The 288,358-nt window shown below is 40.7% G+C and overlaps 4 protein-coding genes across 12 annotated transcripts in view; 1 reads left to right on the forward strand and 3 right to left on the reverse strand.

Annotated features, from left to right (window-relative positions):
• Positions 1-7,944: 7,944 nt before the first annotated feature.
• On the reverse strand, positions 7,945-176,254 carry shoc2 (SHOC2 leucine rich repeat scaffold protein). 2 transcript variants are annotated; one of them, XM_059946980.1, is made up of 10 exons: positions 176,124-176,254; positions 174,021-174,153; positions 71,571-72,508; positions 54,801-54,938; positions 33,348-33,478; positions 26,955-27,143; positions 25,659-25,781; positions 22,610-22,747; positions 14,852-14,969; positions 7,945-11,946 (listed from the first exon to the last, which is right to left on the reverse strand). In XM_059946980.1, exons 3-10 carry the CDS (start codon positions 72,268-72,270, stop codon positions 11,738-11,740), a joined length of 1,746 nt encoding a protein of 581 aa, XP_059802963.1. In that variant the 5' UTR covers positions 72,271-72,508; positions 174,021-174,153; positions 176,124-176,254; the 3' UTR covers positions 7,945-11,737. The 2 variants fall into 2 exon arrangements, with proteins under 2 accessions (XP_059802963.1, XP_059802962.1); XM_059946979.1 differs by lacking the exons at positions 174,021-174,153; positions 176,124-176,254 and adding exons at positions 125,402-125,606; positions 125,712-125,773.
• On the forward strand, positions 176,226-205,501 carry bbip1 (BBSome interacting protein 1). 6 transcript variants are annotated; one of them, XR_009507366.1, is made up of 6 exons: positions 176,226-176,339; positions 178,169-178,255; positions 179,399-179,549; positions 184,853-184,941; positions 204,435-204,654; positions 205,155-205,501. XR_009507366.1 is itself a non-coding variant. In XM_059946984.1 (6 exons), the coding sequence occupies exons 2-5, from the start codon at positions 178,210-178,212 to the stop codon at positions 204,527-204,529; spliced, it is 381 nt and encodes a 126-aa protein (XP_059802967.1). In that variant the 5' UTR covers positions 176,226-176,339; positions 178,169-178,209; the 3' UTR covers positions 204,530-204,560; positions 205,155-205,498. The 6 variants fall into 6 exon arrangements, 5 of the variants coding, with proteins under 5 accessions (XP_059802967.1, XP_059802969.1, XP_059802971.1 ...); XM_059946984.1 differs by having other exon boundaries at positions 204,435-204,560; positions 205,155-205,498; XM_059946985.1 differs by having other exon boundaries at positions 176,300-176,374; positions 204,435-204,560; positions 205,155-205,499.
• Positions 181,178-231,528, reverse strand: pdcd4b (programmed cell death 4b). 3 transcript variants are annotated; one of them, XM_059946982.1, is made up of 11 exons: positions 231,125-231,528; positions 223,793-224,101; positions 209,351-209,445; positions 207,135-207,248; positions 205,523-205,744; positions 201,796-201,893; positions 201,467-201,581; positions 186,247-186,354; positions 184,508-184,615; positions 182,794-182,933; positions 181,178-181,763 (listed from the first exon to the last, which is right to left on the reverse strand). In XM_059946982.1, the coding sequence occupies exons 1-11, from the start codon at positions 231,165-231,167 to the stop codon at positions 181,715-181,717; spliced, it is 1,401 nt and encodes a 466-aa protein (XP_059802965.1). In that variant the 5' UTR covers positions 231,168-231,528; the 3' UTR covers positions 181,178-181,714. The 3 variants fall into 3 exon arrangements, with proteins under 3 accessions (XP_059802965.1, XP_059802964.1, XP_059802966.1); XM_059946981.1 differs by having other exon boundaries at positions 223,793-224,107; XM_059946983.1 differs by having other exon boundaries at positions 223,793-224,089; positions 231,125-231,527.
• Positions 231,529-250,974: 19,446 nt separating this feature from the next.
• Positions 250,975-288,358, reverse strand: part of rbm20 (RNA binding motif protein 20) — a 256,536-nt gene continuing 219,152 nt past the window's right edge. Inside the window, exons 10-14 of the mRNA XM_059948087.1 lie at positions 281,099-281,197; positions 276,275-276,917; positions 271,907-272,026; positions 270,554-270,675; positions 250,975-251,418 (exon numbers count right to left, since the gene is read on the reverse strand). Of these exons, the coding sequence (XP_059804070.1) occupies positions 251,296-251,418; positions 270,554-270,675; positions 271,907-272,026; positions 276,275-276,917; positions 281,099-281,197 (1,107 nt within the window). The 3' untranslated portion in view covers positions 250,975-251,295. The remainder of the gene's footprint in view (positions 251,419-270,553; positions 270,676-271,906; positions 272,027-276,274; positions 276,918-281,098; positions 281,198-288,358) is intronic.

Consider the following 288,358-nt stretch of genomic DNA (forward strand, 5'->3'; position numbering starts at 1 on the left):
AGTAGCTGGGATGTGGACCACAGATTACAATGGGAAATAGAAAAGGCATGTTAAAAGGGTAACGTTATGATAGTCCTGGGAGATTTCAACACACAGGTCAGTTTGGAAAATCAGGTTGGTAATGGACCTGAAGAGAGTGAGTTTGTAGAATGCCTACAAGAGCAATTTGATGTTTAGCCTACTAGGGGATCAGCTATACTGAATTGGGTATTATGTAATGAACAGGAGGCGATTAGGGAGCTTAAGGTAAAAGAACCCTTAAAGACAATGATCACAATATGATTGAGTTCAACGTGAAATTTGATAGGGAGAATGTGGTCTGACATAGCAGTTTTTCAGTGAGATAAAGGCAATTACAGTGGTATGAGAGAGATATTAGCCAAAGTAAATTGGAAGGAGATGCTGCCAGGGATGACACCATAACAACAATAGTTTCTGGGAAAAATAAGGAAGGTGCAAGGTAGATGTATTCCAAAACAAATAAATGCTCAAATGGCAAAACAGTACAACCGTGGCTGATAAGGGAAGTCAAAACTAATGTAAAAGCAAAAGAGAGGGTATACAAAGCAAAAATTTAGCAGGAAAATAAGGAATTGGGAAGCTTTTAAAACCTTACAGAGAACAACTAAAAGAATCATTAGGAGGGAAAAGACAAACTATGAAAGCAAGCTAGCAAAGTGGGTAGTAAAAGCTTTTTCAAGTATGTAAAAAATAAATTAGAGTGGATATAGGACTGCTAGAAAATGAGATGAAAAAATAAAAACGAGATGACAGATGAACTAAATGAGTAAACTAAAATGTTTACTGTGGAAGACACTAGCAGTATTCCAGACTTTGAAGGGTGTGAGGGAAGAGAAGTGAATGCAGTTACTGTTACAAGGAAGAAGGTGCTCAAAAAGCTGAAAGACTCAAGGGTACACAAGTCACCTGGAACAGTTGAACTTCACCCTAGAGTTCAGAAAGATGTAACAGTAGAGATTGTGGAAGCATTAGTATATAATTCATTGGACTCTTTCATGATGTTAGAGAACTGGAAAATTGCAAATGTCACTCCACTCTTTAAGGAAGGAGGCAGCAGAAAGGAAATTATAGACCAGTTAGCCTAACATCAGTGGTTGGGAAGACGTTGGAGTCAATTGTTAAGGTTAAGGTTATGGAGTACTTGGTGACACAGGACAAGATAGGACAAAGTCAGCATGGTTTACTTAAGGAAAAATCTTGCCTGACAAACCTAATGGCATTCTTTAAAGGAAGTACAAATGGGATAGATAAAGGAGATGAAGTGGATGTTATATATTTGGACTTACAGAAGGTTTGTGACAAGGTACCACACGAGGCTGCTTACCAAGTTAAGAGCCCATAGTATTATAGGAAAGTTACTGGCATGGTTAGAACATTGTCTGATTTTGGAATTTAATACAGAAAACTGAGATTTTGCACTTTGGTAGGGTAGATCTTACACAGTGAACAACAAAGCACTGAAGAGTGTGGTAGAACAATGAGATCTGGAAATACAGGTACATAATTCATTGAAAGTGGTGTCATGGATAGATAGTCATAAAGAAAGCTTTTGAAACATTGGCCTTCATAAATCAACGTATTGAGTACAGAATAAAAACACAAAATGCTGGCAGAACTCAGCAGGCCAGACAGCATCTATGGGAGGAGGTAGTGACGACGTTTTGGGCTGAAACCCTTCATCAGAAGTGAAGTAACTTGGGATGGTCGAGGAGGAGGGATAGAGAGCTAGGAAGTGATAGTCTAGAGGGAAATGGGCTAGGGGAAGGTGGAGAATTATGGGAAATAAAAGAGAAAGAAAGGTAGGGCTGGGGGGAGATTATAGTGAGGGGGAAAAAGAGAGAGAGAGCCAGACTAAAATAATAGACAGGGATGGGAGTAAGGGGGGGGGGCAGGGGTATCAACGGAGGTCTGTGAATTGGATCTTCATGCCAGCAGGTAGGAGGCTACCTAGGCGGGAGATAAGGTATTGCCTTTTTTTTAACAAAAAGCAGGAAGGACCATAAGATAACAGGATATTGGAGCAGAATTAAGCCACTTAGCCCATGAAAACTGCTCTACCATTCCATCGTGGCTGATTTATTATGTCTTTAAACTATTCTCCTGCCTTCTCCCCATAACACCCTTACTAATCATGAACCTATCAAACTCCACTTTAAGTATACCCATAGTCTTGGCCTACATAGCTGTCCTTGACAATGAATTTCAAATTCACCACCCTCTGGCCAAATAAATCCCCCCTCATCTCTGATCTAAAGGGGCATCCTTGTATTCTGAGGCCATGTCCTTTGGTCCTGGACTTGGTTACTTTCAGAAACATCCTCTCCACATCCACTCTATCCAGGCCTTTCAATATTCCATAGGTTTCAATGATATCTTCATTCATTCTTCCCAACTCCAGTGAGTACACGCCCAGAGCTATCAAAAGCACTTTGTGCTCTATTCCCTTCATTCCTGTGAATTCTCCTCTGGACCCTCTCCAATACCAGCACCTCAATTCTCAGATAAGAGGCCACAATACTCTAAATATGGTCTGGCCAGTGCCTTATAAAGCCCCAGTATTACACCTTTGTTTTTATATTGTAGCCCTCAAATTAATATTAACATTGCATTTGCCTTTCTTACTACAGACTCAAGAGGGCGGAAGGATGGAAATACACCTCTACCAGAAGTGTAAGGTGCTCTTTCCTTCTACTAGCCTGCAGGTAAGTCACCCTTGGGCAAGATGTAGCATCTGGTCTTGGTTATGCTATCACTAATGCTGGACAATTCCTGAAGAATATATAGCTCAGGTTGTCAGTCTTGTAAAGACACAGCCCAGAAGGCGGAAATAGCAAACCACTTCTATAGAAAATTTGGCAAGAACACTCATGGTCATGGATAAGACCATGACAGACAGACACACTTTATTGATCCCAAGGGAAATTGGGTTTCGTTAAAGCCGCACCAACCAAGAATAGTGAAAAAATATGGCAATATAAACCATAAATAATGTTAATCATACCAAGTGGAAATAAGTCCAGACCAGCCTATTTGCACAGGGTGTCTGACACAGAGGGAGGAGTTGTAAAGTTTGATGGCCACAGGTAGGAATGACTTCCTATGACGCCCAGTATCACATCTCAGTGGAATGAGTCTCTCGCTGATAGTACTCTTGTGCCTAACCAGTACATTATGGAGTGGATGGGAGTCATTGTCCAAGATGGCATGCAACTTGGACAGCATCCTCTTTTCAGACACCACCGTCAGAGAATCCAGTTCCACCCCCACAACATCACTGGCCTTACAAATAAGTTTGTTGATTCTGTTGGTGTCTGCTACCCTCAGCCTGCTGCCCCAGCACACAACAGCAAACATGATAGCACTGGCCACCACAGCCTCGTAGAACATCCTCGGCATCGTCCAGAAGATGATAAAGGACCTCAGTCTCCTCAGGAAATAGAGACGGCTCTGACCCTTCTTGTAGACAGTGTTGTTTGACCAGTCCAGATTATTCCCTACATCATACCAAACAGCACTAACAAATGAATGGATTACTGACTCAACATGCAAGTTCATTTTTTAGGGAATCCTGTACGAGCACTCACAATCTCATTTACACCTCCAGTTTCTGACTTCTCTCCCCATTTGGAAAATAGTCCGTGCCTTAATTCTTCTACCAAACTGCATGACCATACATTCCCCTACACTGTTCCATCTGTCATTTCTTTACTCATTCTGATGATCTGTGCAAGTCCTTCCTCAACTGTTTCCTCAACACTACCTGCCCCACCACCTACTGTATCAGAATCAATCAAGTTTATTATCACCAGCATGTGACATGAAATTTGTTAACTTAGCAGTTCAATGCAATACATAATAGAGAAAAATATAAATAAACAAATCAATTACAGTACAGTATAGATTTTTTTAAAACATGTAAAAACAGAAATATTGTTTATTAAAAAAATTGAAGTAGTGTCCAAGGATTCAATGTCCATTTAGGAATCGAATGGTAGAGGGCAAGAAGCTGTTCCTGAATCGCTGAGTGTGTGCCTTCAGGCTTCTGTACCTCCTACCTGATGGTAACAGTGAGAAAAGGGCATGCCCTGGGTGCTGAAGGTGCTTAATAATGGACATTGTCTTTCTGAGACACCACTCGCTAAAGATGCCCTGGGTACTTTGCAGGCTAGTGCCCAAGGTGGAGTTGATTAGATCTGCAAACTTGGCCAGAAACCCATCAATTACATTATCCAAATCAATGACCCACTGTATAACGTGAAGATAAATAGTCCCAGAACTGCCTTAAAAGGCGAAAATTACTGTGACTTACAAATTTAAGGTATTTCTTAGAATACATGCTTGAAGACCAAAAAATTGATTAAAATTAACATTTTCTATAGGAGCACAGGAGTTGGAGTACGACCTTATAGAGGTATCTTACTCACGAGGGGCATCAACAGGGTGAATGCACAATGTATTTTACCCAAGGAAAGTGAATCAAATGCTAGATGGTGCAGGTGGAAGGTGAGAAGGGAAGTATTTAAATGCCAATTTCTTCAGAGGGTGGTGTGCTTAATGGAATGAGTTACCAGAGGAAGTGGCTGAGGTGGGTACAATAGCAACATCTTAAAGACATTTGCACAGGTACATGCGTACAAGAAATTGGAAGGGATATGGACCAATCATGGGCAAATGGGACTAGCTTAGATAGACATCTTGGCCAGCATGGACAAATTGTGCTGCAGGATCAGGTCCCATGCTGCATCACTCTGACTGAAGTTATAGCTACCAGAAGTGAAAATTCAAAACAGCCTTTTAATGTTTTATATCAGAATCAAATCCTCATTCAAATCACAAAATACATTGTGAATTTTTAACCACTTTTGCAGGATTCTTCTAATGCGCTCAAGGACTTCTGCATTCATTTCATAACATTATTACATAAAAATCACTTTAAATATTCACTTTCAGGATCTGGATGTTACCATCAAAATCATTTATTGCCCATCTCTTACTGCCTTCCAGGTAGTGGCAGTGGGTGACCTCCTTGAACCACTCTGCATGAAAGTACAGCCGCAGCGCTGTGAGCAGACGTTCTAGCAGTTAGATCCTGAAATGAAATCCCTGCCATAGACTTCCAACTCAGGATGTTCTGCAACTTGTAAGATGGTGAAGTTGCCACAAGCCTGCAAACTTTAATGGTAGAGGATGCAAATTTGCAATGTGTTTTGTAGGTTGAAGCCTTTATATACCACTGGTGAAAGGAATGACATCAGTAGCATTTAGCAGCCCTAATTCAATAAGCACAAGCATATTAGTTATGGAAATACCAATAACCCGAACAGAAAAGTCTACAAAAAAAAGTAGTGGATACAGCCCAGTTTTTCACGGTAAAGACCTCCCCCTACTGAGCAGATCTACATGGAGAACTGTTGCAGAAAAATAGCATCTATCATCAGGGACCCCTACCACCAGGTTCAGGAACTGGTATTACCCTCAACCATCAAGCTTTTTATCCAGATGCGATAACTTCACTTACCCCATCATTGAACTGTTCCCACAGCCTATGGACTCACTTTCAAGAACTCTTCATCTCAAGTTCAATATTTATTGCTTATTTATTATTATTTTTCTATTTTATATTTGCAGTTTGTTGCATTTTGCACCCTGGCTGGCTGCCCTGTTAGTGCAGCCTCTCATTGATTCTATCATGATTACTAGATTTACTGAGTATGTTTGGAAGAAAGTGAATCTCCAGATTCTATATAGTGACATATATCCACTTTGATTATAAATTTACTTTGAACTTAAAGTAGTACGAAAATGGCAAGTGAAATTAAAACAAAGTAGTTTCAATATTACATCATGCAACACACGAGAAAACTAACGTATGGAGAGTTGAGGTTCAGTGGTGAGATGCTTCAATGGCTTTGTTTAAAATTCAAAAAACTGAAAACCATACTGAAGAATATTAAAAACTTATTTTCATCCACTAAATGGTTTGATATTTAGCCATATCTAATTTTGTTATCATGCTCAACTCAGTTACGCTCAAATCCATCGCTTAGGATCGGCATTTTTAAAAAGTTTATTTGATAGCTTTATTCAAACACAAATATGCCACAAACCATGAATTGGGTCCTGTTCAAATAGGAAGAGACTAAACATAGCAAAGACCACACGATTAGTAGAGGGAGGAATGAAAAGAATGTAGAAAATTGGCGAGATCCACTATTTATAAGAGCAGCAAGCAAAGCACAGCGATTATTTTTTAAAATGGGGAAAATATCTAAATTATATTTATTCTGCATGTAGCTAAACAATTTAGGTTGCTTTCATGTGAAGGGATCAACAGAAGTAATCCTGTTACCAAATTCCAGTGATTTGCATGTTTGCTGTTACAAAACAATTCCCTTTTGCATTTGAGTCAGTTTGAGAAAGACAATCAACTTTCCTGCCACTTCCTTGCTGTTACTTGGGTCTAGTTACATTTTGCATATTGTGTCAATGTTAAAGTTACACTGCATAGTTGGAGTGAATACTGAAGAGCCCTAGATATTTTTATTTTGCTTCTCAGATTGTGAATACTGAGTTCATTTGTAGTTCATCCATGAATGACAGACACTTAAAAGAGCTCATCTTTAGCTAATGCTATGATGTCAGTTTTCCATTCTTAAACAGACACAGACGTTATTGATCCTGAGGGAAAAATGGGTTTCGTTACAGCTGCACCAACCAAGAATAGTGAAGAAATATAGCAATATAAAACCATAAATAAATAATAAGTTAATCATGCCAAGTGGAAATAAGTCCAGGACCACTCTATTGGCTCAGGGTGTTTGACACTCCGAGGGAGGAGTTGTAAAGTTTGATGGTCACAGGTAGGAATGACTCAGTGATGATGCTCAGTGTTACATCTCGGTGGAATGAGTCTCTGGCTGAATGTACTCCTGTGCCTAACCAGTACATTATAGAGTTGATGTAACGTTGATGAAAGGCAATTTTACAGTCTGATTTCTGATTGGACCCAAGGCAAATGGGTTGCACACCACAGTTAGGAGCTCTAAAGTATTTCACCCATTTTATTGGTAGCCAAGTGATGCCTAGCACAAATATATTTAATTAAAAACTACTGGGGGGGGGGGGTTTAAGTCATTCCTGTTTCCCATGGGGGGGGGTGGGTGGGTGTGTGTGTGTGTGTGTGTGTGTGTGTGTGTGTGTGTGACATCAGTTCTGTACATTCAAACAAATACAAAGGGATTTCTTCTGCCAGCTGTACCTTAAAGGAATTCAGGTAGGTCACAGGCCATAGACAGGGGAAAATCAATCGGAATTTTTAGGGTCCTGTTCAACCTTAATTAAATTCCTTTGCCAAGTACACAGAACACTGCAGCACAAGAACAATTTATTGGCTGATATCTTTAAGTAAAAATGCTCGCTTTCAGTATCTTGTAAAGAAGCTGGGGGAAATACTTTAACCTTTAGTTCCTGAGAAATTAGAAAATAATAATTAGAATTAGATTAAAGCAAGCAGCATTAAACTTAAGGTTACCATTTTTCAGAAGACTTAACACATTTTAGAATAACAAAAGTTTCAGTAAATAGTTTAATATTGTTTACACCAGAAATAATGGCAACACATTAAAATGTCATCGCTTGTGTGCAAAATGAAATAGCATATCAGATATACAATCACCTGTGATAACTTGTTTTAATATTCTTACCTGAACAGAAATATTAAAAGGTCTTACTTTAAACGTTACAATGGAAGTGAATGTTCCTTCCAAGACAGCAGCCAAAAGTAATCCCCCACCCCTTTGCCACACCCATGGATCAAAGTTAATTGTACACTTAAGCCTTTAAAGTCATGCAACAGTTGCGAACGACTCAACAACAGCTCATTTACAAATTTACTATTTATAATGAATGCACAGATACACTGAATGACTTTTATAAAAACAAAATAAAGAGGCATTTTAATATTTTAAATGACAACTGGTTTAAAAATACCTGTTTACTGGTTTGTACATTGTTTATTTTGGTGAGCAGTCTAATGGTCTGATTGCACCAGTAAACAAACATATTTTGTGCTATCTGGTAAAAGGCCTGCTGAAAGCAGCAGGCAAAAAATACGTAAACCATTCTTTGTAGACTTACTAGTTGTTAGCCAAATTAGTTTAAAATAATTTATCTGCTGCCATCAGGGATATGTATAAAATTCTTTATATAAATTGCACTTAAATTCAAAATGCATCTCTAATTGTCTGATTAACTGATCATCAACTTCTCAATAGTATACTTCCAAATGTTGTAGTCTAGAAAATATCATTGCAGCTTAACTAAGAGCACAAGTCGTAAAGCTGTAGAAGGTAGTGGCTACTTTAAAGGCAGCAAAATTCAATGTGATGTTGAGTTACAGAAAAATTGGGAAGATCTAACCTTTTCAGATTGCTCGATATGACTCACTAAATTTGACTGAATCAGCCTAACCCGAAATCTGGCAAAATGAATTTTGGAACTAATCCAACAAAGCAGCTGTGTGAATGCATGAATACATTTGCACCGTTAAAAAATTCTACAAAATTGCTCACTGGGTAATGGCATAAAACATGAAGAAAAGATCCACCATTTCAGTCAATACTTCAGGAAGAATACTGAGATTACTGATGCACAGCTTCTCAGTGCATTTCTCCACTGGAATTCCACAATTAGATTTTTATAAACTGAACTGTAGACAAATTGTTAATTAAAATGGGAATATTATCTATTTCTGCTATACAGTACCAGTGGATGCAACAATAAAGTGAATACTGCAATTTTAAAACTTCACTAAGGCCGAAAACCTTAAATGATTTTGTTATTTAAAGAAAACAGAAGGACAAAGTCTTCACTATGCACTTGAAAACTTAAGATTCAAAAGGCTTTCTTTTCATATCTGCTGATACGTAATAATACATTATGCTCTATAGCAAGGTGTTCCCAACTTTTTTTTATACCATGGACCCCTACCATAATCCAAGAGGTTCGTGGACCCCAGGTTGGGAATCCCTGCCTATAACAAGGCAAGGATTGGCCAAGCACAACTTGAGGAAAAAAAATGAAAACCATAGACATTACAAATAGACCTCACAGATTTTAGATAAAAACTGATATTTAGCATGTGATCTTTTAGTTTGTTGTCCCACAGAGCCATACAATTTGCACCTTACAGTTTATATACTGGAATAACCACATTCACAGGAAATATTAAAAGTTTCTGTCCAATTCAGTTAAAAGTATTTACTTTTGTTTGCTGACATATTTTAACTAGAAAACCTTATAATTTAAATGTTTCTTGAACACCAAGTTTTGACTTACAGTATACTTCAGATTAAAGGTAAAATTAGGTATCAAGAAGTAGCCTTGCTCACATTCCAAGTACAGATCAGTGACTGTAGAACAAAAAGTCTGCAATGCAAAACAATTGCACAAAGCAGCCTAATCAATACATGTTGGACAGTGACAGCTGACACTACATTAAGCAGTCAATAAAGGCTACACTGGTACCAAAATACCATCAGCTGAAGAATACTGCTTTAATATCACTTTTACAAGTTTTGAATTTCTTTGTTGTCTCTAATTTAGGATCTGTTGGTGGTTAAAAGATGATCACAGGAATGATCAGGCAGTAAATAACTGCTAAAGAATTATTTTGATGACAACTAAGCATACAGCTTACTCCACAGTTGCTGCAGTGTTGACTAAGTATTACACTTGGTTTACAGACTTCATTTTCTACCTTGCAAATTTTTTCAGGGAATAGAAATCTTCTGAAAGAGATAACAACATAAATTACATTGATGAGCAGAGTAAGTTCACAATAGTTTTTTTGCAAGGCTCGAAGCAAGAATTCTCCAGCAAACAGATCTGAACCATTCAAGACAACAGCAAAATGTAGACAAATGATAAGTTATTATTAATGAGCATCACAGTACAGCTCGAGGAGAAAGAAAAGTGGTTCTATTTCAGTGCAATTTGAGTTTTAACAACTTTCAAAAGAAAATTTTAAAAATCCACTATTTTTGATTGTATTAAAGTCTTAAAATGCAGTATCATTTGAGAAAGACATGCAAACATGATATAAAAGCCTTCCTGTAACCAAAAAGATGCTGACAACATGCAGTGATATGTACTACACCAGCAACTGGCAATAGCCTGTACAAACACTGAATCAACTATGTCCAACTGGGGAACTTCCCTCAAGTGAACACTGAACAGAATGAATGCTTTATATCAATACTATGTGCATTTCATTTATAGAATAGTTCCTAAAAACATTTTCCATGGATTCACTGTACATGTATTCACATTAACAAACAAAGTAAACTGCCAGGACTCAAATAACCCATACATACAATTTGGAAAAATACATGCAGCAGCAAAAAATGTGTTTGAGGAAAATTAGACCTCCACACAAAGCTTCATGTGCAGACACAACATGAAGGACAGAATATAAAAATACCAAATCTTGAATGGAGTAACAGATTTGAAACTGATCACTGTGCTTTAAAGCTGGAAAGGGTTGGGGAATATGATTTTGTTACAGAATTCCAGAAACAGAGAACATTATGTTAGGCATCTATGGTCCAAAAGGTTTCAGATTGTATGCAAGAGAAAATTTGTGTTATGCAAGTGTTTCCCATGGATCACTGAGGAAAAAGCTAGCTGGGTCTGGGTGTATCCCTTTGCTTTGCTCTTAAGCTCTTCTTTGCACTTGATGGGGGGGGGGGGGTGGAGAAAGAGAGAATTATTGAAATAGGGAACAAACTTTAATGGCCATATTCCTGTATATACTACATAGATTACAGTACAATCAAATTATGAAGCAATGCAGTGTATGACCAATGGATCTGTATTATACAAATATTGCCTGTCAGCATCACACAATTGCTTAAATCAAATGGCAAATCTTGGAGACTATGATGGAACTGATCAAGAATATACAGAAATTATTTATAAGGACAATACTTGACTCCCAGAAAATCATTTAAGTAGTCTTTTTCAAATATACAAAATATGAATGTGGGGAGAAGATTTTTTTTTAAAACTTTCTCTGCATTGCCTTAATTTGCATTTGTTGTCTCTCTCTTTGGTTTAATTGTTCTCCCCACCATTGGCTTTTGAACATACATGTTCTTGACCTACCTTGCATGTTTCTTCCCTTTTCTATTTTTTCAAAATCTTCCCTTCCACCCTAAAACTTCATGACTTAACTTTCATCAATCACAGAATTAGACTGGGATACAAAAGAAAATGGCAGGCCTGAAGTACTTATAGGCTTTTGCAATTCTGGCCATGACTTATTATCTAGTGGCAGAAATCAAAGATGCAAGATAAAACTAGAATGTAATTGGCACCTACATATTCAGAGAAATCCCCAGGTCCTAATGCCTGCCACTGAATATGTTAATAGTTAAGAAAATATTACATTGCATATTAAATACACAAAGTAATATGTTCAAATGTTAATACATAAAAATCATGCTGAAGATTTTGCAACATCCATTCCCAAACCTCACCCACAAAAAAATGAATGTTACTTCTCACATGAACCCTCAGTCCAGCACTAATTCTTTACAAGTTTTTAAAAAATTCTAAATGGCTACAATTCCTCTATTACCAGAAACATACTGCAGTCTTAGTAAAATTGCTTTATATATGACAATAATGCAATTTATATTTTGTACAGTGTATTCAGTCAAACCATGGCACGATAAGGCCCCTGCATCTTCAGAAACTGGATGATGAAAGATGGGCCACCAGCTACAATCTGCGCTGGAAGATGGCTGAGTGGGCAGTTCTCAATGCTCATGATGGACAACTTGCTGCAGAGTGCCAGCTCAAAAGGAAGGCTGTGCAGATTAGGATTATCATTTAAATACAATTCCTCCAAATTTTCCAGTGTACCTGTAAAATATCCAGGAGTTTAATTAATAGAAACCTTTGTGCTGGATGCACAACTTATTGCAAAGATTTAGAATCTACAGTTCTGCTGAGCATTGCGGACATGCTATGTTGGCATCAGAATGTATGACCACACTTACGGGCTGCCCTCCAGCTTATCCTTGCATTGTGTTGGCTGCTAATACAAACAATGTATTTCACTGTATGTTTCAATGTGCATGTGAATCTGACTCTGACACAAGTAGCACTAGTCCCACAACAGGAAGAAAAATAATCAGGCTTCATCTCTGTACCATTTATTAAAACCAGCAAATTAAAACGTTAAGCTATACTTTGACATGGCATAAACAATAAATGACAATAAATAAAGATTTATGTTAGAAAGGTAAAGGGATTACAATACCATAAACACAAACTTAATCAAAGCAGAAAAAAATGAAAGTACCTAAATGAAAAGAGTATTTTGTGTGTTGCTCTGGATTTCCAACATCTGCAGAATTACATTTGTTTAGATGTTACTTATGTTTTCCATTTTACTGATTTTGATAAAAGAGCATTGACAAATTTTAATGTAAAATAGTTCATCTATTAGAGGGCAGTAAGCCTTACATCAGTAGTAGGGAAATTACTGGTTTATTAGAGATAATATTTACTCACATTTGTAAAGCATGAACTTGTTACTGATAGTCATTATATCTTTGTGCAAAGGAGGCCCTGTCTCACAAGTTTGATTTACTCTTTTTGGATGTGAAAGATATGGTGAGGTCAAGACAGTGGATGCCGTCCACATGGACTTAAGTAAAGCATTTGACAAGGTTCCTCATGTTAGGCTGATTAAGTTCTCTAAGATCAATAGTGAGTTGGTAATTTGGATACAAATTGGCTTCATCACAGAAGAAAGAATTTTCTGAATGGAGTTTGTCCCACAGCTCAGTGCTGAGACTACAAAATTTAGCAGCAGACCATCGAGTCTGCTCCACCGTTTCATCATGGCTGTTCCAATTTTCCTTTCAGCCAATCTCCTGCCTTCTCCCTGTATCCCTTTATGCCATGACCTATCAAGAATATATCAATGTCTGTCTTTAATATCCATAAAGATTCTGCCTCCACAGCTGTCTGTGGCAAAGAAATCCATAGATTCAACACTCTCTGGCTAAAGAAATTCCTCATCTCTGTTCTAAAAGGATACCCCTCTATTTTGAGGCTGTGTCCTCTAGTCTTAGACCATCCCACCATAATAAACATTATCTCTATATCCTCTCTATCAAGGTCTTTCACCATTTGATATGTTTCAATGAGGTCATCCTTCATTCTTTTGAATTCTGGTGAATACAGGCCCAGAGTCATCAAGTGTTTTTCATATCAAAAAACCAATCAATCCTGCAACCTCTTGTTTATTATAGTAATGGTCTGATTAGTCAATTTGATGGGAAAACAAGGAAAGTTGACTAAGGATACAGCATGACAGATCTCAGTTGGAAATCTGGAAAGAGAAATGGCAAATGGAGTTCAACTTAAAAAGGATGATTTTGGGAGCTCAAATGCAAGAGGAGAAAGTATTAAGTCAATGGCAGGACACTTGGTAGCATTAATATGCTCCCTGAAAGTGACAACAGAAATGGATAAACAGTACAGAGGGCATACAGCATGCATACCTTTATCATTTGGGGCATTGTGTACAAAAGTTGGCAAGTTGCATTGCATCTGTGTGAAAGTTTAGTTAGGCCACATTTGGAACAATGTATGCAGTTCTGGTTGCCACACACTACAGGAAGAATATGAAGGTCATGGAGAAGATTTACATAAGAGGTTCACCAGGATGTTGTCCAAATTGAGCTGTATTAGCTAAAAGGACAGACTGGACAAACTTGGACTGTTTTCGCTAGTGAGTCAGAGCCTGAGGAGTGACCTATGTAAGCATATAAAATAATGAGAGGCATGGACGGGGTGAATAGTCAAGGTCATTTCCCAAAGCAGAAACATCAAATGGTCAAGGTTTAATGTGAAAGGGGGAATATTTAAAGGACATTTGCAAGGCAGGTTAATATATGGAAGGTACCTGAAATTAATTGACAGAGGGAATAGTAAAAACAGATTATCACAGCAAAGTTTATGGGGCATTCCAACATACAGATATAAACCTTGTATATGGAATTAGTTTAAATTGGCAACATCATTAGACAGATGTGCTAGACAAAAGGAGCTTCAATTGTGCTGTAGTGCCTGTGTTTGATTTTAAACATTCAGTTTACACAAACCCAGTGCTCAACACAAACTTGCTTAATAATCCTGGCATGTTTTAAAAGCATTCAAACACAAGACAAAGGTTAATGAAATCCAATCTTCCACTGACACAGTAAATTTTTAATGAAACAAGTATATGCTGATAATATCTATAGCCTGCAACTTGCAGACAGACAGACATGTGGCTGGATGAGTAGAATGCCTAATGTGATGAATTCTGACCTGCTTGTGAGAGTCCCCTGAGAGGGGCATAATTCCTGTAGCTTTGATTTGGTTTCCCAAAGTCTAAAGCACAACTAGGAAAATGCAGAGATGCTGCACCATACCCCTTCCACTAGGTTAGACAGTGAGCTGGATCTGAGACCTAAGCAGAAAGAAGATCAGAGGCAATGGAGTGAAGTGAGGTGAATTATAAAGAAAAAATTCAAAAGTTATCCTTAGGACTTGCTGCCATTACGTGTTTTATTTAGGGTAGAATTGAGCATAGATCATGTAATACAATACCCAGCACTGCTGGGCTCTGACTGAAATGCTTTGTAATGGAAATTCTGTTTACTGACAGTAAGATTTCTCACCTTAACAAGTCAACATTTAAAATATTATTATAATATTTCTACATGCCAACTCAAGGTTCAAGATCATGCACCATTGGTTGTCAACTTACCAATCTCTTCAGGTAAATGAGTGAGCAAGTTCTCTCCTAAGCCAAGGTGAGTCAGACTGGTTAAGTGACCAATTCCCCTAGGAAGCGTAGTCAGCTGATTGTTGGTTAAGACCAGTTTCTATTAGGAAATAAAAATCTAGTTTTAAGCATGCATAAAACAAAAATTGACTTGGGTCAAATACACGAAGAACAGCAAATACAGGAACTTCTCCATGAAAAAAAGATATTCTGTCTTTTGCCAATTCTGATTTCCATTTATAGATTATAACTAATCTCAATGCAAACACAGGTGGGAAAAGGTCAGTTACTTATGTTTGTACTAAAATTTTAAATAAATTGCAAACTTAAGTGACAATTTTTTTTTTACAAAAATGCTGTCATATGCAAGTTGAGAATAAAAGAAACCTGTAAAGCATCATGTAGTGTGCTGGGAGTTGAACTGCAGTACTACATGCACAATGAGGTTCTATTGGGGTCTAAGCATTAATTAACAGATACATCAACATCCTATTTCAAAATAAGATTAATGTCCAAATGAAACAATTTTTCAAAATTAATCAATTTAATCAGCACTAAACAATTTTCCAAATATTGATACATAAAATCTACTTGCTTCATGCCTTAACAATAGAATATTCAATTTCAGAACAGCCACACTTTTCCGTAAAATGGTATGGAATGTAGTTGAAGAGTCTAAACAGATAATCAATTGTCATGTCAGAAAAGGAGGATCACTAAAACATTTGCAACTTTTTTTTTAAGAGCTACACAAATTATGCTGCAGAACTGGAAGGTTGATATTTATTTTAAATGATAGATGGAGGCTGACATCTCTTCTAGCTGCCGTCTTCCATCTTCACACTCCCTTTCCAACATACTGTTTCCTGCACTTTTTAAAAACTTTTTAATTTTTCTTTGTCTGCCTCTATCTATCATTCACTTGCTACACACTTTTCAAATCCACCCTACTGCTCATTTCCCCTACCCATCATCTTACAGCTCCCCTCAATCCACCAATTGCCTCACAGCCCTTTCTTGGGTTCTATTCCGTGTTGGCCATTTGCCTCCCCACTCTCAGTCCTGATGCAGAGCTTTGGCCTGAAACATTGACATATTTCTTTCCTCCCACTGATACTGCTTGACCCTCTGGGTTCTCCCAGCAGATTGTTGTGTGGTCAAGATAACAATGATTATGACTGCACACAAGTTATTCTCCTTTCCTGGCATAAACACAGAATACAACAGTTGGAAGGTGAAGCAAAGACAGCAAAACATACCAGTGACATCACACCCATGACAATTCTGATCAGCACATTTCAGAAAAAAAGTGATAGCACTCCAAAAGAAGCAATTTACAAGGTTCAGAGTTTTAGCTGCTGGAACAATGGAGGCTGCTTATTTTAGAGCAGAAAAAAATTTCATCAAGGAGTCTAACTTTGAAAAGTCTGTTAGTAAGACTTAAGCGGAAGAGCCAATAAGTGACTCAAAGTCATTAAAAAGACAGTTATCCAATTAATTGGCAGAAAGACAAATTATTTCCAAAAAGACAAATTTTAATGCCTGAAAGAATGGTGAAAATGCTCATATTTAAAAGCTTCAACTAAATATTAGAAAATGGAATTTTCAAACTTGCTTCTATTGGACAGCCATAGGTTCAAAAGAAACTTTCTCCCCTGTAGATTACTGTGATTTTAAGAATACTTTCAAACATTAAATATTTGCTACCTTCTAAAATGAGATGCGCCAACTGGGTACATGCAACCATAACTGCTGTCTCTCTAAATGATTGTACATTTAACCACATTGCACTTTGACACAATTCTTCAGGGAAAAAAATGCAAACCCAAATGATGTGTCATAAGCTTTGAAAAAGCCTTGCAAAACTTGAGCAATTGTGCAGGATTTTGTTTGAGGTCAGAAATTAGAACATTGCAAGGACTACAGAAACTTTTGATTTTATGCAGAATTCTAGTGATAAGAGTGCTCACTGCATAGAAAAGTCATCACTGCAGCTCAGTTAACTTTCAGAGACATTTAACTGTGCTGCAAATGAAAAAATATTGTCACAACAAACTTTCCTAGCTTTGCTGATTGCCACAGAATGTCAGGAATTACAACATAAACAGACTACCAAAACCACTGTGTGAGTGAGTGTTGGTATTAACCAACAAAAGCAGTCTAATCCAATACATTATAGTCACACTTAACCATTTCTCTTCAGCTGTCTAACCTATATTAATATGTAGGCAATCCACTTGAGTAAATTCAAGACATGGCAACCTTGGACTAACAAGCTTTTTCTGCTTTTCATCTTAAATCTCTTCTTTATTTGACGCAGGACATTTATTATTTCCATCAAGATAGTGGGTTCAAAGCCAGTTTCACAGGCTTAAGTAAAAACACAAAACGCTGGCAGAACTCAGCAAGCCAGACAGCATCTATGGGAGGAGGTAGTGATGACGTTTCAGGCCGAAACCCTTTCAGTGTGATCTGGTACTTCAGCATAGTACTTAAGGTGCACTGCACAAAGACAGTACTTCGGTCATGTTAAAGTTTCTACACTTTGATGTTTTTGTAAACTATCCCATAGAACTTTTGGTAAGTATGAAATGAAGTTTTCTTGTGCCATGATTGTCTCAAACAAGACAACTAGGACAGAATACAACATAGAAAGAACACAGAAGAGTACAGCACGGAAACAGGCCATTCAGCCCACAATGTTGTGCCAAACCAGCTAAAAAGCAAATCAAAAATGCACAAACACTAATTCCAAATACCTACGCAAACACAAGGAAATCTGCAGATGCTGGAAATTCAAGCAACACATACAAAATGCTGGTGGAATGCAGCAGGCCAGGCAGCACCAGGAAGTACAGTCGACGTTTCGGAAGTCCTGTTGAAGGGTCTCGGCCCAAAACGTCAACCGATTTTCTTCCTATAGTTGCTGCCTGGCCTGCTGCGTTCCACCAGCATTTTGTGTGTGTTTCCCAAATACCTACACTGTTCATATCCCTCCATCTTCCTTACATCCTTCTGCCTATCCAAATGTCTCTTAAAATGCTCTAACGTATTTGCCTCTACCACCATACTGGGCATCCACCACTCTGAGTAAGAAATCTTACCCCTCATATCCCCCTTGAACCTATCCCCTCTCACCTTCAATGCACGCCCTCTAGTATTAGGCATTTCAACCCTGGGAAATAGATACTCTCTGGTATTCTATCGATGCCTCTCATAATCTTATAAAGCTCTATCAGGTCTTCCCTCAGCCTCTGATGCTCCAGAGAAAACAACCCAAGTTTATCCAGCCTCTCATGACAGCACATGCCCTCTAAACCAGGCAGTATCCTGGTAAACCTCTTCTGCACCCTCTCCAAAGCCTTAATATCCTTCCTATAGTGGGGCAACCAGAACTGTATGCAATACTCCAGATGTGGCCTTACCAGAGTTTTAAAAGTTTGCAACCTGACTTTTGAACTCTAGGCCTCGACTAATTCCATAAGCTTTCTTTGCCACTTTCAAGGAGCTATGAACTTGGATCTCTGCTCAGCAACACTTGCCCTTAAGTGTACTGTCTCGTTGCATTTGCCCTACCAAGGAGCAATGCCTCACATTTATCTGGTTTAAACTCCATCAGCCACTTCTCTGCCCATATCTTCAACTGATCTATACTGCACTGTATTCTTTGCCAGTCTTCTACACTATCCACAATTCCACCAACCTTGGTATCAACTGCAAACTTACAAACTTACCACCCATCTACATTTTCATCCAGGTCACATATACATTAAAAACAGCAGAGGTCCCAGCACAGATCCCTGCAGGAACACCACAAATTGAAGACCTCCAGCTTGAATAAGCCCCTTCAACCACTACCATGTCTTCTATGCACAAGCCAGTTCTGCATCCAAACAGCCAATTCACCACTGACCCCATGTATCTTAATCTTCTGGATTTGCCTCCCATGTGGAACTCTGTCAATGCCTTACAAAAATCCACGTAGACAACATCCACTGCCCTACCCTCATCAATCCCTCTCATCACCTTGCCAAAACCTCAATTAAGTTGGTAAGACACGCTATGCCTTGCACAAAGTCATGCTGACTCTCCCTAAGTAGGCCATGTATTTCCAAATGCTCACATATTCTATCCCTAAGAATTTCCTCCAGCAATTTCCCTACAACTAATGCAAGATTCACTGGTTTATAGTTCCCAGGATTTTCCCCTTAATCTCCTTTTAAATAGAGGTACACCATTAGCCATTCAAGTCTGCACCTCCAGATTCTTTTAGGTCCTCACCACATCCACACCCTTACCATCAATAGTAACGAGGAGCAGTGCAGGCTTGATCTTTCTAAAGTCTATCAACATCTCCTTTGTCTTACTGATGTTGAGCTGCAGCTTGCACCATTTGACAAAGTCCTCCACCAGGTCCCTGCATTCATCCTGTCATCCCTTTCTACACCTAACTGTTGCTGAATGCATTCATATACTCAGCACTGACCCCTTGGTTCTTCGTATCCATCTCCTTAATAAATACTGAAGCAAAGTACTCATTAAGTACATCACTCACATTCTCCACATCCAAGCAAATGTAATCCCCTTTATCCTTGAGTGGTCCCACCCTCTCCCTAGTTATCCTCTTGATGGATGTATACAATGCCTCAGGATTCACCTTAATCCTGCTCATTTTAATGCTCGGAGTATTTTGGGAAAGGGTGATGAAAATCAAACTATTGGGCCTGTCATACTTGTTATTTCAGTTTTGCCATCCAATACTTTCCCTGACATCTACCTTGCAGTCCAATCCTTCCCATACTGGCCTGGTGTTTCAACTCCCAGCACCCTACAAAATTATTTTAAACTCTCCTGAATAGCAAAACTACTGGCCACAATATTGGTTTATTTCCAGTTCAGGTGCAACCAACCTTTCTCCAGAAAAGTTTTCAATAATCCAAGAACTTGAAAATCCTGTCCTTTGCACCATCTCTGCATCCACTCATTCATCCGTGCTATCACCTCATTCCTACTTGCACTAACCCGTGACACTGGGAGTAATCGGGAGGTTACTACCTTGGAGGTCCTTCTCTTTAGCCTCTTTCCTCACTCTAGATACTCACCGTATAGGACCTCTTCCCCTTCTCTGCCCGTCATTTGTTCCAATATGCACCGTGACCTCTGGCTGCTCATCCTCCTCCCCCCCCCCCCCCAAGAATATCCTGCAACTTGCTCCGATACATCCTGGACCAGCACTGGGGAAGCAACACACCATCCTGGAGTCTCTCCACGGCCACAGAATCTTCTGTCTATCCCCCTAACTACAGCACTGTCCAACTTTACTCTTCCCTGTCCTGCCTCAGAGCTGGCTGCTGCTGCTGTGCCATGATAGGTTACCCCCACAGCAGTGTCCAAAGGCAATTGTTGTGATAGGTAATGGCCACAGGGGAATCCTACACTGACTTACTTATCTCCTTTCTCTCCTGGTGAGCACCCATCTACTGTACCGAAGCCTATACTCACACCTGTTCAAAAGTCTCTTCAGCCTCCCAAATGATTATGAGTACATCCAACTCCAGCTCCAACTACCTGACAGTCAGGCACTGAAGCTGGGTGCAATTCCCACAGATCAGGTATCCTGATTTCCCACATCTGACAGGAGTTCACCCTGACCACTGTGTATTTGTTTTTTTTGGCAGCACTGTACTAATATACATTTTAGCCATTACATATATAGTGGGTACTTTTTAAGCTGTACTGCATTTTTCAATGTCACATGATCATAAAAATGCACAAGCATTACATTTTTTAAAAATCTAGATACCCTCATTTGACACCTCAACCACTGAAGTTGTCTTTTTCAGTAAAAAAGGATCAGCACTTAATCTACTTTGCTCAAACAAAATTAGCATCAGTTTTTAAACACGTTTAAATTTCTTCATCTTATCAGGCAGTGCTCAAATGTTAAATGATTGCCTCATATCCTTCCTATAATGTGGAATCCAAAAGAATACTATTTAAAAAAAAATATATTGGTGAATTAACTCGGCCTTTTTTCCTTGGAGTGACGGGGGATGAGAGGTGACCTGACAGAGGTGTATAAGATGATGAGAGGCATTGATCGTGTGGATAGTCAGAGGCTTTTTCCCAGGGCTGAAATGGCTAGCACGAGGGGGAACAGTTTTAAGGTGCTTGGAAGTAGGTACAGAGGAGATGTAACTTATAACTCAGCAAGTCAAGCAGAATCTACGGCAAGGAATAAACAGTCAGTGTTTTGGGCTGACACCCTTCATCAGGACCTGACCTGCTGAGCTCCTCCAGCATTTTGAGTGTTCCTTCAGATGGCCTAATGCCTGCTACTTGACTATGAAGTGTTATGTCTTGTTTCAATGGCCATTCTAATTCTTGGGTTACCGAACTACATCTTGGGTGTCAAAGCAATTTATAAAATGGATCTCCTACACGTATTACAAACTTTCACCAGAATCCCCACAAGGATAAGAGAGATTTATTAATTTACTGTTTCAACATATTTGATCAAGAATTTCCTTACACCATTTGAAACATTTAAGTAAACAGAAATCATAAAAAGGACATTTCAGCATTAAGAGTATGTGGCCTTTTTTTTCTCCAATACACACTGCATAGCAACCACTGGCCTGAATTCTCTCAACATACTTCAAACGATTGTAACTTCAAACAGCTCCTGCTAGACTATAAACTCAGCTTTGAACTGACATTTTTTTTATTTACATTCTCATGAGTCTGTCTTATTGACACATGATAAAGTCCAACTATCACAGAAAACCCCAAGTAATATTCTTAATATTTTATAAAAGTCATTTTTATTAGGGACAGCAAGTTAACATTAAACGTTAATGAGAGTTTCCATTTCTACATTTTTAAACCTTAAGCCACTCAAATACATGAAACTTTTTGAATTATCAACAATATTAATAAATGTCGACTGTCTTAATATTTGCTATATTTAGAGTGGGAGACATGGTAGTATAGCAGTTAGCACAATTACTTTACAGCACCAGTGATCATTAGTTGGGGTTTGACTCCTGCCACGGTCCGCAAGGAGTTTGTATATTCTTCCAGTGACCAAGTGAATTTACTCTGACATTTCAAAGATGTATGGTTAGGGTTAGTAAGGTTACATTGGTGGCAGAAACATGGTGATACTTGTGGGCTGCCCCCAGCACAATCCTCAGAATGTGTTAAACAGTTCTTTTGTATTTCAATGTGTGTGATATATAAAGCTAATTTTTAATCTTCTATGTACAGTATATAGTTCATCTTGGAATACAAATATTAATTGGAAACAAAGTAAGAACACACCTAATTTTCTAAATTCACATCAAGTGTAGTTTAAAACTGGCAGATAGATCAAGGACCACAATACACTTATTTATAAATTTTCAGCAGGTTGGATATCTTCTTAGGGTATATGAAATTGACTTATTTTATACTGCATGTTAAGCCAAATAAATTATACCTTGCATATAGAGTAGAAATGTTATTACTTTCTCTGAATTGTCAAAAGGAGATACAGCAGAAATATCATTACCATGCACTCCAGATAGGACAGGGTAAAATAGGCATTTGACAGTGGGGGAGGTTTGTCAATGTTGTGGCGGGGGGGGGGGCACTGTAGCTAGAGCTACATTTTATTAAAACCTGAAAGTACAATATAACAAAATATTAAAAGACAATAGTCTAGATTTTTTTAGTTTGGATTACATATGAATCACTTACTTGCAAATCCTTAAGGTAAGCAATTTCATTTGGAAGAGATTCAAGTTTATTTTCTTCCAAGTCCAATTCTCGCAGTTTTCTTAAGTGTCCAATGCCATGAGGCAACTTTCGAAGAAGGTTATTTGATAAGATGAGAACCTAAATGTAAGCCAGTAGGTTAATAAATTCATTTAAACTTCTACCAATAAATAATCTCATGATTGATCTCTGTTTATTTAAACATACTGCCACTTGAGCAACATGTCAAAGGATAAATATAGCTCCGCAGGTTCAATTTAAATGCCTGGAAATTTTCCTGAACACATTTGAAAAACTTTACCCCATCTAGTCCTTTTACAGCATGGGATTCCCAATTATTATGTGCAAGGTTAAAATCACCTGCTAGGTCACCTGAAAGGTCATACCTTTCCTATTTCTCAGTTCCACCCATAACACCTCATTGGACGAGTTCTCCAGTCTGTTCTGACAGAGCACTGCCGTGTCATTTTCCCCGATTAGTAATGCCACCCTTTAATCGCACCCACTCATTTAAAGCATCAGAACCCTGGAATAATGAGTTGCCAGTCCTGCCCCTCCTGCAACCAAGTCTCACTGTTGGTTACTATATCATAATTCCAGGTGTTGATCCATGCCTTGAATATATGCAGCTCATGACACTAGTCACACCATGCTGAACCTTTTGATTCTTGAGGTCTGAGGTCTTACCAACATCGGCCTCCACAATCACTCCACTAACTGTTCTGGCACTCTGGTTCCTGCAAATCTGGTTTAAACCCCACCGTGTAGCACGATCAAACCTTCCCACTAGGATATTAGTCCCCTTCCAGTTCAGGTGCAAACCATCTCTTCTATACAGGTTCCATCTTTGAAAGAGAGCCCAATGATCCAATAATCTGACGCCATCCCTCCTACACCAACTCCTCAGCTACATGTTACTCTATAATCTTCTGGCCTCACTAGCACATGGCATGGGTTGATCACATCTCTGGAGGTCCTGCCTTTTAACTTGGAACCTAACTCCATGAATTCCCCTTGCAGAACCTTGTCACTCTTCCTACACAGATCATTGGTACCTACATGGACCACGACCTGTGCCTGTTCACTCTCCCAGTTAAGAATGCTCAGGACTCGATCCGAGATGTCTTGGATCCTGGCATTAAGGAGGCAGCATACCCTTTTCCCCTTCCTGACTGTCACCCAGTTTCCTGTGTTTTGCAGCTTGGGTGTAACTACCTCTCTATATGTCCAGTCTATCACCTCCTCAGCTTTCCAAATAATCCAGAGTTCATCCAGCTACAACTTTTTAATTTTGAGTGTTAGAAGCTACAGCTGGATGCACTTCTCACAGGTGTAGTCATCAGGGATATTTGAGGTCTCCCTGCCTTCCCACATACCACAAGAGGATCATTCCACTATCCTGCCTGGCATTCCTATTGTTCCAATTGAACAATTGTAAAGAAGGGGGAAAAAAAAATCAACCTATAGATTTTTTTGTATTCTTTGACTGAAACGGCTCTTCATGTCTGCACGCTTTTATGCATTGAGTTGCTGCCACAATTGGTTGATTAGATATCGCATTAACAAGCAAGCATAAAATAAAGTGGCTATTGAGTGTAGATGTAAAGCAACCAAATTTGCCTCATGTTCTAACTTTAAAAAAAATAATGAAATAGTGGCTCAATTTTTGCTATATTCTGTAAATGACTTGTTAAGGTGTACATTAGATTTCATTTCATAAACCCCTCCCCTTGAAAATATTAAAGTTCAAATATTTTGTTATACTTCTTAATGCCATGAACCATCTGAATTAAGGTCTAAAATCCGAATACAAAAAAAAATATTGATAAGCTGATGGAACTGGGTATGAGGAATTTTTAAAACCTTCCAGTGTATAAGCTGGTTTAAAAGTTTTAATTACCTCAAAATTCCTTTTTCTTATCATTAATAGTCATTTGGAGAGATTTTTATACTTGTAAGTAAACCATAACTTCCCTCTAGATGAATGTAGGAATCTGGTATTCAATCTTCAGTGCATTTCAGTTCCAAAACATTTTGTGATACAAAATCAATGCAAACATGACAGAGACCTTGAGTCTTCATGTTGAATGCTAGCTTTTAGAGACATTTATTATTGTGATACTTATTACTCTGTTAGTGTTAGGTAAATGTAAACCCAAAGTTAATTGTAGTGAATTTTGCAAATTTGGATTTGATGCTCACTCCAAGTTTTACGGCTAGCTTGAAGTTTAGTTTGCCCGACTTCCCCAGCACTCCCTGCAACTTGCTTGTCATTGGTGAATGGTAGGTGTATTGATCCCATGTTATTCTACAACTATTTTGACATTGCAGCTTCTATGAATAATTTAGCCCAAGTGGTCTCTCACACTTTGAAAATACTGCACATCGTACAAATGAGACAAAATTAACATGATTTAAGGAAATGAAACAAATGGAATGGAGCGATGGGTCAGACACAGAATGTAAAAATGACAGGATGATTATCTGTTACAAGATAAATAGCCCCATTTTATTACATGGCATTAAAACAGCCTTTGTGTAGTCAATTAACTAAGTATGCAGTCCTGAAGCAATAATCATATCACAAACAAGAGAAAATCTGCAGATAAAATGCTGGAGGAACTCAAGCAGGCCAAGCAGCATCTATGGAAAAAGAGTACAGCTGACGTTTCAGGCCGAGACCCTTTAGCAGGACTGGAGAAAAAAAGATGGGTAGAATTAAAAGGTAGGGGGAGGGGAGGAAGAGGGGTGAAGTAAAGAGCTGTGAAGTTGATAGGCTAGAGAAGGGGGAAATCGTGACAGTAGAGGAGGCCATATATATAGACATATCAAAATGGGAATGGGAAGTGGATTAAAATGGGTGGCCCCTGGAGATCACATGTTTTCTGACGGACCTATATCTATGGCTTTTTCTTAACTCATCACCAAGTTTCTACAGCTCCAATGGGTGTGCAAAATGAAGTAAATGAGTTAAGTTTTTGCATCTGAATCCTTAAGAACACTGACGAATTTACACCCTCAGCTTTCTTACCTCTAGAGATGCCAGTCCCGAAACATCTTCTGGAATCTTTGAGAGTTGGTTGGTGGCAAGGTTCAATTCTACCATGCTTGTCCATGTTCCAAAGTCCAATGGAAGTGAAGTTAGCTGATTGTCCTACAGTGATTAGAAAACAGGTTATACATTTGGAAAGAAACAAAAATGGATGACTTCTTAAATTAATAGCATAGTTGTTTTATATCTGAAATCTTTAAGCCCACTTATTCCTTTCTGAAATTAATGGTTAAAATTAAAGACTTTTTCCATAATTTGATTTTGTGCCATTTAAATATTAAGAAAAAAGAAAAACAATGAAACATTTAATAAATGCCCTAAGCATTGTCTGTACTGAAGGATTGAAACATAGTTTAGAAAGAAATAGATTTTGTGCAACATTGGTGTATTTTACTTCATGTGGTTTATATGGTTATATGTCTGGGATTGAAGTGAAATACAGCAATGTTGCACAAAATTTATTTCTTTCTAAACTATGTTTCAATCCTGCAGTACAGACAATGCTTGGGGCATTTATAGTACTGAACTGTAAAATGAACCAATGCAAAATGTACTAAGGGAACAACGAAGAGTGGGGAAAAATACTTGCTTTAGCATTTAAAGTATGATTTTCCATAATTACATTGAAAATTAACTCATCTGCTAGCAAAATTAAATGCAGCTTGAATATCAACTCTGAAGGCATCAATTATTTTAAGACATTTAAATGGTCAATTAATTACCTAAATTTATGGGACTAAGAAATACTATGACCCTGAAAGTAATATGCAAGATGTTCAATTAAAGTTGGAAAAAGAATGGAAACTGGGAAATTTACCTAGGGAAGATTTAAGAGTTAGAGCACAAAAACTCAAAACATTACAGTGAGAGTGCCATGATCTGAAACGATGCTGAACTATAAATGGTTGTCAAAGAATTAGCACCAGGCTGGGTGGCAGCCAATTTTCAACAAGCTTGCAATACATTCTATATTCCAGCTTATTTTTGAAATCTTGAAGTCAGTAAGCTTCAAAATTTTATTTTTAACATGAAAAATTACTTCATAATATTTTAGCTTGGATAAAAATGAACTGTCTCAAAAACAGCAACTCTGCGTAAGGGAACCCTCAGTAAAAACATAGGATTGCGACTGAAAGTTATTTGAATCAAAATACTGAATAACATTTCCCATACAGTTTAAACTGGATTATCAGCTTAAATTTTCTGAATTCTGTCAGAATGCAATGGTAGAAATTGTTTGAGCTTTGCCTTGTAATATTAAACTTTACCACCTACCTTCATATTCAGCTTACTCAACACTTTAGCTCTGGAGAAGATTCCAAAAGGTATTTTATTGATTCGGTTATGTTCCATGTTGAGAGAATAGATAGTAGAAAACTGTAGGGGTCCACCAACTGGATATGACTGGAAGCAATTCCTTGCTAACGTTAAACTGGTCAAGTTTGCAAGACTTGAAAGAAGACCCTGAAACAAGGAGGGAACACAGGGAACACTCCAAGTCATTTTAAGCATGACTATATCTATATGGATTGCTCAAAAATTCAGAGAATAATTAAGCACAATCCATATGAAAATAAAATTTAAATAAATTGCAAACAAGAGAAAATCTGCAGATGCTGGAAATCCAAGCAACATACATTGTGCTTGGATTGTGTACAGTTCTGGTCACCAAATTATAAGAAAGATGTAAACAAAATAGAGAGAATAGAGAGGAGATTTACTAGAATGTTACCTGGGTTTCAGCACCTAAGTTACAGAGAAAGGTTGAACAAGTTAGGCCTTTATTCTTTGGAGCATAGAAGGTTGAGGGGGATTTGATAGAGGTATTTAAAATTATGATGGGGATAGACAGAGTTGACTTAGATAGGCTTTTTCTATTGAGAGTAGGGGAGATTCAAACAAGAGGACATGAGTTGAGAGTTAAGGAGCAAAAGTTTAGGAGTAACATGAGGGGAATTTCTTTACTCAGAGAGTGGTAGCTGTGTGGAAGGAGCTTCCGGTAGAAGTGGTAGAGGCAGGTTCGATTTTGTCATTTAAAAAAAGAACTGGATAGGTACATGGACAGGAAAGGAATGGAGGGTTATGGGCTGAATGCAGGTAGGTGGGACTAGATGAGAGTAAGCATTTGGCACGGACTAGAAAGGCCGAGACGGCCTGTTTCCATGCTGTAATTGTTCTATGGTTCTATATTGAAAAAGCTGAGTTCCTTCAGCATTGTGTGTTGCTTACTTAAATAAATTGTCTGGAATTGCAAATATTTATGTCAATTTCATAGAATTTCAACTAAATAATCTATTAAGACAAGAGATCAGCTAATGGGAATTAATGTTACAAATATTTTCTATTATACCACAGAAGATTTGTATCAAGAGCACATCCATCTAGGTCAGGTACAAGTATTGCTAAGACTTCCTGCATTATGATGCTTGAAGTTTGCAAAAAATCAGCACTAAACAAAGTTATCTCATTTGATTTGCTGTAAAAGCATCACACAGAAGACCACAGTAACCATCTACAGAATCAACTTCCACTTAAATTATTTAAGATGTTGGGACTAAATTAAGTGCATAAATATTACTAGGTTTGCCAGTCAGATGCACTTAATTTTAGACAAAATACAGAGAAAAGCTTTTCAATGACAACTGGAGTGAAATCAAATGGTAGCAATAGACAGAGCATAGAAGAGCTTCACCTAGATTTTGCTGGAATGGAAAGGTGAAATAAGGAGAGATTGGATAGCCAGAATTTATTCCCACTGGAATGTAATAGGATGAGAATCTCTTTATAGGGATTTGGAAAATTATCAGCAGTATAAATTGAATAAAGAGTGCCTTTCTCGGGGCAGGGGAGTCTAAAACTAGTAGGTATGAGTTTAAGGAGAGGGGAGAAATTTAAAATGGAACTGAGGAACAAGATTTCCCACATAGATGAGGAGAGTTTCCTGGAATGAACAGACAGTAGAGGTAAATACAATACATTTAAAAGGTATTTGCCTAGAAAAGGACTATGTTCATACAGCATACACAGGGGATTAACAGACAGGACAGCAGTCAGCAAAGATGATCCCAACAGTTTATTTTACCTTTTCTTTTAGGTTTAGATTGAGAACTATGCATCTCAGATAAAGGCAGTATACTTTGAAAAACTAAAAATTAATGCAGATTCATATGGGAAGTATCATTGATATTATTGCTATATTAATCACATTTTTTTTAAAGAAATGCCATTTGGTAGTGATCAGTATAGAGAACCAATTGAGTTACAGAGCAAGACTCTGCATTCCATTCATAACTAAATTTGTAAATTATTTATATAATTTGTATATATCTATCTCACTAGTAAAAAGCCAACAGTAAAGATGAGATAAAGATAATGATTAGCTTCATTTGTCACATGTACATTGCATATGCACATATTTATTAAAATAAACAGTAAAACAAGTCACTTGCATCAACATTTGCAATGTGCTGGGTCATCCAAGTGCCACGTTTCTGACACCAATGCAGTTTGCCCACAACTGACCAACTCTAACCTATACATCTTTTTTGGAATGTGGGAGGAAACCAGAACACCCAGAGGAAACCCATGCAGTCACGGGGAGAACATACAAACTCCTTACAGACTGTGGTAAGGAATTAAATTGAAACCCGATTTTCTGACTGCTGGTACTGTAAAGCATTATGCCAACTGTGCCACCTGCCACACTGTCGTGCCAGCTACTTATTTCTTAAAAACTTAATTCCTCAGTTCAATTATAACTAGAAATACACCAGCAGTCAGGAAATACTTTTAAGTAGTGGATTTGATATGTGAATCTTTATCTAACTTAGAGAATTCAAGACCTACTAAGCTCCACATAAGGGCCTGAATTCTGCAGAATATTGATAGGATGATTTCTGAGCACTTGTAATGAAGAAACCCAGAGGAACCTGATGGGATGCAAACTGCACTCTGATGCGGACCAAGAATGGGGACGGGCAATTGACATGAAGGTAGCCCTCTACACCAGAGACAGAGTATCTTCATTGCTGCCCTACACACCAGCAGTGTAAAGGGCAGTAAGCAGGTTTTTCTCATGACTTTTGCTTGATTTTGTTTATTCAAAATCAAGGCATTATTGAATTGTCACAAGCCACATAAAGCTTGATTACTTTAACTGTTTTTTTATAAATTTAAATATGTAGTTGAAATTTTAAATATTTTATGTAGTTTTTCTTGAAGGAAAGCATCATTCTCAGCTTTTGTTTTTTTTTAAAAGAAAGATTAACATGATTTAACCAACTCTCAATACTTTGCAATAAAAATCATTTGTGGATTGGGCCTTTTAGCCATCCCATTTGATGATCCTTATGAAACTACATATGTTTTCTATCTTCAAGATGTCACTAGGAGTTCCCACATTTTATTTGAAGGCAATTATTTCTTCTTGCCCCTACTTTTTTCTTCAATTCTCTACCAACTTCGCTATAATATCCTTTGGTAACCAAGAAAGTTGCAGATTCAAGACATATCTTTAAAAGGACATGGCCAGTATTTCATATTACAACATGTTCTTCCCTAAATTAATGTACAATTTCAGCTTAGATATATCTCCAACCTTCAAACATTCACATCTGTCAGTAACTAAGCAGAGAGAACTAACAATCATTCATCAAGAATGATTCTATTCCAGCTCATTTCCAACAACTAGGGAGTCATAATGGAGGGTCAGACACTGAGTACAGTTGGGTGGAACCCAGGAATAGGAAGGGGGCAATTACACTGATGGGATACTACAGACCTCCCAGTCGGCACAGGGACATTGAGAAACAGATATGTAATCAGTTTAAGGAAATGTGTAAAAACAATAGGGTTGTTATCTTGGTGAAGATTAACGCACAAAATAAACAGGGACCAAATGTATACAGGAGGGTTTCTTAAACAAATATGTGGATGGTCCAACGAGAGGAGGGACTGTATGGGACCTGGTGTAGAGTAATGAGCCTGGCCAGTCACTGAGCTTTCAGTGGGTGAACAGTTAGGAGGCAGTAATCACAACTGCTTAACTTTCAGGGTAGCTATAGATAAGGACAGGTATGGGCCATTTGGGAGAGTTTTAAACTGGAGGAGGATAAATTACCAGGGCATTAGACAGGAACAAAAAAAAAAGTTATTGGGAACACCTTTTCTCTGGCAAATCCACATCAGACACGTGGAGGGTGTCTAAAGATCAATTGAACAGAGTACAGGAAATGAATGCTCTTGTTAGAAGAAAGGACAGGGATGGAAAGATAAGAGAACTGAGGATGTCGAGAGGTTATGAATTTAGTCAAGAAGAGAAAGCATATAAAGCTTCTGAAGTTATGATCAAACGAAGCATGAGGAGTATAAAGAAGCCAGAAAAGAACGAAAGGCAGGAATTAGAAAAGCCAGGAGTGGCATGCAAACCCCTTAGCAAGTAGGGTTAGGGTGAATCCCAAACCATAGAACATTACAGCACAGAAACAGGCCTTTTGGGCCTTCTTGGCTGTGCAGAACCATTTTTCTGCCTAGTCCCACTGACCTGCACCTGGGCCATATCCCTCCAAACCCCTCTCATCCACATACCTTTCCAAGTTTTTCTTAAATGTCAAAAGTGAGACCCCATTCACCACTTCATCTAGCAGCTCATTCCACACTCCCACCACTCTCTGCATGAAAAAGTCCCCCCCTAATGCTCCCTTTAAACTTTTCCCCCTTCACCCTTAATCCATGACCTCTGGTTTTTTTTCTCCCCTGGCCTCAGTGGAAGGGGAGAACTTTTCTTTCAAGTCTTTTTATTATTATTATTCAAAAATAACAGGTACATTGAAGTAACAACACTTACAATAACTCAAAAATAAAGAAAAGGGGAGAACTTTTATTTGGATGCAGAGAATGTCAGTGAATGTAATGAGTACTTTGCTTCAGTAGTTCCAAGGAAAAGGAAGTGGAAGACCAGGAGATCAGTGCTGAATGTATAAATATGTTAGGACATTTAGAGATCGAGAAGGAAGAGCTGGGTCTCCTAATGAGTATTAAAGAGGATAAGTCCCCAGGGACTGATGGGATTTACCCCAGGTTATTGAAGGAGGCAAGAGACAAGATTGCCATTGACCAGTATCCTTGTGTCCTCTCTAACCACAGTCAAGGTCCCAGAGGACTGGCAAGTGGCTAGTGTTGCACCTCTATTTAAGAAGGGAATAAAGGAGAATCCTAGGAACTATAGACAAGCAAGTTTCACATCAGTTGTAGAGAAATAGCTCGAGAAAATTCTTATGGATGGAATATATGAGCGTTGGAAAATCATGGCCTAATTAAGGAGAACCAGCATGAATTTGTGCGGGGCAAGTCGTGTCGTACCAACTCGATTGAGTTTCTTGTCAAGGTGACGAGAAAGATTGATGAGAGTAGGGCAGTGGATGTTGTCTACATGAGTTTTAGTAAGGCTTTTGACAAAGACCCTCATGGGAGGCTAATCAAGATTAAGATTCACGGGATCCACAGTGAATTGACTGTTTGATTTCAGATCTGTGCTGATCTGTGCTGGGATCTCTGCTGTTTGTAATGTATATAAATAACATGGATGAAAATTTTAGATGGGTGGGTTACTAAATTTGCACATAATCCCAAAATTGGTAGAGTTATAGATAGTGTAGCAGACTGGCAAAGAATATAGAGCAATATAGATCAGTTGCAGATATGGACAGACAAATGACAGATGGAAGTTAACCCAGATAAATGTGAGGTTGCACTTAGGTTGGGCCATTCAGGGAGACAGTACACTGTTAAAAGCAAGATCCTAACAGTGTTGCTGAGGAGAGATCTTGGGATCCAAGTTCATAGCTCCATGAAAGTGGCTACAAGTCAATAAGGTGATTAAAGTGGCTTATGAAATGCTTGCTTTCATTGTTTGAAGCATTGCATTTGAAAGTCAGGAAGTTATGTTGCAACTTTATAAAACTGGTTAGGCCACATCTGGAGTATTGCATACAGTTCTAGACGCCCCCCTATAGGAAGGATGTTGAGGTTTTGCAATGCGTGCAGAATATGTTTACAAGGCTGCCACCTGGTTTAGAGGGCACAAGAGGCTGTATAAACTTGGATTGTTTTGTTAGGAATGTTGGTTGCTGAGGGGAATTCTGATAGGTTTACAATATCATTAGAGACTCAGAGAGAGTGGACAGAGTATATCCATTTCTAGGCTTGAAATGTCTAATACCAGAGGGCATACATTGAAGGTGAGAGCAGGTAAGTTCAAAGGGGACATGAAGGTTTCAGTTTTCTCACTCAGTGGTTGATGCTCGAAATGCACTGCCTGGTATGGTTGTAAAGGTAAATACACTGGAGGCTTTTAAGAGACATTTGTACAGGCACATAGATCTAAGTAAGATGGAGGGATACGGACATGGTGTAGGTAGGAAGGATTAGTGTTTGAGTGTTTTTGATTTGCTTTTTAGAATAGTCTGTTCCTGTGCTATAATGTTCTGTGTTCTACATCACATCACCTTCCCCGGGTAAAGGGCTTCAAATCTTTCTCCAGTATACTTACAATTTTTTTTTTAAGAATAAGATAAAGAGGTATGCAGCATATTTTTCAATATTTGAAAAGATGCCAATGATTTTCAGAGAGTCACACATGCCTCTAAACAATTTCAATCAATCTCTTACCTCAGGTAATGTTGAGATATTATTGTTCTCTAGGTTAAGCTCATCCAATTCACTACACCTTGCCAATGATCTGGGTACAGCAGATAATCTGTTGTACCTCAGTCCCAAACGACTCAGACTGGATAGATTACCTGCAATCAGAAGGTTGAACATTGAAAATGCTATTAGTATCTGTGGGAAAAACATCATTTTAGCAGATTCTGTATCTTTGAAACATTTTAAAGTGTATGAAACAAATTCAAGCATCACCATCACAATACCAGCTTAAAATTCATTTCATAATTACGACAATTGGAAGTGTTCCACAGTAGTACTTGTAAGTTATTTCAAATATAAAAAACAGTAATATCCAGAATCTGGCAGAACGCTAATTTACTATAGAGCTTTTAACCTTGGGGTGTAAAGACTCATAGTTACAGTGGTATTAGAAAGTTTGTGAACCCTGTAGAATTTTCTCTATTTCCACATTTTCAGTGTTCAGTGTTTCCACGTTTAGTGTTTCTCTTATAGTGTACACATGAACAGAGACTTTAGGAAGCTCTAGAGAGTTCTGCAGATCTTTTGCTGTTACCCTCGGGTTCTTTTTCACCTCCTTCAGTACTGCACGTTGCACTCTTGGTGTGACCTTTGCAGGACGCCTGCTCCTAGGGAAAGTAACAACTAAGTTCCCTCCATTTGTAGACAATTCCTCTTACTGTAGACTGATGAACACTCAAGTCTTTCACAATGCTTTCGTACCTTTCTCCAGCTTCGTGCATCTCTACAATTCTTCTTCTGAGGTCCTCAAAAAGTTGTTTTGATTGAGGCATGGTGCACATAAACATATCTTTCTTGAGAAGTGCAGGCTCTGTCAGTAATCTGACATGTGTCTTTTTTTTAAAAATAGGGCAGGGTACAACCCACACCTCCAATCTCATCTCATTGATTGGAACACCTAACTCTAAATAGCTTCTGAAGAAGGCATTACCTCAGAGGTTCACATACTTTTTCCAACAAATACATTTAATATAGGTTAATTTTTCTCAATAAATAATAAGTATTATTTTATGTTATTTATTTAATTGGGTTCTCTTCATCCAGTTTTAGGATTTGTGTGAAGATCTCATCACATTTTAAGTCATATTTATGCAGAAATAGAGAAAATTCTACAGGGTTCACAAACTTTCCAGCACCACTACATGTACACTAAAAAGGCATTTATTCACTCTGCATGCAGGGTATCTGATACAATCCTATACCTTCCCTCATTGCTTCACACCACTGTACTAGGAGTGAGCCACTGCTCTCCCTTTTAATGTGGTTGGAAACTGGCATGAATCCCTACCCGGTGCTGCATCTTGAATGTGTATGAATCTCAATCCTCCTCTTTGCTGCACCCTGCTGTGTATCTGGATGGTCGGCAAATTACCGCATTGAATTTGCTGTTCTGGGGAGAGTTGCAGTACTTAAAGAATATGAGAAACAGCAGCTTTTGACCATTCTCACTGAGACAAGGGCAATTCATCACTGAGTTGGATGGACAAGTGTCTGCACCAGGGTTACAAAGTAGCTCGAGAGGACTGCGATTTATGTGGGTTATTAGTACAAAAGGAAGGCAGGGACCCTTACATGGCAGTGTTCAAAGTAAATCTATTATCAAAGTACATACAGTGGCATGCAAAAGTTTGGGCATCCCTGGTCAAAATTTCTGTTACTGTGAATAGCTAAGCAAGTAGAAGATGAACTGATCTCCAAAAGTCATAAAGTTAAAGATGAAACATTCTTTTCAACTTTTTAAGCAAGATTAGTGTATTATTTTTATTTTGTAGAATCTTAGAGTGAAAAGGAGCACCATGCAAAAGTTTGGGCACCCCAAGAGATTTGAGCTCTCAAATAACTTTTACCAAGGTCTCAGACCTTAATTAGCTTGTTAGGGCTATGGCTTGTTCACAATCATCGTTAGGAAAGGTCAGGCGATGCAAATTTCAAAGCTTTAGAAATACCCTGACTCCTCAAATCTTGTCCCAACAATCAGCAGCCATGGGCTCCTCTAGCACTCTGAAAATTAAAATAAATGATGCCCACAAAGCAGGAGAAGGCTATAAGAAGATAGCAAAACATTTTCAGGTAGCCGTTTCCTCAGTTTGTAATGTAATTATGAAATGGCAGTTAAGAGGAATGGTGGAGGTCAAGTTGAGGTCTGGAACACCAAGAAAACTTTCCAAGAGAACTGCTCGTAGGACTGCTAGAAAGGAAAATCAAAACCCCCATTTGACTGCAAAAGACCTTCAGGAAGATTTGGCAGACTCTGGAGTGGTGGTACACTATTCTACCATGCAACAACACCTGCACAAATACGACCTTCATGGAAGAGTCATCAGAAGAAAATCTTTCCTACGTCCTCACCACAAAATTCAGCGTCAGAAGTTTGCAAAGGAACATCTAAACAAGCCTAATGCATTTTGCCCTGTGGACTGAAGAAGTTAAAATAGAACTTCTTGGCTGCAATGAGCAAAGGTATGTTTGCAGAAAAGAGGGTGCAGAATTTCACGCAAAGAACACCTCTCCAACTGTTAAGCACGAGGGTGGATCGATCATGCTTTGGGCTTGTGTTGCAGCCAGTGGCACGGGGAACATTTCACTGGTAGAGGGAAGAATGAATTCAATTAAGTACCAGCAAATTCTGGAAGCAAACACCACACCGTCTATATAAAAAATAGCTGAAGGTGAAAAGAGGATGGTTTCTACAACAGGATAATGATCCTAAACACACCTCAAGATCCACAATGGACTACCTCAAGAAGCGAAAGCTGAAGGTTTTGCCATGGCTCTCACAGTCCCCCAACCTAAACATCATTGAAAATCTGTGGATAGACCTCAAAAGAGCAGTGCATGCAAGACGGCCCAAGAATCTCAAAGAACTAGAAGCCTTCTGCAAGGAAGAATGGGTGAAAATCCCCCAAACAAGAATTAAAAGACTCTCAGCTGGGTACAGAAAGCATTTCCAAACTGTGATACTTGCCAAAGGGGGTGTTACTAAGTACCGACCATGCAGGGTGCCCAAACTTTTGCTTCGGGCCCTTTTCCTTTTTTGTTATTTTGAAACTGTAAGGGATGGAAATAAAAAAAGTAATCTTTAACTTTATGCCTTTTGGAAATCAGGTAATCTTTTACTCGCTTAGCTATTCAAGGTAACAGAAATTTTAATCAGGGGTGCTCAAACTTTTGCATGCCACTGTATGTATATGTCACCATATAATAGCCCAAAATTCATTTTCTTGCAGGCATTCGCAGCAAGTACAAAGAAACAATAGAATCAATGAAAACACACAAATAGGACAAACAACCAATGCACAAAAGACAACAACCTGTGGAAATACAAAGAAGAGGAAAAAAACATAATACATAAATAAATAAGCAATAAATATTGAGAATGAGAGTTGTAGAGTCCTTAAAATTACATCTACAGGTTGTGGGCCAAGTGTATTCTAGTTCAAGAGCCTGATGGCTGAGGGATAATAATTGTTCCTGAACCTGGTGGTGTGTCACTTGAGGCTCCTGTATATCCTTCGTGTTGGCAGCAGTGAGAAGAGAGCAAGGCCTGGATGGTGGGTGTCCTTGATAACAGATGCTAACTTTGTTCAATGTCATGGACTGGGCTGCATCCAGTACTTTTTGTAGGCTTTTGCATTCAACAGATTAGTGTTCTCATACCAGGCCGCAATGCAAAAGTCAGTATACTCTCCAAAGTTCAAAATACATTTATGTCGCCATATAAAACCTTGAGATTCATTTTCCTATGGGCGTACTCAACAAATCAATAGAATAGTAACAAATCTATAACAGAATCAATGAAAGATCAACAAGATAATAAACTATGCAAAAGCAAATAGAAATAAATAGCAATAAATAATGAGAACATTAGATAATGAGATAAAGAGTCCTTAAAGTGAGATCATTGGTTGTAGGAGCATTTCAATTGATGGGGCAAGCAAGTATAGTTATCCACTTATATTCAACAGCCTGATGATTGAGAGGTAGTAACTGTTCTTGAACCTGGTGGTATGAGTCCTGAGGCTCTTATACTTTCTACTTGATGGCAGCAGTGAGAAGACAGCATGACCTGGATGGTGGAGATCTTTGATTATGGATGCTGCTCTCCTACAACAGCATTTCATGCAGATGCACTCAATGGTTTACAAGGCTTTACCTATGACCTACTGGGTCGAATCCACTATAGGATTTTCTTTTTAAAGGCATTGGTGTTTCCATTCCAGGGCGTGATGCAGCCAGTCAATATACTCTCCACTACACATCTATAGAAGTTTGTCAAAGTTATACTCTACATGCAGAATCTTCACAAACTTTTAAGCAGAGGCACTGCTGTGTTTTCTTTGTATTAGCATGTACATGCTAGACCCAGGACAGATTATCTAAAAAGATATCAGAGGAATTTAAAATTGTTGACCCTCTCCACCTCTGATCCCCTGATGGGGACTGGCTCGTGGACTTCTTTCCTCCTCCCGTAGTCAATCAGCTCTTTGGTTTTGCTGACATTGAGTGAGGTTGTGGCACCATTCCGCCAGATTCAATCTCCCTTCTTTCTGCTTATTTGTCACCACCTTTGATCTTTGATTCTGCATGGCAGTGGTGTCATCAGTAAACTTAAATATGTCGTTACAGTCGCATTTAAATTTGCAGTCACAATTATAAAGCAAGTACAGCAGGGGGTTAGCACGCAGCCTTGCTGCACCTGAGCTGATGGTGATTGGGAAGGAGATGTTGCCAATCCAAACTGATTGGGATCTACAAGTGAGGAAATAGAGGATCCAGTAGCACAAGGAGATATTGAGGCCTACATTTTGAAACCTATTGATTAATTTTGAGGGGATGATAGCATTGATATATTAAATACCAACATATCATTGCAGTTTTGCAGTGGTATTCAATTTTGCGTTCAAGATCATAAAACTTTAATACTGAACACATTTTGTTTCATATCAGATTTGCAACAATTTCTGTTTTCAAAATTTTCATTTAGTACTATGCTATACTAACGACAAATCTACAAACTAAGCATTTCCTTTATCATTTCACATGAAATTCTGGTTATCTGTCAAAGGGTACATTTGACCATTTCCTGTTTACATGATATTTAACATGTTGTTTAAAAAAAAACTTTCCAAACCACGATTTGCCTGTGTTTGAATGTCAGCAACTGAAAATCAAAAAACTGCACAGGCTGAGAATCTGAAATGAGAACAGAAAATGCTGGAAACCCTCTGCAAGTCAGGCAGAATCTGCAGAAAGAAAAATTGAGTTCATGCTCCAGGTCAAAGACCCTTCAACATAGCTGCATTTCAAATGTCAACAAGTTAGGCTTGAGGGATAAAACTATAGTGGAAAATGGGAAACAGTCTAGCAACTTTAAATGTAACATGGATGACTGACAAAATCAACCATCTGCAAGCTAGTTAGGAGTCAACTACATTGCTGGGTCTTGAACAAATATATACTTCCCTTAAGAACACAAGTAAAGATTTTCATGGGAATCCAGAAGGTTCATGGGCAGCAGGATAGTGTGGTGATTAGTGCATCATTTTATGGCCCCTGTGATCATCAAAGTTCAAATCCCGACACTGCCTGTATGGAGTTTGTACAGGCACTTCTTCCCGTGACTGTGTAGATCTCCTCACACATTCCAAGATGTATGGTTAGTGTCAATGAGTTGTGGGCATACTAGATTAGTACTGGAAGTGTGGCGACACTTGCTGGCTGCTCAGCTCAGTCCTCATTGATTTGCTACAAACATATTTCAATGTACAAATATAACTAATCTTTATCAGCTGTTATTGAAGCTAATCTTTTCATTAATTTTAATTAGAATTTAACTGCCCCAGCTACATGTCAAATGCAGGCACGTCATTAAATGCTGTAGGCACAATTCACCTACTGGCTTCCATCTCACCATACCTCTTCACCTCTCTATACCAACTACTTTCTCTCAGACCTGATGCAGTGTTCTGGCCTAAACATTGAGAATTCTTGCACCCTTCCACAAATGCTGTTCAACCCAGTGAGTTCCTACAGTGGATGTTTTGAGACTCCAGATTCCAGCATCTGCAGATGCTAGTGTCGTCATTGAATGATGAGAAAGAAGAAATATTCCAGTATGATTAGGTAGGTTGTGGGATTGGTTAGATGAAATGTAGTGTGGATAAATTTGAAGTTATACACTTTAGTACAGCACCAAAACATCAGATTATCTGAACAGCAATAAGTTAGAAAAAAGATAGGTGCAAATTCCTGGTAAACAAGCAAATGTAAACAGCAAATGGTAAGCTGGCCTTCATAACATGGGGATTTAAGTACAGGAGCTCAGTATCTTGCTGCAATTGCTTAGGGTCTTGTTCACTGTTAACTCTCCGCTACGCAGCCGCATATCAACTGAAATGCTTCCACATACATAGCCTTTGTTGCCTTGCAGCTGGAATTTAATATGTTAAATATTTGAAATAATGCTAATATACTGTAATTGTGAAATACTTTAATTATGTTAATAAATATAATCCATAAATTTCAAAAAAAATGTACCATTTATTTACTTTGAAACATTTTAGAGTTTCAATCTGCTTACACTATCAGTGTTTCAAATTACAACGCTGTTACAAAGAAACATTGACAGTGTAAGCACATTGAATGGAATGGAAGTTGGTAGCTCACTGGCTTTTGTACGCCAATGTCATCTAGTCAGAACATTTTGCTTTTGCCATTGTGCTTATAAATTGTTTTGACTGCCTGACATTGCTTACTTCTGTTTTAAGTTATGGTTTGTGTGATGTGAAAAATTCTATATTTTGAATTTTTTGGTAAATCTTTCAAAAAAAAAGCACATTACAGAAAAAAATTAAGTGTTGCGCAGTTTTCGGGCCATATAAACATTTCCTGCTCAGTGAATGGTTGATCCCCACAGCTGTAAAAGAATAACAAAAATAGAGGGAACATTGGTCTTGGTAAGAGCATGTCTTGTGCATTGTGCATGGTTTGGGTTTCCTATTCTGAGGAAAGTAGTCCTACTACAAAGGCAATGAAGCAAGGGCTCACCTGAGATGGCATGAGTGATGTATTAAAAGAAATTGAGTTAACTGCGATTATTCAGTAGATTATATTCACCTTACGTGCCTTCAACATGATGGCATGAATATCGATTTCTCCTTCCTTCTTTTATTCCCCACTGGCGTCTTACCTTATCTCACCCCCCTCCTTCTGTTTCTCCACTGGTCCATTCTCCTCTCCTATCAGATTCTGTCCTCTCTAGTTGTTTACCTTTCCTACCCACCTGGCTTCACCTATCACCTTCTAGCTGGGCTCCTTCCCTTCTTCCCATCTTTTTTTCTGGCATTTTCCACCTTACTTTCCAGTCCTGAAGAAGGGTATCAGCCCAAAATGGGAACCAATTTATTTCCACATATGCTGCCTGACCTACTGAGCAGTTTGCGTGTGTTGCTTTGGATTTCAAGCATCTGCAGAGTTCCTAGTGTTTATATTCATTAGAACAATGAGAAGGGGTCCCAGAGAAACCGACGAATTTATAACAAGACTGGATAGACGAGATATATGAAGGAGACTCACAAAGGCAGGGGGACTAACATCAGAGAGGAGGTACAGGAATCTGAAGACACACACTCCTGTAGGAGCAGCTTCTTCCCTTCTGCCATTAAATTTCTGAATGGATCCATGAATACTACCTCACTATGTTTGTCAGGGATATTAAACCTGAATCTGACTCCTGCACAGGTATATGCCGTTAAACATTGAGAGAAGGAAAATTTCTTCTCTGAAAAGGTAAATCTCCGCAAATCTCCACCACTAAAAGATATCTGAATGTTAAAAACATTCACTGAATAGAATATGGTTCTTAGAGCTCAAGGGATAGTGGCACAGTGATAAAGCAATCATACTGTAAACAAGCGAAGGGTCAAGTGACCTATTTCTGCTCCTGTTTTTTGATGCATGCCCTTTGCACTGTAGTTTCATTTCCACTGAGAAGTGATTTGAAAAACAAGTGCAGAAACTAAGTCTGAAATAAAAATAAAATGTTGGAAATACACAGCAAGCCAGGCAGCATCAGTAGAAAGAAACAGATAACATTCTTAACCCATGACCTTTCATCAGATCAATAGTAAGGAAAATATATCAACCTGAAACATTAACCATCTCCTTCCTCTCTACAGAACAGACTTGAAACAAATTATGTGCTGTATAAAGTTTTGGGGTAAAAGCATACCATCAAGCAGGATTCTGTTCAGAGGTTCTGAAGGTGAAGTACAATATAACCAGCAATACAATACATTTTTACATAGATAATGTGCAGCGGTACAACTCAAACTCAGAGGTTATTCCGCATTTCAACTGGTAAGCTAAGAAAAGAAAAAGATTTGAAACTGAACTTTTCTATTTGAATTCCCCACTTGCATCTTATCCGAACCATTTTAGATTATGTTAAGTAACCATTTAAAGCTTGCCTTTAAATTGAGATTTCCAATTCCATACAAATTGGCTAACAGTCTGAATAATATCAAATATGCAGGTACCACCAGTAGATAATCCACTAGATGAGTTGACTTCTTGGAATCCAATCACTAGGAAGACGAACTACATTTTCAAAAGTGATCACAATACCTGTTGCTGTTTGCACACCAAAGTACTAAATAAAGGCTGGAATAAACATAAGGGATTTCAATATGCAGGTAGATTAGAAAAAGGAGGTTGGTGCTGGATCCCAACAGAAGGAAACTATAGAATGTCTATGAGATTTTGTTTAAGAGTAGCTTCCCACTAGGGGAAAGGCAATTCTGGATTAAGTATTGTGTAATGAATCAGATTTGATCAGGGAGCTTAAAGTAAAGGAACCCTTGGGAGACAATGATCATAAAATGGTAGAATTCACCTGGCAGTTTAAGAAGGAGAAGATAAAAGTCAGATGTATCAATATCACGGTGGAGGAAATGGAATTACAGAGGCATGAGAGAAGAAATGGCTAAAGTTGGTTGGAAGGGGACACTAGCAGGAAAAATACCAGAACAGTGAAGGCTGGAGTTTGTGGGAGCAATTTGGAAGGTTGCCACACAGGTGCAAGATCAAGTACTCTAAAGGGATGATTATTGGAAAATTAGAGGACTGGGAAGCTTTTAAACACCAACAGAAGGCAACCAAAAAATCCATGAGGAGAGAAAAGATGAAATATTAAGTTAGCCAATAACATCAAAGAGGATACCAGAAATTTTTTCGGATAAATGAAGAGCAAAATAGAGGAGAGAGTGTATATTGCACCTATGCACACTGATGTAGTAATGATGTAGAAAATGTGGTGGTAATGGGGTCCAAAGAAAAGGCAGACGAACAATAAGTATTTTGCATCAGTCTTCATTTTGGAAGACAATAGCAGCATGCCAAATATTTGAAAAAGTGTCAGGGCAGAAATGAGTGTTGTTGCTATCACTAGGGAGGAGGTGCTTGGGAGGCAAAAGGTCTGAAGGAAGATACATCACCTGGACCAGATGGACTACATTCCAGGGTTCTGAAAGAGATAGCTGAAGAGATTGTTGAAGCATCTTTCAAAAATTACCAGATTCTGGAATGGTTCCAGAGGACTACAGAAATGCAAGTGCCACTCCACTCTTTAAGGAAAGGAGGGAGAAGAATGAAAATTATAGGCCAGTTAGTCTTACTTCAGTGATTGGGAAGATGTTAGAGTCTCTTACTAAGGATGATACTTTGGGGTAGTTGCAGGTGCATTATGAAGTAGGCCAAAGTCAGCACTGCTTCCATATAGGGAAATTTGTTGGAACTCTGAAGGAGTGACAGATAGAATCGACAAAGGAGAGACAGTCGATGATTTATTCGGATGTGCAGAAGGCCTTTGAAAAAGAGCCGCACATGAAGCTGCTTTAATAAGAGTCCATGGTATTACAAAAAAGATACTGGCAAGAATAGAGGATTGGTTAATTGGCAGGAAGCAGAGGGTCAGAATAAAAGGGGCCTATGCTGGTTGGCTGCTGTTGATAGTGTTCCACAGAGGTTGGTATTGGTACTGCTTCTTTACACATTATACAGCAATGATTTGGATGATGGAATTGATGCTTTTGTGGCCAAGTTTGCAAACGATACTAAGAAAGCTGAAGAGACAGGTAATGTTGAGGAACAAAGAGTCTGCAGAAGGACTTGGACAGATTGGGAGAATGGACAAAGAAACAGCAGATATAGTGTAGGGAACTGTATGGGCATTCAGTAAAAGGAATAGGGTCAGATATTTTTTCTAAACTGACAGAAAATTCTAAATTAGAATTGCAAAGAGACCTGGGAGTTCTTGTGCAGGATTTCCTAAAAGTTAACTTCCAGGTTGAATTAGTGGTAAGAAAGGCAAATGCAGTGTTAGCATTCATATTGAAAGGACTAGAATACAAAAACAAGGATCTGATGCAAAGGCTTTATAAGGAATTGGTCAGTCCACAATTGGAATACTGCGAGCATGGTAGCATAGTGGTTAGCACAATGCTTTACAGTACCAGTGACCAGAGTTCAATTCCTGCTGCTGCCTGTAAGGAATTTGTACATTCTCTCTATGACCACATGGGTTTCCTCTATGTGCTCCAATTTCCTCCAACAGTCCAAAGACGTAGCAGTTGGTAGGTTAACTGGTCATTGCAAATCGTCCCGTGATTAGACTGGGGTTAAATTGGGGTTGCTGTGTGGCGTGGCTTGAGGGGTCGGAAGGCCTACTCCACGCTCTATGCAAATAAATCAATAAAAAATACAAATAAACGTTGGGCCCATAGCAAAGAAAAGATGTGCTGGCATGGTTGAGGGTTCAGAAGACGCTCACGAGAATTATTCTGAGAATGAAAAGGTTAAAATATGAGGAGCTTTTGATGGTCTGTACCTGCTGGAGTTTAGATGAATGAGAGGGGAATCTCATCGAAACCTATCGAATATTGAAAGGCCTAGACAGAGTGGATGTGGAGAGGATGTTTCCTATAGGGAACTAGTCTAGAATCAGAGGGCAAAGCTTCAGAGTAGAGGGACATGCATTTAAAACAAAGATGAGAAGGAATTTCTTTAGCCAGAGAAGGGTGAAGTTGTGGAATTCATTGCCACAGACGTTATTGAAGCCAAGTTATTGAGTCTATTTAAAGAAGAGGTTGATGGGTTCTTGGCTAGTCAGGGCATCAATAGTTACAGGGAGAAGGCAGGAGAATGGGGCTGACTAATATTAAATCAGCCACGATGGAATGGCAGAGCAGACTCCATTAATGGAGTAGCCTAATTCTGCTCCTACATCCTATGGTCTGATAATCAAGTCTGCAAAATGAACCCAAGGCTTAAGGCGACAAACTAATAGCAATAATAATCTCCTTTTGAAAGCTTTTGACTCATGAAGAACTTAATCATATCAATTTAAAAGTAAATCAAAGACAACAAAAGTTGTTATTTGTATTTTTTTTTATTTATTGAGATACAGTGTAGAATAGGCTCTTATGGCTCTTTGAGCTGCAGTGCCCAGTAATGCCCAGATTTAATCCTAGCCTAATCATAGAACAATTTACAACGACCAATTAACCTACCAACCTGTACAGGTGTCTCCCTCCCCCTTTACAAAGGTAGAGCATTCCTATGAAACCTTTCTTAAGCCGAAATGGTGTAAAGCAAAGTACCATTAATTTATATGGGGAAAATTTTCATAAAAGCAAAAATCCTCTTTGTAATGCGAAAACAGGTGACTAATGTAGGTCTTTTGTAAAAGCAAAGTGGTGTAAAACGAACATTCGCAAAGCGGGGGATTCCTATATTTATTTATTGACAAAGTGCAGAATAGGACCTTCCAGCCCTTTGAGACTCTAAGACAGGAAAGAGAGAGAATAAAGGAAAGTATAGGCTAGGCAGCATCTGTGGAAAAGAGTAAACAGTTGCCGTTTTGGGCTAAGACCCTTCTTCAGGACTGAGGGGCAAGGGTGGAGATGCCTGAATTAAAAGGTGAGAGAAGGAGAAAGAGGCTAGCTGGAAGAGGCTAGGTGAAACATCAAAGGAGGGGACTCGCGGGGGGGGGGGTGGGGAAGTAATAGGCAGGTGAGAAATAAACTATCAAAGTGGGGAATGGGAAGGGTCGGGATGGTGGGATGGCTCAACAGAAGGAGAAATTGGTATTCATTCCCTCAGGTCAGAGGGTACACAGGAATATAAGGTGATACTCCTCCACCTTGAGGGTGGCATCATCTTCACACTCAAGACGCCATGGATTGACGCGGAATGGGAATCAAAAGTAAAATGTTTGGCCATCAGGAAGTCCCACTTGTACTGGATGGTGCAGAGGTACTGAGTTAAACTGTGCCCCCATCTACGATGAGGCTCACCAAAGTAGAAGAGGACACAGCAGGAGCACTGGATACAATAGATAACCCCAGCAGATCTGCAGATTAAAATTAAAACTTACCTTAGAGTTAAATTCACATGATTATAATAACGATTTTTTTGTGAAAATTGCAGATTAATAACTATTCAAGAATGCACACACATTATGGAAAATGCTTTTGAAGGAAGAAAGACTTATTAATAAATTACTGTGCACTGCGTCTGCCCAAGAGTGGAAGGGCAAATGACCTACTCAAATTGGTGAGGGCGAATTTGGAGTATTGTGTACAGTTCCGGTCACCGAATTATAGGAAAGACGTCAACAAAATAGAGAGTACGGAGGAGATTTACTAGAATGTTACCCGGGTTTCAGCACCTAAGTTACAGAGAAAGGTTGAACAAGTTAGGTCTTCATTCTTTGGAGCATAGAAGGTTGAGGGGGGCTTGATAGAGGTATTTAAAATTATGAGGGGGATAGATAGAGTTGACGTGGATAGGCTTTTTCCATTGAGAGTAGGGGAGATTCAAACAAGAGGACATTAGTTGAGAGTTAGGGGGCAAAAGTTTAGAGGTAACACGAGGGAGAATTTCTTTACTCAGAGAGTGGTCGCGGAGTGAACGAGCCTCCAGTAGAAGTGGTAGAGGCAGGTTCAGTATTGCCACTTAAAGTAAAATTGGATGAGTATATGGACAGGAAAGGAATGGAGGGGTATGGGCTGAGTGTGGGTCAGTGGGACTAGGTGAGAGGAAGTGTTCAGCATGGACTAGAAGGGCCTGTTTCTGTGCTGTAATTGTTATATGGTTATAAATAGATGGAGCATTTAAGAGCCCTAAAAAGCAATGAGAAGTTAAAGCAGAGAAAACAGCACAAGAATGAAAGGAAACATTGAGATAAGAGTTAAAATACAGGGCCTTATTCAGATGTAATGCATAGAAAAACTGATAAATAAATTATAGAGCAATTATATAATGAGTCACAAGAAGTGTTAGGACAGGATTTCAACGCCAATCCATGAGCAATCAGAGTCTGGTCGTGAACAACAGTACAGCACGGGAACAGGCCCTTTGGTCCACAATATTGTGCTAAACCACTGAAATAATCAACTAAATTAATCCCTTCTGCCCACATAATCTATACATCCGTCCACTTCCTTCACATTCCTGTGTCTATCTAAATATCTCTTAAAAGTCCCCAACTTCTATTTTACAGCTCCTAATGAGATATAAAATAACCCAATTACTGAAAGCATTAATGCACAATGGATGACAAAGCACAAATCAAAATGAAGTTGGCTGCAAGATTCCTATGGATAGCCACAATGCAGTTCAGGGTGGAAATACATTGAAATAAAATCCTGCAGTCCTAAAGTGAAGCTCTCAAGCATTAAAAGAAATTGAAAGCAATGCTCATTCAATTGGAAATTACTCAGAGTTGAAACATATTAACACTTCTACAGCAGTTAGTGCAAATATTCCATAAGCATTAAACACAATGCTTATCTGTATAATTATGAAATACTAGAGACTGCCATTTGGGTGTGGACCCGATGACCAAGTTCCAGAGATCTTTGGGATATGAAAGGAAAATGGAGAACCCAGAGGAAACCCTGTCAATCATATAGAGAGTACACAAACTGCACAGATAGCACCTGAAGTCTGGATTGGACCCAGGCCCTTGAAGCAGCACCAATTCTACACCACTGTCTATGCATCAGTACAGCACTAGCACAAGAAAGCAACTGAATACTTTTTCTGGTGAACGATCACTGCAAACAGTGGCCTGTAGCTTCCCTGTTGGGAGTTTAGCTGAATCGCCCAAACAATCTGGTATTTAGATGGCATCTCATTGGCTCTTCACTCAACTCTAGAATATCTGGACAGCAAAGATAGATAACATCAGGATGTTCTTTATCAATTACAACCCATTCAATACTACCATCCTTTTAAAACTAATCATTAAGCTTCAAGGCCTTGGGCTCAATACCTCCTTGTACAATTGGACCATCAATTTCCTCAGTTCAGATCAGCAACAATATCTCCACAATCTCAATCAGCATAGGTGCACCACAAGGCTGTGTGCTTAGCCTTGCTCTACTTGGTTTATATTTCTAACTCTGTGGTTAACCACAGCTCCAATACCATATTCAGCTTTGCTGACGACACCACTATCATAAGCTGAATCAAAGTTGGTGATAAATCAGCATATGGGAGGGAGATTGAAAATTTGACAGAGTGGTGCCATAACAACCTTTTACTCAACGTCAGCAAGACCAACGAGCTGATTATTGACTTCAGGAGGAGGAAACCAGGGATTCATGAGCCAGTTCTCACTGGAGGATCAGAAGTGGAGAGGGTCAGCAACTTTAAATTCTTCAGAGTTATCATTTCGGAGGACCTATCCTGGGCCTAGCATGCAAGTGCAATTACAAAGAAAGTAAGACAGCGCCCCTTCTTCCTTCAGAGTTTTAGACTGCATTCCGAATCTTCAAAAACTTTGACAAACTTCCATTGATCTGTGGTGAAGTGCATATTGACTGGCTGTATTACAGCCTGGCATGGAAACACCAATGCCTTTGAAAGGAAAACCCTATATAGAACAAAAACGAATTGGAAAAAATAGCAGGAACTCCCATCGTTTATTTGGGACACTATGCCAGTTAATTTGGGCAGAAGATTGCTGCTGAACAGTTTCTAACTAGCATTACACATGCACTTGCACGGCTATTAAGCATTATACCATGCTTAGAGCAAACAGTTTTTAAATAGCATCAGTTGCTTGCACATATACTCAAAAAACTTCATTCCTCCATCAAAAACAATTAGGAACACAGTTTTACAGTACTGTAGTAGTATTGACAGTGGTGTACTTTGTTCTGTTTTCATTTTAATGCACAATTTGTCACTCAGTTAAACAATACTTTGTCATTTTTAATACCTTTTTAACTATTCCCATGAAACTTTAGCTAATTGGGGCAGTCACTTAAATGGGCCAAAAAGTACTGGCTCTAATGTTTTCCAATTAACAGTAATCCATTGTATTCTAGATTTTAATAATACAACAGCAGTAACAAAGTTTTTCATTTCATTATAGCACGTTTAGCCCAATTATGTTTTGATTTACTGTGCAAAATGGTTCCAACAACTATGCAGCATATAACCGGGACAACACTTCCAGGAAGTCAGCTGTACAATTGCTAGTTTCATACCTGAGTGGCACACAGGAAAATCTACAGCAAGAACATCAAGAGCAGCATTTTTTGAAAGGCCTTCTTTCTTAAATCAGTGCCTCCAAGTGTCTCCCTCTTAAAGGCTATCAGCTATTATAATAACATCTTGAAACTACATGACAGTAAAGCAGAACAAGCTGCAAACTCAAAACAGAGAATTTCAAACAGAAAGTATGTATTCATTTTCTAATTTAGGTGAAAGATTAGAACCGAATACACGATAGCTAATTTTCATTGCCCTGGATTTGTACATTCAGACTTTACAGGTATCCAAGGTAGCTAGCCAGCTTATATTGTTCATCTCTTGGTGAAAGACTTAACATAGAACAGTACAGCACATTACAGGCCCTTCAGCCCACAATGTTGTACCCACCCTTAAACCTTGCCTCCCACATATCCTCCCACCTTAAATTCCTCCATATACCTATCTAGTAGTCTCTTAAATTTCACTAGTATATCTGCCTCCACCACTGACTCAGGCAGTGCATTCCACGCACCAACCACTGAGTAAAAATCCTTCCTCTAATATCCCCCTTGAACTTCCCATCCCTTACCTTAAAGTCATGTCCTCTTGTATTGAGCAGTGATGCCCTGGGGAAGAGGCGCTGGCTGTCCACTCTATCTATTCCTCTTAATATCGTGAATATACCTCTATCATGTCTCCTCTCATCCTCCTCCTCTCCAAAGAGTAAAGCCCTAGCTCCCTTAATCTCTGATCATAATGCATACTCTCAAACCCAGACAGCATCCTGGTAAATCTCCTCTGTACCCTTTTCAATGCCTCCACATCCTTCCTATAGTGAGGCAACCAGAACTGGACACAGTACTCCAAGTGTGGCCTAACCAGAGTTTTACAGAGCTGCATCATTACCGGGTATCATTACTCTTAAACTCTATCCCTCAACTTATGAAAGCTAACACCCCATAAGCTTTCTTAACTACCTTATCTACCTGTGAGGCAACTTCAGGGATCTGTGGACACGTATCCCCAGATCCCTCTGCTCCTCCACACTACCAAGTATCCTGCCATTTACTTTGTACTCTGGCTTGGAATTTGTTCTTCCAATGTGTACCACCTCACAATTCTCTGGGTTGAACTCCATCTTCCACTTCTCAGCCCACTTCTGCATCCTATCAATGTCTCTCTGCAATCTTTGACAATCCTCTACACTATCCACAACACCACCATCATTTGTGTCATCTGCAAACTTGCTAACCCACCCTTCTACCCCCACATCCAAGTCATTAATAAAAATCACAAAAAGTAGGGGTCCCAGAACCGATCCTTGTGGGACACCACTAGTCACAACCCTCCAATCCGAATGTACTTCCTCCACCACAACCCTCTGCCTTTTGCAGGCAAGCCAATTCTGAATCCATCTGGCCAAACTTCCCTGGATCCCATGTCTTCTGAATTTCTGAATAAGCCTACCATGTGGAACCTTATCAAATGCCTTACTAAAATCCATGTCGATCACATCCACTGCACTACCCTCATCTATATGCCTGGTCACCTCCTCAAAGAACTCTATCAAGCTTGTTAGACATGATCTGCCCTTCACAAAGCCATGCTGACTGTCCCTGATCAGACCATGATTCTCTAAATGCCCATAGGCCCTATCTCCAAGAATTTTTTCCAACAGCTTTCCCACCGCAGACGTAAGGCTCACTGGTGTATAATTACCTGGACTATCCCTACTACCTTTTTTGAACAAGGGGACAACATTCTCCTCTCTCCAAACCTCCAGTACCATTCCCGTGGACAACAAGGACAAAGATCCTAGCCAGAGGCTCAGCAATCTCTTCCCTCGCCTCATGGAGCAGCCTGGGGAATATTCTGTCAGACCCCGGGGACTTAACCGTCCTAATGTATTTTAACAACTCCAACACCTCCTCTCCCTTAATATCAACATGCTCCAGAACATCAACCTCACTCATATTGTCCTCACTGTCATCAAGTTCCCTCGCATTGGTGAAAACCAAAGTGAAGTATTCTTTGAGGACCTCACTCACTTCCACAGCCTCCAGACACATCGTCCTACCTTTAACTCTAATCTGTCCTACCTTCACACCTGTCATCCTTTTGTTCTTCACATAAATGAAGAATGCCCTGGGGTTTTCCTTTACCCTACTTGTCAAGGCCTCATGCCCCCTTCTTAAGCTCCTTTCTTCCTACCCTATAGTCCTTAATAGCCCCATCTAATCCTTGCTTCCTAAACCTCATGCATGCTGTCTTCTTCCACCTGACTAGATTTTCCACCTCACTTGTCACTCATGGTTCCTTCACCCTACCACTCATTACCTTCTTCACCGGGACAAACTTATCCCTAACATCCTGCAAGAGATCCCTAAACATCGACCACAAGTCCATCACCTTTGTTCCTGATGCTTATTGCATTGAAGTGCACACACTTTAGGCCTTCTACCTTACTACCTTTACACCCTTTATTCTGCTTCTTTCCTCAAAGCCACTTTATATGTTAGATCTAGCTTTACTCCATGCACTATACTTGCAGTTCTCACATGACCTTTATCCTCCTCCACCTCACTACCTGCTCTAACACTCGGGTTCCCCTCCCCCTGCAAATCTAGTTTAAACACCCCAGAGCAGCACTAGCAAACCTTCCTGCAAGGATATTAGTCCCCCTCCAGTTCAGGTGCAACCCATCCTGTCAGAACAGGTCCCACCTTCCCTGGAACAAGGCCCAATTGTCCAGAAACATGAAGCCCTCCCTCCTGCACCAACTCCTTAGACACGTATTTAGCTGCATTATCTTCCTATTTCTAGCCTCACTAGGCTTAGTTTTTGTAATGTTTTAAAGTTTCCAATTTTAAGTTCTATATGTTAAGCTGTTGCATAATTTGCTAAGTATTCATACCTTTAAATGTGACAATGAGTTAAAGATTACAGTTTAAACTTTCCTTAATTATCACTATACAATTTGCAGTGTTATTTCATAATGTCTAGAAAAAAACTAGACAGTTTGTATATCGAATGGTGAATGATTATGCAGTTTAATAAGAAACAACACTGGAAAATTGCAAAGATCTTTCAGGCTGAATAATGCTCTCAAAGCTTTAGTATATCAGTAATGATATGGCATTAGAATATGTTCATCTACATAAAAAGCATTATTCCAATAACCAAAGCCTACTGGATAAGAAATTAGATATAGAAATGGAATAATTTGAAATATATCATATTCTTCTAATAAGGGGCCAAATAATAAATATTTGCTTCACTTGTCAAATTTTGTAAAAGTGTAATTGTTACACACAGAACTCAAAAACCAATATATCTCAACCAACTTCCCTTGCTGTAAGTGAAATGCTCCCAGACAGTTTTTTAAAACTAAACAAAAAATTTCCTTACTTCAAATGGCTAACAAAGATGTGAGGAAAAGATAAAAAAGGGAAAACAAAAATTAAATCAGTCGCTAGGTATACATGCTGAGGTGGTAAACTGGACTAGACATGGCTCAATGGGAGAAGCCAGAGAGTGGTAGTGGAGGATTGCTTCTCTGAGTGGAGGCCTGTGACTAGTGGTATGCCACAGGGATCAGTGTTGGGTCCCCTTGTTATTTGACATCTATATCAATGATCTGGATGATAATCTGGTAAATTGGATCAGCAGATTTGCTGATGTTATAAAGATTGGAGGTGTAATGGACAGTGATGAAGGTTTTCAAAGCTTGCAGAGGGATTTGGACCAGCTGGAAAAATGGCAGATGGAGTTTAATACAGACAAGTGTGAGGTATTGCACTTTGGAAGGCAAAACCAAGATAGAACATACAAGGTAAATGGTAGGGCACTGAGGAGTGCAGTAGAACAGAGGGATTTGGAAATACAGATACAAAATTTCCTAAGAGTGGCGTCATAGGTAGTTAAGGTAGTAAAGAGAGCTTTTGGTACATTGGCCTTTATAAATCGAAGTATTGAGTATAAGAGTTGGAATGTTATGGTGAGGTTGTATAAGGCATTGGTGAGGCCGAATTTGGAGTATTGTGTGCAGTTTTGGTCACCAAATTACAGGAAGGATATTAATAAGGTTGAAAGAGTGCAGAGAAGGTTTACAAGGATGTTGCCAGGACTTGGGAAACTGAGTTACAGAGAAAGGTTGAATAGGTTAGGACTTTATTCTCTGCACGTTAGAAGAATGAGGGGAGATTTGATAGAGGTATTTAAAATTATGATGGGTATAGATAGAGTGAATGCAAGCAGGCTTTTTCCACTGAGGCTAAGGAAGAAAAAAACCAGAGGACTTGGGTTAAGAGTGAAGGGGGAAAAGTTTAAAGGGAACATGGGGGGGGGGGGCCTTCTTCACACAGAGAGTGGTGGGAGTGTGGTATGAGCTGCCAGATGAAGTGTTAATGCGAGCTCACTTTTAACGTAAGAAAAACTTGGACAGGTACATGGATGAGGGATATGGAGGGATATGGTCCAGGTGTAGGTCAGTGGGACTAGGCAGAAAAATGGTTCAGCACAACCAAGGGCCAAAAGGCCTGTTCCTGTGCTGTAATGTTCTATGTTTAGACTTCTTGCAGCCTCCTGAAGCATACTTCAGCTCAAGCTCCTCAATGAACAGGGACAGAGATCTTTCACAGCACATATAATCACAAAATTCGTCCTTCACTGAATAGACAATATTCTGGGATTCATAGAGGAAACAGCCAATTAGAACTTTAGATTATAACTGTTGTGGATTTACATTGACAAATGTTAAATTTGTTTTTTGTACTGGTCTCCAGGGTGTTTATGCATTGTATTAGAAACGCATTATAGTACAATTGCATGCATTTATAAGAATGAGAGATGACTCCATTGAGACCTATCAAATGTTGAAAGGCATTGACAGAGTGGATGTGGAAAGAATGTTTTCTACGGTGGGAGAACCCAAGACCAGAGGACACAGCCTCAGAAAAGAGGGGCACCTTTTTAGAACAGAGGTGAGGAGGAATTTCTTCACCCACAGAGTGGTGAATCTGTGGAACTCACTGCCACAGGCAGCTTTATAGGCCAAGTCAATTAGGTATATTTAAGGCAAAGGTTGATAGATTCTTGATTAGTCAGGGCATGAAGGGATACAGGGAGAAGGCAAGAGATTGTGACTGAGAGGAAAATGGATCAGCCATGATTGAAATGAGCCAAATGGCCTGATTCTGCTCCTATATCTTATGGTCTGTTATCAATAAGACCATAACATCACTATCTGAGGAACACCAGAAGCCACTTGCACTGCTTTGAATCTATAAAGAGTTGAGAGCTATCAATACAACCATCTGCACCACATGGAATCCTGACACAGAGCCTCAAATAATTAGTGAAATTAGCCTCTGCAATCCTACAGCAGTCAAGTCTGGCCAAGAGCAGTCATACCATTCCAAATTTACAACTTAAAAAGAAAAAGATAGGTCTGATTACTTGATGCATTTTTATTTTTTAGCTAGGGCTTAAGGAAAATATTTAAGGCAATTTTAAGAGTTTTCATTGCCACAGTTCCTCTACACCTCATTATCCAACTCCAGATTGGATGCACTTGAACAAATGGAATTGAGCATTCATACAAAGTTAGTGTAAAGATGTGGGGGGCAATATGAAGAGTTTAGATAATAGTCCAATACAAATGCAATTCAGCTCAATACCTTTTAGAATTCAATTAAATAATGCACTACAGTCCGGGCTTCTGTGGAATATACAAAATCAGTTAATCTTAGGAAGAATTCAACAAGTTGTTAGGAAATGAACAGTATGTTTTGAAAATCGCCAGGATTTTATGTATTAAATTATTTCATTATGGAGAAACTTATAGAGTAAGGAAAATAATTATTGAACCCTTACCTATAGTTTCAGGCAGATCAAGCAGCTCATTATGTTGTAAGTCAAGATTTGTGATTTGTGTGCATTTGCCAATCTCTGTTGGCAAGTGTTCAAGTTGATTGTGAGCCACATCCAGTGTTATGAGGTTACAGAGTTCACCTGCCAAAGAGAAAAATAGATGGTCAAATATCTTACATCAATAAAGCAAGAGTGTTTATCTTCTTTGAAACAGATTCATCAAGATAGAAAAACACCCAGGACTTGGTCCTCAGTTTGACTACTGCCAAGAGGATCATGAGAACGTCATCGGTGATTTGTTCTACTAAAATCTCTTGCTGCAATAAGACTACTGTATGCATTCTTTGAGAAAAAAAACAAGCAGGATAGATAAAGGACTGTCAGTGGTATTGTGTGGATATCAGTATGGCAGTACAGGCAAATACGTTAGAGGCTTTTAAGAGACATTTGGATAGGCACATGGAGGGTTACGGACATTGCATAGGTAGGAGAACTTAGTATTTGGGTGTTTTTGATTTGCTTTTTAGGTGGTTTGGCACAACACTGCAGGTCAGTGTGATTGCGACCTTTGTTTTCCTGAGTTCTACTCAAATGGACTCAATATCTGAACCCTCCATTATGCCTCCTTTGAGTGTAACTGTAATATTGTCCTTGAGTGCAACTCCACTCCCCCCACCTCCTCCTCAATATTTTCTAAAACTTCAAAAACCTGGTATTAATCACCCATTCCTGCCCCTCAACCAAGTTGCAGAATTGGCTGCAACATCGTAGTTCTATGTGCTGTTCAATGTTCTAAATTACTCACCCTTACCCATAATACTCCTAGCTTTAAAATCTACATACTTCAAACTGTCCGACCCATCATACCTGTCATTTCGATTTTGCCTTTCAATACTTTCCTTGACATCTACCTTCTGGTCCGATTCTTGTCTTATTGACCTAGTACTCTGGTTCCCAGTCCCCCGCAAAACTAGTTTAAACTCTCCTGAACATGAGGAAATCTGTAGATGCTGGAAATTCATGCAACACACACAAAATGCTGGTGGAAACGCAGCAGGCCAGACAGCATCTATAGGGAGAAGCACTGTCGACGTTTCCGGCCGAGACCCTTCGTCAGGACTAACTGAAAGAAAAGATAGCAAGAGATTTGAAAGTAGGAGGGGGGAGGGGAAAATCCAAAATGTTAGAAGCCAGGAGGGGGTGGGGTGAAGCTAAATGCTGGAAAGGTGATTGGCAAAAGGGATACAGAGCTGGAGAAAGAAAGGGGGAGGGGAGCACCAGAGGGAGATGGAGAACAGGCAAAGAGTGATGGGCAGAGACAGAAAAAATAAGGAGGGGGGAATAAATAAATCAGGGATGTGATAATAAGAGGAGGAGGGTCATTAACAGAAGTTAGAGAAGTCAATGTTCATGCCATCAGGTTGGAGGCTACCCAGACGGAATACAAGGTGTTGTTCCTCCAACCTGAGTGTGGCTTCATCTTGACAGTAGAGGCGGCCATGGATAGAAATGTCAGAATGGGAATGGGATGTGGAATTAAAATGTGCGGCCACTGGGAGATCCTGCTTTCTCTGGCGGACATAGGTGACCATTTCGTTAATCTAACAACTCTACCAAATTTCAGTCCAAATTTATCAATCTTAATTAAGATATTACCAATCTTGAAAAATTCAAGATTTAATTACAACTGTTTCTATTCTGAAAACTTGCATCCTTTCAAACCTGTGTCAGTGGTTTTACCGCCCAAGTTAAAACATTAAAGTTGAGGTATGTCAATACAGATGCAATATTGTGTATATTTTGATGACATTTCAAATTTTTAGTTCCAAACTAGTTGAGTTGGAAGGCACATTGTAGATTCATCACAATCCTGCCTGTTCTAAAGAAATAAAAATAAGCATTAAGGTAAGATTAAACAAGATTTGCAACAGGATGATCTAAAGGTGACGTAACTTACTTAAATGATAGGATGTGCCACTGGAAGAAGTTTTCAACAGAAAACAATGCTTTTTTATTCTTAGAGTGTGCAGCACAGAATAAGCAGAACTAAAAGGTCAAGAGAAAATGGACCGTGCATCCAAGGATAGTTCCTGATGTAGAAATCCTTTTTAGTATCTATACAGCAAAAACACCTATAATCAGTCTTTATTGTCTACAGCTCCAGCTTCAGTACTACAACTCCAAGCAAACTCATCTCCAAACTCAAGCTCTGGGACTCAACAGTTCCTTTTGCAATGAATACTTGACTTCCTGACCAACACACAACAATCAGTAAAGATAGGCAGCAACATCTCCACCGTGATTATCTGCAACGCTAGCATAAAGCAAGGCTGTGCACTCAGACCCTCTACTCTCACAGCAGTGGCAAAGATTCTGCTCCAACTCCATCTGCCCACAGTGGGATGAATCTAATAATGATGAGTCAGAGTACAGGAAGGAGAATGAGCTTGTGAAATGATGTCATGACAGCAACCTTTCCTTCAAGATCAGCAAAACAGAAGAGCTGGTCATTAACTTCAGGCTACTGTTTACAACAACAGTGCTAAGGTCAAGAGGTCTGAAAGCTTCAAGCTCCAAGAGTAAACACCACCAAAAGCCCGTTCTGATCCAATCACGTAGACAGCATGGACAAGAAAAGTCATTAGTACCTCTATTTCCTAAGAGACTAAAGCAATAGAGCTTTGACCAGTGACAAATCTGGACATCGGAAGTTTGAGAGGAGGGGTGTTCACTCAGGTCCATTGCCCAAGTAGAAAAAGACAGCAATGGGTCACAGCAGCGTAATAGAGCTTTGACTAGCAACCAATCAGTATTTGGGATTGATTAGCAAAAGTAAATTAAAGTTAGTCAGGGGCAAGCACAGCGGCCATAGTTGGAGTGGACAGAGTCAGCGTGGTAATCTTGAGGCTTTAGCTCTTTAAGTCTTCAGTCAGAGAAGGTTAAGAAAAGCAAGCTCAAGGTTTTTTTTTCCCTCTTCGCTTCTTTACATCTGCTCAGCTAGAACAGTAGAGATGCCAGGCAGGATAGATGAATACTCCTCTTGTGGGATGTGGGTAGGCAGGGAGGCTGGATGATTACAACTGGGAAAAGTACATCCAGCTGCAGTTTCTAACAAGCCACATTAAGCAGTTGGGAGCTGAAACTGGTTGAACTCCAGATTACTCAAGAGGCTGAAGCAATGATAAGTAGGACATATGAGAGGTAATTACACCCAAGATGCAGGACACAGGAAACTGGGTGACAGTAGGGAAGGGGAAACGGTTCAAGGAGCCAGTGCAAAGTACCCCTGTGGCCATCCCCTTCAACAACAGCACTTTGGATACTGTTGGGGGATGTTGACCTAACAGGAAAATCACAGTGGTTGGGTCTCTGGAACTGAGTCTGGCTTTATGACTCAGAAGGGAAGTAGGGGTGGGGGGGGGGAGGGGGAGGGGAAGGGAAGAGGCACACTGTAGCGATAAGGGAGTCGTTAGTTAAGGGAACAAACAAGAGGCTCTGTGGGCGAGAACGAGATTCCCAGGTTGTATGTTGCCTCCCAGGTGCCAGGGTCTAGGACCCTGTATTAGGTGTGAGGGTGAGCAGCCAGATGTCATGGTCCATGTAGGTATAACATGGGTAGGACAAGTGATGAAGTTCAGCATAGGATGAGGTTCAGGGAGTTAGGTACTAAGTTTAAGAGTAGGAGCTCCAGAGTTGTGATCTCAGGATTGCTACCCATGCCACATGCTAGTGAGGCCAGAAGTAGGAAGATTATACAGTTTAGCACATGGCTAAGAAGTTGGTATAGCAAGGACAGCATAAGATTTTTAGATAATTGGGCTCTCTCCTAGGGAAAGTGGGACAGTTTGCACCTGAAATGGAGGGGCATTAATATCCTAGCAGGAAGGTTTGTTAATGCTGCATGGTGGGGTTAAAACAAGAGTTGCTAAGGGATGGGAACCAAAGTGACAGAAAAGATAGTGGAGAGACTGGGGAGGCAGATGTTGGTAAGACTTCAGACACAGTCAGGAACCTAAAGGTTGAGCATGGCCTGACTAGTGTCCTGAGCTATGTATATTTCAATGCAATAAGTATCATAGGGAAGGTGGATGAGCTCAGGGCTTGGATCAACACCTGGAATTATGACGTTGTAGCCATTAGTGAGACTTGGTTACAAAAAGGGTAGGACTGGCAGCTCAATATTCTGGGGTTACATTGTTTTAGATGTGACAGAGTGGGAGGAGCTAAAGGAGGAAGGCTAGCATTACTAGTCAGAGAAAATGTCATGGCAGTGCTCCATCAGGACAGATTGGAGAACTCATCACTGAGGTGTTATGGGTGGTACTGAGAAATAAGAAAGGTACGACCATGTTAATAGGTCTATATTACAGACCACCCAACAGTCCGTGGGATTTAAAGGAACAAATTTGTAAAGAGATTACAGACTATTGCAAGAAACACAAGGTTGTTATAACAACACATACAAAATGCTGGAGGAACTCAGCAGCATCTCGGCATGATACATCGACTGTATATTTTTCCATAGATGTTGCCTGGCCTGATGAATTCCTCCAGCGTGCTGAGCTCATCGACTTCGTTAACTTTGCCTCCAACTTTCACCCTGCCCTCAAATTTACTTGGTCCATTTCCAATACCTCCCTCCCCTTTCTTGATCTTTCTGTCTCCATCTCTGGAGACGGCCTATTTACAGATATCTACTATAAGCCTAAAGACTCTCACAGCTACCTGGACTATTCCTCTTCCCACTCTGTCTCTTGCAAAAAGGCTATCCCCTTCTCACAATTCCTCCGTCTCCACCGCATCTGCTCTCAGGATGAGGCTTTTCATTCCAGGACGAAGGAGATGTCTTCCTTTTTTAAACAAAGGGACTTCCCTTCGTCCACCATCAACTCTGCTCTCAAGTGCATATCTCCCATTTCCCGCACATCTGCCCTCACCCCATCCACCCGCCACCCCACTTGGGATAGTGTTCCCCTTGTCCCTATCTACCACCCCACCAGCCTCCAGGTCCAACATATAATTCTCTGTAACTTCCGCCACTTCCAACGGGATCCCACTACTAAACACACTTTTCCCTCCCCCCCCTCTTTCTGCTTTTCGCAGGGATCGCTCCTTACGCGACTCCCTTGTCCACTCCTCCCCCCATCCCTTCCCACCGATCTCCCTCCTGGCACTTATCCTTGTAAACGGAACAAGTGCCACACCTGCCCTTACACTTCCTCCCTCACCACCATTCAGGGCCCCAGACAGTCCTTCCAGGTGAGGCGACACTTCACCTGTGAGTCGGCTGTTGTGATATACTGCGTCCGGTGCTCCCGGTGTGGCCTTTTATACATTGGTGAGACCCGACGCAGACTGGGAGACCGTTTCGCTGAACACCTACACTCGGTCCACCAGAAAAAGCAGGATCTCCCAGTGGCCACACATTTTAATTCCACGTCCCATTCCCATTCTGATACGTCTATCCATGGCCGCCTCTATTGTCAAAATGAATCCAAACTCAGGTTGGAGGAACAACACCTTATATACCGACTGGGTAGCCTCCAACCTGATGGCATAAACATTGACTTCTCTAACTTCTGTTAATGCCCCTCCTCCCCTTCTTACCCCATCCCTGACATATTTAGTTGTTTGCCTGTTCTCCATCTCCCTCTGGTACTTCCCCACCCCCTTTCTTTCTCCTGAGGCCTCCTGTCCCATGATCCTTTCCCTTCTCCAGCTCTGTATCACTTTCGCCAATCACCTTTCCAGCTCTTAGCTTCATCCCACCCCCTCCGGTCTTCACCTATCATTTCCCATTTCCACCTCCCCCCACTACTTTCAAATCTCTTACTATCTTCCCTTTTGGTTAGTCCTGACGAAGGGTCTCGGCCCGAAACATCGAAAGCGCTTCTCCCTATAGATACTGCCTGGCCTGCTGTGTTCTACCAGCATTTTATGTGTGTTATTGCTTGAATTTCCAGCATCTGCAGATTTCCTCGTGTTTGCATTTTGTATGTGTTGCTTGGATTTCCAGCATCTGTAGATTTTCTCTTTTTTGAGGTTGTGACAATAGTTGATTATAGCTTTCCACATATTGACTGTAGATACCATAGTGTAAAAGGACTAGATGGGATAGAGTTTGTCAAATGTGTTCAAGAAAGTTTCCCTCATCAGTGCATAGAAGTCCCAAGGAAACAGCATGCAATACTGGATCTACTATTAAAGAATGAGACAGGGCAGGTGACATAAGTTTGTTTAGGGGATCACTTTGCATCCAGTGGCCACAATGCCATTAGCTTCAAAGTAAATATTCAAAGAGATAGATTTGGTCCAAGGGCTGAAATTATAAATTGGAGAAAGGCCAATTCTGATGGTATCAGAAATGATCTGGCAAGTGTGGATTGGGATAGGCTGCTTTCTGGCAAAGGCGTACTTGAAAAATGAAAGGCCTTCAAAAACGAAATTTTGAGAGTACAAAGTTTGTATGTGCCTGTCAGAATAAAAGGTAAAGATAAGTGTCGGAAACCTCATTTCCAAGAGATAGTGAGGCCCTGGTTAAGAGAAAAAAAGGAGGTGCATAAGCAGATCTAGCCTAATAGGAACAAATGAGGTGCTTATGAAGTACAAGAAATGCAAGAGAACACTTAAGAAAATCAGGAAGGCTTAAAGCATGAACTTGCTCTAATAGACAAGTTGAAGAAGAATCCTAATAAATACTACAGCTACATTAAAAGCAAAATGATTGCAAGGGACAAAATTGACCCTCTGGAAGACCAGAATGGTATCCATATATGGAGCCAAAACAGATGGGGGAGATTTTAAATGCATTCCTTGTATCTGCATTTACTCAGGAGATGGATACAGAGTCAACAGAACTGAGGCAAAGTAGCATCGGCTTCATGGACCTTGTACAAATTATAGAGGTGGTGTTTGTGAAGCTGACACAAATCAGGGTGGATAAATCCCCAGGGCCTCACAAAGTGTTCCCTCAGACCCTATAGGAGGCAAGTACAAAAATTGCCAGAGCCCTAGCAGAGATATTCAAAACATCCTCAAAGACAGGAGAAGTACCAGATGACTAGAAGATAACCAATGTTGTCCTACTGTTTAAAAAAGGCTCTAAACAGAAGCCAGGCAATTATAGGCCAGTGAGTCTGACATCAATTGTGGGAAAGCTACTGGAAGGTATTCCAAGGGACCAGATATACAACTATTTGGATAAACATGGACTGAGTAAGGATAGTCAGCATGGCTTCATATATGGTAGGTCATGTCTAACCAATCTTAAGAGTTTTTTTTTATGAAGTTACCAGGAAAGTGGATGAAGGCAAGGCAGCAGATGTTGCCTACATGGACAAGGGAAGGCACTTCATAAGGTCTGGCATGGGAGGCTGGTCAAGAAGGTTCAGCTGCTTGGCATTCAGGATAAGACAGTAAACTGGATTTAACACTGGTTTCGTGTGAGAAGCCAGACAGTGGTGGTAGAAGGTTGCCTGTCTGACTGGAAGCCTGTGACTAGTGGTGTGCTGCAGGGACTAGTACTGGGTCCGTTGTCGTTTGACGTCTATAATCAATGATCTAGATGATAATGTAAATTAACTGGATCACCAAATTTGTGGATGACACCAAGACTGAGGGCACAGTGGACAGTGAGGAAGGCTATCATGGCTTACAGAGGAATCTGATGACAGATGGAATTTAATGCAGACATATGTGAGGTTTTATACCTCGGTAGGACCAGCCAGGTAAGTCTTACACAGTGAATAACAGGGCACTCAGGAGTTTGGTAGAACAATGAGATCTGGAAATACAGGTACAATAATTCATTGAAAATGGTGTCACAGGTAGACAGAGTCACAAAGAAAGCTTTGAAACATTGGCCTTCATAAATCAATATACTAAGTACAGAAGATGAGATGTATTGTTGAAATTGTATAAGACATTGGTGAGGCCTAATTTGGAGTATTGTGTGCAGTTTTGTCACATACCTACAGGAAAGATGTAAACAAGATTGAAAGCATACAGAGAAAATTTACAGTGATATTCCCAGGTCTGGAGGACCTGAGTTATAAGAAAGATTGAATTAGGACTGTATTGGTTAGGACTGTATTCTTAAAAAACATAGAAGTCTGAGAGGTGATTTGATAAAGGTGTACAAAATTATGAGGGGCATAGATAGGGTAAATACAAGCTGGCTTTTTATACTGAGATCGAGTTGGACTACAACCAGAGGTTATGGCTTAAGGGTGAAAGATGAGAAGTTTAAGGGGAACGCAAGGGGAAACCTCTTCTCTCAAAAGGTTGTAAGAGTGTGGAATGAGCTTCCAGCACAAGTGGTCTATGCAACCTTAAGGTCAACACTTTAGAGAAATTGGGATAGATACATGAGAGTAAGGATATGGAGGGCTCTACTCCTGGTGCAGGTCAATGGGACTAGGCAGTTTAAATGGTTTTCCCATGGGCTAGGTGGGCTGAAGATCCTGCTTCTGTGCTGTATTCTCTATGATAATATTCCCCTTGACCCTCATTAATGTTTATCCATGCACCACTGAAATCATCACACAGCTTGATAAGGCAAGAAGCTGCACAGTAGAGGACACAGCTTAGCTTATCACAGAAACCAACCTCCCCTCTATGGAGTCCGCCTACACTTTTCATTGACTTACTGTAGTGAAGTAGCTGACATAATGAAAGACCCTTCCCAAGGGAAGGCACTTCATAAGGTCTGGCATGGGAGGCTCCCCTCTTCCCCTCCCATTTAGCAAACAATAAAAAAAACATAATACCAGCTTCAAGGATAGCTTCTATCCCACTATTATAAGACTATTGATAGGTACGTTCTTGTGCACACAATCTACTTCATCATGGCTTTGCATCTTGTACTCTGCCTGCACTGAACTTTCTCTAACACTATTCTTCATCCTGTCTTGTTTTCCCTTGTACTTCTTCAGTGCAGTATAATGAAATGATCTGTATGGAATGGCATATAAAACAAAGTTTGTCCAGTGTAACTCGGTACAAAGGCAATAATAAACCAACTTATCAATACTGTAATTTTATAATGACAAGAAATGGAAAAGGGCAACAGAGTATTACAAGATTAGGTCTAGTTTTGATAATGGAAAAGGGCAACAGAGTATTACAAGATTAGGTCTAGTTATGATAATGATAATGATAATTACACACTGATGGTACTGTTCCTGGAGTGCGCATGGCCCACATTATTTTTGTGGATTTCTTTGTAGAAGCAAAATTGCTGCCATATTTCCAGCATCACTACCAGCTGCACATCTGCTTACATCAGTGTGATTAGAGAATTTGAGTCTTATCAATGCAGTGACAATTTACAGTGTGATTGGACATCAAACGTAGGCAATGGAAATATTCATCTTCAAGAGTATCGTCACTTAAAATTGTGATAAACCAATTCTATTTATAAATTTCAAGTAGGTTACCATTTAACAATGATGCTACTGACACAGGGTGGGCCTATAATATTTATTTGTAATAAATCCACACTGTCAACACATGTATCAGAAACGGGTTGGAAAAAATTGCATTTAGTCACACACCACACACAAATTTCTTGAGAGAGAATATTATACAGAATCTCAGAGCTTGGAGTTCAATAGAGGCTGCAGATGTTGGTGCCTGGAGCAACCAAACTGCTGAAGGACACAAGAAGTCGAGCAATATCCATGAGTGGAATCTTGCATTAGCCTGAGTATACAGGGAAGGAAAGTGGTGAGACAGGAGCATGAGGTGATAAGTGGACTGAGGAGGGATGAAGGTTGATAGACACAGTGCCAAGTAGCAAAGGATTCAAATTTTTGGGCAGTGATGTTGAATTCTGTAAGGGTAAACTTCTGTTATCAAAAATGCTGTAACATAGGGATCACTGAAAGGACCTTTTTAATTTAGCTGCTGATCGAGTTTGGAAGCAAATTTTCTGCTTGTAAAACATCCTTCTGAACTCTTTCTTAGTCAATTGTGGAAAAACATTAATACATGGAAGAGTAGACAGTTCCGGCCAAGACACCTTCTGCAGGATTGGAAAAGTGGATGACACCAAAATAAAATGATGATGGGAGTGGAAGAGGCTAGCTAGAAGGTGATAGGTGAAGCCAGGTGGGTGGGACAGGTCAAGGGCTAGAGAAGGAATCTTTTAGAGGAGAGAGGACACTAGGGAAAAGGAAGGGTTGAGACGACCTAAGGAGAAGTAATAGGCAGGTGAGAACTAGTAAAAGGTCAGATTGGGGAATAGGGAGGGTGGGGGAAGTAATTTTGTTCACCAGATGGTCAAATTGATATTCATGCAATCAGGTTGGAAGGTCAGCAGACAGAATCTAAGGTATTATTGCTCCTCTACCCTGAGGGTGGCTTCAGCTTGGCACAAGAGGAGGCCATAGATCAACACGTTGGAACGGGAATGATAATCAGAATTAAAATGTTCGGCCACGTAGAAATGCAGCTTGTAGCGGATGATGTGGAGGTGTTCAGTGAAGCAATCCCCCAATTTACGGTGGGTCTCACCAAAGTAGAGGAGGCTGCATTGGGAGCCACAGACATAAACCCAGCAAATTTGTAGGTAAAATGCTACCTCACCTGGAAGGACTGTTTGGAGCCCTGAGTGGAAGTGGGGGAGCTGGGTATGTGTATGGGCAGGTTCAGTACTTAGACCACTTGCAGGGATAATTACCTGGAGGGAGATTAGTGGGTTGGGACAAATGAACAAGGGAATCGCAACCCTGTGGAAGTTGGTGGGGGGGGGGGGGGGGCAGGTGGATATGTTTAGTGGTAGGATCCTTTTGGAACCAGTACTGAGTTAATCATTTAATTCATCTATTAGTTAATGACTACAGCCTTCTACACATGCATATTAGGCAGAATTTGAGATTATTTCATCCAAAGACCAATTATACCAGTTGCTTAAAGGTATGACAAAAAGAGTTATCAGGGCAGTTGCATACAGTCTGATAAAAATATTGAACAGGATGCTCATCACTGACTACAGCTTGGCATTCAATACTATCATCTACTCAAAACTGATCAATAAGCTTCAACTTCTAGGTCCTATGCAACTTGACTTCCTCACTTTCAGACCCCAGTGCATTCAGATTGGCAACATCTCCTCCACAATCACAAGCACAGGCGCACCACAAACTGTGTGGTTAGCTTCCAGCTCTACACACTTTATACGCATGACTGTGCGGCTAAGCACAGCTCCAACACCATATTTAAATTTACTGATGACACCACTATCATTGGTTAAATAAAAGATGGTAAAGAATTAACATACAGGAGGGAGATTGAAAATCTGGCTGAGTGGTACCTCACCAACAACCTCTCACTCAATGTCAGCAAGGCCAAGGAACTAATTATTGACATCAGGAGGAAGAAACCGCAAGTCCATGAGCCAGTCCTCATCAAGGGATCATAGGAAGAGAGGGCTATCAATGTTAAATTCCTCTGTTATCATTTCAAAGGATCTGCCTTGGGTCCCACACACAAGTGCCATTATAAAGAAAATATAGCAGTCATCTAAAACTTCTACAAATTTTGTAAATCTTTGAGGAGAGTATATTGATTGGCTGCATCACAGCCTAGCACAGAAACACCAATGTTCTTAAACATATAACCAGAGAACATTACAGCACAGAAACAGGCCTTTTCGCCCTTCTTGGCTGAGCAGAACCATTTTTCTGCCTAGTCCCACTGACTTGCACCCGGGCTATATCCCTCCAGAACTCTCTCATCCACGTACCTGTCCAAGTTTTTCTTAAATGTCAAAAGTGAGCCTGCATTTACCATTTCATCTGGCAACTCATTGCACACTCCCACCAATCTCTGCGTGAAGAAGCCCCCCCCCCAATGTTCCCTTTAAACTTTTCCCCCTTCACCCTTAACCCATGACCTCTGGTTTTTTTCTCCCCTAGCTTCAGTGGGAAAAGCCTGTTTGCATTCACTCTATCTATACCCATCATAATTTTATACACCTCTATCAAATCACCCCTCATTCTCCTATGCTCCAGGGAATAAAGTCCTAACCTATTCAACCTTTCTCAAGTTTCTCAAGTCCCAGTAACATCCTTGTAAACCTTCTCTGCACTCTTTCAACCTTATTAATATCCTTCCTGTAATTCGACCAAAACTGCACACAATACTCCAAATTCGGTCTCACCAATGTCTTATACAACCTCACCATTACATTCCAACTCTATAAATCAAAGTATTGAGTATAAAAGGCCAAAGTACCAAAAGCTCTCTTTACAACCCTAACTACTTGTGATGCAACTTTTAGGGAATTATGTATCTGTACTCCCAGATCCCTCTGCTCTACTGTACGCCTCAGTGTCCTACCATTTACCTTGTATGTTCTACCTTGGTTTGACCTTCCGAAGTGCAATACCTCACACTTGTCTGCCATTTTTAAGCCCATTCCTCCAACTGGTCCAATTCCCTCTGCAAGCTTTGAATACCTTCCTCACTGTCCACTACACCCCCAATCTTCGTATCATCAGCAAATTTGCTGATCCAATTTATCACATTATCATCTAGATCATTGATATAGATGACAAATAACAATGGACCCAGCACTGATCCCTGTGGCACACCACTAGTCACAGGCCTCCACTCAGAGTAGCAATCCTCTACTACCACTCTCTGGCTTCTTCCATTGAGCCAATGTCAAATTCAATTTACTACCTCTCCATGTATACCTAGCGACTGAATCTTCCTAACTAACCTCCCATGCGGGACCTTGTCAAAGGCCTTACTGAAGTCCACGTATACAACATCCACTGCCTTCCCTTCATCCACTTTCCTGGTAATTTCCTCGAAAAACTCTAATAGATTGGTTAAACATGACCTACCACGCACAAAGCCATGTGGACTTTTTCTAATAAGTCCCTGTCTATCCAAATACTTGTAGATCCTATCTTAGTATTCCTTCCAATAATTTATCTACTACCGATGTCAAACTTACCGGCCTATAATTTTCCCACTTACTTTTTGAGCCTTTTTTTAAACAACGGAACAACATGAGCTATCCTCCAATCCTCCGGCACCTGACCCGTGGATATCGACATTTTAAATATTTCTGCCAGGGCCCCTGCAATTTCAACACTAGTCTCCGTCAAGGTCCGAAGGAATACCATCAGGTTCTGGGGATTTATCTACTCTGATTTGCCGCAAGACAGCAAGCACCTCCTCCTCTTTAATCTGTATAAATTCCATGACCTCGCTACTTGTTTGCCTTGTTTCCATAGACTCCATTCCAGTTTCCTTAGTAAATACAGATGCAAAAAACCCATTTAATATCTCTCCCATTTCTTTTGATTCCATACGTAGCCAACGACTCTGATCTTGAAGAGGACTAATTTTATCCCTTACTATCCTTTTGCTTTTAACATACTTGTAGAAGCTCTTAGGATTATCCTTCACTCTGACTGCCAAAGCAACCTCATGTCTTCTTTTAGCCCTCCTGATTTCTTTCTTAAGTATTGTCTTAATCTTTTTATACTCAAGCATCTTATTTCCTCCCTGTTGCCTATATATGTTATACATCTCTCTTCTTTATCAGAGTTCCAATATCCCTCGAGAACCAAGGTTCCTTATTCTTATTCATTTTGCATTTAAGCCTGACAGGAACATACAAACTCTGCACTCTCAAAATTTCTCCTTTGAAGGCCTCCCACTTACCAATCACATCCTTGCCAGAGAACAACCTGCCCCAATCTACACTTTTTAGATCCTCTCATTTCTTCAAATTTGGCCTTTTTCCAGTTTAGAACTTCAACCTGAAGACCAGATCTACCTTTATCCATGATCAAGTTGAAACTAATGGCGTTATGATCACTGGAACCAAAGTGTTCCCCTACACACACTTCCGTCACCTGCCCTAACTCATTTCCTAATAGGAGATCTAATATTGCATCCTCTCTAGTTGGTAGCTCTATATACTGATTTAGAAAACTTTCCTGAACACATTTTACAAACTCTAACCCATCTAGACCTTTAACAGTATGGGAGTCCAAATCTATGTGTGGAAAATTAAACTCCTCTACAATCACAACTTTCTGTCTCCTGCAGTTGTCTGTTATCTTTCTGCAGATTTGCTCCTCCAATTCTCGCTGACTATTGGGTGGTCTATAATACAACCCTATTAATGTGGTCATACCTTTCCTGTATCTCAGCTCTACACATATGGCCTCAGTAGACAAGCCCTCTAATCTGTCCTGCCAAAGCACTGCTGTAATATTTTCCCTGACTAGCAAAGCCACGCCCCTACCCTTCATCCCTCTGCCTCTATCATGTCTGAAACATCGGAACCCTGGAACATTGAGCTGCCAGTCCTGCCCCTCCTGTAGCCAAGTTTCAGTAATGGCTATGATGTCATAATTCCATGTGTCAATCCACGCCCTCAGCTCATCTGTCTTTCCCATTATACTCCTCGCATTGAAATATACACACCTCAGAAGATTATTACCACCACACACAACCATACTATTTGTGACTTTGCATGAACTACTAATATCATTTATTTTTACCCCTGTTCCACTATCTACTCTGGCACTCTGGTTCCCATCCCTCTGCAAATCTAGTTTAAACCATCCCCAATAACACAAGCAAACCTCCCTGCAAGTATATTGGTCCCCCTGTAGTTCAGATAACCCGACTCTCTTGTGCACATCCCACCTGCCCCAGAAGAGCTCCCAGTGATCTAGAAATCTGAAAACCTGCCCCTTACACCAGTTTCTCAGCCACATGTTCACCCGGGAGACCCATTTCTGTTTCAGTTAACCACTGACCCTTACCACATTTGTTACCTTTGTTTAATCCTGCACTGGACTATATACCTACAAAGTAATCAACTTTTCATTTGAAAAGTAGTCTACTACTCAATATGTTACTTTCTTTAACAAAATACGGAAGTTTCTCTGTAGCATGGAAGTTTTTTTGAAAATGAATGCTTGGAAATCTAATATTTGTTCTTTTCTAATGACACTAATGCAGAAAACAAAAATAAACATCAATAACAAAATTTATATAAAGAATCTAAGGTGCTAAAACTTTTGAACAGTACTGTATACATCAGCTCAGTTCTGTAGCATCTCCTCAGGTTTAAAACCACAATCATTTTTGCAGTTATCAAGCCCTCTCAGAAGGTACATAGCCAATTAAGTACCTCCCTCAACAAAAAGTCCAGTTCTGAACGAAATATTTTTTGGAAAGGTCATGAACCTCAAACATCAACTTTGTCAAAGATGCGCCTTGACCTGCTAAATATTACAAACATCTTGCTTTTTTTCTCAATTCGCAGTTCAGTAAATGATTGCAACCCACCATAACCTTTAGGTATTAACAAGTGACAGGTTACAAGATGTGATGCAGTAACAGATCAGAAAATAATACCTTTCAATGGGACTGAAAATACTAATTTGAATTTATTTAAATCTTACTTCTGCCCCACAATGTGAAGGAGCAAGAATCTTTGTGTTATGACTCCATCACAGTTATGTGAATTTATAAGTAATGGCTTGTAGAAAGAAGCTGTCCCCTAGCCTGTTGGTCCCAGCTTTAATGCTGCAGCACCATTTACCAGACAAAAGCAGCTGAAACAGTTTATGGTTGGGGTATCTCCAATGACTTTCCAAGCCTTAGTGCCCAAATACTGACATTCCCCTTATTTATTAACAAAGGATTAAAACCCTAACATTGACAATTTTTGCTCACACCTGTAAGGTAATGGAGGAAAGCTCAAAGGACATGTGCAAGTAAGTTTTTTTAAACACTGAGGTGGGTGACTGGAATGCACTGTCAAAGATGATGGTGGAGGTAGATACAATTGACTAATTTAACAGATTCTTAGATAACCACATTGATATGCAGAGAATTGCAAGGATATAGACTTGCAAAAGGTATTAGTTTAATTAGATGTTATTAGCTTAATTAGTTTTGCACATCATCACAATCTAAAGGGCTGACTCCTATGTAATTCTGTTCTAAGTAATCAAACCTTAACCTGCCATGAGGTAATCAAGGAAATCATTTCTACAAATAGTCAAGAAATGGTAATCAGAAATAACAGTATAATTGAGAAAAAGTATATGATAGTGTTAATGAGGGATTAAAGATTTAGTCATCCTATTTTCCCATTAATCATCTAAGAATCCATCAAAATAGCCCAGCATATTAAAATCAAAGCCAGCATGTTATTCTTCCCTTTCTCACAATTTTGAAAATACACACAACTGCAACACTGAATGATTAGAACAATAAGTACCTCATCAGAAATTTCTAGTGGCCTCAAGAGCATTAGTTCTATTAAGGGAGCAAATGCAAAATTATATTGGACGTATGGCAAGGATTTACCCCTACTCTCAGGAATTAGATGGATGACTTGTTCTTCATTTTTACATTTAGGACATCATTTGACAATTAACTTTCTCGTGGTCAACTGCCAACCTAACAACATTCTTTGTAATCAAATGATTGTTCCAGAATTTGTAGAGTTTTGCACAACTACACACTTTTGAAATCAGAAGGTCAATGTGAAATTGCCACCCCATATCTCTGAAAACAATGCCAAGTAATTGAAACTGAGAATAGTTTTGGCAATTACTGTCATTTGTAAAGCTACAGCATATCTCATGCATACATAAAAACAAATCAATAAACAAAGAAGCACATAAACTACTGCATTTATACCATTAACATTTTCAATGAACCTTCAAGGAAACTGATGCTCAAATGGTACTGAACGTGCATTACAACAATGAATATACTTACCTATTTCTGCAGGGAGCTGTTTAATTTTGTTCTCACGGATACTCAGCATTGTAAGTTTGGATAGATTTTTGATGTCCTTTTCCACAGTAGTTATACGATTAAACCGTAGATAAAGAGTGGCAAGGGAATTCAGCTTGTACACTACTGCAGGGATTTCTCGAAGTTTGTTATGCCGTAAATCAAGCATTCTCAGTTTCTTCAAGTTATCAAGAGAATCAGGCAAACTTGTAAGTGAATTTTCACTCAGTGCCAGGGTGACCAAGTTCACAAGGCATCCCAGTTCTACTGGCAAACACTGCAATTTATTACTATACAAATAAAGTTCAGTTAATTGGGTCAATTCTTTGACCGATGTTGGAAGCACATGAATTGATCTTTTTGCCAAGTCCAAACGCATTGCATTCTCCTCACGACACTTGTTTAATTCCTTAACAACTTCAGCATTACTAGATTTTTTACGCCCTGGTGCTGGATTTGGCCGTTTTATTGTATTGTCCACTTGGAATTGCACTCCTGGTTGTACCCCACTAGATTCTTTTCTTCCTTCTTTGGCATCTTTCCCTTTGGTTTTGGACTCTCGCTCTTTACCATCTTTTCCAAACCCACCAGAAGCCTTTCCATCCCTTTCCCTGTCCTTTCCCAAGGAAACTTTAGGGTCCTTTTCTTTGCAGTCCTTTTCTTTTCCTAATGTGCTACTCATAATGGCTGCAAAATCAGTAGCCAATTTGAAAATGTTTTGGAAGGATTTCTAATCTTCAACAGTTGGAAGGGTTCTTATTTAAAATTTTCTACGACACAAAATAAAGTGAAATCTGATATGGCACCAAACTGCACATCTGCCATTAAAGAACATATCCAGTTTTAATCTGGAATGTAGTCGCAGTCCACCTGTTGAACATCCTTACTCTGGCGTATCATTTATGTCAACAGAAATATTCCTGCAACAAAAAAAAAGAAATATTGTTACTAACTTACTGTAAAGCAATTGCTTATCAAGCAATTTTTTAAAATTCAATTAGGAATATTCATATCTAAAATAAGAATATGTTCATGCTACTTATAATCAGGATTCAAAGACTACAACTGCTAAATGACCAACTAAACACTCCACGGTTTAACTTCTAATGAATTAACCACCTGCAATGAAGTGACTACGAATGAATAAAGTGAGTGGAGAAGATGGATGGGGATTGAGGTGAAAAATACTTTTGAGAGCTCCAGCCCTATTTTCTCTTACGTAATGTGCCATAAAATAAAATAAGATTTAAATGAAATCTTGGGTCAAGAGCAAAGTTAATAAATTACATAATGCAGTGGAAGGGAATAAGTTTCGTGCTTTGTTCACAAGGTTGAATTTAATAGTGTTTGACGTTGTATTCTTTTGCTGAAGAAAAGGAAAAAAGAACACTATCTTTATTTCTGTGGACCTAAACAAACCCAGCTTTGCTTTAGTACAATATGAATTTTAAAAGAGTTAGAAATACATACAAGACAGAATGGCTTTCTATGTATTCATATAAAGGAATGATAAAGATGATAAATGATTCCTTAAACACCAGAATGAGGATCAAATTTATATTTCAAGCATATTCTGGGTACCCAACAGATTTCCCAATTTTAACCAGCAAATAGCTCCTGTAGAAATCACAAGCTCTTAATGAGTTTTTAATACAAGGGTCAGGTTGGAAAATAATGCCTAGCAGAAGGATTGGATTTTATAGTGGAGTGTAAGATGTGTGAGTATGTCAAATAATTGACTCTTCAATCGGAACAGACAGTTGTTTAAACAACAAATGCATCTTGGTCAGAAATGTTTACAGTACAATACTGCATAATTGGCAGACATTTTAGTTATAAATTTCCTTCATACTGACAAGATTTTTCTTCTGATTCCAAGCAATAGGAGATGCACTGAAGAAACTGACACTAATTTTTGGCAAATAAAACTGTAGCGATATGTAACAGTACATGTTTTACAATTCAGAATTTCACCTTGGTAATAATCAAGGGCAATCTTATTACATCATCAACCTATATTCCACAAAGTCAAGAACATAGCTTGCACATTCTGATTTGGCATAAAGAGAAAACATATTCATTTCAAAAGCAAAAGAAAATCCACTTAAATTGATAATATTTTTTTTAAAAACTATTGGTCTCTCACTTCTCAGGAAACATTAAACTTGATATTTTAAGGGGTGGATTAATTATCTCAGAAACATAAATCCAATTGAACAAGTTATTTTATGCACACAGCACCTTAACGTTATCAAACGTTCAACTCCAGTGGAAACCCCAGCCTGACCACATATGCACATACAGGAGCTGTAATTGCAATGTTTGAAACCACAATTTTTGATTTCTTTACTACATAGCCATTCATTGTCATGGACAGTTTGTCATTTCAAGGGGCATTTCCCCCCACTTCCCTCCTCTTGCTTTGGAGATAATTTACATCTTGAATCAAAAGAGAAAATGAACACTTGAAGTGAAGGAACATGCACGCAGCGGGTGGAACAGTTCAAATCCTGCAGATTTTGCTTGCCACTTATTAAACAGGCAAATCAGAATCCACTGAAAACAAATGTATACTATATAGCTGTCTTGGTGAGGATACTTGCTTTATCAGTGGGAAGCAGATTTATCTTCTAAATAATAAAACCATTGATTATTTAAAATGTGGTCAATTAAAAAATATTAAATCAACTGAGGGCACTGCTCTAGTCAAATCAAAAACAAGACAATTTCACACAAAAGGGAAAATCACTGTCACTCAATTGCCTAGCAAATGAAATGTCAGTACAAGCTAACTCCGTCTGTCAAGTCTTTCACATCTGTTGGGTAGATTAAAGATCTCATCTGTAGATAGCAATGTGTAATTATTTTGCAGTAGAAAATAATTTAAAGTTTCTGCTTAATAGAACCACAGCCATCTTTGTATAGTTGTATGTTTCAACAAATCTTATATTAAAAACAGCATTGCCCCATGATTTAATTTTTTAAATTAACGTTGAATGTGAGAGAATGGGGCTAGAAGCCAAAACTAGACAAGATAGAGTAAAATTTTGGTAAGAGGCTGGGACAGGAAAAAGTAACCAGAGAAAGGAATGCACCCCCTCCCCAAAAGGTCACAGAATATGACTACCAAGGACTGCAGGCAAGGATGGAGGAAAGGAGAAGTAAAATGTCAAGTGCTTTGCTAACTGCATTGCTAATTCAACACTGAGTAGTGTTCATATCAAATATATTCTGGATTGAAAAAACAACACCGCACAACACTTAGGTAAATTGACTGAAAATTATTTAAGGTCAAGGACACACTGAAAGATTTAAGATACCAGTCAATTAAAATATGAAAATAAAAAGTTCTAATTTGCTTCAGGTTTCAGATTGTAACTTATTGTCATAGACAATCACATTACAATTATTATATTCCTTGTCCATTGCTTGCTGGTGAGCAAAGGAGCACAAACATTTTTCAAGTCATTTTTAGTAAGATTCAGAACCATTAATGGGATTTTAGAAAACCATGAATCTTCTGCCCATAAACTTAAAATAAGAAAATAGTTACATTTTCCATCCAACCCAAAATTACTCATTGGCAGTACGGATAAGGCAATTATGCTGACTAAATGGTTTACTTCCAATATAAATACATGCTTAAAAATTACAACTGTATTAAAAAACTAACAGATTTTAGCTTTGAGATGCACATTAACTTCATAATTACACTCACTGAAGCTAGTTCTCATTATAATCATTGCTAGTGATTGTATAGTACATTAGCATGATGCACCTTATAGAGTCAGCTGCACTTGTATTGAATATTAAACCTTTACTCTTAAATCAGGGACTTGTGCATATTCAGCTTTGTGCACTTTTACATCGTTTCCAATGGATTTGATCTCAGATAACCTAATAAAAACTAGAACAAAACACAACACTTGATTTTAGAACACCAAGATTTCACACAATTCTTTTTATTGGCCACCCATAAACAAACCACCAGTTAATTTTTCCTTTAGATGGCACTGGTTGAGGAAGAACACCAAAGTATCTCTATGCTCAAGTATTTTGGGATCATTAACATTCTCCTTAAGATTTAAAAGAATGCAAACAGACAAGAAACTAATGGGGTTTGATAGGGTTGATGTTGAAATATTTTCACTAGTGAGAGTCACAAATTAGAGGGCTTAGCTGCAAAACAAGTCATTTAAAAACTGAGAAATTTTGCCTGAGGGGATAGTGAATTTCTGCAGTAAGATGTGTAACACCCTGGGAAATGTTTCACTGCTAATGTAGTGGTCTTTCTGTAGAAGCAGTGTTTGGGTTATGGTTAGAGATAATGAGTGCTTTGGAATGTGAGCCGTCCAAAGAAGGGAGTGTGCTTTTCGTGTTGTGTGCCTTACCCATGTAAGCTGGGTTTTGGTTCGGCAGGAAATGAAGGAAGAAGACGCCGGAGAGAAGAGGTCGTAGGACTCGACCCAAAGCAGGGCCATGATTTGGCATGAGCTCCAACTTGAGCACATTAAACTGTTTCATTAAAATGAGCCCTTTTATTTTCTTGCTTTTTCTTTACTAACCCTTTAGTCAAGTTAAGAAATATAAAGCTAAATCATTTAATTGTATGCGGTGTACTGTCTGTTATTTCATGGTACTTATTTGTAACAGCGTAACGAACTACGCAGCATCCACACAAAAGGGGATGGGCTTGCACTTCAATCTCCAACAATGTTTTGGTGGGGGGGGGGGGGCAGAGCAGAGATGGTCTTCCCTAGACTTACGCAGCCAACAGAACTGAAGTGTTTTAAATGGAAAAAGATAAATTTGAAAGATTTGGACTAGAAGGGCCGAGATGGCCTGTTTCCATGCTGTAATTGTTATATGGTTACAATCGGCCCTCCTTATCCGCAAGGGATTGGTTCCGGGACCCTTCGTGGATACCAAAATTCGCAGATGCTCAAGTCCCTTATTCAACCTGTCTCAATACAGTGGATTTTAGGACCCAGTGGAACCCCAGACCTTATTTAACCTGTCTCAGTGCATTGGACATTAGGACCCAGTGGTAGAGATCTGAATCTGAATCACGATCACGATTGAAAATAAAGTGGAAGTAATAAAGCGATCGGAAAGAGGTGAAACTCCATCGGTCATTGGAAAAGATTAGGCTGCATCAGTCAACGATTGGAACAATTTTAAAGGATAAAGTGAGAAAGGCTCTGCCCTGATGAAGACTACAATTATTACTAAGCAACGCAGTGGTTTACTTATTGGGTTTTGGGTTTTTGATCCTCCACATCAACCCAGCACAGTGGAGAGCGCACTCCATAGCAATCTGTCCCGAGTCCCGAGAACTTCTGTACCCGAGCCCGGCACTGAAGCATACGTTCTCAAGTGTTTTATATGCATACGAAGGTAAAAGATATACTATATACGAAGACAAACGTTTGACTAACTGACACTGAATAATACTGGATGTACATGTTCCGACTTACTCAGTAAGAACTTCCGATTTTTTCGATCCCGATCCAACGATAACCCATGCACATCCTCCCGTATACTTTAAAACATCTCTAGATTACTTATAATACTCAATACAATGTAAATGCTATGTAAAATAGTTGTCATACTGCATTGTTTAGGGAATAATGACAAGGAAAAAAGTCTGTACATGCTCAAACAACAAGTGCTGAAAGAGCACTTCCGGGTTTTCGCTATTCACGGTTGGTTGAATTCGCACATGTGGAATTCGCTGATAAGGAGGGCCGACTATATAGAAATCAGTGCTTTGGGGAACTGGCACAACAAAGGAGATAAGGCCAATATAAATCAGCCATGTTCATATTCAGGCTGAAGGGGCCTGGTGGCCTACACTTGTATTTGCATTCTGAGCTATCAAAGTCAATACAGGGAACACTTTTGTTTTTTTCAGAGGAATGGCCTCCTGCCAAAAATTAAACACTTCAAGTGTCAACCTAACTTAAGGCCAAATACAGGGTCTCTTTGACCAACTGGGACCAGCTACATTCCAACTTCTGTAGCATATGCTTAATGCAAACAATACATGGGCCCCAATTATACCCAAGGTGGTGTGATCCATCTCAGCAATTTGTGAGAACTTTATCTTAATGCCTACAGCGGTACTGAATCATTCCTAAATTAACAGGTCGATCATTCCCATTGTACAACACAAAACCTCCAAGAGCAGTAAAGTACCAGGAATATTCAATACTGACATTCCAAAGTTGTCCATTAATTCTCCCTCAAACTATTCAAAATGAAAGATCAAAATGAACAAATCTTTATCACAGAGGTTGATAGATTCTTGATTGGTCTAGGCATGAAGAGATATGGGGAGAAGGCAGGAAATTGGTGTTGACAGTAATAATGGATCAGCCATGATGAAATAGCAGAGCTGACTCGATGGACCAAATGGCCTAAATCTGCTCCTATATCTTATAGTCTTGTGGTCTTATTTTAAAGAACGTAGAATCACTCCCAAAATCATTTGACCTTAAAGACCTTAGATTTTAAAAACATTTTAGGTCTAAAGGAACTGATGAAAGATTTGAAACCAGATTTAAATAGGATCAGTAAGAAAAATGTGCTTTAAGAAAACTAATGTCTCTAATACTTGCACTACAGTCTTCAGCTACATCTTTAAACATTACCCATTTTCTGATAAATAGGAGGTAAACTGCAATAATGCTCCAGATATTTGATAAATCAAAAAAAACAAAATTCTTTATAGTACAGTACTTGCTATACTTTGTTGGATGTTTGTTACTGGGCTTAAGAGCATTCATTTAGTGCCCTTATGAAAACAGGTTGAGTGAACTCGGCCTTTTCTCTTTGGAACGATGGAGAATGAGAGGTGATCTGATAGAGATGTATAAGATAATGAGACGCATTGATCATGTGGATAGTCAGAGGCTTTTTTCCCCAGGGCTGAAAAGGTTGCCACAAGGGGACACAGGTTTAATGTGCTGGTGGTAGGTACAGAACTGATGTCAGGGGAAAGTTGTTGTATTTTTTTTAAAAAAACGCAGAGAGTGGTGAGTGCATGGAATGAGCTGCCGGCAATGGTGGTACAGGCAGAAACAATAGAGTCTTTTAAGAGATTTTTGGATAGGTACGTGGAGCTTAGAAAAAAAACAGAAGGCTATGGGTAAGCCTAGTAATTTCTAAGGTAGGGACATGTTCAGCACAACTTTGTGGCCTGTATTGCGCTGTAGGTTTTCTATGTTTCTATGTATTACCGCAGAGCTCAACTGCCCCAATATTTTGCAAAGTAAACAACCGTCTACAGCCATCAAGTAGATGGCTGTACGAGACTGAAGCCACCAACTAGACATGCTATACACAGTCAAAGTAATCAGTGTTACATATTTAAGTACAATATTTTAAGTTAAATTGTAAGCTTCTAGAATGCAATAATTACATAAATCTTATGTGGTTCATCCACAATAACTCTTTCAAGTAATTTGTTCTTGGACAGATGAAAACTGATTTGTTGTTGCGATCTTCAAATGGCAATATTTCCAATTAAGCCTGTGTTAATTTTTGATTTTCCTGTTTGTCAAGGTAGCCTAAAATATGTAAATAGACATTACCATAAATCAAAAAGTAAAAACAATGAATGACCCAAATAATGTGATCAAACAAATTACATTGGGGGGAAAATCCTTTCAATTAATGCTGCCAACCGAATACCAAAAACAGGCACTTACAGTAATACGGCTCAATATATCAGACCTGTTCATATCTGTCTGCAAAGTAATGATGAAAATACAGGAGCCTTTAACTGGAAATAATTGCTCAAGTAAATCACACGGGTGAAACTAGAACTACAATATAACAATAATGCTATTTTTCTACAAACCTACTGGGGTTCTCTTTACATTTTCTGATTAAACTAATAAATGTATTAGCATAACAGATAGGCATTGAAGCTCCATGACATTTTTACTTGTGCATGGAAGACAGGCACCAGCACAAGTCAAGATATAGAGAGAAAAATGTCTTGATCATTTTGATTAAAGGCTTTCAAGCACAGCATGCTGCTTGGAGTTTGGTGATGGCCCCAGACTGAAAACTTAAGGTCTCAGCCTCTGAACAGCTCTGCAGGTATTAACTGTTTGCATTGCCACTTGTATTTTAAATTACATCCAACATAAAATGAAAAAACAGTCATGGGTTATACAAGGAATTGTTTTAATGAAATGCCGCAAAGAGCAAACTAAATGCACATAACAAACAACTGAATTTTGTAGTCAGTTTCTATGTTGCACATCCAATTTTATTCCATGCTGTTTTTTTTTGTGTGTTCAGCTATTTTACTGCACACAGACTGGGTGCACATAAGTGCAGTCGGCCCTCCTTATCCACGAGGGATTGGTTCTGGGACTCGTCGCGGATACCAAAAAATGCAGATGCTCAAGTCCCTTATTCAATCTGTCTCAATGCGGTAGACCACCTTATTTAAGTTGTCTCAGTCCGCTGAACATTAGGACCTGACAGCAGAGCTCTGAATCTGCAGTGTTTCTGTTCATGAAAATAATCACGATTGAAAATAAAGCGGAAATAATAAAGCGATCGGAAAAAGGTGAAACGCCATTGGTCATTGTAAAAACGTTAGGCTACGTCGGTCAACGATCGGAACAATTTTAAAGGATAAAGTGAGAAAGGCCCAGCCCCGATGAAAGCTACAATTATTACTGAGCAAAGCAGTGGTTTAATTATTGGGTTTTGATTTTCATATCCTCCACATCAAACCGGCACGGATGGAGAGTGCATTTGAAAGCGGTCTGTCACTGGCTCGCACTTGGGAACTTCCGTTCCCGAGCCCGGCGCTGAAACATATGTTTTTAAGTGTTTTATAGGCATAGAAAGGTAAAATATATACTATATACCAAGACAAACGTTTGACTGACACTAAATAATTCCGGATGTACCTGTTCCGACTTACTTAGTAAAAGAACTTCAGATTTTTTCCCATCCTGATTCACGATAACCCACGCACATCCTCCAGTATACTTTAAATTATACATATATTCCTGTATACTAGATTACTTATAATACCTAATACAATGTAAATGCTATGTAAAAGTTGTTATATTGCACTGTTTAGGGAATAATGTCAAGAAAAAAAAAGTCTGTACATGCTTGGACATGCTGGAAGAGCACTTCCAGGTTTTCTCAATTCGCGGTTGAATTCATGGATGCAGAACTCGCAGATAAAGAGGGCCGATTGTATACCTGGTCAAAAAAGGCTCACCTGCTCACTAAAGTCAATTAAAATGTTTAAAAAATCTTTAAGTTCACTAACATCCAGTTCAATTGCAAGATCTTTTCTTGCAAGGAGTCCTGTTGCAGGAAAGCAACACCCATCAAGGAGTCCCACCATCCAGGTCAAGTGCTCATTGTACTCTCAAGACCAGCATGCAGAGTCACATAACACAAGAACATCCTTTAGAACAGCCAGAAGCTAAAGGCATTAACATGCCCAATTACTGGAAAAAGCTATTGTGTGCTCATGGTACAAACCTTAAAGGAGGTCTGTTTCCAAATGATCTATCTTTGACAATTGAATCTAATAGATTAAGCACATTAGTGATTGAGACAAGTACCTACTAAGACACCAAGATGTCCGAAGTATGACAAAACAGCTCTGTAAACAAGGAAAATATTTTCTAAAAATGACAAAGAAAGAAGGTTGTTTGGCCTTACAAGAAAAAAAGGAACATTAAATGTAAAATATTGATGTTGTCATAAATGGCTTTTTATTAGAGATTAGGTAAAAAGCTCAAAGAACAAGGACAAAACTCTATTTAATTTTCAATAACATACTGCTTCTGACCTCATCATGGAAATCTTTGGATACATGGATACCAGGTAACATGCTGCAGAATCCCCATTTGGCTTGTTTTTCAGTTTGATGAAGGAAGCAATATAGGAAAATGAGTAATGTAGGAGCTTTCCATGTACCAATGCCACATTCCAACATTACTTGCTACTAATTTGCTACATTAGGCTATGTCAAGGAGGAGCCGACTCTAGCATAATTCTTTCCTCAAGGTTTCTGAGTTGGTCAGAAACCTCTGGACCATTTTTTTTCTTTTCATTATTCTCTTCAGGGTCTCTCAAGCAAAATTAAACTCTACTATCAAGTACACTGAACACAGCACCATACAAATCTAATTAACTTTCATACAGACGTACTCTGAATTAGCACTTATCAAATTTGCTCAGCAAGAAGCCAAAAAGCTACTCTTTTATGCCACGTTCACAGAGGTGGAAAACTATTTCTAAGAAGAACACAGAGTTTGATCACAATTTGCTCAGACGGGGTATCCTGGCCAAGTACTAAAGACCTGTGCTGATCAATTGGCTAGAGTGTTCACAGAGATCTTTAACCTGTTACTTCACCAATCTGAGGTGCCACTTGCTTCAAGCGCACTTCAATTATACCATTGCCCAAGAACTTTTTGGTAAACTGCCTCAATAACCATCATCCAGTAGCACTTACATCCATAATGATGAAGTGCTTTGCGTGGCTGGTAATGAAACATATCAAATCCCGTCTGAGAAGCAACTTGTATCCACTTTAGTTTGCCTACCTATAGGTCTACAGCAAATGCCATCTCAATAGCTCTTCACTCAACCCTGGAACATCCAGAAAGCAAAGCTACATACATCACGTTACTCTTTACAGACTACAGCTTGGCATTCAATTCTATCATCCCTCCAAAACTCATCAATAAGCGCAAATACCTCCTTGTGGAATTAGATTCTCGATTTCTTCACTTACAGACCCCAGTTATTTCAGATTGGCAATAATATCTTCTCCGCAATCTCCATCAGCACAGGTGTACTACACGGTCATGTGCTTAGCCCTGCTGCTCTACTCGCACTTACTATTACTACACTTACTATTGGCTCAAATGTCATATTCAGTTTTTCTAACACCATCACAAATATTTGTGCATAGTGAATATTTGTGAATAGTGCATACAGTACTGGTTGCTCCATTACAAGAAATATGTTGAAACAGAGAGAGTGCAGAGGTTATTACGTGCTATTATGAGAGGTTGGACGAACTTGGGCTGATTGCTCGGGAGTGGCAAATGTTGACAGGAGATCTAATAGAAGTTGAAAAGATTATAAAATGCAGAGGTATTAGACAGACAATACCTTGTTTCAAGGGTTGAAATGTCCAACACTAGAGGGCACACATTTAAGATGAGAGGGGTAATTTCAAAGGAGATGTGAGGGGCAAGTTTTTTTAAAATTAACAGAGTCTGGTGAGTGCCTGTTGACTGCCTAGGGTGGTGATAGAGGCAGAAACATTAGACTTCTCAGAAACATTTAGAAAGGTGCATGGAAAAGGAAAATGGAAGGACTGGGCATTTTCTAGGCAGAAGGGATTAGTTTAGCCATTTGATTACTTACTTAATGGGTTCAGCACCTATTCTAATCCCATGTATCAGCACTTGACGTGTGTTCTTTTGTGCCTTGTCAATATGAATGCTGATCTAGATTATTGTGAGCAAAGGTCTCAAAAGGAAACAGTTCTGAAATACATGTTAGCAAATGTTAGAGCTCCCCAAATGGCTACAAAAATATAGTCAAAATGAAACAATTAGGGTCACCTTATGATAAATGTTAGAGTTCAAGAAACAACAAACGCAAGGAGAATTATTAAAAAAAAATTAAAGAACGGTAACATCTATTAAAAAAAGCTATCCGCTAAGCAACTTACAAACAGTGAAATATTAATTAAAGAAGAGTGGGATTTTAATCACCAACATTGTTAATCTTAACATCTTTCATAAAGTGGAACAAACAATTTGCCTGAAGAACTCAGCAGGTCTGGTGCTGGGTTTTGACCCAAAACGTTGACAATTTCTTTCCTCCCACTGATGCGGCTCTACATGTTAAGCTCCTCTCGATTCTAGCATCTTTAGTCGCTTTTACAAAGAGAATGTTGCTAAGGTGATAATGAAAGGTCACAGCAGAGAAACTGGATAAAGAGATAAACAGAAACTATGTAAAAGATTCATGGCACTTGCAGATGCCCATTCACAATTAGTTCAGAGAATAAGAAAGTATTCCAATCCTCATTAGACTAGAAACATCAGACTGGAAGCTTTACACAACTGCTCAAAACAAGGGTAAGATAGTTACCAAAACATGGGCTAATGATAGTCACCATGGGTTTATGAAAGGAAAAACATGATTAATATTAGTTCTATTTAGTAATGGAAGACAGGCAAATGTACCAATTGTACATGTAAACTTTCAAAATATTTAAAGAGCTACTTAATTACATTTAGTAGCAAAGAAACCCACAGTAGATGTAGCGTGGTTCTGAAATTGGCCAAGAATGAGATCCAATGTGAACTGTTAGCTTCAAGACCAAGTACACACCAGAGATCCTGAGATGCTGGCACTGGAATCACCAACAGGATGTTGTAATGTAGATACTCAGTTCATTGTACAGAAGTGAGATGTGATCCATTCACTTAAGAATGAAATCAAGCAATCTTCTAATTAGGTTGGGGGGGGGGAGAGAAAAGAAGGGGTAAAGATTATTGATTTTCATTACACTTCTGAACAATCTGGGGTGAATGATGTGACCTCTGTGGAAGCTGAAGACAGTCACAGGTGGATCAGATAGAAGAAATACCTCTAAGTGCCCAAGAAAAGCAGGTGGGGGGTTAAAATAGTCATAAGTGAAAATACACAAACTTGTGAAGTTGGCAGTACAAGTGAGAAGTTATTTCTAAAAATAAAGCACCAGGAGAATATTGCTTCATTTACAACTCAAGTAGCAAAAATCAAGAAAATTAAGCTAAAGAGTGTGAGTGAATGTCCAATTCTGGGAAACGCACCATAAGAAGGGCCATTAAGGTGTAGAGAAACTTTTCTGGAATGGGATAATGAAAGCACAATTTCAATTCCATGGAGTCCCCAGGGAAGATGGAAATATTACAGGAATATTTATTATCTGTACAATTTAAAAGACTAATATTAATATCACTAAAGTAATTCCCCAATAATCTACATTTGGATTCTAACATGTCTTAATTCCAACATTCAAAATTATGCTGGTGCAGAAGTTTGAATACCTACATCAAAAATTTCCATGGCTTCATAAACAATGGAAGCCAAATTCTAAATAATCAACCCAAAACCCAAATCATTAATCTCTAGAAAGGCACTTTGTCCACCAGTCAAGTCCCAAGGATGTTACTTGTCAGTTTGTGCAAGCTAGGTCCTTTCATACACTCAGCAATAGAATACCATATGTCAACAATATACTGTTTTTCTTAAAGTGACTCATTGAAAAACTGTGTGAAATAATTCGGACTGCGACGTAATTTTCCTCATCAGTGTAACAGAAAGGTTACAAGAAAATTAAAAGAGTTCTGTTATTTTACAAATTTATTTTTCAGATGTGGGTACGAAGACAAAGCCAGTATTACTGCTCTTTCCTTGAATGCCTTGACCTACATCTACCCTTCCGATTAAGGTTCTTCCAGATTCAATGACAAAGAATCATCAAAATCACCAAGTTAGATTGACGTGTATTGCAGGAGAGTGCAGATGGCAATGGGTCACTGGCTGCTTGTTGCCCTTAAACTTCCTGGTTGTAGAGATCACAGGTTTGGGAGGTGTAGACACGAGGACAGACATAAATAATGGCAGTACATTTGTGGAAGATAGACAATGCAACCACTGTGCACCAATAAAGGAAGAAATGAAAGTTGAGGCAAAGCTTGAACACATGACATTCTGCAGAGGATGAAATCCTGAGCAACACAAAATGCTGGAGGAACTCAGCAGGTCAGGCAGCATCAATGGAAATGAATAAGCAGTTGATGTTTTGGGCTGAGTCTATTTTTCAGGACACAGAAACATAGAAAACCTACAGCACAATACAGGCCTTTCGGCCCAAAAAGCTGTGTCGAACATCTCCTTACCTGAGAAATCACCTAGGGTTACCCATAGCCCTCTATTTTTCTGAGCTCCACGTACCTGTCCAGGAGTCTCTGAAAAGACCCTAATGTATCCGCCTTCTCCACCGTCACCCCATTCCACACACTCGCCACTCTCTGCACAAAAAAAAACTTACCCCTGACATCTCCTCTGTACCTACTTCCAAGCTCCTTAAAATAGTGCCCTCTCGTGCCAGCTATTTCAGCCCTGGGAAAAAGCCTCTGACTATCCACACGATCAATGCCTCTCATCATCTTATACACCTCTGTCAGGTCACCTCTCATCCCCCGTCACTCCAAGGAAAAAAGGCAGAGTTCACTCAACCTATTCTCATAAGGCATGCTCCCCAATCCAGGAAACATCCTTGGAAATCTCCTCTACACCCTTTCTATAGCTTCCACATCCATCCTGTAGTGAGGCGACCAGAACTGAGCACAGCACTCCAAGTGGCGCTTGATCGGGTCCTATATAGCTGCAACATTACCTCTTGGCTCCTAAACTCAATCCCACGATTGATGAAGGCCAAAGCACCATATGCTTTAACCAGAGTCAACCTGCGCAGCAGCTTTAAGTGTCCTATGGACTCGGACCCCAAGATGCCTTTGATCCTCCAACACTGCCAAGAGTCTTACCATTAATACTATATTCTGCCATCATATTTTACTTACCAAAATGAACCACCTCACACTTATCTAGGTTTTTTGGGGCGGGTGTGACCTGTACAAAAAGGATGGGTTGCACTTAAATCCCATGGGAACCAATATCCTGGCAGGCAGGTTTGATAGAGCTGTTGGGGAGGGTTTAAACTAGTTTGGCAAGGGGATGGGAATCAGAATGTGAGTGCAGGGATTAAGGTAGAAGGACAAGGGCATGATGCTAAGAGTTCTGAGTTGATGAGGAAGGACAGGCAGGGAATGAAACATAATTGTAGCCAGTTAAAGGGGTTGAAATGTGTCTATTTCAATACTAGGAGTATTAGGAACAAGGAGGATGAACTTAGAGCATGGACTAGTACATGGAACTACGATGTTGTGGCTGTTACAGAAACTTGGTTGGAGGAAGGGCAGGATTGGATGATGCAGGTCCCATGGTTCAGGTGTTTTAAAAGGAATAGGATGGGAGGTAGAAAAGTGGGGGGAGTGGCATTGCTGATCCGGGTAGTATCACGGCTATAGAAAGGGAGGACACTGCAGAGTGAGTGTCCACTGAGTCAGTCTGGGTGGAAGTCAGAAATAGAAAGGGATCAATCACTGTGCTGGGAGTAGTCTATAGGCCCCAAATAGCCCTCGGGACACTGAGGAGCAGATAAGTAGGCAGATTTTAGAATCGTGCACAAAATACAGGGTAGTAGTTATGGATGATTTCAACTTCTCTCATACTGACTGGCACCTCCTGAGTGCAAGGGGGATAGACGGGGCTGAATTTGTCAGGTGTGTTCAAGGAGGATTCCTGACACAGTATGTGGACCGGCCAATGAGAGGAGAGGCTATACTGGATCTAGTTCTGGGTAATGAACCTGGCCAGGTGACAGACCTCTTGGTGGGGGAGCATTTTGGTGAGAGTGACCACAACTCCCTTAGCTTCAGCACAGCTATGGAAAGGGATAAAATCAGATGAAATGGTAAAGTGCTTAACTGGGGAAGGGCTAACTTTGAAGGGATGAGGCAGGAACTAGCGAGAGTAAATTGGAAACAGATGTTCAAAGGGGAAAACACAGAAGAATGTGGGAGAAGTTTAGGGACCACTTGAGCTTGGGTTCAGGATAGGTTTGTCCCACTGAGGCAAGGAAAAAATAGTAGGAAAAGGGAACCGTGGCTGACGAAACATGCGAGGCAACTCGTCAAGAAGAAAAAAGGAAGCATATTTTAGATATAAGAAGCAGGAAGTAGGAGGGGCTCTTGAGAAATATAGGGTAGCCAGGAAGGAGCTAAAGAAAGGACTTAGGAGAGCTTGAAGGGGGCAAGACAAGGCCTTGGCATGTAGGATTAAGAACCCCAAGGCATTAAATGGATATGTGAAGAACAGGAGGATGACGAGAACAAAGGTGGGACCGCTAAAGGATAAAAAGGGCAACATGTGCCTGGAGGCAGAGGAGGTTGGGGAGGTCCTAAATGAATATTTTGCTTCAGTATTCACAAGTGAAAAGGATCTTGATCAGGGTGAGGTCAAAATAGAGCAGGCCTGTGTGCTGGACAATGTGGAGATTACAGAAGAAGTGTTAGATCTTCTTAAAAACATCAAGATTGATAAATCCCCAGGGCCGGATATGATACACCCCAGGTTGTGGGAATTGAGAGAAGAGATTGCTGGAGCATTAGCTATGATCTCTGAATCCTCTTTGGCTACAGGGGAAGTATGGATATCCAAGATGGCAATGCGACGCAGGTGATTATCTGTTATCTGTGAAATGGGGTGCCATGCGCAATCATAATCGATTGAAAACGGACATGGGAACATGGAGGAACATCGGGAACATCTCCAGGAAGACCTTCTTCGTTGCTGCTGCTGCTGCTGTGAGGTCCAGGACTCAGCTGGGAAGAACAGGCCCCCAGTCCTCGGGGTCATGTTGCCGATGGCCGTTGGCGGGGCCGTCTTAATACGCTTGGCAGAGGATGGTGCTCGGAGAAGCTGTGCCGGAGGGGATGGTCGTCGGCTCGGAGGTTTGATGGACTCGGAGTCCGCTGTGGTTAGGTTGCTTTCGGTGTGTGCTGCATCTGCAAGGCTGGGTTCGACAGAGCTTTCATTGTGTGCTACGTCTGCAAGGCTGAGTCAGGCGGCGCCATGGAAGTCCATAGCAGGGGTATTCCCTTCTGCCGCCGGCGTGGGATGGCGAGTCTGTCGAGACCCTGGGGACTTGTGGAAACTGTATGGTGATTTCTTTTGAACTTATAGTCCTTTAACATCTTTAGACTATTTTTACTGTGCCCATGGTCTGGTTTTTTTTTTATCAATTATGCTTTTGTTTGCACTGTTGTAACTATATGTTGTAACTTTGTGGTTTTGTGCAAGTCTTGTAGCTTTAGTTTTTGGTCTTGTTTTTGTCTGGAGGGTTTGGAGCTCCTTTCCGGGGAACGCACTAAGACGGTAGCGCAATATTAATACGCAGCAGCCTCTCCTGACTCTGGACTGGGGATTGCCAAACGTTATGTGGATTTTCTGGTGTAGTCTGTTTTGTCATGTGCTTTTGTGATATCATTCTGGAGGAACGTTGTCTCATTTTTTAACAGCATTGCATTTGTGGTTTCTAAATGACAATAAACTGAATCTGAATCTGAAGAGCCGGAGGACTGGACAATGGCAAACGTTAGTTCCCTTGTTTAAAAAAAGTAATAGGGAGAAACCTGGGAACTACAGACCAGTAAGTCTTACTTCAGTGGTCTGCAAACTACTGGAAAGGATTCTTAAGGATAGGATCTACGAGCATTTGGAGAAGTACAGTCTACTCATGGATAGTCAACATGGCTTTGTGAAGGGAAGATCATGCCTCATGAGCCTGATTGAGTTTTTTGAAGAGATAACAAAAGAAATTGATGAGGGTAGGGCAGAAGACGTGGTCTACATGGACTGTAGCATGGCAGTTGACAAGGTCCCTCACGAGAGACTCATCCAGAATGTCATGAGGCATGGGATAAGTGGAACCTTGGCTGTTTGGATAAAAAATTGACTTAAAGGAAGAAAGCAGAGGGTAGTTGTGGAAGGAAAGTATTCTGCCTGGAGGTCGGTGACCAGTGGAGACCTCTGCTATTTGTGATTTTTATAAATGACCTGGATATAGAGGCGAAAGGATGGGTGAATAAGTTTGTGGATGACACAAAGATACGAGGAGTTGTGGATGGAGCTGCAGGTTGTCGAAGGTTATAAGAGGATATAGACAGGCTGCAGAGTTGGGCAGAAAAATGGCAGATGGGAGTTCAATCCGAATAAATGTGAGGTGATGCATTTTGGAAGGACAAACTAGGAGACTGAGTACAGGATTAATGGTCAGTTACTTAAGAGAATGAATGAACAAAGGAACCTTGGGGTTCAAATCCATACATCCCTCAAGGTCGCTGCGCAGGTTGATAGGGTAGTTAAGAGGGCCTGTGGGATGCTAGGCTTCATTCACAGGGGGATTGAGTTCCAGAGTAGAGAGGTCATGTTGCAACTCTACAAATCTCTGGTCACCTTATTATAGGAAGGATATGGAAGCTATGGAGAGGGTGCAGAGGAGATTTACCAGGATGTTGCCTGGTTTGGAGAACAAGTCATATGAAGCAAGGTTAGCAGAGCTGGGACTTCTCTTTGGAGCGTAGGAGAATGAGAGGGGACTTGATAGAGGTCTACAAGATTATGAGAGGCACAAATAGGGTGGCTAGTCAGTACCTGTTTCGCAGGGCACCAATAGCAAACACCAAAGGGCGTATGTACAAAATCAAAGGAGGGAAGTTTAGGGGAGACATCAGGGATAAGTTGGTGTTTTATTTTATACACACAGAGGGTTGTGAGTGCCTGGAATGGCTTGCCAGGGATGGTGGTGGAGGCTAAAACATTAGGGATATTTAAGAGCCTCTTGGACAGGCACATGGATGAAAGAAAAAGAGGGTTATGGGGTAGTGTGGGTTTAGTACTTTTTTTTTTATTAAGGATTACATGGGTCGGCACAACATAGAGGGCTGTAGGGCTTGTACTGTGCTGTAATGTTCTATGGTTCTTTGTTTCTGGGTTGAACTCCATCTGCCACTTCTCAGCCCAGTTTTGCATCCTATCAATATCCCACTGTAACCTCTGACAGCCCTCCACACTATCCACAACACCCCCAACCTATGTGTCATCAGCAAATTTACTAACCCATTCCTCTACTTCTTCATCCAGGTCAGATATATATATATATTCACGGAGTAGGGGTCCCAGAACAGATCCCTGAGGCACTCCACTGCCTCCATGCAGAATATGGAGGTCACCAACCTCCATGCAGAATATGAACCATCTACAACCACACTTTGCCTTCTGTGGGCAAGCCTGTTCTGGATCCACAAAGCATGTTCCCCTTGGATCCCAAGCCTCATCACTTTCTCAATAAGCCTTACATGGGGTACCTTGTCAAATGTCTTGCTGAAATCCACATATACTACATCTACTGCTCTACCTTCATCAATGTGTTTAGTCACATCCTCAAAAAAATTCAATCAGGCTTATAAGGCACAGCTTGCCTTTCACAAAGCCATGCTGCCTATTCCTAATCATATTATTCCTCTCCAAATGTTCATAAATACTGCCTCTCAGGATCTTCTCCATCAACTTACCAACCACTGAAGTAAGAGTCACTGGTCTATAGTTCCTGGGCTATCTCTATTCCCTTTCTTGAATAATAGAACAACATCTGCAGCGCTCCAATCCTCCGGAACTTCTGTTCATTTTGATGATGCAAAGATCATCACCAGAGGCTCAGCCATCTCCTCACTGGCCTCCTACAATAGCCTGGGGTACATCTTCCCTGGTCCTGGTGACTTATCCAGCTTGATGCTTTCTAAAAGCTCCAGCACATCCTCTTTCTTAAGATCTACATGCTCAAGCTTTTCAGTTCGCTGTAAGTCCCCAAGATCCTTCTCCGTAGTGAATACTGAAGCAAGGTACTGATTAAATACCTCTGCTATCTTCACCGGTTCCATATACACTTTTCCACTTGATTGGTCCTATTCTCTCACATCTTATCCTCTTGCTCTTAACATACTTGTAGACAAAGTGATTCCATACAAATAGCCTCTTTCGTTCAAGGGTGTGATTACACTGGAGAGAGTACACAGGAGATTCACCAGGATAGTGTCAAGATTGCTTTGACTTCCATTACAGGGAGATATAGGATACACAGAGGGTAATCTTACAGAAGTATATAAAATTATGAAAGGCATAGATAGTTTGGGTAGGCAAATCTTTTCCAATAGTAGGATAACAAAAAGTCAGAATCAAGATTTAATATCACTTGAATATGTCATGAAAATTGTTTTGCAGTGACTGTTATATATTAAAAATGAAATAAGTTGTGCAAAAAGTAGTTGGGGATGGGGGGAGGGAGAGAAATACCAAGTTAGTGTTCTTGGGTTCATTGTCCATTCAGAAATCTGATAGCAGAGGAGAAGAAGCTGTTCCTGAAACGTTGAACTTGTGTCTTCAGGCTCCCACCACCTTCTTGATGGCAGGAATGAGAAGGCAGCATGCCCTAGTTGGTGGAGGTCCTTAATAACGGATGCCACCGCCTTTTTGAAGCATCGCCTTTTGAAGGTGTCCTAGATGATGCAGAGACTGGAGGTCATAATGGAGCTGGCTGAGTTTACAACTTTCTACAGCTTCTTCCAATCCTGTGCTGTGGCCCCTCCATTCCAGATGGCAATACAACCAGTTATAATGCTCTCCATGGTATATCTGTGGAAATTTGCGAGGGTTTTTGGTGACATATTAATTCTCCTTAAATGTGTCATGAAATATAGTCATTGTCATACATTCTTTGTAATTGCATTAATATGCTAGGCCCATGATGTTGACAGCCAGAAACTTGAAACTGCTCACCCTTTCCACTTCGAATCCCTCAATTACTGGGGTGTGTTCATTTGATTTGCCCTTCCTGAAGTCAACAACCAATTCCATGGTCTTACTAACGTTGAATGTGAGGCTGTTGCTGCAATACCACTCAACAAGCTGATCTATCTCGCTCTTGTTGGCATCCACAACACCATATAACCATCTGAAATTCTGCCAAGAATAATTGTGTCATCTGCAAATTTATGGATGGCATTTGAGGTGCATAGCTGTAAAGAGTGTGGAGGAGTGGGCTAAACCTGCATCCCCGAGGTGCGCCAGTGCTGACTGTCAGTGAAGAGATGTTATTTTCGATCCGCACAAATTGTGGTCTCCTGGTGAGGAAGTCAAGGATCCTTTGCAGAGGGAGGTATAGACGCCTAAGTTTTGGAGCTTTTTGATTAGAATTCAGGATATAATTATGTTAAATGCTGAGTTGCAGTCAATAAACAGCAGCCTGACTCAAGTATTACGGTCGTCCAGGTGATTGAAGGCCAGGGGAAGAGTGAGTGAGATTGCATCCACTATCAACTGGGTCACTACTGGGACCTACACAGGCAAACTGCAGCAGATCCAGCTCTTCCCTTAGGTAAGAATTGATTCTAGCCATGTCCTACTTCTCACAGTACTTCATTACAGTAGATGTGAGTGCCACTGGGCGATAGTCATTGAGGAAGCTCATCCTACTCTTCTTGGACACTGGCATGATTGTCGCTTTTTTTAAAGAGGACGCAGGTTTAAGATGAAAGGAAGGTATTAGAAACTTACAATGAAATCAAAGGAAAATGGTATTTTAGACAGTGGTTGATATCCCAAATGCTCTATCAAAAGGGGTACCAGGTAGAGTCATTATTCAAGAGGCATTTAGAAAGGCACTTGAATAAGGATTAGAGAAAACTCACTCACTTAACAGCAACAGAAATAACGTATTATAAATTGTAACATTATGCTAAGAAAATCTTTGTACAGCAAAGTTGTAGTGAATATTACAATTGGGCCACAGTAAAATTCATTTTTAAAGGCTTTCAACGGAAGACCATGATTTAAAATAATGAATCTCTCAAAAAATCATGCTTTTTAAAAATGAAGTCACAGCAAACACTTCACAATTAGGAATTCCAAATATTTGAATCCAAAATAAACTTGAAGCCACTGATTTCTGCACTTATTTGGTGCAGAAACATACCAATGGGACCAACAATTTACTGGCAATATTTCAACTATTAAAGTTATTTATAATTTGATGTTAATATGACAAAATCACAAGAAATTATAAAAATGTAAACTTTACAGGACATCTCAGGGTAACAAATGGCTTCCATTTTAATAGACAATTAAGTCAGAAAATACAGAAAACATTCCAATTGGTAATCATACTGCCAGTATTGAAATAAATGATATCAAAAGTATATTAGAGTGTTAAGAATAACTACTAAGGCTGAAGAGAGAAAGGAAACTTGTTTTACCATTGATAGTATTGAACATTCAAGTGGCGTAATATTATGGGAGCTCATTTGTACGTATGGATGCCTATGGGTTAAGCCATGATGGCTGGGTTTGTAATTCACTGCCCTTGCAAAGCTATATCACCCAAATTTCCACCACACTTATAGAAAACTTAGACATTAAACTGAACAAAATGTCTCAAATGACATCACGCAATGAACGTACATCAAGTAAAATCAGTCACCTAAATTAATCAATTTGATATTTGAAAGGATAACTTCTTAAATTTTCATGTTAAGGACAATCGCCGTAAACCTAGCTAGCTATACAAACTCAGACAATTCCACATTTAACTATGCTTAGATTTTTTTTCTGGACAATGGCTGAAAAAGTTGACCTGCCCACATAATAAAGGTGCTCATAAGCTGTCAAAGGGTACAAAACTCTTTTCATAAACACGAGAGATTATGCAGATGCTAGAAGTCCACAGCAAAAAACACAAAATGTTGGAGCAGGTCAGGCAGCATCTATGGAAATGAATAAACATTTGAGACTCTTCTTCAGGATTAGAAAGGATGGGGGAAGATGCCAAAATAAAAAGATGGGGGGGGGGAAATGAAACCACTTTAGCAAGGTGATAGGTAATGCCAGGCAGGTGGGAAAGGTAAAGGGCTGGAGCAGGAATCTGACAGGAGGGAGAATGGACCTTAGGAGAAAGGCAAGTGAGGAGAAGAGGTAGGATTACTGGAGGATTACTGGAAGGAGAAATCAATGTTAATGCCATCAGGTTGGAGGCTACTTAGATGGAATATGAAGTGTTGTTCCTCCATCCTGAGAATGGCTTCAGGCCACTGGAAAATTCCGCTTTTGGTGGATGGAGCAGAGGAGCTTCACAATTTATGTCAGGTCTCACCAATGTGGAGGAGACTGCATTGGAAGCACGTGATGCAAAAGATGACCCCCAAATTCATAAAAACGCAAACACCAGGAAATCTACAGATGCTGGAAATTCAAGCAACACACACAAAATGCTGGTGGAATGCAGCAGGCCAAGCAGCATCTATAGGAAGAAGTACAGTCAACGTTTCAGGCCGAGACCCTTCACCAAGTTCAGCAATGATGCATGGACAGCTCAGACGCATTCTCTCTTCAGTCTCTCAAACTTCCACTTTTGGAAATCAACATCTTCTAACAGTAACACAAGCATTAAAGTTAGTGATCATCCAACACCTTGAATCAGTCTTTTGGATTCCCAAAATAAGACTTCTTCCAAAACTTTGTTTCAGGAAATTTAAAAAATGAATACGCAAGGGGCTTCTTGCTTACCAGTGCAATAACGTTGGTTCCGATATCACAGTAAATGCTTTGTTCAAAATTTTAATACTGCTCATAGTATGTCACAGGATCAACATTTAAAATAACAGCTGTGTTGGCTACATATCAAATTAGCTTTTGCTGAGACTTTGCTGTGTATGTATTAAAATTGAAATTTACATAAAGGATCACTCAACTTATATCAATAAAAACATAAATTCTACTTTCGCAACTTGACTTTCCTGAGCAAGCATTTGATGAAGCCATACAAAATAGGACACTAGACTTAGAAATATATTCTGTTTACCTTCATTCTTGACTCAAGTAAATTCAATTATTTATAAATTTGTTATCTACTTAGCTCTATATCATACACTTAATTGAACATTTGAGTCAGAAGGTCAGAGATAGAATTATCTCCAATGCAATTCACTGTAATCAATCACTACAAACTGCTTCTCAACTGGACAAATATGCTATTACTTGTCTATTACTGTGGCAATATACGGAGATCAGCAAGAATTGAAACTCGTGTTAACATTTTTTGGAGAACCACAGCAAATGATCACTCATTAATTGATCAAGATTTATTTTGCCATTTGGTCAAAAAGATGGAAATCACCTTTAACCATGTATGGTCTTGCCTTGTCGATTAATACAATTTTTAAAATTCACTTTTTCTATCAAAAGAGTATTTTTCCAAGTATTTATAAAACATTTTTTATTTAAAGTGAACAGTTACCAAATTATGTTTTACACCCTTGTAGAAACAAATTTATAACTTTTTTCTAATATGTAAAGTGGATTTGCTGTGCATCAAGCTGCAACAGTTTCCATCAATGTTGTCTGCCTACTTGAAGCACAATGTGGAATCTAATTTTTAAATGCTCTTTTCTACATCTGCATTTTGCTAATCAAGGCACAACCCAAAAAGTGATTTCACAACATCAGGTTTTAAGTTAATGTTTTGACCTAAAGACAACGCTGTGGCCCACCCTAATTGTTCCATCACACACATCTGAGAGACTTTTAGATCGGTACACAAATATGAGAAATGGAGTGCTATGAGGTAGAGAAGCATTAGATTGACCTTAGATAGGTTAAAAAGGATGGTACAACATAGTGGGCTGAAGGGCTTGGACTGTTCTAAATCTCCCTGTTCCAACAGTTGGGAGCAGAAGGAAGAGTGAAAGAAAATACAGCAATGGAGACAGCTAAGCTGGACCAGTTGAGAGATCAGTAACCATCATAAGTGGTGAAAACTGTGGTCCTGATAGTCTTACAGCAGTTGAGATGATGGCCCACACTCACCCGCCAACCAGCCCCCCCCCCCCCCACCAAGCAAGGTGCACTGATAATACATTGATTTAATGCGCTGATAGGACCTATGCTCAAAAGCTGAATGATGGGTTACCCAGACAAGTCAATGGAATGAAAATTCACATCTCTCTCAAGCCCAATGCAAAATGCCAACCCTGGCAGTCCACCCTTGATGAATGCTGGGCAATAGATGTGGGAGGACAATACTAATCAGGTATTTCTTCAAGATTCCTGTCAATAAAAGGCACCACCATTTTTAGAAAGTACAAGATGATATTAAAGTATAAAAAAGGTTGCTGTGGTTTAAAACTGTTTGCCCCTGAAGCAAATACCTGATTAATACTTTATTTTTCAGCAATTTTATATTCTCCCCAAGTCCTCCACAAAGTTCAACCTGCAATTTATGTATGGTCTTATTCTCTATTAATACCCAATGTTCTAAATTTAATGCTTGGCTTAAGACAAATTTGTTTTAAATTTGCACTTGGAACAAAGCCATTTATTAAGTGGACCCAGTAATTTTGCTGGGATACTTTGACAAACTTATGATACTTTAACATTAGGAGAGAAAAAATGTCAAGTATTTATGAAACAGCAAACTCCATAAGAAATGGTAGGTAAACAGTATGCAAAAACACTGAAGAGACGGCCATGAAAGTATTACCTGCACAATTAAATAACACAACACCTTAGTTTATCAAAATGAAAGCACATAGCTTCACAACAAGCAAGTACTCAAAGTTAAATACTTATCTGTCATAGAAACATAGAAAAAAGGTGCAGGAGTAGGCCATTACCGCCATTCAGTATGATCATGGCTCATCATCCAACTCAGAACCCTGTACCTGCCTTCTCTCCATACCCCCTGATCCTTTTAGCCACAAGGGCCATATCTAACTTCCTCTTAAATATAGCTAATGAACCGGCCTCAACTGTTTCCTGTGGCAGAGAATTCCACAGATTCATCACTCTCTGTGTGAAGAAGTTTTTCCACATCTCGGTCCTAAAAGGCTTCCCCTTTATCCTTAAACTGTGTCCCCTCGTTCTGGACTTCCCCAACATCGGAAACAATCTTCCTTCATCTAGCCTGTCCAATCCCTTTAGAACTTTATACGTTTCAATAAGATCCCCCCTCAATCTTCTAAATTCCAAGTCGAGCTGCTTTTTATTTTAAGAATTTATTCTTTTATCATTCACAGGATATCACTGACTAAGAAAGTATTTACTGCCCATCCCTAAATGTCCCTGAACAATTTGTTTTTCTAAGCCACAACAGAAGTAATCACATCGCTGTGATTCCATGGCACAAGAAGTTGAGATTGGTAGCAGACAGGCAATCTGATTCCCTCAATAATATTAGGAATGAGTTGAACTTAGAAGTCAGATTTTAGGATCCCCACTCCCCACTTTTAGGTTTAATTAACCAAATTTAAATTCAAATTCTCAGTTACTGTGTTGGACTTTGAACGCGAGCTTCTACATCACTTATTACTCTCAGCCCTTGATGTAAACTTCTTACTGCCGTTAATTGCTTCCCAAGGAATCTTCCTGTAGATCCAAAGAAGATCCAATTGACTAGGATTTGCCCACTTAATTAAACCTGGCATATATTTCCAAATGGAATGTTCATCCAGTCTGCAAGCTGCTGTTTTGCTGTTACTGTTTTTCCATTTCTTGTTGCCATTGCTTAGTTTCAGTGTGCCTAGATCTTTACAGGAAGCTTTCAGTCTATTTTGCATAACAGTCATCCACAGGTTGGCCTCAATGATGATGTTTTAGGTATATTCTGAGGAAGGTCTTGAGATGCATCCTTTATCCTCCTGGAACATTTGTTTTAACAGAACTTGGAGAAAAAGGCTTGCCTTGGGAATCTGGAGTTGGGCATAAGACCAATTCAAAATTGTTGATTAATCACTTCTGCAGTACCTGTCATTACTTGACAGAGGATCCTAAAGTTAGTTTATTCTGTTATACTCCATGATTTGTTCAGGCAGCATTGCTGATGTCATGCAATGGTTTGAGGTGCTTCCTAAATGTCTTCCACAGCACAAAACCATGGTTTGGGCTTCTTTCCAGACATTTAGATCACCAATCTAGGAACATATGCTTACTAAACTGCTAATGACATTCTCAGCTGTAAACAAGGCTAAAAATCTAAAGTTTATTTAATTTACTTTTTATTAATGGAGACATTATTGGAAACAACATTTTGCTGCATTGTAAATCAAATAACCGCTGATGCCTGAAACATCTTCCTCCACATCTAATCCAGTTACATAAATTGCATTCTCTGTCAGTATCAGTGAAAGGCATTCAAATCAAATTTGAGTTACTAGCTTTTTTTAAAATAAATTCATTCAAGACAAGCTTTTAAAATGCAAGTCTACCAAGTTTACTTCTTGAACCTCAGAAGTCCTTGTGGAAAAAGTACTTTAATACTGTTTTGAAGAGATTAAGTCCTGGGAATTTGCCTCAGCAACAAAAGAGCAGCAGTATTTCATTTTGAAAAGGGATGGAGCACAGTAATAGGCCCTTCTGCCCAATAAGCCTGTGGTACCCAATTATACCCATGTGACCAATTAAACTATCAATTTGTACATCTTTGGAATGTGGGAGGAGACCAGAGCATCCATAGGAAATGCATGTGGTTACTGGGAGAACATACAAACTCCCTACAGGCAATGGTGGGAATTGGGTTGCTGACACTGTAATAGCATTACACTAACCACTACACACCATACAAATTGGAGTAATGGAACTACTCCTTTATGGCTCTAGGTTTAGAAAGCATAGCTGAAGCCCTTTTTGTCATATTGCTTCAATGATTCTTGCCATGGTATATTAGTGAATAATTAAAGGTTCTGGCTGAGATTCCAAAAGATCAGGCTGCTTCATCCTGCATCACATCAAGTTTCTTTTTGGAGATGCACTCAGGCAACTAAAGTTGATAGGCTAAGATGAGTTACTGCAAAAGACCTACTCTCAGATCTGCTCTTACTACTTAGTACAATTCCTCCAATTTTATTAAATAACAATCACCTTCTCCTTCCCCAATCCATCCAATCATCTCCAGGGTTTTAACATACAGTACTAGACAGTGGTAATGTCAATATAAATTAAGGTAACAAGACAAAAATTTTGTGAATATTTGTGAATTATGTAAGGGTTTAATCAAACACTTCTTGTTACCTGGGTCATACTGCACAAAGGCAGACTATTTTGTGTACCGAAAAATAACAATAGGTATTAAGCACCTTTTCCAACTTATTGATGAGGGTAGATAAGCTTGGGACACAAACCAATGCCTCAAGTAATATCTTGGAGTGATTGGTCTCCAACAACCAATTGAACCACCTATCCTCAAACAAGTGATTACAACCTGTAAAGCTGTTAGTTCTGTTCTGAATACATAATATTGCAATCGCATGCCATGCCAGAAATTCCAGTATACAAAATAATGAATGCACTAGATGACATTTAGATGATTAGTGAGTCCCCCCCACCTCCTGCCTCACTTCCAGCCATAGTGATGAACTTTTGTCCATTTAAAGGTGTCATATCTGCTTGCTTGTATGTTATGTTCACTGAGTCCTTCAGAAGATTGCAAAATTTGCAGTTCATTAAGTCGGTTTCAATGTAATCTCCTTACATGATGCAGATTGCAGACAGTAATTTAGAAGTTTTGTAAGCAGCCTGCATTGTTCATGGTGCCATCTTACAAACAATTGTAGACAAGTGTGTCTCCACAAAATTATTCACAGTCTTCCCCAACCAGTAGCCCTGCATGAACCATAAAATCCACAATCGCTAAGGGCAAGATCAAAGGCATTCAGGTCTGGTAACCAAGGTAACGAAATATCCAGGTCCGATCTTGGAAAGCCACCTCTCAGGTGAAGTGGCAATTCCACACTAAATTTGAATCAATGACGGATGCTTGACAGCTGTGGCAGGACTTGAATGTTATTGCCTATTGCAAAGTAAAATCAAGTTACATGGGTGACAACAGGGCTTTGCTTTTAGCTGATCTGAATGCCTTATTTACTCACTTTGACCATCAAAACATGGAAGAACCTTCACAAACTCTTACAGCCCACAACAACCCTAAGATTTTGGTTTCTGAGGTAGACAAGAAAGCATCCTTTAGGATTGTGAACCCAAGGAAAACATCTGGCCCAGATAGGGTACTTAGCTGAGTACAAAAGACCCGTGCTGATCAATTGGCTGGAGTGTTGACCAATATCTTTAACCTTTCAATTTGGTAGTCTGATGTATCCTCCTGCTTTAAGCAGGCTTCTATTGAACTGGTGTTCATGAAAAACATGGAAACCTGCCTCAATGACTATCGTCCAGTAGCACTTACATCCCCAGTGATGAAGCGTTTTGAGAAGTGGTGATGAAGCACATCAACTACTGAAGTGACTTAGACCTACTCCAATTTGCCTAACCATACAACAGGTCCACAGTACTGACTCTTCACTCAACCCTGGAACATCTAGACAGCAAAGATGCATACATCAGGATGCTCTTTATCAACTACGGCTCAGCATTCAATACTATCATCCCTTCAAAGCTAATCAATAAACATCAAGACCTTAGCCTCATTACTTCCTGGTGCAATTGGATCCTCAATTTCCTCACTTGCAGACCCCAGTCAGTTCAGACTGGTAACATTACCTCCACAACCTCCATCAGCACAAGTGCACCTCAAGGCTGTGTGTTGAGCACTGTGCTCTACTCGCTTTATACTTGTGACTGTGGCTAAGCACACCTTCAAGCCATATTTAAATTTGCTGATGACACCCTTGTTGTTGGCCAAATCAAATATGGTATTGAATCAGCATATAGGAGAGAAACTGAAAATCTGGCCGAGTGGTACCACAACCATCTCTCACTCAAAGTCAGCAAGACTGATTGCATCACAGCCTATATGGAAACAGAAAGTTCAACAAGTAGTATGGCCCAGTTCATCATGGATAAAAAAAAAGTCCTCCTGATCATTGAGCACAGTTGCATGGAGTGCTTTAGGAATGCAGCATGCAACATTACATACCTACACCATACCTACTCCATCTCATGTTCTTGATATTTTTTGTTTATTGTTTTCATTTGTATTTGCACAGTTTACCAACTTTTGCACGCAAGTCATTTGTCCTACTGGGTGTGGTCTTTCACTGATTGATTCTATTCTGGTTCTTGGATTTACTAAGTGTGCCCACAAGAAAATGAATCTCAGGTGACACACACATGGGTTAATATGTTTGATATTAAGATTTACTTTGAACTTGAAAGTCAAAATTTCAGTTAATATCAAAGGAACTATGATGCCTTCAAACAAGAAAAAATCTTTTTAAGCACAAAGTTGCAAACTATATTGTACAGTGACACAAGTTTAACTATCAACACTAATCTGGAAGGAGAACAATTTCAAAACTTGGAATAAAGGAACAATAAAAATACTGGTTTGCAAGGAATAACAGTTCTTTCATTGACACATCACAAAAATAAAGATTCATGGGTATCCGACTTGAACTAGCCAGTGTTGTTGCACGTCACTAAAAACTAAACTTTCCTTGTGCACTTACACACAAGTTTAAATGGATTAAAAGTAATAGCCTAGATCAGACCTTACTTGGCCAATACATTATACAGATGTACCTGTATATCACAGCGAAACGTCAGATTACTGAATGACCCATCAAGACTACGTCATTCCTTTTACTTAGCAATATTTTGCAATAAGATTTTTTTTTTTATCTCTTTGCACTGTACTGTTGGTCCATGAAAATAAATCTTATTCAGAGAGAATTAAAAATCAAAAAGGTTAGAGATTAAATACAAATTGAACAGAATACCTGACAATCTAGTTAATCTGAAGTGAGAAGCAGGTGGGTGAATGCTATGGTGTTGGGAAGAGATAGGGGAGAAAGTTAAAGCTATTCCTGCTTCTGAAGATCATACAACTCTCTTGCATTGTCTTATTTTAACATACTGAAAATATCCCAAGCTACTTTATCAGAATGTTAAATTAACTTTGATACAGAACCACACTGTGGATGTTTAACAGATGCTCAAAAACGTGAGGGGAAAAAAGGCAGTTACAAGAAACATCTTAAAAAAGGGAAGGGGAAACACAGTAAAATTTATGAAGAAATCCCAAATCACAATTCACTGAAGACAAAGCTGCTTTTGACAGAAATAACATATTTGAAGTTGATCAAAAAGCCAAAACTGAAGCACAGATACTCTGCAAGGCTGCAAAGGTGCAAGATTATAAAGACTGATAGACAATGGAGAGATATGAATAAGGGTAAAAATTTAAAAATAGACATTTCTCAATCAGGAGAAAATACAGTTCTCCAAAAACAGACACGATGAGTAAATGGGAAAATTCAAACTACAGCACGAGCTAGAGTTCTGTGTAACCTTAAGCACAAGGATAGAAGCAGAGGCAGCCAATGGTATCCTAGCATACAAGTGTATTAAAAGGTAAAATGTAGGATTGTAGCGGTGTGCTACACGCAGCGCTAAAATTACGACACGGAGTCGGTAACTGCAGTCGAAGGAAAAAGCTTTATTCGAAAACTTCAGCCTCACTTTTAAGCCTCCCTCAACCGGCCCCCCAAGGCGCAGAGGCTCCAAAGCTCTGTGCTCGCAAACCCCCGTAGGCTATCTAATTGTGAGTCGGTTCGGATGCGCCAGGAAATGGGTCGCCACATAACCCCCCCCCCCCCCCCAGAACCGGCGATACACCCCCCAATGTCCACAGTCTGGGCCAGAACCTGCTTGGGAGGTCGGCCTCTGCGCCGAGGCGCCGGAAACTCGGTCGGTTGCGCCAGGTCCACATGGGCCGGTTTGAGGCGGTCCACCGTGAAAACCTCCTCTTTCCCCCCAACGTCCAGCACGAACGTGGACCCGTTGTTCCGGAGCACCATAAACGGCCCCTCGTATGGCCGCTGCAGCGGCGGCCGATGCCCGCCCCTTCGTACAAACACAAACTTACAGTTCTGTAGGTCTTTGGGTACGCAGGTCGGGTGCCGCCCGTGCTGTGAAGTGGGTATGGGGGCCAGGTTACCGAGCTTCTCGCGTAGTCTGCCCAGGACTGCTGCGGGTTCTTCCTCCTGCCCCCTTGGGGCTGGTAGGAACTCCCCGGGGACGACCAGGGGCGCGCCGTATACCAACTCGGCCGACGAGGCATGCAGGTCGTCCTTGGGCGCTGTGCGGATGCCGAGTAGGACCCAGGGAAGCTCGTCCGCCCAGTTGGCTCCTCGCAGGCGGGCCATGAGGGCCGACTTCAGGTGACGGTGGAAACGCTCCACTAGCCCGTTCGACTGTGGGTGGTAGGCAGTTGTGTGGTGCAGCTGAGTCCCCAAAAGGCTGGCCATAGCTGACCACAGGCTGGAGATGAACTGGGCGCCTCTGTCGGAGGTAATGTGGGCTGGTACACCAAAGCGAGATATCCAGGTGGCGATCAGGGTTCGGGCGCAAGATTCGGAGGTGGTGTCGGTGAGCGGGACCGCCTCTGGCCATCTTGTGAACCGGTCCACGATATCCACATGAATGTGGTCGAAACGCCGGTGGGCGGTATGGAACTGCTGCGGTGGGGCTTTGGTATGCCGCTGCACCTTGGCCGTCTGGCAGTGCATGCACGTTTTGGCCCATTCACTGACCTGTTTGCAGATTCCGTGCCAAACGAACCTGCTGGAAACCATCCGGACAGTTGTTCGGATGGAGGGATGCGCCAAGTTATCAATGGAGTCAAAAACGCGGCGCCGCCATGCTGTCGGGACGACTGGACGGGGCTGGCCGGTGGCGGCGTCACAGAGTAGGGTCCTCTCACCTGGGCCCACGGGGAGGTCCTGGAGCTGCAAACCGGAGACTGCGGTTCTGTAACTCGGAATCTCCTCATCCGCCTGCTGCGCCTCTGCCAGTGCCTCAAGGTCTACCCCTTGGGAAAGGGCATGAACGGTAGGGCGAGAGAGCGCATCCGCCACGACATTGTCCTTACCCGAGACGTGCCGGACATCCGTCGTGTATTCAGAGATGTAGGACAGGTGGCTTTGCTGGTGGGACGACCAGGGGTCGGACGCTTTCGTAAACGCAAAGGTAAGCGGTTTGTGGTCCGTGAACGCGGTGAAGGGCCGACCTTCTAGGAAGTACCTGAAATGCCGGATTGCCAGGTGGAGCGCCAACAGTTCCCGGTCGAAAGCACTGTACTTAAGCTCGGGTGGTCGCAGGTGTTTGCTGAATAACGCCAGGGGTTGCCAGCGACCTGCGATGAGTTGCTCCAGCACCCCACCGACTGCCGTGCTTGATGCATCCACTGTGAGGGCGGTAGGGGCGTCCATTCTGGGATGTACTAGCATTGCGGCGTCTGCCAAAGCTTCCTTCGTTTGAACGAAAGCGGCGGCGGACTCCTCGTCCCAGGTAATGTCTTTGCTCGGACCCGACATCAGGGCGAACAGGGGGCGCATGATCCGGGCAGCTGAAGGGAGGAAGCGGTGGTAGAAATTGACCATACCTACAAATTCCTGAAGGCCTTTGATCGTGGTGGGTCGGGGAAAGAGGCGGACCGCATCTACCTTAGCGGGCAGAGGGGTTGCCCCGTCTTTAGTAATCCTGTGGCCCAGGAAGTCAATGGTATCGAGTCCGAACTGGCATTTGGCGGGGTTGATTGTAAGACCGTACTCACTCAGTCGGGCGCAGTGTTGACGGAGGTGGGACAGATGCTCCTGACGACTGCTGCTGGCTATGAGGATGTCATCCAAATAGATGAACGCGAAGTCCAGGTCCCGTCCCACCGCGTCCATTAACCGCTGGAACATCTGTGCGGCATTCTTCAGGCCGAACAGCATGCGGAGGAACTCGAAAAGGCCGAAAGGGGTGATGAGAGCCGTTTTGGGGACGTCGTCAGGATGCATCGGGATTTGATGGTACCCTCGGACGAGATCTACCTTGGAGAAGATCCGTGCGCCGTGCAGGTTTGCTGCAAAGTCCTGAATGTGCGGCACAGGGTAGCGGTCCGGTGTGGTAGCCTCGTTCAGCCTGCGGTAGTCGCCGCACGGTCTCCAGCCCCCCATCGCTTTGGGCACCATGTGCAGGGGGGAGGCCCATGGGCTGTCGGACCGCCGGATAATCCGCAATTCCTCCATCCTCTGGAACTCCTCCTTCGCCAGTCGGAGCTTGTCCGGGGGATGCCGCCGAGCGCGGGCGTGGAGGGGTGGTCCCTAGGTCTGGATGTGGTGCTGTACGCCGTGCCTGGGCATGGCCGCTGTGAACTGCGGTGCCAGAACCGATGGGAACTCCGCCAGGACCCTGGTGAAGTCGATGTCAGACAGCGTGATGGAGCCGAGGTGAGGGGCTGGCAACTGGGCTGCACCCAGGGAGAACGTCTGAAAGGTCTCGGCGTGCACCAGTCTCTTCCTGGGCAGGTCGACCAGTAGGCTGTGAGCCCGCAAAAAATCCGCACCCAGAAGCGGTTGGGCTACGGCGGCCAGTGTGAAGTCCCACGTGAACTGGCTGGAGCCGAACTGTAGCTGCACCTGATGGGTGCCATAGGTCCTTACTGTGCTGCCATTCACGGCCCTCAGGGGGGGACCCAGTGCCCTGCTGCGGGTGTCGTAACTCGTCGGAGGTAAAACGCTGATCTCAGCCCCAGTATCGACCAAAAACCGGCGTCCCGACCTTCTATCCCACACATACAGGAGGCTATCCCGATGGCCAGCCGCCGTAGCCATCAGCGGCGGCTGGCCCTGGCGTTTCCCGGGAACTTGCAGGGCGGGCGACAACGGCGGGCTTCTGCGCCCCACCGCTGGTGGTAGAAGCACCAGTGTTCATTGGGCCGGGGGTTGGCGGGCTCTGCGGCCGGGCCTGGACTGGTTTGCTGCCGGGAGCGTGGCTGGGAAATCTGTGCGATGGACGCCCCGCTCACCTTTTTGGCGTTCCACAGCAAGTCCGCCCGGGCTGCCACCTTCCGGGGGTCACTGAAATCCGCGTCGGACAGCAGCAGGCGTATGTCCTCGGGCAGCTGCTCCAGGAATGCCTGCTCAAACATGAGGCATGTGTGTCCGTCGGCCAGAGACAACATCTCATTCATTAAAGCCGATGGAGGTCTGTCGCCCAAGCCATCCAGGTGCAGTAAATGGGCAGCCCGCTCGCGCCGTGAGAGTCCGAAAGTCCTGAGGAGCAGGGCTTTGAATTCCGTGTACTTGCCGTCTGCCGGGGGCGACTGTACGAACTCCGCGACCTGGGCCGCTGTGTCCTGGTCGAGGGAGCTCACCACGTAGTAGTAGCGGGTGTCTTCTGAGGTGATCTGGCGAACGTGGAATTGGGCTTCGGCTTGCTGGAACCATAGGTCCGGGCGCTGTGTCCAGAAACCCGGCAGTTTCAACAAAACCGCATGAACAGAGGCGGCGTCGGTCATTTCTGGTCCAAAAATCGTTTGGACCGTCGGGGTCACCAATTGTAGCGGTGTGCTACACGCAGCGCTAAAATTACGACACGGAGTCGGTAACTGCAGTCGAAGGAAAAAACTTTATACGAAAACTTCAGCCTCACTTTTAAACCTCCCTCAACCGGCCCCCCCATGGCGCAGAGGCTCCAAAGCTCTGTGCTCGCAAACCTCCATAGGCTATCTAATTGTGAGTCGGTTCGGATGCGCCAGGAAATGGGTCGCCACAGGATGACCATTTCAGTAAATATGCCAAACCGAAGTAGAGTAGGAAATCTAACATCTACAATTGGTTCTTCCAAGAATGTGTGGTCTCACATATTCCTTGTTATGACATCCATTCATCTAACACCTCAAAAATCAAATGTTTCATTATTCAAGTCTTTGCCATGATTAAATTAGCTAACAAACTTCCTCCACAACAACAAAATGCAAACTACCCAAAATGCTAACCACTATCAATACAATGTTCGCCTTTTTAATAATGAATGATGTATGCTACAGTAAAGGAGCAAGCAGCAAACATCAAGAGTGAAAGGAGGAAAATACTGTCAGTAGATCACAAAACAAAAATCCAAGCAAACTGTAACTGATGCCAAGGAAGAAAAATGTTTCCAAATACAAACACACAAAATGCTAGAGGAACTCAGCAGACCAGGCAGCATCTATGGGAAAAATACAGCTGATATTCCAAATACAATTTCATTCCAACATTACTAATGTTCCAAGTATTGCACAATGACCTCCATGATCAAGGTTGTACATATATATTGATTTCCTGCCAGGTTGACAAAAATCAGTTGCAAGTTAACATTTCTTGGCAAATTGATGATAAAATCTTTTTAGGCCTTCCTAGTTAAAGCATTTGAGGTCAAATGCAAGATTATCTAACATAACTTTACTGCTAAATGGGTGTTGAGACTAAGATCTGCATGTCAGCAGATAACATTTCACAGTTTTAGTTACACAGTGCTATACAGTTAATTAAACTTAAGCCACAACGTTATAGAAGCAAAAGGACAGTTATAATTTGTTAACTGGATTAGGTATTATCAATACCAGTAGCTAGTTATACAGATGCTTCTAACTGTAACATAAGAATTGGATTTTTTTTTCTGATATGTGTTATTTACCCCAATTATAGCAGCTTTATCTGAGAAATTAGGGTAACACATGATCTCCAAGGCTTGATTCCTATTTTACTTGTTACTAATCAGATTGGACTGTAGTTAGAAAATCAAAATTACAGTTAACAAGCATTTTAAAGAGACAATGCCATTCTCACAAAAATTAAGATGTAGCATTGATAAATTTCTGTAGTTTTGTGGATTTCTACAAAATTAAAAATATTCAGAATTTGTTTCACAATATTATCATCCTTAATTATGCAAAAGTGGGAACAAATGGCCTTCTGCAATTCCTTTGTTTCTAGAGTAGAAGAGTCTATTGTGACCTCAGACATTTAAACTGCACCCTATCGGTTCCAACAAAAATCACTGTAGTGTACACAAAATCCAAATGATTTCTGTATATCTAAAATAGAGACAGGTAACAAACACAAAATGCTGCTGGAACTCAGCAAGGCAGGCAGCATCTACAGAAAAGAGTAAACAGTCAAATTTCAGGCCAAGATACTTCAACAGAACTGGAAAGGAAGTGGGGAGAAGTCAGATGAAGGTGAGAGGAAAGGAGGAAAAAATACAAGATGGTAGATGATAGGTGAAGCTGTGAGAGAGGGAGGGGTGAAGTAAAAGCTGGGAAGTTGATTAGTGAAAGGGATATAGGGCTGGAGAAGGGGGAATCTGATAGGAGAGGACAGAAGACCATGGAAAAGAGGGAAAGGGGAGGAGTCCGGGGGGGGGGAATGATAGGCAGGTAAGGAGATAAGGTGGGGGGGGGAACAGAAATGAGGAAATAGTGAGGGGGAAGGTTATTACCACAGACAGGTCTTCAGTTAAATAAAGGAAGCGCGATCCCTCAGTTGCACTCTGCCTATAATCTTTGTTCCTAAATGATTCCCTAACAACTGACACAGCAAGATCAGAATAAACATCAGGTTTATTATCACCGACACTGCGAGACAAATATTCTTGTTTGTCAAACATTTGGAATATTCTGTGAGGCTTTGGTCACCTACCTACAGGAAAGATGTGAGTAAGGTTGAAAAAGTACAGACAAAATTTACAAGGATGTTGCTGGGACTGGAGAACCTGAGTTATAAGGAAAGATGGAATAGGTTGGGAATTTATATTTTTGAACACATTAGATTGAGAGGAGAGTTGATAGAGGTATACAAAATTATGAAAGGTATAGATAGGTTAAATGAAAGCAGGCCTTTTCCACAAAGGTTGGGTGGGACTACAACCAGAGGTCATGGCTTAAGGGTGAAAAGTGAAAAATATAAGTGGAATACGAGGGGAAACTTCTTCACTCAAGAGGGTTGTGAATGTGGAACAAGCCACCAGCGCAAGTGGTGCATGGAAGGTCAATTTCAACCTTTCAAGGTACATGGATGATAAGAATATGAAGGGCAATGGTCCCAGTGCAGGTCAATGGGAATAGGCAACTTAAAATGGTTCAGAATGGACTAGATGGGCCAAGGGGTCCGTTTCTGTGCTGTGCTTTTCAATAACTCTATTCTATGTTAGAAAATAAATAGTGCAAACGAAACACAAGAAGTCTGATGGCCATGGGAAAATAACCTGTTCTTAAAGTTTTCAGTGAGGGTCTTCAGGCTCTTGTATTCCTCGCCAATTATAGTAACGAGAAGATGACTTGTCCCAGATGGCGAGGGTCCTTAATAATGGATGCTGCCTTCCTAAGGCACTGCTTCTGGAACATGTCCTCAATGGTGGGGAAGGCTGTGCCTGTAATGGAGCTGACTTTTTGCAGCCTCTGGTAAACCTGTGCACTGGAACTTCCATACCTGGTGGTGATGCAATCAGTCAAAATCCTCTCCACCTGTCACCTCTAAATCTAGAGAAATGTTCAAGACTCTTTAGTGTCATACAAAATCCCTTCAAACTTCTTACGAAGTAGAACTGTTAGTATACCCTCTTCAAGATTGTATTAACATGGTGGGTCCAAGATAGATCTCAGATCTGGCACTCAGTAACCCAAAGCTACTCATCCTTTCCACTGCTAACCCCTCAACGAGGACTGATATGTGTTTGCCTAACTTCCCATTCCTCAAGTCCATAAAGAATTCCTTGATCTTTGTGACAGTGAGTGCAAGATTATTGTCGTAATCTCTCTCTCCTTAGGAGCGTGGATCAGCACTTGGAGCTATTATGCTGTGGCCATTACAGAGACTTGGATGGCTCAGGGACAGGAATGGTTACTTAGAGTGCCAGGCTTTAGAGGTTTCAGAAAGGACAGGGAAGGAGGCAAAAGAGGTGGGGGTGTGGCACTGTTGATCAGAAATAGTGTCACGGCTGAAGAAAAGGAGGAAGACATGGAGGGATTGTCTACGGAGTCTCTGTGGGTGGAAGTTAGGAACAGGAAGGGGTCAATAACTCTTGGGTGGTCTATAATAAAAAAAAACACCCATTATCGAAACAGGGGTATCAAGGAGCATTATAGTAACAGGGGCATCAAGGAGCAGATAGGGAGACAGATTCTGGAAAGGTGTAAGAGCAAGAGGATAAGATGTGAGAGAACAGGACCAATCAAACGTGACAGTGGAAAAGTGCGTATGGAACCGGAGGAGATAGCAGAGGTACTTAATGAGTACTTTGTTTCAGTAATCACTACAGAAAAGGATCTTGGCGATTGTAGGGATGACTTACAGCAAACTGAAAAGCTTGAGCATGCAGATATTAAGAAAGAGGATGTGATGGAACTTTTAGAAAGCATCAAGTTGGTTAACTCACCAGGACTGGACGAGATCTACCCCAGGCTACTGTGGGAGGAGAGGGAGGAGATTGCTGAGCCTCTGGTGATGATCTTTGCATCATCAAAGTGAACGGAAGAGGTTCCAGAGGATTAGAGGGCTGCGGATGTTGTTCCATTATTCAGGAAAGGGAACAGAGATAGCCCAGGAAATATAGACCAGTGAGTCTTACTTCAGTGGTTGTTAAGTTGATGGAGAAGATCCCAAGAGGCAGGATTTATGAACATTTGGAGAAACATAATATGATTAATAGGCAGCATGGCTTTGTGAAAGGTAGGTTGTACCTTATGACCCTGATTGAAGCCTTTGATGACGTGACTCAACACATTGATGAAGGTAGAGCAGTAGATGTAGTGCATATGGATTTCAGCAAGGCATTTGACAAGGTACCCAATGTAAGGCTTATTGAGAAAGTGGTCTAAGGGGACATTGCTTTGTGGATCCAGAACTGGCTTGTCTACAGAAGGCAAAGAGTGGTTGTAGACAGGTCATGTTCTGCATAGAGGTCAGTCAGAGTGGTGTGCCTCGGGGATCTGTTCTGGGACCACTACTCTGTGCACCACCTCACCACCATCTGAGCTCCTACCAAGTCTTGACAGCGAGTCAAGATCGATTTGGAGGGAAAAAAATCGGCACATACACGCATGCGCAAACAACTGCCTGCACAAGGCTTCACAGTCACTGTAGCCTTTCTTGGGGTAAACACACGTATAAAGCGGGTGTTTCTCGTAAAAGCGAAAATCCTCTTTGGTTAGTGAAAACAGGTACTAATGTAGGTCTTTCATAACAGCAAGCTGTCGTAAAGCGAATGTTCAAAAAACGGGGGCCACCTGTACCACCTTTGCTGGCAGTGCATTCCACACACCAACCACTCTCTGAGAAAACCTTGCCCCTGACATCCCTTCTGTACCTACTTCCAAGCAATTTAAAACTACGCCCACTTGTGTTTATCATTTCAGCCCCGGGAAAAAGCTTCTGGTTATGCACATGATCATTTTCTCTCATCTTATAGATTCTATAGATTTGAGTATGCCCACAAGAAAATGAATCTCAGGGTTGTATATGGTGACACATACGATAATAAATTTGCTTTGAACTTTGAAGGAATCCTTTAACCCTCATAATTTTAATGTCTGGCATTTGGACAGATTTGTCTGGATGGTGCAAAAAATAAATCCCTTCACTGCATCTTGAGACAATGTGCGAGGAGTGTTCAATGTGTCTGGGCCTGTTCTCACTGGAGTTTAGAAGAATGGGCGGGGGTTAATCTCATTGAAATCTATCAAATGTTGACAAGCTGAGTTAGAGTGGATGTGGAGAGGATGTTTCCCATTGTGGGGGAATCTAGTACCAGAGGGCACAGCCTCAGAATACAAGGACGTCCCTTTAGAATGTAGAAAGAATGGAGGTGAGGAGGAATTTCTTTTGCTAGAAGGCATTGAATTTGTAGAATTCATTGCCACAGATGCCTGTAGAGACCAAATCATTCAGTATGTAAAGCCAAGGTCGACAGGTTCTTGATTAGTAAGGGTGTCATGGGTTATGGAGTGAAGGTAGGAGAATGGGGTTGAGAGGCAACAGTCTTAATGCTCATTTCTCACTATCAGTGACAAAAATCACTGTTTTTTGAACACAAACACACACAACTGACACTTCTTAAAAACTGTTCACTCTAAAAATGCCACACAAGTGCACATGATGACACAAGTTAGAAATAAGCACAAGTATCCCAAATAAAGGAAGTGAATCTCCGCTAATTCCTCAATCAGTTTTTGTTCTTGAAGAGTTGTCACAAATAAGCGGCTGCCCTATTAAACCAATGGCCCAATTAAACAAAATCCACTGCATTTTCTTATCTATCAGTATTGCAGTGGAGTAAAAGGAATTACACAAATATGGGAGAAGAGTTGGCCAGAATTGATTGGAAATGAACACTGGCAGGGATGACAATCGAGCAGCAATGGCTGGAATTTCTGGAAGCAATTTGGAAAACACAGGGTATATACATCCCAAAGAGGAAGAAGCATTTCATAGGAAAGATGACACAACCATGGTTAACAAAAGACAAAGCCAATAGAAAAGCCAAAGAGAGTGCACATAGTAAAAGCAAAATTAGTGGGAAGTTAGAGGATTGGGAAGTTTTTAAAAAGGCAACAAAAAAGTCATTAAGATAAAAATGGAATATGAAAGTAAGCTGGCCAATAACATTAAAGAGGATACCAGAAGTTTCTTCAGAAACACAAAGTGGAAAAGAGAGGCGAGATTAGATATTGGACCACTGGAAATGGTGCTAGAGAGGTAGTAATGGAGGACAAAAAAAAATGGGAGACAAACTGAATAAGTAATTTGCATCAGTCTTCACTGTGGAAGACACTAGTAATATGATGGAAGTTCCAAATGTCAGGTGTCATGAAGACTGTTAAGTTGCCATTACTAGAGAGAAGGTTCTTGGGAAGCAAAGGTCTGTAAAGTAGACAAGTCACCTGGACCAGATGGTGTACATCCCAGGGTTCTGAAAGAGGTGGCTGAAGAGATCATGGAAGTAATGGTCTTTCAAGAATCACTAGATTCTGTAATGGTTCTGGAAGATTGGAAAATTGCAAATGTCACTCCACCTTTGAAGGGAGAGAAACAGAATAAAGGAAATTATAGGCCAATTAATCTGACCTCAGTAGTTGGGAAGATGTTGGAGTCAATTGAAATGAGATCTCAGGGTACTTGAAGGCACATGATAAATTGGCCATAGTTAGCTTGGCTTCCTCAAGGGAAAATCTTGCCTGACAAATCTGTTGGACTTCTTTGAAGAAATAACAAGCAGGATAGTCAAAGAAGAATCTGTTGAAGTTGTGTAGTTGGATTTTCAGAAGGCCTTTGACAAGGTGCGACACGAGACTGCTTAACAAGCTACCAGCCCATAGTATTACAGGAAAGATTCCAGCATGGATAAAGCAGTGGCTGATTGGCAGCAGGCAAAGAGAGGGAATGAAAGGAGCCTTTTCTGGTTGGCTGCACATGACTAGAGGTGTTCCACGGAGGTCTTTGTTGGGACTGATTATTTTTACTTTATATATCAATGACTTGCATGACAGAATTGATGTCTTTGTTGTGAAGTCAATGATGGACAAAGATAGTGGAGGGACAACACACACAAAATGCTGGAGGAACTCAACAGGCCTGGCAGCATCAATGGAAAAGAGTACAGTAGATGTTTCGGTCTGGGACCCCTCGGCAGAATTGGAGAAAAAAAGCTGAGTAGGTTTTAAATGTGGGGAGCGAAGAGACAGACAGACAAGGTGATAGGTGAAACCTAAAGAGGGAGGGATGAAGTAAAGAGCTGGGAAGTTAATTGAAGAGATATAGGGCTGTAGAAGGGGGAGCCTGATTTAAGAGCACAAAAGGCCATGGAAGAAAGAAAAAGGGGGAGAACACCAGAGGGAGGCAACAGTCAGGCAAGGAGATAAGGAGAGAGAGGAAAAAAAAGATGGAGAATGGTGAAAGGCAGGGGACATTACTGGAAGCTTGAAAAATCAATGTTCATGCCATCAGTTTAGAGGCTACCCTTATGAATTATAAGGTGTTGTTCCTCCAACCTGAGTGTGGCCTCATCACTTCAGTGGAGAAGCCCATGGATAGACATATCAGAATGGGAATGGGAAGTGGAATTAAAATAGGTGTCCAGCTTTTTCTGGGAGATCCCACTCTTTCTGGCAGTCAGAGCTCAGCAGTCTCCCAATCTATGTTGAGTCTCACCAACATACAGGAGGCCACACTGGGAGCACCAGACACAATATATAACCCCAACAGACTCACAGGTGAAGTGTCACCTCATCGCAAAGGACTGTTTGGGGCACTGAATGGGAGGAGGACATCTCCTTTGTTCTGGAATGAAAAGCCTTATCTTGAGAGTAGATGCAGCAGAGACAGAGGAATTGAGAGGATGGGAGGGTGAGTAGAGGAGCAGGTAGTTTTAAAGAAATAGACAGGCTACAGAAGGACAGATTATAAGAACAGGCAAAGAAATGGGAAGTTGGAATACAGTGTTGGGAAGTGTATGGTCATGCACTTTGGTAGAAGAAATGAAAGGATTGACAACTTTCAAAATGGAGAGAAAATATATTAAAAAATTAAGGTGTAAAGGAACTTGGGGCTCCTTGTACATGATTCTGTAAAGGAATATTTGCAGGTTGAGTCTTTGGTGAGGAAGGCAAATGCAATGTTAGTGTTCATTTCAAGAGGACTAGAATACAAAAGCAAGGATGTGATGAACTTTGTGAAGCACTGGTGAGGCCTCACTTGGAATATTGTGAGCAGTTTTGAGTTCCTTATCTTGGAAAGGTTGGGCTGACACTGGAGGAACTTAAAAGGAGGCTCATAAAAATGATTCCAGAATTGAATGGCTTAAGAGCTTTTGATGGCTCTGGGCATACACAATTCAGAAGAATGAGGGGCAACGTCATTGAAAACTATCAAATGGTGAATAGAGTAGGTGTGCAAAGGATGTTTCCTATGATGGGAGAGTAAGACCACAGCCTCAGATGTGAGGGTTGTCCTTTTAGAACAATAATGAGGAAGAATTTCTTTCACCAGAGAGTGGCGAATCTTTGGAATTCTTTGTCACAGGCAGCTGTGGAGGCCAAGTCTTTATGTATATTTAAGGCAAAGGCTGAAAGTTTCTTGATTGATCAGGACATAAAGGGATACAGAGAAATGGCAGTGCAGACTCAATGGGCCAAATAGCCTACTTCTGCTCCTATACCTTATGGTCTTTTGGGCATCCTACAAAGATCACACCAAGAGCACAATGTGCAGTGCTGAAGGAGGTGAAAAAGAACCCAAGGTAACAGCAAAGGTCATGCAGAAATCTATAGAACTTCCGAAAGTATCTGTTCATGTGTCCACTATAAAAAAAAAACACTGAACAAGAATGGTGTTCACAGGACACCACGGAAGAAACCATTGCTCTCCAAAACAAAACATTGCTGCATGTCTCAAGTTTGCAGAAGACCACCTGAATGTTCCAAAACACTTCTGGGACAATGTTCTGTCGACAGATGAGACAAATGTTGAACTTTCTGGAAGAAATGCATACCACTATGTTTGAAGGAACACCAACTCCAAAACCTCATCCCAACTGAAGCATTGTGGAATCATGGTTTGGGGCTGCTTCAGGGGCTGGACAGCTTGCAATTATTGAGGGAACAATGAATTCAAAATTGTATCAAGATACTATACAAAAGATTGTCAGACTAGCAGTCCGTGACCTAAAGCTTAACAAAAGTTGAATGATGAAACAAGACAACGATCTGAAACATCGGTAAATTAACAGAATGATTTAAAACGATGAAAATTCATGTTTTGGAATGGCCAAAGAGTCCAGACCTTAACCCAATTGAGATGCTGTGGCATGACCTGAAAAGGGCTGTTCATGCAAGGTATCCCAGAAATACTGATGAACTGAAGGAATGGTCTAAAATTCCTCCTCACCATTGTGCAAGTCTGATCAGCAGCTACATGTAATATTTGGAGGTTATTGCTGCTAAAGGAGGTTCTACCAGTTACTAAAGGGTTCACATACTGTTTTCAGCCAGTACTGTGAATGATCAAACAATGTGCCCAGTAAAGACAATACAATTGCTTGTGTGTTATTAGTTTAGGCAGGTTGTGTATGTCTATTATTGTGATTTACATGAAGACCAGACCACATTTTATAATGCAAAAAAAAACAGGTAATTATAAAAGGTCTTGCAACTGTAATTACAAATCAAACTACTGTTAAAGTAGAAAATGTAGTTATGGACACTGACCTTTCAACCCAAATCAGAAGCATTATGAACAGCCCAGATTAAGACTGTTAAACCTTTCTTAAAACAGCACATTGCTCCAACTCAGTTCTTAGGCTACATGAGAATACAATATATTAATCTGTTTAACATATCAATCTCAACCAGTCAAGGCCTTTGTGATGGATGGTGTGAGCCAAAGGCAAAAGAAGTAGACTTTGGTCTAAAATCAGTTATGTTGAACACAATCTACCTGTAATTGACCTCTAGTACTAAACTGAGGAAGTGCACATTCCCCAAAATTGATAATCTTCAATTAAAAAATATAGCACATAACAGTTTTTAAAATGAGGTAGACAAAGATGTACTGAACAACTCAGGAGAGAAAATATTGTACATCTGATCTGCAGTCAATTCCTATCATTTCTCTGTGCTCTCACAAAGAATTCCATACTACCATGCAATCAATACACCTGCTTACAACTACAATCTTTGCATTGTACACTTAATACACACATTTTGTTTTTGGTAAGAGTATAAAATAGACAATAAGCAGTTTACAATTGAGTTTGCAAAAATGTTGTTTAATATTGCAGAAAAACGTAAACAGATATTTAATTTGATTGACAACCAGTATAAAATGCTTGGCCTAAATTTCATAAATATATTCAGAACCAGCACCTTTGACCTAAAAACTGTACTAAACAAGTTGAATTAATGAAACGCAATAAGTGGAGGGCTGGGGAGGTGAGGAGAGTCAAAAATCTTGCATATTCTACAAAGGTCACGTACCTACAGGAAAAATGTAAATAAGGTTGAAAGAGTACACAGAAAATTTACAAGGATGTTGCCAGGCCTAAATTGTAAGTAAAGATTGAATAGGTCAGGACTTTGTTCCCTAGAATGCAAAAGATTGAAGGGTGATCAGATGGAGCTATAGAAAATTATGAGAGAGAGTGGTCTGACTGGTGGTGTAGTGGCATCAGCACAGGACTTCAAGGTAGATGGTCCCGAGTTTGAATCCAGCCGGGTCCCAACCTTGGCAGCAGCAGTATCTGCACGGAAGACAGGCCTATGGACTATCCTTTGATGAACTCAACAAAAGATAGGGTCAATGCAAGCAGTTTCTTCTATTGAGGCTGGGTCTACAACCAGAGGTCATGGGTTAAGAATAAAAGGCAAAAATGTTTAAGGGAAACTTCTTCACTCAGAGGGTTGTGAGAGTGTGCAATGAGCCACCACAAGTGGGGAAGTGAGCTCAATTTCAATGTTCAAGAGAAGGTTGGGTATGAAGGGCTATGGTCCGGATGCGGGTCAATGAGACCAGGCAGTTTAAATGGCTTGGCAGGGACTGGATGGGCCAAAGCACGTTTCTGTGCTGCGTTTTTCTGCGACTTTAGACTCTAAAGTTTCTAGCAGAGATATTTAAAATAACCTGATTATTATCTAAAATACCAATTAACTAAAATTTATACTTTGATTTCCACCAAATTGTTCCATTTAACTGAGCTAATTATGGAAACAGCAAGTTTGTTAATACTTATCTGTACCAAATAACATTTATTGATTATGTGCCGTGTCATATGACATGGGTGATTATGGTCTTAACCATGACTGTTATTGGCAACAGTCTTCAGAGATTGTTTGCCTGGTGTCAGTGGTCATATAACCAGGACTTGTGATGAGCAACAACTGCTCATACAGCCATCTACCACCTGCTCCCATGGCTTCACAGGTCTCTGATCAGAGGTGGGAGAGCTAAGCAGATGCTACACTTTGCCCAAAGGGTAGCAGCTTAGCAGAGGGAAATAGCACCTTACACTTACTTTGATAAAGACATTATCTCTACCCCACCACCCGTACCAAACCTGATAATACAAATGATATGAAGCAAAAAAGATAATTCAGTTAATAAAAGTTTATAAAATGGCCCAACGTATCTAAAAGCTGAACACAACAGTGAATAATAATTGAAATGACAAAGGAAGTCACAGGAGTTTTTTTTTAAACCATAATAAGAATGCTTGACTCTTTTTCAGTTCCTATGTCAAACCCAGATTTGCACTTTAATCGACAGATCAAGTTGAAGTTCTGCAATGCTACCACATCTCATCACAAATAAGACCATGAGATAAAGGAGCAGAATTAGGCCATTTGGCCCAGATTCTGCTTTGCCATTTCAACATGGCTGATCCATTTTCCCTCTCAGCCCCAAACTCCTACTTTTTCCCCACGTCTTCACGCCCTGACTATTCAAGAAACTACCAACCTCTGCCTTAAACATACCCAATAACTTGACCTCCACAGCCGCCTGTGGCAACGAATTCTACAGATTTGCCACTCTCTGCTAAAGAAATACCTCATCTCCATTCTAAAATGACACCCCCTCTATTCTGAGGCTGAGTCCTCTGGTACTAATCTCCCCAGCATAGGAAACATCCTCTCCACATCCACTCTATTGAGGCCCTTCAACATTTGACAGGTTTCATAAGGTTATCTCTTATTCTTCTGAATTCCAGTGAGTTCCATGGACAATTAAACAGTCACTGGGAGGGGCTCCAAGAATATCCCTATTCTCAATGTTGGAACCCAGTCTATGATTGCTAAAGACACAGCTGAAGCACTTACAACCATATTCAGACATGGAACAGATGCCATGTCCTAGCTTCCACCTCAGAAACATATCACCACAAAGAAACTCTTCTCCAGCCAATATAATTCTGGCTAAAGTTTAAAAGAAACTATTAACTCTGGCTGTAGTTTAAAAAAAAGTTGAATGCAGCGAAGTCCATGGATCCATATTCCAGCCCAACTATAGTATTGAATACCCATGCTTCAGAAGTAGCTGTACCTCTAGTCTAACTGTTCTAACAGCACAAGTTTGACAACGTCCTATTTACAACTACTTGTCAAAGTGGGAAGCACCACTGACAATAGCTGCGAAGTCACACTTACCAATAAAGCTACTAACCAATGTCCAGTTTGGGTTCAACTCAAAACCTCATCAAAACTTTGTTCCATGTCTGAATCCAAGAGTTTGCTTTTGAGGGAAGTGACAGGGATTGTCCTGGCCAACAGGACAGCATTGGACCAAGTGAACATCAAGGGACCCTGATAAAACTAAAGTTATCGGTGGTTGGAGTCACGGTACAAAAGACTACAGCTGTAATTAAATGGAGGTCAACTGCCCCATCGATGCACGGAAGCCCTTCAGGGCAGTGTGCTTCTTCCATTAAGGTTCAAGGAACAAGGCTGAATGTTCACCCTTTGCCTAGATCAGGGGTCGGCAACGTTTACCACTGAAAGAGCCAATATGGACCCATTTCCCACAGAAAAGAAAACACTGGGAGCCACAAAACCCGTTTGACATTTAAAATGAAATAACACTGTATACAACGGTTTTTTTTGCCTTTATGCTATGTATAAACAAACTATAATGTGTTGCATTTATGAAATTGATGAACTCCTGCAGAGAAAATGAAATTACATTTCTGCATGCAACAAAAACATTTTGAACTCCGAAAAAAAGACGTTGGGTTGAAGGTTACTCCATAGGTAGCCTACCTTGGATCGAAGAATTAAAAGAAAGCGCGCACTGGCGGGTGTCAGGCATTGGCAGTGGTGATATATATTAATAGCGATAAAAAACACGTTGTAGCGGTGTAGCGCTACACGCAGCGCTAAAATAAAGACACTGCAGTCAAAGGTAACTTTATTCGAACTAAACAGCCTTGATTTAAAGCCTCCCTCAACCTGTCCCCGTGGGCGCAGATGCTCCAAAAGACACGTACTCACAAACCCCCATAGGCTATCTCCCTTAGCCAGAACGTTAGCTAATTGTGAGCCGGTTCAGATGTGCCAGGAAATGGGGTCTCCACAACATTTTTAGAACGTTTTTAGATCACCATAATCTTCAAATTTTGAATTACATTTCAAAAACTAACAAACCACGGGGAGCCGCAGCACAGAGATCAAAGAGCCGCATGTGGCTCCGGAGCCGCGGGTTGCCGACCCTTGGCCTAGATGAATGCAGCTCTAACAAATCTCAAGGTTGATATCATCCAGGACAAACCAACCTGAAATTTGTGCCCCATCCACCTCAATAAAGATTTATTTTCTCCACCACTGGAACACAGTGGCTGCAAAATGCACAATAGTTTTGTGCCTACACTATACTGACAGCACCTCACAACTCAATTACTATCACAAGGACATCACCACCTGCAAAAAAAGTTCAAAATTCATAAGTAAATTTATTATCAGATTCTTCTCCACGGTGCACACCAACAGGCTTTCTTCATCATTTGATCCAACTCCTGAAACCATTAACCCAGAATACTTTCAAACAATGGGTCATTAACTTTTAAGAACAATTAAGGATGGGCAATAAATACTAGTCTCAATCCTACCAATGAATAAGTTAAAAATAACTTCTGATTCTTCCACTTTTCTGTGTCAAAAGATCCCCAAATCATCATATTTACTTCCAACTGATTCCCAAGTATCTCATCATGAAAAGTTATCAATAACAAATACAGGATGAAGTAAACTATTTAACATTCTGCTGTACACATATTTCATCTCATTGTACAATTCCCTAAAAGTCAGATGCCTAGTTACCTTTCTCTCACTGCATCCTTATGGGGAGCCAAAGAAGAGATATTTAATTGGGAATCTGCCATCTGTATCATTTTGGCTATTGAACAGATATTGAACTTTCAAACATCAAACAGCAGAAAAGCAGTTTCACAATAATTTAAATACAATAGTTTGCATACATTTGTTTAATTTTATATGATGAACAGCTGAAATTTCAGAAAAATGTACAGGCAAGTGGCCACTGGAGGGTTAGCCAAATACTGATAAAGTGTTGGCTATTTAGCAGAGCTTTAAAGGAAAGGAATTTCAAAGTATGATATTAGGTTGCCTGATGGAATTACTATCAAAAGCCAGCAAAGTACAATGATTGAAGGAAGTTTCAGGGACAGGAAGGAGCAAGTCATGGAACATGTCAAACAGATGAGAATTTCAATTCATTGCCTACAAAGATCAGTAAGAACAGATGCAATGGGTGATAAGCTGGTTTGAATGGAATGACAAGCAGCAGAGGTTTAAAAATCACAGAGGAAGTTCATCAACAATTGAAACCAATGGGAACTGAAGGCAACAATCTAGAGGTCTCAATTTTAGCAAGATGGATGCTCAGGTGAGAACTGCTACAATGTGGAGGTGAATGTTCTTCATATGGGTATGAAATCCTCTGTGTCCTGATCAAAACGGACACCATGAACCCAAAATATGGTTTGACAAAACAAGCCTGAGGTAGTGAGAGAGGAAGGGCTGTTAAATAGAAATGATAACCAGTCCACCAGTTAACAGGCTGGAAAGTAACTGCAGTCCTTCTATGGCAGGGAAATGAACAGCTATGCACAATTGAGATAAGATTCAGGATGACAACAGAACTAAAATAAAAATCGGCAGCCTACAGGAGCACATTCCAAAGAAAAATGAAAGAGAAGATCCAGATAATCTACCAATACGAACAGCAACAGAATCCAACAATCTCATTCAGAAGGCCAACTTAAGTAGTGGAAAATAAAAAATAGTTCAATGATGATAAATCCCAAAACAAAACAAATACCTAGCACAATATTGTGCTTTAACATTGCATTTCATCATGCCATTGTTGATGTCAATCTACATAAATCCCTTTTGCCTGCATTAGGCCCATATCCCTCTGTTCTGTTCCTATCCAAGTACCTGCCAAAATGCCTTTCACATGCTGTAATTGCATCTGCCTCCACTGCTTCTAACAGCTGTTCCAAATGTTCATCACACTCTGAAAATCTTATTCCTCCATTCGCCTTTAAATTTCTCCACTCTCACTTAAAACTAGTGATCTCTAGACTCCCCAACTGAGGGAAAAGAAAATTTGGCCTTCTATCTTAACTATGCTCTTCAGCCTACTGGATTCCAGTGAGGGGGTAAAAAACAGCCAATGCAATCTCTCCATTCCTGACAACATCCTGGTGATTATCTTCGGCACTCTCTCTATTGCTACCACATCCTCGTAGTGGCAACCAGAATTATACACAATACGATCTAAGCAATATTTTTGTAGATTGCAATGTGAATCGCAACTCCTATACATAGGCCTCAGCCTATAAAGATAAGCATATCAATTGTCTTTTTCCAATATTCATCACTTGCAGGGATCTATGATCTTGCACTCTGTTTCTCTGTTAATCAACTTGAGTTGAGGGTCTTGCTCAGTACCTGCCATTATTTTTATAAGTACTAATGGAATTTGACTTCTCAAAATGCTTGGCTCACACATGCCCAGACTAAATTCCACCTGCCACTGCTCTATCTAATATTGCTGCTGTTCTATTTCCCATTAAGTTTATATCCTGGCTCCAATCCCTGCAACACTACTTTTCACAGATTTCCAAATACACGTCTACCACTACCCATTACCCAGCCAAATATGGATCCAGTAGTACACCAATATGCCTCAGAACCCGTGTGCCTTCTGGTCCAATCTACCACATGGAAGCTTGTCAAAAACTTTACTATAGTCCACATGGGCAACATCCATATCCCCGTCTTCAGCAATCTTTCGTACCTCCTCAAAAAAAAACTCATGGTCATCATGCTGCAACCACAGATATAGTAAATATTGTTTAACAGTTTGGACAGGTGCTGTGACAGAAACAAATCTAATTGGAGCAGCTCCAACATGCAGTTGAAGAAAGAAGAAAAAAACAATTTGTTCATGGATTACTGGCAATAACTTTAAAGGGTATGTTGAGAAAGGCCCTGAAATTAAGTGAATTTTGGCAAAAATGACGATGAGTTTGATGTAGACCAGACAAATCTGGTGACAGATGGTTAAATCTGCTGTGCACTGAATATGCTTAAAGTGTCATGACATTTAAAAGAGGGAAGATGGGGATAATTCCAGCAAAATTAACAGGACAGTAAAATAAAAATCTCATTGAAGACATCAAAGGCAAGACAGTGAATGGAGATCAGCAGTAACATAAATAACATGGCAAATGGAAGGATAAAGACAAAGCAAATGACATTTTTTAAAAAGTGATTTCAGGATGAGTTATTTTCCAACAGAGGTCACAAAAGTTTTGAAGGTAGATTGGCAAAGGTAAGAGATGAGGAATACAAGGAAGAAACAGAAACTAATTAAGACAATCATAATATAAAGTCCACTTAATTTGACAAAACTGAACTATTTATGAATATGAATACAGGAGTTTAATAGGAAAGTAGTTCCAAGGTAACAGAAGCAATGAAACCAGAAGAGAAAAAACAAGGTAAATTGAGATTGAAATCACAATGAAAAGGTTGAAAGGTTGGAATATAACAATCAGACAAAAATAGAGATGGGGAAGAGGTCTGTGAAAGGATGGGAAAAGAGTGGAAACAGACAGGTTGCTTGAAATACAGCATGAAAGAGCCATATATGCTAATAGGGGTTGTTGGGAAAACAGGAATACCAATGGTGTAAAATTGGTGATATGCAGACTAAATTTTGTTCAAGGTGATTATGTCAATCCAAGGCTATAGACGACAAGGTCACTGTTTGTCATGGTAAAGGTTTTCTGTGGTCCAGCGATAAGTGTGGCTCCATTTCAATGGTGCCATCCGTAATGAGTTTGTACATTCTCCCTATGAATTGTGTGAGCTTCCTCCAGGTGCTCTGGTTTCCTCCCAGAGTCCAAAGACGTACCAGTTAGCTTAATTGGTCATTATAAATTGTCCTGTGATTACACTAGCGTTAAATAGGTGGATTGCTGGGCAGTGTGACACAGTGACCAGACACAGCACAGAAACAGACCTAAACTAAATAGCCCCAAACTTTTGCGTCCTAAGCCCAAGGCTCACACATAGTTCATTTTGTTCTTGAATGAACTGAGATATGTAAAATTATTTAGGATCAACTGCATTCCCACAATTAGTCCTTCAAAATGGGAACTGTGAAAACACTCACCAGATTAGATGACATCTCTACAGAAAGGATCAGATGCCTCTTCAAAATTATAATAAAATTTAGATGACACTTAACACCATTCTCTCTACAAATTGCTGTGCTGCTTTACCTGTGTAGATCCCATATTTACTGTTACTTCAATCAGTCAGCATGATTTGCTTTGCTATTGTAGATCCTAAAACATTTTTTTGAAAGCCAGCACCAGCTCAGTATCAGGAATTTATTTTCCAATATTGCCATGATGTACTAAACAAGGACAGATTCAGCTATAACATTATGGTTTCCAAATGTAGCAAACATCTTAAAGCACAAATGCTTTGGTGTGAAAGACTGCATCTGAACCTGCCTTATTACATGTCATTAAAATAATTTTACAGAATTAGTACCACTTTTCTGCCAGTCTGCTACAACTTGACAATTGTATAGAAATAAACACTTCACTTGCAAACACCTCAGACAATATGACAAAACAGTCAACATTTCTTCTATCGACCCAAATCTGCAGCTGTACCAAGATATTAGTCACACATTTAAATATAAGAAATGTGGCACAATTTGCAGCGCCTTCAGTATGTTGAGGTATACAAAATGCATCAACTTTGCTCTCTAGTATAAAACAAAAAAAAAGACTACCTAAAAATCCTAACCCCCTCCACAATCAAACAAAGCTTATAGGCGCCACTCTTAATCAATGCTTACATGTTAATATTTTTAAAGTCTTATTATTTACAAAAACGGTTATCAGACTTAAAATTCAGTCTTCAAAAATAGTCACTTCGTTCGTCGTCCAGGGTAGGGAAGGAGTCTTATTTCTTTCTTCCCCGCCCCTTTTCCTTTTGCTGCTGAATAAACACGTTAAAAAGCCCTGCCAATCGAGTCACCTCAGGACATGCCGAATCTGCGCCGACTTGACACGAAAAGGGAAATCAAGCGTATTTTAAAATAAATGTATATTACAACAATGTGCATTTCCGCTTTTATCGGTTCCCACAACAGAAACTCGCCCTCACACCAAACAACGCCCATCCCAACCAGCTGGCCAGCCGCACGGGGTGCACCCACTGCCTTTACCTGTGCCTGAGTGAGTGGCGAGCCTCTCCCGGGGCAACGCGTTTCTGTCCTGTCCCTCTCGGCCGCTCGGTCTCCCCGAAGGCCCAGGCCCACTGACAACCCGGTCAGCCGTAGGGCAACAACGGCCCAGTCAGTCTCCCACAGCTGCCACCCTCGCCTGCTGCTGTCGGTCGGCCCCCCGCAAACCTCCGGGTTCGGCGGCCGCCTGTGAGCAGAAGACGCGTGTATTTTTATGTATACATATATATATTATATATAAAACTCAAGCCTGAGTCAGGCACTGCTCTACCAGCGCTCCGCCAACACTCACACTGACTGAGCTCGGGGAGACGCTGCGCCTCCCAAGCACCAGCCCTTCTCCCCCGTACCGACGTGATTGCGTCACCATACCGATTAGCTCATCGCGTAGCGAGCCTGGGCTCGCTCCTTCGAAAGCGCGCCTGTCGGGATCGCGCTGGAGAACTTCATGGGTCGGCGTGCACGACCTATCACAGAGATAGGTGGACAATGAAGCAGTGTAGTTTTTAAATTTTTTTAGTGAATGCCAAGTATGTATTACCCCTCCTTAATTGTCCTTGAAAAGGTATTGGGTTTTTTTTAAACTTCGATCCAGCTCATTCAAGCTAAATAAGCTGCTCACTTAAGAACTGCCGGTATTCCTCAAACCATTTCCTAACTACATACCTGGCCAAATGTCTTTGAAATTTACAATTGTAGATCCCTCTACCCTTTCCTCGGGTAGTTGGTTCCATACAATTGCCACCCTGTGTGAAAAACGTGTCCCTCAGATTCCACAATATGCTGGTGGAACACAGCAGGCCAGGCTGCATCTATAGGAAGAAGCACTGTCGACGTTTTGGGCCGAGACCATTCGTCAGGACCAGCATTTTGTGTGTGTTGTTTGAACTTCCAGCATCTACAGACTCCCTCGTGTACCCTCAGATTCATCCATTCTCCTTTTAAATTTATGCCCTTTAGTTTTAGACTCCTTTCCCTGGTAAACAGATTGTGGTCCTATATATGTACTGATAATCTTATACACCTCTTTAAAAAGTCACCCTTTAATTTAGAAAAAGCAATCTCAGATACCACACAATGCTGTAAAGGTGGTTAGACCCAGCTTGCCCCATAGCTCCAGCAACTGAGGTTCAAATGTAACTTCCAATGCCATGTTTTCTGCCCAAGTACTCCTACCTTCTCCCACAAGCCTAAAATGTGCTGGTTGCTAGGCTAATTGGCCTTTGTAAAATTATTAATGCTTGGTTTTCGTATGCATACCAATTTATTCATAGATCTGTAAATGTTTAGAATTTGCAAAATAAAAGGTTTGTAAATGATCAATCATTCGACACGTTTTTGATGTTCAGGGAATCAAGATTTATGGGAATCAGACAGGAAAGAGGATGAGATAAACAGCCATGATCTTACTAAATCATGGAGAAGATGGTAGAATATTGTCTTCTATTTCTTCAGTTCCTTGTTCTTAAAGGTTGTTGCTAGTGATATCTTGGCATTACTGTCTGCCATCTGGAGAAATCTCCATTCAAAAGACAAAAACAAAGCTGCAGGAAGTCCTATAAACCTTCTGATTCACACAACTGAATAATTTTAATTTTGCATCTAGAAAATACATCATTGTAGTTCTTATTAAATCAGAATTAGATTGTCACTGACATATGACATTGTTTTGCAGCAGGAGTTCAGTATAAAGACATAAATAGCTATAAATTACAATAGTAAATAGAGCAAAATTGAATACTGAGGTTCTTAATAATGCATTCTTTGGACATTGCCCCTTGATGGTGAGAAGGTGGTGGCTGTGATGGAGTTGGTTAAGTCTACGACCTTCTGTAATATTGTGATCCTGTGAATTGGAGCCTCCACAACAGTCTATGATGTCACAAGGCTCTCCACTAGATATCTATATAAATTTGTAAGTCTCTTTGGTGACATATCAAATCTCCTAAAACTCCTAATGAAGCAGTGCCACTGGCATGACTTCTTCACGATTGCATCAATGTGTTGATCCTTTGAGATGTTAACACTCAGTAACTTGAAGCTGCTCATCTGTTCCACTGCTAACCTCTCAGTGAGGTGTGGGTTCTTCCGACCTCGCATTCCTGAAGTCCACAATCAGTTCCTTGGTCTTATTGACATTGAATGAAAGGTTGTTGTTGCAATACCACTCAAAGAGCTGCTCAAGTTTATTGTCAGCTGATTGTATCAATCAAATGAAACAACATCCCTGCAGACCATAGTAGACCCACAAAACATATATCACACAGCACATAAAACTAAATATTAACACAAATAAGTTAATATAAATCAAAATGCATGTGAAGTGTGCTGCTCACTGTTCTAGTGACCAGACCTGGAAGGTGGCAGGGTATTCTTTAGTGTCTGGGTGAAGAAGCTGTACCCAGTCTGGCAATTTTAGTCCTGATGCTCCTGTACCTCCATCCTTATCATAGTGGGATGGGTGGTAGGGATTTCTGAGATTTCTTCCATATAACAATTACAGCACGGAAACAGGCCATCTCGGCCCTTCTAGTCCATGCGGATGCTTACATTCACCTAGTCTCAATGGCCCACAATCAGCCCATAACCCTCCGTTCCTTTCTTGTCCATATACCTATCCAATTTTACTTTAAGTGACAATACTGAACCTGCCTCTGCCACTTCTACTGGAAAGTCGTTCCACACAGCTACCACTCTCTGAGTAAAGAAATTCCCCCTCATGTTACCCTTAAACTTTTGCCCCCAACTCTCAAATCATGTTCTCTTGTTTGAATCTCCCCTACTCTCAATGGAAAAAGCCTTTCCACGTCAACTCGATCTATCACCCTCATTATTTTAAATACTTCTATCAAGTCCCCCCTCAACCTTCTACGCTCCAAAGAATAAAGACCTAACTTGTTCAGCCTTTCCCTGTAACTTAGCTGCTGAAACCCAGGTAACATTCTAGTAAAACTTCTCTGTACTCTCTCTCCATTTTGTTGATAACTTTCCTATAATTCAGTGACCAGAACTGTACACAATACTCCAAATTCGGCCTTACCAATGCCTTGTACAATTTTAACATTACATTCCAACTCCTATACTCAAAGCTCTTGATTTATAAAGGCCAGCATACCAAAAGCTTTCACCACCCTATCCACATGAGATTCCACCTTCAGGGAACTATGCACCACTATTCCTACATCACTCTGTTCTGCTGCATTCTTCAATGCCCTACCATTTACCATGTATGTCCTATTTGGATTTCTTCGGGCCCTTCATACATAATACTCCGGGTAAATGTCGCAAATAGGGGAGAGGGACACCCCAGTGATCCTCTCAGCAGTTTTTACTGTCCTCTTTAGGGTCTTCTGATCCGATGATTTGCAGTTTCTGTACCACACGATGATGCTGCTCCTGTAGAAAATTGTTAGATAGGGAGCAAGCAGCCTTGCGTGCCCCAATCTCCTCAGAAAACGTCGATGCTGCTGTGTCTTCTTGATTAATGAGCAGGTGTTGTGGGTGCAGGTTATATCTTTCATTATGTGCATAGTAAGGAACTTTGTACTGTCATTGATGTGCAATGGAGAGTGGTCAACCCTTGCCTTCCTGAAGTCCACAATCATCTCTTTTGTCTTCTCCACACTGAGACTCAGGTTGTTGTTTTGCACGATTTGACAAGCCTCTTTACCTTCTCTCTGTATGCCCATTTATCATTTTTGCCAATGAGGCCAGCCACTGTTGTATCATCACTGAATTTGAGGATGTCATTTGAGCTGAATCTGGCAGTGCAGCACAAATAGCCATGGACTGAGCACACAAGCCTGGGGGGCCACCACTGCTCAGCGTGATGGAGCTAGAGATGTTGCTGCTACCTTGGACTTCAAGAGACTTTCCATCAAGAATTCCAGGACCCAGTTACAAAGAGGGAGATCCAATTACAAAGAGAGGGTGTTGAGCCTCAATGTGGAGAGTTTACCCACCAGCCTTTGTGGGAATGATCATGCTAAATGCCAAACTGAAAGCAATGAACAACAAATGAAAAGCATTTAATGATTGTTGAGATCAGCGCACTGGGCAGTAATTGTTTAGGCCAGTGACTGTCGCTCTCTTGGGCACCAGTATGGTGTTGATGCCTTGAAGCCTGCAGGGGCATGTTCTGTTGCAAAGATATCTTAAGATGTCCATTAAGAACTTTATTAGCTGGGCCACATAGTCCTTCAGCACCTGAGCAAGTAGGCTATATGGCTCTTCAGTTTGCAAGGGTTTACCCCGACTAGGATACTCCTCACCTTGACTGTGGTCAAGCAGGGTGCCCTCGGGGGAAGAGGGTTTTTCCTCTATGTCATGTCATTCATTGCATCAAATTGTGCATAGAAAACATTCAGCCTATCAGAAAGGGAGGCACACAGGCTGGACTTGTAATCTGTTATAATTTTTATACCTTGACACATGCACCATATGTCCCTGGTTTGACAAAGGTATCTGTGAATTTTCTGTGAGTACAGTCACTTTGTCTTCCTGATGACATGGAAGAGCACAGCTCTTGCTAACCTTACAGTTGCCTTATCCCACAACCTGCAGGCAGCGTTCTGATCCCTAAGCAGTGCACAAACCTCTGCAGTCAGTCATGTTCCCTGATTTGCACTGGCAGTCCAGTGCTTAATCACAGTAGCACCCTATATAGCCAGTCACTGATGCTGCACATTCATCAGTGCTGACGTGATGATTGTACTTCACCACCTCCCTGAACAAGCTCTAGTCCGTGCGTTTGGAGCAGTCCTGTAGTGCTGAGGTGGCACATTCTGACCAGGTCCTGACCTCTGTGGTTTGATTCGTTTATCCAGTGGTCTGTATACAGGGACTAGGAAAATAGATGTATAGTCCGAGTATCCAGGACGAGGGCAGGAGGCAGCTTTGCAGGCTCTATAGCCTTGATTATATCTTCTCCTCTGGTTGTGAAGTTCACATGTTGGTAGAACTTTGGCCGGACTGTTTTTAGCTTGGCATGATTGAAGTCACCGCCAACAATCAACTCAAGTCAAGTCAAGTCAACTTTTATTGTCATTTTGATCATAACTGCTGGTACAGTGCATAGTAAAAATGAGACAATGTTTTTCAGGACCATGGTTTACATGACACAGTACAAAAAACTAGACTGAACTACGAAAAAAAAACTACACTAGACTACAGACCTAAACTGGACTGCATAAAGTGCACAAAAACAGTGCAGGCATTACAATAAATAATAGACAGGATAGTATGGCAAGGTGTCAGTCCAGGCTTGGGGTATGGAGGAGTTTGATAGCTTGGGGGAAGAAACTGTTACATAGTCTGGTTGTGAGAGCCCGAATGCTTCAGAGCCTTTTCCAGACGGCAGGAGGGAGAAGAGATTGTATGAGGAGTGCATGGGGTCCTTCATAATGCTGTTTCCTTTGTGGATGCAGCATGTAGTGTAAATGTCCATGATGGTGGGAAGAGAGACCCCGATGATCTTCTCAGCTGACCTCACTATCCACTGCAGGGTCTTGCGATCCGAGATAGTGCAATTTCCGAACCAGGCAGTGATGCAGCAGCTCAGGACGCTCTCAATACAACCCCTGCAGAATGTGATGAGGATGGGGGGGGGGGGGGGTGGGAGATGGACTTTCCTCAGCCTTCGCAAAATGTAGAGACGCTGCTGGGCTTTCTTTGCTATGGAGCTGGTGTTGAGGGACCAGATGAGATTCTCCGTCAGGTGAACACCAAGAAATTTGGTGCTCTTTACAATCTCTACCAAGTTGCCATCGATGTTCAGCGGGGAGTGGTCGCTCCATGCCCTCCTGAAGTCAACAACCATTTCTTTTGTCTTGTTCACATTAAGAAACAGGTTGTTGGCTCTGCACCAGTCCATTAGCCACTGCACCTCCTCTCTATAAGCTGACTCATCGTTCTTGCTGATGAGACCCACCATGGTCGTGTCATTGGCGAATTTGATGATATGGTTCGAGCTGTGTGTTGCAGCACAGTCATGGGTCAGCAGAGTGAACAGCAGTGGACTGCGCACAGAGCCCTGGGGAGCCCCCGTGCTCAGTGTGATGGTGTTGGAGATGCTGCTCCCAATCCGGACTGACTGACGTCTCCCAGTCAGGAAGTCTAGGATCCAGTTGCAGAGGACCCAGTTCAGGCCCAGTAGGCTCAGCTTTCCGATCAGTTTCTGAGGGATGATTGTGTTGAATGCTGAACTAAAGTCTATGAACGGCATCCGAACGTATGTGTCTTTTTTGTCCAGGTGGGTTAGGACCAGGTGGAGGGTGGTGGCAATGGCATCATCTGTTGAGCGGTTGGGACGGTACGCAAACTGCAGGGGGTCCAGTGAGGGGACAGCAGGGTTTTGATATGCCTCATGACGAGCCTCTCGAAACACTTCATGATATGGATGTAAGTGCAACGGGACGGTAGTCATTGAGGCAGGACACTGAAGACTTCTTTGGCACGGGGACGACGGTGGTGGCCTTGAAGAACGTTGGAATAGTGGTGCTGCGCAGGGAGATGTTGAAGATGTCAGTGACAACATTTGCTAGCTGGTCTACACATCTTCTGAGCACTCTACCAGGAATGTTGTTTGGTCCAGCAGCCTTCCGTGGGTTGACCCTGCACAGGGTTCTTCTCACGTCAGCCACGGAGAGACACAGCACCTGGTCATTTGTAGGAGGGGTGGACTTCCTCGCTGCCCCGTCATTATCCGCCTCAAACTGGGCGTAGAAGTTATTCAGCCCATTTAGGAGGAAGGTGTCACCTGCATAGTCAGGTGATGTTATCCTATAATTGGTGATGTACTGGATGCCCTTCCACATGCGCTGCATGTCACCGCTGTCCTGGAAGTAACTGTGGATTAGCTGGGCGTGTGCACACTTTGCCCCTCTGGTGGCTTGGAACAGTTTGGCCCTTGCTGTTGTTAGGGCTGCCTTGTCGCCTGCTCTGAAGGTGGAGTCGTGGGACCTCAGCAGTGCACGCACCTCTGCGGTCATCCATGGCTTCTGGTTGGCATGTATAGTGATGGTCTTGGACAGAGTAATATCATCAATGTACTTGCTGATGTAGCTGGTCACCGATGTTGTGTACTCCTCTAAGTAGGTAGAGTCGCCATCGGTTGCAGCCTCCCTGAACATGTGCCAGTCAGTGCTCAAAGCAGTCTTGAAGAGCAGAGATGGCTCCTGCTGGCCAGGTTTTCACCTGCTTCTGAACTGGTCTGGAGCGCCTGACAAGCGGTCTGTATGCTGGGATTAGCATAACAGAGATGTGGTCTGAGTATCCGAGGTGGGGCGGGGCTCTGTCCAGTAGGCATCAGGGATATTTATGTAAACCAGGTCCAACACGTTCTCCCCCTCGTTGCAAAGTCCACATTCTGATGAAATTTGGGAAGCAGTGACTTAAGGTCTGTGTGGTTAAAATCACAGGCAACAATAAACAGACCGTCAGGGTGTGCGTTCTGCAGTTTGCTAATAGCCCCATACAGTTCACAGAGCGCCTCCTTAGCATTAGCGCTGGGGGGAATGTAGACTCCGAATATAAGGACAGAGGTGAATTCCCGTGGCAAATAAAATGGTCTGCATCGAACTGCCACAAACTCCACTAGCGATGAGCAGTGTCTGGAAACCAGCACAGAGTTCTTACACCATTCTGTGTTGATGTATACACAGACACCGCCACCGCGAGTCTTACCGGAGACAGCTGCATTTCTGTCCGAATGAAACAAAGCTAGCCCATCTAGCTGGATGGCAGCGTCCGAAATCCCATCAGTGAGCCATGTCTCTGTGAAGACAAACACGGAGCAAACGCTGTACTCCCACCGAATATTACGTTGGTGTCGGATGTAGTCCATTTTATTGTCCAGGGAGCAGACATTGGAGAGCAGAATGGATGGGAGAACCAGCCGGCTAGGGTTTGTTTTTAGCCTGGCACAGACCCCTGCCCATTTGCCTCGCTTCTGCTTCCTCGCACATTGCTTTCAACGTCTCCATCTCTGGCTACCAGTATCAGGTGAGTCCAAGGAATGTAGGCCCGTTCCCCTCAGCAAGCCGACGTCGCGTAATTCAGCCAGCAGATCTTTGTGAAAGTTTGTTTTTGGGCAATCTCTGTATTGTAGTAGTGTCTGGCGATGGCAGATAGCTGCTCTGTTATCCATGTGCCCTGATCGAAAATTGTGTATCAAACTTAAAACAGAAAATTAAATTAAAGTAACACCAGGTCTGAAAGGCCGCTGCTGCCATGCCGCACCACCTGGAACAATAAAGAAACTATCAGAATGAGTGACTTGAAGGTTGCAGGTAGCGCAGTAGAGCTCCTGCAAAGCTTCCCAGCATTAGTGCAGGGAGAATGTAAACAGCAACAATCACAATGGCAGTGAATTCCCTCAGTAAGTAGAAGGGCCTGCACTTCACCATTAAAACTCTATATGTGGTGAGCAATGGGCCGTTACTACCCAGTTCAAACACCAGGTCTCATTGACATAGGCACACAGACCTCCTCCATGGGTCTTACCAGAGGATGCAGCATTTCTGTCCACCTGAAAGGGTATTAGACCTTCTAGCTGGATGGCCGAGTCTAGAGTGATGTACTGGAAGCCTGTTTCTATTGGGATGAGGGTACAGCAGTCCCTCATCTCCCAATGGTTCACATGCAGATGCAGGTAATTCAGCTTATTTTCTAGTGATCAGATGTTAGCAAGTAGAGTCACCGGGAGTGTGGGCCTGCAGGTCTTGCTCAAATACTGGCACACTTACCATGTTCCTGTGGTCTCGTGCATCAGCCATGATGCAGAGTGATGACCTATTCTATGTGTTAGGCCGTAACTGCACAGCGTCTTCATTATCCAGGTCACTAGTGCCAGATTTGAGTCCTGCCGAAAGGTCTCAGCCCGAAACGTTACTGCACTTTTTCCATAGATGCTGTCTGGCTTGCTGAGTCCCTCCAGCATGTTGTACGTGTTGCAGATTTTAGTATGCTTTATGATCAGCAGTGATTTTCAATCATAGAAATTATGAACAGGATGATAAGTTCCACTATTGATTGAAGCTGGAGATGCTGCTGTGACCATGCACACTGCCATCTTGTGATCTATCTTACGCCTGTAAGCGTCTTCATCGCCATCTGAGGTTTTACCAACAACAGTTGTGTCAACATATCATCAGCAAATTTTGTAGATGGTGTTTTAGTTACTATGCTGAACAAACAAATTATCAAATGAATATATTTCAGAATCAGTTTTTGGGGCAGTATGATAGTGTAGTGGTTAGCACAATGCTTTACAGTTCCAGCAAACTGGGTTCAATTCCTGAAATGCCTGTAAGGAGTTTGTATATTCTCCCCAGTCTCCTCCAAGTGCTCCAGTTTCCTCCCACAATCCAAAGACGTAATGATTGGTAGGTTAGTTGGTTACTATAAATTGTCCCATGATTAAAATCAGGGGTTATTGGGCAGTGCAGCTTGGAGGGCCGGAAGGGCCTATACCACACTGTATATCAATACCTAAGTAATATCAGCAGCACACATTTTGCATTTTGGTGATTTTCTACACTTATTTACTAAATGTATATTTTAGATTATGATTTATTTTATTTTAGCAAATTGTAATATTTTTGAGTAGCTGTTTTTATCCCTTCCTGATTTATATGTACTATTTCTATCCATACATGATTAGTTTCTAGGACTGAATTTTGGCCTAATCAGATATAGATTTTCTAAATTAATAAAGCATTCTTCTTTTATAATGTCAGGCCTATCCTTCAAAGTGCAATGTTCGGTTACTCCAAAAGTTTAGAATGTTGATTTTCATTACTTTCGGGAAACAAAACTTGCAAATTATCAGTTGTTTATATATTTCACTCTTCAAGGCTCTGCCAGCTGTGGAAAATGTTTTCTAATTACAGAATTCTCAACACATTCTTTTTATTTTGCTTTTAAAGCTTTCAGAAGTGTCAATATCATAGACCAATTGCAAAAACTAAGCTCATAGCTGCATTCTAATAATTCTTGGACAGTAACCCAATGTGAAGTTTCATGTGAATTGTGATCCTGACAGTTGAAATGGAAGTCCATACTCGTTCTGTGAACTTGGACTGGAGTTGGAAAGAGGAAGATGGAATGCTGCCTCGCCTACTGATCTCCACCATTTTTTGTTTTTATTCCAGGATCTACACTTCTCACTTTTAACTGGTTTGGATTAGATTTGCTCTAATTTATTAAATGATATTTAAACTATTCCTCTGACCTGCAGGACCAGGAACCTTAAAGTTATGGTTTCAAAGTAGAAATCACAAGTTTGCATTTTGTCAAGACCTCTCATTGAATTTTCAATTTCACAGAGGTGTGAGTGCTTAGCTGTTGACAATATTCTCAATGTGGAAATGGATGAATCGTTGGAGAATCATCTAATGCTACAATCAGAATGGGAAGTGGATTTAGTGAGATTAAAAATGGAGACAGATTCTTCAGCTCTTGAGTCCACACCAATTCCCAGGATTCTGACAACACAAATTGTTTAATTTTACATCGGCCAATTAACCTATCAACCTGCCCATGGGAGGGAATTGGAATGTCCTGAGGAAACCTCATGGTCTCATGAAGAATGTGCGAATGCCACAGACAGCACCTGGATTCAGGATGGGACCTCAGGCACTGTGAAACAGTGGCTCCAGCAGCTGTGCCAGTATTTTTTCCCAGGATCAGTTGTGACCTTAATGAGGAGCAGAGTATGCGGCAAGGACTGTAGTCCTTCCTGCTTTGTTTATATATTCTTACAAAAAGAGGAAAGGGCGAGACATTTAAATGTAAATATGAAAATATTAAACTTAAGAATTTAGAATAGCAAAGGGAGGGCAAAAGAAAAGTATAAAAATAGTTTTAGATAAAATATGGTTTGCAACATATGATGGCAGAGAGTTAAGCAATCTATCTGCAAGAAATCTTTAAAAGCAAAGAACTGCTGAAATAATCTGAAGGTTAGACAGGATCTGTGCAAAGAGGAACTCGGTCAAGCTTCCTTTTAAACTGATCTCTGCTCTTAACCTCAAATATACCTACTCACTCTTTGGTTTAAGTCTATTTCACACTATTAGTGATCACCTCATATCCGTGGCCCTAATTGAAAACAAGTTCTCTACACTACCCTGGCAATTCTTTCATAATCTTATATGGTCACCCCTTGGTCTGCTCTTTTCTTTAATGGAAATGAACTCCTGTATGTTCAATATTTCCTGAGGGATACAACCTCTCAGTTTTGGTAAATCTCAGTTACAGATTCTTCATGGTTTTCCTTTCTAACTGGTAAAGCACAGAAACACAGTTTCTGCAACAGTCTTACAATCTACAGGTAATAGTTAAAACTTTTGTTAAGCTGTCTCTTGTATAACACATTTTTTATCAATATGATGTATAAATATGCAGATTTAAAACTACCATTGCAATGAAATAAGAAAAGAACAATTGATTTGGATCAGTTCTTTAAGCTTTTCTAACCATTGTTATCTGCTAAGGATGTCATCAATAAACAATGCCCTGGTGAATAACATTTCAAACATGCCATGGAAATTTGAGAAACATTAATGTTATTGCTGTCGACAATAAATTCGACAGCAACTTATTGTCGAACAGTTGTGACAACAGTTGCTGTTCGACAATAATATCAAAGTTTCAGGGATCTTACTAGTAGCCTGAGAAGGTATGTTCAACAATCCTTTGGTGAAGCAACTTAACCATAACTCCTGTTATGCTTGTCAAGGTCCTGTGAGACTGACTTGCCCAAGCATGTGGTGACCAAAGGCATATTAGAGGATGGAAAATGCACAGCTTAGTATTCTGTCTGTTGATGGAGACATTAGAAATTTCGAGCATGACTACTGGCAAATACTCCTCTTTTTCTTCTTCTCATTTCTCCTCCTTTTTCTTAAGAAAATAATCAAAGATAACTTTATTCTATTCCAGTTCTATGATTCCAAGGTGGCTAATGAGGATGAAGTGGGAAGTGTAGATTCTTCTGGAGATGGGGCAGATAGTGGCTAATGGGGTGGGCAGGGGTTAGTATATGAGGTGACTTTACTTACTCCAGCACTAAGCTGAATTCCACAACCTATGGACTCACTTTCAAGGACTCCACAACTCTTATCTCAATATTATTTACTACTTAAATATCTATTATTATTATTCTGTTTTGCTTTTTGTATTTGCACAATTTGTTGTCTTTTGCACATTGGTTGATTGTCCATATTTGTTTGTGTGTAGTTTTTCATTGATTCTATTGTATTTATTGTGAATAGACACAAGAAAATTAATTTCAGGTTAGTATATGGTGACATATATGTACTTTGATAATAAAATTACTTTGAATTTTGATCTGCTCCTTCTGCCACTTACACAGACCCTCGGCACATTCCTGCTACACATCTTCAAGGTTCTCAATATCATTCCGAATGATCTTTGCATACTTTCTTCAAAGAGGCTTTGAGCATATTCCTGATTTTCTTTTCATCTGGTCACCTGGTATTTTCTTCCCGATCCCATATTTTGGAATAGAGTGTCTGTTTCCGGAAGCTGGTGTCAAGCTTGTGAACAGTGAGGCCTGGGTGTGAAAATGAGCATAATTTTAGATAAAATATGGTTGCAAAAAATTATAGCAGAGGGTTATGCAAGAAACCTTTAAAAGCAAAATATGCTGGAAATATTCAGAAGGTCAGGCAGCTTCCATGCAGAGAGCCAGCTGGCTGACTGGGTGTAGGTAGAGCCTCAATACTAGGGGCAATATTAGCCTGGGAGAGCCATTGACCTTGGTTCACTTGACCCTCCAGTTGACTTGGAGAACTTTGTAGAGACAATGCTGGTGGTACCGTTTTCCCTGTGACTTGAGATGCCTGTAGGTAATCCAGGTCGAATAAACACCTAGTGGAGTCAGCTCATAGGTACTAAATATACCTAGAATGGTGAATTTCATTGCTGATGGTTGCTTTTACCCCCTCCCCAAATATCTTCAAGGTCCTCATGTTCAAGGATCTCACTATTACTTTTTTAGAGTAATGGAGTAACAGGTTGACAGAAAACATTAGTTCTGCATATGTTGAGTGTAAAGCTGATCTTACCATTTGCTTCGGTAAAGGGGTCAACAGTGACTTAGAGTTCACCTCTGAGCATTTGCATATGCACACATCATCTGAATGTTGCAGCTCTACTGAGGTTTTGATAACTTCAGGTCTGTACTGTAGTTGCTGTAGGCGGAGTAGTTTCCTGTTAGATTCCACTTCCATGGGAGGTTTGTTAAAAATGAGATTATAACAGCAGCGAATCATAAACACTGGATCATCTGCAGATGCTGGAAATCCAGAGCAAGACACACAAAATGCTGCAGGAACTCAACAGGTCAGGCAGCCTCAATGGAGAAGAATAAACTGTCACATTTTGGGCTGAGACCCATCATCAGGACAGTAACAAGAAAGATTGAGCTAAATGTTAGGGCCTGATACAGCTTTTATGACATCATATGCTGTTGTTACGTACTCGTGACATGACAGTGGTACCCTTGTCACGTGATTGGGGTTGAAGCTATACTGGACTTGAGATAATGGTCTTGTGATGGTGGAGTGATGTCATTTTTCCGCCAGTAGAGATCATGTGACAGGTTTTTTTTTACAGGTTTTAAAAGGAAGACCCCACCTTGTGAGGAGGGGCAGTTCATGGCTGGATTTGCCAAGTTGACTTCATGCCACTGCGCGATTTAATGTGATGATGCAGTTTAGTTGAAAGATGAAGTTTTATCTGATGCCTAAAGTTTAAAAGATCATTGCCAGCAGTTTCTTCACAATACTGCTAGTTCAGAAATCAGTGGAGAGTGAAGATCGGAGTTCAGGAGTTAAAGATCGAGGAGAATCTATTTACGACAGTGAAACAGGTTCGACCTTATTTAATCCTTATTTGAAAGGAATTCGTTGACTGTTCTCGTGTTAATCTCTGCAGGATAGCAGAACATTGAGGACAGTGTGATAAAGGAAAGGTCAGTGCCTTTAAGCTGTTTCGTTTCATAAATTCTTCATGGGAAAAGTTCGACGTCGGGGATCGAAGCAAAACGACGTGAAAGAGAATTTAAATCGTCGTATAAGGTCTCTCCTTTTAAATGGACTGTGAGCATTTTTACCTTTCGGCAATCCTACTTAAAAGAACTGTTTTTGCAACATCGCTTTAAGAACTGTTTGAGGGGCATCGCTTTAAGAACTGTTTAAGCTGCCGCACAGCAGCTGATTTCCGGTTACGTTGGTGTTTGTTTACTTTTGGGGGGTTTGTTTTCAGTGTGTAATAAACGTGTTGTTTGTTATTTAAACCCTTGCCTAACTCATATATTTATTGTTGCCTGAATACGTAACATAAATATGGGGGCTGCGTCTGGATTGGATCGTTTGAGTTTAACTGCTTGCTAACTTTTGAATCGGTGTTTTGAAAAAGGGGAATACTCGATTCTTTTGTTTGATTGGCTTGTGAGTGTTATTCGGCAACGATGAATATTGATGAGTTTCTGGTTTCGCCAGATGTGGAGTTGTTAGCGAAGGCGGGGAAAACTGAGGTATCTGAGATAGCTAGTAGATTGCAACTTAAAGGTATTTTGCAGACTACATCAAAGGCTCTAATACAGAGAAAAATCGCGTCACACTATGCGGATTCGGGTGTTTTTGATGATTCGGTTTTAGAGTCATTTCCAGTAAGTAATCTGGAGATGCAGTTGCAAATCGAACAAATGAAATTGGAGCGTTGTAAATTGGAGGCTGTTCTAAAGAAGAGCGATTTTGAATATGCAATGGAGGAATTAAGGTCTGGGAATCAGTCTTCTGGTTCTAGAAAACCGTTTGTTGCTAGTCAAGAAATTAAATTGGTCCCTCCATTTAGTGAAACAGAAGTGGAAAGATATTTTCAACATTTTGAAACTATTGCTTGGATGTCAGAGTGGCCGAAAGATAAATGGTCAGTGTTGTTACAGAGTGTAATTAAAGGCAAAGCACAACAAGTTTACACAGCTTTAACTGCTGCACAAACACTTGATTATGATATTGTGAAAATGCATATCCTAAACGCATACGAATTAGTCCCAGAAGCTTATAGGGAAAGATTCAGAAGTTTGAAAAAGTCTGTGGAAAAAACTTATGTGGAATTTGCCTATGATAAAGCTATGTGTTTTGAGAGATGGGTTTCTTCTAAAAATGTAAATGGGGACTATGATACATTGAGAGAGCTGATTTTAATGGAGGAATTTAAAAGAAGCATTCCTGTTGAAGTAAGGACCTACTTAAATGAGAGGGATACTGGTAAATTGCAGGACTGTGCTAGATTAGCTGATGAGTATGTTTTAATCCATAAGAATAAATTTCCTCAGGGCAGAATTTTTAAGAGGAAAAATAACATGGAGACTCAAGGTAAATTAGAAATTAAATCAGATGTTAATGAGAAAGGTAAGGAGGAAGGAAAACCTGTGAAGGAAAGACAGTTTGGTCTTATTTGTAACTATTGTAAGAAGCCTGGCCATGTCATAGCTAACTGTTTCAGATTGAAAAAGAAAAAGAAGGAAGCAGTTCCAGATGCTTGTGTGCAACATACTGAAGCACCTGTAAAGTTACAGGATTTGATAAACACAAATGAGGCTTTGTTAGAGTCTGACCAAGTTAAAAAGGGATATGATCATTTTATAACTGAAGGGTTTGTATCCTTGAAAGAAGGATCTACTCTGGTGCCAATAAAAATCCTTAGGGATACTGGAGCTTCTCAATCACTGATGTTTGACAGTGTGTTGAAGTTTAATGAAGAGTCTGATACTGGTGAGGTAAATTACATAAGAGGTGTTGGGAGTGACTTTATGCCTGTACATTTACATAAAGTAAATTTAAAGTCAGGGTTAGTTACAGGATTTGTTAAAGTAGGATTACAGCATAGCTTACCTGTGAAGGGTATTTCTTTATTGTTAGGTAATGACTTGGCAGGTGGAAAAGTTTTTCCTGAAGTGCATTTGTCAATGGAGTCAGAGGAACCAGAGTTGAGTTCTAACACAGATTCTTCCTGTGTTGTGACTAGAACTATGTCTAAAAAGATTGATGCGCAGAATGAGGTTGTTACTCAGGACTGTTCAACTCAGGATTCGAGTTTTGAAGATGTGTCAGAGACTTTCTTATCTTCGTTGTTTGAACAAGATTCTTGGAGTAAGTCTGACTATGAAGATTTATCTCTGTCTCGGAAGGAGATGATAGGAGAGCAGAATAGAGACCCTGAGATTATAAAATTAAGGGAACAAGCTTTACTAGATAGTGAAATTGAGAAGGTGACAGTAGAATATTACTTGGAAAAAGGAGTGTTGATGAGGAAGTGGAGATTGCCTACAATTCCTGCAAGTGAGGATTGGAATGTTGTTCACCAGGTAGTTGCCCTGAAAGTTTATCGGAATGAGATTTTGACTTTAGCTCATAGTGTGCCTTTAGGTGGACATCAAGGGGTAAGGACAAGATCTTAAAACATTTTTACTGCCCTGGTTTAAGAAAAGATGTGGCGATGTTTTGTAAAACGTGCCATACTTGTCAAATTGTGGGTAAACCAAATCAGGTTACACTAGTAGCTCCATTACAACCTATTCCAGCATTTGGTGAACCATTTTCTAAAGTTATTGTAGATTGTGTTGGTCCATTACCAAAGACAAAAACTGGTTATCAGTATTTGTTGACTACCATATGTACTTGGTCTAGGTTTCCAGAGGCAGTACCACTTAGGAATATAAAAGCTAAAACTGTGACAATGGCTCTTATAAAATTCTTTACTTATTTTGGATTACCTAAAGAGATACAAACTAATCAAGGCAGTAATTTTATGTCTGGATTGTTTCAACAGATAGTTTATAAATTGGGAGCTAAGCAAATCACTTCATCTGCATACCATCCAGAGTCACAAGGTGCCTTGGAGAGGTTTCATTCTACCCTCAAGAATATGATTAGGACATATTGTGTGGAAAATGAAAGTGACTGGGATGAGGGTATAAACTTACTTTTATTTGCAGTAAGGGAATCGGTACAGGAATCTTTAGGTTTTAGTCCATTTGAACTTGTGTTTGGGCATAGAGTTAGAGGACCTTTAGCTTTATTGAAAGAACAGTGGATTATTAAGGAAGTACACACTAATTTGTTGGACTATGTTTTGAAATTTAAGGACAGATTACATAAAGCTTGTAGCTTAGCCAAGGAAAATTTAAAGTTGGCTCAGGAGAAAATGAAGACTTGGTATGATAAAGAAGCTAGGATGAGGATGTTTAAGCCTGGAGATAAGGCGTTGGTTCTTTTCCCAGTGCAGACAAATCCTTTACAAGCTAGATTTCATGGTCCTTATGAAATTGTGTCTAAAATCAATGATGTGGATTACGTGATAAAAACTCCAGATCGTAGAAGGTCAACACAACTTTGCCATATAAATATGATAAAACCATATTTTGAGAAACAATCTGATACTGTGACTGTTGTGGTTAGTGAGAATGAGTTTGATTTAACTAGGAACATGATAGATGATTCATCTGACTTTCATTCTAAATCCAACATTGTTTCTGTTAGATTACCAAATTCAACCATTCTGGAAAATATTGATGAGAAATTAGCACATTTACAGCTAGAGCAGAAACAACAGATGAAGGAATTAATTTTTAAATATAAGGAGTTGTTTCCAGATGTTCTGAGAAGGACTATTATAGTTTCACATGATGTAGATGTTGGAGATGCCAAACCTATCAAACAACATTCATATAGGATGAACATAGAAAAATGTGAACTTGCTGAGAAAGAAATTGAATATATGTTAGAGAATAATATCATTAGACATTCTAACTTGAATTGGAGTTCACCATGTGTTATGGTGCCAAAACCAGATGGTAGTATTAGGTTTTGTATGGACTATAGGAAGGTGAATGCTGTAACGAAAACAGATGCGTATCCAATTCCTAGAGTAGATGATTGTGTAGATAAAATTGGAAAAGCAAAGTTCCTTACAAAGATTGACTTATTGAAGGGGTTCCAAGTGTTCCATTAACGGACAGAAGTAGAGAGATTTCTGCATTTGTAACTCCATCTGGGTTATATGAGGATAATGTTCTTCCATTTGGGATGAAGAATGCCCCAGGTACTTTCCAGAGGATGATTAACTCTGTGATTCAGGGATTGAAAGATACTGATGCTTATATTGATGATTTAGTGACAGGAAATTATACTTGGGAAGCACACATTATTGCAGTGGAGAAATTGTTTGAAAGGTTTTCAAAAGCTAACTTAACTATTAATTTAGCTAAGAATGAATTTGGACATGCCACTGTGATTGTCTATCTCGATGTTGAATGTACAATGCAATTTTTTTATGGAGTGGTTTTTTCAATTGTAACACTCCTATTGTATTGTGAGTTATAAGCTGTTATATGATGGTATTGTATATTATGTATGTTATAAAATTTATACGTTTGTTTTCTTGTAAGCAGTTGTTAAAAATTTTTGTTCTTGTCAGACCAAAAATGTTTTTTTTGGAGGGAGGTGTTACGTACTTGTGACATGACAGCGGTACCCTTGTCATGTGACTGGGGTTGAAGCTATACTGGACTTGAGGTAATGGTCTTGTGATGATGGAGTGATGTCATTTTCCCGCCAGTAGAGATCATGTGACAGGTTTTTTTTACAGGTTATAAAAGGAAGACCCCACCCTGTGAGGAGGGGCAGTTCGTGGCTGGATTTGCCAAATTGACTTCATGCCACTGCGTGATTTAATGTGATGACGCAGTTTAGTTGAAAGATGAAGTTTTATCTAATGCCTAAAGTTTAAAAGGTCATTGCCAGCAGTTTCTTTATAATACTGCTAGTTCAGAAATCAGTGGAGAGTGAAGATCGGAGTTCGGGAGTTAAAGATCGAGGACAATCGATTTACGATAGTGAAACGGGTTCGACCTTAATCCTTATTTGAAAGGAATTCGTTGACTGTTCTCGTGTTAATCTCTGCGGGATAGCAGAAGATTGAGGACAGTGTGATAAAGGAAAGGTCAGTGCCTTTAAGCCATTTCGTTTCATAAATTCTTCATGGGAAAAGTTTGACATCGGGGATCGAAGCAAAACGACGTGAAAGAGAATTTAAATCGTCATATAAAGTCTCTCCTTTTAAATGGACTGTGAGCATTTTTACCTTTTGGCAATCCTACTTAAAAGTACTGTTTTTGCAACATCGCTTTAAGAACTGTTTAAGCTGCTGCACAGCAGCTGATTTCCGGTTACGTTAGTGTTGGTTTACTTTTGGGGGGTTTGTTTTCAGTGTGTAATAAACGTGTTGTTTGTTATTTAAACCCTTGCCTAACTCATATATTTATTGTTGCCTGAATATGTAACACTGTAAATAGTTTTAAGTAATCACTGAGAATGGTTTCTCTGTAAATCCATTGCTTAATATCACAGTTGGCAATTCTACATTTTAAGATGACTACAAACTGTAAACTTACTTAGAAAATGTGTGCATTTCAGTAAGCACTTCAGAATGTCAAATGTCTTTACGATGGATTCATAGGAAATTTATTGTATGCAGTGCTACTGAAACTTTTAAGATAAAGTGATATCATAATCTGTCTCATATATGACAGCTTAGCAAAAGATAATCAACTGTTTAAAAAAAGAGGACTGGCAAAGATTCAGACAAGACAATAATTCAGGGACTTCCCTGATTGTAAACCTGTGCAAGTAAAAACAAGTAGTGGCTTGGATTTTGTAAGTTAAACTGCAAGTAGAACATTCCACTGGGTTAATTGGTGAAAAAAAAACATTAGTACACAAAGGTCCAATGGAGGAAATCCAAACTGTGAAAGCACAAAGTTCCAGTTGTATCTGGGAACCGTTCCTAAATTGTTCCTTTTTAATTTTAAGAATGATGATTTTTCATTAATTTTTGCAATTTGCAAATCACTGTGATTCCTGGATAATATAAAAAAACACACAAAAGAAAAATTTGGATTTTCAGCTGATTATCATTTCATGGGAAAATACCTGAATAGTCAATTTCTTACCCAAAGGTGCTATCCATCTCCAATTCCAAAACACCTTTGACATGCACAGTGGTGCTGCTTCCTCATTGCCCACAGGGTTTCTGGTTCAGTCTTGATCATGGGTTGCATGTTCTTCCTGTGACAAGGTGGATTTGCGCTGGGTGCTCTGGTTTCCTCTCTCGTTCCAAAGATGTGGTGGAAAGTTAATTGGCTACCATCAATTATCCTTTAGCCTAGGTGAGTGGTAAAATAATAAAAATGATGAGTTGATGGTGGGAATGAGGAGAGGGCAATGGCATTGGTCTACTGGAAGCCATGCATACCTAATCTGCCAAAAGACAATTGCCTGCATCATGCTGAGGTGGTGAATATCTGAAATGTGCTGTCAGAGGAGGCAGATGTAATTATAAAGTGTAAAAGGTTTTGAACTGGAACTTAAACAGGAAAGATGTCGAGGAATACAGGCCTAATAAGGACAAATGGGACAACTGTGGATAGACATCAAGTTCATCATGAAAAAGATGGACCAAAGAGCCTTTTCTTCTGTTGTATCATAATATGTTTCCATGATAAATCTCCATCATTACATGGCATATTATTTTCTCTCAGCAAACACTGCGTCCAGAAACCCATGCACTCACCAGGAAAACATACAAACTGCTTACAGATGGTGCTGGAATTAAACTCCAAAGCCCAGATGTTCATGCCATCAGGTTGGAGGCTACCCAAACCAAATATAAGATGTTGTTTATCCAAACTAAGTGTGGCCTCATCATGACAGTGGAGGAGGTCATGAATGGACCTATCAGAATGGGAATGGGAAATGGAATTAAAATGGGTGGCCACCGGGAGATCCCACGCATTCTGGCAGAGATACATAGGTACTCGGTGAAGTGGTCTCCCAATGTACATTGGAAAAGTATGTAAAACTTTGGAAGTTAGGATTAAACGAAGCACATGAGGAGTGTTAAGAAGCCAGAAAAGAACTAAGGAAGGAAATTAGGAAATCCAGGAGAAGCCATGAAAAATCCTTGGCAAGTAGGATTAAGGTGAATCCCAAGGCATTCTGCACATACATCAGAGCAAGAGGATAACTAGGAAGAGGGTGGGAACACACAAGAATAAAGGGGGGGGGGAACATTTGCTTGGAGAATGTGATTGAGGAATTTAATAAGTACTTTGATTCAGTATTTACCAAGGAAAAAGATATGGAGGACCAGATCAGTGCTGAATGTATAAATACATTAGCATATTTAGCGTTCAAAGAGGAGCAAGTGTTGGGCCTTCTAATGAGCATTAAGGTGGATAAAATTCCCAGAGTCTGATACAATTTGCCCCAGATTATTGAAGGAGGCAAGAGACAAGATTGCTGGGGCCTTGACCAGTATCTTCATGTCCTGTCTAGGCACAGGCAAGTTTCTGAAAGACTCACAAGTGGCTAATGTACCTCTATTTAAAAATAGATCAAGGGAAAATACTGGAAACTATAAACCAGTGAGATAGGATACATATGCATTTGGAAACTCAAGGCCTAATTAGGGAGAGCCAACATGGCTTTGTGAGTGGCAGGTCATACCTGATCGACTTGATTGAGTTTCTCGACAAAGTGATGAGAGAGATTTATGAGGGTAGGGCAATGGATGTTAGTAAGGCGCTTGACAAAGTCCCTCATGGGAAGCTAACCCAGAAGATGACCCATGGGATTTGCATTGAATTAGCTATTTGGATTTAGAACTGGCTTGCCCATAGACAATGGTCCCCAACCACCGGGCTGCGAAGCATGTGCTACCGCGTGTGCAAAGCATTCGAGGAAACGATGTGATTTGGCGATATGAAATGATATAAGTCAGCTGCACCTTTTCTCATTCCCTGTCTCACCCACTGTTGAACTTGAATGCACGGGAGGTCATCAGTCGATCATTAACCTACAACTACTCGATGAGTAAAAAACAAACGTTGCTTCAGAGTTTATTTGGAAGTGGTGGTAGGGAACATAAAAGGCCTAACGATGGTGATAACTCAGAGACAGCTGAGGCTGAGGCCAAAAAAAAAGAAAGATTCCTTCAACAGAAAATATGACGAGTTGTACATAAAATATGCCTTTAATGCAACCAGTGACTGGTACGCTTCAAGCCCCTTGTGTGTGATATATGGAGACAAGCTGTCTAATGAGGTAATGAAGCCTTCAAAACTGCTCTGGCACCTTGAGTTCAAGCACCCTGCATTTAAAGACAAACCTGTTGAGTTTTTTGAGCAGAAAAGACATGAGCAAGCGGGACAGAAGCAAGTGCTGAGAGCTACCACCTCCACAAATGCTGCTGCTCTGAGAGCGTAGTACTTAGTGGCTAGCCATATTGCTAAGGCTAAGAAGCCTTTCACCATTGGTGAAGAATTGATTCTGCCTGCTGCCAAGGACATGTGCTTTGAACTTTTGGGAGAAGCAGCAGCTAACAAGATGGCACAGGTTTTTCTTTCAGCTACCACAGTTTCAAGGAGAATCAATGACATAGCAGAGGACATCAAAGCACAGCTGTTGGAACAGCCTAATGAGCCACCATGGTATGCTATCCAGGTCGACGAGTCTACCAATGTCAACAACAAAGCAATACTGCTGGTTTATGTGCGATATATATTTGAAGACGACGTGCACAAGGGTATGTTGTGTGCACTGCCGCTGCCAACTAACACAACTGGGGCAGAACTAACACAAGGAAATCTGCAGATGCTGGAAATTCAAACAACAACACACACAAAATGCTGGTAGAACACAGCAGGCTAGGCAGCATCTATAGGGAGAAGCGCTGTCGACGTTTCGGGCCGAGACCCTTCGTCAGGACTATGCAAGTCTTTGAATGACAACATGTCAGGCAAACTGGACTGGTCATTCTGTTTGGAATATGCACAGTTGGGGCTGCAGCTATGACTGGACTGATGTCTGGTTTCACTACTCCTGAATGCCAGTCTGTACGCTGTACACAGGGAAATGCTGGGTAGCCAAAAAATGTCACCTGATCTTAACAGTGTATTGAGTGATGTTGTTGGAGTTATCAATCACATCAAAGCAAAAGCCCTTAACTCACATCTGTTTGAGCAGCTTTGCGAGGAAATGGATGCAGAGCACAAACACCTTCTCTTACACACTGAAGTCAGGTGGCTATCAAGGGGGAGAGCCCTGGCCAGGGTTTTTGAGTTAAGAGAGCCGCTACAGAGATTTTTTTCAGGAAAAAGGTCACCACTGGCAGCACACTTCAGTGATGAGGAGCAAATAGCAAAACTCGCTTATCTGTGTGACATTTTCAGCCTGTTCAATGAACTCAATTTGTCACTTCAGAGGAGAATGACATCTGTCTTCAAGTTGGCAAATAAAGTGTCTGCTTTCAAAGCCAAACTGGAACTGTGAGGATGGCGAGTGAACAGGGGCAGATTTGACATGTTCCCAACATTAGCTAGGATTTTGGGAGAGACTGAGGCTGCACCGTCCTTCTCACAGCTGGACAGAATTCAAGCGCTACTTCCCAACCGCAAATGACCCAAGACGTGCAAAGGAATGGGTCCATGACCCATTTGTGAATGTCCCTGGTGAAGCATCCATGTCAGCGTGGGAAGAAGACCAACTCCTCAAGCTTGCAAATGATGGTGGGCTGAAAAGTATGTTTGACATAACATCTCTGCTGGCATTCTGGATCAAAGTCAAGGCTGAATATCCTGAGATAGCCTCGAAAGCACTGAAAACGTTGCTTCCATTTCCAACATCATATCTGTGAAGCAGGGTTTTCTGCAATGAATGCAACAAAAACTAAATTGTGGAATAGACTGGACATAAGAAACCCCCTTCGAGTATCACTGTCTCCCATCACCCCTCGATGGGACTGTCTTGTTGCAGGGAAACAAGCCCAGGGCTCCCACTAATTCAGCGATATTGGTGTTTTGCAATGATTTTATATGTTCATATGAGGAAAATATGTACTGTGTGTTTAATATCCAAATGTTACTTAAAATGTTATGATGCTATTGACTTATAAGTGACTTATAATTGACTTATCACTATATTCATACAAGGAAAATATGCGCTGTGTGTTTAACATTAAATTTGTTAGATAAGCACTTTTAGAAATGAAATTGAGTGAATTAGCCACTTATAAGTGACTTATAGTTGACTTATCACTCATAATCCGGTCGTGATTAACAACCCCCCCCCCCCACCCCGTAGGCAAGAATATTGTCGATATTAAACCCGTCCGCGGTGCAAAAAAAGTTGGTAACCCCTGGAGTAAAACTGGCAAAGAATACAGTACAACATAGATCAGTTGCAGATATGGGCAGAGAAATGGCAGATGGAGTTAAACCCAGATAAATGTGTGGTGTTACTCCTTGGTCAGGCAAATGCAAGGAGACAGTACACTGTTAAGGGTAAGCTCCTTAAGAGTGTTGCTGAGCAGAGAGATCTTGGGGTTCAAGTTCCCAGCTCCATGAAAGTAGCTACACAGGTCAATAAGGTGGTTAAAAAGGCTTATGGAAAGCTTGTCTTTATTAGTCAAGGCATTGAGTTCAAAAGTCAAGATGCAATTTTATAAAACTCTGATGAGGTTTGCGTAAGTTCTAGTTGCCCCACTATAGGAAGAGTGTTCTTTGTCTTTGGAGAGACTGTAGAAAAGGTTCACAATGATGCTGCTTGCTTTAGAGGGCATATGCTATCATGAGAGCTGGATAAACTTTGGTTGCTTACTCTGCAGCACCAGATGCTGAGGGGAGATCTGACAGAGGTTTACAAGATTATCAGAGGCACTGATATAGTGGACAATCTGTTTCCCAGGGTTGAAATGTCTAATACCAGAGACGATGCATTGGAGGTGAGAGGGAATAGGTTCAAAGGTACGTGAGGGGTAAGATATTTACTCAAGAGAGTGGTGGATGCCTGCACTGTGCCACCTAGTACGGAGATAGAAGCAAATACATTAGAGGCTTTTCAGAGACATTTGGATAAGCACATGGATGTCAGGAAGATGGAGGGATATGGCATGATGTAAGTAGAAGGGATCAGTATTTGGGTGTTTTTGATTTGCTTTTTAGCTGGTTCAGCACAGCATTGTGGGCTGAATGGCCTGTTCCTATGCTGTACTCTTCTATGTTCTCCAATCTTGTTGGCTTTTTCCCTTCCTTATTTCTTTCAGTGACCATGTGGGATCCTTCCAGGTACTATAGTTTCTTCCCACAGAGCAGTGGGTTATTACTTACTATTAGATGGGCTAACCCCTATTGACATCAGTGAATCTGGGGTTGAGAGGGTGAACAGCTTTAAGTTCCTCGGCATCCACGTCACCGGGGATCTCACGTGGTCTGTACACACCAGCTGTGTGATGGAAAAGGCACAACAGCACCTCTTTCACTTCAGATCATTGACAAAGTTTGGTATGGACCCCCAAATCCTAAGAACTTTCTACGGTGACACAATTGAGAGCATCCTGACTGGCTGCATCACTGCCTGGTATGGGAACTTTAATTCCCTCAATCACAGGACTCTGAAGAGAGTGGTGCAGACAGCCAGTGCATCTGTAATTGTGAACTTCCCATGATTCATGACACTTACAAAGACAGGTGTGAAAAAGGGCCCAAAGGATCATTGGGGGCCTGAGTCACCCCAACCACAATCTATTCCAGCTGCTACCATCCGGGAAATGGTACCGCAACATAAAAGCCAGGACCAACAGGCTCTGGGACAGCTTCTTCCACCCGTCCATCAGACTGATTAACTCACACTGATTTTAGTGCATATTCTATATTACATTGACTGTTCTATTTATTATAAATTATTATAAAGCACTATGATTGTACTTTTAGACGGAGACGTAACGTAAAGATTTTTACTCCTCATGTATGTGAAGGATGTAAGAAATAAAGTCAATTCAATTCAATATTGGATGCAATTTTATATATAACAGGTACTCTCTTTTCTGCATGGATTGTATGCATTACACCTAGCCCAGTATTCCACTGCAGCTAGAATTGACAACAATCCCATATGATAAGGGATATCCTTGCTTATACAGAAATTTGATTATGTGATTTTGGCACCTTTATCTCTTACAGAGAGAGAGAAAGCCAAAACGGCAGCTGTTCCCAATACCAGTTGTTTCAAATCATCGAATAACAGAGAGAAAGAGATGTTTGAAATTCCCTGAAATTTTACATTAAAGTTGAGTGGCCAGCAGACAGAATTAAGATAAATGGCCAATAGCAAAAAAGCAAAGAAGGGTCAGAGGAGTTATTTTCAATATTTGTACAAAAGATAGCAACTGCCTGTTAGATGTCACCATGCTAAACTGTATTCTCAAAATATCTGATGCAAGTTTTCTTGATTGTATCATCCACTTTGCTTTAGAAATCATCAAGAATACAGTTTTCTACTTTCAATAATAATGTAAAGGCAAACCAACAACAACAGGGAAACATGCTGAAAAATAATGTGTCAATGTTATTAATATCAATAACATTGCTATCACTTTCTGTTGGCAATTACTGGCAAAGAGTTAAGAAGAAGTGTTTTTGAATACATACAATCCCTCTTGCTCGACTTGGAATGACAATCTACATGCCATTGACTACAGGATAAAAACAAAGTAACTCAGTGGCCACTTTATTGGGTACACCCATAGACCTGTTTGTGAAAGCAAGTATCTAATCAGCCAGTCACATGGTGGCAGCTCAGTACATAAAAGCACACAGAAATGGTCAAGACGTTCAGTTGTTGTTCAGTGTAGACATCAGAATGGGAAAGAAAAGTGATCTATGTGACTCTGACTGTGGAATGATTGTTGGTATCAGACAGGCTGGATTTAGTATCTGTGAAACTGTTGGTCTCCTGGGATTTTCATGCATAGCAGTCTCTAGAATTTAGAGAACGTTGTAAAAAACAAAACAAAAATCCAGTGAGATGCAGTTCTGTGGGCAGAAACACCTTGTTAATGAGAGGAATCATGGTGAATGACCAGACTGGGTCAAGCTGACAGGGAGATGACAGTAACTCAAATAACCTCATGTTACAACAGTAGTATGCAGGATACCGAGGATGTACACTCACAGCAGATGCCTAATACGGTGGGTACTGAATGGAAATGCTATCCACCAGAATGAGGACAACAGACAATACAAAGCTACAGCTCAGCTCAACAACCTGCAGCATTGTGGAGTTAATATTAGCACAGAAATGGGAATGATTCAAAGTTTTTCATTCAGATGGTAAAATATCTCAGAATCAGAATCAGCCACTGGCATGTGACATGAAATTTGTTACCTTAGCAGCAGTAGCTCAAAGGAATACATAATATAGAAGAAGAAGAAAATAAAATAAACAATAATAATAAAAAATAAATAAATAAATTATAGTATTAATATATTGAATAGATTAAAATTCATGCAAAAAACCAGAAATACTGTATATTAAAAAAGTGAGGTAGTGTCCAAGAACTCAATGTCCATTTAGGAATCAGATGGCAGAGGGAAGGAAGCTGTTCCTGAATCGCTGAGTGTGTGCCTTCAGGCTTCTGTATCTCCTACCTGATGGTAACAGTGAGAAAAGGGCATGCCCTGGGTGCTGGAGGTCCTTAATAATGGACACTGCTCCCTGAAGATGCCCTGGGTACTTTGTAGGCTAGTACCCAAGATGGAGCTGACTAGATTTACAACCCTCTGCAGCTTCTTTCAGTCCTATGCGGTAGCCCTTCCCATACCAGACAGTGATGCAGCCTGTCAGAATCTTCTCCACGGTACAGCTATAGAAGTTTTTGAGCGTATTTGTTGACATCCTAATTGCTTCAAACTCCTAATGAAGTATAGCTGCTGTCTTGCCCTCTTTATAACTGCATTGGTATGATGGGACCAGGTTAGATCCTCAGAGATCTTGACACTCAGGAACTTGAAACTGCTCACTCTCTCCACTTCTGATCCCTCTATGAGGATTGGTATATATTCCTTCATCTTACCCTTCCTGAAGTCCACAATCAGCTCTTTGGTCTTACTGACATTGAGTGCTAGGTTGGTGCTGCGGCACCATTCCACTAGTTGGAATATCTCACTCCTGTACGTCCTCTCGTCACCACCTGAGATTCTACCAACAATGGTCGTATCATCAGCAAATTGAAAGATGATATTTGAGTTATGCCTAGCCACACAGTTGTGTGTATACTGAGAGTAGAGCACTGGACTAAGCACACACCCCTAAGGTATGCCAGTGTTGATCGTCAACAAGGAAGATATGTTATCACCAATCCGCACAGACTATGGTCTTCCAGTTAGGGAGTCGAGGATCCATTTGCAGAGGGAGATACAGAGGCCCAGGTTATGCAACTTTCCAATCAGGATTGTGGGAATGATGGTATTAAATGCTGAGCTATAGTCGATGAACATCATCCTGACGTAGGTGTTTGTATTGTCCAGGTGGGCTAAAGCTGTGTAGAGATCCATTGAGATTGCGTCTGCCATTGACCTATTGTGGCGATAGGCGAATCGCCATAGGAAATAGGCGATAGGAAAATTTATGCAATGGTTCCAGGTCCTTGCTGAGGCAGTAGTTCAGTCTAGTCATGACCAACCTCTCAAAGCATTTCATCTCTGTTGATGTGAGTGCTAACGGGCAATAGTCATTAAGGCAGCCCACGTTATTCTTCTTAAGCACTGGTATAATTGTTGCCTTTTTGAAGCAAGTGGGAACTTCCGCCTGTAGCAGTGAGAGGTTGAAAATGTCCTTGGATACTCCTGCTAGTTGGTTGGCACAGGTTTGAAGCCTTACCCGATACTCCAACTATATATATAATTTATAAAGTCCTTATTATTTTAATTGTTTGTAACAAGACAATATCAACTACCAATATTATTATGTACTTTCATAAGGAGAGAAATAAGAAAGCGTGATTGATTGGTAGGGCAAGCAAAGAACCAAAATCTGGGTCTGTAATAACTGTACACACCTTCACAAGAAACTTTACCAACCAGAAGTTCAAGTTCAAATTCATTTACCTCTGCTATCCCAAAGGTGCTATAATCATGAGGAATCCATTCTTCAACCCTTTAAGCAAATAGCATCATTGTGTGGGCCTGGGATGTTTGTCTCAAAAATTTACAGAAAAGATTATTTTTGCACTCAAAGGAGGTCAGGAGCTCCCTCTGCAGGTATGTATTCTGCTTGGCAATAACTCTGCAGATAGAATCAATAGTGTTGATTCTCATTCCTGCCGCTGAGACGCCCCTCTGTGGCCATTCCCCTCAGCAACAGGTGACCCTTTTGGATACTGTTGAGGGGGATGACCTATCTGGGCAAGGCAGCAGCAGCCTGACCCATAGTACTGTGGCTGGCTCTGAGCCTCAGAAGGGTAGGATGAAGTCAGGTGGAGCAATAGTCATAGGGGACTATAGGGACTATAGGGATAGTTAGGGGGAACACGTAGGAGATTCTGCGTCAGCAAAAAAGACACCAGGATAGTGTGTTGCCTCCCAGGTGCTCAGGTCCAGGATGTCTCTGAGTAATCGCAGACTATTCTTGAAGTGGAGGGTGAGCAGCTAGAGGCTGTGGTACATGTTGGTACCAATGACATAGGTGGGGGAGGTGGGGTAGTGGTCCTGCGCAGTAAGTTTAGAGAGTTAGGAAGAAGACTGAAGAACAGGACCTCCAAGGTGGTAACCTCCAGATTACTCCCAGAGCCAAAGGTCAGAACAGGAAGATAGCGCAGATGAATGAGTGGCTGAGGAGGTGGTGTGGGGGTCAGGGTTTCAAGCTCTTGGATCATTGGAACCTTTTCTGAGGAAGGGGTGACCTGTACCAGTGGGATGGGTTGCACCTGAACAGAAGGGGAAACAATATCCTGGGAGGGAGGTTTGCTCATGCTATTGAGGTGGGCTTAAACTAGATTTGCAGGGGCTGAAGAGGCAGAGGCTGGGGAAGTTGGTGTAGAAGTAGAGACAACTTGTAGGAAGTTTGTGAGGAAGTATAAGCAGATAATTGAGCAAAGAAGCACTCAGCCAGATGGTTTGAGATGTGTCATAAACAAGGCAGATGAACTTACAGTATGGATCAATATGTGGAACTATGATGTGACCATTACTGAGTCTTGGATGTCTTAGGGGCAGGAACAGCTGCTGAGTGTGCCAGGCTTTAGATGTTTCAAAAAGCACAGGGAGGGACGCAAAAGAGGTGGGGGTGTGGCATTACTAATTTGGGATAGTATCGTGGCTGCAGAAAAGGAAGAAGTCATGGAAGGATTGTCTACTGAGTCAGTGTGGGTGGAAGTCAAAAACAAGAAAGGAGCAATAATTCTACTGGGTGTTTTTTATAGACACCCCCAATAGTAATATAGACATCAAGGAGCAGATAGGAAGGCAGATTCTGAATAATAGGGTTATTGCGATGGGTGACTTCCTAATATTAACTTCCCTAATACTGACTGGCATCTCCTTTGAGCGAGGGGTTTGGATTGAGTGAAGTTTGTTAGATCTGTTCAGGAAGGTTTCCTGACGCAGTATGTAGATAAACCAATTAGAGGAGAGGCTGTACTTGATCTTGTACTTGTTCTTGTATTGGGAAGTGAACCCACTCAGGTGCCAGATCTCTCGGTGGGAAGTATGTGAAGAGCAAGAGGATGAGCCGTGTGAGAATAGGACCAATCTGGAGTGAGAGTGGAAACATGTGCCTGGAGTCGGAGGAGGTAGTGGAGGTGCTTAATGAATACTTTGCTTCAGTATTCACCAGGGAAAAGGACTTTGCTACTTGTGGGGATGACTTACAGCAGAATGAAACACTTGACTGCATAGACATTAAGAAAGAGGATGTGCTCAGAATCAGAATCAGGTCTATTATCACTGGCCTGTGACATGAAATTTGTTAACTTTGCAGCAGCAGTTCAATGCAATACATAATCTAGCAGAGAGAAAAAATAATAATAAATAAAATAGAACAAAATAATAATAAATAAACAAGTAAATCAATTACATATATTGATTAGATTTTTAAAACTGCAAAAACAGAAGTACTGTATATTAAAAAAAATTGAGTTAGTGTCCAAAGCTTCAATGTCTACTTAGGAATTGGATGGCAGAGGGGATAAAGCTGTTCCTGAATCACTGAGTGTGTGCCTTCTGGCTTCTGTACCTCCAACCTGATGGTAACTGTGAGAAAAGGGCATGCCCTGGATGCTGGAGGTCCTTAATAATGGACGTTGCCTTTCTGAGATACCGCTCTCTAAAGATGTCCTGGGCACTTTGTTGGCTAGTGCCCAAGATGGAGCTGACTAGATTTACAACCTTATGTAGCTTCTTTCGGTCTTGTGCAGTAGCCCCTCCATACCAGACAGTGATGCAGCCTGTCAGAATGCTGGAGCTTTTAAAAGTTATTAAGTTAGATAAGTTGCTGGGACCCAATGAGATCTACCCCAGGCTACTGTGGGAAGCAAGGGAGGAGAGTTATGAGCTCTGGTGATGATCTTTGCATCAAAAATAGGGATGGGAGAAGTACCAGAGGATTGAAAGGTTGCAAACGTTGTTCACTTGTTCAAGAAAGGGAGTAGAGATATCCAGAAAATTATAGACCAGTGAATCTTACTTCAGTGGTGGGCAAGTTGTTGGAAGATTCTGAGAGGCAGGATTTATGAGCATTTGGAGAGATATAATCTGATTAGAGATAAATGGCTTTGTCAAGGATAGGTCCTGCCTTACGAGTCTGTTGGAATTCTTTGATAATGTAACAAAACACATTGATGAGGGTAGAGCAGTGGATGTAGAGTATATGGACTTCAGTAAGGCTTTTGATAAGGTTCCCCTTGCAAGGCTCCTCGAGAAAGTAAGGAGGCATGGGATCCAAGGAGAACTTGCTTTGTGGATCCAGAATTGATTTGCCAACAGATAGCAAAGGGTGCTTTTAGATGGTTCATATTTTGCACGAAGGTTGGTGACCAGTGGTATTCCCCAGGGATCTGTTCTGGGACCCCTCCTCTTTGTGATATTTATAAATGACCTGGATGAGGAAGTAGAAGGTTGGGTCGGTAAGTTTGCAGGTGACACAAAATTTCAGGGTGTTGTGAATAGTCTGGAGAGTTGTCAAAGGTTACAGCAAGACATTGATAAGATGCAGAACTGGGATGAGATGTGGCAAATGGAATTCAACCAGATTAGTGTGAAGTGGTTCATTTTGGTAAGACCAATTTGAAGACAGATTATAATATTATTAGTAAGACTCTTGGCAGTGTTGAGGATCAGAGGGATCTTGGGGTCCAGGTCCATAGGACACTAAAAGCTGCTGTGCAGGTTCACAGTGTTGTTAAGAAGGCATATGGTGTGTTGGTGCATTGGCATTCATCAACTGTGGGACTGAGTTCAAGAGCTGTGAGGTAATGTGACAGCTATATAAGAGCTTAGTTAGACCTCACTTGGAGTACTGTGTTCAGTTCTGGTCACCTCACCAGAAGTAGGATGTGGATACTATAGAGAGAGTGCAGAGGAGATTTACAAGGATATTGCCTGGATTGGAGGGCGTGCCTTATGAGAATAGGTTGAGTGAACTTGGTCTTTCCTCCTTGGAGCAACAGAGGATGAGATGTGACCCGATAGAGGTGTATACAATGATCATGTGGATAGTCAGAGGCTTTTTCCCAGAGCTGAAATGGCTAACGTGAGGGGGCATAGTTTTAAGGAGCTTGGAAGCAGGTACAGGGGGGATGTCGGAGGTGTTTTTCACACAGAGAGTGGTGGATTTCTATGTTCTATGTTCTTTTAGATAGACTCATAAATATGAAAAAATGGAGATTTGTGAATGATGGTCTGCTCAGGGATTTATGGTCAAGGGAGGCAACGGAACACAGGATGACTTTGAATCAGTGGATTGGATTGGGAGTCAGCTGGAGACGCTCATGGAGTGAGTACCGTTTTGGATTCGCTCCATAACCTTTACTTTTTTTAACCTTTGATCACCCTTATTCAGCTTATTTTTACCTATACCGAAAGTTTCTTTATTCTTTTTTTTTTGGATTTACTGCCAAGAGTTTGTTGTGAACTTTTGAAGATATTATTTTTAAAGTTGGGGTGATTCTTTTATATATATCCTTTTTATATGGAGTGTTCTTCAGCTGACATGGGGGTAGGATTAGTCTTACTTTTTCTCTTTTTAAGTCATATTTTGGCTTTTTCTCTTTTTCTCGGGGGGTGGGGGGATGGTCTGTTTTCTAATTCTATTTTTTTTGTACCAGTTTGTGTTAGTTTTTTTATTCGGGCTGTTTTTGAACTTCAAATATGTCTGTGTTGTCGTCACTTCTGGGTCTTCTCACTACTTTTGTTCCTCTTCCGGGTGCATGAGTTTATAAGTTGGTTAACCCTTTCTATACCAAAGGGTTGATTATAGAATTATGGCTCAGACCATTAATTTTGTGTCTTGGAATACTAATGGTTTAAATCATCCAATTAAATGAAAGAAGATTTTCAAAGTATTCCAAAGACTTAATGCTCATATCATTTTTGTACAAGAAACTCATGTGAGGAGGGAGGACAAATTTTGTTTTTTTAGATTTTGGCGGGGTCAACAGTATCACGCAAATTCGAATGCTAAAGTAAAAGGAGTTTCAATTTTTATTGACTCCTCTATTTCATTTGTTCAACATGATATTTTTTCGGATCCGAATGGCAGATTTTTGTTAATTACGGGTTTACTTTGTAATAAAAAGGTTGCTTTGGTTAATGTTTATGCTCCAAATGTGGATTGTCCTGACTTTTTTAAGTCTTTATTTACTTCTTTACCCAATCTAAATGAATATAAGTTAATAATGGGTGGTGACTTTAATTGTTGTTTAAATCCTCTGATGGATAAATCTTTATCTATTCAGACTTTACCTAATAAGTCGGCCACTTGTATTAACTCTTTTTTGACTGACAATGGAGTTTTTGATATTTGGAGATTCCGGTATCCTAATGACAAAGAGTTTTCTTTTTTCTCACATGTTTATCACTCTTATTCAAGAATTGATTATTTTTTTGTAGACTCTTGTTTTATTCCATTGGTAATCGGTTGTAACTATGATATTATAGCTATCTCTGATCATTCTCCATTATTACTTTCTATGAAATTTACGGATACAGCTTCTAATGCTAGACAATGGCGATTTGACTCTACCTTGTTGCAAGACTCTGACTTTATAAAATTTATGGAGGAGCAGATCGACTTCTTCTTCTCAACTAATTCTACAGATGATATTTCCTGCGGAACACTTTGGGACACTTTTAAAGCTTATATACGTGGACAGATTATTTCTTATTCTGTTGGTTTGAGGAAACGTATCAAGATGGAAACTCTTTTATTGGTTGATAAAGTTAAAGAGATTGATAAGAAATATTCGATTGCTCCTAGTAAGGAGCTTTACAAACAAAGGGTTGAACTTCAAATGGAACATAGTTTATTACTTACATCCTCGATTGAAAATCAATGAATGAAAACTAAATCTGATTTTTATATTCATAGTGATAAATCTGGTAAACTGTTAGCTAGTCAATTGAAGAATGCTCTGGTTAAACGTCAAATCACTAAGATTGGTCAGCAGAATGGGAATCTGACAGTTAATCATGATGAGATAAATAAGGCATTTCAAGATTTCTATACCTCCCTGTATCAATCTGAATTTCCTCCAGATTATAATACCATGTCTGATTTTCTTGGAAAATTAAATTTTCCAAGGTTATCATCTGATGATCTTTTGATATTGGATACTCCTATTATGGATGTAGAAATTAAGGGGGCTATTTCCTCAATGAATTCTGGGAAAGCACCGGGTCCAGATGGTTATACAAGTTGAATTTTTTAAATTTTTTTCCGCTACTCTTTCCCCTTGGTTAGGTAAGGTTTTTGAGGAGGCCATTAGATTAGGGAATTTGTCACAATCTTTTTATAGAGCTTCCATTTCTCTAATATTGAAGAAAGATAAAGACCCTACTAATTGTGCTTCTTATAGACCTATATCTTTATTGAATGTAGACGCCAAGATTTTTTCTAAGTTACTGACATCTAGATTGGAGAAGGTATTACCCAAAATTATTTCAGATGATCAAATTGGCTTTATTAAAAATCGTTATTCTTTTTTTAACATTAGGAGATTGTTGAATATTGTTTATACTCCCTCACATGATACTTCAGAATGCGTGATTTCATTAGATGCGGAGAAAGCATTTGACAGAGTTGAATGGCCTTACTTATTTAATGTGTTGGAGAAGTTTAATTTTAGTCCGATATTTATATCATGGATTAAATTGATTTATCATACTCCAGTAGCCTCAGTGGTTACCAATAATCAAAGATCTCCCTTTTTTTCGCCTATTTCAGGGCACTAGACAGGGATGTCCTCTTAGTCCATTACTATTTAACATTGCCTTAGAACCTTTGGCAATTGCCATCAGACAATCACAGGATATTTTGGGTATTAATCGTGGGACAGATATTCATAAGTTATCTTTGTATGCAGATGATTTATTACTATTCATTTCTAACCCGGAGAAATCCATTCCAGCAGTTTTATCATTATTGGCTCAATTTAGTGAGTTTTCTGGGTATAAGTTAAATCTTAATAAAAGTGAATTGTTTCCATTAAATAAACGGGTCCCAATTTATGGAAATTTACCCTTTAAATTAGTTAGTGACTCTTTTACTTATTTAGGGATCAAAATCACAAAAAACCATAAAGATTTATTTAGATTTAATTTTTTACCCTTAATTGATCAGATTAAAGGTTTGTTTACTAAGTGGTCACCTTTGTCTCTATCCCTAATAGGTAGGATTAATGCTATTAAGATGGTTATTTTACCTAAGTTTTTATATATTTTTCAAGCGATACCAATTTTTATCCCACTCTAAAATTTCTTCATATATATGGCAGTATAAAAATCCCAGGTTAGGTAAAACATATTTACAGAAGAAAAAAAAGGAAGGCGGGTTAGCATTACCTAATTTCAGATTTTACTATTGGGCAGTTAATATTAGATATTTGTTATGTTGGTTGAAAGATGGGGGTGGATCTTTTGGCCCTTGTTGGGTGAGTTTAGAAACTAAATCGGTATCAGCTTATGCTTTGGGTTCTATTTTAGGGACTTCTCTCCCTTTTGCTCTTTCTAAATTGCCGAAACGACAACCCGATAGTTAAACATACATTGCGTATATGGTTTCAATTTCGGAGATTTTTTGGGTTGACTCAATTCGTTTTGAATAGTCCTATTGTATCTAATTGTTTTTTTCACCCTTCCATTATAGATCAAGCTTATTCAGCTTGGAAAACTAAGGGATTACTAAGATTTTCTGATTTATTTTTAGATAATTGTTTCATGTCTTTTGAACAATTATCCAACAAACATAACTTGCCGAGATTTCATTTTTTTAGATATTTACAGATTAGACATTTTTTAAGTTCTGTACTCTCTACGTTTCCAAATTTTGTGCCTTCAGATACTTTGGAGAGTTTATTTGAATTAGACCCTTTTCAAAAAGGGCTTATTTCAAAACTTTATAATATAATTATGAAGATACGTTCAGAGGCTCTTTATAAGACTAAACAGGATTGGGAAAGAGAGCTTAGTTTTAGTATTTCTAGTGAGAATTGGGATAGAATTCTTCAATTAGTTAATACATCATCGTTATGTGCCAAACATTCACTAATACAATTTAAGGTCGTACATCGGGCCCATATGTCCAAGGATAAATTAGCTCATTTTTACTCTCATATAAGTCCTATTTGTGATAGATGTCATTCTGAAATTGCGTCTTTAACTCACATGTTTTGGTCGTGTTCATTTTTGGAGAAATATTGGAAAGATATTTTTGATATTATTTCTGCGGTTTTGAATATTGATTTACAACCTCATCCTATTACCGCAATTTTTGGTTTACCAATGTTAGATTCACTGCATTTATCTTCTTCAGCCCATCGAATGATTGCATTTCTAACTCTGATGGCTAGAAGATCTATATTGTTGAATTGGAAAGAAATTGATCCTCCCACTGTATTTAATTGGTTCTCTCAAACTATGTTATGTTTAAATTTAGAAAAAATTAGAAGTGGTACTTTTGAGACTTCTATTAAATTTGAAAAGTTATGGAGACCATTTATTCAACATTTTCATATGATGTAATATGACCCTGTGCCAAGTTCATTTGATTTCCCAGCTTTCAGCTTATGTATTTTGAGAGGACCGGAAGTGACGGCATTGATGAATACTTATTTTTGTGAGATATTATAAACAGCCTGCTTTTTTTTTCCTTCTCTTTTGTTTTTTTTCTTTTATATTACCTATTAGTTATAGTTATTAGATTAGATTAGCTAGTTCTGCATTACATAAATTTTTTTTGTTTGTTTTTTCTTTCTTTTTTCTGTTTTTTTTTATATTATACATTATGAAATATTTAGATTTACTATGTCCATACTTATATCTTCTGGCTTATGTCTTGGTAAACTCATTTATATTGTAACTATTATGTATGTTTTTTTTCATATGTAATGGAATGTGTATGTTGGTAATTTCTTTATCAATATATCATCTGTATTCTGTCCATATTACTAATATTAATAAAAAGATTTAGAAAGAAAGAATCAGTGGATTGGACCAATAGCTTAGCCTACTGCTCTACTCTCTCTGTAGACGTGACTGTATGGCTGGACTCAAATGCCACTTATAAATCCAATAATGACAACACCATAGAATCTCAGATGGCAATGAGAAGGCAGATAGGAATGAAATAAACAGCTGGCCAACTGGTATAACAAAAATCTTGCACTCAGTGTCAGCAAGACCAAGGACTTCAGGAAGGAGAAGTTGGGGGAACACACAACAGTTTTCATTGAGGGGTAAACAGCGGAAAATGTGAGCATCTTCAAGTTCCTCAGCATCTGTCTTGGGTCACAGACATTGATGTAATGTTGAGAAAAACATGCCAGTGGCACTACTTCATTAGGAGATTGAGAAGATCTGGTATGTCACCAAAAACTCTTGCAAATTTCTACAAATGTGCATGGTGAACATTCTGACTGGTTGCATCACCACGTTGTGTGGAGGCACAAATATGCAGGATCGCAAGGAACTGAAGAGGATTGTAGGCTTAGATAGCTCCATAACAGACACAATCCTCTTCGCCATGGAAGGCATTTTCATGAAGCAATTCCTCAGGAAGTCAGCATCCATAATTAAGTACTCTCATCAGCTGTGACATTCTCTATTCTCATTTCTACCATCAGGAGACTGGTAACTACCACTAAGTATTTGAGGAACAGCTTCTCTCCCTCCACTGTCAGATTTCTGGATGGTCCATAAACCCATGAACACTACCTCACTAGTGGGGTGGCAAGGTAGCGCAACAGTTAGTGCATCTCTTTACAGAGCCAGCGATCATAGTTTGGGTTTCAATTCCCATCACTGGCTGTCAGGAGTTTTTAGGTTCTCCCATGACGGTGTGGGCTTTACTCTGGGTGCTCTAGTCAACTACTTCTATGGCTTTCTATATTTTATGGCTATCTGGAGAAGACAAATTTCAGAGTTGTAATCTGTATACATACTTGGATAATAAAAAGAATCTTTCAACCTTTTCATATTCCTGTTACGAACCCCGTAACTGGGTCACTTACCAGCAAAGATAGAGAGGTCCGTTGAAGACTGATGGTACTACTTTTAACAGTATTTATTAGTAAAAATACACAAAAATAATATCAATGCAAACATACAGATAATATACGCCATCAATACTAAATCTAAAAGTGCGGGTATAATAATAATCAATAAGAAATAAGCTCTATCGTTGTCTAGGGGATAAATGTATTGTCCGATGTGTTACGTATTCAGGCAACAATAAATATATGAGTTCGGCAAGGGTTTTTTATAACAAACAACACGTTTATTAAACACCGAAAACAAACCCCTCCAAAAGTAAACAAACACTAACGTAACCGGAAACAGCTGCTGAGCGGCAGCCCAAACAGTTCTTAAAGCGATATTGCAAAAACAGTTCTTTAATGTGATATTGCAAAAACAGTTCTTTAAAGTGGTATTGCCAAAAGCTCGATATGCTCACAGTCCATTTAAAAGGAGAGACTTTATAGGATGATTTAAATTCTCTTTCACGTCGCTTGCTTCGATCCCCGACGTCGAACTTCCCACGAAGAATTTACGAAACAGAACGGCTTAAAGGCACTGACCTTTCCTTCTCCACTACCTTCAATCCTTTCTAGTTAAACCTAGGGATTAACACGAAGATAGCCAACAAAAGCCTTCCAAATAAGGATCAAACAAAGGTCGCCCCCGTTTCACCGTAGAAAGCAATTCTCCTCTATCTTTAACTTCCGAACTTCCGATCTTCACTCTCCACTGTCTCGAACTAGCAGAATCGTAAAGAACCTGCTGGCAATGACCTTTTAAACTTTAGGCATTAGATAAAAACTTCATCCTTCAACTAAACTGCGTCATCACTTAAAACACGCAGTGGAATGAAGTCAACCTGGCAAATCCAGCCACGAACTGCCCCTCCTCACAGGGTGGAGTCTACCTTTCATAACCTGTAAAAAAAACCTGTCACATGATCTCTACTGGCGGGAAAATGACGTCATTCCACCATCACAAGACCATTACCTCAAGTCCAGTATAACTTCAACCCCAGTCACATGACAAGGGCACCACTGTCATATGTCACGGGTACGTAACACCTCCCTCCAAAAAAAACATTTTTGGTCTGACAAGAACAAAAATTTTTAACAATTGCTTACAAGAAAAACAAAGGTATAAATTTTATAACATATACAATACACAACACCATCATATAACAGCTTATAACTCACAATACAGTAGGAGTGTTACAATTGAAAAAAAAACCACTCCATAAAAAAAATTACAGTGTACATTCAACATCGAGATAGACAATCAGCAACCACATTATCTTTACCTTTAATATGAGTTATCACAATATTGTACTCTTGTAACATCAAACTCCAATTTAATAATCTACTGTTTTTGTTTTTCATCTTACTCAGAAAAACTAACGGATTATGATCAGTGTAAACAATAAGTGGTTTTTGAGTTGTACCAACATATACCTCAAAATATTCCAAAGCTAAAACAAGAGATAACAATTCTTTCTCTATTGTCGAATAGTTTCTTTGATGCTTATTAAATTTCTTAGAAAAGTAAGCTACTGGATGATCAACCTCATCACCCTCATTCCTTTGCATTAATACTGCTCCTGCAGCCTCATGACTAGCATCCACAGCCAATGAAAAAGGTTTTTCAAAGTCAGGTGCCTTAAGCACAGGTTGTTGACATATCATTGTTTTCAATTTTTCAAATGCTTCTTGACAAGGCACCGTCCATACAAACTTCTCATTCTTCTGCAGAAAGTTAGTTAATGGAAGGGCAACATTAGCAAAATTCTTACAAAATTTCCGATAATATCCTACCATTCCCAAAAACCTCCTGAGAGTCTTCTTCCCCATTGGAGTGGGAATCTCTAAAATTGCCTGAACTTTTGCCTGAACAGGAGCTACCTTACCTTGACCCACAACATAACCAAGGTAAGTCACAGTGGCATGTCCAAATTCACTCTTAGCTAAATTAATAGTTAAGTTAGCTTTTGAAAGCCTTTCAAACAATTTCTCCATCGCAATAATGTGTGCTTCCCAAGTATCATTTCCTGTCACTAGATCATCAATATAAGCATCAGTATCTTTCAATCCCTGAATCACAAAGTTAATCATCCTCTGGAAAGTACCTGAGGCATTCTTCATCCCAAATGGAAGAACATTATACTCATATAACCCAGATGGAGTTACAAATGCAGAAATCTCCCTACCTCTTAATGGAACACACCAATACCCTTTTAATAAATCAATCTTTGTAAGGAACTTTGCTTTTCCAACTTTATCTACACAATCATCTACTCTAGGAATTGGATATGCATCTGTTTTTGTTACAGCATTCACCTTCCTATAATCCGTACAAAACCTAATACTACCATCTGGTTTTGGCACCATAACACATGGCGAACTCCAATTCAAGTTAGAATGTCTAATGATATTATTCTCTAACATATATTCAATTTCTTTCTCAGCAAGTTCACATTTTTCTATGTTCATCCTATATGAATGTTGTTTGATAGGTTTGGCATCTCCAACATCTACGTCATGTGAAGCTATAGTAGTCCTTCTTGGAACATCTGGAAACAACTCCTTATATTTAAAAATTAACTCCTTCATCTGTTGTCTCTGCTCTAGCTGTAAATGTGCTAATTTTTCATCAATATTTTCCAGAATGGTTGAATTTGGTAACCTAACAGAAACAATGTTGGATTTAGAATGAAAGTCAGATGAATCATCTATCATGTTCCTAGTTAAATCAAACTCATTCTCACTAACCACAACAGTCACAGTATCAGATTGTTTCTCAAAATATGGTTTCAACATATTTATATGGCAAAGTTGTGTTGACCTTCTACGGTCTGGAGTTTTTATCACGTAATCCACATCATTGATTTTAGACACAATTTCATAAGGACCATGAAATCTAGCTTGTAAAGGATTTGTCTGCACTGGGAAAAGAACCAACACCTTATCTCCAGGCTTAAACATCCTCATCCTAGCTTCTTTATCATACCAAGTCTTCATTTTCTCCTGAGCCAACTTTAAATTTTCCTTGGCTAAGCTACAAGCTTTATGTAACCTGTCCTTAAATTTCAAAACATAGTCCAACAACTTAGTGTGTACTTCCTTACTAATCCACTGTTCTTTCAATAAAGCTAAAGGTCCTCTAACTCTATGCCCAAACACAAGTTCAAATGAACTAAAACCTAAAGATTCCTGTACCGATTCCCTTACTGCAAATAAAAGTAAGTTTATACCCTCATTCCAGTCACTTTCATTTTCCACACAAAATGTCCTAATCATATTCTTGAGGGTAGAATGAAACCTCTCCAAGGCACCCTGCGATTCTGGATGGTATGCAGACGAAGTGATTTGCTTAGCTCCCAATTTATAAACTATCTGTTGAAACAATCCAGACATAAAATTACAGCCTTGATCAGTTTGTATCTCCTTAGGTAATCCAAAATAAGTAAAAAAATTTATAAGGGCCTTTGTCACAGTCTTAGCTTTTATATTCCTAAGTGGTACTGCCTCTGGAAACCTAGACGAAGTACACATGATAGTCAACAAATACTGATAACCAGTTTTTGTCTTTGGTAATGGTCCAACACAATCTACAATAACTTTAGAAAATTGTTCACCAAATGCTGGAATAGGTTGTAATGGAGCTACTGGTGTAACCTGATTTGGTTTACCCACAATTTGACAAGTATGGCACGTTTTACAAAACATCGCCACATCTTTTCTTAGACCAGGCCAGTAAAAATGTTTTAAAATCTTGTCCACAGTTTTCCTTACCCCTTGATGTCCACCTAAAGGCATACTATGAGCTAAAGTCAAAATCTCATTTCGATAAACTTTCGGAACAACTACCTGGTAAACAACATTCCAATCCTCACTTGCAGGAATTGTAGGCGATCTCCATTTCCTCATCAACACTCCTTTTTCCAAGTAATATCCTACTGGCACCTTATCAATTTCACTATCTAGTAAAACCTGCTCTCTTAATTTTATAATCTCAGAGTCTCTATTCTGCTCTGCTATCATCTCCTTCCAAGACAAAGATAAATCTTTATAGTCAGACTTACTCCCAGAATCTTGTTCAAACAACGCAGATAAGAAAGTCTCTGACACATCCTCAAAACTCGAATCCTGAGTTGAACAGTCCTGAGTAACAACCTCATTCTGCGCATCAATCTTTTTAGCCATAGCTCTAGTCACAACACAGGAAGAATCTGTGTTAGAATTCAACTCTGGTTCCTCTGACTCCATTGTCAAATGCACTTCAGGAAAAACTTGTCCACCTGCCAAGTCATTACCTAACAATAAAGAAATACCCTTCACAGGTAAGCTATGCTGTAATCCTACTTTAACAAATCCTGTAACTAACCCTGACTTTAAATTTACTTTATGTAAATGTACAGGCATAAAATCACTTCCAACACCTCTTATGTAATTTACCTCACCAGTATCAGACTCTTCATTAAACTTCAACACACTGTCTAACATCAGTGATTGAGAAGCACCAGTATCCCTAAGGATTTTTATTGGCACCAGAGTAGATCCTTCTTCAAGGATACAAACCCTTCAGTTATAAAATGATCATATCCCTTTTCAACTTGGTCAGACTCTAACAAAGCCTCATTTGTGTTTATCAAATCCTGTAACTTTACAGGTGCTTCAGTATGTTGCACACAAGCATCTGGAACTGCTTCCTTCTCTTTCTTTTTCAATTTGAAACAGTTAGCTATTACATGGCCAGGCTTCTTACAATAGTTACAAGTAAGACCAAACTGTCTTTCCTTCACAGGCTTTCCTTTCTCATCAACTTTCTCATTAACCTCTGATTTAATTTCAGAGTTACCTGGACTCTCCATGTTTTTTTTCCTCTTAAAAATTCTGCCCTGAGGAAAATTATTCTTATGGATTAAAACATACTCATCAGCTAATCTAGCACAGTCCTGTAATTTCTCAGTATCCTTCTCATTTAAGTAGGTCCTTACTTCAACAGGAATGCTTCTTTTAAATTCCTCCATTAAAATCAGCTCTCTCAATGTATCATAGTCCCCATTTACATTTTTAGAAGAAACCCATCTCTCAAAACACATAGCTTTATCATAGGCAAATTCCACATAAGTTTTTTCCACAGACTTTTTCAAACTTCTGAATCTTTCCCTATATGCTTCTGGGACTAACTCACATGCGTTTAAGATATGCATCTTTACAATATCATAATCAAGTGCTTCTGCAGCTGTTAAAGCTGTGTAAACTTGTTGTGCTTTGCCTCTAATTACACTCTGTAACAACACTGACCATTTATCTTTCGGCCACTCTGACATCCGAGCAATAGTTTCAAAATGTTGAAAATACCTTTCCACTTCTGTTTCACTAAATGGAGGGACCAATTTAATTTCTTGACTAGCAACAAACGGTTTTTTAGAACCAGAAGACTGATTCCCAGACTTTAATTCCTCCATTGCATATGCAAATTCTCTCTGCTTTTGTTCCATCTCCAATTTACACCTCTCCAATTTCATTTGTTCAATTTGCAACTGCATCTCCAGATTACTTATTGGAAACGACTCTAAAATCGATTCATCAAAAACACCCGAGACCACATAGTGTGTCGCGATTTTTCTCTGTATCACAGCCTTAGATGTAGTCTGCAAGATACCTTTAAGTTGCAATCTACTAGCTATCTCAAACACCTCAGTTTTTTTCGCCTTTGCCAACACCTCCGCAGCTGGCGAAGCCAGAAACTCATCAATATTCATTGCTGCCGAATACCACAAGCCAAACAAAAGAACCGAGTAATCCCCGTTTCCAAAACACCGATTCAAAAGTCAGCAAGCATTTAAACTCAAAAGATTCAATCCCGGATGAGCCCCCATATTTAATGTTACATATTCAGGCAACAATAAATATATGAGTTTGGCAAGGGTTTTTTATAACAAACAACATGTTTATTAAACACATTAAACAAACCCACCCCAAAAGTAAACAAACACTAACGCAACCGGAAACAGCTGCTGAGCGGCAGCCCAAACAGTTCTTAAAGTGATATTGCAAAAACAGTTCTTTAATGTGATATTGCAAAAACAGTTCTTTAAAGTGGTATTGCCTAAAGCTCGATATGCTCACAGTCCATTTAAAAGGAGAGACTTTATAGGATGATTTAAATTCTCTTTCACGTCACTTGCTTCGATCCCCGACGTCGAACTTCCCATGAAGAATTTACGAAACAGAACGGCTTAAAGGCACTGACCTTTCCTTCTCCAGTACCTTCAATCCTTTCTAGTTAAACCTAGGGATTAACACGAAGATAGTCAACGAAATCCTTCCAAATAAGGATCAAACAAAGGTCGCCCCCGTTTCACCGTAGAAAGCAATTCTCCTCGACCTTTAACTTCTGAACTTCCGATCTTCACTCTCCACTGTCTCGAACTAGCAGAATCGTAAAGAACCTGCTGGCAATTACCTTTTAAACTTTAGGCATTAGATAAAAACTTCATCCTTCAACTAAACTGCGTCATCACTTAAAACACCCAGTGGAATGAAGTCAACCTGGCAAATCCAGCTACGAACTGCCCCTCCTCACCTTTTATAACCTGTAAAAAAAAACCTGTCACATGATCTCTACTGGCGGGAAAATGGCGTCATTCCACCAAGACAATTACCTCAAGTCCAGTATAACTTCAACCCCAGTCACGTGACAAGGGCACCATTGTCATGTGTCACGAGTACGTAACAGATGGAAATATAAAAGTCACTCAGTTCATTCAGTTCATTCAGGCTGCAGCCTTGGTTGGAGTCGAGAGAGAGATTTTTAGAAACTTGCCAATTCCTTTTATGATTTCGATCCATCACAGTCTCATTGGGGGTGGCCATTCACTCGTGGCCTCTCCTTTAGCTAAGCTGGTCTTCCGTGGTGAGGCCGCCAATTCCCAGGCAAGGGAAAGGACACACGCGAGCCCCCCACTGGCTGTCGCTATTAAACGCTGTCATGGGATTTCTAGCGTTTCTCCTGGTGTGTCTAAAGGGGTTGTTCCCTAGACCCTCTTTTATCCTTACTCACGGGGTCTCAGATATCAATCAGGTTGGGTTGATGCAATCCCTCAACCAGCCCACTCTGGTCGTCCCCTGAGGGCGTCAATGAATAGTACAGTACTCAATACACAATTCCGTCTCCAAGAGACAATGGCCGTTATCCGTGGCTTTGTCTTGCTGAGGCCAGGACACATTCCAAAACCTTGAGGATTCTCTCTCATTTCCTGGGTCCCAGACCCAAATTAATAGCGATCTTGCAATTCTCAAAAAGGAGGGGGCTACTTTGTACCCTTCGGCCCCTCAGAGTTGCGGCACATTCGTAACATTCCAAAGATGTATGGTTAGAGTTAGGAAGTTGTGGGTGTGCTAGAAGCATAATAACTCTTGTGGGTTGCCAAACATAATCCTCACTGAATTGAATGGCACAAATGACGTTTTTCACCACGTGTTTCAATGTTTCAATCTACATGTGACAAATAAAGCTAATCTAATCTTAATCTCATTCTTCCTCTTTTGCATTATTTATTCTTGTAACTTGGAGTAGTGTTTACATTTTGCACTGTACTGCTGCCACAAAACCACAAACTTAACTCAAATATTCCTACATTTCTGATTGAAAGGTTTCAAAATCAGGGCCTCTGTTCCTCCCTCTGCAACTGGATCAACTTAACCATATAACCATATAACAATTACAGCATGGAAACAGGCCATCCCAGCCCTTCTAGTCTGTGCTGGACACTTACTCTTACCTAGTCTCACCTACTGGACTCAGCTCATAACCCTCCATTCCTTTCCTGTCCATATACCTATCCAATTTTTAAAAATAATTAAACATATAATTTCCTAATCCTTTTGACTTCCTAATCAGAAGACTACAATCTGTGCAGACTGGTGATAACATCTCCACCTCGCTGACGATCAACACTGGCACACCTCAGGGGTGTAGCCCACTGCTCTACTCTCTCTATAACCATGACTGTGTGGTTAGGCACAGCCCAAATGCCATCTATAAATTTACTGATGATTGGCAGAATCTCAGATGGTGACAAGAGGACGTACAGGAGCAAGATATATCAGCTAGTTGAGTGGTGTCGCAGCAACAACCTTACATTCAACTTCAATAAGATCAAAAATTGTGGACCAGAAAGGGTGAGACAAAAGAATACACACCAGTCCTCTTAGAGGGATCAGAAGTGGAAAAAATGAACAATTTCAAGTTCCTGGGTGTCAACATCTCTGAGGATCTACCCTAGACCCAACATATTGATAAAGAAGGCATGACAGTGACTATATTTCATGAGGAATTGGTATGTCACTAATGACACTCACAAATTTCCACAGATGTACAGTGGAAAGCTTTCTAACTGGCTGCTTCACCACCTGGTATGGGGGTGGCTACAGTTTAGGATTAAAATAAGCTGCAGAAAGTTGTAAACCTCCCTCATGAGTACTAGCCTCTGTAGTATACAGGATATCTTCAAGGAGCAATGCCTCAAAAAGACAGTGTCCATCATTAAGGACCCCCATCACCCAGGTAATGCCTTGTTCTCATTGCTACCACCAAGAAGGATGTACAGAAGCCTGAAAGCACACACTCAGTGGTTCAGGAACAGCTCCTTCCCCTTTGCCATAAATATATACTATAATTCATGTTTTTTAGTATTATGTATTGCATTGTACTGCTGACAACAAATTTCACAACACATGCCAGTGATATTAAATCTGGTTCTGATACACAGGAAGAGGACGTTTGGTATAAATTGGCACAACACTGTAGGCTGAGTAGCCTATCCAATGCTGTACTCATGCTGGCTCTGTAAGGCGAAGCACCAGTCATGCGCTGTGTTCTATTTAATATTGAACTTATTATTTCTCCAGATCCGAAATCAAAGGGTTAATACCGCATAATTCTAGCATTTAAAAAAGCTGTTGATGGAACAGACAAACTGGCAACAAGATTGTCAAAACAAACAAGGTTTGTGGGAACCGATGTGGTTGAACAGGTCCTCCTATTCATGGACTGGACTAGCTCTGGCTTGTACATTGGCATAGTCTCATAGGATTCCAGTGCAAGATGCTCCTGTGGGACCCTGCCAGAACATGCCTGAAAGCTCCATTTCAGCATAGACGGGGACTAATTGTGAGAGAGAAACAGTGAAGATGAGAAAGGCTCTGGGAGGGATGAGGAGGATGGAGAGGGAGGAAGTATGGGGAAGGGCATGAAAGTTCAATGTGCATGGTATTAGTGTGAGCTTGTCCAACAATGTGTGATAAGAAAAATATATTCCATCATTTGCGAAATGCACCGCCTACTCTATCTCAAGAGGAACAGTTTTTGCTCAACTATCTTGTGTTTTCCAAGAACGTGCTTTCTTATTTAGATGTCTTATATTCTTGCCAAGAATTATATTTGGTAACCAGCAGTATAAGGATACTTTACATGAAGAGACATGTTTTCCCAAAGTACTGTCACCTTTTCTGACCCAGGAACTGATGTATGGAATTACATCCCCAAAGGTAATAAACTATTTTTTATAGAATCTGAAAACATAACATTTCAGTGTTTTCATTTAGTAATACAGCACAGAAGGAAGCTGTTCAGCCCATTGGCTCTATGCTGGATCACAGCAGAGAAATCCCATTCTCCTGTTATTTCTGTCTCCCACATTCCCTGATTTGCCTGCACCAGGGTAAATGACATTGGGATGGAGAAGGGAATCAGAGCACGGGGGAGAAACCCACTCAGTCATTGGCAGAAGACACAAATTGTGCGCGCACACATGCAATCAAACCCAAGTTACCTGAGCAGCACCAATCACTTCAGTGTTGCTGCATCGCTCCATGTTCCTTTGTTTATTCTTTCAGATTTTCTATCTATTCATGGCTTTACTCAAATTCACACCATTACCTTCTGTATCAATCCGCCGTAGTTCCCAGTTCTTAAATCCCATTGGTCGAGGAGATAATTTGTTGTTCACCAAGTTCCCAGAGACCTCACAGACATCAACAAGCGATGAATATCTGAACCCATCTTCTGAAATCTGCAACAAAAATATTTTTGGTGTGGGAGTTCAAATAATGGGGCAAGCCAAAAGCTCCAGCAAAGTGCTAGACAATGACCACAATCAGTGGAAAAGTGCAGTATTTGCCAATGTTGTACCAATGAAGCAACAAAAACTTTTGTAATCATGTTCATGGTGTATTAGAACTTTTCAAAGAATGAGTAGATATTGGTCCAATTGTAACATACTGTATGAGGACTTTCGGGCAGTAAAAGGATGAAAGTGATATAGAGGACTATGGTTCAAGTGCGGGTAGATGGGCCAAAGGGCTGTGGTGGTCTTTAACTCTATAATAAAATGTGGACCATTGCAGCAGGGAGCTCCTAGGTATGGGATATTTCTTACATTTGGTTAAAGTTTATGGATGTGTCCAAAGAAAGTTCAGTTTTCAGACTTGACACACCTGTCCTTGGGCCTACACAAGATATTTCTGATGAAAAATGCAGTAGAAATTATGTATTGATAGATATATTTTTATTGCAGAATCACAGATATTCAGGTGCAGAAGGATGTCATTTACTTGTCATGACCCTGTTGCATGAAAGTGGGCATTTTGGTATAGTTACACCCACTTCTCAACCCTTGGGCCATAATCCTTTATTCAGAGACTATCTACATCCTGCCTCCACACTTTCAGCAAGTAAGATCAAGGTCTCCTTTATCCATTAAGTAAAGGAAGTCCTCAACTAACTTTAACCTATCAAAGTTAGATTTCACTTAAAGTTAAGTCAAGATTAAAGATAAACTTAAACCTGTTAATGTTATGTTATAGCCTTATGTTAAAGAAAATAGCTTTCTTCTTGTTCATTCTTAAAAGAGTACTCATCATTTTATGCAGTTGATGTTTCTTTTCTGCTTGGGTAGGGTGAAAGGTGATATAGTTTAGGGGAATCTGAGGGCAAAAGGAGTTGCCAGTAGAAGAGGAGGATACAAGCTCAATTGGAGCATTTAAGAAAGGTTTAATTACGAATGGATGTGAGAGATATGGAAGGGTGTGGTCCTGGTACAGATCGATGAGGCCAGGCAGAAGACCAGACTAGCATAGACCATGTAGGCTGAATGTCCCGTTTCTATGTCATAACTGCTTTGTCTCTAGGTCCCTGCATTCTCCATTATTCCAATGAAAGCAAAGCATTGCTGATTGTTCTTAAGCCTTGGCAATGTCCTGTGTACCCTCTTCATCCGCTATTAAATACGTATTTCCTATAGAACCGTGCAGGGCAGACTTAAATGTATTATAGTTTAGGCATGACTTCCCTGCTCTTTATTCTACGCACACACCAATAAAGGAAAGTGTTACATTTGTGCTTTTGTCTTCCTACAGTGCCTACATCAAGGTAGTTTCTCACGAAGACGCTATTCATCACAACGACCCTCATCAACAGGGCATTTCCTTTTCTTTAAGGAAAGTGGGGAGTTACCGGAGCACGAACACCCATTCTCAACGATTTCGGAACAGCTTCTTCCCCCCGCTATCAGATTTCTGAATGGTCCATCAACCCATGAACACTAACTGGTTTTTCCCATCTGTGCACTACTTATTGTTGAAATTTATTGATTTGAATTTCTTTGCTTTGTACCGCAAAACAATACATTTCCCGTCATCTAGCAACAATAACGAATATGAATCTGGTGTAACCACCATTTACATTGTTAGCAATAAACACTCGGGCAACAAAAGAACAAATAACTATAGTCCGAGGCGGACATTTGTACCATATTTCATGCCGAGCTCTTCTCGCTGTCCTCTTCAACGCAAGGAACAACTCAGATATTTCTACGGTTACAAATCTGAAAACCGTAGCAACACAACGAACACAGCTATTGTAACGATAAACTATGTTAAAGAGGCTCAAAGGGAAAGTGATATTAAAATTAAGGTTAAACGTGATTAGCCATTTGTGCTTTTCTTTCCAGTGTTTGATTATTCTCTTCTTCGGTTTATTTACCTTTATGAATACAGGTGCTGTCCCTAAGACCTTCCACTGGCGGAGAGGCCGGGAGAGCTGTGGGGTTGCAGTCCTGAGGTGACACTGGGGACGGGACAATGAAATAAATCCTGGCGCAGCAGCCCCAGCCCTGCGCGTTTGTTGATGTTACGCGAAGCAGACGCCTGCGCGATAGGGTTCGGCCGACGCAGCCAGTCTGGGCCCTTGGCGTTCGGGGTCGGTGCTGAATCCGTCTGCGTTGGAGGAGGGAGGTAGCGGGTGGAAGGATTGGGGAGAAGGGGTGGGGAGGAAAGGGGGTAGGAAAGGGGGTAGGATAGGGCGTAGGAGGGGTGGGGAGGAAAGGGGGTAGGATAGGGCGTAGGAGGGGTGGGGAGGAAAGGGGGTAGGATAGGGCGTAGGAGGGGTGGGGAGGAAAGGGGGTAGGAGGGGTGGGGAGGAAAGGGGGTAGGAGGGGTGGGGAGGAAAGGGGGTAGGATAGGGCGTAGGAGGGGTGGGGAGGAAAGGGGGTAGGATAGGGCGTAGGAGGGGTGGGGAGGAAAGGGGGTAGGATAGGGCGTAGGAAGGGTGGGAAGATTGAGGAAAAGAGGTGGGGAGGAAAGGGGTAGCAGGATGTGAAGGAAAGGGGAGGAGGATTGGGGAGAAGGGATGGGGAAAAGTAGGGAGGAAAGGGGTAGGAGGATTGGGGAGAAGGGATGGGGAAAAGTAGGGAGGAAAGGGGTGGGAGGATGGGGAGGAAATGGGTAGGAAGATTAGGGAGAAGGGTGGGAGGAAAGGGGTAGGAGGATTGGGGAGGGGGTGGGGAGGAAAGGGGTAGGAGGATGCAAAGGAAAGGGGTAGGAGGATTGGGGAAGGGGTGGGGAGGAAAGGGGTAGGAGGATGCGAAGGAAAGGTATAGGATTGGGGAAGGGTGGGGAGGAAAGGGGTAGGAGGATTGGGGAGAAGGGTGGGGAGGAAAGGGGTAGGATTGGGGGAAGGGGTGGGGAGGAAAGGGGTAGGAGGAAGGGTGGAGAGGAAAGGGGTAGGAGGATTGGGGAGAAGGGTGGGGAGGAAAGGGGTAGGATTGGGGGAAGGGGTGGGGAGGAAAGGGGTAGGATTGGGGGAAGGGGTGGGGAGGAAAGGGGTAGGAGGAAGGGGTGGAAAGGGTGGAGAGGAAAGGGGTAGGAGGATTGGGGAGAAGGGTGGGGAGGAAAGGGGTAGGATTGGGGGAAGGGGTGGGGAGGAAAGGGGTAGGAGGAAGGGGTGGAAAGGGGTAGGAGGATTGGGGAGAAGGGATGGGGAAAGTGGGGAGGAAAGGGGTGGGAGGATGGGGAGGAAATGGGTAGGAAGATTGGGGAGAAGGGTGGGGAGGAAAGGGGTAGGAGGGTTGGGGAGGAAAGGGGTAGGAGGTTTGGGGAGAAGGGGTAGGAGGATTAGGGAGAAGGGGTGGGGAGGTAGAAGAGGAAAGATGGGAGGGGAGTGGAGTGCTACGTGGTATATGCAGTTTGGGATGCTAGATGCTCCTCCTCTCCAGCGTTTGTAGGAGAAACAGCTGGTGCTGTGATTTCCATTGTAGCCCCATGGAGACACTGCGGGTGATCCTGGGAGTGAAAAATAGTGCTGAAGGAACTTGCTGCTTCCCCCATTGACTTCCTCTGACACCTCATTTGTGTCCTCATTTCTGGCATTGCCTGTGCATTTTCAATCCTCCCTATATCGTGTCCCAATTATTTGCCACCCCGCATTCTCCTACGTTCCAGTGAAAACAGTCCCAACCTGCTCAACCTCCTCCCACAACTCAGTTGCTCCAGTCCTGGCAACATCTCCTCCCCACCCCCCACAGTATATTCTCCCACATTATTTCCCCATTTTCCTCCCCACCTTCTCACAGCACCCCCCCCCCCATTTTTACTTTCCACTGCCCCATATCTGCATCTCTGTTCTGCACATCCCAGGGACAATTCAAGCTGTAATAATGAACAGGGCTTCAATATTTTTTTTAATTTTTTTATTTTTCCATATTGTACAACATTGTATGTTAAATTCATAATTAAATCATTTATTTTCAGAAAATTAAACATCCTAGGTAAAATTGTGGATCTGGTTAAACATGCCTGAAATAAAGTCCATGTTTCGGGAAGTCCTTCCTAAACAAGGTATGTCTTTGTTCAGCTTTACCACACACTCGTTTTGAATTGATAATTTGTTATCTGATAATCTACAGTATTACAGTCCGCACCTTAAGATTAGAAACTTTAGGGCCTAGTAAATCAGATGCTTAATTGTTTTTAATAAAAAACATAGTAAATCAGTTATTGGAAAATATACAATACCTGTTTAAGAGTAGTCTATTATGTATTGCATTGTACTGCTGCTGTGAAGACAACAAATTTCACAACCTATGCTGGTGATATTAAACCCGATTCTGATCTTAAACATCTACCATTTGGATCATAAACACAGGAGGTTTGGAAATCAGTCTCCATAGATACTTTCTGACCTCCTGATTTCCTTCAACATTTTGTGTGTACCTACCAGTTGGAACTAATTTTAGTGAATGTTGCAAGAATTACTTTAAAAAAAAAGTTGAGAATTGCTGTGTTGTATAGTGTGTAGAACATAAAACTTTTTAAATGATGTTTGTACTGGTGCAACACTATGCTGGAGGAACTCAGGAGGTCAAATAGCACCCATAGAAATGAACAAACAGTCGACGTTTCAGACTGAGACCCGTCTTCAAGACGGGAAAGGAGAACTAGCTAGATGGTGATAAGTGAAGCCAAATGGGAAAGGTAATGTCCTGGAGAGGAAGGGATCTCATAGGAGAGAAGAATGGACCATAGGATAAAAGGAAGGAGGGAGGGCAGTGGGGGAGGTACCCTTATGGCTTCCTTCTAGTGTCGCAAGGAGGTATTTTGAAACATTGGGCACCACGGTAGCGTGGTTAGCGTGACAGTATTAGTTTGTGGCATCATCTGTAAGGAGTTTGTAATCCTCTCCATGGAATAAGTGGATTTTCCCTGGAAACTCAGGTTTCCTTCCACAGTTCAAACATATACCAGGTAGGTTAATTAATCATTGTAAATTGTTCCATGATTAGCTTAGGGTTAAATTGGCATTGTGGCGCGGCGTGGCTATTCCGTGCCCTGTCTCCAGAATAAAAAAGGTGACATCTGGAATAGTTTGAAACTCAGCAAATACTTAAAAAAAAATAGCAGTTGCAGTTACATTTTGAATGTAAAAAGTGACAGTTATTTGCCAGCAGAGATTTTTTGTAATCCTCGATTCATTCACATTAGGTCAACTCTCCTTCGAGGATGTTCCCTCAATGGTACTCTGTAAGCCAAAGCTGCTGCCACTTAAATCAGTAACACTTGAAAAGATGGAGAAAATGCAAAGGGAAGCAGAGGCAACCATACGGCAACAGGAATTGGCACAAAGAGAACAGCAGTAAGATCACTTTAACACACAGTACTGGATTGTATCTGTAAAACTGACCTCAGATGTTCCAAATAAAGCTGTAGCAATATTGTGATGTTTACTTAATCAAACTTTGGTATTAGGTTCAATTCAAATGTCAGGGTCATTGTTATTCACAAACTTTTTTTTAAAAAACAGACCTTCTGTAGGGTCTTATGTGATATACATGATGAAGCAGATAGTCTGATTCCCAGCTCAACAATGTATCATAATGGTGTATGGGGAAAAAATTAAGAGCTCCAAAACTCAAGCTAAAGGTAGTCTTGTGATGTTGGCTAATGCTGACATACAGGATATTAGTTATTCAAATTACATTAAAGGATTAAAAAACATAGCTTACTGTATTGTTCATATAAAATGAAAATCATTTAATCTGACTTAGCTCCTGCAGTCAGTGTAGCTAGAATTCTCAGTTGAATCAGTAAGTTATAGTTTTAAGCTTCAGTTCCAGACTGCCATGTAAATTCATTATTTGTAGGACATGCTTCATTGCCAAAGCTATACTCTTCCTGCTGTGATAACTCATTGCCTATGTGTTGGCAAAGTTAAATACCAAACAATCCCAGCATTATTCATCAGAGCAGATGAACTGATCAATTATCTAAATGATGATGATTCAATGTACATTTGTCATTTGTCTATATTAAGTCTTCACATTCTGTTTTTTTTTGATGTCATTACTGTTCATTAAATCCAAGCCACTTGATAGAAATATTATAATTGTGCTATCTTCAGTTTTCAACTTTATTTCCAAATGTTGCAAGTTTTGTTTATTTGGGGAGACATTATAACATAGCAATCAGTACCTTGCTATTACAATGTCAGTGACCTGGGTTAAAGCAACACACACAAAACGCTGAGGAACTCAGCAGGTCACGCAGCATCTGTGAGAAAGAGTAGTCATATCAGGACTGAAAAGGAGAAGTCAGGAAAAGGAATGGGAGAAATCAGAGTGAGAAGATGGGGGGGAGAGGTAAAAGGTGACAAGTGAAACTGGGAGAGAGGGAGGGGTGGTAAAGAACTGGGAAGTTGATGAAAGATAAACAGCTGGAAGGAAAGAAAAAAGACCACAGAAGAAAAAGGAAGGGGGAGGAGCACCAGAGGGAGGTGTTGGGCAGGTAAGAAGACAAGGTTGTAAGAGGGGAACAGGAATGGAGAATGGCGAGGGGCTGGGGGCACAATTACTGGAAGTTCGAGAAATTGATGTTCATGGCATCAGGTTGGAGGCTACCCGGACAGAATACAAGTTGTTGCTCCTCCAACCTGACTATGGCCTCATTGTGGCAGTAGAGGAGGCCATGGACTGACTTTTTGGAATGGGAAGTAGAACTGAAATGGATGTCCACTGGAAGACTCAGCCATGGTCTGTAAGGAGTTTGTGTGTTCTCCTCATGATCTTGTGAGTTTCCTCCCATATTCCAAAGATATACGGGTTAGTACATTAATTGGGCATACTGGTGTCATTAGGCCGTGTGGCTGTTAACCATGCTGTATCTCTTTAAAAAAACTCAACAGCACAATTTTACTTGTATAGTTTTTCATCTTCCCGTCACATTATATAAATTTTCTGCAATAAAAAAATACATCAACAGCCATAATTCATCCTCAATCAATATTTAATGAAAGTCAAAGAGATATTTTATACATTCTGCTGGAACTTGTACAGAAATAAGGTAGTCCAGCTTTGAAACTGCACGAAGCACATTTTTAGCATTAGCAGCCAAGAGAGATCTATTACACATAGCATGTGTAACCCATCAATGCAGATTTCAGTACATCAACCAGTCCTTTTGAAGACCATAGTATTCAAAAAGGTGTGGCAGTGATATTTGTACAAGACTATGGAATGATCAGATTACTTCAACCCTTAAGCAGCTTATTTTCAATTACCACAAGCATGTGGCATTTGTTAATTAAATTCCAACGTTGCCCCCGCCCCTGGAAAAAGAAAATCTATACCCTACATATTAAGTGCTTTTTGGTTCTATTCTCGCAGTGAATGCACTCGAAAATATTTAATGAGGTTTAACCCCTCCCCAAAGCTCACATGTAATGTGAACTCTGTGGACTGAAAAGCTATAATCAAAATATGATTGCAGAAAAAAAGAAAATCAGGTACATGTGTGATAACTGTTTCACTTGAAACGTCCACCATCTCCTTCGCTAACAAAACGTTTGCGTCCCCTGAAAGAAAAATAAAATAGGTATGTTACCAATTCCTGGTAATGTAAGAACAATTGTGACATAAGCTTTTTGTGTGCTAGAATTGTATTTGGGGCAGAGATGGAATGGAATTAATTGTAAATGTAGAGATCCACAGACCACAATGCTCATCTTCCAGGTTGTTGCCCCATGTTGGAGCCTGAAAGATTGCAAAGTAGAACTTAAAAGACAGAATAATTAATTGTATATTTAATAAGCTGCCATTTTGACAACTAGAAGGATTTAGCATATGCTATTAAAGTGTTACTGGAAAGCCATGTTTATGTAACCTATCGTGCTAATATCTTGTGAAGTTTTTTAAATCAGCTTTTTACTTGTGTAGGGCAGGTAGGTTCTCAATAGTATTCTCCAGCTCTTGTGTTTTAAGGACAATCTAAATTTGGAAGGAGAAAGTTGGTTTTTGTTTGGGTGCTCTTCCACTCAAGGTTTAATTTATCTTACATTTATAGTTTTCTAAACAAAGGCTGAGTATTTCTTCAAAGGCTTTCTCCTTCACTTCTCTCCCCCCCCCCCACCCCCGCCAATGGAATAAGTACAAGAATATGAAAGGTACAGAGGAATAATGGCCAGACATGGGCAACTGGGACTAGCTTGGTGGGCAGCCCAGTCAAGATAGACTTGTTGGGCCGAAAGGCCTATTCCCATGCTGCATTACTCTACAACAATATGGCTGTGGGAATAGGTCATATGACTTGGATTACCATTAATACCAAAAGCATGTACTCTTATATAAATCTACATTTTTATAATACATGGGAGAGACGAAACATCACTGAAATCTTGCTTGTGGCACAAAAGATGGTAATAAATATTCTTTGGGAGGTTGCATTTAGCTGCAGAGAGGGTTTAAGAATTAGTTTTTCTGAATAGTCATCTTTTAAAAATCTTTTTGTGGTATATGCAACTAACTCACAAGAGATGATGAAATCCAGTTTGAAAATGCCATTTACACAGTGACCCGTGAAGAGTGATCCACTACAATGTTACTCACCGAGATGGACAAAGATCTCTCAGCTCTTTCACTATGATCCCCATTTGATGGCACTGTTCCACGAACCGTTCCATTACTGCATAAGCCTGCGGCACATCCAAATGGATGTCTGGAATTTCCTTGTATACTCGCTCAAAGCCCTGCAATTTGAAAAAGCTATTTTAAAAAGTAAACTGTACTTTTTAAAGCATGACAACTCTTTTACCACTTTTTTTTAACTAAATTACTATGAGACAGGTTTCACTATACATGCTCAGGATAGAAAATAACTTTTAAAAAAATGATTAGATAACCTAAAACCAAAGAAAGATGTTCATAAAACTTAATAACAGCAATATTTTATTTTCCCACAATGCTGCCGCATGTATTCAATATACTGTGCTACAATGCTTTCCCCTCCACCGTCTGCTATAATATACTTTGTTCAATATACTCCAGTACCCCATTGAAGTGCTGGATAAATAGCAGAAAGGATTAAACCATCTTTCAGCCAAATCAGGTTACCATCGAATATCAGGAACAAACTGATCACCCGATGTCAGCCCAAGTTAAATATAACTTTTAAACAGGTTAATAATGATAAAAATGGCAAATATTCTAATACTTCAGGGAATGAAAAGTCAAAAGTACATCCAGATACTGAAAATAAGTAAGAACAAAGTACTTGGAAAAACTCAGCAGGTCAGTCTGAAGCAAACTTTCTCTCTCCACAAATATACCCTGAGTATTTACAGGAATTTCTATTTTGAATATTGTATTGATAAAGAAAAATAGTCTAATGAACTGTACAGCACAACTCACTGTTTATATTAAGTCTACCATGGGTCCTCAATTAGCCTTCTTTTCTAAAAATCAAAATAACCTAAATACCACTATCAAATAAAAACAAAAATAAACTCAGCAAGCCAGGAATCATCCATGGAAAGAGACAATTTCAGATTAAAAACCTTTTCATGAATACACTCAGTGGCTACTTTCTTAGGTACACTTGCTGGTTTATGCAAATATCTAACATCAGCTAATCATGTCATATTAACTGCATAAAAGCATGCAGTTGTAGTCAAGAGGTTCAATTGCTGTTCAGACCAAACATTGGAATGGGGAAGATATGTATTCTAAGTGATTTTGATCATGGAATGATGTGTCAGAGGTGATTTAAGAATTTTATAAACTACTATATTCTGGGACTTTCTTGCACTAGTCTCAATAGTTTACAGAGAATGTTACAAAGAAAAACAAAAAGCATCCAGTGAATGGAAGTTCTGTGGGCGAAAATGCCTTGTTAATGAGAGGTCAGAGGAGTGAAGTCGGAGTTGTTCAAGCTGACAGGATGGCAACTACATGTTAACAACAGTGGTGTGCAGAAGAACATCTCAGAATGCACAAAGCTGAACTCTGATGGACTACAGCAGAAGATCACAAACAGGAGGTATCCAAAAAAGCTGCCACTGTGTGTATGTATGTATATATTCAAAACGTTGATTCTGTTCATGTTTATTTCCAAGGATGTGCTCTTTCTTTCTATTAATTCTTTATTGTTCACACGTGCGACTGTGGCTCTTCTAATTTGAACATTTAGAAAAGGGCTTGCAAAGTTTATTTTCTGACATGTATTCAGTTAGTCTTGTGAAACTTGATGCATAATTATCCCAGTTGAGGCTACCAGAACAAATAACGTACAACAGCAGTGCTACCCAGTAGATGGCACTCTTACTCTGTTCATTTGGTCCACGGTGATAATAGATTCCCACAAGGATTTCAGCAGCTTTAGTATCATATTGAAGGTTGTTTCTCCTGTTGATTCCAGAACCATCACTATAGCCTAAATATTTTGAAAATAAAATCAACATTGGACCATCTTAAACAAGCATCAGTACTAAACATTTACAATAGTTACTGAAGGCTTTTCAACGCAACAGAAACAGATGTTCTGAATGTCTTACTAGTTCTGTGAAAACGTTTACATAATAGCAAACCTATCTTTCAGTAATATACAGCGTTCTCTTGAAAACTTTGGGTAAGCAATCCCAAAAATCTGCTTTCACCTTGTATATTTCAGAGAACTGTGTGGGCTTACTCAATTGAATGATACTCTGGATATTAAAGAAATCAAGAGGTACGCTGTGACACAGAAACGTGGTGGGCAAGGTACAAAATCTTAGTGAAAGGCTGAGCAATCATAAAGGTCTGAATGGCCTACAGTTGTTTCTACTTATGCTTGTAAACAAACTACTAAATATACACAGACATCCTCAAAACACCATTGCCAATGGTTCCAAATAAATTTCTTATTGATAAATTAAGGAACCTACACTTCACTATTCATGGCTTACAACTAGATATGCAGTCAAGCGCTAAAAGCAGCAATTGATTAAAAACTCAGGTGATACTGACTGCTTTACTCAGTGGTTCTGTTACTTTAACAGAACCATCTCTAGGAAAGAATTGCTAATAACTTATGCAAAGGAGAGATTATTACCCAAAGTTCAGATCTGCAGAAGGTGACTCTAGAACCTTGGAAGGACAGATTGGGGTAAAACTGAAAAGGAATGGTTCCCCCCCCCCCCCCTTTTTGCTTCCAATTTCACCTTGTGCTAATGTGGTGTTTAGAATTTATCAAATAATATTGCAATTGCAAAACCAACCACAGAAGCCCCAAATGTCAAAAAGGTAACCAACACAAATTGGTTAGAACACGTGATCAAGAACACCTTAGAGAAAGCAACCACTGAAGTTAACAATGTCATCAGCCCTGGAGAGTAACAGCTTACAGTTATTTTGTTCTCATATTTAATCTGCACAGCCATGTAGACTGCTACATGCTTTGAGTGATCGCTGCTGATTTGAATAAGAACCATACAACTTTGTTCAGAGTACCAAAGCCTTTATGTGAAGTTTGTCTTTTCCTCGCGCCCCCCCCCCCCCAACCGCTGTGCTGGAATCAGATGAGTAATGCATGTCAATACATCAAGCATCATATTGTCTGTCTTCTTAAGGAAGCATTTACAATCTAAATGCCCTCAAATGGATTATCTTGCTTCCTTAAAGTGCATCTCCAAATCAGCATATACCTTCATATTGAGTTACTGCACTTTATTTCATTTTTTCTTAATTATCTTCTCCCAGTTCATTCACATTGTTCACATATTTAGTAAATATGCCTTTCCTGGCCCTCAGTTTCACCGTTATAAACTTACCTGACCCATAGTGTCTTATTAGAGATCCTTGTGACTATTTTTCCCCAAGTTCAGTTGAACTGTTTAATGCTCTACTGCTCTCCTAGATCATTTACCAGCAGTGTGTCCATTTTATTTTCTCCCAGCTCTACTTTCATCTCCTTAAAATCTAATTTTCTGTATTACCCTAGACTTTCCATGCTCATACCCATCTCAATCATTATCCTAAACCCAATTGTGCTCCATTTGCATAATGTTTGAAAGAATTCATTGTTACCTTGTACACAAGCTCATGGTGAAAGTGTGGCACTTCAAGTTCCCGCAGACAACGTTCAGCTTCTCCTACATCTCCAGACACTTGGTATTCCTTCAGCAACATCTCAATCTGTCAAAAGAGATGGGCCCTGTCAAACACAGTTCTGCAACAATTGATTAATCTGCCCAAACACTAACTATTTGGTCAATACTACTAAGACTACAGGTTGACAACTGTAAATGTCCAGTCTTGTTGGTTCCAGATTCTGAGAAATTAATCAAAAAATTATCTGGGTTAATTATAAAAATGGATATTATTGAATAGTCAGGTTTCACGTAGGATTTGGGTACAAATATTTTTAAATGCACAGGTCATGAATCCATCAAATGTGCACTTGCTGTCTCCAAGAGCAGTACAGTTAGATACACTACACCAAACATATTATTCAATGCATTTCAATTCTCTATCACTTAAGTATAAAAGAATTCTTTCCTGTGCTACCCCCATCACCCGAGTTCTTTTGTCAGCATATTAAATGTGTCATTCTTTTGTCAATTTTCAGCCATTTAACATAAATCCTTTTTGATTTTAAGTACATTATTTTCTCCCCTTGAATCTCTAATCTGAGACCACCGCCAGCTATCCACCTAATGTAAACCATTTTAATACATTTTATCTGTACCTATCCAAACTTCTCTCACCCTCTGTGAAGGTCTGGTATCTAAAATTGAAAATGTTATCTTGTTACTTATATTTATTTTATGAAACTTTCCTGTCTACGTCATGAGTTACAATGAGTACCCCATACTTTAGCAGCTTGGTTGGCTGCCAACTTAAAAGAACAGACACTTGTTCTTCCATCCATAAGACTATACGAAGAGAATATGAGTGTGTTCAGGTGACCTGCGCCTCAGCCCACCCCACTTCATTTCCTTTCACTCTCCTTATGATTCACCCGGGTTCCCTCACCCTATTTTTCTGCCCCAAACTCCATGATCCAGTTTTATTCTCCTCCACCCCATCTGCCTTTCACCCACACATTTAATCTACTGGGCCTCCTATCCCCTCCCCAAACTGGTTCTATCTGCCCATCATGCTCCCTCCTCATCTGGTTCCACTTATCAGATTCCCTGTTTACTAGATTCCAAGCAGATTCACAAGTCTCCATTAAGTATCCTTCCACAGCTGCCTCCAGTTTTCCACTCTTTTCACACCTACCTGACCAACTCTTCTTCATTCCTTATCTGCCTCCATTTATTACCCACCAGTCATTCTCTCCCAACTATACCCCTCTATTGGCTCACTTTGTTCCACTTAGAACCTGACAGCCCATCCCTTTCACCTCTTTATGCTACACCTATCCTCTCCATTCACAGTCTTGACATGGGATCTTGACCCAAAATATCAACCGTTCCTATGCCTCCACAGGTGCTGTACAACCTGCCAAATTCCTCCAGCAGTTTGTGTTTTAGATCCGGGTCCCAGCATCTGCATTCTCTACAGTCTTTGTTTGACAAAGAGTAGTTCAACTGAGGATCACAAACAAAAGTTTGGAACTGTACTTGGTGATACGCGTCTGATTATCTCCACCACTTTCTTTTGGGATAGTGACAAGTCAAGTCAACTTCCATTGTCATTTCGACCATAACTGCTGGTACAGTGCATAGTAAAAATGAGACGTTTTTCAGAACCATGGTTTACATGACACAGTACAAAAAACTAGACTGAACTACGTAATAAAACAAAACACACAGAGAAAGCTATACTAAACTACAGACCTACACACTGCATAAAGTGCACAAAAACAGTACTGGCATTACAATAAATATTATACAGGACAGTAGGGCAAGGCTTTGGGTATTGAGGAGTCTGATAGCTTGGGGGAAGAAACTGTTATATAGTCTGGTCGTAAGAGCCTGAATGCTTCGGAGCCTTCTTCCCAGACAGCAGGAGGAAGAACAGATTGTATGAGGGGTGCATGGGGTCCTTCATAATGCTGTTTCCTTTGCGGATGCAGCGTGTAGTGTAAATGTCCATGATGGCGGGAAGAGAGACCCCGATGATCCTTTCAGCTGACCTCACTATCCGCTGCAGGGTCTTGCGATCTGAGATGGTGCAATTTCCGAACCAGGCAGTGATGCAGTTGCTCAGGATGCTCTCAATACAACCCCTATAGAATGTGATGAGGATGGGGGGGTGGGGGGGGGGGTGGGAGGTGGACTTTCCTCAGCCTTCGCAAAAAGTAGAGACGCTGCTGGGCTTTCTTTGCTATGGAGCTGGTGTTGAGGGACCAGGTGAGATTCTCCATCAGGTGAACACCAAAAAATTTGGTGCTCTTTACAATCTCTACCGAGGAGCCGTCGATGTACAGCGGGGAGTGGTCGCTCCGTGCCCGCCTGAGGTCAACAACCATCTCTTTTGTTTTGTTCACATTAAGAGACAGGTTGTTGGCTCTTCACCAGTCTGTTAGTCGCTGCACCTCCTCTCTGTAAGCTGACTCGTCGTTCTTGCTGATGAGACCCACCATGGTGGTAGTAAGTTAAAAATGAAATGTATACATTAAATCAAATATCAACTTAAAGGACAGGCATTAAAAACACTTTTCATATCTCCTAGCCAGAAATAGTATTCTTCTATTAACTGGTATGACCACTAACAATCCAAAGACATACAACAAACAGTGGTGCTAGAAAGTTTGTGAACTCTGTAGAATTTTCTCTCTTTCTGCATAAATATGACTTAAAACGTGATCAGATCTTAATGCAAGTCCTAAAACTAGTTAAGAGAACCCAATTAAATAAACAAAAAAACTTTATTTGTTCATTTATTTATTGAGTAAAATGATCCAATATTACATGTATTTTTTTGGAAAAAGAATGTGAACCTTTGCTTTCAGTAACTGTACAACAAAAACGTCAACCAAATGTTTCTGGTAACTTGATTGGCTGCATCGGCTGATCTGCACATCGGCTTGAAGAATTTGAGGCCATTCCTCCTTAGAAAACTGCTTCAGCTCTGGGATGTTGGTGGGCTTCTTTGCTGAACTGCTTGCTTCAGGTCCTTCCAAAGTATTTCTATAGAATTAAGGTCCAAAACACAAATTTTCTTCTTTTTAAACCATTCTGTTGTTGATCTACTCTTGTCTTTCAAATCATTCCCTGACATTCTCCTGTAAAATTTTGAATTCATTGTTCACTCAATGAATACAAGCTGAACAGGCCCTGAGACAGCAAAGCATCCCTAAACCATGATGATCCTTTCACCATGCTTCAGAGTTGGAATGAAGTTTTGGTGTTGGTGTGCAGTGTCCTTTTACCTCCAAACATTGGGGTGTATTTTTTGCCAAAAAGATCAACTATTGTCTCATCTGTCCACAGACCATGTTCCCAGAGGTGCACAGATCATCCAGGTGGGCTTTTGCAAACTTGAGATGTGCAGTAACTTCTTTTTGGACAGCAGTGGTTTCCGCCGTGGTGTCTTTCCAAGAACACCATTCTTGTTAAGTGTTTTTCTTATAAGTAGACATATGGGCAGAGACTTTAGGAAGATCTAGATATTTCTGCAGGTCTTTTGTAGTTACCCTTGGGTACTTTTACAACTCTTCCCTCAGCAATGTGCTCTTGGTGTGAGCTTTGCAGGATGCCCACTCCAAGGGAGAGCATCAACAGTACTAACTTTCCTCGAATTGTAGAAAGTTTTTCTTACTGTGGACTGATGACCACTCAAGTCTATAGAAATCGTCTGTAGCCTTTTCCAGCTTTATGCATCTCTACAGTTCTTTTTCTAAGGTCCTCTGAAAAACTATAAGATACAGGAGCAGAATTAGTCCATTCAGCCCATCGAGTCTGCTCTGCCAGTCCATCATGACTGTTCCCAGATCCCACTCACCTGCTTTCTCGCCGAGTCCTTTAATGCTCTGACTGATCAGTAAACTATCAACTTATGCCTTAAATATACCCCACAGACTTGGCCTCCGCCACAGTCTGTGGCACAGCATTCCATAGATTCCTACTATCTGTCTAATAAAATTCCTCCTTACTTCTGTTCTAAAAGATCGCCCTGTGGCGACACATTTCCTGGCACATTCGAACCGACTCACAATTAGATAGCCTACGGGGGTTTGCGAGCACAGAGCTTTGGAGCCTCTGCGCCATGGGGGGCCGGTTGAGGGAGGCTTAAAAGTGAGGCTGAAGTTTTCGAATAAAGTTTTTTTCCTTCGACTGCAGTTACCGACTCCGTGTCGTAATTTTAGCGCTGTGTGTAGCACACCGCTACAATTGGTGACCCCGACGGTCCAAACGATTTTTGGACCAGAAATGACCGACGCCGCCTCTGTTCATGCGGTTTTGTTGAAACTGCCGGGTTTCTGGACACAGCGCCCGGACCTATGGTTCCAGCAAGCCGAAGCCAGATCACCTCAGAAGACACCCGCTACTACTACGTGGTGAGCTCCCTCGACCAGGACACAGCGGCCCAGGTCACGGAGTTCGTACAGTCGCCTCCGGCAGACGGCAGGTACACGGAATTCAAAGCCCTGCTCCTCAGGACTTTCGGACTCTCACGGCGCGAGCGGGCTGCCCGTTTACTGCACCTGGATGGCTTGGGCGACAGACCTCCATCGGCTTTAATGAATGAGATGTTGTCTCTGGCCGACGGACACACATGCCTCATGTTTGAGCAGGCATTCCTGGAGCAGCTGCCCGAGGACATACGCCTGCTGCTGTCCGACGCGGATTTCAGTGACCCCCGGAAGGTGGCAGCCCGGGCGGACTTGCTGTGGAACGCCAAAAAGGTGAGCGGGGCGTCCATCGCACAGATCTCCCAGCCACGCTCCCAGCAGCAAACCAGTCCAGGCCCGGCCGCAGAGCCTGCCAACCCCCGGCCCAATGAACACTGGTGCTTCTACCACCAGCGGTGGGGCGCAGAAGCCCGCCGTTGTCGCCCGCCCTGCAAGTTCCCGGGAAACGCCAGGGCCAGCCGCCGCTGATGGCTACGGCGGCTGGCCATCGGGATAGCCTCCTGTATGTGTGGGATAGAAGGTCGGGACGCCGGTTTTTGGTCGATACTGGGGCTGAGATCAGCGTTTTACCTCCGACGAGTTACAACACCCGCAGCAGGGCACCGGCTCCCCCCGTGAGGGCCGTGAATGGCAGCACAGTAAGGACCTATGGCACCCGTCAGGTGCAGCTACAGTTCGGCTCCAGCCAGTTCACGTGGGACTTCACACTGGCCGCCGTAGCTTCTGGGTGCGGATTTTTTGCGGGCTCACAGCCTACTGGTCGACCTGCCCAGGAAGAGACTGGTACACGCCGAGACCTTTCAGACGTTCTCCCTGGGTGCAGCCCAGTTGCCAGCCCCTCACCTCGGCTCCATCATGCTGTCCGACAACGACTTCACCAGGGTCCTGGCGGAGTTCCCATCGGTTCTGGCACCGCAGTTCACAGCGGCCATGCCCAGGCACGGCGTACAGCACCACATCCCGACCCAGGGACCACCCCTCCACGCCCGCGCTCAGCGGCTTCCCCCCGGACAAGCTCCGACTGGCGAAGGAGGAGTTCCAGAGGATGGAGGAATTGGGGATCATCCGGCGGTCCGACAGCCCATGGGCCTCCCCCCTGCACATGGTGCCCAAAGCGACGGGGGGCTGGAGACCGTGCGGCGACTACCGCAGGCTGAATGAGGCTACCACACCGGACCGCTACCCTGTGCCGCACATTCAGGACTTTGCAGCAAACCTGCACGGCGCACGGATCTTCTCCAAGGTAGACCTCGTCCGTGGGTACCATCAAATCCCGATGCATCCTGACGACGTCCCCAAAACGGCTTTCATCACCCCTTTCAGCCTTTTCGAGTTCCTCCGCATGCCGTTCGGCCTGAAGAATGCCGCACAGACGTTCCAGCGGTTAATGGACGCGGTGGGACGGGACCTGGACTTCGCGTTCATCTATTTGGATGACATCCTCATAGTCAGCGGCAGTCGTCAGGAGCATCTGTCCCACCTCCGTCAACTCTGCGCCCAATTGAGTGAGTACGGTCTTACAATCAACCCCGCCAAATGCCAGTTCGGACTCGATACCATTGACTTCCTGGGCCACAGGATTACTAAAGACGGGGCAACCCCTCTGCCCGCTAAGGTAGATGCAGTCCGCCTCTTTCCCCGACCCACCACGATCAAAGGCCTTCAGGAATTCGTAGGTATGGTCAATTTCTACCACCGCTTCCTCCCTTCAGCTGCCCGGATCATGCGCCCCCTGTTCGCCCTGATGTCGGGTCCGAGCAAGGACATTACCTGGGACAAGGAGTCCGCCGCCGCTTTCGTTCAAACGAAGGAAGCTTTGGCGGACGCCGCAATGCTAGTACATCCCAGAATGGACGCCCCTACCGCCCTCACAGTGGACGCATCAAACACGGCAGTCGGTGGGGTGCTGGAGCAACTCATCGCAGGATCACTGGCAACCCCTGGCGTTTTTCAGCAAACACCTGCGACCACCCGAGCTTAAGTACAGTGCTTTCGACCGGGAACTGTTGGCGCTCTACCTGGCAATCCGGCATTTCAGGTACTTCCTAGAAGGTCGGCCCTTCACCGCGTTCACGGACCACTAACCGCTTACCTTTGCGTTTACGAAAGTGTCCGACCCCTGGTCGTCCCGCCAGCAATGCCACCTGTCCTACATCTCTGAATACACGACGGATGTCCGGCACGTCTCGGGTAAGGACAATGTCGTGGCGGATGCGCTCTCTCGCCCTACCGTTCATGCCCTTTCCCAAGGGGTAGACTTTGAGGCACTGGCAGAGGCGCAGCAGGCGGATGAGGAGATTCCGAGTTACAGAACCGCAGTCTCCGGTTTGCAGCTCCAGGACCTCCCCGTAGGCCCAGGTGAGAGGACCCTACTCTGTGACGTCGCCACCGGCCAGCCCCGTCCAGTCGTCCCGACAGCATGGCGGCGCCGCGTTTTCGACTCCATTCATAACTTGGCGCATCCCTCCATCCGGACAACTGTCCGGATGGTTTCCAGCAGGTTCGTTTGGCACGGACTCCGCAAACAGGTCAGTGAATGGGCCAAAACGTGCATGCACTACCAGACGGCCAAGGTGCAGCGGCACACCAAAGCCCCACCACAGCAGTTCCACCCGCCCACCGGCGTTTCGACCACATTCATGTGGATATCGTGGGCCCCCTGCCAGTGTCGCGCAGAGCATGACACCTCCTGACTATTGTGGACCGGTTCACAAGATGGCCAGAGGCGGTCCCGCTCACGGACACCACCTCCGAATCTTGCGCCCGAGCCCTGATCGCCACCTGGATATCTCGCTTTGGTGTACCAGCCCACATTACCTCCGACAGAGGCGCCCAGTTCACCTCCAGCCTGTGGTCAGCTATGGCCAGCCTTTTGGGGACTCAGCTGCACCACACAACTGCCTACCACCCACAGTCGAACGGGCTAGTGGAGCATTTCCACCGTCACCTGAAGTCGGCCCTCATGGCCCGCCTGCGAGGAGCCAACTGGGCGGACGAGCTTCCCTGGGTCCTACTCGGCATCCGCACAGCGCCCAAGGACGACCTGCACGCCTCGTCGGCCGAGTTGGTATACGGCGCGCCCCTGGTCGTCCCCGGGGAGTTCCTACCAGCCCCAAGGGGGCAAGAGGAAGTACCCGCAGCAGTCCTGGGCAGACTACGCGAGAAGCTCGGTAACTTGGCCCCCATACCCACTTCACAGCATGGGCGGCACCCGACCTGTGTACCCAAAGACCTACAGAACTGTAAGTTTGTGTTTGTACGAAGGGGCGGGCATCGGCCGCCGCTGCAGCGGCCATACGAGGGGCCGTTTATGGTGCTCCGGAACAACGGGTCCACATTCGTGCTGGACGTTGGGGGGAAAGAGGAGGTTTTCACGGTGGACCGCCTCAAACTGGCCCATGTGGACCTGGCACAACCGACCGAGTTTCCGGCGCCTCGGCGCAGAGGCCGACCTCCCAAGCAGGTTCTGGCCCAGACTGTGGACATTGGGGGGTGTATCGCCGGTTCTGGGGGAGGGTTATGTGGCGACCCATTTCCTGGCGCATCCGAACCGACTCACAATTAGATAGCCTACGGGGGTTTGCGAGCACAGAGCTTTGGAGCCTCTGCGCCATGGGGGGCCAGTTGAGGGAGGCTTAAAAGTGAGGCTGAAGTTTTCGAATAAAGTTTTTTTCCTTCGACTGCAGTTACCGACTCCATGTCGTAATTTTAGCACTGCGTGTAGCACACCGCTACAGCCCCTCAATTTTGAGGCCATGCCCTCTAGTTCTGGATAAAACCACCATAGGAAACATCCCCTCCACATCCACCTGATCTAGTCCTTTCAACATTCAGTAGGTTTCAATGATTCCCCCTGCATTCTTATAAATTTCAGTGAGTACAAGCCTAAAACTGCCAAACACTAATAATGTTAACTCCTTCATTCCCGGAATCATTCCTGTGAACCTCCTCTGGACTTTCTCCAATGACAGCACATCATTTCTGAGATATGGGGCAATACTCCAAGTGTAGCCTGATTAGTATCTTATAAAGCCTCTGCATTATTTCCTTGCTTTTATATTCCTCTTGAAATAAATGCCAATGTTGCACTTGTCTTCTTTGCCAGACTCAACCTGTAAATTAACATTCTGGGAGTCTTCAACGAGGACTCCCAAGTCCCTCTGCACCTCTGATGTTTGATTTCTCTCCCCATTTAGATAAAAGTCTGCACGACTGTTCATTTTACCAAAATGCATTATCATACATTTTCTAACACTGTCACTTTTTTTGTCCATTATTCCAATTTGCCCAAGTCCTGCTGCAATTGCATTACTTCCTCAATGCTATCTATCCCTACACCTATCTTCTTATCATCCACAAACTTTGCCACGAAGCTATCAATTCCATTATCTAAATCACTGGCAAACAATGTGGAAAGTAGCGATCCCAATACCGAAACCTAGGAACACTACTAGTCACTGGCAGCCAAATAGAAAAGGCTCCTTTTATTCCCCCTCGCTGCCTTCTGCCTGTCAGCCATTTCTCTATCCATCTTCCCTACAAAGCCCCGGGATTTTATCTTGTCAAGTAGCCCCATGTGTGGCAATTTATTAAATGCCTTCTGAAAATTCAAGTAAATGACATGCACTGCTTCTCCTTTGTCCACCCTGCTTTCTTCCTCAAAGAACTCTTAATAGATTTGTCAGGCAAGATCTCCCTTTACAGAAATCAAGCTGACTTTGACTTATTTAATTGACTTACCTGACTTATTTTTTATTAGTCTTAGTCTTTGACTTACTTTATCATTAGTCTCCAAGTACCCCCAGACCTCATCCTTAGTAATAGACTCCAACACTTCCCCAACCACTGAGGTTAAGCTAACTGGCCTATAATTTCCTTTCTTTTGCCTTCCTCCCTTCTTAAAGAATGTAACTTGTAATTTTCCAGTCCTCCAGGACTATGCCAGAATCAAGTGATTCTTGAAAGATCATGATCAATCCATCAGTTAACTCTTCAGTAACCTCTCTCAGGACTCTGGGATGTACTCTGTCTGGTCCAGGTCACTTATCTACCTCAAGACCTTTGAGTTTGCCTAGCACTCACTGACTTCTGGCACATTGTTAGTATCTTCCACAGTGAAGACAGATACAAAGTACTTATCAAGTTCACCTGCCAAATTTCTTTGTTCCCCATCACTAACCCCCCAGCATCATTTTCCAGTGGTCCAATATCAACTCTCACCTCCCTTTTACTCTTTGTATCCTGCTTTATACTATTGGCTAGTTTGCCCTCATATTTCATCTTTTCCCTTATAGTTTTTTTAGTTGCCTTTTGTTGGGATTTTTAAAGCTTCCAAATCATATGATTTCCCACTCACTGTTGCTACTTTATACGCCCTTTCCTTGGCTTTTATGCTGTCCTTAACTTACCTTGTCAGCCACAGTTGCCTACCCCTGCCATTTGAGAACAACTACTTCTGTGGGACATATCTATCCTGCACCTTGTGAACTATTGCCAGAAACTTGCCATTTCCGCTCTGCCATCATTCCCGCCAGTATCCTCCTCCAATCCACCTGGGCAAGCTCCCCTCTCATGCCTTTGTAATTCCCTTTATTCCACTGCGATACTGATACATATGACTTATGCTTCTCCCTCTCAAACTGCGGTACAAATTCAATTATAGTATGATCACTCCCTCCTTTATATTAAGCTTCCTGAGAAAATCTGAGTTATTACACAACTGTAACTGTAGCACATTCTGCAGCTGTACAGGGCCCTGGTGAGACCACACCTGGAGTATTGTGTGCAGTTTTGGTCTCCAAATTTGAGAAAGGACATTCTTGCTATTGAGGGAGTGCAGCGTAGGTTCACAAGGTTAATTCCCGGAATGGCAGGACTGTCATATGTTGAAAGATTGGAGCGACTGGGCTTGTATACACTGGAATTTAGAAGGATGAGAGGGGATCTGATAGAAACATATATTATTAAGGGATTGGACACACTGGAGGCAGGAAGCATGTTCCCGCTGATGGGCAAGTCCAGAACTAGAGGCCACAGTTTAAGAATAAGGGGTAGGCCATTTAGAACAGAGATGCGGAAAAACTTTTTCACCCAGAGAGTGGTGGATATGTGGAATGCTCTGCCCCAGAAGGCAGTGGAGGCCAAGTCTCTGGATGCATTCAAGAGAGAGTTAGATAGAGCTCTTAATAGATAGCGGGGTATAGATAGGGCAGGAACGGGGTACTGATTGTGTATGATCAGCCATGATCTCAGTGAATGGCGGTGCTGGCTAGAAGGGCCGAATGGCCTACTCCTGCACTTACTGTCTATTGTCTATTAACACCCAATCTAAGATAGCCTTTTAAGAGCAGTTTTGCTTCAGCCTTTCCCATAGTAGGATCAAGCTGCTCTAAAAAGCCACCTCGTAGACATTCAACAAATTCCCTCTCGTACAATGACACCAACCTGATTTTCCCAATCCCTTTGCACATTGAAGTCCCTCATTACAATTTGGAACATTACCTGCCAATCTCAACCCCACAGCTTGGAGGTCTATATTCTGATTCCCACAATAGTTTTGATTAAGGCATGGTGCACATAAACAGATCTTTATTGAGAACAGCAGGCTCTGTCAGTAACCTGACTTTTTGTGTTTTTTTTTAAATAACGCAAGTCACCTCTACAACCCATACATCCAATCTCATCTCATTGACTGGAACGCCAGACTGCAAATAGATTCGTAGAGGTTCACATACTTTTTCCAAAAAAGTATGTATTGGATAGTACTGGATCATTTTTCTCAAATCAATGAACAAGTATAATATTTTTGTGTTATTTATTTAACTGTGTTCTCTTTATCTACTTTTAGGTCAACTGAGTTTTAAGAAATGACTATCTGATCACATTTTAGGTCATGTTAATGCAGAAAGAGAAAATTCTGCAGGGTTCTCTTACTTTCTCACAACACTGTACATTATTATTATGCTTTTAATATACTAAAGTACTCCAAGCTGCTTATCAGTAGGCTACCAAAGAAAATTTATGAGGCGCTGTAGGCCATCAGCAGCAGCAGAATTGTACTCAACTATAATCTGTAACCTCATGGCCCGGCATATGCCCACTTTAGCAGGTCAGGGGATCAACCCTGGTTCAATGAGGGCAGGAGGGCATGCCAAAAACACCACCAGGCATACTTCAATACGAGGAGCACCATGGACAATACAGGACCACTGCTTGTCATAAGCAGCAAGTAACAGTCAGAGCCAAGTGGTCCCACAATCAACAGATCAGATCACATTCAGCCGTGAAGGAGGCTCCACAAATATCCCCAACCTCAATGACAGATGTGCCCAGCACTCCTGTGCAAAAGATAAGCTGAGGCATTTGCAACAATCTTCAGTCAGAAGTGCCAAGTAGATGATCCAGCTCGGCCTCCTCCACAAGTCCCCAGCATCCCAGATGTCAGTACGCAGCCAATCCGATTCATTCCACGTGATATCAAGAAACGGCTGAAAGCACTGGATACTGCAAGGCTACAGGAGCCCAGACAAACTCCTGGCAACAGTCCTTAAGACTTGTGCTCCAGAACTTGCCATGTCACAAGCCAAGCTGTTCTAGTGCAGCTACAACACTGGCATCTACCTAGCAAAGTGGAAAACTGCTCAGGTATGACCTGGACACCAGAAACAGGACAAGTTCAACCCAGCCATTTACCGCCCTATCAGCCTACTCTCAATCATCAGCAAAGTAATGCAAGGGGTCACCAACAATGCTATAATGCAGCACCTACTTGGCAATAACCTGCTTACGGATGCCCAGTTTGGGTTCTATCAAGGCCACTCAGCTCCTGACCTCATCACCTCCTCGGTTCAAACATGGACCAAAGAGCTAAATATCAGAGGTCAGGGGAGAGTGATAGCCCTCAACATCAAGGCACCATTTGACTGAGTATGGCATCAAGGTGCCCTATCTAAAATGGAGTCAATAAAAATTAAAGGGAAGCCCCTCCACTGGTTGGAATCATACCTGACACGGAAGAAGATGGTTGTGGTGGGTGGAGGTCAATCATCTCATCCTCAGAACATCACTGCAGGAGTTCCTCAGGGAAGTGTCCTAGAGTAACAACCATCTTCAGCTGCTTCATCAATGACCTTCCTTCTGTCATCAGGTCAGAAGTGGGAATGTTCGCAGATGACTGCATAGTGTTCTGCACCACTTGACACTCCTCAGATAGTAAAGCAGTTCATACCCAAATGCAGCAGGACTGGACAATATCCATACTTGGGCTGACAAGTGGCAAGTAACATTCAAGCGACACAAATGCCAGGCAATGACCATCTCCAACAAGAGAGGCTCTAACCATCATCCCTTGACATTCAGTAGCATCACCATCACTGAATCCCCTACTATCAACATCCTTGGGGTTACCATTGAAAGGAAACTGAACTGGTCTAGCCATATAAACACCGTGGCTACCAGAAAAGGTCAAAGGCTAGGATTCCTGTGGCGTGCGACTCACCTCCCAACTCCCCAGAGCCTGTCTACCATTTACAAGGCTCAGGTCAGTAGTGCAATGGAATTCCTGTCCCTCGCCTAGAAGAGTGCAGCTTTATTCACACTTGAAGCTTGACACCATCCAGTATAAAGCAGCTCACTTGATTGGTACCCCTTCCACAAGCATCCAATCCCTCCACCATTGAAGAACAGTTGCAGCAGTGCATCCTATCTACAAGATGCACTGCAACAACACACAAAAGTTCCTAAGGCAGCACCTCCCAGACCCACAACCACTACCATCTAATAAGACAAGAACAACAGGTACCTGGGAAAACCACCACTTGGAAATCACCCTCCAAGTCCCTCACCATTATCATTTGGAAACATATTGCCGTTGCTTCATTGTCACTGGGTCAAACTCATGGAGTTTCCTCCCTAACAGCACTGTGGGTGCACCTACACCTCAGGGATGGCAGCAGTTCAAGAACATAGTTCATCACCACCTTCTCAAGGGCAAATAGGGATGGGCAATAAAAGCTGGTTTAGCCGGTGACGCCCACATCATGTAAATGAATAAATTAACAAAAAAAAGTCCAGGCTGGAAAAGGTATGTGAACTCTTGTATTTAATACCTGGTAGAGCCTCCTTTAGCAGCAATAACATTCATCTGTAGTTGCTGACCAGATTTGTACAATGGCAATGAGGAATTTTAGACCATTCCTCCTTAAAAAACTCTTTCAGTTTATCCATATTTCTGGGTTACCTTGCATAAACAGCCCACTTCAGTTCATGCCACAGCATCTCAATTGATTTAAGGTCTGGACTCTGATGTGGCTATTTCAAAACTCGAATTTTCTTCTTTTTAAACCATACAGTTGTTGATTTACTCTTCTGCATCATTCAATTTCTATTAAGTTTCAGGTGACAGACTGCTACCTATCATTCTCCTGTCTAATGTCTTGATACAATTTTGAATTCACTGTTCTCTCAACAATTGCAACCAGTCCAGGCCCTGAGGCAGCAAAGGAGCCCCAAACTATGATGTTCCTTCCACTGTGCTTCAAAGATGGGTTGAGGTCTTGGTGTTGGAGTACAGTCCCCCACTTCATCCAAATGTAGCAGTGTGCATTTCTGCCAAAAAGTTCAATTTTAGTCTCATCTGTCCACAGAACTTTGTCCAAAACATGTTGTGCAACATCGATGTGAACTTGTGCGAACTTGAGACATGAAGCAATTTTTTTTTTGGAGATCACTGGTTTCCTCCGTGGTGTCCTTCCATGAACACCATTCTTGTTCAGTGTTTTTTCTTATAGTGGACACATGACAGAGACTTGAACAAGCTCTAGAGATTTCTGCAGGCCTTTTGCTGTTACCCTTCGGTTCTTTCTCACTACTTTCAGTACTGCACGTTGTGCTCTTTGCAGAATGCCCACTCCTAGAGAGTAGCAACAGTACTGAATTCCCTTCATTTGTAGACTATTTCTCTTGCTATGGTCTTATGAACACTCAGGGTTTTAGAGATGCTTTTGTAGCCTTTTCCAGCTTCATGCATCTCTACAATTGTGCTTCTAATTTTCTCTGAAAGTTTGATTGAGAATGGTGCACATAAACAGATCTTTCTTGAGAAGAGCATGCTCTGTCAGTAACCTAGTGCTATGTCTCGTTTTAGGGATGGGCACCTCTACAACCCACACCTCCAATCTCATCTCATTGATTGGAACACCTGATTCCAGATAGCTTTTATAGAAGGCATTACCCCAGAGGTTCACGTACTTTTTTGTATCTAGACTGCGATTGTTTAAATGGTTTACTCAGTAATGACAAACAGTACAATTGTTTGTGTGTTTATTAGTTTAGCCAGATTGCTTTTGTCTGTTTTTGAGACTTAGATGAAGATTAGACCACATTTTATGAGTAATGAATGCAGAAAACCAGATAATTGAAAAGGATTCACAAACTTTTTCTTGCAACTGTAGATTACAGAGGAAATAATGCTTGCTCTGGGCTCATATAGAGCCAGAAGGCTAAATGGTTCCCTTCCAATGATGAAAGGAAATACAGAAAAGTGTTTGATGCTACAAAAATGTCTATTTCCAGTTTTATAAAAGGTAATTACTGAGATAGAAGGAACCTTGAGTGGACATTTCAAATAGTGGGAGAATCTAAGACCATAGGGTACAAGAAGACAATAATACTCATTTAAATTACACACTGTATCAACCAATACAAGAGAATACCCTAATATACCTCTTGGGTAAGTTGTTCAACAGGCCTTTGTCCACCTCCTGTTCCCCATACGTTGTCCAAACGCACACCACCCCTCTTCATGCTGAGCAGCACAGTTGCTCTACCCAAAGCAACTCTGTAGAAAGGGGGAAAAATAGAATCGGTTAACTTTAAAATCAATTCTGGCCATTTATCAAAAGATATTACTTTTCAAATAATCAAAATCTTTACGTCAATGTTTCTAATTATGGATGAAGTTCAAATATGCACTTTATTGCTGCTACTAAACACTCATATTTATTCTGATAATTAACCACACCTATATATTTTGTGCATTCAGTAATACATACCTGGCGTTCTCACAATCCACCTTGCCTTTATAACTTTCAATATAACTTTTTGACAGAATTTCATCTGTTACGGCTCTTGCGATGAATTGGCCTACCAGCTGGAACAGCAGAAAAAATGCAAATAAGTTTTTATTGATTGCTGTGCACATGAAAACCAATTTTTAAGAAAAAAAGAGAAGTTGATTTCAGTATAATGAAGATGAGGAAGAATAAGTAAAGTGGTAACAAAATCCCTACAGTGTATCTTGGCTTGAAATCAGGTTCAATCTTAAGAAAAACACTTGAATAAAGAGCAACACACACAAAATTCTGGAGGAACTCAGCAGGCCAGGCAGCACCTATGGAAAAGAGTAAACAGTCGAGGTTTCAGGCTGAGACCCTTCATCAGGACTGGAAAGAAAGAAAGTAAGAAGGTGGGGGGGGAGGAGAGGAGGTAGTACAAGATGATAGGTGAAACATGGGAGTGCAGGGATGAAATAGAGAGCTGATTGGTGGAAGAGATAAAGGGCTTGAGAAGCAGGAAATCTGATAGGAAAGGACAGAAGACCACAGAAGAAAGGGAAGGGGGAGGAGCACCAGAGGGCAGTGAAGGGCAGGTAAGGAGTGAGAGGTGGGAAACAGGAATGGGGAATGGTGAGGGGAGTAATTACAGGAAGATCAAGAAATAAATGTTCATGCCATCAGAATGGAGGCTACCCAGATAAAAAAAACAAGGTGTTGCTCCTTCAACCTGAGTGTGGCCTCATCGTGGCAATAGAGTGCCATGGACTGACATGTCTGAATGAGAATAGGAAGTAGAATTGAAATGGGTGGCTACTGGGAGATCCATTTTTTTTCTGCCAGAATGTAGGTACTCGGCAAAGCGGTCTGCCGATCTACTGTGGGTCTCACTGATATACAGGAGGACACACCGGGAACACTGGACATAGTAGATGACCCTAACAGACTGTTTGGGGCCCTAAATGGTAGTGAGGGAGGAGGTGGAGGGGCAGATGTGGCACTTGTTCTGCTTTAAAGGACAGGTGCCATGAGGGAAATCCATGGGAAAGGACAAGTGGATAAGGGAGTCACATAGGCAGTGATCCCAGTGGTTAAGTGGGGGGGGAGGGAAAGTTATGCTTGGTGGTGGTATTCCGTTGAAGATGGCAGAAGTTACGGAAAATTATGTGCTGGATGCAGGAGCTTGTGGTATGGTAGGTGAAGACAAGAGGAACCCTAATCCTGGCGTGGTGGCAGGTGATGGGGCAAGGGCAGACATGTATAAAATGGAAGAGATGCAGGTGAGGGCAGCGTTGATGGTGGCGGAAGGGAAGCCCTTCTCTTTGAAGAAGGAAAATAAAAATAGTTTTCTCATGTTGAATTGAAACAGTTGAAATAACATTGGATCACATACATCACAAATAATAGTTAACCAAAATTAATTTATTAGCCTGGATATTGACTTATTGAAAGGTGAAGCTCAGTGTATTAGGGGAAATATCAACATATCAAATCTCCATGGTCATTTGACAGTATCACTAGAAAGTAATGACAGGAAAAAATAGAACTGCAGCCTGTCAGACACAAAATCTTCATAACAGCATTTTACAGGGTTTAGTCTCCCCAGAAGCCACCCCCCCCCCCCCACATCCTTCAGAGATTCACTGTTCTCCGTGTGAACAAATTTCTTCTTATCTGAGATGACTGGTCTTATTATGAGACCATGAATCTTGATACTTCAGTCAGTGGAGTCATTATTCCTGTATCTCCTCTTCAAAATCCTATGGATATTGTCACTCGTTCTTCTAACATCAAGGTGCAAGGGCCCTGTCTAACTAATCCGAACAGCAAATTCACTAACCCAGGAATCATTCTGATAAATGTGCACTCCAAAAGTGTTTTTGTTGCAAACACACTGTTCCTTATGGAAGAAAAAAAATAAATCAGGCATCAGATCTTGCTGTTTTATTGTGGATAATTTCTGGGAATTACTTTTTGTCCTTCCCAAAATTCTACGGTTATGCTTTATGTAATATCAGAGGTAAACCTCACCTAATGTTTTATTAGTCTTGCAGGTAGATGCCATACTAAACTATGGGATATTGCTGCAGAAGCAGACTTTAAAAAATAATTTCTTCACTATTTTCAATTTACTTTATTAAAGCTTGGATTCAGTTTTCCTTACCAGTGGGATGGGGAAGTGAGGAAGTGGCTAAGTGGGCAGGAAAGAGACAAAATGGCTTGGTGTAAGAAGCAGAATCATTTAGTTTGATTCACCCCATAGCAAACTATAAACAAACATAAGCACAGAAGGAATGCAAATGATGAGTTGGTTTATCCAGATTCTCTGGAGAATGAAAGGAAAAAAATACAGATTGTACTTGTAGCTTCTTTAGCATGTTAACAAATAAAAATAATATGATGCAGAGCCAAGAAGAAACCAACACACAAGACTGACTGTAAAGGATATTTTACAAGAGTAGAGGAGTGTGGTGGAGTTTAGGGAGGGAACTCTAAATTTGAATAACTGAACTAAAACTATCTGTATCAAGTATTAACAGATAAATTCTTTCCCAAAAATGTTGTTCTTTATTGCACCTTGTGGTGCACTGGGCACCATTTTTCTGCCGATTACCTAACGTTTGACTTTTTTTTACAAGTTTCAGTTGCTAATTTGATGCTCCACCTAGGATGGATGAAAAGCATGCAGGAGCCAGCCAGATTCAAACTCGGGACAATCTGCCTTGAAGTCTAGTGCTGATGCCACTACACCACCAGCCATCAATGTAAACAAAACAAATGCCTCTGAATTTCTGCCTCTATCTGCACATACATGGAAATCTCTGAACTGTGAATGTTTTCAAACACCTTTGTCCTGTGGTAAGGCTTTTTGAATCTGATTACATGAAAGGGAACTTTGATCAGATTCAATCACTGCTCCAGGAACACAGAGACAGGGTTGGGCAAGGGTTCAGAAAGTATATTGTCTGGGCGTTATTAAATAAAGCTAGGGTCCAAGGGGATGAAAAACAAGTCAAAGTCCAGGCTGAAACAGGACATGTCTGAATGTGGTGAGGTTTTATAATAAACAAACCGAGAACCAGAGTTCATAGAGTATGAATGTGGAATAAAATAAATACTGCAGTGTGGGTTATATTGCAAGTTCAACAATTCTGAAGAATGCCAATTCAGAAATGCCAGGAAACTTACTCCTGCAGATGTTAGCTTTATGATCTTTTAAAATTTTCCTTACACAAAAACAAAATACAGAGCTGATGGAACTACTGTCTTAGATATGAAAGAGAAATATTTTTTAAATTAAGAAAAAGTGCACAGAAACCTATTGAGTTATACAATAATATGTCTATCTTTGATTCTAGGCACTGGAGGTGAAATCCATGTCTCTCTGGGAAACAGCAGAAGCAGCCATCATTAACATCTCAATCGATCGCAGAAGAGACAAAACTAGCCCACATATACCAATTTGCTAAAGTGTCCCATAGGCTTGGAAATGACTAGTATAAGAAATTAAAAATAAATAAATGTTATACTGATGCAGTCGTGACCTGCTGCAAACTAAAACCAAGGAATATTGCAGCAATGAAGCAGGGAGCTTCAATTTGCTTTGTAACACCCAATTTGATTTGCTTTATACTGGCATGAAATGCTTGCAAAAGAAAAACACTGCATTCCCAACAGTAAGTGTGAAGAAAAACAAAGAAACTCATTTAGCATTTCATGCACTAACATGTGGTGCTCCAGGAGTGTCTAAGGCTAGTTCTGGCAATTCCTTCAGTAGCATATCGAATGATTTTTCCACATCATTTGTAGTGAGCACTTTCCCACACAAATCAGCCAGAAGTCTGGAGGTAAGCTCTCGGTGGCTAGCCTTCCCCTCCAAAGCCAACGATACCGCTAACACTGGCACTGTACACTTCATTTCTCCAAGATTCAAGTTCTTCAGCAGTTCCTACAAAACAAAGCAGTACATTTTTTCACTTCAATTTGAAAGGCAAACCTAAGATTATTGTAAGTGAACAAATACATTATCTGGAGTTGTTGTGGGGTGTGATTGATTAAGAACACCAAAAAAAAAATGCATTGAAGTGTTCCTTTTGCAGAACGTCAGAGCTCTCTTGTCATCTAGTGCTATATTGACATATTTAGGGAGCTAGAAGTTATCCTATATTCCTGACCATTCCAACCAGAGCAAAAAAAGGAAGCCAGGAGGAATGAGCCTCAAAACAGGAAGAGACAAAATAAACAAGTAACTAGATTAGAGTCTGTGAAAGGGTTAAGATTTACTTGTAATACTGGTAATAAACTTTGAAACAAAAATATTGGCACTGACAGCAATTTGCCAATTGTTTTGCATTGAGCATCATGCTTCTCACAGGTTTACCAGGCAAGAGACCCATAATTAATTCCAGTTACCTTGATTGACTTTACAAACAGGCAGAATTTGATGTAATAACATAGACAAGGAACAGCCATGCAACATTTGTTTTGCTTTCTCTTATTAAGGTTACTTTAGTTTTACCAACTCTATTTGAATTATATTCAAATATTTTGCTTTTCTCTCAGGTTCACATGAAATCTGCTGGCAAATCAAGAAAATTCTGCCACATCAGGATAATCTCATTTGACTTCAACTTTGAGAAGTCTTGTTATTAATACTGTAATTTGGGATTTATGAAAGAGATTACATATGCACAAATATTCTGAGCTGGTTTTACTGAAGTCAGCCTAAAGACAGGAATGATAAGCTTCCATATTTGAGAGAGTAATGGAGTTAGCCTTGAACAATTAACCTGGCAAGAATATATTTTACAAAGCAAAATTTTCAGAGAAAACCCCACATTTTAAAAGTTTTTTTCCTCCCTTGCTTCTGTCTATAGGACGTTACAATGTATTTACAAAGTACATGTACTTTGCATGTTTACATAGTGACATTTGCTATAAATTTCAAATTCTTTGGTTATAAAATGTTGAATGACAGTGGATGTGCAAAGTGTTGGAATATTTCTATGTTGATGTAATGAAACATTCAATGGTGCTGCATAGGGGTGCTTCCATACAAAAGTTTCTATAAAGATAAATTAACACCACTGCATTAGAGGGTATAAGACTATTAAAGAGCAGAATTTCAGGAAGAAAATAAAAAAAAGAAACTCAGGGTAGGGATAGCTGAGGAGGGAGAGGGAGAGCGACAGACAGAGAAACAGATAGACACACAAACCAGAGAATAAATGTAATTTGAAAAACAGTCGATAAGAGTTTGTATAATTTTTTAAAGAAATAAATCTTTAAAAATTCAAATAGCCACACATCTCAGATTAAATAATATTTTAAGTACATACCATAACCTCATTAGTGTCACCGTGTTCAAAGTATTCTTGTACAATTGGAGTCACAGTTTTCTGAAAAGCCCCTTCATCTAAAGGTAGAACCACTGTTTCATATATACAATTCTCCTGTTGGTGCATACAATAACATTGAGATCTTACTTTGCATTTGTAAACTGAAACAAATTTACTAAATTAAAGAGTTTCTGAAGTTATGGGATTAAGTGACCTGTTAGTTAAAGGAGCTGAACAGTCATTAGTTAAAGAACTAAAAACAAGTTGCTTTTAATTAATGGTGACTGAATGCTCAGGTGTCCCTTCTCATCTCTTGAAGATAGTGACATGTCGAAATAATTCTCCCAAATATTTGCCTCTGTTGTGCACAATAACATGCAAGCAACAATTTTATTGACAGGATTGACTGTTGACTCAATGTCAGTGCAAGATAGGACCAAGCAAGGCAACGTCAATGTTCCCACAATTTCACCATCTTTCTCGCTGCAATATTTTACCTCATCACCATGAAACCTTTAAAGCGGAGATAATCCACAGGTTCAATGGGGATTTGTTCCTTACTCTAGGACCTGTTTAAAATGATGCTGGTGAAGTATGGGAATGATTTGCGATAGCAAAAACAAAAAAAATTACTGTATTAATCACACTTTTCCACGGATACAATCAACTAGCCTATAATTTTCCTTTCGGAGATGAGCTGCTGAATCGCCTGCACAACCTGGTGTGAACTGAAGTCTCGAAGGTGCAGGAGTGGTGCGGCGTGGCTTATGTGGGCCAAAACGAGGTGGCTCGGCCCAGGCATGAGCCAATGTTGGGAGTGGACTTGGAGGCGATTTGCATGGGCCCAGGAGCAAGAAAAGGCCCAAGGTTTGAACAATTTAAGTGCCATGCTAAATTGGAAAGGTCAGGGTGTTGGGGCCACAGGAGAGGGACGAGCCGGTTCAACTCGCTACTCCATGAGGTTTACTTGTCTGAACTGAGGCTGTGGGTTGCAACTAATGGACTCCTGAATTGGCTGCAGTACTAACTGGCTTCATGGCTATGGACTCACTTTTGTGAACATCAGTTCTAAATGTTACTTTTATTGTTTGCACAATCTGTACAGTCCTGCACATAGGGTGTTTGATGGTCTTTGTTTTTTTTATTGGGTTTCTTTGTTTTGAGGCTGAAATAAATCTCAAGGTTGTATATAGCATGTATACTTTGATAATAAATGTGCTCTGAACTAAAGTCATTCCATCTTCAAACCTCAAGCTACAGTGCACAGAAGGTGTTTGGGTATGCACATATTTAGAAGACAAGCTCCAAGTTATCAATATGTTCAAATTGGTATTTTGAAGCAAAACTATTTTGGAGCAAAAGGTACAAATTGGTATTTTGGGTCCAGGCCCTGAATTAGGACCTTTGGCATCTACTGATGCTGTTTGACCCACTGAGTTCTTCCAGCATTGTACTCACTGTTCCAGATTTCAACATCTAGTCTCTTTTGCCTCCATCATTGTGTTTATTGAAGTATTATGGACCTTACAGCAAACATCAGAAACAAAAATACTGTACATCACTTCATACTTCCTCCCTACAATTAGGGTCCACAATGAAAACCTGGCAAATGTACGACAATTTCAGTACTTTCAGAGCCATTTCTCAGTAAAAGATAACACGGATGGTAAAAATAATCACCTTTATAATACCAGTGCAACCTTTTGCTATACCAGGAAATATTCAAAAATCAAGAGCTCAATCAGTACAAAAGCTAGTGACCCTGCATTGCTGAACACTTCCGAGACATGGACTTCAATGGTCACCTCAAATCATTATTGATCTTTCATCAACATCATCTTTGCAAAATCTTCCAAACCAAGAAATGCTTGCTTTTAGTTACACTATTGGAGAGAGGTTAAGATAAGTGGATTAAAGGCAGTTTAAACAAAATGATCATATTTAGTATCCTAATGAATAAGTTCAACAAAACCTGCTCAGTGTTTGAAGATGCCCATTAACCATCATTTGAATAAAGAAAAAAAATCGTGTCATGGAAAAAGTAGTGACAATAGCAAGCTTTGAGAAAGGAAGGAGTATTTCTTAAAGGTTCATTTCATTCCAATCAATCACAGAACATTCTATTCATTGTTTTGTTCACTATTAGAAAATAGCTTTAAAAAAACCAAAATAAAGAAATTGTTTCAGTTAAAATCTGGTGCTCATCACTCACTCACCTGATCTTCATCATAATTGGGATCTCGAACATCCACTTCTTCCAGGTCATACACCTCACCAGGTGACCCCCAGACACCTTTGCCCCCTGCACCACCTACCAAGGGAATTGTACAATTTAAAGAAAGAATATTTATGCATATTTATTAAAACTACATAACAAGCTTCTTCCAAGAGTGGCTGGGAGGGAAAAGGGGCAAACAATGAAGAGTGATACAGTCGGCCCTCCTTATCCATGGGGGATTGGTTCCAGAGGACCCTCCCCCCCGCCCCCCAGCAGATACCAAAAAACACAGATGCTGAAGTCCCTTATTTAACCTGTCTCAGTGTGGTGGACTTTAGGACCTGGCAGAGCTCTGAATCCGCAGTCTTTCTGTTCACAAAAATAATTACGATCACAATTGAAAATAAAGTGCAAATAATAAAGCTATTGGAAAGAGGTGAAACACCTTCGGTCATTGGAAAAGCGTTAGGCTACAGTCAGCCAACGATCTGAAAAATTTAAAAGGATAAAGTGTGAAAGGCCTTGCCCCCATGAAAGCTACAATTATTACTATTTTCCATTGAGGGTTTTTCCATTGAGAGTAGGGGAGATTCTAACAAGAGGATATGATTTGAGAGTTAGGGGGCAAAAGTTTAAGGGTAGCACGAGGGGAAATTTCTTTTCTCAGAGAGTGGTAGCTGTGTGGAATGAGCTTCCAGTAGAAGTGGTAGAGGCAGGTTCGGTATTGTCATTTAAAGTAAAATTGGATAGGTATTTGGACAGGAAAGGAATGGAGGGTTATGGGCTGAGAGCGGGCCACTGGGACTATGTGAGTGTAAGCGTCGGCACAGACTAGAAGGGCCGAAATGGCCTGTTTCCGTGCTGTAATTGTTATATGGTTTATACTAAGCAACGCAGTAGTTTAATTATTGAAATACATACGTTTCTTAGGTGTTTTATATGCATAGAAGGGTAAAATATATACTATATACTAACACAAACGTTTTGACTGACGCTAAATAATACTGAATGTACCTGTTCTGACTTACTTAGTAAGAGAACTTCCGGTTTATTTTATCCCGAACCACGGTAACCTACGTACATCCTCCCATATACTTTAAATCATCTCTGGATTACTTATAATACCTAATAAAATGTAAATGCTATGTAAACAGTTGTTATACTGCATTGTTTAGGGAGTAACAACAACAAAAAAAGTCTGTTCATGCTCAAACAACAAGTGCTGGAGAGAGTACTTTCGGGTTTTTCCGATCCGCGGTTGGTTGAATTCGCACATGCAGAACACGTTGATAAGGAGGGCCGACTGTATAACTCTGGTTTCAAAATGCAATAATTTAAAAAAAATTATATTCTAAAATTCCGATCCAAGAGACTATCGAGTCAAATTGAAGTTACAGTGAATATCTGTAGCTGCCAGCTAACCTTAACATACTATCCTAAACCAATGTGCTTAACTGTAGACAACAAAATTGAGAAAATATGGAATTTTTTATTCCATGTTTTTTTTGAAAAAAGTAAAACATACATATTTAGACAAATGTGATGTCACCCTCAAGTATCAGTGAACAGAGTTGACCTTCAATTTGCATGAAACCACGACCAACATGATTCCTTTCACAATACACAGCTACGTATTTAGGCAGAGTTTGCCCTTCGAGCTGCACCACCCAGTAATCCCACTTTAATCCTGGCCTAATCACAGGACAACTTACAATGACCAATTAACCTATGAACCAGTACATCTTTGGAATATGGGAAGAAACAGGAGCACACCATCTCCCACATGGTCACGTGGAGAACGTACAAACTCCCTACAGGCAAAAACTGGAATTGAACACATTGCTGGTACTGTAAAGCATTGTGCAAACCACTACACTACCATTCCACCCAAAAGTCATTGTTTTGTAATGCACTGCAAATTATTTTTATCAGCTTGTTACCTTCCTAATATTTTATGGACACTGACAGTAAGAATGTACATTTTTAATGCACGATTGCCCAATTAATTTTTCACCATAATAAAAGTCAAGATGCACTACCTGCTCTACAAATTCTATAATACATTAATTCATCTTCTATTTCAAACTTTTATTTTGTCTACTGAACTGTCAGTACAAAATTATACCAACCATAATCTTAACAAAATGCACACAATCCACAAAGTTCAGAATGGGTTTCAAACACTACTTGATTGATAAATTTATTAAGCAGTAGACTACACAACTGACAAATGAAATCTAGAAAAGGACCGAATGGTTTTAAAAAAAACAACATTCTGGGGATAAAATTAAGATTAGGACTGTTTAGTCAACAGTAGATAACTAATATTACACTATAGATAATAGTAGTTAAGGTGGCAGCACTAATCATAATCCCTGCCACATTCGAACAATGACATCAGTTCTAGCCAGCTATTTTGTAACAGGCCAAAGAAAGCTACTGATCATACCATTTAATTAGCTAGGAATTCCTCCAAGCTGAAATAAAACTAATCTGTCAAAATAATTTGTAATTAATTATAGTACTGAATCCTTAATAAAGGTTGCATATTCCAGTGCTTTACTTCCACTGTCATATATTAACCCTCTCTCCCTTTACCATTTCACCCTTTATCAACTTTCTTTTGTTTCTATTCCCCATACTTTTGATTTCAAAATCCCTTTGTTCTGTGGTAATATTCTCCTTAGATTTTTCAATCACAATTACTGTGAGATTTCCTACTAGAGTTCAAATAGTGCACTGACATTGTTGTGGTTTCTTGTGCCCCACAAACAACCAGGAGACGCAGAAGATTCTTCAAGAAGTATTAAACTTTAATTTGCAAATTAAAGCTGACAGTCATTGAGCTAGTCGCCGATTGCCCACCGATCCTTGTACATAGCATTTTTTATAGCAATCTTCTGGTTTAGTTGCATTAGCATATCCAATCGGTCTACAGTTGCGTATCACAAGTACATCCGCCACTATTGTTTCTACCCATTGACTTAATCATCTTCTAATCTACATCTCTTAGCTACCTCTCATTAACACACCGTTATCTTCCACATTAATAAGATTTCATTCTCCTACTAAATTGGATACATGCATAGCAAATAGCAAGCTCAAAGCTGACTACATAGTTTTGGTTACACAGCAAACAATGCAACTTTTATACTCCAATATATCCCCCCCTTTGAGACCCATAGGGTCTCACACAGAGAAAGACTAAGAGTCCGCGCACAAAAGCCCCAATAAACTCAAGCACTTATTCCCAAATCTCGGGTTAAACTATAATTTTCTGCACCAAGACCTCAAAGTATTCTCTCCCTGTTACCCTGGGCCGCTGAGCCAAAAACCTGTCCCTTTGTACCTGAGACAGGGAAAAAGACTCAGAAGCCCTTACAATCTACTTGCACACTGTCATTTTGCTCTTGTTCATCCTGCGGGTGTTGTAGGCTGTAACGATACATTTTCGGTGTTTCTTTCTCCACTAAACTTGCTTCAGTAATTGCCACGAGCATCGGAAATTGTTTGGTTACAGCACGCACTACAAGAGACTTGAGACTAGGAAGAAAACAGCACAGCACAAGCGCACAGCTTTTAGTCAGCCATGCTCCCCATCCTCCGAGTCTACTTTTGAACCAGTCAAATAACTGATGTCCAAACCCTGCATTCTGTGCACATACCTTGCACTGTGACAACACAAAGTCCACTGAAGCCTGTAAATAAGGTGACCAAAAACCATCCTCCTTTATTTTCTTTATCACTTCCCCCCTTGCACAATGGTCAATCCCATGCGCTTCTGAAATCAGAATCGTCAGTAGAGGGGTGGGCGCTACCAACAAACCGTCTTCCATGCTCCACAAGCCTTCCGGGTTCTGCTTGGTCCCCCTTCATCTCCACATTATTCTGCCAAAGTTGCCTTACCTTGTATTTCAATTAGGTCCTCTACCACAGGTTCTGGAGCTAGGCTTACCTAGGGGGCAATGACAGCTGATGTACATCCAGACGCTTTTCTGGCTGCCTCGTCCGCAGCTTGATTTCCCTTTATTACATCATTTCCCTCTTTATGTGCCTGGCATTTTACTATAGCCAATGCTTTAGGTTTCATTATGGCTTTTATTAAGTCTAGAATTTGCTGACAATGTTGTACGGGATCTCCACTGCTTTTTTTAAAACCCCTCTGTTTCCACACTGCCCCGAACAAATGGCATACTCCATGAGCATATGCCGAATCAGTATAGATGTCTACTTTCTCACCTTCCATCATTTCACACACAGCTGTCAGGGCTTTAATTTCCACTAGTTGGGCGGAACACGGTTGGGGACAGGACTCCATCCTAATAATCTTATAGCTCGACTGATCCTGCTGCACTACTGAGAACCCTGCATGATTTCCATCATAATCCCTATAACAAGCGCTATCTACAAACAGAACCTTTTTATCTGCATCCTCTAGTGGTTCTGATCGTAAATCTGCTCTCAATTTGGCAAATGCCATCGTCTTCCCTACACAATCATGTGGTTCTCCTTCATAGCCCAAAGGGACAAAATTGGCTATATTACTGGTATACATCTCTGTATAGTTATGTCTGGAAATGTCAATAGCATCTGATATGCTGCTATCCTGGCTGGCGTCAGCACAAATTTCCCTCTTTCCAGCAATTCTGCTACTTTGTGGTGTGTGTACAGACACAGGATAGCCCAGGGTTACAGATGATGCCTTTTCATATGCATAGTACAGCACTGTCAATCCCTGATAACAGGGTGGATACCCCTGAGCCACCTCATTTAGTCTTGTACTGTAGTATGCTATTGGCTGCTTTGCTTTTCCTGTGCCTGTCTCTTGTGTTAGAACCACTGTGACATAACCCTCCTGTCGGCTGGATGCGTACAAATGAAAAACCTTCTCCGTAGTCAGGCAATGCTAATGCTGGTGCCGACTGCAATTCCTGCTTAATAGTATTGAAATCTATCTCTGCCTCTCCATTCCACTGTAAGCCGTTCTTCAAATTTGTATGTCCTGCTACTTTCATTATCTTTCTCAAAGGTGCCACAATCTCAGCATATTCTCCTATCCAATCTGAGCTGTACCCTGCCATTCCCAAAAACGTCATCATCTGCCCTACAGTCTGGGGTTTTGGGGCCTTAGTTATTGCCTCAATCTGATCTGGTACTATCGCCTTCACTCCCTTGGATGTTACCCTGCCTAAGTATTCCACTTGCTGCGTGCAAAATTGCAGTTTCTTTTTGGATACTTTATGTCCTCCGTGTGCCAGCTTCTCTAACACAGTTAGTGTCCTGCTCACACTGTTCCTTACTGTGGGAGCAAATCAACAGGTCATCCACATACTGTAACAATACTTTCCAATGGTATGCCCTCTAGGTCTGCCTTCAACACCTGATTAAAAACATGTGGTGAATGTTTAAACCCTTGCGGCATTCTGGTATAGGTATACTGAGCACCTCTGTAAGTAAGTGCAAACGGATACTGACACTGGTCGGCCAGAGGAATGCTGAAGAAAGCCGAACACAAATCAATCACTGAAAAGTAACTAGCTTCTGGTGGAACATTAGTCAAAAGCGTGTGTGGGTTGGGGAGTTATTTCGACCTCTCTCACTGTCCCTACCATATCTACACTTACCATTATTTTAATGCAATTGTTGTCTTCTGATATCCACACCTCTGGCGTGATTTTCCTCCACACTGTTACGGTTTCAGCACTCTTAACTAAGGGTCCTAAGTCTTTAGACTGATATCCCTTGTTTACCAACGTTTCGTGGGGCGCAGCCTCCAGTATCCTGTACCATTTTTCTAAAAAGGTGTTCCACTTGTAAAGCTGCCCCTTGCTTTCCAATTATCACAGCCTCCCCTTCCAGGTGCTGTTGGGTACATGCCTCCAGGTGCCATCTCTCCTCTAACTCCCTGTTCCGAGTCTCGTCAAAAATCACTGTACAATGTAGCTCAGATTTGGGCATTACAGCCCTGGGTAATATAGCCTGCATGCCCTTTTTCCATTTTTCCCAGGTTTCCTGAATTTGATCTGCGATGTCTCCTATCCAAAAGACATTAGCCTTCTGGTCTTCTCGCACTATCAATTGAGCCCCTGCTCTTTCCACACTCAGCCCATTTCTGGTGCATTCTAATTTTAATTCCAGTTTCAATAAGGCATCTCTGCCTGTGCTGTCTTTACGACAGTTATTTAGTTTATAATATTTTCGCTTAGTAATTCATTCAATAGTATTTTCTAGTTAGAATTAGAAGTGTTTAAAGTGTATTCATTGCATGTAAAATATATCGGCATGCGATGACGTCACATCCGGTTTCGCCGCGTCTTGTGGGAAAACACCGGTTTGAAATTAGCGCGAGGAAGTATTTACACTTGAAATGTGATATTAAGGAAGGAACAAATACTGTATCAATCTTGTATTGTTTTATCAACAGTTTTCACCATATGTTAATGTGAAGAGTGAACAGTAAATGGTTAATCTTACTGCGATCTGGTTCTTATTAACTGTGGTTTATCCGGACGTTAAATTCGGCGTTTCGTTACACCCGAAGGAGAACGTTACAGTGAAAAAGCGGCATTATCAGGTGTTTCAAGTGCTGCAATGTCAGCTCAATCCAGCATCAAGTCGACGCCGCCCAGCGACAAGGGCAGTAAACCGACATCAAGTAAGTCCACCCAGGCAAGAGCCAAGGCAGAAGCCGCCAAGGTGCGACTGCATTACGCCAAACAAGAAGCAGTTTTGAAAATTAAACTGGCTGCCAGAGAAGCCGAAAGGGCCGCCAGAAAGGCAGAAGCCGCCAAGGTGCTACTGCGTTACGCCAGACAAGAAGCAGTTTTGAAAATGAAACTGGCCACCAGAGAAGCCGAAATCCAGAAAGAAAGGGCCGCCAGAGAAGCCGAAAGGGCCGCCAGACAAAGAGAAGAGGCTGCCAGAGAAGCCGAAATCCAGAAAGAAAGGGCCGCCAGAGAAGCCGAAGAGGCTGCCAGACAAAGAGAAGAGGCCGCCAGAGAAGCCGAAACCCAGTTGGAAATGGCAAAAATATCGACAGAGTTGCAAGTGCTGCAGCTAGAAAGAGAAGAAGAAGCTGCCATGGCGGAAGCAAAGTACATAGAACAAGCTGAAGGGTCGCGTGATCTGACCGAAGTAAGATCTACTTTAGAAAGGACCAGACTGGAACGCACAAGCGACTATGTACAATATCAAATAGACAGGCAAGCTCGTCTCCCCTCTCCATACGTATTCGATAACTTCCCCAGCTACGAGGAACCTCAGAGAGTCACGATTGCATCACATCCATACGAGGAAGGAAATTTACCCTCACGGCTCCGTGACGAAGTCAAGAATGAAAGAACCGACAACGCTCCTTCACCCCCACAACAGGACGGCGGGGAGGGAGAGGTTCACTCCAGGACAACAATTGTCAGCTCGAACTGTACAGAAGTTTGCGGTCAAACTCAGTCAAGCCGTTCTTGTTCCGAGATCTGCCTCACTGAGGTGTACCCTAAAGAAGCACAACAAGACATTACCAAGCGTAAAGTAACCGACGAGACGCTAGGTCAGTCAGTTTTCATTCAAACCGAGGATGACAACAAACTTGCACAATCAGCTCAAGATACCATTTCTTTAAAAACCAAAGACACCAAGGTCTTCAGAGATGAAGCAAATAATGGGGTTGCCCCATTGCCAATCAGAGAACCACGCCAGCGCTCACCAGATAACAAAGAGCAGGCAGTCAAACGGTTCACGTCCTTACGGAAAACCCGGAAAAGGAAACCTGAGATGCAGCAACGCACCCGATTGGCCCACGAGGTACTGTGCACCCTAATGGCAGAGGTCACAGCCATTATAAACGCACAATCATTCCTACCTGTGTCTTCTGACCCAGAAAACCCCTTTATACTTTCGCCATCAATGCTCCTTACACAGAAGGCAGTAGCACCTCCTCCACCAGGAGACTTCTCAGACAAGGATTTGTACACAAAGCAATGGAGACAAGTCCAGGCTCTGGCAAATCAGTTCTGGCCTCGCTGGAGACAAAAATATCTACCTTTGTTGCAACAGAGACAAAAGTGGACAGAACCCCGCAGGAATCTTCAAGTTGGAAACTTAGTCCTGCTCAGGGACAAGCAAGTCGCTCGCAACAGCTGGCCAACGGCCAGAATCACTGTTACATTCCCTAGCGGGGATGGACATGTCAGGAAGATCGAATTGAAGACTACCAACCAAGGCGATGTGAAAATTTACCAAGGGCCAGTTACAGAAGTTATTCTACTTCTACCCAATGACTGATTAAGAGACTAAGTTTCGTACTCTGCTCATTGTGACCTTACGAAGGTCAAGCGGGGAGTGTGCTGTCTTTACGACAGTTATTTAGTTTATAATATTTTCGCTTAGTAATTCATTCAATAGTATTTTCTAGTTAGAATTAGAAGTGTTTAAAGTGTATTCATTGCATGTAAAATATATCGGCATGCGATGACGTCACATCCGGTTTCGCCGCGTCTTGTGGGAAAACACCGGTTTGAAATTAGCGCGAGGGTGGGGGCTTTCCACGAGGCTCACCTGAGCACAAGCAGTTTTGCAGGCATGAGAAATCACAGTGAGAGCAACGCTGTAAGTTAATAGATAATCGATATATTGAACTAAGATGTTAATGCTGATCCTGTTAGAAGTAACGACGGTAGATAATGTTTATGCTTTCGTTAGTTAAAGAGTCACGGATAGTTTGCATGGAAGTGTATTTAAAGTAGTCAATGGAGCAGGTAAACTCTCCCTGTATACTGCACCTTAGTGTAATGTAGTTATAGTCACCTTTGCAAGTATTTACACTTGAAATGTGATATTAAGGAAGGAACAAATACTGTATCAATCTTGTATTGTTTTATCAACAGTTTTCACCATATGTTAATGTGAAGAGTGAACAGTAAATGGTTAATCTTACTGCGATCTGGTTTGCATTGGCTGTGGTTTATCCGGACGTTAAATTCGGCGTTTCGTTACACCCGAAGGAGAACGTTACACTGCCTAACAAATTAATCGGAGTTCCTTTAAATACTAGCACCAGCAAAACAATTCCTTTATTTCCCATTCTCAACTGCACTGGAGCCGTGCACTGTGTCAACTGTGTTTTCCCTGAGAACCTTAATAAACTTTCTTGACATGGGATACTGTGGCTGTACACAAGTGTATGTGGCTCCAGTATCCATCATCATTGGTGTCAGTTGCCCTTCTAACATAACCTGAACAATGGGTTCCTCGTCTGCCTCCCTAGTTATCATTGGGTAATGTCCCTTCCCACTCGAGTTCTCGGGGCACCCCTAATACCTCGCATAGGGGTTCACAGGTCCGCTTGGGCCTTTTGGGGCTGGTCCTTGGCTAAACTTTTGTTCCCATCCTTATCAATAGTGCCTTCAAATCTCCCACAGCCAATAATCGTCTCGCTGTTTCTTCTTCAAAGGCTCTAATCCATTTCCCTTATCCTTCATGTAGATTGGGCAGAGTGTTTCTCAGCCCTTCTCGGTCATGGGATCCCAAGGGATATACTGCACTTGTCCTGATCCTTTAACTAACAACAGCATCATTCTTCCTCCTTCTTCCCACCTGCCCTGGCTCTCCTCCTTGCCTGACTCCCCATCTGTTTCAGGGAATGTCTTTACTGCCTCCCACACAAATTTCTCCGGGGTCCTCTTCTTCCCTCGGTCTCCCTGTGGAGTCCTTCCTTTCTGTCCTGATTCAATACTTGGTTGGCCCCTGGAGTATTTTTTGCATCTCCTCTGGCAATCCCCTCTCAGTAACTTATCTAGCTCTCTCTCTACTTCCGCAAGTCGCTTCCCTACCGCCTCCTTCTGCTCTTTTAGGCTTCTTCCTCCTACCTCTTCCCCACAAATTCTCATATCCTCCCTCTCTCTCCACTTAACTCTTGCTCACCTTCTCTTTCTTCCTGTCCGTGTCTGTACACCTGTGGCAGGGACTTCTCATGATCCTTACTCGGGCTGGATTCCCTTCTTCTCTTGTGTTTCCCAAGATTCTCATCTCCTATCTTTTTTCCACTTCCTCTTGAATGCCTCATCTCTTCCTGCCCTGAAGAGCCACTTTCTTTTCTAGTCTGTTCATTTCTATGGTATAACCGATACTCCTCATACTCCTTTTCCTCTCCCAAGTATTTCATCCGTTCAATCTCTTCTTTCATTTTTCTCTTTGCCTGTTCCACCTTTATCCTTTCTGCCTGTATCTCCTTCCATATCACCGCTTTTTCCTTCTCGTATTGTCTTTTTTCCTCCTCATTATCCCAAACTTCTACTTCTCCCTGCATGTTTACTGTTCCCGTAAACAGGGGGCACTGCTTAGGGGTTCCTTCCTCATTATAGGGAGGGAGCTTTTCTGTTTCTTTCACATCCGGGTACGGAGCTGAAGCCAGCTTCTCACTGTACCTTCCTCTCTCTCTCTAACAGGCTGTTTCTCCAGCACCTTAGTGTCTTCCTCACTTGTAATCAATATTCTACCTGTCCTCCTCAGCCTTTCTCCCTCCGTTCTGAAGAGTTTTAGCACTTCCATTTCTCGTTCTCTTTTTTGCCCTCTTAGATTTATCTTTTGGTTTGTAATTTTTAATTAGTGCCTCCATTTCTTTGCACAAGCTTACATCAAACGTTCCTTCTCTTGGCCATTTTGGTTCTTTCTTCCCATTTTTCTGAAGTTTTTGTGATCTCATATTTATTTACCGGGATTTTTTTTGCTCAGAATCTCTACTGCCGTTCTTTTACCTGTCACGTTGTTCTCTCTTTTTAAGGTATTTCAGAGATTCACAGTTTGTTTACTGGATATTATTATTTACTCTAATTCTTTGCCTAGTCTATCGTCTATCTACTGGCGCTTTAAACTATATATTGGACTGTTCTTGTTTCCTGTTCTGTTCTGCCCGTACAGGCCTCTACTCAGAGCGGTATCCACAGAACTTTAGAACTTTCTCTTTGCACCTCGTCTATTCAGACCCTTATCTCTTAAGGCGGTATCCACAAGGATTTTCTCTATTTTCCTTTCCCTGCCCGTTCAGACCTTTGTTTCATACGAAGCGGTATCCACAGGGACATGTGGATACCAACACCATGTGGAATTTTTCTTCACTTAACTTCTTATTAGCTTATTTGTACTTACCCTCACTGCAGTGTTCTTGATCAATCCTCTGAGCCTCCTGTTAACCCCCAATTCTGCCAGATTCTTTGGACCGGAGAGACCCTTCGGCAGCGGTTCCACACTTCTGAGACTCCAAGACTTCCACAAAACCAACAGAATTCTTAGTCCAAATTGTCGCAAAAAGCGCTTACCTTTTGTTTGGGTGCACCCTTAATTCTGTTAGCCTTGTGGGGGATCCCAAGAGGACTGGGAAGCGTCCCCAATCTGCCGTTTCCTTTCCGAGGGTCTCTTTCCGGTCCTGTCGTGGTTTTTCATGCCCCCCAAACAACCAGGAGATGCAGAAGATTCTTCAAGAAGTATTAAACTTTAATTTGCAAATCAAAGCTGAGACAGTCATTGAGCTAGTCGCTGATTGCCCACCGATCCTTATACATAGCATTTTTTTACAGCAATGTCCTGGTTTAGTTGCATTAGCATATCCAATCTACAGTTGCATATCACAAGTACATCCGCCACTATTGTTTCTACCCATTGACTTAATCATCTTCTAATCTACATCTCTTAGCTACCTCTCATTAACACACCGTTATCTTCCACATTAATAAGATTTCATTCTCCTACTAAATTGGATACATGCATAGCAAATAGCAAACTAACTCAAAGCTAACTACATAATCTACATCTCTTAGCTAGCCTCTCATTAACACACTATTATCTTCTACATTCTTAAGATTTCATTCTTCTACTAAATTGGATACATGCATAGCAAATAGCAAACTAACTCAAAGCTGACTACATAATCTACATCTCTTAGCTACCTCTCATTAACACACCGTTATCTTCCACATTAATAAGATTTCATTCTCCTACTAAATTGGATACATGCATAGCAAATAGCAAACTAACTCAAAGCTGACTACATAATCTACATCTCTTAGCTACCTCTCATTAACACACCGTTATCTTCCACATTAATAAGATTTCATTCTCCTACTAAATTGGATACATGCATAGCAAATAGCAAACTAACTCAAAGCTAACTACATAATCTACATCTCTTAGCTAGCCTCTCATTAACACACTATTATCTTCTACATTCTTAAGATTTCATTCTTCTACTAAATTGGATATATGCATAGCAAATAGCAAGCTACATAGCAAGCTGACTACAGTTTTGGTTACACAGCAAACAATGCAACTTTTATACTCCAATAACATTCTCATCAGCATCATTATGAGCCATGTCATATAATATGGGCAATCATGGTCTTTCCATGACCATGATTGTTCTTGGCAAAGTTTTCTAGAGAACTGGTTTGCCACTGCCTTCTTCTGGGCGGTGTCTTTAAAAGAGGGGTGACCCCACCCATTATTAGCACCCTTCAGAGATTGGCATCAGTGGTCACATAACAAACACTTGTGAAATGCATGAGCTGCTCATAGGACCATCCACCACCTGCTCTCATGGCTTCACATGACCCTAATCCAGGGAACTGCAAGTGCTACACCTTGCCCAAAGGCAATCTAGTGGAAGCACGCCATACGTAGATTAAAAACAGAGTACAAACTGGCCAATTTACTTAAACATTTAAAGACACCCTGAGCAAGGTCAGCATTTATTGCCACCATTACTTTAGAAAATTGATTGCTTCATTGATAGTGACTAGGATAGTCTTCGACTCAAGATGATTTTCATCAGTTGGCAAGTTGAAGCGAGCAATGGTAGGTGACATTCAATCCTTTATGAGCTGATGGGTAAACTAATGAAACTGTGACATACACAATCATATCCCACAGGGAATATTGGGGAACAAGGGACCTTGCTATACAGTCCAAGGATCCCTGTTAGGCCTGAAGGTGGTAGCACTGGTTATAAAATAAGTGATTAAAGGTAGCATTTGGGATGCTTACCTTCATTAGCCAGTAGGTTATGGTATAACTACACTGAATATTGGGTGCAGCACTATTCACCACACTATAGGAAGGATGTGGTCGCACTGGGAAAGGTACAAAAGGATATTGACCAGGATGTTGCCTGGCTGCAGTACTTCAGAATTGAAGAGAGAGTTGTTCCCTGGAGGTTTGCTGTCGCTGGAATGGAGAAGGGCAAGGAGGAGGTTCATAGCTATTTCACACTATCCACTCTAGCAGAAGTTGCTAAATGTAGGAGTAGGAGTCTCAGAGGGAATCTGAGAAGAGTTACCCACCCCCCCAGACAGTGGCTGGAATTCGTATTATATTACCCGAAGTGGTGGTTTAGAGGTAGAGCCTTTCACTTAAGTAAAAGGTACCTAGATGAGCCTCCGACCCAGAGATAGTGAAGTCTGTGGTGCAAATGGAACGAATATTTGATCACCATGAATGATCATGTGCCTGTTTCTGTGCTATGGCTGTTACAGAAATGCTTTCTCCCTCATGCAAATATTGCACACAAAAATATTTCTGAAGACACTGTCTCATTCCATGAATGAATTACAATATTTAATTTATGAACATTCCTTTGGTTATTTATGTGTAATTCATTTGTAGATTTTATCCTTACTTTTTAAGTTATTGTGTGTTATGGCTGTAACGTACGCTATTGTATTTTACACCCTGGTTTAGAGAAATGTCTTGTTTGACAGTATACACGTCTATAATTAAATTACAAAAAACTTGATGAGATTTGCATTTTGATTCAGATACACCATCATTAAGAAGCTGACACTAATCTAAACATTGAGGAAACATGCCTGGCTCTGGAATCATCACTCCACTACATCAATTTTGTAAATTGTAAAGAAATTTACAATTGTAATAGCAAAGAAATAGAATACAACATTAGAGTTTATATTTACAGTGTATAAAAAGTGCAAGAGACATTTACCAAATTAATAGGGTATAATCCATCCACTAAAAGATTTGCCTTCAACATGCCTTAAACACAAGTAACCAAGACAGTAAATAGTTTCTTTCAAAAAGCTGGCAGTAAGGACATTTTCAAGATCGTAACTTCAAAATAAGTCACCTGTACACACTGTGTTATTAGCCTTATGTAACTTGTTAAAACAATTAGAAGTTCCTGAAGAACTCAGGTAACTTGATTACCAATGAAGTGCAATAAACAAATTACCAAGACTGCAGACTTCAAGATATCATGGTATCAAAAATGTTAATAAAATAGGTTTAATAAAATGTTAAGTTCCCAAAAATAATTGTTTCTAGGAAATATATTGCAAGACTTTACCTGTTTTCTCCCCACAGCTCCTCCTCAAAATATTCACTATAGAAAGTACATCCATGAAAATTATTTAGTTCTAAATTAAAACCAAGTACTTGCCTTTCTTAGGCAATCCTCTTCCTTTTCCCATCCGTGATTTTCTGTCCAACATTTTTCCCTTTGGGCTAGTGGGAACAACATTTCGACTACTTTCCCCATTATCACTGACAGAATCTCCTCGGCCAGAATCCCGAGACGAGTTCTTCCTCAAACGTCTCTTGGCTTTGGCTTTGAGCCGAGCTTCATGAATGGATGTCTCTCGTGATATCCAGTTGCCATTGATTTCATTTGGCAGCATAATGGCTTCAGTTTGATCTTCATTTCCAGACAACATCTTACTAGTATTGTTACCAAGTTCTGAAAGAGCAACTTGAGCTATTAAGTCAACAATAATGTTCAATTAGCAAAAAGTTAGTTCAAATTAGTTCAAAAAGTACAATTGAGAGTGTATTTTTAAGGTGGAAACGAGCAACGGGAACACAACTAACAGCAGAAGTTGGCAATTTCACATACAACTGCTAACAATAGTGGGGAATGTCAACATGGGAAAAAAATACATCCTACTTTTACTGGCCTGCATATGCAGATCTCCTGAAAGCTAGATCATAGCCAGTATACAGTGTACAAACTAGTTACTGTATTTAAGTTTAAAGAAGAAATTACAAAGCATTTAGAACTGAAAAAATGTATAAAAATATGCAAACTGTTTAAACTGGACAGTATTATTCTTAGATAAAAACTTATCAATGTCTGTAAATGTGCATTACAAATAGTACTTAGAACAATACTAAGTACCAGACAATTTGGAATTGTCATTCTCCCATTTTAAGTAGTAACATGCACCAGTGCTTTATACAATTTGCGGACTTTTACCACACTCAACCTCTCCTCACCCATCAGTCTCAGCTTTGAACTTAACTCCAACTAGTTTACTTGCTCTCCTTTGTACAACATCTCTCACTTATCTTTCCTGCTAATAATGATACAGCAGATTAATACTGAAGGCAAGTACTGCAAAATATCATTAGCCCTCTCTGTATTTCACTGTCAGTGGAGCTACTTATCAAAGAAAAATTAGTTTGGCTCCCTCCCCCCATTAATCTGTAAGCACAATCTTTTATTATAAAAACCTGTCTTCTGATAGGTGACTCTTCCATTCCATCAGGACTTTTCATGATGTTGTCGCTGTCATCAATTTCTTTTCATTTTAAAAGATACCCTTACATCATCTCCCTGTATGCTTACTGATAAAAAGAAACTCATCACACAATGTAAATATTAGTTCACTATAGATAACCCTTATAGCAAAACCTGCCATGGCCACTCATCCTTCCCACACCATTGTAAACTATTAACATATTCCAGTCTTGGTGGCAACTTCAAAGTGCTTTTAACATTTTACTTTGTTTTTCTAATTAAAACACACTACCAACAGCTAATGCTGCATGGAAATATAACAAAGTACAGTGGATTCCAACTAATTAGGCTATTGGTTAATTAGGGCAACAACTTACTTGGGATAAATCTTAAGGAACAAAAACTAATCAAGAAAATAGCCGGGATTCCCTTTGTTTATTTGTGACAATATGCTGCTCAACTGGGACAGGAGACTGTTGCCAAACAGATTCTAACTAGCATCCGTCTAATGCACACGTGTGGCCGTTAGACACTACACCAGGCATGGGCAAACTACGGCCCACCCCTGCACTACACCGTACTTAACAGTGAATAGTTTTAAAAATAGCATCAGTTGTGTGTTAATGCTCAAAAAGCAGTGATTTTTGTCAATTGGTGCAAAATAATCGGTCAGACAATTCCGAACTGTTTTGCTTCTGCAGTTTCAAGTATTTGGGCTTGATTCAGGTATTGAAAGGCTTGTCATACGAGGAATTTTGAAGGCTCTGGGCCCCTCCTTATTGGAATTCAGAAGAATGAAGAAATAAAGAAGAATTCAGAAGAATTAAAAGTCATCGAATGTTGTAAGGTCTCAATAGAGTGTAGGTGGAGAGGATGTTTCCTATGGTGAGGTAGTTCAACAACAGAGGACGCAGCCTTTGAGAACAGAGATGAGGACAATTTTCTTTAGCCAGAGAGTGGTAAATCTGTGGAAAACAGGAAACTGTGGAGGCAAGAGTTTGATAGATTATTGATTAGCCATAGCATGAAGGGATATGGGGAGAAAGCAGGAGATTGGGGCTGAGAGAGAAAATGGATCAGTCATGATGAAAAAGCAGAGCAAACTTGATGTGCCAAATGCCTTAATTCTGCTCCTTTATCTTATGGTCTTATGCCAGAAATGGCTGGGTGTAAAAATGAAACTATTTCAATACTTCAACAAGTTAGAAACTACAAAGAATTTTAAATATCGACAATCACCTTGAATGTTACAATGAAAATAAAGATTTGGAGGACACATTCATTGTATGAAGGCTGTCCATTATCTGCACAAGGTGTCTCCACTGATTTTGTTCATTGTGTACACTGGATGAATTCCTGTCGATAACTATTAGGAATACACAGTTTTATAGCACTGCAGTAATATTGCTGGTGTTCTTATTTGTGCTGTATTTCATTCAAACACATAATTTGTTACTCACTTTGTCTTTTTATACCTTTTTAACTATTTCCATGAAATTATGACTAATTGGGGCAGCTGCTTTGTTGGGCAAAGTATTCTGGTCCTGATGTGTCTCAAGTAAGTGTAATCCACTGTATTTCATTTATAATTTGGTTCCAACAGAAAGTTTATCTGCTCCAGATACAATTAAACCAACAATGAATAAAAATTTAAAGAGACATTTTCAACTAGTTTCATGCTAAACCTTCAAAAAAAAAATGAAGCTTTGCTTTTGATAATATTCCTAATGACAGAAACAATTCTGTATAATTTTGAACTGAAATGTAACAGAATAAAGGCCATCTTTCTAGTAATACAGAATAAACTGCACAACACTGCTATGACAAAAACCAAGTATATATTTCAACTACATCGATAAAGCTTTGGCAAGCTAAATGAGATTTGAGCCGGAACAACTAATATAAAATAAACAAATGTGAACACACTTTATCGTAACAATTGAAAAGATAAAACCAGCGTAACATGTTTATTCTAATAATTTCAGAAAATGGTGTTGTAGAGCTTTGGTTTAGGGCAGGGAAGGGAAAGAGCAGAAGCAAAAGGAGAAAAACTAAGGAGCCAGCAAAAACAAGAAAATTAGGTTGAAAGTAAAAAAGAAATGAAAAGAAATTGATAGATAGATCGATCGTTCGGTAGGAAGGAAGTAGTGAATGAAATGGTCAGTGATACCACAGATTTGCTCATGTTTTACAGCTCCATTCAGTTTCTTATTCAATTGCAAGGTCAATTGAATTACTCTCGATGAAGATACATGAGCATGTTAACACAACTTTGCTTCATTTCAAAAGAAAACATTTTATATGTATTAAAACTGATGAATTGAATATTCATTTACATACTGATAGAGAAATTACTCCTGAAATTAGGTCTGCTGCCAATCACGAAGACATTGGAACAGTAACAAAAAAATTTGGAAAAATTACATTAACCAAAACTCTGAAAGCAACTTCTTATTTGACTGAAAGCTGTTATCAAATGAACAATGAATCACTAATCATGAAGGTTCAGTCACAATACACCCACTTTGTTAATAAATGCCTGTGTTAAAACACATGCTAATAGTCTTTGATAAAGCTCTACATCATGATCTCAGTTTGCAGCTCAATTACAGATGACCTTCCTAATGCTAAGAGGAGGGGTGGGAGTGGAAAGGAGGAATGGACGGCAGTGAGTGGGTGGATAACTGACTTTGGCGCATCTGTGTTTTGATAAAGGTGTAAATAAAACAAAAAGTCAACATTGTTTCCCCACCCCATTATAAAAGACCTTGTAGAATGCAACATGACTGATCTATCACAACCTACAGGAAAATTCACCTCTCAGATCCATCATCTTAAAGCGGAAAAAAAATCCACAATTTTACAAATAAAACTGGTTTAAATGTTTTATATCACTTTAAAGCTACTTCAGTAATATTTATAATTACCCCATAAAATACCTATTCTTTAATAAACTAAACTGAATAATATTTAATTCCTCTATTTTAATTAAAACTAAAGGTTTATACAAAGTTATTTGACCTATTCATTTCTAAATTATGGTGGAATTGCAATATCTGCCAAATGGAATCAAGCTGAGATCTTAACTGAACAAGTCAGAATAGTGGTAAATTGTGCAGTATGACTCATATGTAGCAGCCAATCTGAATGTATGAAACATCAAAAAGAACTAGTGAAAAGTTGGATATAATTTCAAACCATCAGAGGCAGTGGAAAGAAGCAGTCAATGGCTTTGGAATGCCAGAAGTCATTGTCGAGCCCTCGGGAGGTAGTAGGCTAATCGATGAAACATCGAGTTTGGAGGGTGCCCGGCTGAAAGCCCCTGTGTGTCAACCCTGTGCCACTCCCAGTATCAAAGCAGTCTCAAGCAAGTGCTCACGACTCATTGGCAGAAGGTATATTAACATCTTAGCCTGTGTCTTTTGATTCTATATGAACATCAGCACTACTAAGTGCTCAATAAAAGACTACTGAAAACTCAGTCAAGTGATCCAATACAATTATTTACAGTGGATTCCAATTAATTGGGGCACTTCGGGATAGGTACATTTTGGCCTAAGTAAATGGTTGCCTCAATCAGCTGGTTTCATGCAAATAGTTAAAAAGGCATACAAAAAAGGCAAATACCATTTAGCTGAGTAGCAAATTATGTTTTCAAATGAAATACAAAACAAGTTAGAACACTAGCAAAACTACTACAGTATTGTAAAAATATGTATTAATTCCTAATACAGTGAATTGTGCCATCAGTTAATCTGAGCAGCCATTTAGCTGGAACACACCACCACTTAATTGGGGCAGGAGACTGTTGCTAAATAGTTTCAAACTAGCACTTGCATGGCTGTTAGACACTACACTGTGATTAGTGATCTGTTTTTAAATAGCTTCAGTTGTGTGTATTTGTGTTTAAAAAGTAGTGATTTTTGTCACTGATAGTTGGTGAGAAATAAGCAGTAAGACAATTCAGAACCGTTTTGCTCGCTGTAGTTTGAAGCATTCAGAAACAGCCACGAATGAAAATAAAACTATTTCACTACTTCAACAAGGTATAAAGTACAAAGGTATCAACAATCATCAATGTTATAATGAAAATGAAGAATTGGAGGAGCCAATCATCTAAAGCACTGTTTGAAGGTGGTCCATTATCTGCACTGATTTTGATTATTTACAGTCAATTAAAAGAACATGGCAGATGAATTCCTCTGGCAATAACTATTTGGAAATATTTGTTAGCATTTTTAAGGACAATACACACTCATGCAATCATCTGTTTGAACTTCTTCCATCTGGCAGACATTTTAAGATTTGCTATGCCCGCACTTCCAGACTGAAAAATAGCTTTTTCCTCAGAGCTATAATTGCCCTGAACCATCGATCAAGCATCATCCATAAATTTGTTATATTGCTACTTTTAATACTGGTTTTATGGCTGTCATGTAGCTGTGGTGTGCTTTTCTACTGCTGGACATTGCTTGTACTGGCTGGTTACTTGATTTTATTTATTGTTTATTTATTTTATTTGTTGTTTTATAGCATTGAGTACAAGCATTGCAAACTCATTTTCGCTGTATTGGGCATGAGAATGAAGATATTTCATTTTCATTTCATTACTATAGAGATATTGGTAGTGTTCTAATTTTGTCTGCATTTCATTTAAACACATAAATTGTTTTAACTATTGCCATAAAACCAGCTAATTGGGGTAGCAACTTAATTGGGCCAAAATGTACTGGTCCTGGTGTATCCCTATTAAGCAGAATCCACTGTAGTTATCAATGGAGGAATTCATATAGTGTACACTGCCATGTTCTTCTGATTGACTGTAAATGAACATCAGTAGTGCAGACACCTAGTGTAGATAGTGGACTGCCTTCATGCTATACTTCCAACAACTGCATCCTCCATACCTCCATTTTTATTGCAACATTCAAGATGGTTGTCAATACCTTCAAGTTCTTCATAATTCCCAACTTGTTGAAATAGTGAAATAGTTTCATTTTTCACATCTCCATTTTTGGCATTTCCAAGCCTGTGCTTAAAACTGCAGTGAGTATAATCCAGAATAGTGTTTCTGCTTATTTCGTGCCAACTTCAGTGGCAAAATTCACTGTTTTCACTATTTTCATTACAAAAGTATGTAATGGCCATTCAATACAAATGTTCACTTAGATTAGCTGATTAGCAGGAGACTCCATTAATAGAAAATTGAAATGGAAAAGAAATCAAACAATTGGTTCATAAAAGCTACACAGTTATTGCCACCTATTAAGTTACACCACAAGCATTTTAATTTTTTTCCAAACAAGACTTTCTCTTAACAATGAGATTTAAGGAAGATGCTTCCTGCTTTAAATAGTAGCCAGGTTTAGACAGGCTTTCAAGCCCTGTTCCTATTTAATCTAATATATGCTGCCATAACTACACCTTTGAAAACAAGTCACAGGGAGGGTCAGTTTACCTTACCCATAGCTGAGATAAGTACAAAAGATACCATCTCAAAATTACTTCACAGTCTAGGGAGCAATCCTCCCTCAAGCAACACCAGCACTATCAAAAATTGAGTTAGTTATTGCTGTTTGTACATGGTCGTTTTTGCGTTTATTTAATAATTAAACAATAAAGTAATAACTTGTTAACATCTTGCTAGAAGATACAATATAATACTGCTGGATGCAAATACTGAATATATTAATGGCCCCACGGACAGCAAATGAATAGTCTCCTAGGATATTTAAGATTCCAAGATTATCTGGGGAGAATAATTAAGGTGTTTCTTTTGAAATAAAGCTTAAATTAAAACTGATGGATAAAGTTGATGTGGTAAGAAGTAACTAGCTTATCAATATTTAAATTATTATCACTAGTTTAACTAAATACAAAAGGTTTTGGAAAATAAACACATTATCACAGATAATTAAATAACAAATCTCAGGAATCAAAAAATTATGTGACCACAGCAACTATCAGGAAAGGAAGAAAGTCAAACTATCCAAATGGTTCAACCGCAGCACGTGGTGTTGCAAGCTGCTGTTAAAACTTCCGTAACTCGAAGTATTTACTTAGAAGACAGCAACATGTCAAAACAAAATGTAATGATCAAAACACGCAATTAGAAAAGGGAATACGGTATAAAGTCTTAAATCGTACACCAAGAGTTTACCTTGCTCGTAGTGAACATTATTTCACATCTTAAATGTAATATATAATAAAACTCGTGCATGCCAGTCACCCCTCGCACATTCTCATACACCGTACCTGCTGGAGGATTGCTGAATTTTGACTCGGCCTCTGTTGCCATGTTTGTGAAGATATCGGAACCGTCTGGAAGGGCTAGTTTTCTGCCCTGACAGAATGTGCTGCTCCTTCCCTCCCCGTTTTCTCCTACCCCTTCCCCTCAACCCACAACGCCTGCAGTCGCTCGAACTTAAAACAAATCCGTTCCTCTCAAACGAAGCTGTGAGAGCAGGAGGCTTCCACAACTCACTACAATGAATATTTACAACGGGGAGAATACGAAAGGATGCGATGCCACCCTAATTCTTGCTGGAAGAAGCCGTGATTTCATTCACAACAACCTCACTGCAAACTCCTTTTTCAGCTTAACGCCTTCTAGTTGCTTGTTTGTTTTCCTCTCGCAACCTTGTGTCACGTGGGTAGCAACAGCATTGTTCATTCGTCACCTTCGCCACGAACTAGACCAATCGCAGTCGGCGGCTGAATCGAAGTGGAGCCTTCTCTCACCGCCCCCTCTCCGACCAATCAGCGGCCGTCAGCGATGACGGGTGGGCGGGGTTTGCAGGCGTTGCTCGCGGCTGCCCCCTGCTCTGGAGGAGTGGCCAACAACGAAGGTGGTCGGGCAAGTTTATGGTCACGTTACTGAGCTTTAAATGTCGGGCGCATTTCTTTGATGGTTTCCTTCCGGCTTTAATGGGCTCCTCTACTCTTTTTTAAAATACCTCAAGTCAAGTTTATCATTATGTGCACAAGTACAATGAGGTTAGGGTACATTTAAAAATGTGCTTGTAACAGCACCGCAGGTATTTATACAGAGGACGTAAACATACATAAGTTATACCAGATAGTTACGATAGGAAACAACTGTGCAAAAAAAGCATGGTCGCATAAAAGCAAGAATTCAGTTGGTTAGGCAGCGTCTACAGAGAGGAATGGAGTAGTGGACGTCTCGCGCCGAGACCCTTTCCAGTCGTATAAAATCCACGGTAGAGAAAGAGGTCGGTAGTATTCTGTTTTAAGGTAGGATTAGGAATATGCAGGTCGGTTGACGACAATTTGCTGCAAGAACTCAGTAGGTCGAGAAGCATCTTTTCCGCACACCTCCCCCTCCCCCCGACATATTAAAAGCCTGAAAGTATGTACAAGAGCACTTTCAACCCAGCTGTAATAAAATGATTGAACATCTTGTATGATGAGATGGGCTTTCGACCTCACAATCTACTTCATCATGGCCTTGCAGTGTAGTTTCTCTGCCATGATATAATGTCTGCTGTTGCTGCTTTTGCCTTTTACTACTAGATGAGCTAATGTGGGTGTCATGCAAAACAAAGTTTTTAACTGTATAAGTGACAACGATAAAGCTATTGCTATCTAAGGAAGGGAGTTGCTGATGTTTGGAGCTTTGACCCAAAACACCAACAATTCCTTCCTTTTCACAGATGTTAGTCAACTCTCTTAGTTCCTCCAGTGGATTGGTTATTGCTCCATTTTCCGGCATCTGCAGTTTTCTTGTCTCTTGGTTCAAGAACCAGATGTTTGTAGCAACTTAGCTGTTCCTGAACTTAGTAGTTTGGGACTACAGGCTTCAGGACTCTCTGCCTGATGGTAACAGTGAGAAAAGGACGTGTCCCAGATGGTGGCAATCTTTGATGGTAGATGCTGATTTCATCAGGCAGCATCTCTGGTGAAGCTTCTGATGGTGGGGAGGGTTGTATCTATGACTGTCAGCAGCCTCTTGCATTTCTGTGTGTTGGAATTGACATACCAGACCATGATGCAACCAGTCAGGATATTGTATCTGTATAAGTTTGAGTATTTAGTGACATGCCAAACCTTTTCCTCCTTCGTGACAGCACTTATATACTGGGCCCAGGACTGGTCATCTGAGATGTTAATGACTAGGAATTCGAAGTTGAACCTGAAGTAAATCTACAGAATTGAGGAATAAATTGAATAATTCCACCAGAACCAGCACTAGAATGTTGGATTCAATGGTCTCAATATGTCATTAGTTCTTTTAAAAATTTGCAGCATTGAAGTCGGTGTTCCATTTCGAGGCAGTGTTTCAAATTGTGTTGACGTGGATATTTGGGACAATTGGATAAGGCAGCGTCTTCACTGGAATGTTTCTTGTGAAATAGCACGATTGAAAGTAATAGGATGGGTCTCAGCTGATGAGGCTGATTTTAGAACCACAAAGTGTTCTGTGCAGAGGACGGGGACACTTAACAGGAGCACGCAGATGTCCAGTTTGCAAAATGGTGTGTACTCGCTCCACTGTTTACTTTGGAAGGAAAGGAATTGTTGATGTTTGGGGTTTCAATTCCTTTCTAAGAAAGTAGAGATGCTAATGTGCCTTCTTTGTGATTGCACCCATGTACTGGACCCAGAATAGAACATCCAAGATGTTAAGGCCCAACAATTTGAAGTTGAACTTGAAGCAAAGCTACAGAGAGTCGAGGAAAGTGAAGAAATTAGATAAATTAAATAACTGTACTAAAGAGCCAGCATTAGAATGGCGGTGTGGAGGATCAGAGGGATCTTGCAGTTTGAGTCCATAGGACGCTCAAAGCTGCTGAATAAGTTGACTCATTAGAAGGCATATGGTATATTGACCTTCATCAATCGTGGAATTGAATTTAGAAGCCGAGAGTTAATGTTGCAGCTATATAGGACCCTGGTCAGACCCCACTTGGAGTACTGTGCTCAGTTCTGGTCGCCTCACTACAGGAAGGATGTGGAAGCCATAGAAAGGGTGCAGAGATTTACAAGGATGTTGCCTGGATTGGGGAGCATGCCTTATGAGAATAGGTTGAGTGAACTTGGCCTTTTCTCCTTGGAGTGTGCAGGTTGAGAGGTGACCTGATAGAGGTGTATAAGATGATGATCATGTGGATAGTCAGAGGCTTTTTCCCAGGGCTGAAATAATTGCCACAAGAGGACACAGGTTTAAGGTGCTGGGGAAGAGGTACAGAGGAGATGTCAGCGTTAAGTTTTTTACTCAGAGAGTGGTGAGTATGTGGAATGGGCTGCCAGCAACGGTGGTGGAGGGGAATACGATACGGATTTTTAAGAGACTTTTGGATAGGTACATGGAGCTTAGTAAAATAGAGGGCTATGGGTAAGCCTAGTAATTTCTGAGGTAGGGACATGTTCAGCACAATTTGGTGGGCCGAAGGGCCTGTATTGTGCTGTAGGTTTTCTGTGTTTCAATGTTCCTATGTTTCAAGACAGATTAGAATCAGAATCAGGATTATTATTGTGAAATTTGTTATTTTGTAGCAGCAGAGCAGTGCAATACATCACAATGCAGTAAGAAATATAGTAATAAGAAATCTAAGTAATGCAAAAAGAGAGCAATGTAGTGAGGTGGTGTCCATGGCTTCATGGACCAGTCAGGTATCTGACCATGGAGCCCTTTTTAAAATGATGACTTTGTGTTTTCATGCCCCTGATCTTCTTCCCTGATGGTAGTGATAAGAAGAGGGCATGTCCTAGATAGCTTTATGTTACCATTAGGCTTGAGAGATATGTAAAAATAACAAGATTTGCTTGATAAAGAAGTTATTAGGAGATTTAAAGGAAGTTTTCAGAAATCTGAATAGCTTTAATGGAATAAATAAGGCCAAACTGTTTCTGACAGTAAAAGGGTTAATAACCATAGACTTAAGTTCCTCAGGAACAGAGCCAGAGGCATTACAAGGAAACAGAGTGAGTCATTGATATTTGGAATGCAGTGCTTGAAAGTGTGCTTAGAACAGATTCAACAGAAAAAGTCAAAATCATATTGGTTAAATACAAAGGAAGACTTACACTTTCATAGTGGCCTTCATCTTCCTTTCAGAATGGCTTAAACTTAACCTCTTTTGAAACTTTATCACTGCCTACACAGGAAACATCTAGCTTAAAGTGCTCCCACAGGTGATAGTAGCAGACAATTTCTTTTTTTGTCTTGATTCAGGTTATGGAACATTTTCTGTACTCCTTGTTGATACACCTGAAGTAAATTGACAGAGCTCTAAGGAAACTGGAGAGATCGGTACATTGAATAACTCCTCCAAAGTGCTAATACTGCTATTATGGGCTCAACTATCTCTCTCCTTATTCTATAATCCACTACATTTTTTATAAAATTGTAACCTGTTGTTTTAAAGATGACTATGATAGTGGGCTGAAACTCAGATGGAGGCATTAGTAATGATCTTACAAGAATCAACAGATTCTGGAATGATTACTGAGGACTAGAAAATTTCAAATGTCTCTCCGCTCTTTAAGAAGGAAGGGAGACAGAAGAAAGGAAATTATTTGCCAGTTAGCCTGACTTCAATGGTTGGAAAGATATTGGCGACTATTATTAAGAATGAGGTTTCAGAGTACTTTGAGGCCAATAAAAAACTTGCCAAAGTCAGTCGGGTTCTCAAAAGGGTAAATCTAATCTGACAAATCTGTTGGAATTCTTTGAGGAAATAATAGGCAGGATAGACAAAAGAAAGTCAGTAGAAGTTGTTTATTTGGATTTTCTGAAGACCTTTGACAAGGTGCCACACATGAAGCTATTTAACAAGATAAGAACCCATGAGAGGTAAGAGAGGTACTCACATGGATTGAAAATTGGCTGACTGACAAGGGGCAAAGAGTGGGAATAAAGGGGGCCTTTTCTGGTTGACTGCTGGTGACCAGAGGTGTGCAGCAAGGGTTGGTGTTGAGACCACTTCTTTTCACACTACATGTCAATGATTTTGATGAAGGCTTTGTGGCCAAGCTTGCAGATGATATGAAGATAGGTAGAGGAGCTTGTAGTGTTGAGGAAGAAGGACTTAGATTGAGAGAATGGGCAAAGAAGTGGCAGATGGAATAAAGGCATGGATTATTTTCTAAAAGGAGAAAAAATTCAAACATCAGAGATGCAAAGAGACTTCGGAGTCCTTGTGCAGGACTTCCTAAAGGTTAACTTGCGGGTTGAGTCAGTGGTAAGGAAGGCAAATGCAATGTTAGCATTCATTTTGAGAGAACTAGAATACCAGATCAAGGATGTCATGCTGAGGCATTAGTCAAACCACACTGCAGTATTGTGAGCAGATTTGGGCCCCCTATCCAAGAAAAGATGTGATGGCTTTGAAGATGCTCCAGAGGAGGTTCACAAGAATGATCCTAGGAATGAAAGGGTTAACATATAAGGAGCATTTGATAGCTCTGGGCTACTATACTCACTGGAGTTTAGAAGAATGTGGGGAGATCTCTTTGAAACCTATTGAACATTAAAGTCCTAGACAGAGTGGATGTGGAGAGAACATTTCCTACAGTGGGGGGGAGGCGGGGTCTACAACCAGAGAGTACAGCCTCCAAATTAAGGGATATTGACTTGGAACAGAGATGAGGATATTGAATCTATGGAATTCATTGCCCCCGATGGCTGTGCAGACCAAGTCATTGGGTATATTTAAGGAGGAGGTTGGTATATTCTTGATTAATCAGGGATGGGGAGAAGGCAGGAGATTGGGGCTGAGAGGGATAAATTCCATCAACCATGATGGAATGCCAAAGGGATGGTGGGTCAAATGGCTTAATTCTGCTCCTTTGTCTTATGGTCTTATCTTGAAACCAGCTCCGTGGACTCTGCCTATACTTACAGCTGCCTTGAGAAAGCAGCCATCATATCAAATAATCAAACACCTCACTTACCATTCTCTCCCCATCTCACTTTCCATCAGAGGGGAAATAGAAAAGCCTTAAAGCACACAACACTAGGCTCAAGGACAGCTTTTATCCTGCTATTATAAGACTATTGGTTAGATGGACTCTTGACCTCACAATCTACCTCATCGTGGCTTTGCACCTTAATGTTTGCCTGTGTATCACTTTCTCTGTAACGCTAACATCTTATTATTCTGTGGTTGCTTTTCCCTTGTACCACTTCAATGTACTAATGTGAAATGATCTGTACAGGTGGGCTGAAAAAAAAGTTTTTCACTGTACCTCAGTACATGACAATAGTAGACTGATTTACCAGTTTAATTTAATTTACCAGAAACTATTCCACTTTCAGGTAACATTTCAATGTGTTATAGAGGCTAGAGGTATGGAAACTGGGATCAAGCAGCATTCTTCAAAGTGATTGGTGATATTTTAACAAGTGCTTGTGCTAACACGCTTCCATGTAGAGAATAGACATTCTGTTGCTAAGATGATATTTGAAGACTTGTTGATGAAAACTTCTCAATAGAAAGGTTTAAAACAATAAAACAATAAAGGTTTAAAAAATAAAACAATCATGTTTCAGGCTGAGATCTTCATCAAGGTTTTGGCCTGAAATGCCAAATCTTTATTTCCCTCTGCCTGATCTGCTGAGTTCCTCAAGCATTTTGTGTGTATTGCTCAACATTTCCAGGTTGTGCAGAATCTCAATGAAGAGAATTTATCCTTCAAGGTGTTATGTCCTTGGCCCCCTCCTTTTTAAGAATCGCAAGATCACTATTAAGTCAGGTCAGGAGACCCAGGAAATGAGAGAAAGACATGCAGAATCCACAAAGAGTTTGGAATGTGTCCTGGCCTCCGAAAGGCAGAACCATTGATAACGGCTATTGCCTCTTGGAGACGGAATTGTATATTGAATACTGTACGATTCATTGAAGCCCCAGGCAATGAACCGAGGGGGGTTGGTGGAGGGATTGCATCATCCCAACCTGATTGACATCTGAGACCCTGTGAGTCAGGATAAAAGAGGGTCTGGGGAACAGCCCCTTCAGACGCATCAGAAGAAATGCAAGAACTCCTGTAACAGCGTTATAGCGAAAGCCGGTGAAAAAGCCCACGTGCGTCCTTTTCCATTTGCCTCGGAATTGGTGGGTCTTTATCACGGAAGCACGGCTTTAGCTAACCACAAAGGGGAAATCAGCCCCCAACGACTCTCAAAGGATTGACGTCATAAAAGGAATGGGCAAGTTAAACCTCCGTCTTTCTCTCCAACCAAAAAAAGCTGCAGCTTGAATGAACTTAAGTGACTTTTATATTTCCATCGGACAATGCATTATCCCCTAGACAACGATAGAGCTATTTCTTATTGATTATTATTATAACCGCACTTATAGATTTAGTATTGACGATGTATATTATCTGTATGTTGGCATTGATATTAATTTTGTGTATTTTTATCAATAAATACTGTTAAAAATAGTACCATCAGACTTCAACGGACCACTCTATCTTTGCTGGTAAGTGACCCAGTTACGGGGTACTTAACAAAGGCTAGACTGAGGCTGGCTATGAGTAACAATTAAATCGTGAAATGCAACCCCAAGTAACTTCGGATACACCCTTGTCTAGTTTTAATAAAAGTACATAGACCTCCAAATACATTTAAATACTTTTTTCAGTCCTCCACTGGAGATAGGAGAGAAATAAAACTTCAAATTTAATGATATTTCTACATTTATCCCCTATAAATTTACATTCCCAGGGCTTAGGCAACCCAAAGCAAGAAGGGCAGGAAGTGCTGTAAGTGCTTTTACTGTGCTGATGGGGAGCTAAAAAGAGTAAGAGTGCTATTCCAATTCGAAGGCCTCTGGTCTTCAGCTTGTATACCTGTCATTTATGGATCCAAGTCCCCCCATTCCATTGCATCTCTGCTGATCACTGATCAATTCCCCAGTTCACATGATGGCTTGCAGCTTTATCCCAACTCATCTCCTCACACTAGCTTGTAGATGTAGGATCTTTAATGCTGTTGCTTTCTCAAGAAATCTACTGATTATTTTGAACTTGTTCTGTTTTTTTTTAAATTTCAGATTGCCTGCCTCTTTTATTTCAGTTTTAAAGTAGTTTCTGATATCCCAGACAGGGTTGCATACCATTAGCTATTGTCTACATGCTCTTCATTATCAAGCTGATCTGAATTTAAGGCTTTCCTATATCTATCTCTCTCTCATATAGTATAAAATCTTACATGCAGCAAAAACAATTTTTTACCCTAGTACTTTGATTCAATCTAAATCAAGCTCCAAAAGGAAAGCATTCTACTAATTAAGATGATCTTTCAAACATTCCAAAAGAGGTTCCACAGAAAATTGGAGTGTATGGCTCATTTTTTATATGATACTGCAGTTAGTTGGGCATTGTTAGCAATGCAAGGTGTTTGTTTAAAGGTCAGCCTTACTTACATATCACAAGGCCATAAGACATGGAAGCAGAATTAGGCTACTTGGCCCATCGAGTCTGCTCTGCCATTCCAATATGACTGATTTATTATACCTCTCAACATCATTCTCCTGTTTTCTCTCTATAAATTCTGAAGCCCTGGCTAATCACCAACCTGTCAATCTCCACTTTAAATATACTCAGTGACTTGCCTCCATAGCTGACCGTGGCAATCAATTCCACCAATTCACTACCCTATGTTAATAAATTCCTCCTCATTTCTGTTCTAAATGAACACCCCCCTATTCTGAGACTATGCCCTCTGGCCCGATACTCACCAACTATTGGAAACATCCTCTCCATATCCACTCTGTTTAGACCTTTCAATATTCAATAGATTTCAATGAGATCCCCCTCCCCCCCAACTCTTCTAAATGCCAGTAAGTACAGGCACAGAGCCTCAAATACTCCTCATACGTTAAGCATTTTATTTCCAGAATTATTCTCATGAACCTGCTCTAGACCCTCTCCAATGCCAGCACATATTTTCTTAGATAAGGGGATCAAAACTGCTCACAATACACGAAGTGTGATCTGACCAATGCCTTATAAAGCCTCAACGTTACATCCTTGATCTGATCTTCTAGTTCTCTCAAAATGAATGCTAACATTGCATTTGCCTTCCTTACCACTGACTCAACCTGCAAGTTAACCTTTAGGAAATCATGCACAAGGAGTCCCAAGTCCCCTTGCACCTCTGATTTTGATTTTTCTCGCCATTTAGAAAATAGTCTGAGCCTTTATTCCTTCTACCAAAGTGTATGAGCATATACTTCTGTGCGCTATATTCCATCTGCTACTTCTTTGCCCATTCCACCAATCTGTCCAAGTCCTTCTGTAGACTTCTTGCTTCCTCAACACTACCTGCCCCTTCACCTCTCTTTGTATCATCTACAAACTTGGCCGCAAATTTATTAATATGTCATCGAATCATTAATATATAATGTGAAAAGAAACGGTCCCAATACAGACACCTGCAAAATGCCACTAGTCACCAGCAGCCAACCAGAAAAGGCCCCCTTTATTCCAGCTCTTTCTTCTATTCAGGCTATTATCTTTCCTGTAATACCTTGGGCTCTTTTCTTGTTAAGCAGCCTCATGTGCAGCACCTTGTCAAAAAGCTTCTGAAAATCTAAGTAAACAAAATCCACTGACTGTCCTTTGTCCTGTCTGTTATTTCCTCAAAGAACTCCAACAAATTTTTCAGGCAGGATTTCCCCTTAAGGAGAAATGCCTTTGGCATTTCTATCATGTGCCTTCAAGAACCCCAAAACCCTGTCCTTAATTATGGCCTCCAATGTCTTCCCAACCCTTGGCATCAGGCTAACTGGCCTATATTTCCTTTCTTCTGCCTCCCTTCCTCCTTGAAGAGTGGAGTGACATTTGCAATTTTCCAAACCTCCAATACTATTACAGAATCGAGTCTTACCTATATAAACAGTGATGTTACTAGTGTAATAGATAGTACAATGTTTTCCAAGTGCTGGTAAATTGTTTTCAAAACTTCTTAAGTGAGGTAACTTCCAAATTACTATCTATGAGCCAATTAAGATACTCAAACATTCCCAAACTTGTAAGATTTTGTCTACTCCAAAAAGCAGAATTGTTTCTCTTGATTCCAAAAATCATTGCAAGACAATATTGGCTGATCCACCTGTTTCCCTTGGTTGCACAACTATTCAACTATCACTCCTCCTTCTCACACCCTCAGAGCTTCCGCATAGACTGAAATTTGTTAGGCCCTGCTAAACAAGTTATATTGGCCAAGTTGGAACAGTCTTTCCCTGATAAGGCTCCTTAGCTGTTCCTCTGCCACACTGAAAACTGGATTGGTGCTGCTTTATGCACCTATGCTGAGTTCATCAATTTTATCAACTTTGTCTCTAACTTCCATCCTGCCCTTGGTCTATCTCTGACACTCCCTCCCTTTTATTGATTTCTCGTTAGTCCTGATGAAGGGTCTCAGCCCGAAACGTCAACAGTGCTTCTCCCTATAGATGCTGCCTGGCCTGCTGTGTTCCACCAGCATTTTGTGTGTGTTGTTTAAATTTCCAGCATCTGCAGATTTCCTTGTGTTTGATCTTTTATAAACCTACTGATTCCCACAGTTATCTTGAGTATACCTCTTCCCACCCTGTCTCCTGTAAAAATGCTATTTCCTTTTCTCATTTCCCTTGTCTTTGCCACATCTGTTACCAGTATGCAGCTTTCCTTCCACGATATCAGAAATGTCCTCCTTCTTTAAAGGACGTGTTTTCCCTTTCTCCACCTTAGATGCTGCCCTCACCCACATCTCCTCCATTTCTCACCCCATCTTCTCGCTACCTTAGCAGTGATATGTAGTTCCTCTTGTCCTTACCCACCACCCCATGAGCCTTCACATCCTCTGCAACTACCACCATATCCAAAGGGCTCCTTCCACCAAGCATATCTTTACCTTCCTCCCATCTCCTCTTACTGCAGGGATCACTCCCTCTGCGATTCCCTTGTCAATTCAACTCTCCCCACTAATCATCCTTCTGGCTCCTATCCCTGCAAGCGGCCAAACCTGCCCATTCATCTCCGTTCAGGGCCCCGAACTCTCCTTCCAGGTGAGGCAACACTTCACTTGCGAATCTGCTGGGGTTGTCTTTTGTGTCCGGTGCTCCTGTTGCGACCTCCTGTGAGACGCATCGTAAACTGGGGGACTGCTTCATCGAGCACCTTAATTCCATCTGGCAAGCACAGAACATCTTGGTGGCCAAACATTTTAATTCCAATCCACATTGCCAATTGACATGTCGGTCCGTGGCCTCCTTTTGTGCCAAGATGACTCCATCCTCCATGTAGAGGAGCAACACCTTATATTCCGTCTGGGTAGCCTCCAACCAGATGGCATGAACATCGATTTCTCCTTCTGGTTATAAAAAAAAACTCTCCCCTTTCTTCTTCTGTTCCCCATTCTGGCCTTTTATCTCTTCTCACCTGCCTATCACCACTCCCTCTCTTTTTGGGTCCACTCTTTGATTCCTTCCTCTCCAGCCCTTTATCTTTCCTACTCACCTGGCTTCACCTATCACTCTCTAGCTATCTTCCTCCCCCTTCTCCCACCATTTTATTCTGACTTCTTCTCCCTTCCTTTCCAGTCCTGAAGAAGGTCTCAGCCCAAATGTCGACTGTTTATTGAAGAGTATTGATGCTGGCTGGGGTCACCTGTCTTGTAAAGACACTGCCCAGAAGAAGGCAATGGCAAACCACTTCTGAAGAAAAATTTGCCAAGAACAATTGTGGTCATAAGACCATGATCACCCAGGTGATAGACATGGCATGTTATGATGAAGATGAAAGGTAGGAACACTACTGGCTGCAAATACAAAGTAGCTTCGCTTTAAGAGTTGCAGACACATATTCAATCTATATTAGTCAGCTTCATTTGGTGCTAACCACTCATGTGATTGTGTCCATGTGTGTGGATCTATGCTAAGGCCCAAAACTTAGCATGAAATGAAGATAACATGAAACCTTGATTTTTATAAATGTCCAATGGTCTTATCATGATGCTAACATACATTTTCAATGTTAGCTAATTTCGTTTCTAAGACTACCTACCTAATCATTTAGAACCCATTATTGACTATATATATTATTGACTAAAGAAAGGCAGCCCACACCACATTTCAAGATTAACTATTGAATTTTTCACTATCTTGGCAAAAACTTGTCTATAAATATGGGTGTGCTCCAAACTTGATAATCTAAGTTTTTAGATATTGTAACTGAAAATTCAATGAGCACTTCTGCAATACAGGGTCCTACTGGAAAACACTCAAAGCATTGTTATCTGCTGTCATCACACTTTGGCAAGCAATGTCACGTGAGAGGCTGCAGAAATGAACATGGTGACATTATGAAATCAGAAATCAAACCTATTTGCCTCTGCTCAAATGTTTGGAAGACATTACATAGTAGATCTACTCTTCCCCCAACAGACAGTTGTTTGGCTTATACAGTTGGATGAATATACACATTCTTTGGAGCTTTAGCAGCCTGATAGCAGCCTTTATCTGTCTGAATGTCATGTCTGACTGGTAAGGAATGAAGTTATCTTCCATTAGTGTTATCTATGAATGTAGCTCAACTTAATACTGAATGAATATATTCAGCGTGAAAGATAGAAGCAGTGCAATTGTAGTGGTTAATACATCGATGTGTTCAAAGGATGAGAAATAAACATGAGAGTGACTTGGATCATTTGGTGCATAAACTTTGTGTCTTTGTTTGCCAATGTATAATTAGAGTTCCTGGGCAATTGAAAGTGGTGGTGCTCTATGTTCCTTCTAAGCTGTGTGCACGCACACACGTTTTTCAACCAACACACAAAGGAAATTAATGTCCGCACAAAAGGTTAGTTACCTAAAATAATATAGTAATTAATAGTTATACTTATTGAAAATAATCTTTTAGCTAAATGTTTCTGTTAACTAATTAGTTGGTTTTTCAAATACCACAATGCACGCCACTAATTTACATCACCTCACCTTTCCTGTTTTAGTTTGTACAGCTGCATCACGGCGGCAGCCATCTTTGGCGGACAGTGTTCATCTTGTAAACTTCACATTAGGTGATGAACAAGTTATGTCTAAAATATCATGATTTTCTAGCTGAAGAATGTGGTGCACATTGGTGGTGCTTCAGCTCCTGCTTCACTCTATCACACTGTGGAACAATAATACATGGCATTTTAGAAGCATATGTAATAACAAATGGGGCTGATTTCCACTATCCTTCATGTGGCAAAGTGCTTCCTGATATCAGTCACTGTAATGTCCTAATTTTAAGGACATCCCACTCACCCACCCTCTTGCCCTGAGAACTGATGATAAAAGCCCTCACCAGAGAAAATAATTTCTCTTTATCTACTCTACCCCTCATATGGGATTGAATGTTTACAAGGAAACAGCCATAAGAAACAAACACGAGGAAATCTGCAGATGCTGGAAATTCAAGCAACACAAACAATATGCTGGTGGAAAACAGTAGGCCAGGCAGCATCTGTAGGGAGAAGCACTGTTGACGTTTTGGGCCGAGACCCTTTGTCAGGACTAACTGAAAGGAAAGATAGTAAGAGATTTGAAAGTAGGAGGGGAAGGGGGAAATGCGAAATGATAGAAGACCGGAGGGGTTGGGGTGAAGCTGAGAACCGGAAAGGTGATTGGCAAAAGGGATACAGAGCTGGAGAAGGGAGAGGGTCATGGGATGGGAGGGCTCAGGAGAAAGAAAGGGGGGGGTACGCCAGAGGGAGATGGAGAACAGGCAAACAACTAAATATGTCAGAGATGGGGTAAGAAGGGGAGGAGGGGCATTAACGGAAGTTAGAGAAGTCAATGTTCATGCCATCAGGTTAGAGGCTACCCAGCCGGTATATAAGGTGTTGTTCCTCCAACCTGAGTTTGGATTCATTTTGACAGTAATTCATCTGGCCATGGATAGACATATCAGAATGGGAATGGGACGTGGAATTAAAATGTGTGGCCACTGGGAGATCCTGCTTTCTCTGGTGTTCAGTGAAACGGTCTCCCAGTCTGCATTGGGTCTCACCAATATATAAAAGGCCACACCGGGAGCACCGGACGCAGTAAAATGTCCCATATATACCGGCTGGGTAGCCTCCAACCTGTGAACATTGATTTCTCTAACTTCTGTTAATGCCCCTCCTCCCCTTCTTACCCCATCCCTTATATATTTAGTTTTTTCCCCCCCCTCCTCTTTTTATTCTCTCTCTCTGTCCATCACTCTGCCTGTTATCCATCTCCCTCTGGTGCTCCCCTCCCCCTTTCTTTCTCCCTAGGCCTCCCATCCCATGATACTTTCCCTTCTCCAGCTATGTATCCCTTTTGCCAGGATTTGCAAGGATGTTACCTGGAAAAGAGAACATGCCTAATGAGAATAGGTTGGATGTATTAGGCTTTTTCTCCTTGGAGCAACAGAGGATGAGAGGTGACCTGATAGAGGTGTATAAGATGATAAGAGGCATTGATTGTGTGGATAGCCAGAGGCTTTCCCCAGGGTTGAAATGGCTAACACAAGAGACATAGTTATAAGGTGCTTGGAAGTAGGTACAAGGGGGATGTCAGGGGTAGGTATTTTACACAGAAAGTGGTGGGTGCGAGGGAAGCATTGCCAGCAGCAGTTGTAGAGGTGGATACAATTGGGTTTTTTAAGAGACTCTTAAATAGGTTCATGGAGCTTAGTAAAATGGAGGACGAAGTGGTAGGGAAATTCCAGGCAGTTCCTGATTAGGTTACATGATCAACTGAAGGGCCTGTAATGTGCAGCAGATTTCTATGTTTTAAGTTCTATGGACTCACTTTCAAAAACGCTACAAATCGTGTTTTCAGCACTTATTTACTCATGTACTCAATTTATTTATTTATTGCATTTGCACAGTTTGACTTATTTTGTACATTGGTTGTTTGTTAGTCTTTGTGTGTAGTTATTCATTGATTCTATTGTATTTCTTTGTTCTACCATGAATGGGTGCAAGAAACTTATCTCAGGGTGCCATACAGAATACATCCTTTGATAATTAATTTAATTTGAATTTTGAACTTTGAATGTGCAGCTTTTACAGAAATGAAACCAAGAATTAAGAGACTATTTAGGATTGTGGTTTTATAATCAAAAGGAAACCATACTGATTGGATTGTAGACAGAGCCTCACAGTGGTCAGCAGTAGGAACAATTGTAGAAGAAAATCTGCATCTCCATTTCATAGCAGAATCAAATAGCTACATTTCCAAAACATTGCACTGTTACTGTTTAAACCCAGACACAAAAGATCCTTCAGTCTTGAAGAAGGGCCTTGGCTCCAAACATTGAAGGTCCAGTTTCTTCCATGAATGCTGCATGACCCACTGAGTTTCTCCAGCATTTTGAGTGTGTTGCTCAACGTTGGAGCTGTTATTTTTCTGTTAAAATACCGTTTGACAGCAGAAATTGTCACTGACATGCAGTTGACTGAAATATCAAAGAAAGTGGTTTGTGGTTTGACCTTTTATACTTACCGCCCACCAGTGTTCTAAAGCAAGCACCACGTTTTTCTGTGATCTTATTCTGTTCTGTCTTTTTTCAAAAAGGACTTGCTGTTTAAGATTCCTTGTCTTTAACCACATTCTGCAAATAATATGTTTCAAAGTAGTTTAAAAACCGCAGAATAATTAAATTCAATTAAGATGGTCGATCTTCAAATGTAAAATCTAATATGTAGTATGAGAGTTAAAAAATAAGAGCAAGAATAGGTTTTATTACCCTTCATCTGTGCTCTGTTTTTCAGTAAGATCTGATCTTGACTTCGATCAATTACACTTTCCTGCTGTTTTTCATAAACCTTGATTTCCACTGTAGTTTAAAAGATCATCTCAGAATTGACTTTGTTAAATAATTAAGACTCAACATTTCTTTGTTGCAGAGAATTCCAACAATCCTTGAACCTATGACAGAAGGAATTCCCATTGTTGCCTTAAGTAGACAATGCCACAAAACTATTGCTCAACCTGCCCCAACAAGCAGAAGCAACCTCTCAGCACACCCACGAAACTGACTCAGAGCTGTAACTTTTTCATTAATGTCCCATGAATTTTTCCAGACTCCAAGGAGCAGTGGCCTAACCTGCTCAATTGTTCATCAGGATAAGCGCTTCATCCCAGGAATACACCTAATGAATGTTCACTGCACTGAGTCCAGTCCCTCCTGAAACAATTTCCAGTGTGGTTTTCAGTCCTGTCACTTCACCATTATCAACCATATTTACTAATAGAGTCATAGAGTAATATGGTATGGGAACCCAATGAGTCCCTGTCCATCAAGCTGGCTTCATTTGCCATGTTTGGCCCATATCCCTCTAAGCCCTTCCTTTCCAAATGCCTTTAAATGTACCTGCCTTAAGCATTTCTCCTGGCAGCTCATTCCATATATACACCACCCTTTGCACAATGAAGTTACCCCTCAGGTCCCTTTCAAACATAGAAACATAGAAAAATCTACAGCGCAATACACATCCTTCAGCGCCCAATGCTGTGCCGAATATGTACTTACTTTAGAAATTACCTAGGGTTACCCATAGCCCTCTATTTTTCTCAGCTCCATATACCTGTTCAGGAGACTCTTAAAAGACTCTATCGTATCCACCCCCACCACCGTTGCCGGTAGCCCATTCCACGTACTCACCACTCTCTGTGTAAAAAAAACTTACCCCTGACATCTCCTCCAAATGTTAGCCATTTCAGTACCTGGGAAAAAGCCTCTGATTATACCATCAATAAATCTCCTATTAGCCACTTTCGTTAAAAAAGAAAAGAAACCCATTCTATTTACTTTTCTCACATCTATAAAGTGCCAGCACTGACAGAATCCTCATAGATATTCTTTGCACTCTATCACAATTGTATACTTCATGTAAGTACAGTGGCTTGAACTGCATGCTGTAGCTGTGGCCAAATTTGTCAATGTTCTCTGTGGCGTTTCATTCTATGGTCCAGGCAAACAAAGCAAGTATCTCCCAGAATGAGAAAATGCGGAAAACATTCAGCATCTGTGGAGACGCACTTTGTAATTTCTCCCATTAATCTACAACCTAATGGCTCAATATCGAGTGAAATTGTCTCAGTAACCTTGGTTTCCCCTCTATCAGAAATATTCTTCTTGTCCTGTCTCTCCTTCCTCCAGCCTCTGCGATTATAAATTAATTTTCTTTTTTGCTATTTCAGTTCTGATGAGGGATGTTTGACCTGAAACATTAATTCTGATTCCCTTTCCACAGCTACTGCCTAACTTGCTCAAAGTTTCTAGTATATTCAGCTTTTATTTCAGATTTTAAGCATCTCCATTTTTTTTCTCCCAGGATTGGTGCTGTTCCAATTCTCCAAATAGATTGCTGTATAATTTCCATTATCTATTAAATAATAGCCACAATCTGTTCATCTCAAGGAATAATTCTAATAAATTTCTTATCATGCGAGGTTCAATCCTGACTCCAGGGAGTCTGTACATTCTCCTTTGATGGTGTGGGTTTCATCCAAGGGCTCAGGTTTAAGATTAACTATTAGCTTTATTTGTGACAAGTTCACTGAAACATGAAGTCAAACACTAACATTGTTAAGAATGTGCTGAAGGGAGATCAAATGTGTCACCATGCTTCCAGTACCAATATAGCGTGCTCACAATTTACTAATCCTAATCAGTAGGTTTTTAGAGTATGTGAGGAAATTGGAGCACCCAGTGGAAACCCATGGGGAGAGTGTACAAACTCCTTATAGAGAGTGGAGAGAATTAAATCCCAGTCATTGATCTCTGCCCCTCCACATTCCAAAAGGCAAATAGATCAATTGCCCCTAGTGTGTAAGTGATTGGTGAAATCTGGAGGGAGTTGATGAGAATATACGCAAAAATAAAAAAATGGCAGTTGATGGCCAGCATGGACTTGATGAGTTGAAGGACCTATTTTTCTGCTGTATCCCCCTGTGACTCTCAAGTGAATGGCAAAACTCTGCATTATCTTAGTGCTATACTGGCAGCCCATGTTGATAAGTATTTAATAGCTGTGTTAAAAATATCACTAAATATTCAATGACAGGTCTGGTGATCGAGAGAGATAAAAAGAAGTAATTACCTTCCACAGCTTCAGGTCAATCCAGGGAGCCTCATAGCTAGTGAAAGAGCTTTGAAATATACTACGTTGCTATATTGCAGAAAATTTAAACAATTCGTAATGCACAGAATCAGGAAACTATAACATAATTGCAGGTTAATCATTTGAATACAGATTTTAAAGGGTGGATGTTGGCAGTAGCAAATCATGGGATTTTGTCAATATTCTTGCTCCCTTTATATATTGTAAAATGTACTATTTATATGTACTTATGTGTTCAATTATCTTTTATTCAACACTTGCATCTTACAAAATTATCTTTTCTGGATTATTTTAAACTTGCGTCATATTGATTTGCTCTCATAGGCACAGCTGGAGTTGCAACAATAGCGTAATCCTGTTTGAACTCAATTGTAATTGCAATAACCTACATGTTATTATTTCAAATAACTCAACGATGGATTAGAAAACTGGCATACATCTCCACCGCCACAGGCTTTCAATGCCCAATCCTGACAAACACACACAAAATGCTGGAGGAACACAGCAGGCTGGGCAGCATTCTAGGAAAAGAGCACAGTTGATATTTGGGATTGGGAAGTGGAATTAAAATGGGTAACCACTGTTCTCTTCCAGAAAAAAGTGGGATCTTCTTGTCGCCAGCCATTTTAATTCCACCCCATTCCTGTTGTGATGAGGCCACATTTAGGGTGGAGGAACAACACCTCGTATTCCATTTGAGTAGCCTCCAACCTGGCATGAACATTAATTTCTCGAACTTCCGGTAATGCCCCCCACTCACCCTTTCCACCATTTCCCACCCCCTTTTCCCTATCTCACCTTATCTCCTTGCCCATCCATTGCCTTCCTCTGATGACCACTATTCATATCTGGCTCCATAATTCAGGATAACCTTGGCTTTCAAGGCTGGTACATTAGTTTGCACTGAATGATGGACAGGACAAGCATTAATGAGCCCAATGATTTTACAATCAAGGGACACTTTATTAGATACCTCCTGTGCCTAATAAAGTGGCCACTGTGTAATTGTCTTCTGCTGCTGTAGCCCATCCAAATTAAGGTTCGACATGTTCTGCATTCAGAAACGTTCTGCACACTACTGTAGTAATGTGTCATTGTCACCTTCCTGTCAGCTTCAACAAGGTTGGCCATTCACTTCTGACTTCTCTCATTAACAAGATGTTTTTGCCCACAGAACTGCTGCTCACTGGACTTTTTTGTTTATTGCACCATTCTCTGTAAACTCTAGAGAAAATCACAGAGAACTGCAGTTTCTGAGATACAGTATTCAAACCACCCCATCTGGCACCAACAATCATTCCACAGTCAGGGTCACTTAGATCACATTTCTACCACATTCTGATGTTTGGTCTGAATAACAATGAAACCTGTTAACCACGTCTGCATGCTTTTATGCATTGTCACCATCAAGTGAGCCCTTAAGGCTTGGCAGAACAAAACAGACCACTGCAATACAGAACATAACATAACATCAAAACAACAACAGCAAAACAAGCCTCTTTCCGCCCTTCCTTCCCTCCCCCTACCCACCCATACACACGGACAGCCCTCCAACTCCAGAACAGCCTCCAGGCTGAGTCTCTAATCTCCAGGCTTTGGCCATCGAGTTTTGAAATCTGGACTTCCAATTGACCTTCGGGCTTGGATCTTCAGTATTGACCCTGGGACTTCAGTTAGTTCCTGCAGTGAGTCCTCCAAGGGAAGAATGATTTTTGAATTAGGAAACATAGGGGCCCTGACACTTTGAGATAAAGAAGGGAAGGGAAACCATGGAAGACTAATCTCCTGAGGCTAATGGTAGAACAATTCGAATTATCTTTTCATCACTCTAATCATTAAATTGTTAAATAAAATGTTTATTAAATTTATATCTGTTTGCCTGATATAATTTCCTAAATTATAATTTTGACACGTTCACAGTTTTAAAGAGCTTCTGTTGCTTCTAATAAATTATACAGAAATGTAAAATAATCAATAATCTGATCTTAAATCCAACAATATGTTACCCAGACATAAATTAATTACCCATATGAAATGGTCCAAATAAAATTTCTCCATCAAACCAATACATTTAATCACTATCACAGTTATTAGAAACTAGAAATTCCCTGAATATGATTGGCCTGATCAATGAAGATTAAGGATAAAGGCATTTTTCCAAAGTATCACAATAAATCAGAGGATCTATTTCTCTCTGTCCTTCTTTCTGTCTTTTTCACCCTTTCTTGGCCTGGTGTGATATTCCAGCTCCACATTCTGAAGCAATCCTTAAGAATTAGGCCTTTGTTCCACTGACATCAGAGACTCTAAAGCTGAATCTTAATTGGCTGTTTCAGGAAGGATTGGACTCTTTAGTTTCGAACTGTGGCATGATCCCAACTTCTTCCTCCATTCCAGGGTTGCCATCTCTTTCACCTTCCTGCAGACTTTCTTCAGCCAGCTGTGATAGGTATTTCTGTGATGAAAAGAAACTTTCTCAGTAAGTGTGAATTAATCTCTATTCAAAAGATACACAAAAATTGAATAATCAATATTTATAATTGAAAATTGTCCAAATGATACAAATAACAAAAAACGATTACATGGGAATGATACACCATCAATAACTCTCGGAGACGGGAGGCGAATGATAGGCTTTATTAGCTGCAAGAGATCACGATTAGCAGCAAGAGACCACCACACATCCTGGAGACTGAGGGAGGAGCAGTGCCTCCAACCGCCTTTATACAGGGGTCTGTGGGAGGAGCCACTGGAGCAGTCAGCAGAGGGGTGTGTTCAGACAGGTATATGTAGTTCACCACAGGGAATTTTTACATTTTTCATTATTTTGCATTCTTCTTTATGCCTTCATTCAAAGAAAATATGTAAATACTTGAAAACATTTCCTCTTGAGATTATGTGATTTAAACATAATCTGTAGTTGAACCTACCAAAATTAACACTACAAAGTGCAAGATTTCATGTAGAACAAAGTAAAGCATGTACACTTTTAAAACTAAAATTAAAGTATATTTAAAGGATTTCAAAACAGAAATATTTGCACTTATAGGAGTGATTCAACTAGAATGTTAACTGACTTTTTCACCATAGATGCTGCCTGAGCTTTAGTTCCAGAATTTTCTGTTTTTTTAATTATGTTTCGAGCATCTGCAGTGTTTGATAAGATATTTTATTACACCCTTTCAGAAATCCTATTATGATAGGGGGAGTAAGGGGCGGCCGTGGCTGATGAGGGAAGTAAAGGGCAGTATAAAAATAAAAGAGAAGTATAACATAGCAAAGATGAGCGGGAAACTGGAGGTCTGGGAAGCTTTTAAAGAGCAACAGAAGATAACAAAAAAGGCAATATGCCAAGAAAAAATGAGGTACGAAGGTAAACTAGCCAAGAATATAAAGGAGGATAGTAAAAGCTTCTTTAGGTATGTGAATAGCAAAAAAATAGTTAAGACCAAAATTGGGCCATTGAAGACAGAAACGGGTGAATTTATTATGGGGAACAAGGAAATGGCAGATGACTTGAACAGGTACTTTGGATCTGTCTTCACTAGGGAAGACACAAACAATCTCCCAGATGTTATAGTGGCCAAAGGAACTAGGGTAAAGGATGAACTGAAGGAAATTTATATTAGGCAAGAAACGGCGTTGGATAGACTGTAGAGTCTGAAGGCTGATAAGTCCCCGGGACCTGATGGTCTGCATCCCAGGGTACTTAAAGAGGTGGCTCTAGAAATCATGGACGCATTAGTAATCATTTTCCAATGTGCTATAGATTCAGGAACAGTTCCTGCTGATTGGAGGGTGGCTAATGTTTTCCCACTTTTCAAGAAAGGAGGAGAGAGAAAACAGGGAATTATAGACCGGTTAGCCTGACATCAGTGGTGGGAAAGATGCTGGAGTCAATTATAAAAGAGGAAATTACGACAAATTTGGATAGCAGTAGAAGGATCAGTCTGAGTCAGCATGGATTTATGAAGGGAAAATCATGCTTGACTAATCTTCTGGACTTTTTTGAGGATGTAACTATGAAAATGGACAAGGGAGAGCCAGTGGATGTAGTGTACCTGGACTTCCAGAAAGCTTTTGATAAAGTCCCACATAGGAGATTAGTGGGCAAAATTAGGGCACATGGTATTGGGGGCAGAGTACTGACATGGATTGAAAATTGGCTGGCTGACAGGAAACAAAGAGTAGTGATTAACGGGTCCCTTTCGGAATGGCAGGCTGTGACCAGTGGGGTACCGCAAGGTTCGGAGCTGGGACCGCAACTGTTTACAATATACATTAATGATTTAGATGAAGGGATTAAAAGTAACATTAGCAAATTTGCCGATGACACAAAGCTGGGTGGCAGTGTGAAACGTCAGGAGGATGTTATGAGAATGCAGGGTGACTTGGACAAGTTGGGTGAATGGGAAAATGTATGGCAGATGCAGTTTAATGTGGATAAATGTGAGGTTATCCACTTTGGTGGCAAGAACAGGAAGGCAGATTACTATCTAAATGGAGTCAAGTTAGGAAAAGGGTAAGTACAAGGAGATCTAGGTGTTCTTGTACATCAGTCAATGAAAGGTATATGCAAGTACAGCAGGCAGTGAAGAAAGCTAATGGCATGCTGGCTTTTATAACAAGAGGAATTGAGTATAGGAGTAAAGAGGTCCTTCTGCAGCTGTACAGGGCCCTGGTGAGACCACACCTGGAGTATTGTGTGCAGTTTTGGTCTCCAAATTTGAGAAAGGACATTCTTGCTATTGAGGGAGTGCAGCGTAGGTTCACAAGGTTAATTCCCAGAATGGCGGGACTGTTATATGTTGAAAGATTGGAGCGACTGGGCTTGTATACACTGGAATTTAGAAGGATGAGAGGGGATCTGATAGAAACATATTAGATTATTAAGGGATTGGACACGCTGGGGGCAGGAAGCATGTTCCGCTGATGGGTAAGTCCAGAACTAAAGGCCACAGTTTAAGAATAAGGGGTAGGCCATTTAGGACTGAGATGCAGAAAAACTTTTTCACCCAGAGAGTGGTGGATATGTGGAATGCTCTGCCCCAGAAGGCAGTGGAGGCCAAGTCTCTGGATGCATTCAAGAGAGTGTTAGATAGAGCTCTTCTAGATAGCGGGGTCAAGGGATATTGGGAGAGGGCAGGAACAGGCAATTGTGTATGATCAGCCATGATCACAGTGAATGACGGTGCTGGTTAGAAGGGCTGAATGGCCTACTCCTGCACCTACTGTCTATTGTCTATTGTTTATTGATAATAACCTCCCTGTTTGCTGGAGAAATTGTGGAAATCAAAATGCAAATCATTATCATATTTTTTGGGACTGCCTTTTATCAAAAACTATTGGAGGGGGATACACAATGCCCTACAAGACATCTTTAAATATGAAATACCCTTGGAGAGTAAGACCATATATTTTGGATATATACCTCAAGAATGGTTGAAAAGAGATAAATATTTAATGAATATACTGTTGGTGGCTGGTAAAAAGACTCTTACTAGGAAATGGTAATCACAGGAGAGCCCAACTTTAAATACATGGATGGAAATTACAATGGACATTTACAAAATGGAGAAGATAACAACATCTGTTAATCATAAGCTGGAACAATTTGATTCATACTGGGAAAAATGGTTTAACTACATAATGCCTCATAGACCTAATTTTATTCTCACAAATCAATGAATCTGTTGTAAAAAAAAATCACTCCCTACTTGTACATAGTTCTTTCCTTTTGCTTGTTTTTTTCTTTCCACTCTTTTCTATAAGTGTATACCTCAGATAAATACTTTGGGGAGATTTGTGATCTATATGATTATATGATATATATGTACAATGTCTGAAATACATCTTATGGAAATGTTTGATGATGAACCTCAATAAAAAAAATTCCAAAAAAAGATTTGCATTTATATAGCACATTACAAGCATTTTGAAGAGTTTTACAGAACTTGATGTTATTCTTTTGGATTTCTAGAATGGGCTTCTCAGTTATGCTAATCCTACAATGGAAATGAGAGGAATAGTTCACAAATCTCATGGGTGAGGGTGGAGCTGGGTCTTATAGAATTCTATGGACTGCCATTATTTAGAGTATAATACTACAAAATATCCTTATGTAGAATAGTAATACAACAGATAGGCTCTATAATTCTACTCACCTATGGAGTACAGCATTATAAAACAGGTAACAAAAATAATTTTGAATAAAACAAAAGTAAATAAAATAGTACCTTAACAACCTAGACAAAATGCTGGATGAACTCGGAAGGTCAGGCAGCGTCTGTGGAAATGAATAAACACGCAACGTCCAACATCCTGAGGAAAGGTTTCGGCCTGAAACATCAAAAGTTTATTCATTTCCATGGACACTGCCTGACCAACTGCATTTCTCCAGCATTTTGTGTGAGTTGCTTTGGATTTCCAGCATCTGCAGAATCTCTTGTGTTTATGATCTGCAGAATCTTTTGTGTCTAAAACATAAAATCATAGCAGTAGTATTGAAATAGTTATTAATAATTAATTAGTATTTAAACGAGTAGGTCAGCATTATGAATGTACATCAGATCTGTGTTAGGTGTTGCAAGAATGAATCTGAGTTCAGAATGTTGTGAGCAGCAAGGGAGAGGTAACTACTGTCAGCTTTTTGATTGGTACTTATGACTTTACTCTTTTCAGTACATTCCTACTTGGGTCAAATTAGCCAGGCCACAGGTATCGTGAGTTAAAATCGGGTCTTGTAGCCACCCATATTCCTTCTGCTTCCCACCGTTTTAATGTGCTGTAGCTGGACATCAAGTACTTTGACCAGACCAGCTGAGTTTTGTTGAAGAGACAATTTTGTTCTACCAAGAAATGTAGGACAAGAATACAGAATGAAGGATTACAAATTCAAAAATCTTTTCATCACAGGGAGAAGGCATTAATAAATTTTCACTGTACCCTAAACTGGTAAATTTTAGTGGTTCACTAACAAGGTATAGAAGTCACGTTCTCTTATTATGTTTTTATATTACTTAATCAATAAGGACTAAACTGACTGGTTCTTTTTTTCTCTTAAGAAAAGGCAGTTGAGAAGTGACATGATTGAGGTCTTTGATTCAGAGAGAATGTGTGGGGAAGAGGTCAGTAATATAAGACAGTCACCAAGAAAGGTCCTGATGAAGGGTCTCAACCTGAAGTGTCGACTGTTGATTCCCATCCATAGATGCTGCCTGGCCTGCTGAGTTTCTCCAGCATTTTGTGTGTGTTACCAAGAAATTCATCAGGGTTTTCAAAACAAATATTGTACCCAATCTGCACCATACTACAACAATGAGTGGTTAAAACAAATAGCATTAATGTGTTTAAGGCAGGGGTTCACAATCTTTTTAGCACCATGGACCCTATGGGGTCCCTATGGACCCTAAGGGGTCCATGGACCCCAGGTTGGAAACCCCTGATTTACGGAGAGGTTGAGAATGCCTGTTCCTGCACAGCATCTCTTATTTAATACTTTAAAAATGTCAGCTGACATTTGTTCCTTCTGAGATAAAAATAACAACTTCTACAAAGCACTGCAGCCAGCAGATTAGCCCTGTTGATTAATTGAACCTAGCCAGAGTGGCACCATAAAACAAAGGAGCAGAATTAGGCCACTTGGCCCATTGAGTCTGGTCCACCATGGATGATTTATTTTCCCTCTCAACCCCATGATTCCCTTCACCCTGTAACCTTTGACTCTTTTACTAATCATTCTTACCTATCAACCTCCGCTTTAAATGTACCCAATGACTTGGACCCATCATTGCCTGTGGCAATGAATTCCACAGGTTCGTCACCCTCTAGCAAAAGAAATTCCTTCTCATCTCTGTCCTAAAGATATCTTTGTATTTTGAGTCTGTGTCCTCCAGTCCTAGAGCCTCCCACTATTGGAAACATCCCCTCCACTGTCCACTCTAGTCCAAGTTCAAGTTTAGGTTTATTGTCATCTGATTGTAATTCATTGGGGCACTTATCCTGTGGGCGGCGTGACACACGGCAGCAGCGGCCTTTCAGATCTGGTACTACTTTAACTTTTTAATTTTAAGGCACAATTAGGGTTTAGGGCAATGATTAACAGAAGCGACTATCTACCATCGCCAGATACTGCTACCATACAGAGATCACCCAAAAACAAATCTTCAAGAAAATCTGCTGGTTAGATTGCGCGACTTCGGCTTACTGGAGGAATCGGGCCTGCAGTCCTTGGAGTCACCTGATGCCGGTGGCTGGGGGTGGGGATGTCATAAGCAGTGTACGAGGAAGTGGAAGCAAGACGAGCAGGTAGGAGTTCATGCCAGGAAGAAAGCAAACCCTAGTCGGCCGGCTCTCCCGTCCATTCTGCTCTCTAATGGACATTAAATTGGACTACATCTGTGGCAACAAAATATTCGGTGGGAGTACAGAAACGGACAGAAACCTGGACGCTGCCATTCAGCTGTTTATTTAAATAACAGATTTTCCCCCAAGCCATCGGACTACCAACTTACTGCCCTCTGCTGTGCCTATTGTCTTGTTTATTATTTATTGTAATGCTTGTACTGTTCTGTGTACTTTATGCAGTCCGGGGTAGGTCTGCAGTCTAGTGTAGTTTTTGTGTTGGTTTATGTAGTTCCGTGTAGTTTTTGTATTGTTCATGTAGCACCATGATCATGAAAAAAGTTGTCTCATCTTTACTGTGTACTGTACCAGCAGTTATGGTCGAAATGACAATAAAAAGTGACTTGACTTGACTTGATATATTAATTCCAACACATTGGGACTCGTACATTTTGGCCCATTATAAGGCTGCCCCAATTAGCCAAAGTTTCATGGATATAGTTAAAATGATATAAAAATACAAAATTCTCTCAATCTCCTCAGAAAGTGTAGATACTGCTGTGCCTTCATGTCTAATGAGGAGGAGTTTAGAGTCCAGGTTAGGTTGTCCGTTATGTGCACACTAAGGAACTTTGTGCTCTTTACTCTCTCCAGCAGAGCCATTGATGTGCAATGGAGACTGGGTGCTCTGTTTCTCACTCATGCCCACAATCACCTCTCTTGTCTTGTCCATGATGGGATTTGGATTACTGTTCTCACATTATTTAACGAGCTTCTATCAATATACAGTGACATAGCAGGTGGGTGGTGCCATCTTACAACTCCATATATAGATGAGGTTGGTGTGAATTCTCAAGAATTGGCTTGGATGGTGGACCAAATTTCCTCTTTTTGCACCATGAAGCAACACAAGAATGAATCTCACCCATTGATTTTGATTCAATGTGAGTCACCCTTCTAAATGTGGACATTGTCCAGCATTTTTAACTATCTATTTATATTTTAACATGTATCATGTGCCTGCATTTATTCATACAGGGCTGGCTGAAGTCAGCAGTTTTTCAGCTGCTGAAGTGTTGGTTTTGGCCTCTGTACATCCTCAAGCCCTTACTTCGACCCTTTACTAAATTCAGTATCGTGCCTTTCTGGGCTAATTAGTGGAGAATCAATGGTCCTGTATTTCCTGTATTCAGCCTCAGAGTCAGGTTTAATATCACATATGTCATGAAATTTGTTGTTTTTGCAGCAGCAGTATGGTGTAATAAGAAACAAATTATAATTATATACAAATTAAGTTAAATAAGTAGTGCAAAAAGAGAACAAAAATAGTGAGGTAGTGTTCATTGTCCACTCAGAAACCTGATGAGGCAGGGGAAGAAGTAGATTCTAAAATGTATCGAACTTTTCACAAGTAACTCATCTTGATACTCTTCTCCACGACATTTGGATTTGTGAGCTCCAGCTATAGAAATAACACATTCCAGACTTAACCAGTAATTCAATAACTTTCAGGTTGTACTGTTTCATCTGAAGTTTGGATGCACTAAATCACTAGAGACTTCCAGTCCAGCTAAAGTGCTGCAGGCATTACAAAAGCAGCTAAAAATTCCTATTCTTTTTAAAGCTCACTTGAGTGCCAAACTCACAAATAGCAAAACTTATTCTGAATTAATTTCACCTAATAACTGTCCACTAGGAGCATTTCAGTGGCTTGTTTTAATTGGTTTATCTTAGATGCATTTGTCCACAATTATCCCTATCCCTTACAGGTTTTTAATACAATTGATTGGAATCATAGTGGAACCAAATTTTTGCATGAAGTTGTTTCCTGCTATTTTGAAGCATATTAATGTTTTTAAAAATTGTAAAAGCAGTAAAATTAAGTTAAAATTCTGTTGCAGTTCTTCACCAGAACTTAATTCAAATCTTAGATGTCAACTATTCATTTTTGTCCTATTTGAACTGATACAACAATAACTTTTTTAAAAATATAGTTTTGTGAAATCATTCAGGAAGTAACGCTGGCCTGTGAAAGGGCCATTATTCATGTATGCAGTGGAAGTGAGAGTTGGGGTTATGCTTTTTACAGATTTCAGTTCAATATCCTTTAAAACATAGCAATCATATGTTTGACTGCTTTTGCAGTTTAATATTTAATATTTTGTGTGTGATTCACTCATTGTTTGCGCTTGGCGTTGGGTGTTTGGTGTTTTCGCTGAACGGGTTCCATGACATTTCTTTGTTTCGTGGATGTCTGTGGGAAGACGAATCTCAGGCTTGTATACTGCATATTTGATATAAATGTACATTAAACTTTGAATTTTTGAAATTTCCAATGATAATATGTATCAGCTGGGAATGGATAGGTGTGGTAAGGGGTCCAGGTGTGAATGGCTAATGGGCCTAAATCTCCCTGGAAAAATGAAACAAGTATTTTCAGGGCTAATAATTATTTGTATTTACTGAAAGCCCCAGCTCCACAAAATTCCCTGAAATAAAATGTGATTGAATCTTGGGTTTATTTGCTAAGTGCCTTATCACCACCTACATCTAATTGCATTCTGAATCTTCCTTTTAGTCCTCACGGGTTTAATTACAAGGCTGATTTCCAGTTGAATGTACAGCTTCTTCCAAAGCAATAGGATAACGTTTGCCAGATTGACATCTAAGTCGGAAGATTAATCTAGCATAAGTAAATCCTTTATCACTAGCACATATTAAAAGGTTTCCTGATGGAAAATTCATTTGAGTGATATAAGAAATTACAGCAATAATTTCTGCTTTGAACATCGTACATGTTTTGAACATTGCTACCAAGCAGCCAGATTTCAGCAGCCTTTCCTGGTAAACTTAGTTCATCAGATCAAACAAATGCTGGCAAAACCACCAAATACTTGCAGCTTTCACCATGAATTTTCCTCTCCCTCCTTTGTTCATCCTCAGCTTTAGAAGGTAAGCAGTCACATCGCCTGAATTTTCTCATATTTGAACTTAAGTTTAGTCATAATAATTTATTGCTTTTGTACATCTGCTTTTCCAGTTTCAATGGATTTCTAATATCTTTATTCATCCAGAGCAGCCTAAAATTACTGGGAACTCCCCCCCACCCACTGTTTAACCTTCATAAATTCTGTTTAAATATTTATAGCATTGGGTCTGTAGCATTGAGTCCATCTTTCAGAACATTCCTCGGTAACTCTGTTCAGCTAAACCTTTATTCACAATTTATTTGCAAGTGGGCATTTTGAGATTTGAATCAGATCAAAGTGTTCAGATAGATGTTCTGAAATTCATATTTATACCAAGAATTCATTTGCTTTGCAATATATCCATACAATATATAGATCTGATAAGAACTTGTATGGTAAATGTATAGCTCATGTATTTGTATAGTTTAGTGACTAAATTACTAAAGTTTTGAAAAGAATCTTTTCACTAATCTTGTCACGCTTTCCTTGATCTTAGATTCCATCTTATGTTGGTGTAAATCCATACAAGGGAATGTTGTTCTATGAGGTTTTTTTTAACTATGCTTGGTATATCTCCAAATTTAAAGGTTGAAGAAGTTACAAAATGTTCAAGGTTGTTGTATTTTCTGTAAGTTCTGTAAAATAACTCAGCAGCCCAATTGGAAAGCACCTTAAAAGATGCAGTGATGTCAGTTAAGCAGTTACAGTGTATAGGAAACTTGTTACCCATTGGTAACTTGGTTTATTATTAACACATAAACCAAGGTAGTTTGAAAACATGGTCTTGCATATTATCCATATATTCTAGGTTATTTCAACTGTACATTGCGGTAGTACAAAGGCAAATAAGAACGGAATGCAGAATAAAATACTAGATACAGAGAAAGTGCAGTGCAGATAGTCAATAAGATGAAAGGTCATAGTGTTGTAGGTTGTGAGGTCAAGAGACCGTCTTATTCTGGAGGCCCAATCAGTAGTGGGAGCAGAGTACAGTGAGTTAAGTTAAAGTACAGAAGGAACAAGCCAGGCGGAATTGTTGGGAGTAGGCTAGTGGTGAGAATAGGAGTGCCAGGCTTTGGCTCAAAGGAGGCTTTGGCTTGGACTCTGGGTAAGGTTCCCTTTTTTTCCTTTTACTGTACCCAGTGTAGTAAATGGTCATTGTGTGTTCTTCATGCTGAATGTCAGAGTCCTGAGAGACCCAGAGTCTCCCAGGGAACTACATCTGCATGAGGTGCATATGGCTGCAGCTTCTTGAAGAGCATGTTAGGGATCTGGAGCAGCAGCTGGAATACCTTTGGCTTGTACGGGAGAGTGAGGAGATAATCAATCAGAGCTACAGGCAAGTAGTCTCCCTGAAGTTGCAGGAGATGAGCAGTTGGGTGACTGTTAGGAGATATGAAAATGTGAATAAGCAGTTAGTGCAGAGCACCCCTGTGGCCATTCCATTTCAGATACTGTTGTGGGAATGAGCTCCCAGAGACCGGGTTACTGGCAGAGAGCAGGGTCTGTGGTGCAGAAGGGGAAGCAGGACAAGGGAACGGTAGTGATAGGGGACTTAGTAGTCAGGGAAACAGACTGGAGATTCTGTGGACGTAAACGGCACACCCAAATAATATATTACCTCCCAGATCCCAGGGTCAGGGATGTCTCGTATCGCATCCACAGCATTTTGGAGGGAGGGAGAGGGAGAGCAGCCAGATGTCTTAGTACACGTTGGTACCAATGACATAGGAAGGAAAAGCAAAGAGGTCCTGAAGAGTAAATTTAGAGAGCCAGGCAGAAAGCTGAGAAGCAGGACCTTCCAGGTAGTAATTTCTGGATTGCCACCTGTGCCATGTGCTAGTGAGGGTAGAAACAAGATAATTTGGCAGTTTAATGTGTGGCTGAGAAGCTGGGCAGGGGTAGGGCTTCAGGTTCTTGGATCATTGGGATCTCTTCCAGGGGAGGTATGAGCTGTACAAAAGGGACAGATTGCAGCTGAACCAGAGAGGAAACAATATCCTCGTAGGCAGGTTTGTTAGAGCTGTTGGGGAGGGATTAATCTAATTTGGCAGGGCAGTGGGAACCAGAGTGAGGGAACAAGATAGGATGGATGGTAAAAAAGCAAATCAGTCAGACTGTCAGGAAGGGCAGGCAGATGATAGGACAAAATTGCAGTCAGTGAGGTGAGTATTAGTGCATTAGGGATTCAGAATCAAAAGAGGTAACAAATACAGTACTCAAAGTGTTATATCTCAATGCATGGAGTATAATAAATAAAGTGCATAATCTTGTTGTACTATTATAGATTGTCAGTGAGATTGTGGCCATCACTGAATCGTGGCTGAAGGATGATTGTAGTTGGGAGCTGAATGTCCAAGGTTACATGTTGTATCGGAGGGATAGGAAGGGAGGCAGAGGAGGTGGTGGGGCTTTACTGGTAAAGAATAGCATCAAATCAATAGAGAGATCGGAAGATGTTGAATCCTTGTGGGGTGAGTTAAGAAACTGCAAGGGTTAAAGGACCCTGATGGCAGTTATATGCAGGCCTCCCAACAGTAAACTGGGATGTGAACCACAGATTACAACAGGATATAGAAAAAGTGTGTCAAAAGGATAACATTATGATAATCATAAGAGATTTCAAGATGCAGGTCAATTAGCAAAATCCGGTTGGCAATGGATCTCAAAAGAGTGAGTTTGTTGAATGCCTATGAGATGGCTTTTTGGAGCAGTTTGTTGTTGAACCTACTAGAGGATCAGCTATACTGGATTGGGTGATATGTAATGAACAGGAGATGATTAGAAAGCTGAAGGAAAAAGAACCTTTAGAAACCAATGTGTGTTCAACTTGAAACTTGATGGGGAGAATGTGAAGTCTCACCTAGCAGTACTTCAGTGGAGTAAAGGAAATTACAGTAGTATGAGAGAGGATTTTGCCTAAGTAAGTTGGAAGGAGCTGTTGTCAGGGATGACAGCAGATTAGCAATGGCGTGAGTTTCTGGGAAAAATGAGGAAAGTACAGGACAGATGTTTTCCAAGAATGAGGAAATATTCAAATGGCAAAATAGTTCAACTGTGGCTGACAAGGGAGGTCAAAGCTAATGTAAAAACAAAAGAGGGGGCACACAACAAAGCAAAAATTAGTGGGAAGATAGAGGATTGGGAAGCTTTTAAAACCCTACAGAGAGTAACTAAAAGAAAAATTAGAAGGGAAAAGATGAAATATGAAAGCAAGCTAGCAAACAATATCACAGTGAATAGTAAAAGCTTTTTCAAGTGTGTAAAAAATAAAAGAGAGATGAGAGTGGATATAGGACCTCTAGAAAATAAGGCTGGAGAAATAATAATGGGGCACAGAGAGATGGCAGATGAACTAAATGAGTATTTTGCATCATCTTCACTGTGGAAGACTCTAGCAGTATGCCAGATGTTGTAATGTGTGAAGGAAGAGAAGTGAGTGCAGTTACTATTACAAGAGAGAACGTGCTCAAAAAGCTGAAAGACCTAAGGTGTCTAAGTCACCTGGACCAGAGGATCTGCACCATAGGTTCTGAAAAAGGTGGTGTTAGAGATTGTGGTGGCATTAGTAATGACCTTTCAAAAATCATTGGAATCTGGCATGGCGCTAGAGGTCTGGAAAATTGCAAATGTCATTCCACTCTTTAAGAAGGGAGGAAGGCAGCAAAAAAGGAAATTATAGACCAGTTATCCTGACCTCAGTGGTTGGAAAGATGTGAAGTCAATTGTTAAGGATGAGGTGATGGAGTACTTGGTGACACAGGACAAGATAGTACAAAGTCAGCATGGTTTCCTTCAGGGAAAATCCTGCCTGATGAACCTGTTGGAATTCTTTGAGGAGATTGCAAGTAGGATAGATCAAGGGGATGTAGTGGATGCTGTATATTTAGACTTTCAGCAGGCCTTTGATGAAGTGCCACACATGAGACTGCTTATCCAGTTAAGAACCCATGGTATTACAGGAAAGTTACTAACATGTTAAAGCATTGGCTGATTGGTAGGAGGCAGCAAGTGGGAATAAAAGGATTCTTGTCTGGTGGGCTGCCAGTGACTAGCAGTGTTATGCAGGGGTTGATGTTGGGACCACTTCTTTTTATGCTGTATGCCAATGATTTAGATGATGGAATAGATGGCTTTATTACCAAGTTTGGGCAGGTAGTGTTGTGAAAACAGGTAGGCTGCAGAAGAACTTAAACAGATTAGGAGAATGGGCAAGAAAGTGGCAAATGAAATACAATGCTGGAAAATGCATGGTCATGCACTTTGGTAGTAGAAATAAATGTGCAGTCTATTTTCTAAATGGGGTGAAAATCCAAAAATCCGAGAAGCAAAGGGACTTGGGAGTCCTTGTACAGAACACCTCACACTTAACTTGTAGGTAGAGTTGGTGGTGAGGAAGGCAAATGCAATGTTAACATTTGTTTCAAGAGGGCTTGAATACAAGAGCAGGGATTTGTTGCTGAGGCTTTATAAAGCACTGGTGAGGCCTCACCTTGATTATTGTGAATAGCTTTGGGCTCCTCATCTTAGAAAAGATGACATTGGAGAGAGTTCAGCGGAGGTTCACAAGGATGATTCCAGGAATGAAAAGGTTATCATATGAGGAACTTTTGATGGCTCTGGGTCTGTACTCACTGGAATTTAGAAGGATGAGGGGGGATCTCAATGAAACCTTTCGAATGTTGAAAGGCCTAGACAGAGTAGATGTGGAAAGGATGTTTCCCATGGCGGGGGAGTCTAGAACAAGAGGGCACAGCCTCAGAATAGAGGGGTGTTCATTTAAAACAGAGGTGTGGAGAAATTTCTTTAGCCAGAGGGTGGTGAACTTATGGAATTTATTACCACAGGCAGCTGTGGAGGTCAAGTTGTTGGGTGTATTTAAGGCAGAGCTTGATAAGTTCTTGATTGGACATGGCATCAAAGGTTATGGGGAGAAAGCTGGGGAATAGGGTTGAGGAGGGGAAAATATGATCAGCTATTATCGAATGGTGGAGCAGACTCACTGGGCCAAATAGCCTAATTCTGCTTCCATGTCTTATGGTCTTATTCTACTTAGAGACCGTTCCGTAGCCTTATAACAGGGGGGTAGAAGCTGTCCTGGTGGTGCATACTTTCAGGGTTTTGTTTGGTCTACCTGATGAGAGGGTGAAGAAGAGAGACTATCTGGGATAGGTTGGTCTTTGATTATGTTGGCTGATTTACTAAGCCAGCGTGAACAGCCGTGGATTTTGAAAGTAATTCAGAGTAAACTATCGTTCATTAATTAGCTTAGATGAAAAGTGTAATAAAGCACATTGCATGCAGTACTATGTGGAAGAAGCAACAACTGGTGCTTCCTGTGAGAACAGAACTTCATCACCTTTTTACTCTGAGGTTTCAGCTAAGAACTTTGTTCAAGGATTACAAGTCACATTAGTCAGTGTAACTGCTTTCTCTATAGGTGACTCCAAACTAGAAACAGATATGGCAGATCAGTATGGAGTTACATACCCACCATATTCAATGGGAACCTAGTATATCATGAATTTCGTGTCACAGAATAATATCAAAGAAGAACAGGGTCAACAGCACTATGCAGAGTAACAGTTCAGCTCAGACTAGCTAGGCTAAAGGGCCTGTTTCTGTGTTGTAGTGCTTATGACTCTATGACCCTAATTATGAATATGTTATGTTGTTGATATTAGCTGATAACAAAGTAAGCAACAAGTAATAGGGTGGATTGGACTAAGTGAATACAGATACCCTAATTAATCTGATTTCCAAATAAAATATAGAGTTAACCTTTCATCAGCACTGGAATGAGAGTTAAAGCAAGTTTTAAGATGTAGGGAAACTCATCTGTGTTAGGACAATTAAAAGATGGTGCAACATGTAAGCTGGTAACAGGGAATGAACGGAATCAGGAAGATATGTACAGTGGCATGCAAAAGTCTGGGCACCCCTGTCAAAATTTCTGTTACTGTGAATAGTTATGTGAGTAGAAAATGAACTGATCTCCAGAAGTCATAAGGTTAAAGATGAAACATTCTTTTCAACATCTTAAGCAAGATTAGTGTATTGTTTTTAGAATGAAAAAAAGGAAAGGAGCACTATGCAAAAGTTTGGGCACCCTAAGAGATTTGAGCTCTCAGATAACTTTTACCACGGTCTCAGACCTTAATTAGCTTGTTAGGGCTATGGCTTGTTCACAATCATCATTAGGAAAGGCCAGGTGATGGAAATTTCAAAGCTTTATAAATACCCTGACTCCTCAAACCCTGTCCCAACAATCAGCAGCCATGGGCTCCTCGAAGCAGCTGCCTAGCACTCTGAAAATTAAAATAAGTGATGCCCACAAAACAGGAGAAGGCTATAAGAAGATAGTGTTTTCAGGTAACTGTTTCCTCAGTTTGTAATGTAATTTAAGAAATGACAGTTAACAGGAATGGTGAGGTCAAATTGAGGTCTGGAAGACCAAGAAAACCTTCTGAGAGAACTGCTCATAGGATTGGTAGAAAGGCAAATCAAAACCCTTGTTTGACTGCATAAGACCTTCAGGAAGATTTAGTAGACTCTGAATTGGTGGTGCACTGTTCTACTGCGCAGCGACACCTGCACAAATATGACCTTTATGAAAGAGTCATCAGAAGAAAACCTTTCCTGCGTACTCACCACAAAATTCTAAACATGCATCTTGGAGACAAGACCTGTGGAATGATGAAGTTAAAATAGAACTTTTTGGCTGCAATGAGCAAAGGTATGTTTGGAGAAAAAAAGGTGCAGAATTTGATGAAAAGAACACCTCTCCAACTGTTAAGCACGGAGGTGGATCGATCATTCTTTGGGCTTGTGTTGCAGCCTGTGGTACGGAGAACATTTCACTGGTAGAGGGAAGAATGAATTCAATTAAATATCAGCAAATTCTGGAAGCCAACATCTGTCTGTTTTTTAAAAAAAAGCTGAAGATGAAAAGACGATGGCTTCTACAACAGGATAATGATCCTATGCATACCTCAAGATCCACAATGGACTACCTCAAGAAGCGTAAGCTGAAGGTTTTGCCATGGCCCTCACAATCCCCCAACCTAAACATCATTGAGAATCTATGGATAGACCCCAAAAGAGCAGTGCATGCTAGACAGCCCAAGAATCTCACTGAGTTAGAAGCCTTTTGCAAGAAAGAATGGGCAAAAATCCCCCAAACAAGAATTTAAAGACTCTTAGCTGGCTACAGAAAGCATTTACAAGCTGTAATACCTGCCAAAGGGGGTGTTACTAAGTACTGACCATGCAGGTTCAGGCCCTTTTCCTTTTTTGTTATTTTGAAACTGTAAAAGATGGAAATAAAAAAGTAATCTTGCTTAATATATTAAAGAAATGTGTCATCTTTAACTTTATGCCTTTTGGAAATCAGGTAATTGTTTATTTGCATAGCTATTCACAATAACAGAAATTTTGACCAGGGGTGCCCAAACTTTTGCATGCCACTGTAGATGCAGAATAACTATCTGGAGTTAGCAGAGCAATTGAGTAATGTTGGAAATGTAACACCTCTGACAAATACATATTGCATTCATAAGGGACCATTCCCTTTGGCAGCCCTGATTCACTCTGCTGTCTCTGTAACACCTTCTCCCCATGTCCTATGACACATTTCCCAGCAGTGCAGGAAAATCAACAGCCACTCTATGCTTTTATCTCTTTTCCTCACAGCATCCAGGGACCTTGAATTTCATTCCAGGTGAGCCTTCAAATCGTTTTGTTCCCCGGACCTGGAGTACCATCGCAGACTTCAAAGCTAAGTGCAATGGTGCTGCCAACATCACTACCTCTCTCCCAGAAGAGCTAAATCTTTTATATGCTCGATTCGATGTCTCCAACACTGAGCCCCTGAGGAGAGCTACCAAAGCGACCTGCACCTTGGACATCTCTGAGGTTGAAGTACGCAGGTGTTTCCAATGAGTGGTCAGTCACAAGGCTATGGGACCAAACGGCATCCCAGGATGGGTACTCAGGATGTGTGCAGCACAACTGGCAGGTGGGTTTACAGACGTTTTTAATCTCTCCCTCTCCCAGTGTAGTGTGCCCTCCTGTGGTGAACTACATATACCTGTCCGGACACTCCCCCTGCTGACTGCTCTTGTGGCTCCTCCCACAGACCCCTGTATAAAGGCGATCAAGGCCTGAGCCTGGCCTCTCAGTCTCCAGGATGTAGTATGGTGGTCACTCACTGCTTCTTCCTTCTTCCAGTCAATAAAAGCCGATATCTCGCTTTACGTCTCAGAGTGAGTTATTGATGGCGCATCACTTCCTGCTTCAAAACATCCAACATTGTCCCTATACCTAAAAGGACCAAGGTAACGTGCCTGCATGACTGGTGTCCTGTCGTACTCACCTCAATAGTAAGCAAATGCTATGAGAGGCTGGTCAACGACTACATCTGCAGCATGCTGCAACCCACACTGGATCCCCTACAGTTCACCTACCAACACAACCGATCAACAGATGACGCAATAGCCACAGCTCTACACAGCGTCCTTACTTATCTAGAGCAGAATGATTATGTGAGGATGCTGTTCTTGGACTACAGTTCAGCATTCAACACCATAATTCCCTCCAGGCTCGACAAGAAGGTCAGAGACCTCGGCCTTCACCCTGCATTGTGTACCTTGATCCTGGACTTCCTGTCAGATCGCTGGCAGTTGGTAAGAGTGAGCTCCCTCACCTCTGTCCCTCTAACCCTCAAACACAGGAGCCCCTCAGGGCTGTGTCCTAAACCCCCTCCTTTACTCCCTGTGTTTCCATGACTGTGTCACCACCCATAGCTCTAATCTGCTAATTAAATTTGCCAATGACACCACATCGATTGGTCTAATCTCAAAGCAGCCTACAGAGAAGTGATGTCAAGTAAACAACCTCTCCCTCAATGTCATAAAAACAAAGTAGCTGGTTGTGGACTACAGGAAGAATCGAGACAGGAATAAACACCTATTGACATCAATGGATCTGGGATTGAGAGGGTGAACAGCTTTAAGTTCCTTCGCATAAATATCACCGAGGATCTCATGTGTCTGTACATACCGGCTGTGTGGTGTAAAAAGCACAACAGCACCTCTGTCACCTCAGACAGTTGAGGTTTGGTATGGGCCCCTAAATCCTACAAGATTTTTACAGGGGTGCAATTGAGAGCATCCTGACTGGCTGCATCACTGCCTGGTATGGGAACTATACTTCCCTCAATCACAGGACTCTGCAGAGAGGGATGCGGACAGCCCAGCACATCTGTAGATGTGAACTTCCCACTATTCAGGATATTTACAAAGACAGGTGTGTAAAAATGGCCTGAAAGATCATTGGGGACCTGAGTCACCCCGACCACAAACTGTTCCAGCTGCTACCATCTAGAAAGTGATACTGCAGCTTAAAAGCCAAGACCAACGGGCTCCGGGACAGCTTCTTCCACCAGGCCATCAGACTGATTAACTCATGCTGATACATTGTATTTCTATGTTATATTTATTACAAATTACTATAAATTGCACATTGCATATTTAGATGGAGACGTAACATAAAGATTTCTACTCCTCATGTATATGAAGGATGTAAGTGATAAAGTCAATTCCATTCAATGTACTTCACTTGTATTTCCACCAATTTAGTGTGCTGACCTTGATGCTCACAATGTGGTCACCTCCCTACTTGGATAAGCCAAGTGTAGTTTAGTGTTCTGCAGAATGTGCTGTTGTGTGAGACTCTCAGATAATCAGCATTTCTGGCATGCTTCTTTCAGATTTCCAGCAGTTGTGTCATATTCCTCTTTAGTTCCATCCCTTCCTCACCCCTTTCTCTGCATCTTGCTTAACCATTCCCAGTTTTGTTAGGAATCTGCAACTTTAAAACTCAACTGGTTCTCTCCCTTGACAAAAACAATGAGCTGTTGAGTATTTTCAACATTTTTATTTCAGCTTTCCAGCATTTGGAAAAAGATTTCACCATTAGAGCTGGGAGGAGCTGTCCTGCCTCATTGCTGAGTTTGATCGTTAGCCTCTTTTTCATTATATCATCTGCTCTTTTATCTCTGTCCTTTTATCCAGGAACTCTGTCATTCCATCTAGTTGAAGTGGCCATCCAGTTGCAGTAATTCCACTTTAAGATACCAATAGGGACAGTGGAAATCCACATAAAAACACTGTGACAATGGAATCCACAACAATCTTTGCAGCAAAACCAAGGTTGAGCAATTAATACCACTTCCTCACCATACATAAAGTAAAATCAGGCAAAGCTTGTTTCACTTACCTGCAGGTTCTTATAATGGACTGGACTTCGGCAATGACTGGTTTTTGCAGCTTCCTCCGTAATGTAAAAGAGGCCACAGAGTTTGCAGTAAAATCCAGTTCTAGCTTCTACAAACTCAACACCTGAAAAAATGAATGCACACTGGTTACCAAGGTAGAAGAAACACAGATTCTCAAGTATCTGGATTACTCAGCACAGAAATTAATAGTCCCATTTCATCTAACTTTGAAATAGTTGGAAGGAAGTTTGGCTTTGCTTAACTCATTTCATCCAAGTTAACTATTTTGCAGGAAAACTACTTCAAAATATATCTTTCCTCAACATTCTTTCAGTAAGTTAATCCTTCATACAGAATATGGATTAATTTCAAGTTTTATGGCTGATTTTAACCAAAGTATGGCATACATTTCACATTCCTAATCTATGGAAAGAAAACTTCCAAGATAATGGAGGTAATCCCTAATGGATTCTGCTTTGCTGTAACCATGTAAACTGGGACTTCACTCAACGAATGGACGCTTGGGTGGGGCACCCATTAGAATCCATCACACTCAAGTAAAGGGTGGAGAGTAAACTGGACTCAAATAATTTCAGATAGAATTAGTGATCCAGGAATTTAACACATCCATTCGGGGATCTATTGACGTGGACCACAAGATCCCTCTGTTCCTCCAGACTGCTAGGAATTCTAACATTAACTCTGTATTCTGCCTACAAGTTGGACTTTCCAAAGTACATAACTTCAACTTTTCTGAATTAAGCTCCTTCAGCTAGATCTTTATCCTATCAAAGTCCCATTGTAACCTATGACAACCATATACACTATCCAAAACTTTGCAAAAGGAGGTTGAAATGTCAGAACAACATTGTGGGCTGAAGGATTCATACCATGTTGTACTGTTCTAGTGTATGCTCTCTCAGTACATGAATAAGGTTGTTTCAAATTTATTTCTAGGGGTGTGAAGATTACAATGCAAGTTTGTTCCATAATTTGATACAAAAAATTGGTCAAGGCAAGTAGACATTTTCAAAAGGAAATGACCGATGCATGGGATTACTGAGAAAAGATGAAAAGTGAAGATGAGGCAGAGGAGAGCCAAGTGAAGACTAAACACCTGCACTGATTAATGAGATTGAATGGCTTATTTCTGCATGGTTTATGTTAAACATAATTTTACATAAATTGACATAATTTTGTTTGTGTGTTTATAAAGCCTGAAAGAATAGCTGGATTTGGAAAATGTTATAATATATACCATGACTGGTCATGTTATATTCTTCTAAAATTTATATTAGTCAAACAAACCCGCTATAAAGCAAGAATTATCTTGACAGCTCCATATTAGTACTTACCTAGAGGAATACTAAGATTAGAGAAGACATTGTTGTGCTTCCATGGCAACTGAGTTTGTTGTATATGAGGGGGTTGTTGATTTCTTCCAGCTGGTTCTTGCATTGGTTGGCTTAGGTTTTCTGCGTTAAAAATATTAAATATCAGCACAAATATTCCTCAAGCATTCTGTTCTGTCCCTGGATCATAACAAGTCAGTAAGTGGTGCCAGATAAAAAGAGATGTATGAAAAAAATAAATTAACTTGTGTTAATGATTTTAACCCTATTATAAATTAAACTATTAAAAATGGTGAGATAAAATGACATAGTCAATATATGCTGAAAATAATAAGATTTTCCTCATATGAGATGGTTCATTTGGCATGAAACTAGCATTCTTTCGTATCTCGTACTGGTTATCCAAGCCAATCATTTAGCTGTTATGTTAAAAATTTAATCTCCTGTGGTTCAGAACTTCTTTTATTTCCACAAACGTATCTTGAAAGTGTTACAAGGGAAACCAAGCACAATGTGACATTAGTGGGAAGGCATACAGGAATGAGATAGATTGGTTGTTTGAAATGTGTTGTAACAACAACCTCACACTCAATGTCAGCAAGTCTGGGGAAATGATTATGGACTCTAGGAAGGAGGAGTTGGGAGGACACTGGGAGACTGGGAGACTGAACAGCTTCAACTTCCTTGGTGTTTGTATCTCTGAAGTTCTATCCTGAGCTCAACAATCATGAAGAAGTGACACCAGTTTGTCTGATCCATTAGAAGTTTGAGGAGATTTGGCATATCACCAAAGATTCCTACAGCTTCTTATTGAAGTATAGTGGAGAGCATTCTGACTGGTTGCATCGCAGCTTGGTATGGATGCTCCAATGTCCAGGATCACCAAACTGCAGAGGGCTGTAGAATCAGGCATCTCGATCAGTGAGGACATCAACAAAAGGACCCTCATCATCACTACAAGCACTCTTGGACCATAAAGCAACTAATTGGATATCACAGAATTCAGTCATAATAAATCTGATTCAATGCCTGCCGAGGATGCACTATAGTGCAACCACCACGAAGGTTTTAAAGAGGAAAGATAAGCTTTATTTGTCACATCCATCAAAACATTGAAGCATACAGTGAATTGCATTGTCTGCTTTAGTTCAAGTTCAAGTTTATTGCATTCAACCACACATGAATACAGCCAAACAAAACAGCATTACTCTGGGACCAAAGTGCAACAGTAATTCACGGCACAAGACACATATAAAATCAATCAGAAAAATGCAATCACACAAAAAATATAGTCCAAGTCCCTGAGTCCATGCATGTTGCAGCAGCCTGCAGTCAAACATAATATATCGTCTTCAAGCAGCATTGACTCTAGCACGCATGCCACACCACACTGCCTGTAGCACTCTAGAGTAGAGCACCAATTCTAATGCCTTTCTCCTGGGCGGCTACAAAAAAGTGACACGTGGCTTGAGGTCTGGTCCTCGCTACAACAAAGATCACACAGTTCCCTGCAGTTCACCAATAAACTAGTGAATCAGACTTTTATCATTCTGTATTAACAAACATCCAACAGGGTCTTGCAATCACAAAAAAGCGACAGTGATAACCACTCACTGTTAGACTGGACATCTCCTTCATGCATCCACTCCGAACCCTTTCTGAAGCAGGCAGCAGTATGATCCACACCAAGCCCAGCTCCTTCAGTTTCTCCATCAGCGAGCAATTTGCTGATGGGGTAGATCTGCAGTAGTTTAAGTTCTTAAAAAATACTCTTAGAAAAGACAATAACTCCTATTGTTGGCCCCATAGAAGTTTCTGCATCTGAGCATGCCGCCATTTTACTGGATGTCAATGACCAACACACTCTATATAATTGCTGGGGTCAGATCACAAGTGTCAGCATGGTTAGCCCATACATCTTCGAAGTATGAGAGGAAACTCATGTGGTCACAGGGAGATATGGATAGTGGTGGAGTTGAATCTCAATTGCTGACCTATAAAGAGTTACATTAGCCACTAAGCCTTCATGCCATGTGGGAGGGGATCACAGTCTAAGGTTCTATGAGGGGCTGGGACTTGTGTAACAGTCTCTCAAATGCTAAACAAGTGCACTGTTTAAGGTGCAAACATATGTGGCATTGTAAGTGTACAATGAAAATAAATAAAGATATGTACTGATTGTATTTTCTGTATTTTTAAATAAAAACGGTGGATATGGGTATAATGGTGGCCTTCCAAAGAGAACTAGATGATTATCTATTGAAGGATAACTTATAGGTTTACGAAGAAGGAGATGGGAATGGACTAATTAACTTGCTCTTCAAAAGGGCCAATTCAGTTAGAATCAGCCTTCTGATCTTCTGCTTTATTGTTCTTCTATCAGTGAAAATAGATTTAAGACAAATTTTGAAGAATTTAATGGAGCTGGGAAGGCACTCGATGTTAAGGTAAGGAGATGCAAGGCTAGAGGCAAGCAGGTTTGTCAGATGATTGAGGAGTTATTGGGCTAAGGAAGGAAGAATATATAAGACTTTTGCAGTTAGGGAACCAGGGTCAAGGATAGAAATGAATTGTACTTGGTGCAAGATGGATAAGAATCTGTGAACTTAATTTCAAGAGAATATGACCAGGATATGGAATAATATAATTGAGTTTGTAGCTAAAGATTAAAATTTCAGCTGAAAACATGAACTGGGAGGGAGGCATACAAAGCCACAACTTGATCCCAAAGATGAAATTGTTTGGAAGTCATTTTCAGGTCTTTTAGGCTAATAGCATGCGTTAGCCTGACAAAGTAAGAGCAATGATGATAATTTATTCCAAATCAAGGCTTAGGATTTCTGTATGTTTACCTGAATGAAGCTGCAGGAATCCAGAAATTGTTTTATTGCCTTTCAATGTTGTTAAAATAGCTTTGTATTTCACCCTAAAGGTGTTTGTGAAAGTTTCCTGAAGATTCAAGAGCTCAAATTCAAGATTTATAAAACAGCTTTGTTTGGTGTACTATTTCAGCTTCAACATTGTATTTTTATGATTTTCTGCATGTTCTAGCTGCCAGCCTTTAACCTCATGGTATGATTATTGAAGATATGTGCTCTGAAAGATTCTTCCAACTGCATAAAAGGCTGCTGGGAGTGTTGAAACTGAGTGAATGGATAATGGTGAGAACTGAATAGAGAGTGCTCTCAGGGATTCAGAAGAGTTTGAATAACTAGGAAAGAAAAGTTCCTGAAGGATCTATGTGCTGTGTGCAAGAGGGCAATAAGAAAGCTCTAAGCTCTTCTTTCAGATGGTTGTTAGGTAGGTTCCTCTCAGGAAAATATTTCTGTGTGATTTAGTATGGAAAATCAAAAGTTATTTGCAAGAGAGTTGAGTGAGAAGTCAGGAAGACTAAAGATAGGCAGGGTTGTAAAGAGAGCTGTTGGCACATTGGCCTTCATAAAGTTTAATATTGAGTACAACAGTTAGGATGTTATTTTGAAGTTGCATAAGACATCTGTAAGGCCTAATTTGGAGTATTATGTGAAGTTACTGGTCACCTACCTATGGGAAAGATATCAATAAGACTGAAAGAATACAAAAAAAATTTACAGGAATGTTGCCAAGACTTGAGGACCTGAGTTATAGGCAATGGTTGAATAGGTTAGGACTTTATTCCCTGGAGTGTAGGAGAGTGAGTGGAGATTTGATAGAGTGATACAGAATTAAGAAGGGTATAGACAGGGAAAATGCAAGCAAGCTTTTCCAAGTTGAAGATCAAGTTCAGCTTATTGTCATTCAACAATATACATGTATACTGCCAAGCGAAACAGTGTTCCTCCAAACCAAGGTGCCAAACACAGTACATATAACTCACGCACAATACACATAAAGTAATATTACCACAAAAAATTAATAAATAATAAGGTGCATATATGATACGTTAACAGAATAATGGTACTGGAGCTTCATATGTGATGAGTCCTGGGTTGTGGCAGGAGTTCAGTAGTTTTTATGGTCTGGGGGAGGAAGCTATTTCCCATCTTAATAGTTCTTGTCGGAGGACATTAACGCCACTGACTTGGTTTGAGACAAGAACTAGAGGTTATAGGTTAAGGGGGAAAGCTTCTTCACTCAGAGGTTGGTGAGAGTGTGAAACAAGCTGCCAGTGTAAGTGATGGATGCAGTATTGATTTCAACATTTAAGTAAAATTTGGACAAGTACGTGGATGGGAGGGGTATAGAGGGCTGTGGTACAGGTGCAGGTAATTGGGACTAGATAGAATAATAGACCAGGATGGACTATATGGGCTGAAGGAACTGTTTCTGTGCTGTAGTGCTCTATGAGTCTATGACTGTAAAATTTTAAGAGAAGCAATTAGCATCATGTACCTCCACTGATTCCTTCTGGATACTGTTTCTTGATTTCAGTTGTTTCTGGACTTCTGATACTGATGCTTGCCAATGCTTGTTCTGTTCTTGGAGGTTCTGCCCCTTCACTTGAAGAATGTTCCTGTTGTTGATTCACATCATTTTCACACGACTCAGTAGGTCTGCACTGATTTTCTGCATCTAGTTGGTCAATGGATTCATTTTCAGTCAACAATTTGCCCGTCTCACAGCTTTGATAATCCACAGGCCGCTGCAGTTCTTTGTCAGCAATCTGTTGCATTTCATTCATTGAATTAGACACTAATTCTGAATGGTTCTCAGATTCCATGTTGAGACGATCACTCCCTGGAGAAAGGGTTGGACTCATTGATTTTGGATCTCGAGGTGAAGAGTTCTGAAGGTTTTCACTGGGATGTCCGCAGTCAATAACTGTCTCTTTTACTATTAGGTTATCAATACTCGCTTCCATTTCCCCATCCTGTTCAGTTTGAATATGCTCACTCTCCTGGATCTCAGCAGCCTCCTGTTGGACCTCCATCAAATGTTCTTCCTCTCCTCCCACCTCATCCACAGTGACAAACTCCTCCAAGCTGCCAGAATACCATGCATCACCTTCAGTCTCACTTCCACTCTCAGATGTGCTCTGTTTGCAAATTTTGACATAAAAATCATTAAACATCATGCCAGGTAGCATGTCATATAGGAGAACTAAAAGATAGCAGGTTGAGAACAATGTCCATTGCTCTGCAATGAGTTCCTGATCATAGTTATATTCAGCACTTCTCTGTGAAGGGTGGGGGTTGGTACTCCCTCAGACTGATAAATAATTTGATATTCTCATTCTGTATGACCTTGAAGGAGGTCTAGCAGAAGATCTGTGGAGCTATTAATGTCAAACCCATGATTCATGGAAAACAATGGAATGGAACAGATCAGAAGGTGGCGATAACTTAGGAAAAGAAGCTGGGCAAATGGTGGAAATGTGGCAACGAACACATTAGAAACAGTGACCATAACTCTAAGTTTCAACATGATTGTGAAAAGGTTTTGCTCTCAAGTTAGGGTTTTGAATTGGGGTATTTCAATAGCATAAGAATGAACTTGGTGAAAGTAGACTAGGAGCAGATGTTTAGATAAAACAACTGCAACTAGGAGTGTCTTAAAGAGAGTAAGAGTATAGAGCCAACAGGGACAAAGGAAAAGATGGCAATATAATGGAACTCTTGAGAAATACACTGTAGAGTGTGTCATTAAGTACTTTAGAAAGAATAAGGAGGGCAAAATGGGGTTATGAAGTAGATTTAGCAAGTAAGATTTTAAGGAATCCCTAACAATCTATAAGCATATCAGCAGCAATAGGATAGCCAGGAAAAGGATGAATTCTCTTGTGACCATAGGGGCAATCTATGTGTGAAGCCAGTTGAAGTTGTCCAAAATTAATTCACCAAGGAGAAGTACCTGGAAGGATCCAAATTCAGGGAAGAGTACATACATAATTTGGTCTGGTCAATATTAAGAAGGAGGACATTTAGCTGTTACGGGGTGCCTCGGAGTTGGTTGAAATCTATCCCAATTTCTATGGGAAGCAAGGGAAAAGATGGCTGGGGCATTGACAGAGATTTTTTGCTCCTTTGTTAGTCTAAGGGGTTTGCAGAAGACTGGAGAGAAAGCTAATATTATTCTCAATATTTAGAAAGGTATCAAGGATAAGCCAGGCTACTACAGGCCAATGAACCTGTTACCTGGAAGGGAAATTATTGCAGAAAATCCAAAGAAACAGGATTTATGTATATATTGAAAAGGCGGTGGTTGATCAGGGTTAATCAGAATACCTCTGTGTGGAGGAATTCCTGCCTGACTATGTTGGTTGCTATTTTGAGGAGATAGGTGAAGGTATAGTGGGCTTTTAGTAAGGCATTTGACAGTCCCCACATTTGAGACTGGTCCACCAGTTTAAGGCAACTGGGATTCAAGGCAAGTTATATAACCATATAACAATTACAGCACAGAAACAGGCCATCTCAGCCCTTCCAGTCCATGCTGAACGCTTACTCTCACCTAATCCCACTGACCGTACTCAGCCCATAACCCTCCATTCCTTTCCTGTCCATATACCTATCCAATTTTACTTTAAATGACAATACCAAACCTGCCTCTACCACTTCTACTGGAAGCTCGTTCCACACAGCTACCACTCTCTGAGTAAAGAAATTCCCCCTTGTGTTATCCTTAAACTTTTGCCCCCTAACTCTCAACTCAGAAGTTGATTTAGGAGATCCCAAATTGTCTTGCTGATAGGAGGCAGTGGATACAAAAACTGTTATTCTGATTGAATCCTGGGATTGGCACTGGGACCCTTTAGTTTATGATATATATTAATGACTTGGATGTGTATCTATACAGACGATGCAAAAGATGGTAATGTAGTCGGATAATGCAAAGATAGGTGGAGAGGCAGATAGCGTAGAGGAAGCGGGGTGTCTGCAGAAGGACATGGACAGATTGGGAGAAAGAGCAAAGAAGTGGCAGATGGACTACAGTGTAGAGAAATGCATGCTCATACACTTTGGTGGAAGGAATAAAGGCATAGACTATTTTCTAAGTGGGTAGAAAATTTAAAAATCAGATGTGTAAGGGGACTTGGGAGTCCTCGTACAGTGTTCCCTAAAGTTTAACTGGCAGCTTGAGTCGGTGCTGAGGAAGGCAAATGCAATCTTAGTATTCATTTTGAGAGGACTAGGATATAAAATCAAAGCTGTAATGCTGAGGCTTTTTTAAGGCATCGATCAGACCACTTGGAGTATTGTGAGCAGTTTTGGGGCCCTTATCCAAGAAAGGATATGCTGGCATTGGAGAGGGTCCAGAGGAAATTTGCAAGAATGATCCCAGGAATGAAAAGGTTAATATATGAGGAACGGTTTGATAGCTCTGGGTCGGTACTCACTGGAGATTAGAAGAATGAGAGGGGATCTCATTGAAACCTTTCGAATATTGAAAGGGCTAGAGAGAGTGTGTGTGGAGAGAATGTTTCCTATAGTGCATGAGTCTAGGACCAAAGGGTACAACCTCAGAATTTAGGGTCATCCATTTAGAACAGAGATGAGAAGGAATTTGTTTAGCCAGAGGGTGGTGAATCTGTGGAACTCATTGACACAGATACCTGTGCAGACCAGTTCACTGGGTCTATTTAAGATGGAGGTTGATAGGTTCTTGATTAATTAAGGTGACAAAGGTTATGGGGAGAAGGCAGGAGAATGGGGATGAGAGGGATAATAAATCAGCCATGATAGAATGGCAGAGCAGACCTGATGGGCCAAATAGACTAATTCTTCTCCTATGTTTTATGGTTTTATCATCACACATATGGTTTTTTCTAAGGCTTCTGAAGGATATAGATTAGATGGAAAGTTAAGCAGAACATTGACAGATGGAATTTAATCCCAACAGTTGTGAGTTGATGCATTTTGGGAAGTCAAAGGGGATATACCTTTACAGCAAATAGTAGTTGCTAAGGAATATAGTTGAACAGAATCATAGTTCCTGAAAATGTAGGTAGTAGGATAGTGAAGAAGGTACATGACTTACTTGTCTTCATTGGTCAACCAGTGGTTCCCAACCTTTTTACTGCCGTGGGCCAATACCATTAAGTAAGGACTCTGTGGATCCCAGATTGGGGAACTCATGGTATATAGAACTCCTGGTACTTACAGAAGTTGTGAAGTTATTTTGCAACTTTGCAAAATACTGGTCAGACTGCATTTTGAGTAATGTGTACACTGCTAATCTCCACATGATAGAAAGGATATAGTTGCACAGAAGAGTGCACTGGAGATTCACCAGAATGTTGCCTGAGTTGGAGGACTCTAATTATGGGGAGAGATTGAGTAGGCTCAGCTGGTTTTCAATAGATTTAAGGATGATGGGGTGTGATCTCATAGAGGTGTATAAAATTATGATTCATAGATAAGGTAGATAGAATATTTTCCTCATGGTGTAGATATCCAAAATAAGAAGGCATAGGTTCTAGAGGAAGAAGTTTTAAAGGGGATTTGACACAGAGAGTTGCTGAGATCCAGAACTTGTCACCAAAGGAGGTGGTGGAATCAGATACGGACCTTATGTAGGCAAATAGTAAACAATGTAGATGGGCAAAAAGATCAGCACGGACATGGTGGTGTGAAGAGATGATTTCAGGCTTTTGTAAAATATGAGCTAGTAAAAGCAAATAATTTTTATACTTATTTGATGATTTTACATTAATTAGACAGTAAACAGAATATGCATTTTATTCATATTTATGCTGATTATGCAAAAAGATGATTCCCCCAAAGCTGGATACCCTCCCTAGTGGTTAATATAACTAACAGCATGCTCATATGTAACTCTGTGATCATAAATATTCTATATTTAACAAATGCCGCCTATATGACACAGCACATCCAGGAGCAATGAACGGACCCTTTCATGAAGTTGATCAGGACATTGCCTTGCATTAGGAATTTGATCAAGAACTTTGCTCCATGTTATGTTCCCTAGCTTTTAATGTTCCACTCCACATCTCTTTCTTGAGCAAGAAGATAAACAAACCAGTACTTGCCCACATCCTTTTAAGTTTCATTTGCATCACAACGCCAGCCTCATCTACTTGGCCTCTAATTTCCTCAAATATTGATGGCCCAAGACACATGCATTTCTTCCTAATCTAAATCAAGAAATATCACATGGGGAATCAAATGCTTATGCCCAATGACATCTTATAGCAGAGTTCCAAACAATCACTTCTGAATGCTACATCTAAATATTGAAGTGATCACCAGATTGTACCTGTTCCTTTGTGCTTCTTTCTGTCTCTGGTTCTGGAAGCCTACTGCTCCTGGGAGATGAACGTTTTTTCGAAGAACATTGACTATTTTCTTCATCGACCTGCAATCGCAGCAAGAATGAGTTTGCAACATTGAACCTGTCTTGAGCAGCAATAAAGTACAATGTAAAATTATCTGGGGCTCAGAGTTAGACATCTAGCCTCAGGCAGAAGGTTCTAGTTTCAAATTTCACTTCACATTCTGGCGGACACCAGATTGCAATGCTGAAAGAGATGTTGGAGATGTTTACTCAGGAGTGTAAGAGATCCAATGGCATGATTGTGAAAAAGGTCTCTGGAACTCTGGCCCTCAAACATCACTAATAAAGAAGAATCATAAGTAAACAAACATCCTTGCTATAGTGAGGCGACCAGAACTGGAGACAGTACTCCAAGTGTAGCCTAACTAGAGTTTTATAGAGCTGCATCATTACATCGCATCTCTTAAACTCTATGAATTGACTTATGAAAGTTAACACCCCATAAGCTTTCTTAACTACCCTATCTACCTGTGAGGCAACTTTCAGGGATCTGTGGACATGTACCGCCAGATCCCTCTGCTCCTCGACACTACCAAGTATCCTGCCATTTACTTTGTACTCTCCCTTGGACTTCGTCCTTCCAAAGTGTACCACCTCACACTTCTTCGGGTTGAACTCCATCTGCCACTGCTCAGCCCACTTCTGCATCCTATCAATGTCTCTCTGCAATCTTTGACAATCCTCTACACTATCTACAACACCATCACCCTTTGTGTCATCTGCAAACTTGAAAACCCACCCTTCTACCCCCACATCCAGGTCGTTAATAAAAATCATGAAAAGTAGAGGTCCCAGAACAGATGCTTGTGGGACACCACTAGTCACAACCCTCCAATCTGAATGTACTTCCTCCACCACAACCCTCTGCCTTCTGCAGGCAAGCCAATTCTGAATCCTCCTGGCCAAACTTCCCTGGATCCCATGCCTTCTGACTTTCTGAATAAACCTACCATGTGGAACTTTGTCAAATGCCTTACTAAAATCCATGTAGATCACATCCACTGCACTACCTTCATCTATATGCCTGGTCACCTCCTCAAAGAACTCTATCAGGCTTGTTAGGCATGATCTGCCCTTCACAAAACCATGCTGTCTGTCCCTGATCAGACCATGGTTCTCTAAATGCCCATAGATCCTATCTCTAAGAATCTTTTCCAACAGCTCTCCCCCCACAGACGTAAGGCTCACTGGTCTATAACTACCCGGACTATCCCTACTACCCTTTTTGAACAAGGGGACAACATTCGCCTCCCTCCAATCCTCCGGTACCATTCCTGTGGACAATGAGGACATAAAGATCCTAGCCAGAGGCCTCTTCCCTCGCCTCGTGGAGCAGCCTGGGGAATATGCTGTCAGGCCCCAGGGTCTTATTCATCCTAATGTATTTCAACAACTCCAACTCCTCCTCTCCCTTAATATCAACATGCTCCAGAACATCAACCTCACTCATATTGTCCTCACCGTCATCAAGTTCCCTCTCATTGGTGAATACCGAAGAGAAGTATTCATTGAGGACCTCGCTCACTTCCACAGCCTCCAGGCACATCTTCCCACTTTTATCTCTAATCGGTCCTACCTTTACTCCTGTCATCCTTTTGTTCTTCACATAATTGAAGAATGCCTTGGGGTTTTCCTTTGCCCTACTCGCCAAGGCCTCATGCCCCCTTCTTGCTCTTCTCAGACCCTTCTTAAGCTCCTTTCTTGCATCTGATGTATGCTGCCTTCTTCCACCTGACTAGATTTTCCACTTCACTTGTCACCCATGGTTCCTTTATCCTACTATTCTTTATCTTCCTCACCGGGACAAATTTATCCCTAACATCCTGCAGAAGATCCTTAAACATCGACCACATGTACATAGTACATTTTCCTGCAAAAACATCATCCCAATTCACACCCGCAAGTTCCAGCCTTATAGCCTCATAATTTGCCCTTCCCCAATTAAAAATTTTCCTGTCCTCTCTGATTCTATCCTTTTCCATGATAATGCTAAAGGTCAGGGAGCGGTGATCACTGTCCCCCAGATGCTCACCCACTGAGAGATCTGTGACCTGACCCGGTTCGTTACCTAATACTAGATCCATTATGGCATTCCCTCTAGTCGGCCTGTAAACATACTGTGACAGGAATCCATCCTGGACACACTTAACAAACTCTGCCCCATCTAAACCCTTGGAACTAAACAAGTGCCAATCTATACTGGGGAAGTTAAAGTCACCCATGATAACAGCCCTGTTATTTTTGCACCTTTCCAAAATCTGCCTCCCATCGTGGGAGATATTGGAACATCAGAAACAGCAGATCCGCTGTTGCGAGCTCTGCACTTGGTGAATCATGTTCTCTGTTGTTGCTGATTCTCTGACAGGAGAACTTGGAACAAAAAGCAGCATGACAGACTTTTAGTACTGTAAATCAATGAATTGTTTTGTTAAGTCTCCCCTCTCACTGTGAAAGGGGGCACCTCTTTTTTCCCTTTAATGGGGTGGGGAGAGGGAGAGAGAGCATTTTGTTGTACTGCATCTCATAGTCTTTATCGGGGGCTTTGCTATTGCTTGCTTGGTTTGTGGAGGGTGATGCTTTTTGCAGAAATGGTGGGTGGGGGGACGGTCGATGCTTTGCTAATGCTTGTGTGTGGGGGGCTTTGGGGTTCTAATATTTTAACACTCATTCTTTAGAGCAATCCTCTGTTTTCATGGATGTCTGTGAAGAACAAAAATTTCATGATGTATGTTGTATCATTCTCCGATATTAAATGGAATAACAGAACTTTAAAAATAAATAGAACAGTGCAGCCCTGTACAAGGACCTTCTGCCCATGATGTTGTGCTGACCATTTAATCTACTCTGGGGTCAAACTAATCCTTCCCTCTCACATAACCCTCCATTTTTCTTTCCTCTATGTGCTAATCTAAGGATCTCTTAAATGTCTCTTAAAGTAACTGCCTGTACCACCTTCCCTGGCAGCACGTTCCTCACACCCATCATCTCTGTGTGAGAAAACCCAAACCTACCTCTGCCATCCCCTCTATACTTTGCTCCAGTCTTCTTAAGATTACAGCTCCTCATGTTGTGCATTACCACCCGGGACAAAGACTCTGGCTGTCCACTTTTCATATTGTACACCAAGATGATCTTTTGGGAGTTTTGCTATGTGAATATTGGCTGCTGAAATTTGTACATTACGCTTCAAAATTAATTATTTAATTCTAAAGTGCTCTTGAATATCAGAAGGTTCTCAATAAATGCAAGTATTTCATTAATTGAGGAGTCTCCACTGCATAAAATGAGCTTTGTGGCAGCTCTGCTTTGATTCTAATCAGATAAAGTGGCTCAGACTGACTGAGGAAGTGGAAGTGGAACAAAAACAATGCACCACTGAAGCTGTGTCTATAGGGCATTATTGGGGAACTGAAAGATGAGTTTTGTTTCACCTAATGACACTATTTTAGATCAGAGAGCCTGAAAGAACAACTGTTTCCATTTCCCTGTTGCCACCCACATGGGCACATGACTAGAAATATCAAAATATTTTACATAAGAATCTGTCTTTGGAAAACATTAAAGCAAATACTAGAAGAAAGGGTAAATACTGTTATTCCAAACTATTCTTCTCGTCTCATTTTTACAACTTGCAGGTATATGAGGTTAAGAAAAATATTCAGAGCATTTTAAATGTATTATATTCATGTGGTGTTTGCACTTGATTCATTTATCTGATGAGAAGGAATGGAGAACCATTGAAGATGTTACATTAAACAATCCAATAAATATAAATACAGTCCAGATCCATTTTTGCAACATCTGTTGTTAAAATGACAGTATCCAATGATCATCACAGCCCCTACTGAACAACAATGCAAATGTATCTATCCCCAGGGTTGAGAATGCCTTCATTTGATGAATTTGCAGAGATCATTGTATATACACTACATCCTTGGAAACCCACCACAAATGGGACTTTACCAGAAAAATAAAAGACAACAGTGACTGATTTTTTTAATTCACTGCCAGGAGAATGGTATGTAATTTTTGTTTTTAATTTAGAGATTCAGCACAGCTTAGGCCAGTCTGATACCTGGAACTGTGCAGCCAGCAACCCACACAGGAAAATTTACAATGACCAATTAACCAACTAACCAGGACATCCTTGGACTATAGGAGAAATGAATGTATTCCTCAGGGCGGGTGTAGAAACTCCTTTCAGAGAATGCTGGGATTGGTCTCTGAACTCTGACGACCTGTACTAGCATTGCACCAACTATTGTGGTGTCCTTGTACTTGGAGTCATAAACTTCATGCAGCAAATGCCTGATCAAGTTCACATAGCCCTCGCTAATGCTCCCGTGATGGACGATAGGGAGCTTGCTAAAATGGCTGATAGTCCACACTCAGCTGGGCAGCAGTGCATTATTGCACCTCCTTTCTCTACCTCAATAAGCCCAGTCAGCAAGGCCCCCAACATAAGGACTCCTGAGGCTGCAAAACAAATGACACCGGGTTCGTGTTTTTACCATGCTCACTTTGGTACAAATGCTAGGAATTGCCAACTGCCTTGTAGCTTCAACAGTGCCAGCACATCGGACATCAGAGGTCTGAGAACACCGTGGGTTCCAGCTGCCCGGGTCATCTACTGTTCATTACAGACACCCTTTCAGGGCAACTCTTCCTGTGTGACAGGAGCTCAAGTGAGTGTGCTGACGGCATCACCTATTGATGAGAAAGCAAGAGCGACAAGTCCTCACCAGAGGCTGCCAATGGCAGCATGATCCAGACTTACAGGACCCAATGGGTGATGCTCTGCTTCAGTGGGCGACATTACACATGGGACTTCATCCTGGCTAGAGTGGCCAGACCTCTGGTCAGTGCAGATTTCCTGTGTGCCCAAGGACTGTTAGTTGATCCTTAGAACTGCCAGCTTGTGAATGTCAAGGACTTTGGGTTGTTACCCTGCTCCCCCAGTAAGTTCCCACAATGTCAACCACATACACCACCGCATGTGAGTTTACTAGAGTACTGGGTGATTTTCAAACCTCAGCAAGCCCATATTCTCCACCACAGTTACAAAACATGGGGTCGAGCACCACATTTCCACAACTGGCTCACATGCCTGTCCATGCCTGTTCACATATGGGTTATGGGCTGAGTGCGGGTAGGTGGGACTAGGTGAGATTAAGGGTTCGGCACGGACTAGGAGGGCCAAGATGGCCTGTTTCCGTGCTGTGATTGTTATATGGTTATATGGTTATAAACTGGAACCGGAAAAGCTAGTAAGCGCGAAGGCTGAGTTTGTCGACACGGAAAGACAGTGTACGCTGGTCTAATAGCCCCTGGGCTTCACCCCTCCATATGGTCCCTAAATTCAATGGTGGTTGCTGCTCACGTGGCGATTACTGATGCTTTATTGAAGCCACCACACCCCTCCCCCACCCCACCCGATCATCACCTGGTTCCACACATCCAAGACTTTTCAGCCCGTTTAACCAGAAAGTTAATTTTTTTCTAGTCAATCTAGTTAGGGGCTACCAACAGGTGCCTGTGTGCTCGGAGGATATTCCCAAAATCGCAGTGATAACCCATTGGGCGGAAAAATGCAGCACAGACTTTCCCACGGCTTATAGACTCTGTATTAAAAACCTAAATTTTCTTTTTGTTTACCTGGATGACGAACTTCTCGCCAGTGTATCCAAATCTGGATACATATCTCATTTCTGCGCACTTTTTCAGTGCTTGAGTTAAGACAGGTTGATTATTAATCTTGCTAAGTGCCAGTTTGGGTTGTCATCCATTGACTTGCTCAGCCATCACTTCTCCACCTCTCATCAAAAGCAGCCGCATTATGGATTTCCCACCTACTAAAAAACTACAGGAGTATTAGGTATGCTGGATTTCATTCCATGAGCTGCTGACTTGATGCTTCCCCTGTATAATGTGCTGATCAAGTGCTTGACTGGGCAGTGGACATGATTGGGGCATTTGCTGATACCAAAGGAGCTCTTTCCAATACAACCCTATACAACATATCAATGGGAAAAGTACTCTCGTGGCTGGTTGCCTCTCATAGCCAGCCGTTGAATCCGTACACAGAGGGGCTGACTATGCCAGAATGGCAGCTGACTCCGCTACTGACCTAGAGATTCAAGCTTACCGAACAGCGGCCATGGTCCTGAGGTTGGCTTACATTAAGTTCAGGGAAGCTGTAGTTTTTTTTCCTGTGCAATGTCTCAACCCTGTAGTGCCCGCAAACTAAAGGCAGTCTGTTTTGATCTCCATACATAGCCTTTCACATCCGGGCCAGAAGGCCTCATGGAAACTAGTTGCATTAAAGTTGATGTGGCAAGGCCTTAGAAAGGACAGGCATGATTGGACTGCAGCCTGCATGGAGTGCCAGCAGGCAAAAATTAACTGTCGTGTTTGGGCACCATTGGCACCTTTTGAGGTTTCTGAGCAATGGTTTGACCATGTCAATGTGGATTTTGTTGGTCTGCTTCCCCCTTCTCACAGTCTCTGGCCATGGTGGACTGTGCCACCAGGTGACCAGAGGTCCTTCACCTAGCATCAATGTCGGCCGCAGATGTTGCTTGGGCATTCATCAGCACCTGGCACCTTATCTGATATTTCAATATAATTGTGTTCAACTTGCAATTTGATAGGGAGAAAGTGAAGTCTGATGTAGCAGTATTTCAGTGGAGTAAGGGAAATTACAGTGGCATGAGAGAGGAGTTGGCCGAAGTAAATTGGAAGGTGTCAGCAGAGCAGAAATGGTGTGTGTTTCTGAGAAAAATAAGGAAGGTGCAGGACATGTGAATTCCAAAAATGAAGAAATACTTAAATGGTGAAATAGTACAACTGTGGCTGACAAGAGAAGTCAAAGCTATTGTAAAAACAAAAGAATTGGCTTACAACAAAGCAAAAGCTAGTGGGAAGATAGAGGATTGGGAAGATTTTAAAAACCTACAGAGAGAGCAACTACAAAGATCATTAATAAGGGTACAGATGAAATATGAAAGTAAGCTAGCAAATAATATCAAAGTGGACAGTAAAAGTTTTTTCAAGTATGTTAAAAATAAAAGAGAAATGAGAGTGGATATAGGACCACTAGAAAATGAGGCAGGAGAAATAATAACGGGGGACAAGGAGATGGCTGATGAACTAAATGAGTATTTTGCATCAGTCTTCACTATG

This window comes from Hypanus sabinus, chromosome 22 (assembly GCF_030144855.1).
Source record: "Hypanus sabinus isolate sHypSab1 chromosome 22, sHypSab1.hap1, whole genome shotgun sequence".
Lineage (NCBI taxonomy): Eukaryota > Metazoa > Chordata > Chondrichthyes > Myliobatiformes > Dasyatidae > Hypanus > Hypanus sabinus.

Excerpts from the sequence above, each read along its gene's own strand:
- shoc2 (XM_059946980.1), bottom strand. The coding sequence starts at position 72,270 with ATGAGTAGCACATTAGGAAAAGAAAAGGACTGCAAAGAAAAGGACCCT. Across the intron at positions 54,939-71,570 it reads ACAGCTCCCTGCAGAAATAG|GTGAACTCTGTAACCTCATA; the intron begins GTAAGTATATTC and ends TCTCTTTGGCAG. Across the intron at positions 25,782-26,954 it reads TGAGTAAGCTGAATATGAAG|GACAATCAGCTAACTTCACT; the intron begins GTAGGTGGTAAA and ends TAATCACTGTAG.
- bbip1 (XM_059946984.1), top strand. The coding sequence starts at position 178,210 with ATGCCTGAAATAAAGTCCATGTTTCGGGAAGTCCTTCCTAAACAAG. Across the intron at positions 179,550-184,852 it reads TTGGCACAAAGAGAACAGCA|AGAACTGTGTGGGCTTACTC; the intron begins GTAAGATCACTT and ends TGTATATTTCAG. Across the intron at positions 184,942-204,434 it reads ACAGAAACGTGGTGGGCAAG|TTTCAGTTGCTAATTTGATG; the intron begins GTACAAAATCTT and ends TTTTTTTACAAG.
- pdcd4b (XM_059946981.1), bottom strand. The coding sequence starts at position 231,167 with ATGGCAACAGAGGCCGAGTCAAAATTCAGCAATCCTCCAGCAG. Across the intron at positions 184,616-186,246 it reads ACCATGAGCTTGTGTACAAG|GCTATAGTGATGGTTCTGGA; the intron begins GTAACAATGAAT and ends CAAAATATTTAG. Across the intron at positions 182,934-184,507 it reads CCGTGGACCAAATGAACAGA|GGCTTTGAGCGAGTATACAA; the intron begins GTAAGAGTGCCA and ends TTCAAATTGCAG.